At 41.3% G+C, this 246,743-nt stretch overlaps 1 protein-coding gene across 4 annotated transcripts; it reads right to left on the bottom strand.

The window, feature by feature from the left end:
- Positions 1 to 82,400: 82,400 nt before the first annotated feature.
- On the bottom strand, positions 82,401 to 206,524 carry CDH7 (cadherin 7). 4 transcript variants are annotated; one of them, XM_081014170.1, is made up of 12 exons: positions 206,346 to 206,524; positions 194,957 to 195,181; positions 143,906 to 144,200; positions 122,126 to 122,245; positions 114,703 to 114,870; positions 112,428 to 112,615; positions 106,433 to 106,686; positions 100,536 to 100,672; positions 98,695 to 98,816; positions 97,498 to 97,615; positions 94,236 to 94,487; positions 82,401 to 83,836 (listed from the first exon to the last, which is right to left on the bottom strand). In XM_081014170.1, exons 1-12 carry the CDS (start codon positions 206,469 to 206,471, stop codon positions 83,343 to 83,345), a joined length of 2,499 nt encoding a protein of 832 aa, XP_080870296.1. In that variant the 5' UTR covers positions 206,472 to 206,524; the 3' UTR covers positions 82,401 to 83,342. The 4 variants fall into 4 exon arrangements, with proteins under 4 accessions (XP_080870296.1, XP_080870297.1, XP_080870299.1 ...); XM_081014171.1 differs by having other exon boundaries at positions 194,957 to 195,370; positions 206,346 to 206,478; XM_081014173.1 differs by lacking the exon at positions 206,346 to 206,524 and adding an exon at positions 205,678 to 206,222 and having other exon boundaries at positions 194,957 to 195,370.
- Between the last annotated feature and the right edge of the window lie 40,219 nt (positions 206,525 to 246,743).

Below are 246,743 nucleotides of genomic sequence, written 5' to 3'. Positions count from 1 at the left end.
CATGGAGGAGGTGGCACATGAATGATGATGATGATGACAATGATGATGAGAATAGGAAAGAAGGACTGAATGCAGCACCCCTTTCTTCTAAACAGGTCACATGGGCGGGTTGAGTTTGTGTGCACAGTCCCAAGCCAGTGGCATCAGTTATGCATACGCCTGAATGTTGTATGTGGAGTACTAGCACTAAGATTTATAAACAATAGTGGCTTCTCGATTTCTCTCGCCTCCTTTCCACAAAAAGCTATGCAAGTCACATGAAATGATTATTGTTAATAAAATCCCCACAACTGTGCGGTGTAAATGTACCCTGTTATTAAATGAAAGCTTTTATTCTGCTAGAATAACAATTTTATGACTTAATGGAAAGTTTCAGAATATTTATTTTGTTTTGACTGGCTTGAAATACTCCCAAAATGCATTCTCTCTACTCGTTCTCACTTTCATTTTGGTAAAACATTTTTTCTTTCACAATGCAAATATTTTGTATTACCATTAACTGGATCACCAAACTGGGCTACCTATATGCTCATATTTAGAACTGGTATTTTAAACAAAAACTGAAATATATATATAAGAGAGTATGTTTAAAAATTATAATAAAGTAAAAATGCATGGTGTTCTTAACTGATGAGCTACAACTAGCTATCTGGAGCCTTTCTACATCTGTTTGCCTGGAAATTATAAGGCTTCCAAACTATAACTTTATCTCGAGACTTCCGGGGTGGCGCCATCGGTAATGGCGGACTCCCTCTGATCTGGAGGGACCAGCTCCACGGGAAACGGGTCTTTTCCGCTACAGCGAAGCGGGGACCCATTCAAAAATCACAGGCGGATGAAGCCTGTGACCATGGGACTCGGCGGGCACCTTTAGCACCCCCCCAACCTGCAAAGGAACCCACTAACGGGCTCCGGAGCGAAGAGGGGGAAGTGGCGTGGTGCTGAGAGTCAACTGCTTCTTCTGTGGAGTGAAGCCGCACAGCCGTTGCCGGAGAGCGCTGCCTTTTTCCTGGGACAATTTGGCTTTTAAAACAATCACCCGTGAGTACTTAAATTTCGGACAATTGGACTTTAAATAAGGATTTGTGAGCTGAAAGGAAAATTGGACTTAAAAGTTTATTTTAATTTGGCACTGAAACGGGACGGTCTAAACAGGAAGTCAGCCTTCCGTTTCTTTGTAGATAGATTAAAGCAAAGACATGGCAAACTAGAGTTCTGAAAATCGCTTGTAAAGGATCAACTTTCATCATTTTAAATTGTTGAACCCCCTTCGGAAGCAGGAGAAGAGGGGGGATTTTTTTCGGACTGTTTAAACCTGCAGAAGTGAGTGTAAAGCAAAGTAACTTTCCACCGTCTTGATCCTGGAGCAGGGTGTCAGGACTGACATTTTTTGAAGCTCATTGACCAGAGACAAACGTTTCTGACAGATAGCTAAAAGAAGAGAAACATAATGACTCCATTGTTCCCCTTCGCATCTTAAAGGAACAAATATTGACAAAATATTTGAAAAAGGAAACTTTGTTGTTAGATCTGTTTTTAAAAGAAAAGAACAAACAGAAGTTCTTCCCCTAGAGGGAGCCTGTGAAACTGTAACCAATTCTGAATCGGGGAGCTTGCAGCTGTCACAGATTATGATCGTGGGAATAGACTTCTGATCTTGCAGGACAATGTATTCAGAAGCTCTGTTGTGTGTTTTCTGTAAAACAAGTGCCCTACTGGAACAGCTACATGAGAAGACGGATTTTATGACTGATGCGATCAGAAATTTTGGACAGGCAGTGGGAAATTATATAGAGCCCACCCAGGAATCAGATCAGGAGTGTGCCCTGACAGAACAGAAGAAGGAAGAGGATGTTTCTGAATCTTGGGCGCCAGAGATGGAGGGAGCTGTGGCCCAGCAGGAACACGAATTCTTGGATTTGACAAATGAACTTGGTAAAAGCCAGATTTGGAAAGATAAAGTTTGGTTTGGTTTGGAAATGGGGGGTTGGATAGACCCCCCTATGCAGGGAGGTTTGGACTTTTCGAGTCTGGCAATGGGCCGTGAGATGTTTGGGGTTGTGGGGGCTCTTAATTTTGGAGGGACTTTGAAACATGTTCTTAAATACCACATGGAGTTTAGTCTGGACTATGGAAAAGGGGCTGATTTGTCAAGATGGGTCAAAAGCATTGTCAAGCTGGAGTTCCCAAGAGTGAAACGAGCAGGAGATAAAGGAAAATACAGCTATAAATATGAAGAAGAGCTGCGGAAGGGACATAGAAGGGACTTAAGGGCCTCGGACATAAGATTGCCAGGTTAATGCGCTAGATTGATGAGATAGAAAGGACTGACAAAACCCGGGACCAGGAGGAAGAGACACTGGATGAAGATTGGATTGTTTCTTTTTTGTTACTTTTTTATTAGGATTGTTTTATAAAATTGATGAGTGTTAGAAAAATGTTGGAATGAAATTATTTGGCTTTAGCAAAAATGTTTAAAGAATTAAGTAAGAATATTATGGTTATGAGAAATTGGTAAAAATAAGATTTAAGTTTTAAGCTTTAAGGTTTTTATAGTAAGATAAGATTAAAATAGAGTAAGGTAAAGTAATGACAGAATATTATGAAGTATGGAAAGGATTTGCTGTGACAATTAATAACCAGGATACAAAAAAAGGGAGGAGGAGGAGGTCAAAGAAAGAAGCTAATGACAGTTAAGGATTTGAGAATATTGGATTTGTTTTTAAATGTTTGTGGTATATTTTTATTTTTTGAGCGTGTTGTGCTATTTTTTGATTTTGATTTTTATTAAACTGTATTGTTTGACTGTGGTTTGTTTTTTCTTTGTTTTTTCTTTCTCTTTTTCTTCTTTGTTTTCTTTTGTAATTCAAAAATTTTCAATAAATATCATTAAAAACAAACAAACTATAACTTTATCTCTTTTATTTACAGACCTCTTTGCCATTAATCCCTTGCAGATGACTGCAGCGCATGGGTGCAAACAGTCAGGTTGTGAATCCACAGCAGTGATCAGAGGAGCAATGACCTCTGGGAGGAACTAGAGAGAAGACGTGCCATGGTTCATCTGTAACAATGAAACCAGATGCCTTTATTGCCCCAGCTGCAATAAAACATGTTTCTCCCATATTGGTGTCTACAGCCACAGCAAGTGCTGTAACTCTCCAATGGTTTGACTTTACACCTGACAGTGCAGTCTTCCATTGGATGGAAGCCAGATGGATGCTAACAATAAACAAAAAAATTAAAAGATCAATTCCAGCATATTGATTTTGATTTATTGTAGTTTTTGAACTTCAATTTGATCATAGTTTATGTTATTTGGAAGATGAATTAGCAGAAGGAAGATCGTCACTCTGTATCCCGCCCCCCAGACTGTTGTGAGTCCCCATGAGCACCAGAAAGTTGCGGTGGAAGTATTTTAAATAACTAAAAAGTTTCATATTGGGGACAGATACAAAGGTATTTTCCACAAACTAAGAAGCTACTTGTATATAGTATAATAATTTGGTTGAACACGCTAATGATGGTATTCATCAAAGTGGAAGGAACGGAATACACAGCCTGTAAGAACATATTAAAATAAAAGGTTAATTATAGAGAAGAAAAGTATTTTTTCAGGGCTTTAGGGTAGACCACCATTTAGCAGCTGCAAAATTCAAAGACATATGGTTTTAAAAGAGTCACTTCTGGTTTTACAGATACTGCCGGATGTATAGAAACATTATAATAAAATTTGTATAAAAATGCCCTATTGATTTCAATTTAAGAAATGAGTGTGTACTATGAAGAACAACCGTATGCATGTTTTCTCAAAAATAAGTGCCCCTGAGCACAATAGGGCTTCCTTGAAGAATGTGTGAAAATTACAGTCTTAGCAAACTTGAATACAAATGAGATGGATCTACACCTCCTGGACTAACATGAAAATTGACACAGAATTATTAGGCACATGCACAGGCTCCAAGATTTGTTCTTGATCTATCTATCTATCTATCTATCTATCTAGCAATCATCTATCTAGCTATCATCTATCTAGCTATCTAGCTATCTAGCTATCTAGCTATCATCTTATCATCTATCTAGTAAATCCGAGCTGTTCTGTGCTCTCTCTTTCAGTTTCTGCTTGTGGATCAGCACTGCTCTATAGTTCCCATTCACTATAGTGGAGAATTTAGAAACACCATTAAACCCCCCCCCCCCATTTTGGCCAACGTGGATGAGTGGGAGCCCCTCTAGAATGGGGTAAGTCAAAGTGATTCACTTTCCTCCATAAGCCCTCATGATGAGAAAGAGTAAGGGTTAGTCTCATGCATTTTCTTACCTTAAAATAACCAAGAACCCTGCTTGCAGACTTCTGAAGAGCTCAGGGTTATGTGTGTTTGTTAAAACAGCACTGTACATTTTTTTAAAAAGTAAATGAAGGGTTCAACTTAAAAACAACAACAACAACCCATCAGTGGGTATGCTTTAAAAATAAAAATCCAGAACTCTTTATGTTCCACAGGTGGCATTTTGGACAGTCTCACTTCTTGCAAAGCCCATGCACCTAGAGCAGGCATCCCCAAACTCGGCCTTCCAGCTGTTTTGGGACTACAACTCCCGTTATCCCTAGCTAACAGGACCAGCGGTCAGGGATGATGGGAAGTGTAGTCCCAAAACAGCTAGAGGGCCAAGTTTGGGGGTGCCTCACCTAGAGAATCAGAGGGGGGGGGGAGAGAGGAAAATACAGAGCTATGTGGTATGGAAAAATAGAATAGTAGAGTGACACATAGCTTTGCGAGGGCCTGATTGAACTCAGTATCATTATTGACCTTGCACTTTTATTTGGGAGGACAGAAAGACTCCTGAATCACCCCAATTTGCATTGTTATTTGACTGCTGCATTGACACTCCAATGCCCATTATAAACCCACAGATACACAACCAAAACTGTTATCCTTTGGTTTTTGCATTGTCCAAGTTTTGTGATACAGTTCTCTACTGAAATGTGGTGCATATTGTAGGATATACTGTTTCTGCAAATGTGTACTTTGACAGAAGATACATATGCACATTTTTTTATATAGCAAAATGCTTTCAAATTTTTTTTATTTAAAAAAATGTGTAGGTTTCTTAAAAGCACAAAAACCCAAAATGCAGAAATGGGACTGAACAAACAAAGGAATGCAAAAGTGACACAGGTCCAAAAAGACTAATTTGTACAATGATGTTATTAGTTACAATTTTTGCTCCTGTGAAAAACCGTCCCTAGTTTGAAAATTTGAGATAAACATTTTTAGGATTGCAGTTAAATTTATTTCAAAGAAATCATTGAACCTTTAGAGTGTTTGCTGACTTTGAATTCATCAAGAAGTTCAATTCTCTCCATTTGGATCTGAACAGGAATAATGATTTCCTGTCCCTATGTTGTTGTTGTTGTTTAGTCGTTTAGTCATGTCCGACTCTTCGTGACCCCATGGACCAGAGCATGCCAGGCACTTCTGTCTTCCACTGCCTCCCGCAGTTTGGTCAGACTCATGTTTGTAGCTTCGAGAACACTGTCCAACCATCTCATCCTCTGTCGTCCCCTTCTCCTTGTGCCCTCATTCTTTCCCAACATCAGGGTCTTTTCCAGGGAGTCTTCTCTTCTCATGAGGTGGCCAAAGTATTGGAGCCTCAGCTTCACAATCTGTCCTTCCAGTGAGCACTTAGGGCTAATTTCCTTAAGAATGGATGCATTTGATCTTCTTGCAGTCCATGGGACTCTCAAGAGTCTCCTCCAGCACCATAATTCAAAAGCATCAATTCTTCCGCGATCAGCCTTCTTTATGGTCCAGCTCTCACTTCCATACATCACTACTGGGGAAACCATAGCTTTAACTATACGGACCTTTGTTGGTAAGGTGATGTCTCTGCTTTTTAAGATGCTGTCTAGGTTTGCCATCGCCTTTCTCCCAAGGAGCAGGCATCTTTTAATTTCGTGACTGCTGTCACCATCTGCAGTGATCATGGAGCTCAAGAAAGTAAAATCTCTCACTGCCTCCATTTCTTCCCCTTCTATTTGCCAGGAGGTGATGGGCCCAGTGGCCATGATCTTCATTTTTTTGATGTTGAGCTTCAGACCATATTTTGCGCTCTCCTCTTTCACCCTCATTAAAAGGTTCTTTAATTCCTCCTAACTTTCTGCCATCAAGGTTGTGTCATCTGCATATCTGAGGTTGTTGATATTTCTTCCGGCGATCTTAATTCCGGCTTGGGATTCATCCAGCCCAGCCTTTTGCATGATGAATTCTGCATATAAGTTAAATAAGCAGGGAGACAATATACAGCCTTGCCGTACTCCTTTCCCAATTTTGAACCAGTCAGTTGTTCCATATCCAGTTCTAACTGTAGCTTCTTGTCCTACATAGAGATTTCTCAGGAGACAGATGAAGTGATCAGGCACTCCCATTTCTTTAAGAACTTGCCATAGTTTGCTGTGGTCGACACGGTCAAAGGCTTTTGCATAGTCAATGAAGCAGAAGTAGATGTCTTTCTGGAACTCTTTAGCTTTCTCCATAATCCAGTCCCATTATGGGCATTAATTAACTCCACATTACCAAGTTTATTGTTTAATCACTTCTCACTGTTGTTGCAAACAGTCAGTGTACTTATTTTGTATGCATCTTGTTCTAATTTAATTGTCCCTGTCTGTGTCCTTTGCATTTAATTTCTCTTTGACTTCACTGCTTACACCTGTCAAGTCCTGTATATACTGGCAACTGAGAATTAGACTTCATGCATCTGATAAAGTGGACTCTGGTTGATGAAAGCTTATGCCGTAGTACATCTGATAGCTTCTATGGTGCTAGAAGACTGTTTGTTTCACTATAGTGGTGTGCCTGGACGCGGGTGACACTGTGGTCTAAACCACTGAGCTTCTTGGGCTTGCCGATCAGAAGGGTGGCAGGTCGAATCCCTGCAACGGAGTGAGCTCCCGTTGCTCTGTCCCAGCTCCTGCCAACCTAGCAGTTCAAAAGCACGCCAGTGCAAGTAGATAAATAGGTACCGCTGTGTCACAGTCTTCTGTTGCACCAGAAGCAGTTTAGTCATGCTGGCCACATGACCTGGAAAGCTGTCTATGGACAAACACCAGCTCCCTCGGCCTGAAAGAGAGATGAGTGCCGCAACCCCATAGTCGCCTTTGATTGGACTTAACTGTCCAGGGGTCCTTTACCTTTACCTTACCTTATTTCTAAAATAAATGGCTATTTGGGAAGAAAACAATGTGCAGGGGCTTTATGATTTAAACAAAAGAGCATTTGTGGTTCAAATAGTAAAATGAAGGCCCTTTTTTAGTTTTAACGATATTTCTCATAATCAGCCTATAACTGTTATCACAACCCTATTTGTTTTCTGATATTTATATCCTGGCTTTCTTCTGTCATGGAACCACAAGGTGGTATAAATGCGTTACCTTCCTGGTGGTCACACATCCAAGCACTGACCAAACCCAGACCTACTTAGCTTATCCATGACGTAGATTTACAAAAGAAACATATGCATGGGGAGTCATTGAGTTACTGTAAAGCTGAGTGAGTGGCTGCGTGAGGCCAGTGGGTGCTGGGAAGGCCCACTGAGGCCCAAATTACATGTTTCATGGCATCCTGTCATTTCTAGGCAGCTGCATTTAAACAAAAGGGTGGCAGAAGAGGGATCTCTTCCCTAGATACCTTTTCACCCACAGAGGAGAAAGACATAGGAAAGTTGTGAGGAGTCTATATATTTATCCCAGGTGAGATTGAGAGAGCAAGTTTTGTGATGACAAATGCCTGGAGAGAAGAGGATTAAGCATCCTCTTTCTAAGTGCTGTTCTTCTGCTCAGGCATAGCATGCCCAAGCCTGTCCTGGGGGTGAAAAATGGATAGAAGAATAATAATTTATAACCTGTACTTCGGTCCTGAACTGAGCCCTGAGACTGATTACTATATCTAAATTACCCTGTTCAGTGAAAATAAGAAGAGCCTTGTTGGATGAGACCAAAGGCCTACCTATTCCAGCATCCTGTTATACATAGCAGCCTAGCTGGCTGGTAGCATAAGTCATCATGAAAGGGGGGGGCACACTTACTTGATCTTCTGTCACTGGTGTCATTGCACCTTGCTGGGAGAGAGAAGGGGATAGTGACTGGGAGGTCAGCATGGTGCAGGTGCACTGGCAGGAGTTCCATATTATTCAGCTGTTGTGTTTTCACCACTGTTGACTGGTTACTAGCCACAGATAGCCTTATTTTTCTTGAATTTATATAATAGCTAGGGTGCAATACTTTCATCAAGCAGGAGGATGGATCTATAGCAATCTCTCCAGGGATCTGTGATCCCATGAATACCAGAAACTGGCAGCACTTAGTTATGCAGCCATTGGCTATGATGGACGCAACATAAATCATCAGTCAGCATCCAAAACAAGAAAAGTATGGTGTGCAGTCTTGGAAGAATCATTCCTGATCAAGCTGAAACAAGAGGATTTCTTCTGAAACCAGATTTCCAATTCATTATTTCAATGTGTGTTTTCACAATACTTCTCATCATAAACCCAGGGACATTAATCCTAGAATTCTATGCCCAAATCCAGCTGTCTCATTTGGATGCTGTCAGCTATAATTCCTCCAGTTTTCTATGTTTTTCTCTCTCTCCATTTCTTGTCAAAAAGCAGCACAGTTCTACTGTGATTTTTTAAAAAGAAAAAAGACATCACAGACATTGAGAATGTTCAGAAAGAGGAGGAGTGGTGTCCCGTATGGATATCACAAATCTGGACTGAAGCTCGCTTCATGTTTGCAAAGCTCATTAAAAATTGTCAGTTAAAAGATACAAGAAAGCTGAAAATGTCATTGTTATTAGTTGACAGATTTCAATTCCCACAAGATGAGAGGCACATTCTCATAGACTTTGCATTAGAACCTCCGATTCAGCTGAACCTTCGCTTGATGTTGAATTGCTCTTTCAGGTGGGCAATGTAGCATATACAAAAAGGTAGTTATTGCATTGTAACAGGTAGGGATGGGGAGCCTCTGGTCCTCCAGGTGTGGCTGTACTAGAACTCCCAACATTCAGCAAGGCAAATGTTCAGAGAACCTGGGAGTAGTAGCTTTAACAATATCTGAATGGCCACAGATAATAAGAAATCACTGGAATTCAAGTTCAGCTTGAATTTTTAGGGCTTTCGCGTTTCAGGGTGTTTATCACCATTCCTAACTGCGGTCTCGTGGTATTCCTAAGCCAGTAATGAGGAAGTTCATCTTCACATCAGCCCCAGGCAGCCTGGCCAACAGTCAGGGATGAGGGCAACCTCTGTATGGGTTCCTCATGTCTGCTCTACCCATTGACAATGTAGCTGTGATTATATTATATTATTATAGCTGTTGTTGCTGCTGTTTTTGTAATATGTTGCTTATTGCCAGAACAGGCTTCTAAGCAGTTTGCAAGTATAAAAACCGATTACAGAAACATAAAATATAAACCTCCATAATTAAAATACAGAATTAAAAAACACAACCCCATGAAAAAATTAAAATACAAATACCCATGTTTTAAATATGCAATAAAAATATCCCATTAAATCAACACAGTCATTAAAGCAGGTGACTCAGGTCAAGAGATCAAAGGACTGCCTATGTAAACAGGTTTAAACAGTTTTAAAGATGGTGGAATACCAATACATATGGAACCTTTCATATTTCAGTAGGGAGCACCACATCACCACGTGTGATCCTGGTACATATTCACTCAAATGCAGTGACTGCAAATAGCATAGACCAAAAACAATGATATCAGCAGTGCTATTTTTCTAGAAGAGATGTTGAAACTCACCCCTTTGTGAGCAGATTCAGATGTTTCAGTGCAATAACTTCATTTGCCAGATGACACCATGTCTTGACTTTTGCATGCATGGAGTTTTGTATATCCCTTGCCTACTGACAAAAGGACAATTTCACACAGTGGTAGCAGTCTAGCATAGCAGGGCAGGAACTCAAAGAATTGGGATAGGAAAGTTATTACTGGCCTGCTGTGTCTCCTCATTAACTTCCAGTACCACATGGAAAGGTGCCAGTTCAACAGAAGGCACCTTGGCTGTTCCACTAGCAGCAGACATAGGAGGAACCAGGCCCCATGGTGAGAATTCATGAACATATGTTCCAGAATTCATTTTCTATTAATAGGACATAATATGTGTCACGTTGAATCAAGCCATGTCATTTATGTTTATGTATATGAGACCCTCAAATGATTTGAAATCCCATGTTTGTAGTATACCACAGAAAATACTAGGCTCCAGTCAAAACCCACACATTAGTAGGATTCATCAGTTCCTTGATCAGAAATGAGATTAATGACTAAGGCGACATTCAAACAGCACTTTATTCATTTCCCCCGATATTTCCTTACCTGGAAATACTGCATTTCTGAATTTTATGTGATCTTTCACTTGATACAAAAGCCGCTTTTGGAAATCTAGTGGAATCTGGTGGGCATTTAGCACTTGTTTCCATGTTAATTGCTTCTGGGGGTGAAGGGGAGGTTTGCAGCCCCATTAACTCCTAGGAAAAAATTGCCATTTTTTTCATGTACAGTGGTACCTCGGATTAAGTACTTAATTCATTTCGGAGGTCCGTTCTTAACCTGAAATTGTTTTTAACCTGAAGCACCACTTTAGCTAATGGGGCCTCCTGCTGCTGCCGTACCGCCGGAGCACGTTTTCTATTCTCATCCTGAAGCAAAGTTCTTAACCTGAAGCACTATTTCTGGGTTAGTGGAGTCTGTAACCTGAAGTGTATGTAACCTGAAGTGTATGTAACCTGAGGTACCACTGTAGTTTAATTGGAACATGCCATGTGATATAATTTGGATTGTATTACAACATACAGTTCTTTCCCTCTGTTTTCATGAGTCACATGATGGAATAACAGAAGCACACATGTGTACAAAGGATGGCAATATGCCTAGGTATGTCTGCTGTTGTGAACACCCTCCCACTGGTGTGAATGAAATTTAGCATGGCATGGTGGTATATTCATCAAAAACCCACAGTTCAATAATGCAAAAAGTCATACAGTATAAAGGGAACCTTAGAAATGGGAGGTGCATTAAGATGTGGGAATATTGTGTTAGTTTTCCTGATTATACTGCTAGCAGTTCTGCTCCATTTTCTAACATTCCTTTCATGCGGCAATGCCTGTTGTGTTATGGAACTGTGACTGTTTGACCAATATACTTGCATGTCGCACTAAATTTCATTCGCACCAGTGTGTGTGATGTGACACAACAACAATCATCACCCTTTCTGAATGTATGTGCTTCTGTTCCCCTATGAAAAACTGCAGGAAAGAACTGTATGGTCGTATACCGCTCCACATTTTGCCACTTTACCCCTGTGATTTTCCGGGTTAGGGGGGCAGCAAATGGATTTTTTCTGGAATCAATTAACACGGAAATGAGCGCTAAGCTTGTGCTATATTCCATTAGATTTCTGGAAGTGGATTTTACATTGTGGGAAAGCTCAAATATAATTAACAGTTAGGGAAATGTCTGGGAAATGGAATAAATTGCCGTAAGAAGGCAGCCTGGGACAGAAGTGCTAGCATTGTTGTTGGCATCCATCTGACTCGAGAGACAATGGCAGAGTGTGCCTTTGGGGGTAAAGTCAAACTGTTGGATGGTTGCAGCACCTGCTGTGGCTGTAGAGACCAGTACAGGAAAGATATGTTTTGTTGCAGCTGAGGCTGTTGCAGGCATTCAGTTGTACTGCTGTAGATGTACCATGGTGCTTTTGAAACAATATGTGAACCAAAACACAGCCATCCTTTGAGATTTACACATCTCTGAATTTTGCAAAGCCTTTCTTCGGCTAAGTAATGTGTACAGAGATGCATATAGAGGGTGCATAAAAATACCTATGGAGACCAGGTGTCCTCTGGCTGCTTCTCTGACTCACTCAAACACTTTAGCGAGGTGTACCGAAAGGATGTTTAATGAAGATCAGTCTTTTCAGATATTTAAAATTAAACATGTATTGGGAGTTCATCTCTTACTTATTACCATATGGCTGTACTGTTGTTGTTGTTGTGAACAATTTCAGGAAAGGCTTTGAGCAGTAGTAGGTTGCAACCCCCCTCCCAATCTGCAGAGCTATTTACATTACATTACTTTTTTCCCCCTGGCTGACCCTACACAGGGTCATCTACTCCCGGTGAGATCAGTGCATTGATGCAGAAAGACATTTATACGAATTACATCCCCCCCCAAAAAACAACAACCCAGAATGCCGTGTGGTAGTGGAATTTGACCTATATTGTGTGTGTGTGTGTGTGTGTGTGTGTATATATATATATATATATATATATCCACCTGAAAGTGTTTTCAGCCAGAACGATGAAGCTCTAAAATAAAAATGGCAGTGATTGTCATCTCACTTACAGAGGTATTTTTCTTCAAATGCACCACAGTCAGCACAAAAATAAAGTTGCATGGCTGAATAATGAAAAAAAGCAGGAAGTGAAAATAAAGTCCAGAACAATTATATTTCTGTCTGTTCTGTAGTCCCACCTGTAATTTATCTTGGAAACGAATGATGTTAAATCCAGTCATGAAATGAAATGGAGTCATGTTTATTAAAGATTAATAAGATCACTGTGTGTATTCCTGAAATGCTACTGAACCTTAAATATAGATTATAGGTCAGAACTCACTGACAAAGCTTCTCAGGAGGCAGCAAAATGAGCACAATATGTCTATTAACTGCTGAAGGAGCGACTGAAAGCCTGCATGCTGACAGACCAAAGGTATCTATGATTAAAGTGGGTATATATTTGGTGATCATAGAAATATTGATGTTGAAATCATCCAGTCATCTTGGAATCTCAAGGTGGTATTCAAATATGTCTTCTGCAGAGAAGACCCATAGAAATTAATTGACTTCAGTAAGTTCAGCCCATTAATTTCAGTGGGCGTACTCTGAGTGAAATGTAGTTGAATACCACCCTAAGTTTCAGGAAATTTTTCTGGATCAATAGCTCTTTCCCGACCCCCAATTAACATACACACCCCATTATGAATTAATCACTTCACTTTCATTCTCAGAGATGTGGTTAAGACACAGTGGTTAAGAATACCATGAAGCAGCATCTCATGAGGGACTAATAGTGGCACTGGTGTCCTTCAGGTGCTGGCATTGGATTCACCAGGACAGGGATGGTGTGGGACTTGAGGCTGTATTGAGGTCAGGGGAGCTCTGGGTTGGCAGTGTTAGTGTGTCACAGGTACAGGGCCAACAACAACCACCTCACCTTGTCCCATCCCGGAGAACAGCACCACCAGAAGGGAACCGCTGCCACTCCATCTACTCATGCACCAGTGCTGAGCACCAACGCCAATGACCCAGAAGTCCTTGGTTCAGCTAAACCATAAACTATAAGCATCACGAGCTTTTATATCTACAGCCTTCACCTGTGAGTACCAAGAATGGAGGACTTACTTCGGCTTCCATACCTCTATAGGTTCTGATCTCATATCACTACTCAGCAGAGACAGGTAGATTTATAAACATAAGAACTTCCTTGCAGCTAAGCAGAGCAGTTCATGCAGCCTTCCAACCATCCCAACGTTCGTACAGAGACACAGAACAAATTAAAGGCCAGAATGAGGTGAAATAAACTGTTTCATGAATCCCATTGCATAGTCATTATGGGTTCACTTCAGTATCACACAGGAAAAAACCACCCTGGTCTACCATGAAATACTATTTTAAGGATCACTGTGATGTATGTATGGGGTCACCAATGCCTCTGGGCTCTACATGGGCCCAGATATGCTCTTCATAGGAAAAGAAGATGGTAAAGCAGCTGGAAGTCCATTTCTGGCCTTCCAACCTCTTTCCAAAATCATTCAGAAAAGAAAAAGTACCCTGCCACTACCTGCTAGGTTTGGTAGATGGGGGAGCAAAGGGGCATTTTCTTGAATTATTTGTTTTTAAATGTGTTGTCTGTTTTGGTTGGTTGGTTGGTTATGTGAGGGCGAGGGCGTTTGCCTCTATTTTTCATTGGCCAATTAGTTGGAGTGAGGGGTCTAAATCCCCATTAAGCTATGTAGGCATAGCTTACATAGTATGGCATATATGCCATTCTGAGCTCTTTTAAGGATGAAAGTGATAAAAATGTATTAAAGATGGATATCAGGGGCCAGGGGAAGAGTAGATGTGAGCATATATATTTTTTGCCTTTCACTCAGAAAATTCAGCTGGTGGTTCTTCCACTTTCCCTATTCACTATATCCACTGACCATACTATTGTAAATGTACGATACTGTTATTGATAATTAGCCTGAGCCACCAAAATCATGCTGGTTCTAGATTTTATTCATATTCCAAATATTCCCATTTATTTTTCTGTTATGTACCATGTGATTATTACATCATGCCATTGTTTCCTGCTGCTCGTAGCATTTTGTCTGCTGCTGAATGTGACTTCTCTCTAACTCTTGCCCTTTGGCTTTCCATTGCCTTTCTCATATATTTCACTTTATACCACATATGTCAGTGACTAACATTTCCCTGCAGAGCAATGATGTGCAAGAATGCCTGCCTAAAAGAGACCCATAGAACTGCATATTCATTCTGTGTGTCTATGTTTCCAGTGGTTGCTGAACCACCAAAAAGTGGTCATAGTCTCTTAGTTAATCAATAAATCACATTAGATTTATAAAGCATTCTTGATGTGAGTACTTCAGGACTAGCTGCAGAAAGCCTAACACATTTATCTTGGGGGGAAAGGAGATTATTAATATCAGGCTGTTTTGGATACAGTTCTGAACTGAAGAACAGGATTCTTGATACTGTGTTGGGATTCAGGTTGGGCTAAATGACTTGTGGGATCCCCTCGTGATTACATAATTTCAAGATTGGGGGCTGGATAATAATTCTGCTAAAATGATCAAACCACTTTATTTTGTTGCATAAAAAGCCCTAGTCAGGCCTCTTAGGTATCTGCTTTGCAATGTAAACAAGGGACAATATGTTGCCACAGGAACTGCATGTACTTTTGCCATTATGGTAGAATAGCACAGGGGCAGACTTTAGTATTTCAAATTTCAGTGGCACCTGTGCAAGGCCAAAATGTGGCACCCCTTTGCCTCTCGCCTTCCATTCTGCTCAATTCATTAGTTGTGATGCCCTGTGGCGTCCCCTAGGCTCAGTACCCAGTGTGCTGCCCTAAATCTGCTTCTGAATGGTGGAAGCAATGCCATCGGTGTGTGTGTGTGTGTCTCTATGTTAAAAATTGACTGGAAAGGTTTTTGTTTTGTTTTTGTGGTTTTTGTGTGTGTGTTTTTTGAGACAGAGAGATTGACTTTTATATGCTGGAAGGTAATGAATATCCAGGGGACTCTGGCTGGGTCCTCCTAGCAATTGAACCTTGGAGTATCTGTTGATGTTAAGTTGTATCTCCACCTGTGCTCACATGTATATAATACCATACATCACATAATGCCACAAGTCTCCAGTCTTCTTATTCTAATAACCTCTAAAATTCTCAACAACTTGGAGAACCAGGGCACATGTAATAATGTATATTAAATAAACGTGTTTTCTCTCAGATCGGTTTTACGATCTACTACCTTCACTCCAGCTACTATATAGCACCAGAGGCAGAGTCTTCCACACACTGTTCTGTAGACACTTCCTTTCACAGGAAGGAGAGTTGAAGCAGCCTCCCACCAGTGGCAGCACCAAGGAGGAGGAGCCATTGGCCATTGAGCCACATGGCCAATACATTCAGCTCTGCCCCTGGCTCTTCCCAACGTCCTGATGTCATGTGCAAAACATTGCCCCTCTCAATCGCCCCTGCAAGCTGGTGTCTCTGTTCCCAATCACGTGTTCCTGACCTGATCTCACAAACAAGGATTAATAGACACTGCTTCACAAAGGGTGATATTTGGTTTCTTCCATCTGAGCTGTTGTGGAAATAGCATTTATTTCATAAAGAGTGTTATGTAGAATGAACAGCATTTCTGTTCCTAGTGGTCTACACAGTGCTGATATACTGAAGTCAGTATGGATGAATGACTGCACGTACCAAAGTAAATAGATCTCATTTTGGAAAATTCAGACTTCTACTGTTTGTAAATTGTTTTTGTTCTGCTTGACTACTGGTGAACTTTAAAATGTGAAATCAATTCGAGAATAAGAAAATCTCAGTGAAGTGAAAATGAAATATTATTTCCCCACCCCTTCTTAACCCCTAAAGATAGTTTGGGAAGAGAAGTTGATAACAGGCAAATTGAATGCAGAGCAAGGATTAAGCTATAATGGGAAAGAGACTTCATTCTCGGTGCTTCAGCCACTGGGGTTTTAACTTTACACAGTACTTTCAGCAGGCTCTCTGTACCATCTTCAAACCACTGCAAGAAGACCTGTCTTCTTTCCTACATACTATATTATTAGGAACAGATTATTCTAGTTTCTCGGGTGGTATAAAAAGCAGCCTTTTCTATAAAAGAACTCATATGTTAGTAATCCAGGACAAGGGTAGGAAAACTGCAACGCCATGCAGCTTGTTCTCTGGGTCCTTTTTGGATCAGTGTGTGTCAATATTTTCCAAACAAGTGTGTTTTGCATCTAGCAAAACTTGTCTAGTTTTTGATCCTCCAGGAACAGAAAAAGGAGACCTTGATACTTGTGTCACAGCAGCAGTGTGGAAGCTGCAGCAGCATCGCTCATTCCCATGCCTGCAGGGTAACAGGAGAGGTTCTGGACCAGTCAGCTTGTTACGACAGGGAAACAAAGGTTCAAAACATTTAGGCACAAAGTTTACTAAGTGATCTTTGGCTAGTCACTGTCACTCAGCGTAAGCCACCTCACCTGGATCCATCGATATTATACTATCATGTACTGTTTGGAAAAAGGGGGGTGATGATTAATTAACAGAGCATTAGCACAGCATATCTCTAAGGATATCAAATGTGTTTTTTTATATTTCAGAGCTGCAAAAGTGTGTTTCAGGTTGTCTCCGTGGATTAACCATGACATTGACCATAGTAAAGCAACATTACAGCACAACATAACAACTTACAATGTGCTGTGTGTGTGTGTACACACACACACACACACACACACACACACAATATGAAAGAGAAATAATTTTAAATTGGAATTTAGCTTCCCTGCATGCCTTACAGATTAAGTATTTATGCCTCTGGAGTGGACATCAAACTTCAGGAATTTGGTTCATCTCTTTTGAAAAGAGCAGCTATTTAGTGCTGCTGAGATCAGCATCTGCATTATCTATCAGTCTTGTAAGTGCTGGTCGAATAAGTGAAAGTTGCCTAAGGATAACATTAACTTGTGGGCTTGCTTTTTTTTTTTTTAATGCCCCATTTTTTCATTCATAGCTTGCCATCCTTTGCTCATTCAGGCTTGTGCTGGATCTTCCTTCATCATCTTTGGCGACTGCATATCATGCTCATTCATGCATAACAGTGATCTGGCATTGCCCTAAATATATAGATGAAAGTCAGTATTTGCCCCTATAGAATTCATATAGAAATGCACTGTTTTCTTCCAATAGACAAGTTCAGAGGGCAAAACCTGAGTAATGTTCATCCAACTTTGGCTTAGTTTAAGAACCTACATTTGAAAAGTTAACAAATTTTCAGCTGTGTTCTACCTTTATTCTTCACATTTGAACCTTGGATTTTGTTTAGCTAGCAAAGCAAATTTTCTAAAATCATCCTTCTATTATTCATAAAAGCTCTAAAAAACCAGCACTATACAGACCACTCCACTTAGAGAACACTGCTGACTTTTTCAGCTTACTTGAATTCAATAATATATTGTAGAGAGTATTTGCATCTCCAACAGGAGTGCATCAGTGCGATGCATTTATCCCATGCCCTGATCCCCCACCCAATGTGCTGCATTGCATTTACCATTTTTGAAAGGGTCTACATTTTCATGTGCAACTGATGGGGGAATCAGACATTTAAATGTTGCTGTGTTTAATGGTAGGACAGGTGGTTAATAGGTCCTTTTATTGATGAAAACGATGTTAGAACTGTACTTTGATTTTTAAATGCATTGTTAAGCACCCCCATGCTAATTAATTAATTATACATTTTAATATAATTGCATGCGAGTGTGTGTGTGTGCTCTTTAATTTTCTATGAATGGCAAATGATTCTGCTTCCCAGTGGAGACTTCGTTTATTCCATCTCCTTTTCTCTCATTGCACTTCAGAAATGGAAGGACACAGGGGAGAGTGGAAAACAATTGAAAAGAGCAAAATTATATATAAATATATATTTAAAAAACACAACTAGGCTAATGGTGGGAAGTATTGTTTTGTAGTTTGCCATAGTTCATATGCAACCTGCATTCCCACGTTTTGGTATTTTTTGACTCCAGGCTATTAAAGTTGAGACTCAAGTTTTGGGGGAGTACAGGAGAGGCAGGTGGAGAAAAGACCTGCATGTACGTCACAGACTCATGGATAGCCAACATGGTGCCCTCTAGCAGAGCAGTCCAACTTTTCCTACCAAGTGTGCCACAAGAGTACCTTGACACAGAACCTGTGGCCCACACACACTGCCTTGTCCCACTGTAGTGGGGGGAGCAAGGACAAAATTTGACACACACACAAACAAAGAGAGAGAGAGAGAGCCCTCATGCTGCTTTCCCAAAGCCAACTAAGTGAGGCAGCAGACTTTGGGAAGAAGGTGCAAGGCTTTGGCAGTGCCCCAGTTACTCCCCAAATCTGGGAAAGAACTAACTAGGCTTTGGGAAGGAGGCAGGAGGATTCTAGGACCCTGTCAGAAGCCTCACACCTCCTTCCCAAAGCCCAATACCTCAATACCCAGCTTTGGGAAGGTAGTGTGAGGGCCTGGGAGTTCGTCAAATGTTGCTGAGGGCTGCCAAAAAGGCTTTGAGGGCCACATGCAGCCCTCAAATAGTGTTGGGCTACTGCTACTTGTCAGAAGTGATGGGATTTGTACAACTGCATCTAGATGGCACCACATTAAACTATGCCTGCCATGAACAGGTCTGTTCCTTTTTGGACATGTCACAAAAACTACAACTCTCCACCCCCTTATTTTTTATTTTTTTACATCTATCCATATGAAGAAAATTCATGTACTGGAGATTCTTCTCACTCGTTCATGGACTTGTTGGTCCTAATAAAGGCATTATAAAATCTTTGTCCACTCATAAGAGGATATATCCCACACGTAAGTATATTTCTCAATCGTCTAAAGTTAACTTGTCTAAAGTCTGACAGGAGTTCATCAGAGGAAATGAAATTCAGTTGTGTTATCTTTCCTTGCAGATTCCAAGACTTCCTTTGGTAACCCAACACAAAACCCAGCATTGTGTTGTATATTTAAAGGCCTACACAATTTTTTAAACAAACTAAAAAGGAAAAGCTATTCATGATGTGGTTCTGGAGTTGTAACTGATCAGCAGTAACTTAAAGGGAATAAAAATGAGGTCATGTTCATATTTGTAAGTACTCTAAATACCACATCATCTTCTTAAAATGTGAATCCTGCATATTACCTTCGAACAGCCTTTTTTTAAAAAAAAAAATTGTGCCTTACCATCTGTCCTCAGCAATACTTCCCCACCCGTTTGCTGTGCCAACTTTAGATACGAAGAAGAAAAGGTTAAATTCATCGGGAAGGATATTGGCTTGGATTTAATGTAGCACACAAATCTCCTTGGAGATGACTCATCACTTTAAAAAGAACACGTTAAAACATATTCAGACATCAGAAAATGACTGATTTACTTTTCAGTACATTGGGTGATTCCCAAAATATATCACTGGATGACTAACTAGTTCCAGTTCGTGTCTCCATGATAAATGAGGATTTATCCATGTGATGCGAGCCCACTAGTTTGGGATACCCAGCTGCTATTATCCTTTAAAAGGTGATGATTCAAACACAGCTATATAGGTACCCTAAGGTGAAGAGAAATTGGCAGGAAATGGTTATGCAAATATAAACCTCAACAATATTTTGGCTAAGATGAGGTTGCAAATCCAGAAAAGAACAAAATTAAAGCCCACTTCAGGCATTGAACCTGGACACGCAAGGCCATGCAGTGGCCCTGTCCCAAACATCACTGGGCACAACCTCTCCATCTCCAACCTTCATGTGTTTAGTACGAAGTTCAGAACGGGGCATGTAAGTGTCTTTTAAGGACTCCCAATGGTGGCTTGTAAGTTTTATTGCATGCCACCCCTAACACTGAGTGGTTTGAAATTCCAGTGGTTTCAGTCGTGCTTTAAACATACCCTTCAGCATTTCAGGGGGACACACCCCACCCCACTATCCCCTCTTCTTTGCCCACCTGACCACCTGATCCACCACTTATCTCGTGCCCTCACTCACCTGTCGCTTCTCCCCCCCTCCCGCCATGTGAAATCAGGGTGCCCCAGGATGAAGGCAGGGCCTGGGGCACCTTGAAAGGAGACTGTCCTGCTTAAAACAGGGCACTTGACAGGTATGCTTTAACCCAGGGTTTGTGTTTTCCATGGGACAATAAGACACAGCAGAGACTGTGATGTACAACCTGAAGTCTACAGGGGAGGAGGTTCAGCAGCATAAAACCCCTGAGTTTCTCCAGTCAGCTATATTACACTGTTCTTCCTAAGCATTCATTGTGTGGTGTAGTGGTTAAGAGCGGGAGACTCGTAATCTGGTGAACAGGGTTCGCGTCTCTGCTCCTCCACATGCAGCTACTGGGTGACCTTGGGCTAGTCACACTTCTCTGGAGTCTCTCAGCCCCACTCACCTCCCAGAGTGTTTGTTGTGGAGGAGGAAGGGAAAGGAGAATGTTAGCTGCTTTGAGACTCCTTCAGGTAGTGATAAAGTGGGATGTCAAATCCCAACTCTTCTTATCAGCCTTTTGTAACACAAGCAGCACATGAGTCTGGCTTGAATACACACTTAAATTCAAATAACTTGATCCAGAATTTAGGGTGTCTTGCACTGCCCACTCCCTGATTCAAAGCAGTATGTTCAGGAAAACATACTTGCAATCTTGCTTCAGATTTTCATCTGAGGCAGAGTGGGCTTTCCGGGTTCACACAAGGCACCATGTTTGTGGCCCCTCCCTCCTTCTGCACACTTTTGTTTTCATGTGACCAGGCTGAACAGCTGAAGGGGACTAAAAGAAAAGAAAAGGGGATAAAATAGAAACATTATTTTTTAGGGTGAAACAATTAACAATATGACACCATTCTTCCCCACCCACCCCGGGCTGGATCCAGCTTTCATTCCATTGATTTCAATGGGAGTCAAACATTACTTTCTTAGTATGAATCCAACAGATGGATTTCCGAATGAAACTACTGGCACACATGATTCTCTTACACAGGTATGGGAACAGAATATTACCAAAGTGATTGAACCCCCACTCACCCAAAATGGGATACAATTTGGGGATGAAAAGAGTTCATCAATGGCAAACGCACGGATAATGCCTTCCAATTCATGCACAGATGGTGCCTAATCCCTCTCCCAAACACGCACGATGTGCAAACAGCCAAAGTAACAATCCAACTTGCTGGAGTTTCTTTGGCCTGGGCACAAAAGAGAAATGGGAAGTCCTGAGATAGGTGCAAAGAATCTTGGTCTGATTGTATGAGCAGGAAAACATGACAGTGGAGAAAGGAAGGAGACATCCAGGTGCGCAAGAAATTGAGTTCTTCAGGAAAATTCTGTTGTTGTTATACCATTTTCAATCCAGTCTCTTCACACTGTTTCAGAATGGGTAGCCTTTTGCTTTCCCCTCATTTTCTCTTACTATGGTCACCAGGAACATATATATTATTATTATTTTGGTAAACTGTTTTGAGGATTGTTGTTATTGCTGAACCATCAAGCGGTGTCAAAATTGCCAGTGCAAAACTGTTCATGGAGATGTCTTGGATCACACATCATATCCCATACCATAGCATGGGCATGTACATCAGACACAGCACACCCAAATTCCAACCAGTATACGACAATGTGTTGCCCCAAATGTGTGTGTGGCTTTGAGTATTTGCTAATGGCCCAGTTGCACCAGTGCTATCAGAGTTCTGAAGCAGCTCTTCCTGTAGAAAGTTGTAATAACCCTACAATTTGCGCAGGTACAAAAGGAAGCCATCTCACACTGTAAAATAAGCTTTTATCGAGTTTTATTACACTGTATTCTCCACTCGTCTCCATCCTGTGTATTCATTAGTAGTAAAGTACATGCCATACCTTTGGCATATTCTATTTTTAATGTAAAATTAGGAAGATAAATACTTAATTTAAACATTATTTACTAAATTAAATACAGGGTACTACAGTCATAGATATAGCCACAGGATCAGGGGAAAATGTGTTTGCAATATAATTAGCATAAGTAGAGAGCTTCTGCCTCCAGAACCTTAAAAGCATACATAAAGTATTAATATACTTTACTTAAAATGGCATTAAAAATTAATGCATCTTCATTACAAGGGTTTGTTAATATCCTCAATTTATTCAAACTCTCCTACTTTTAGCCTACCTTTCAGTATTTTATTAAACCTAGCATTTCTTTCTTTTTTTTAAAAAAACACATTGTGATAATTTAATGTTAATATCGGTGGAAGCTGCTTGGTAGAACAGTAGATTTGAAACTTACCCCCGTTGTTGCCTGGGCATGCTGCCTCCCTAAGATCCAAGCAGCTGCCCTCTGGAAAAGGGCGTCACTGCTACTTTCCTGGTTGGGGCTTAACAGGAATGCAGCCAAAATACCCTGCCAATATTACCGCCCCAGCAGTGATGGCTGTGTCAGGAGGGCAATTTCATCCCACCACATGCACTGCTACAGGAAATTTCACTGCTGCCAGGGGCACTGCCCTGTCATGGCTTGGAAATGTCACATGTCTCCATCTTTTAGATTTGATCGACCCCTCATGGTTCCTCCTACCTTTCTTCATTTGTCTCCAAAAGCTGACGACAGGTAACTTGCCATCACTATCAGTTATATTCCCTCCTGATCTCTAGGCTTGTGGCTTTCAACTTCCTCCTCAGTCTGACACCTCTCTCTCTCTCCTGCATCTCAGTTCAGCCTCAGAGCTACCCTTGGCTTGTCGCTGCTTTGCCGATCTCCCTCTCGCTTTGCTTCTGTGACAGCCTTCACTAATGCAGCAGGGGCTTTGATCTTAATACCTTCCAGGGATTCAAACAAACAAACAAACAAACCTGTATCTAGTCCCAAAATCTTGACTTGGTTCTCCTACCTGAAATTCACTCTGCAGACCAAAGACATAAACATGTCTCCTCAAAAGTAAGTCCTGCTGAACTCCAGAGGCCATATTCCCTAGTAACTATAATTAGGACTGCAGCCTCAGTTACCCATACTGTGCTCCTATTTAGGGCAGGGCACTATTCCTCCTCACAAACCTTTCACAGAGCTTTGGTTCCCACCCTGAAGGTTATCTTGAAGTCCCTGAAATTATCTCCCCAAGCCTTCAGTATGGGTCGGTGAGGAGGAGGAAGAGGAAGAGGAAGAGGAAGAGGAAGAGGAAGAGGAAGAGGAGAAGGAGAAGAAGGAGGAGGAGGAGGCAGTCACCACTCTGAGGGTATCCTTTGTTTGCTGCTGAGCATTTTGAAAATATTGCTGCAAGTTTCCCTTAAAAGTGTCACAAAACAGTCCATAGCCTTGGCTTTATCAAAACAAAATTGCCAGGCAAACGAGAAACTCAGCATGTCAAAATCTCTAAGATGCTCCTGAGCAGGCTTAATGTCATTATTTGCCATTAAGTCACCCAGACCAAAGCTAGCAGCCATTGATAAAGCAGAATCAAAGGGCCTGTCATGTATCTCACTGGAAATGCTGTGGAAGAATGCCATCATTAGCAGGCAAATCTTAGGGCAAGAAAGATGAAGAATAAGCCAATATTTGTGTGAGGAGTGTTGTATTGTGTGGTTGGTTGGTTGCGGGAGTGAGGACAGCCACTCCTAATGGAGATAACCTTCAATTAGGCAAACATAAGGAAATGCGGAGTCCTGAAACCCTCACCTCATAAATTTTATTTTGCATTTGAACCACAATATAGCAATATATTCCAGCCCAAAGTTAGAAGGAAGGTTGTTTTAGCACTAATTGAAAGCCAATAGACAATAGCCTGCAGCTGTTCTTAAAAACATAATAATAATAATAATAATAATAATAATAATAATAATAATAATCTGCAGATGTCTGACAGGGTAAAATAACATATGACAGAGAACTAGAAAAGTGTTTGAAATAGGAACCATTGCTAGCAGGTGATTCTGTTTACTACCAAAATGACTCAGTCCACCAATCCTTTCATTCTTTCCATATCTCTTGAAGGCCCTATTTTCTACAACTATAGCATGGAGTGCAATCATCACCGAAGCACTGTTTGGGTGTCCTTTTCCACGCATGTGTTGAACAATACATCTGCAGGCACAGATATTCACTCATATAGTTGCATGTGTAAAGGTTTCCCCGGAATCTGCAACTCAAAATGAACCCTGAATTATCAGGGTTGCATATGCCAAAGAGAGCTTCATACCTAGAACTATGCGTACAAATACACACACACCATCTGTGTACACATACAAAATCTGTGGGAATAGGGGAAATTTCAGTCCAGTTCATGTTTAAAGTGAACTCTATTGAAACATAACCATCCTTCGGAATTCAGACTTCTCTGAATTTTGCAGTACAGCCCCACAGCCAAGTAATGTGCCTACACTAGGTGCATAGAAATGCAAAAATTCACGAAAATAACATACAGAAATGCATTATACTGGGGAGATCGTTTTGCAAAATAACTGTGTATATTAGGCAAAAAAATGCAAACTAAAATTTGCATATTAGAAGACTCACACTAAAATGCTGGTGAATTGTCAGGAAAACATTCGTTTGTTTGTTTAAAATTGCAAGCTGGTTTGGAAATGTGGAGATCTGAACTTAAAATCTGAAAAATGAGAAACTGAGAGAAACCAGCATTGTCCAGGTTCAGCCATTTCTACAGATCATTTGCCCTAAGCATGCAGATATCAGAGGAGGCGCATAGAGTGTCAGAACGCCATATCCTGTGCAACACAGGAGTGAAGAGTACCCTGTTAGGACTTGAGATGTCCTTCAATATAGACATCAAAAGGAACCATGGAAATGGTGGCCGTTTCCCTTTGTAATATCAACATACTCCTCTCCCAGGTCTTCTGCTACATCAAATCTCACAGGGTTGTAGGCATTTCTTCTTCTAAGGCAAATTCACTTCAATGAATCTACTCTGTGCAGTACTAGCACTGTATGGAATTCTTAGTTTTTAAAATGCTACAAGACATTGTTGTCTTTCTTTCTACATTCTAACATTGTCCCCTTCTGGAAGTACTCCTATAGATATTTACTTCTTCTTCTTCTTTTCTTGTCTACAATGTAGATAAATTTGTTTAAAACTCAGCCTCACTTTTACATCAGATTACCCAATCACTCATCTCATCACAGACTGCCCAGTAATCTTCCCATGCAACAAAGCAATCAGACAAGCTCTTTACCAGAGATTCAACAATCATTTCAAATTTCTTGCTCCATTGAAAATCCCAGGTGAAAATATATACATTTTGCAATGCCTATGGAGACCTGGGAAATCTTTTGGAATTTTGTAATTGAGATATTGTTGCGATGAGAGCCTGGGGTGGGTGGTTAGCTAAAAAAAAAAATGTTATTAGTGAATTCTTTTTAGAACTTTCTTAGATGTATTTATAATCATGTTGCTTTGAAGGCCCTGTGACAGAAACATACCAATATACATTAAAGTATAAATATGAGCATTTAAATAGTGGGGTCCACATTTCACTATGCAAGAATGATGTGTGAATTTTCCCTGCCTTGCTATAGAATAGGAGCATGCCTTCCATTCATTAGTACTCCTGTTTTGCTTGCAACACTCATTTGCAGCAGATTCAGTTCTGGACTTTCCCCTGAGCTTTGGATAACTTTGGTTTCATTATCCAAGTATTTTTCACATTTAGGTTTTCATCTTTTTAAGGATGGATTGCAATGGTGGAGGTGGGTTAGTAGCTCGGGGTGTGTATTTCTTTACCAGGTGATTTCTTTTTAAATAAAAAACATTGATCTACAATATGGGGTTTCTTGTTCCTACATTCCTTTATTATTCAGTTACTAATCTATACCATGTCAATATATTTTTAATAAAAAAATGCATTATGTAAGTGGATATTTTTACAACCTTGCCACTGTTGCAGTGTTCCTGTGAGTTGAACAAAGCTATACAAATCTCTTTTCATATAGATTGCATCCAAATCCTAATCTTTACTCAATAGATTCATTTCATTTCTTCTATTATTATTATTATTATTATTATTATTATTATTATTATTATTCAGTATCCTCCAAACCAAGGGATGTTTTCTCTAAAGGTAGTATGCAGTGTAGGAGACATCTAAGCATTTTCTTCCCACAAGAGTTCAAAAATAATGAAACAGCCTTCTGAAACCAAATCAAACTGGGATGAAACGATAATTTTTAAAGGACCAGAGGATCCTTTCTAACTACAGGAACTGAAATAATTTTAAACTCTGAATACCATCTAAAGGTCATTTGTTTTTCCTGTCAGAATCCCCAAGCTCAAAACAATTTCCTGCCCCTTCTACTAGTGATTCTCCTGACAGCATGACAGCTCCATTCAAGGTGTTCCACCAAGATTCCTAGAGGCTCATCTGTTGCTGGGTTGACCTGCTGAGGAAGACAATTCAAGCAATTATTGCATGATCTGGTGCCTTTGCCGTGTTGCGTTCCTGCAAAACATGGCTTTCAGATTGGGAGCAAACCTCCTCATGGTCCCTCCTACATCTATTTGAAGCAAAAATCCCTGCTCCCTTCCCTTCTCAACTCCATTGTCCACCCTCCACTATTCAATTTCAAGTCCTCCCTGATCAGCTTCCAGGCTGAGTATCGTTACAGGTCTGCTGCTTCTGCCTCCTGGTTCTTACCATGTACTCATATATTATATCTGCTTTAGAGGTCGACCTGAAAGTCATCGTTGAGGGGTACAGCCCTTAAGTCAGGAATAGCTGACATGGTGTCCTCCAGATGTTGTTGGACTCCCAACTCCTGTCAGTCCCCAGCTAGTTTGTCCAGTGGTCAAAGATGATGGGAGTTGTACTCCAGAAACAACTGAATGGCTACTCCCTGTCTAAAGTGATTGCCATGTGTGTATGAACCAGCCTTAATCTTGTAATTCTAGATATGCATGTGGGGTCATTCCTCTCCTGTTTTGCTACCTTATCTTTATTACTCTGCATCCACATATACTGCAGCACCTCTCCATGCAAATTTCCCTGAGCCGCCCATTTGCCGATATGCCTTCCCTTCCCTAGTGAAATACTTCATTTACCTTGAGCACTCTAATGATTAATTTATTTATATCAAAGTGGGAACGTTCTTTCTTCATCCTAAGAAAAGTTAATGGGGTACTTGACACCTTGACATCTTTGTCTTGAAACCCTCCCATACTCGACTACAATCGGTTTCTATTTGCATAACAGTGTTATCCATCAATTTACTGGCAGTTAAGTGACCACTCTTCTGATGTAATCACTTTCCTTTATTTTAAAAAAAGATCTTTAGTTTGCAGCAGTTCTGTAATGGGAACTTGGTTAGAGCAAGGGCATATCCAAATGACCAGTGGATTGTATCTTTTAATCAAAATTCATTTTTCTTCTGTTATAGTTCTCCAAGTCCTAACTCAAGGAGAAATACACATTATCTATAATGGGTGGGCATACTGATACTTTGACTTTGGTTTTCAAAAAATAGGCTTCCAGCTCTGAAGAAGGAGAGTCCACAGCTTTTCCTAAGCTAAATAAAAAGGCAATTGCTTTTTAACAGGAAGGGGGGGTCTAGAACACATTATGGTAGCATTTGCCGTTTGGGCTTTTTATTTCTTTTCCTAAACAAAAACAAACACACAAACTGCCAAGATACACTGCATGTAGAAGACTAATACATAAGGAGAAACTTTCTAACCCAAGCCTCTCCTAGTTTGGGGGGTCAAGCTCTTTTTTAAAAAAAAAAAAATGTTGATATATTATCAACATTCCTTCTTTCCACAGGATTTTACCACTTTGCTCAGCTACATGTATAGGCACATCTTGGGCCTGGTTCACAGATATAACAGAATGGTAATGAGAAGAGTTCTGAGGTACTAAAATCTGCTGCATTGTTTCAAACTGGAGTATTACTTTTAAATTATCCCCTACTTAAAGGATGTTCTGTAACCTGAAAATTAGCAGAACACAGAGAGGAGGCTAGGACTGAACCTTTCTCTCCAGTGCGCTAAATTAACAACTGTGTGTGTACAAAATTAAAACATCTGCATGCATGCGTGAGCCAGACTTGCAATATAAGCTAGTGGGAGTCCTGCAAAGTAGACCGTGCTGCTTACTTGTGGGTAAATGCATAATAACTGTCACAAGTAGAAAGTAGAAGGAGGGCACAGTGGGGTGCTAGCTTAATGCCCTGGGGCAAGGCCAGTATGAAATAAGCCTTTCTGAAGAGCTGTTCACCCCTTGTGAAGGTAGCTGTAAAAAGAAAAGAAAGAAGGTAATTCTGTCATTTGTCCTATTAACTTTGACAATAAGGGACTTGGGATAATCCATGAGCTTGTAAGAATGAGCAAAATATTTCTCATTCAGCCTTGTCCATGAACAGACAGGCAAAAACTGTACTTTGAAAGCAAAACATTGCACTGGTCATAGGTTCAGTTTTTTATGTTCCTTTATATTAAAAAAAGAAGTTAAGATGACGACGACAACAACAACAGATGTTCACTTTTTCAAACAAACACAACTTTGAGAGTTGAATAAATAGAGGAAGGACAGCATCTTCTTAAGTTTAGGTCAGCCTGAAATCCACACAGTCCTGAGAGGGGAAAATGCTTCTAAGATAAAGTAATGCAGTCCCCAAATAACAATAGTTTGTTCCCCAGGCAGAAGCCTGTCAAATGTCTGCCTAGATCAGCCTCTGCTGATTTCCTCCACTCATCCTCATCATCTGCAATCTGACTGATCTGAAGTTTTGTTCTTTCACTTCTAGTGACTTCTGATGGCTGTGGGGAGGGGGTGAAGGTGAGATGTCAGGGCAGTAAACAGGAAATGACTTTAGTCTAAGGGCTGTCCCTTAAGAGGGAAAGTTCACGTCCAGCTTCAATCAATGAATCTGAAAGGTCTGCAATGCTGTAATTATGACATGGCTTCCAATCTCACCCCAATTATGGCATGGTAGCACTTCGTTCTCTCATATAGTTAAGCAAGCTGTAAAAACCTCAGTTCAACAACAACAACAAAAAGTCTTTTGTTTTCTTCACCATCTATGAGGGAGGTCACACTTGTAATTTTTCCCTCCTAGTTTTAAACTCAGAGGTTAAAATATGATGTTTGGAATGGTGATAGAGAGGTCTAAATGAATAAATTGGGGTCTTTGACCTCAATCTCTTTTTCCTAGTGGTGGTGGGGAATCACTCTCTGTTTATAAGTTGAATTAAAGTAACCTATGCCTGACAATGTAACCTATTAGGCTTTGAGCATTTGCACCCCCACCCGCAAACCCACTATATATATATAATAAGATGCCTGTAATAAGTCACTTTATGTAGACATGATTCTCATGTTGTTTGTGTGCTCATTTGAAATAGCAGTTGGGTCATACCTAATCAAATAGCCCCCATCCCCAATATCTTTGACTTCTGTCAGGGAGGTATGTTCAGGGGAAACTGCCCCTTTTACTTAATTGATGCTACCACCTTGACATTTCACTAGCTTAGAGGCTGAAGGCACACTGAGGTCCAGCTCTGAGGGCCTTCTGGTGGTTCCCTCACTGCGAGAAATGAGGTTACAGGCAACCAGGCAGAGGGCCTTCTCGGTAGTGGCGCCCGTCCTGTGGAATGCCCTCCCATCAGATGTCAAGGAAATAAACAACTATCTGACTTTTAGAAGACATCTGAAGGCAGCCCTCTTTAGGGAAGTTTTTTATGCCTGGTGTTTTATTGTGTTTTTAATATTCTGTTGGGAGCCACGCAGATGGGCAGAGTACAGTGGTACTTTGGTTTATGAACTTAATCCACTCTGGAAGTCCGTTCTTAAACCAAAACCATTTTTAAATCGAGGTGCGCTTTCCCTAATGAGGCCTCCCACTGCCAGTGCCCTTCCACTGTTTGGATTCCATTCTTAGACTGAGGTAAAGTTCGTAAACCGGGACACTATTTCTGGTTTTGCAGAGTTCTTAAACCAAATCGTTCATAAACAGGATTGTTCTTAAACTGAGGTAGCATTGTATATTGTTGTTGTTGTTATTCCAAGTTATGGGGTTTCTCATGAGAAGGGAAATAATCTCAGCCCCACTGATCACCATCAGCTGGACTTAACCTACTGATTCCCATACGCATGCAAGAACAGTGGTACCTCTGGTTATGCACACCTCCGGTTGTGCGTATCCCTCAAGATGTGAAAGCAGCAAACCCGGAAGTATTTTTCCGGGTTTTGCCATGCACACATGCGCAGAAGCGCTCTACTGCGCTGCACGTGTGCGCAGAAGTGGTCCTTCCAGTTGCGGAAACCTCGGGATCCAACCAGAGCTCTGGAATGGATCCCGTCTGCAACTGGAGGTACCACTGCATATAATTTGGATTCAAGATGGCTAGAATGTAAGACTAGAATGAAGGCTAGAATGAAGAGCAAGCTCTTCACGAAGTTAGTCACCCTAAGACTCCTGGTTTAAAATATTATTCAATAAATAATCCATGCAAAGGAGAAGAGAGGGAGAGAGAGAGAGAGAGGGAGGGAGGGAGAGAGAGAGAGAGAGAGAGAGAGAGAGAGAGAGAGAGAAATGAACCAGCTATTTCATGGCTAACACTGTGTACCACAAAGACACTGACTAACTGAAAGTCACTCAATAAGTTTTGTGTTGAAGAGGAATTTGAACCTGAGTCTTCCTGGTATCTATCCAGGACACTATTACACTACGCTGGCACAAATTTTGCTCTCTAATTTTTACCCTTCCTCTTTGAAAACATAGTCATGTCCTATTTAATTTGATAATGGAACTTTAAAATAATACATGCTAATTTTTTTTTAAAAAAAATTTGACTGATGTCAAGTATAATTAGAAGTAAACTACAGGCAAATGTACGTACTGTGGCCTGATGTGTCATTAGTAATGTGATTCAACATTGTGGGAACTTATCTGTGAGCCTTGCAAAAAAGAAAGTCTGTGTGTAAGGTTTTTTTTCTAAGTCAGGACAATGGAAAATATAAATATATGGCAATATCCACCCAAGGTTAAGCACTTGCATGTCCCATTTATTTCAGTTGGACATATTTAAGCTTGTGCTTCACTCTCCCATTGATTTGATTAGGTTCCTATTTAAAATAAAAAATAAAAAATGCACACATTTAGTTTAACGAATTTGAACACGTTCACATATAATTGCTAAACTTTTGTTGTTGTTTTTTACTACTGAGCATCAAAAGCAAGATACTTCCAATTGACAGTCTCCCAGGATGCATCACTGATGGATATCTGTTGTTGGCCTGTGTCTGTCTTAAGAGACAATGGAGTGTGCCTCTGGAGGTGAAATCATACTACAGTGTTAGCAGCAGCAAGGTGACCTCCTCGGGGTTCAAGTCTGGGCAATGTGTATGGAGGTCCTGGGCTGTCGAGATGACAAGACACACCTCTTGGCCTCCCTGCTGTGGTCCAAAGGAAAGCAGAGCAATACGTTTGGCATCAGCTTGGCTGCAGGAGTAAACCCTTTAAGGTGCCATCCGACCATCTTAGGGACTCCGTTCCAGATTTGTATAGGGTTTACTCCTTAGGCTTTTCTGTTCCCTAAGATATCCCACAAAGCAGCGGAGGTTTGGGATCAGAGCTTTCCTTCTCCTAGTTGAGATATCTCCCAAGGTTGAATGAGCCCCATCTACTCCTCACTTCCCTCTACAGCAAGTGTAGAAATTGCCTTCTTGACCATTGGATCCACTGTTGGTCTCATCCATTCAATCCACCGGAGCCTGTTTTCACATGCAGGTCGAGTCTGAAACTCACCAAGGGTTTGAGGCCCATCAGGTACCCTTACCTGGTTTAGCTGACCAGCCAAAACCGTTTCCTGCAGTGTGGCCACTGTCAGCTTCTAGGAGCCATGGGTGAGAGCTGAATGCAAGGTGGAGACCAAAGGTACACAAGCTACCTCAGAAGGAGCATGACATATCCCCCACCAGACCCCATACACCCCATTGATGAATATACAATACTAGATACACAAAGAATACACAAAGAAACCTTCCATTGCTAGCATATCCAGGTATGGCTGGCAGGGAACCCTGTTAGAAATCCCAGGGAGCTGTTCTCTGTCAGAGTAGACAATACTTAGCTTGATGGATCAATGGACTGACTCAATATACATCAGCTTCTTATGTTCCTAAATATAACATCCACAATTTGGGCATAGATCATTTTATTATTTTATTTTATTTTATTTTTGCCCATTGTAAAAAAATACTTCCTCAATCTTGATACACATTCTGAAAACCTAGTGGTCCTGTCGCTAGGATATTTTGTATATAAGCTGCATATTCTTGTCTAGATATGTCCAAAATCACTAGCCATTATAAATGAATGTATGAAGAATAGATGCAATTAGAATAACTTAAAAGTCCTGCCCAGGAGATATTGAAATGTGAACAAAACATAGGAAAAAATATCTTTCTTTATTTCGCCTAATCAGTTTTACTTAGATTCAGCAGAAACTGAGCTGCTCACATACCCTGAATATTCAATAAGTCGTTCTCCTTTTGCTGAGTCCTAAGTGAAAAGAAGCCAGTGAGACAGAAAAAATATACATACACTGCACTATGAAAACCATCTCTTTCGATTATTTCACTGATACATGCAGTTTTGTCCTGCACTTGGTCATGCTTTAGGCCTCATTGAGACAAAAGGGGAAGGGCAAGATATTATATTTCAAAAGCATCATATCCTTATCCTAGTTCTGAGCTGTTTGCCTTAGGTTAAAGGTAAAGGTAAAGGTACCCCTGCCCGTACGGGCCAGTCGTGTCCGACTCTAGGGTTGCGCGCTCATCTTGCTTAAGAGGCCGGGAACCGGCGCCTTCTGAAGACACTTCCGGGTCACGTGGCCAGCGTGACAAAGCTGCAGCTGGCGAGCCAGCACCAGCACCGCACACGGAAACGCCGTTTACCTTCCCGCTAGAAAGCGGTACCTATTTATCTACTTGCACTTAGGGGTGCTTTCGAACTGCTAGGTGGGCAGGAGCTGGGACCGAACGATGGGAGCTCACCCCGCCACGGGGATTTGAACCGCTGACTTTACGATCAGCAAGTCCTAGGCACTGAGGTTTTACCCACAGCGCCACCCGCGTCCCCGTTGCCTTAGGTTACGGGTGAGCAAAAAAAGGAATACTTACAAGTGTGTGGATCTCTTTGTTTTAATCAATTTCTGGCCAGGCTCTGGATAAAAAGTGTCCTCTTGGAGACTTACCAAAATACTTATTTAGATGCAAAGGATGGACACCTAAAGATTTCATGGTGGGGGAAACGTTTCTCCAAAATATAATCCCAGGACCACAAATGAACACATGGTCCCTATATTTGTTGAAACTTGATCTTATTTCACTCCCCACTGCTCCTCGTGAGTGCTGGTGGCAAGGGAAAATTTAGGTATAAAAGGAGAATTCCTGGATGCCAAGATCCAAGTTTGGGGCAAGTACTTTTTGGTGAGACAACCTCAAGAGAGATTTAAAATCACAGAATATGCAGCAAAGTAAAGCATTAAAATATAGCTTGTTAGCCCTTTAAAATATGCCCTTGTGAGTTCTAAAACGTCCCTCTTCCTCTAGCACAGAAAAAGACCACATTTGGTAAATTAGAAATGGTTTACTTACAAACTCTGCAAAGGTCAGGCTCATGTGCTTTTCCATACAGCATTCAGAAAAAGTTGCACAGGCAGCAAAACTTGCCTTAGTTATAGTGGTGAAAGTTCCTAAACTATTGGAATATGAACTCAAGAGTGATTAGTAAGAGCAATGCATTATGAGCTGCAGCAACCAGCTCAAAGCAGAACAAAATATTGATTACCTAGTTCCTCCCAAAGTGGGCTAAGCCTGGCAGGGCAACTTACTCCATGGTATTAACCCCTTCATATGTTAATTAGATTTAAGCATGTTGGTTATATGAGGCTGGTTATCCCACACAGGGTACCACAGTGGACCTAAGAAAAAGCAGATATTAAGATTTAGATAGGAGAGTCTTCAACAAGTAGAATAGAAGTGGGGTAGACTGCTACCCCATTCCCACAGCCTGATGAGTGTGTAGAGGTGGATTTAGGGCAGCACAACCAGTTCCACTGCACTGCGCACCAAGCCTAGGAGATGCTGCAGGGAGTTGCATCTATGACCTAGTGAAATGAGCGCAACGGAAGGTGAGTGATACCAAATTTTGGCTGAAATAATAATAATGATAATAATAATAATAATAATAATAATAATAATAATAATAATTTATTATTTATAGCCCACCCATCTGGCTGGGTTTCCCCAGCCACTCTGGGCGGCTTCCAAAAGAATATTAAAATACTGTGATATATCAAACATTAAAAGCTTTCCTAAACAGGGCTGCCTTCAGATGTCTTCTAAAAGTCTGGTAGTAGTTGTTCTCTTTGACATCTGGTGGGAGGGCATTCCACAGGGAGGGCGCCACTACCGAGAAGGCCCTCTGCCTGGTTCCCTGTAACTTGGCTTCTCGCAGTGAGGGAACTGCCAGAAGGCCCTCGGTGCTGGACCTCAGTGTCTGGGTAGAACGATGGGGGTGGAGACGCTCCTTCAGGTATACTGGACCGAGGCCGTTTAGGGTTTTAAAGGTCAGCACCAACACTTTGAATTGTGCTCGGAAACGTACTGGGAGCCAGTGTAGGTCTTTCAAGACCGGTGTTATATGGTCTCGGTGGCCGCTCCCAGTCACCAGTCTGGCTGCTGCGTTCTGGATTAGTTGTAGTTTCCGGGTCACCTTCAAAGGTAGCCCCATGTAGAGCGCATTGCAGTAGTCCAAGCGGGAGATAACCAGAGCATGCACCACTCTGGCAAGGCAGTCCGCAGGCAGATAGGGTCTCAACCTGCGTACCAGATGGAGCTGGTACACAGCTGCCCTGGACACGGATTTAACCTGTGCCTCCATGGACAGCTGTGAGTCCAAAATGACTCCCAGGCTGCGCACCTGGTCTTTCAGGGGCACAGTTACCCCATTCAGGACCAGGGAATCCTCCACACCTGCCCGCCTCCTGTCCCCCAGAAACAGTACTTCTGTCTTGTCAGGATTCAATCTCAATCTGTTAGCCGCCATCCATCCTCCAACCCCCTCCAGACACTCACACAGGACTGTCACCGCCTTCACTGGTTCTGATTTGAAAGAGAGGTAGAGCTGGGTATCATCCGCATACTGATGAACACCCAGCCCAAACCCCCTGATGATCTCTCCCAGCAGCTGCATGTAGATGTTGAAAAGCATGGGGGAGAGGACAGAACCCTGAGGCACCGCCAGACCTGGCCTGGGGCGGGGCCTGAAGCCTCACAAGGACTGCTGTGCTCTACTGCCCAGGAGGCCTCTCCTGTGTGAGTGTCTGAGGGCCCTGCTCCTTCCTGTCACTTACCACCTGGCCCGGGGCGGGACCTGAAGCCTCACAAGGACTGCTGCACTCTGCTGCCCAGGAGGACTCTCCTGTGTGAGTGTCTGAGGGCCCTGCTCCTTCCTGTCACTTACCACCTGGCCAGGGGCGGGGCCTGAAGCCTCACAAGGACTGCTGCGCTCTGCTGCCCAGGAGGACTCTCCTGTGTGAGTGCCTGAGGGCCCTGCTCTTGCTGCTTACCACCTACCTGGTCCAGGGCGGGGCCTGAAGCCTCACAAGGACTGCTGTGCTCTGCTGTCCAGGAAGACTCTCCTGTGTGAGTGCCTGAGGGCCCTGCTCCTGGCACTCACCACCTGGCCCAGGGCGGGGCCTGACAGGCCTCACAGGGACGGTTGCTGTCACTGCTGCTGCGGCCCAGGGGGATCCGGAGAGGCGCAGAGTTCTTTTTAAAATGTTTTAAAACTTTCCTTTTCCTTTTTATTTTTTTATTTTGTTGTATATGCGGGAACGGGGATTGGGGTGGGATGGATGTTTAGTTGGGAATTTGTTTGATTTTGATGGATTTGTAATTTTTATAGTTTTTTATTTGTATTGTTTTTGTTTTCTGGGGTTTTGTTTTTGTTTTTGTTTTTTTTGTTTTAAGGTCTTATTTTGTTCTTAAGGGGAGGGGTCAGGGCTGCCGGGGAGTGGGTCCCAGCCAACAAAATGGCTGGGGCATGTTCCACAGAGGGGGATGCGCTGGGACAACCGATCTCAGTGATCACGGGTAGGAGGAGGAGTTACACTAAGACTAGACCATGTCATTACAGAGGAGGCAGGTTTAGTCGTTGTCTGAGGACTATCCCTGCCTCCTGGTCTGGTCCTGACCGGACGGATACTAGAATCAGCAAGGGATACCCACATGACCTGAAGGTGCTGCTGTGCAATGCCAGGTCAATGATTCATAAGACCACTTCCATCCATGACTTGATCATGGATGGAGGATTTGACCTGGCATGTGTGACAGAGATTTGGTTGGAGGAAGCAGATGGGCCTGTTCTTGCCGCTGCTTGTCCACCAGGTTTCTCTTACGCACAGCAACCCAGGCCTTGTGGGCGGGGAGGGGGGGTTGCAGTGATTTTTAGGAAGCCATTAGTTTGCACCAGGCGTCCTATTGGGAAGACCCAGTTCTCTGAGTGCATGTTCTGGAAGTTGGCAATAGGGGCAGTACAGGATTCCTTTTGGTGTACCGACCTCCCCGCTGCACCAAGGATTCCCTGCCCGAGCTGCTTCAGGTCGTGGCGGATGTTCTCCTGGAGACACCTAGTTTGGTTGTCCTAGCGGATTTTAATATCCATGCCGACACGACCTTACAAGGGGCCGCTTGGGACTTCATGGAAAGCATGGCCTCCATGGGGCTGTCCCTGAATAAGTTTGGCCCAACCCATAGCCGCGGACATGCCTTGGACCTGGTGTTTACCTCCATGGATGTTGGTGATCTGACACTAAGTAAAAGCGAAACGAAAGAAGTGCCATGGTCAGACCACTTCCTGGTGCAACTTGACTTCTCTGCGACCCTTCCCCTCTGCAGGGAGGTGGGACCGATTCAGATGGTCCGCCCCCGCCACTTAATGGATCCAAATGGTTTCCAGAGAGTGGTAGGGGATGTTTTATCCCATGTTGATTGCCTTTCAGCTGATTCCCTGGTGGCCCGCTGGAATGTGGAATTAACCAGGGCTATTGACTGTTTGGCTCCGAAGCGCCCTCTGCGATTGCATGGAGCCCAGACAGCCCCGTGGTTTTCCACGGAACTGAGGGCAATGAAACAAGCATTGAGATGGCTAGAGTGCCGGTGGCGGATGACCCATTCTGAAGCTGACCGGACACAGGTTAGAGCTCAATGTCGAGCCTACCAAGTGGCGGTAGCGACAGTGAAGAAGACTTTCTTCACCGCCTCTATTGCATCTGCAGAAAACAGCAGCAGGAGACTTTTTCAGGTGGTCCGCAATTTAGCGGAACCACCTGCTACATCGGGGCCCAGTACAGGCCACATGATCTCCTGCAATGATTTTGCAAAGTTTTTTGCAGATAAAGTTGCTCAGATTCGGGAAGAGGTAGACGCCACCGTGGGAGCAGGGCCGGGGCGGGAGAGTGCTAGAGTCCTGTCTAGTCAAATTGCGTGGGATCAATTTCAATCTGTTACCTCCGAGGATGTGGACAGGCTGCTTGGACAAGTGAAACCAACCACCTGTCTCCTTGATCGTTGCCCATCCTGGCTTATAAAAGCTAGCCGGGAAGGGCTGGGCGATGGGCTTCGAGGGGTGGTGAATGCTTCCCTCTGTGAGGGAGCCTTCCCAGACCCGCTGAAAGAGGTGGTTATTAAACCGCTTCTTAAAAAACCATCTTTAGATGCAGCCATGATGGCCAACTATCGCCCAGTCTCAAATCTACCATTCTTGGGCAAGGTGATTGAGCGAGTGGTTGCTGAACAACTCCAGGCACGCCTGGAAGAAGCGGACCATTTGGATCCCTTCTAGTCGGGATTCAGGACTCATCACGGGACTGAAACTGCCTTGGTCGCACTGGTTGATGATCTCCGGCGGGCTAGGGACAAAAGTGAGAGCTGTTTCCTAGTTCTGCTGGATCTCTCAGCGGCATTTGATACCATCGACCATAACATCCTTCTGGACCGTCTTGAGGGGCTGGGAGCTGGGGGCACTGTCATACAGTGGTTCCGCTCCTTCCTCCTGGGCCGTGCTCAGAAAGTGGGGGGGGGATGAGTGTTCAGACCCCTGGGCTCTCACTTGTGGGGTGCCTCAGGGTTCTGTCCTCTACCCCATGCTTTTCAACATCTACTTTGGCCAAGACCAAAGTAAGCCCCTGTGTGAAAACAAAAGGCACAAGAGCAGAAGGTCATTTTATTTATTGAACACACTGAAGTTGACTCATTGTCAACTAAGAGTTCCCACCTTTGATTGGTGTATCCCATTTACAAATGTATATACTTCATTTAGATGGAAGAGCCTTGGCCAGTAGGAGAAAGAAGAGCCATAGCTCAGTGGCAGAGCACCTGCACTGCATGCAGTTCAGTCATTGCCATCTTCAGGTAGGACTGGGAATAACCCCTAACCTGAAACCCTGGAGAGCCTCTGCCTGGGAACACAGCCAATACTGAGCTAGATGAACCAATAACCTGACTTGGTGTAAGGCAACTTATTCGGTTCCTAAGAATTCATAGAAGTATACTATTCTTTACCACCATGTATGAAAGCATTCAGCAGTCACACTTCCCAGAATTATGCAGCTCAAGAGAACATTTTAAATACTCCTTCCAGTGCTGTTGTTTCATTTAAAAATACAGTGTGAGCACATATGTTAAGCTTTATAACCTACTGTAAATATTTTTCGTAATCAACACCCTTATGTTACTCAGTTGAAGTTTCTGATAAAATTCATTGCGGTGTCTCTCCCTCCTCCCAATTCAAGCTTGTGGGGAGTAGTTAGATCAAGGGCACTGTGTTCTTCTAACACATATCTCAATAGAATGCATATTGAATTGGGGGGAAGTAAATTGAGGCTGAGGAATTAATTTGTTCCTCTCTCAGTGTGTGTGGAAAAATTAATGGATAAATTCATTGTAGTATTAATAGAATTTATGCACTTATTCCTCTGGAATACTAAGATGAGAACAGATTCCCCAGAACATTGGGAGAACAATTATATGACAGCAGCTCTAGGGGTGGTAGTAGGACTAATAGGAAAATATATGTGTCTAATCGAAAATACCCACATAGACTAAAAACTATTATCAAATTTGATCTCAGCTTTCCAAATTCCTCTGCATTTTTTATGAACCTGGCATTTCTGAGGGGATTTTTATAAATGCTTTGCCAAAACCTGCCTTCCCCTGAATTACTCTCAGGAAGCTCTAGAAATTCTTTAGAATTTTAGTAGATGTGGGACAGGGCTGGATTTAGATGAAGAGAGGCCCTAGGCTACTCCACTTGTGAGGCCCAACCCCATCTCCCACCCTCACAACTAGAAGAAAATGGAAAAGTGTTATAAACAAAATTGAGTGAAGCCAAGGATGATGACGGGTATTCAAAATTCTGCAATTCACAATTTGTCCTCTAAAGGACATAAGATATTTGTTAAATACCGTAATGATTCCTTTAAATGCATAAAATTAACACCGAAAAACTTTTGCAATAACTGAACTTGAAAACCTTTTGTGGAATAAGCATTATTTTTTAGGAAAATTAAGTTGTAATGTTATTCTTACAAAAAACTGGCCTGGCCAGGGTGGTTGTCCTGTTATATACCTGCTGGGAGTGTCAAGGCATCTGACCCTCACCTGAATCTCGTAACTCCTGACAGGTGATTTGGTCTGCAGACACAGTGTGGAAATAAAGGATGAGCTTGCCCACCAGATACCAGGCACTCTACTATTCAAATTAGGCCCCAGTGTTTGTGTTACAATCCCCTTCTCAATTAAGTAATCAATTTTAATCTAGAATTTAAATTCTCAAAACTTTCTTATTTGTTAATTCAAGCAAGTAAACTACTGTTCTCACTTCATTACAAACAGTATTTCTACCTGCAACACACTTGAGTAAACCTGCTCCTCTTCATTTCACAGATATTTTGTTGTCCAACCCCTGCACAGTCTCATCAGGCCTGACCTTAAGGCAATTGGAGCAATTGGGCCAAATTGGGCCCACCTGCTGCTCCTAAGGGGGCCCCCGCACCAGGGCAATCTAGATGGATTTTATTTATATCTATAAGATTTTGCAGACTTTGCCTATGAATTGGGGCCCTACAAAAAAATTCAAATTGGGCCCCACTGCTTCAAATTGGGCCCAACTGGCTAGCCCTGAGTCTCATAGCTGCTGGGCCTGAGTTTCCCTGCCCTTGCATGAAGTCTTGGGTTTGCAATTTTGGGAGAGGGGAGACTGTGGCACTGGGGAGTGGGCTGGCTGGCGAGCCCCCCTAGATTTAGAGGTCCTAGGCTTCAGCCTACTTAGCCTATACATAAATCTGGCACTGATGTGGGATTATAATTGATCTGGTGTCACTTTGTACGGTTTTAATTCATTCTGGCTTGCTTGACACCAGCTTCTTGTGCATAGAATTGCAACCATGCCTGTGTCACAATGGACTTCTGCTAACATTCTGTTGCTCATGGGGTCCACCAGGGGGCGCATTGGAAGATGGCCGACAATAACATCTCTCCGACCCACACGAGGTAATTAAGAGGCTGATATGGGAGTATGCAGACTCCCTTACCCCCCCCAAGGGAATGGGGGGGGGGACTGCCTTGCCAGCTGTGTCCATAATTCACCCCCAGATTCGAAAGAAGGGGGTGTGGGCACTTGGCACGAAGCCCTCGAGTGAGGCCGGCTCTCCCTGACGCTGTCTCTAATCAGCACACTGGTTCGCATTAGCTCGAAATATATAATTGGAAATATATAATTGGAAAGAAGCTAATGCACATACATCAAGTGAAGATCGGGAGTAAAGACTGCTGATTAATGGATCTCTGTGAGCGGAGCGACGGGTTGAACAATAAATCAAGTGAAGAACCATCATTAAAAGACTGGTATGTTGGAGTGAAACGGAAAGGGGGGGAGGAAGAAACTTTTTTTTTTTGTCTTATGTGAGTACCAAGAACCCTCCCCTCCAGAGAGAAGAATCGTTGCAAATTATTAATCACAAGCAGGAGATCAAGAACTGTGTGGAAATGAATTACTGATCAAAGAGAGGACTGGTAGAAACATTGGGGAATGGAAAGAAGTTTTATGACGCAGTTACAAATGGTGTTTCGCTAAGACAGGCTTGCCCATAGAAAGACGAGGGGGAGGAGGACCAAGGTCATCGGAATGTGAATGTATAGTTATCGGAATGTGATCTTGACCTGGCAGTGCCCTCTGAGATATGTTTGGCAAGCCTGGGGAAATCAACGGACAGACGGAGGGAATGTTCTTTACAGAGGTGTGGAAATGGCGTCTGTTCTTTATGTGATATGATTTTTGGAGAGTGTAAAACCCACACAGAGGATGTTTGTTTTCAACCCGCTTGTGAAGATTATCAGAGATCGCAAAGAAAGGAATATATGATAACAACAAGAAGATGAGGAAAGTAATAAAGAGACTATCTGGACAGAACTGGGTAGAACTGTTTAATTAAAGCAGCAACATGAGTGATGTTTGGACCCCTTTCGGAGCTTGAAGTATGGGTACCCCCAACAAAAATTTAAAAATATGGCTGTATAATTTGGAATTAATGTGATTTGGAATTAATGTGATTTGATTGGCCTGTTAATAAAAATTATATTTTTTTAAAAAAAAAACATTCTGTTGCTCATAGTATTCATTGCTTATGCTGTAATTTTGTAATCAGATGTGTTTAACAGTTACATGGATAAGAATGCAATGCAAGTGCTATTTGTATATTTTCAGGTCTTGTTTTTGGAGATTTTTATTTACAAGGCTACTATAGGGTATGTTCGGCAGGAGAAAATCAAAGTGTTTATGTGAATGGTAGCACAGGAGGAGTCATATCTGTCAAATATGAAGGGTGCCCAACTGAGACACTAATTTTGTTAAAAATAAGAGTTGAGTCCATGTCTGTTCCATTTGCATTCTGACTGTACTTGCAGCCAACAGTGATTAAACAGTGATATTTGGTTTCCTTTTAACTTAATGTTTGGACTCTTTGGGGCACCTTCTTGTTCATTTGGATGTATGAATACTTATAGAAAAAAGTGTTTTTCACTCATTTTACAAGTGTGAACTTCCCCCAGTTGTTTTGTGATCACTCTGCAGAAGTGTAAATTACTCAGGAGAGAGACAGAGACATTGTACAGGGAGAACTAATTATGGGGGAGATAGAGAAATGTTTGATGTAGAGTTGGTATATTCTGCTTTAGGTTATAATAAACACAATCTCTGCTCACTGAAATGACCCCATCAATACCAATAGGGGTTGGTAGTGTTTTCTAACAAAAAACACACACAAATAAATGTGATTTGAGAGTTGCAGCTTTATCACCCATGTTTCCTGACCACCAAGTGTTTAACCTAACAAACAGCACTCTGCAAATGTCATTTGTTTCATTCAATGCATAATTAACTTATGTAAAACATTCCTAAATAAACTAGGCAAGCTGAGAACACTTCAGAAGCTATCAAAATAAATGGAAACACAATCATTAAATAAAAAGAATATTTATAACAAAGCTGCAACGGTCCTACTAAATGGTGTCCATATCATAGTAACATGAAATGGCACTTTCCTATTCTAGTAGAAAATGACACCAACTATATTTTAGTATGTATTGCATGAAGTCGGGGCCACAGAGTGTTCACATCAATTCAATGTGCCGGTAGCACACAAGCAATGAAATCCAGTGCGTGCTTACTCAGAAGTAAGTCTAAAGGTGCAATTCTAACCCTAGATCTACCAGGATGAATGAGTTGAGATGTGGTGGGCTTCTGGATCATTCAAAGGGGAGGAGCCTAGATGGCGGACCTGAGCACTGACGTTCTCGCTCTGCGCCTAGCACTTGCAGTGAAGTTGTGGGACCAGACAGGCAGGACTTATGCTTGGATCCTAATTCTGCTCCATTTGGTCACATGACCTCACAATCCAGCAAAACATAGGCTGGCAAAAAAGGTGGTGTAAGTCATATTCTATTCTGAAGGCTTGTTCTCCCTTTGCCAGGCTTCAAATGGCTCAGCTGGCAGCTCTTGAATGAAAGTTGGATCTGGCATAAATTACACTAGCTTCCTAAACTGATGATTGCTCCCTTCCTGTGTTCAGTAGGACTTACTCCCAGGTAAATTGCACAGGTTTGCAACCTTAACCTATGGACTCAGCTATACAGCTGCAAATAAAATGTTTAGATTGTGTTTTAAGTGCAATATACAACTAGAGGATGATGGTGAGCCTTATGGAAAATTCATAAAATGCTTTTTTTAAAAAAAGCATTTTCAAAACTTTTTAAATATGTGTGTAAATATGCTGTTGGTATCTTATGGCTTTCTGCAAACCAACTTTGTATTTCATGAATGTAGATGGCCTCATTACTCATAAGTGCCATAGGCAAGATACATCAAGAAAGTCCAAGAATGTATTTGAAACATTCTGCTAATTCTTCAAAGATCATCCGAGCATTTTAATGAGTCTTCTACTGCCACACATTGGCAGGCATTAAAATAAATCCAGGAAAATAATGAACATGGGCAGAATTTTGAAACAAATCATTCTGGAGATCTCCTTTCATATTATTGAATGATCCAATCTTCAGTTTTCCACATTAGCAAAATTGTCTTCCACTAATGTAACGTAGCATTTCTTTTGGAAAACGTGAACTCGGTGTTTCTAAAACAGCTCTCCTTCTGAGAAATCCACTCTTCCTTTTCTTAAAAACAGTCCCTCACCGCTGAAATCTCAAACCAGGTAGAGGGCTTAGTTTAGTACTATTCAATTCAGCTGCTGCAGTTTATAGAATATAGACTTCCACGCTCAATTTTGATTGTGAACATCACAAAAAAAAGATATACCCTCCACCAACAGCTGCCATCTCTATATAGCTGTGGTTTATTGCATTCTACATCTGTGAAATGGTTTTTTATCATGTAAAAATGCATTTATAAGAATGTGTAACCACAGAAAAAGTAGGGGGGAGGGGGTGTCGGTTGCTTTGGATCCTGTTGCTTCAGTTTGCTATGCTGAAAGAGAATTCCATTTATAAAAGTGAACATCCCTTGTGATCAGTTCCAAGATTTCCATGACTCAGAGCTCTTATGTCAAATGACCTCACCACTGACTTTAGTGAAGGGAGCAGCCATACCCCTACATTCCTTTGTGTGCACAGAGCTGTCACTCCACTGAAGGGAATATGAAATATTTTGCAGGAAAGAGAACCATGTTGTGTATGCCCCATAGCTGTTGGCACATAAAGAAACAACTGGAGTGAGGGACTACAGGGTTATCACAAACAGATCTGATTTTGTAGAATGACTTTACTCACCACTACCACCCCTTAAAAGTGTAACTTAGTAAATGTAATTATTGATTTTTGTTAACATACCACTCTTGGAAAGCTTGTAGTAATTAGTAAATTTACATAACAGTCTGTTTTCATTTTGTAATCCCATTACAGAAAACATTTCCCCTTTTATATTCTCTTATCTTTCATATTCCTTCATGCATAGCACAGTACCATACTGTGCAGTGAAAGATAATTGGTAGAATTATAATTATGTTTTTAGAATTTAATTTTTACCCACAAACGCTTCTTGGAACTGCATTCTGTCATTTTATGTAAATATATATGTGACTTGAAAAATCCCGAGAAACTTCCTCTATAATGGACTGAATTGGCCTTTTGAAAATTGCATTTGAAGAGAAATATTCTTGTGAAAACTAGAAATTAAGGACATGGTCCAGCCAGATTTAAGAATTCTGAATGCAATAGAGGAAAGCCATTCCCCATCAGCATGTAGACAATTCTGAGGCAGATAGGCCTTGTGGTCTGACTTGGTATAAGGAAGCCTCCCATGTTCTTTCTGTGTTTATCAGCCTGTTACATAGATGGTACAAACACAGACTCATATCGAGAAAAATAGGCCTAATATTGCCTGCACCAAAAAGAAGAAGAAGAAGACATGCATTGACCTTGAGTCTTAAAACTCTGACCCTTCTCAGTATTTTGAAGATCAGTTTGCTTGCACTGACTAACTCATTCAGCTTCAATTTTGGCACAATCAAGAGACTGGCATCCTGAGATCTTAGCACTCAACCAGAATGTAAAGTGAAGGGAGCTTATTAAGGTAAGAGAATCCAAGGACATGCAAGGTCTTGTGAGTCAGGACACCTATTTTAAAATCAATGCAAAAATTGGCTGGTTGTCAGTGGAAGGGTCCGAGCCCTTGGGGAGTACACCAAGACATGATCCAAATAATGTAAAATATTACTTTTACCGCATTACATTGATAGATGGCTCATTATGACATTAGGTCAACCAGGAAAGAAATGTTGCTGTAATACATTTTGGCCCACATCCAGCCAAACATGTGCTTGATCTTAAGTGCTGACATTAATAGGGCTATTCATATGCTTATGTGGCATGAATGATTATGCACAACAAATTAGTTGATGCAAGGTTGGAAGGTGGAAAACTTTCTTCAGAAAAACAAGCACCAAGCACCGCCTGCATCTTCCCAGAAGAATGGAGAATGCCAGTATTTTCCCCAAACCCTTAAAAAAAAAAGGATGCTAGTGTATGTTACTGCTTTTATCTTCTTTGAATGTTCTATTTGAAAGATGGGCTATAACATATTATCACTACCATTATCAACAACGATATAATTGCAAGTTTGGTTTTTGTAAAGTATTTGTTAGCAATGGAGCTTGCAATGATGAGATAGGTTTACATTGGACAAATTGAACGCAGTGGGTCTCGATTCTGAATAAAGCTGCAAGGGATTGTGCTGTGTCAATTTTATTTATAGATCGATAGTTGTTGATTTTGTTTTAGTTGGTCCTTACTCTTCTAATACTTTACTCTACATACAAATTCATTCCCAATGGCCCTGAACCCAACATGGTACAGTGGCGTGAGGTGAATTTTTTTCCTAGGGGAACAGTTAGGACAACAGGTGCCAGCTTGTGAGGGTGATTTATTATTAGGTGCGTGTGACATTGTGATGTTCTGACACCATGCATGAGAGCATCACACCTCCCTCCCTAAGCTGAGCAGAAGCTTCCTGTTGGGAAGGAGGTGCCAGGGGAACATTTAGAGGACAAACGTAGTCTCTCTAGTCCACTGACTGCATGCCACTGGTTAGCATCATAGCTTTGCCAAAGGCAATGGGTACATTCTTCACTGTCTGGGATGCATTCACTTCAGGGCAAATCCCCAGGACTGCCTGCTGGTGGTGGGCCAGAGGCAACAGTAAAGTTTACCTTTGTACGGGAGGCTAATTTCTTCACACACACATACAGTATGTCCCTAAACGAGACTACATCCTAGCAAGGGAGAATCAATATAAGAGTTTAAGGACAAAAAGCACTCAGAGCATGAAGCAGTGCCAGTGAAGGGTGTGGCCTGGGGTGAAGGGCGTGGCATTGATACAGTTCTAAGGGCCAGAGATATTTGGAGGGCCACATATAGTTCTGAGGCCTGCGGTTCTGCACTCTTAGTTTATTGGGGAAATGAGAAAAATCAGGTTTTTAAAAAATCAGAGACATGTGTGAAGGTTTTCAGATATTTCTCAGATAACATATTTATCTAAGAAAGAAAGCCACCTTTGCCTCCAAACCTTCATGGAGCTGCTGTTCACAGAAGTGTGTTTTCAAACCAGAGTATCATTCTGTTTTACAGAGCAATATATTTGCATTGTTTGAAACCACTGACAGAAACCGAGAGCACAATTACTAGAAAACACTGTGATATTTTATTTTAACAGGTTTTTGTTTCAAAATAAAAATAAGGGGGAAAAGACACATTTGAATCCCTTTGAATCTGGTATGTCTATTCCTCTTCTAAAGTTCAGAGCAAGCAGATTTACAGTTGGGTTTGGACGCAGATTGGATTTGGGAAAGAAGGACTGATATGATAAATGACTATAGAACTCAAAGCTGTAGAAAGAGGCAGCACAGAGAGAAGATTTTGCCACCCCTTAGGAAACTTGAGGTCACTCGGCAAAGCTGTTGTTGTTATTTCTGCAAGAAAAGCAAAGAAGAGGCCTTCTGGATCAGATCAGAGGCCAATAAGTAATATCTTGGGAAACTCAGAAGGACATGTGGGTGTAAACTCTTCCCCACTGATGTACCCCAGCAAATGGTATTCAGAGGCACGCTGTTTCTGAGCCCAGCACGTCATTCATCTATATGATGACTAGTAGCCAAGGATAGCCCTATCCTTCATGAGTTTGTCTGAAAAGCCTGAAATAACCTAACAAATCACTGCAGACATCCCAGTCTTCTTAAGAAAAGAAATGCTTTTGACTTAAGGAACTAAGAAAAAGGGTGCTAAGGGCAAAGTAGAAAGAAAATTGTTCTTATAAACTTGGCAGTCATGCATGTGTGGTTCACTGGACTATATTATTTGCATACCCCCCCCCCCAAAAAAAGATAAATTTTTGGCTTTATTTACATCTTTCTCAGTAGCAAATGCCTTCAAGACCAATGTGTTCCCTATACAGCCTGACTTTCACCTTGCAACTAGCAATAATAAATACTATAATCCTCTTCAACCGCATTAGGCTACCAAATGTGTCCTTTGAGACCATTCCTCATAAGCACATTGCCAGCCTGTTATGGGCTGAACAGTTATGGCTCCATTAGCTGCCCTGAAATGGGAGAGAAGCCAGACCCTGAAGCATAGTAAAGCCCTTGTTTCCTTCTAAGAGGATCCAAAAAGATTGCCCCACTGAGATGCCGCCTTTGATGTTCCATACAGCTTTGGTCTTAAAGCCATAACATATGGAAAGTGCTGAACTCACAAGTCTGGGATGCAAATATGCTACCCCCTTGCAAGGACACAAATAGGTTAGTTATGTATATGCCTCAACGTTTCAGTAGTTTTCTGGTATACCTTTCATTGCAATGCCCAAATTGAATCTACTCCCGCATAATGCCCCTGTAGGTTTTTTAATCATATATTATTAGTCTGCCTCATTCCGATGATGTGTTGGAGTGATAAATCATCAGAGTGTGCTGGTGCTGTGATGAGATGTTGCTTCAGTATGCCATTGAAGCTGTCATTCTGCTAATGTATTGTTAAGGCATACTGATGGTGCCTTGCGCAGAAGATGGTGCAGCCAAAGGAACAAAAGGTTTAGGAGCCGATTCAATGTAATTACAAGATAAAAGTCAGCCAGCACACAGCAGGCAACAAATGGCTTTCATGGATTCACTAAATCGCATTCCTTTTCTCTGTTGTTTGTGGTTTCGAGTGTCTTGTTTTCCTACCCCCTGATTCTTTTCTCAGAGAACAGGAAGATACAGCTTGGGAAAGAATTGCTTCAGATAAAGCAAAAGCCTTCGGATGACAAAATAACTGTTTTCTTCACAAGAAAATCAAACTCCTCTTCTTTACAAGACTGGTGCTTCTTCACAGATCAGTTTTAACCAGCAAATACGTTAAAACAGAGAGAGATTATTTGGTGTTGCTGATGATTTGTTAAGATTTATAGGCAGCCTCGCCACTTACTATTAGAAGAAACAGTTCCATATTCTTTAGACTATTATGCTGAACTAAGATCCTCAGAGACACGTGAAGCAGAATCATGTGGTACATACATTGCTGGACTGTGCCACTGCAGACTGCAGACGGGGAGCACATGTTTCAGTTTTTCCATGTGAAAACACAGCTGTTCTGCATATGGAGAGCTGGAACATAAAGAAAAGCCTTCAAAGCTATCCTTTTCCTTTGACAAACTTTTCCCACCCCCAGGTGGGCTTACAGTTCTGTGTTTTTTGGGAAGCATTCAAACATACAACTCCTCAGTTGCAATCAAAAGTTGCATAGTCTAGGAAAAGCTGCACCATTTGATACTGATACTAGTGTAGATTTGACTTTTTGAAGCTGTTCTCCTACAGCTCAGCAGTGGGTGAAGTGGATGGTGTTGTTCACTTGGCTACCCAATGCTGAGCATCACTGCCAGTTAGCAAAAGGGAGAAGCAATGTGCAGGAAGTAAGGGAGGTACAGGCACTACAGTGGAGAGTGCTCCTGTCACTGCACTGAGCTCCCTGTGCCTCTGTCAGTAACCAGGTGAGCAATGCCACCCTGAATATGCCAGCCTGCCAACCACTGCCACTGTACATATAGGATTTATCTTGGATTAACCTAGTGGGACTTGCTTCTGAGCATAAATGCAAAGGATTGTACTGTATGTTATTCTATTCATACTGATGGCAGTGGTGGAGATCAAGAAGCACATTCAAGTTTGCATTCCCTTTGTCTTGTTCTCAGAAAAGGTTATCCATCAGGCTGAACAGGTGAAACTCTGTCCCATAGTCAGATCTATCATGATAGAGTTCAACAGAGATCAAAATTCAGAGTCAAAGGTATCAGAGTCTTAAGCTATGGAATGAGACCAGGAGACACTGCTCCTGGAGACAATGAGCCTGGCTGACAGGAGCACACAGAACAATCCCCTATACCACCAATGTCTGCAGGTCTAGATCCAGGACCCTCAAGAGCACCTTCCCCTGAGCCTGAGGAACCCAGTGATTCTCACAACACATTAGTCCAGTGGAAGAGAACTGCCCAGAAGGGAGGCTATGGTACATAGGAGGAATGACCAGCTCCAGACCTGAAAGTTGACGCTTTAAGATTCTGAAGTTATCCACAAGAGGAAGGAGCCTGGGTAAAGTAGCCTGTGAGACAGAAGCAAACAAAGGCTCAGGCTGCTCTCAACCTTTGTTGGAGCGAGTTGTTGGAGCTATCCATGGTCCTGCACTGCCTTGCCTTGGGGTATCAGGCATCCTACCTGAACATGACAAATCTGAACCTAGATTGGGATGGGTCTACATAATCCATGCCATCCAACAATGCCTGCAGTCCCCCTGCTTCATCACCTACCTTAGGAGGAAAACATTTATGACTGTTTAGTAGTGAGCCCAAATCAATGGGTCCAGAGCCAGCTTCTGTAGGAGTGGCCTCTTTCAAAGTACAGGGACTATGCTCTGGATGCAACCAGTCATATCCCCTTTGCTAGATTTAATAAGCCAAAAGGGATAGCAGTCATGAGAGCATGTTGTTGGGCATAAACTGAAACCTATCCCACATCAATTCACAAACTGTGGCATTGGATGTTTCAACTGAAATTGCAGCAACTGCTGAGTTACCATAAAGTCAAGCTACTTTATCCTTAAAATGTGCAGTCCTTCTCCAGCAATTGAAATTTAAAAGAGCCTTTGTTTCTTCTCCCTCCCCCCAAGCCTATTGGGAGAGAGGGGGGGTGATTTTCCTGGAAAGTGTAACTGGGGAGACAAGAGTTAATCTCCCCTCCCCAGCTGCATTCTCCAGGATGATCATCCCTCCCACCACCAGCTTTTAGGCTTTGAAGAAAGCTTGCTATTGGTGACAAAATGCTTATATGAAGGGAAGAGAGGGGATTCTGCAAGCACCAGAAAGGGACCGCTGGTGCATGTGTACTCCAGGGGCCGCATTAGTAACCCATGACATAGGACATATATTTCAAAGCATATTTCTAAGCAGAGGTAAATAAGAGTGCTTAAGCTTTTGAAAAAGAAAAAGGGAAAAAGAAAAAAAGTGTTCACTTTCCACCCTATATTGTATTCTGACCTTTCCCTTTCAAAGGTCAGTGTTTCAAAATGAGAGTAAAAGAACCTTTATAGGTGGTGTCTCATTAGAAAGTCTAGACTATGATAGAATGACTCTTTGGAATCATTATCTTTCTGCGATAATAGCAATATGTACACCAGTTGAAGGATCTGAGTTAATGAGGCGCAAATGGTTGCTAGTGTCTTTAACACAGCCCATGGCCCACAAATGAACAGTCATAAGCATAATTTATAAATAATAAAAAACTTGACACCGACTTTTTTTTTAAAGGTGGGTAATCTGAAAAACCTTGAATGTTGTCTGCACAGGGAAAAAGAAGAGCTGACTGATTTATAAAGCAGTTTCCTTCACTGATAGCCAGGGGGCTTGAACACCCCAAGGCATTGCTGTACTTTTGCACCCTATTCAATGTTAACATTGCACACTTAGTACTGTACAGCTATTTTATCTAAGTATAAATTTGCTTCCTTGATTCATGTATTCCCCACCTTTTCCCCGGTGAGGAGGACGTTGAAGTACATGGTACACCTCCCATTTTATCCCTTCAACAACCATGTGAAATTGGTTAGGCTGATAGGATAGGAACTGTTCATGATTACCTAAGCCTTGTTCACATGTTATACTGAAAACACATGCAAGTTGGGTTCGTGTGAAAGAGTGTACACTTGTAGAGTTGCGCAACTCAGCTATTAATGTACATGGATACACAGATGTTGAATGTGATGTGTGAACACCCCTCCAGTGAACTTTACCAAGTGGCCACCTGAAGCTGAGTTTCACTATTCATTGTGAAAAACTCTAAACACTATACTGCAGTGGCTATCATGAACTAACAAACACATGGAACAGGAGAAAGGTATTGTTATGAGTTTGGGTAGCGGGTAGTCTGTATGCCTGAGCCCACTTCTAATTCCTGGATCCAGCACAGATTCAATTCCTAGAATACCTGGGATTCCTGGTGAGGTGATGGCCCTCTAAATATGGGCCATTAAGGTGACAAAGGAAGTGACTCTGTGCTAGATAGCAAAGGGGTAAGCCCCCTCCCTCAAGTTATTAGTAGTTTTTTGTTGTTATTAAGTCGTGTCCGACTCTTCGTGGCCCCCTGGGCCAGAGCACGCCAGGCACTCCTGTCTTCCATTGCCTCCCACAGTTTGGTCAAACTCATGCTGGTAGCTTCAAGAACACTGTCCAACCATCTCGTCGTCTGTCATCCCCTTCTCCTTGTGCCTTCAAAATCAGAGTTGAGCTAGAAGGTAGAACCAAAGCTATAGGCTGGGAAGCCAGGGAGAGAGCCATGCTTGATTTCTGCTTGAATCCAAGGCTGTGGCTCTGTAAGAAGCAAGGCCTTCTGGGATGTTAATGCTACAAACTGCTACATCATAGGCTCAGGTTCTATATATGTGTAAATAAACCCTATGTCATAAAGGCTGTCTCTGCTGTCCCTCATTCTGAAGAAATGAAGAAACAAAACCCTAGGTAAGCATCTGGAACCTCTGGAATCTCACATTGCCCAGAGATTGGGGTGGCGTGCAACAGAAATCATACTGTGTTGTCTCTGCCAACTTTACTCAACCTGAGAGAGTTATTCCAGTGTTTCTGAGCAAAACTTACATCAGGCACTTAACTGGGACTTAGGCCACAAAGCAAATATTCTGACACGCTAAGCCTTTTAGCACAGAATCAGAGTGAACACATACACCATGTAGTAATAGAGTGCTCTCCTGAACAACAAACACAATCTCTTCATGGAACGTAAAGAAATAGTCAAACCATATTTGGCACACCTTAAATAGAATATTTCTACTCTTTAAGATGATACTGAGTAGCAGTTCAATCTGGGCTGGGAGAAGATGGTCCAGCACTAATTAAAATAAATTCTATTATTAGCAGGTTTCAAAGTGACTGCACACACTTTAGCAAAAGAGCAAATGTTGCTGGCTTTTGGCGGATCTGGTGTTGTGGTAGTGGTATACGGATACCACTTTGTAACAAACATCATTTGTAACAAACATTAGGAGAATTCTCCAAATAAACAAGTATTATTTTCCTGCTAGGGGAACAGCACACACTAATTTGCCAAAAGCAGCAGGGATTATCTGTGCTCAGTGGTTTTGAACCAGTCTTTGAATGCTGAATTTTAGAGGAAGCTCTTGAGATGAATATACAGCTCTGAACTCTCAAGCATATCCCCAATCATACAAATAGAATAGTTTTAGTTTTAGTTGTACTCGTATATTTAGACATGGTTTAACAAAGGGTTTCAAATTCAGTAAGAGAAAAAGAGATCACACCCTGAAAACTGGAGACACTTTTGATAGCAATGGCATCTCATTGAACATGGAAGCCTTCTTGAAAATTTTTCTGGCACTCTCTTCCCAGAAAAGGCTTGCTGGTATTACAAAGGCAATCAATATATGATTTTATTTAGCAAACATTATTTTAAGGATCACACATTTTCTTTTACTCAGTGTAAAAAATAATGTCTTACTCCAGATTCCTAGGATCAGGCATGATCTCTGCTTTTTCTCTCACACACAAACACACCATGCTTGAAATTCCCATCTTTTTTGTATTCAGGTGCTGTTCGAGTTATTAGCATGATGCTGACAGAGATGCTGACAGGAGATGTTTGAAACAAAAGTTTTTGAATTATTAACGAAACGACAAGGGCAAAATCGGACGATGCAATGGGAGCTGAGATCTTTAAACGCCCAATAACTGATACTAAATTTTAATGAAGTCCAGAGTGACAACGAAATGCACCATTTCATTTGCCGTTAACCTTTTTGATGCATTGCTCCCGACGTCTTAAAGTTCTTAAGACAGGGTGCCTTTTTAATGACAAGGACAGGTGGGTGTTCTGTCTCAATGAATGTTCCTAACTGGAATGAAGCAGAGAAGCAACCAAAAAAAAAAAAAATCAATGGCAAAATGTGACAGGATATACATATTTGGGAGCAAATGGTTAAAGGGTTGCAGTTTGGTTTGGGTTTTCGGTTTTTAAGGGAGAAGATGTGCATGGGACTGCTGAGCTTGGGACTCTATAGTGGCATAAGATTGCTCTGATTCAGCCTTTGCCAACCTGGTGCCCTCCATAGGTTTTTGACTACAACTCCCATCAGCCTCAGCTAGCTGGGCTGGGGTTAGGGGATGGACAGTTCTGTCAATTTTTGTGCTTTAAATTCGGTTTGGCACATTTCTGCATCAGTTTTTTTTAAAAAAAGTTCTCATGAAAAGTCTTGAGAATTTTAGTGGAAATTGCTCTTAATATACTCATTTTTGAATGCAACTGTGCCTGATATTTACATTTTAAAGCAATTTTCTGTAATGGAATGCATTTTACATATTATTTTCCCTAATACATGCATTTTAAGCACATTTTCTCCTCATATATGCATTTTTGTCACTTGAGTGGGGGTTTTTTTTAGTGCTGCATCAAAATATTTGTACAAGAGTGAATTTCAGAATATAGCAGTGTTTTGTTTCAGAATGTGTGATTTAGATAGGTTCACATTAAAATCCTACCCAAACCTAATTTCTCCACCATCCATAACTGAAGCCGATGCACTTATAGTCCAAAATGCCTGAAGGGCACCAGGTTGACAAAGCCTTCTCTAACTAAATATTCAAAATGTCAACAGTCACAGGGGCATTTTGATCAGGCAATACCCTTTCGTGTGTTGGGACTTCTTGGTGGGTTTCCATGTGCAATGCATGGTTGGTTTAGGAAGGAGAGACAAGATAGGAATATTGGAAGCTGACATATACAGAGAGCCAGGCCGTTGGTCCATCTAGCTCAGAGTTTTCCACAGTGACTGTGGTTTCACAGTGAGGCTTCTGCCTGGAGATGCTGGGAATTGAGCCCGAGACTTTCTGCATGGAAAGCAGATAATCAGCCACAGGCCTGCAGCCCTGGCCCATTGGGAAGTGTAGCTAAAGTTGTGGGACCCCTTCCAAATTAAACACAGTAGTTCCTTACACATGAGCACTACATAAACAGGGCATAATAATAATAATAATAATAATAATAATAATAATAATAATAAATTTTATTTATATCTCGCCCTCCCCAGCTGAAGCCGGGCTCAGGACGGCTAACAACAATAAAATAGTACAACATTCTAAAATCATTTCATTATAAAATTAATTCAAATCAAATTGATGGCAACCATTAGGCTAAAGTTCTGTGAAGATTGCCAAAGGAGGGACTCAGGCTGTGCCCTGATCAAAGACCTGGTGGAACAGCTCTGTCTTGCAGGCCCTGCGGAAAGATGTAAAGGAGAAACATAGGCTCAACTGAGGTATCTTCAACAAGAATGCTCACACAACTCAGTAGCATTTTCATACAGGAGCCCTGTGTGTGCCGTATGTGCTGTATCATGCCTCAGGATCTGAGGCAGTAGCTCATAATGTCTAATTACTGACATGACGAGGCTGCCTTGGAAACATTTCCAAATTTTCCATATGTATACATTTTCTATATAGGGCTGCAGTCTCCATCTCCATCCAGCCAGTCCCATGTTGAGATGACTTGTACCCTTTTCCTAATCCTGTTTCTGTTATATCCTAACATAATTTCTATTGCCCTCCATTTTCTTTCCATCTCTCTTTCATTCCCTACTCTAATTTATACATTTTGTGATTTGCACATTTCTCTGTTATTTTGAATTGGGCAAGAAATGGCCTTGCTTATCTAAAATAATTTAGAAAATTATATTATTCTGTTCGTCTTCTTCTTTTTCTTTTCTCTTAAAAAATCCATTATTCCAAAGTATGCCCCCCTTGAATCACCATAAAGCCTTTTTTGTGTGTCATTCTTTAGTTCTCATAACCTCCGGGCCATTTTAGATGCGCTTGATGATGTTAACTCCTCAAATAGGAAAGAAAAATTAAATCTATATGCTGTACTACAAAGGACATTATGAAGACAATTTAAAGCTTTACTTTAAAGGAAAAGAATCATTTCTATATAGAATGAATAGATCAAGTTAGAAATAGAAGTAATCCATAATAATTCCCGCTACCCAGCACTCTGAAGTTAGCTATGGTGTTTGGAAGAAAAATTAACGTACAGCAAAGCAGCTAACTCAGGAGAACTGACTGGGGCAAATCTGTTCTCCTGTTCTTCCTGTACATCTAAGTGATAATGATCACCAATTTAACCGGTTGAGAGTTCCACATCAACGAGGTCAAAACCTCTGCGCTTTATGTTACAGCATAACTGGCTTGCTTTAAAATATCTAAATTTTCCAGGCTCATTAAATATTTAACAAAAGATGTGATCTTCCATGCAAACTTGTGAAGTCATAATCAAAGGATAAGCTGCTTGCAGATCCTGAGAAGCTGAGCTCAGGAAGATTAACTAAGCATCCACTTAATACATAGTATACAGGGAGGTGGGAGCAATCCTATGCACAAGAAGCTGGGGTAAAGCAAGCTGGTTGAATGTAAGCTGGCACAAAGTTACCCCAGATCGAAGCCCCATTCAGTAACAGGGCTGCTACTGCTGCTAAGCCCAGCAGCAGGAAAAGAGCCTTTAAAATAATGCTCTGTGCTGGTGTAATGGTTCTAAGGGGTTCCTCGTGCGTAAGCAGATGCCCATCTCCCTGTCTGGGTGCAAACACCTGGCTGGGCTGCCAAAGTGAACCTCCTCTGTCCGGACAACCACTCACCCGTGGCTGACTCAGATGCTAGCAGAATCCGTGAGTGGGCTTTTCTTAAACTTCTTCCAGCAAAGAAGCTCTTTGACGCCTAGTCTCCGCCTACCCTCTCTGCGCGAAAGCCTTCTGCGCAGGGAGGGCGTGGCCAGCGGAGGACCTCTACTCTCCCCGCTGGTCCCCGGCAAGGAGTCATGGGACCGCCTCGCCCCACCTGCCCCCCTTCTCCACTGGTGCTACGCTGATTCTCTTCCCCAGAAGATGGGCTGCTTCTCCCGATCCCTGGACGCTCTCTGGAATCCCTCTGGCTTTTGCGCTCCCCCTCCAGTACTGATGGCAGTTCCCTGACAGCTGGCTTGTCAGGTCAGATGATTGAGCTGAGTGGGCCTAGCATCCAGTCTAAGTATCTTGGGTCCTGCCTCCAGAGCATCCTTTGGGGAGACTTACACCTCAGCCAGGTTTCACTCAGCTGGATGAGCCTCAGCTGTATCAGGATGTATCAGGATGAGTTAGTTACACCAGTGCGTCTTCAGCTGAGCTGGAGTAGGGACCTAAATGCTTGGGATGCTGTTCATCGCTGGCAGATCTCGCCATAGGATTGCCCACTCAAACTTGTTTTAGCCTTCATTCAGGTGCTAAGGGAATGCTTCTTTCTGGGATAGAGAGGGCAAAGTTATTTCCACTCCCCACCACAATCAGAATGGGGATCACACAGATAGCAGCTTGGGGAGTGGGGTTACTCCCATTGATGCTAGTGGAGACTTTTTTCCAAGGGTCATAAGCCACCCATGGGTGCATGTGTCTCCATTCTGAATATGTTGTGTGGGGCGGTCTGTTTGTCCAGGAAGGATCCTGCCCTGTGCCTGTATTAAGTCTTTTAAATAGACAAAAGTGGTGGCCTGGTCTCTTTGCATTTATCTTACTTTCGTATAGATATTTGACACATTTATAAAGCATTTTTTTAAAAAAGATCTTAAGTGGTGTACAGTGGTACCTCGGGTTAAGTACTTAATTCGTTCCAGAGGTCTGTTCTTAACCTGAAACTGTTCTTAACCTGAAGCACCTCTTTAGCTAATGGGGCATTCTGCTGCTGCCGTGCCGCTGGAGCACGATTTCTGTTCTCATCCTGAAGCAAAGTTCTTAACCCGAGGTACTATTTCTGGGCTAGCGGTGTGTGTAACCTGAAGCGTATGTAACCTGAAGCGTATGTAACCCGAGGTGCCACTGTACAACAATACCCAGTCAACAATATAATTGAAACAAACAAAAATAATTGAAACAGAAAATGCAATATAAAAGCAGTAAAAAGATAGTATAAAACCGCACACACATGCACGCACACACACACACACACACGAGTCTATACAGATATAGTGTAAGAAAAAGAAACACAAGGCAAATGGTTCAGAAGCACCAATATGCCCTTCACAGTGCATGTACGGTATATTTTGGGTGACAACCTGCCTTCCTTTAAAGATTATAAATGATGGGAAAGAATTCACTAAAGGCTGAAGTAGGTGAGTGATTCAGGATATTCATAATCATTATCTTCCCTGGTGGTGCTGGCTGTAAGGGGTTGTCTTTTCTTACTTTTAGAACATCCATGAGGGGCTGCTAATTTGTTTGGGGAATTGGCACTAGGGAAGGGAGCATTTAACCATTTCTTCCCATGTCGTTTCTCTAATCTGAAGATGGTAACGCTTTTTCAGAAGGAGAAGAAGAAGAGTTTGAATTTGATATCCCGCCTTTCACTCCCTTTAAGGAGTCTCAAAGCGGCTAACATTCTCCTTTCCCTTCCTCCCCCACAACAAACACTCTGTGAGGTGAATGAGGCTGAGAGACTTCAAGGAAGTGTGACTAGCCCAAGGTCACCCAGCAACTGCATGTGGAGGAGCGGAGACGCGAACCCGGTTCCCTAGATTACCAGACTACCGCTCTTAACCACTACACCACACTGGCTCTCCTTCCTTCCTTCCAAAGGCCTCAGGCCAGTGGTGGATGGGGTCAGAGGCAAAAGGGGTTAAGAAACAAGTGCATGTTTTACCTTTATACATCAGACCAGTTTCTGCACATACTTAATACACCCTCTTTTCCCCACAAGCAGACAAGCAAGAAGCAGTATCACAACTCAAGGACACACACCAGCCAGACATAAATCTCAGGACCTGGGAAAAGTTGTATGGCCTGGAGGTGAGTCAGGGAAGTCTAGAGGACTTCTCCCCCCTCCCACCCACCCCGGACCCCAACTTCATATGTCTGCCTTAATCCAAACCATTCCCAATCCAAAAGCTTTCTTTCTTTCTTTCTTTCTTTCTTTCTTTCTTTCTTTCTTTCTTATTTATTTTGCCAGGGCTAAGCTGGCTGAGCTTGGAATTTTCGCCAATGTAAGCCCTGAAAAATTAGAATTTTGGGTCAGTGACAGGACAGGATGATGGATCCTAACTCCATTAAGTTCAACCATATGTCCTGGCAACCTAGTGGATCTTGCACTGGCAAAAGGGTGGTGTAAGTCAAACTCTGTTTTAAAGGCTTCTGGAAGGCTCAGCCAGCAATAAGTCCATTCCTGAACAGAGTTTCGATCTTGCCCACTTTACACCAGCTTCACACCCTGGCCTTTTACACCATCTTAAATTAAGACAGCACAAATTGCTTAGCTGTTAGTGAAATATCTTACGTTAACTTTTTGAGGTTGTGGGCCACTTTGAACACAGTTTATTATGGAAAAGCAGTGTGCAAATAAACTACGGTAGTGGCATTAAATGCACATTCCTATCTGGAGTAGTTAAGGAGCTCCTTAACAAAGTTTCAGTCATAGCTCATAACAAGGTTGCTCCTCTAAAAAGTAAGTTCTGCTTTAAAGGCCCAATTAAACCTTTAAGCTTTAGAGGCAGCCAATCATCAAGGACAAAAGTAACTTAAGAAAGTTACAGGCAGAGTGTGAGGGGGCATGGAGGGGATCCCACTAAACAAGAATTAATGGGAACATTATATACAGGAACTATATATTCTTTGAATTGCTTTCCTGGTTACAGCCAGTGTCTTTATGAACTTCTCATGTCTGACATGGAAAGGAAGCTCAAGAAAATCAATACCTCATTAAGAAAATGGTTTGGTTGTCAGTCAACTTCCCAAAAGAAAGTTCCTTACAGAAGGTCTTATAAACAAAAGCACTCTCTGTCACCATTAACTGATGAAACGAAGGTAACTGCTTCCTGAGCAGTAATGATGCTGTGCAGACAGTGGATGAAACAGTAAGGCAAACAGGTAAGTTATCTCCCAGTGGGAAATGGAAACCCAGCAAGGTTCTGCTTTTAACTGCTCTTTCTGTGGAGATATTCCTTCATTTAGGAACACAGGAAGCTGCCACTTACAGGGTCAGACCGTTGGTCCATCTAGCTCAGTATTCTCAGCAATGACTGAGAGCTGGTCTCCAAGGTATCATGTAGAGGTCATTCTCAGCCCTATTTGGAGATGCCATGAATTGACCTTACAACCTTTTTGCATGCCAAACATGTGCTCTTCCACTGAGCCACAGATGTTCCCACACATTTCTGAAATAGAGATAATGTCCCATGGAGACAACATGTTCAGTACTATTTTGCAAAGTATGGCTGATGTGAAAATTCATTGAAAAACATTGAAAAGGTGATACTTCTCTATGGGATTGCAAACCTTATGGAGGGATCCTCATAAGGTTTGAGGTACAGCCTTGTTTTCTCTCTTTCCTCCCTTTGGTGTGTGTGTGTGTGTGTGCGCGCGCACACACACACACACACACACACACATATATAGGCATGTGTGTAGGCATTACAACAGGTCATTATAGAGAAAGTGAAGCTTGTGTGTGCTTCCAACTCTTTTCCCTTCCATTTAGTGAAATAGAATACGTTTAAGTGGCAGGGCTGGCCTAAGGTAGTTTTCAACCTGAATTGAAAGGCAAGATGGCAACCTGTCCCATTCCAAGTACAAAACCATCCAGCTGAAGCTTATTTCAACAGTGGTGATAGGGTGGCCTCCTCTACAAACCTTGGGAGTGCTGCCTGCATCAAGGCTGATCTGGCTAAGTGGAGAATAAATGTGGGGTGTCAAATTGGGAACTGTCCACAGATGTCCCATTATGGTCTGCTGTTTATGGGCTGAGAGGAAAACAGAAAGGAGAAAACTCAATCCATCCCAATGGGTGTACTTCCATTTAGAAGGGTAAGCATCATGGCTAGTTGTATAAGGATTCATTTTCATCCTATTTGTTGGTACACTCATCATTTACCTATGCAAATGAATTTCTATGTCTTAATTACCAACATACCTGCTTTCAACATGAACAAATTTACCTCATAAGACTTGATTCAGTACCTAATGAAGTAAACAGGCATCCTGTTCAAGAAGAAAAGTGATCTGAAAGTCAAATTTGACTTTAATTCTACCACATTTTTGGCAAACTACTAAATCTGTGCAAGTGCAGTTATGGTAACAAACAGTTGGAAGCAGTAGTTAAGACATGAAGACACTTGCTCAACCTTTACGTGCTGTGAGTCATATCCAAATTTAGCTTCAATTAACTACTGACATAAAATGCTAAAATCTAAGCTTTGGGGACAGAACCAATGGATTTCCCTCACAAGAACCACAAGCTTCCATAATTTTCAGTGAGAGCATGTTAAAGTGGGTTGTTAATTTGGTTGTTCCAATATCCTGGAACATTCCATCTCAGAGTAAAGCTAACTTAGTCAATTGGAACATAATACATACCTGAGTCAGACCATTTGTCCATCAAGCTCCAGCTTAGTTGATACAGAACAGTAATTTCTTAGCTAAAAATGCTAGGGATTGAATAGGGAACCTTTTTCATCCAAAGCATTTACCTTACGGCAGACCATTCCAAACGTTTAAGTTGTGATCTCAACCGTTATGACATACATAGAGCAGTATGAGCATATTAAATTCTTGGGAGGGCTCCTGATATACTGACTGGAACCATTACTGGTCTTGTTATCTGCTGCTCCAGTTCACCATCAGCTCCCTGATCTTGACAATCATGTTTCTTTACAGATAAAAAAATAGGGTGATGTGAACAGATCATCTAGAGCAGGCATAGCCAAACTTGGCCCTCCAGCTGTTTTGGGACTACAACTTCCATCATCCTTAGCTAACAGGACCAATGGTCAGGGATGATGGGAACTTTAGTCCCAAAACAGCTGGAGGGCCAAGTTTGGCCATGCCTGATCTAGAGCTTCTGATACGTCCATTTACATCTTTCTAAAACTAAAGAAATGTATGTCCCTTTTCACGTGTAGAGCAATCACAGATACAACAGGGAGTGGGAACCTGTCAGTGCTGCTCCCATCCTGACATTGCATCTCACATTGTTCCCCAATCTTTGCCCTCCACGCATTAAGCATAGACACCCATTTGAAGATGTCCATGCTGAACACATGCACATCAAGTGGGCAGGCTCGATGTTATGACTGGAGCTAGCAGCCATCAAGGGCAGCTTTCATCAACTCAGTGTCCTCCAGATGCAATGCAAATTTTATTATATGGTCATTGACCTGGTAAAATTAGACTGCAACTGGTCAAATGTCAGGAATGATTATGGGAGGAAAGGAGAAGGAGGAGACTTGTTGCTATACGACACTTAATTGCCAAGGTGTCTTCTAAGCAGTTTATAAGTGTTAAGCCAATTACACAATACACCAATTTCATCAAAACACCAAGTTGGGGAAGGTTGCCTAGAGCAAGGGAAGTTTGATGCATTAAAACGGCAGTGTGGCCAAATCTCTGAAACAAGTGACAACACCTTTTTGTTCTTTCTTTCAAAAAAAGACATTAAGAATACATGCAGCGAAAACCAATGTGTATTCAATGGTACGCTGGCTAAAGCAGCTATAACCGAGTCTGTGATTAAAGTTGCCATTGTGCTTACTGAACTGGAGGAGCAGACTTAAAGATAAAGGGGGAAGATACTGATTTCAAATTAACATTCAAAAAATGAAAAGACAAGAAAGAGGTTAGGAAGAGTACATTTTATATAACAAAATGGAGAATACTTGATGAAGCAGCAAGTCAAGAAAGTTTTCTTGCTGAACCATCTGAAAGATAAAGGTACAAAGGAAAAGGTATTGCTTAAGAGTGTCACAAATTCTTTTGCGAGGATAAGCTGACATTATAATAATGCCTAACAGAAGATATCAACTGTCGAATAGATTTGGAAACCTGACATCATTTGTGGAATACATGAAAAGAATCTGGAAGCAACTGGCCTTCTCTGAAGTCCCTTGACCCTCTTTTTCCCCCTTTCATGTGCTTTTATCGATGATTATATATCATATACAAATGGTGGCTGCTAATGGGAGCCCCATTTCCTCCCCTCAGGAATCCTCCTTGGAACAACACTATTTCATGATAAGTCATAATGAAGGGGATCTGAGAGAGAAACATGGGGAATTCTGAAGAGAAATGGCAGTCCCAAGCACTATTATGAAAAAATGTAGCAAAAATGTGTCATGTTGTGGTACATTATCAGAAGCAACTCACTGGATGGGGCCATGACACTAGCTTCTGGGCAAGTGGGTCTTCAGAGGTATCCAAATCAGTGCAGTTTAGAACAGTTTGGTCTGCCCCTTGATTCAAAACGGAATCTGATGGTATCCAAACACACACTAAAGCTTATCAGCATATGTTCATAACGTAACTAATAATACAAAATAACAGGAACTCAGGAAGCTGCCTTAAATCTGATGAGACTAAGCGCTCACCACCCCTTTTGTGATGGTGGGCGCCATTTGCAGCCCCCAGTGTTCAGCACCCCCGATCCTTGCCGAGACTCACCAGGATGTGGCATGCCTTCCTGGTGCCATGGAGCGTTGGGGGGTTATCACCAAACCCCCTGCTCAAATGTGCCTATCGGTGGTGATGTTGGGGGCGGCGCCAGGTGAGTGGACCGCAGGTGAGAAGGCATCACTCCGGTCTGCTTCTGGGGCTTAAATTTGAGGCAGATCCTGTACTGAGAGTGCAGTTGGCTTTGGAGCTTCACCCACCCTACCCTCCCTTTGATCACCAGCTTTATGTTAATCTTTCTCCTTTTCAGGTTCATGGGTGTTGCTACAGTCCTATGATGGTTGCTGTTAAAGGGCCAGGAAGGAATTAGGCAGGTTTCGCCTTCCCCGTAGCAATTGTCACAACTTTTGCAGTTTTAGGCCTTGGGAGGAATCCTTTAGTCTATCATTCTTACTGGGGTGTGTGTGTGTGTGTGAAGTGGTGACTCACCCCCCCCCCCTTGTGGCAGCATTTTCAGGGTTCCCCGTTAAAGGGGGTTTGTGAAGAGAGTCACTGGCCATATGCTGAAAGGTTGTCAGTGAACGTCCCAAAGCTGCGTGGAGAGGCGGGGGCTTGCTGTGTAAACATGCATTTTGCACTGCCCACTTTGATCTGATTAACACTGCTGTGCCTCAGTTCCCCTGGCTGGGGGGCTGAGAGGGATACACGCCCAATGCCTAGCCAAGGTTTCCTACATCTGAAATTGATAATAAAATTTGTGGCCATTTTGAATCCCAGTACACATTGTCATGTGTGAGTCATTCGTCTTGTTCAGTGACCAAGAGGGGAGGGGTCTCCACCTGGGCCTGCAATATACGTCTCTTTAGTCCAATACTGTGTGCTCCAGGACTGGCCAATATCATGCTCGCCAGATGTTGATGGACTCCAGCTCCCACTGTCTCTGATTATTGGCCATGCTGGCTGGAGATGATGGGAACTGGAATCCAGCAACATCTGAAGGAAGCATGTTTGCTACCCCTGGTGTACCCTGGGCCCAGCAATGCCTGTCCAACTGTGGTCTTTTCTTTTTCATTGGGGATGCCAGGTATTGACTCCTGAAACCTTCTGAACACAAAAGCACATGCTCAATCACTGAAGTACGGTTCCCCCCTTGGATGTTGTGATTCAAATCATGTCAAAGGCTGGTTGTAGCTGGGACTTCTCAAAGGCTTGACACAGCCCAAACTTTTCTCTATGGAGCCTCGGAATTTTGTGGGATGCTCTTTGTTTCCTCAGCATATTATAAAGAGAGGGAGAAGGAGATCAGCAGCATATACATGAATGAAGACAAACCATAGGAAAGGAAATATCACTTCAGCATGGAAGATGCAGCTGGAACTGACAGGGAACTCTTTCTGGGTTATACTCCATTGGCAAGCAAGGAAAGAGAACTCCTTGCAGAAACAGGTATTGTGGGAAGATGGATAGGAGAAAGGAATTTGCAAAGAACAGAAGGGAGAGCTCAGTAATGAGAGGAGGCTCAACCAACTCTACATACTAGAGAAGCCAGAAACTCACCAAGGCCCCTCTGAAGAAAAGATGAGGTTCCAGGTCTCTAATGGTGCTCATACATTGGCTGTTCTTATCAGGGATGGATGAAGGAATCTAATACAGGAAGGATGTTACCAAGACATAACTGAAATCTGACAAACAATCAGTAGCCCACTGAGTTATGAATCTGAGACTGGGTTCACAAGGCATATCTTTCTCAGATGAAGCAACTGGAACTATTACGGTCATTGTTGGAATCACCCATACAACAATAAAACTTGGCTGACCTTAACTCAAGAAAGAGGACAATATAAGGTTCTAGGCATTCGGATGGTGGGGAGGCAATCAGGGATGAATGGCTTTTTAAAAAATGGTTCTAGTCCATGGAGGCAAAAATCTGATATGAATGAGCATTGCCTATTCTGAAATTAAAATTTTATTTTAACTCTACCAGCAATATGGGCTTAACAATGGGTCGGAATGGATATCTCCCTATATGCATTGCAACAACAAAAATGTAATGATAAAGAACACAAAGTTGATGACCATTCTGCTATTGTTGCATTGACCCTGTAAAGTTTTCAGAGTGAAGATAACATTCAGAGGGGAACCAGAGGACAAGAAAGTAGATATTAAGTTCATGTAGCTTAAGCAAGATTGGAACCTGCATCTCTACTCCCCCAGGCCACAGCCACATATAATCTATATCAATATGTGCAGAAGGGAGCTGATGATCAGAGCAATTTAGCAAACCCCCCTCCCAAAAAATTTATACTCTATGTGAGGTCTTTTCTTCTAGCTTTCTATCTGTTTAATGGCCTGTGCCTAGGGTGACCACAATCGTAATGTTAAAATTAAATAAACACCAATAGGGAGCATGAAGGTGGGAGTTACTTAATGAGTTTTAATTAATTTTAATCGCTGACATTTTGCACAGTAGCATAGCATCTTGAAATCCCCTTTCCCCCCCACCCTTTCCTTCCTCTCCTGATGACATTGGGACAGCTGCCAATTTTGTTATTGCTTTGGGTTCCCTCAGTGCTATTTAAAAATGAAGAGCCTGAGCAGGTGAAAAGTTTAAAATTCACTTGACTATATGGGAACAGGCTATTATAGCCAAATATTTTCAGTCGTGAAGATGGGAAGGTGGGGGTTTGGAAAACCACACTGACAATAAAAGAGGGATAGTGCATGAGCAGGCAGCAGCAGTCTTACTTGCAGGATTTGTGTAGGCAGGGTACTAAATATAGTCACTGCAGTCACGCTGCTAACCTCGCAAGAGTGGCATACACAAAGACTTCAGACTCATTTGGATTAACAAATCAGGAGCAGAGGTTTTTTTTAAACACAAGAAAGCTAGAGGTGCGAGGATCTCTTTTATCAAGAGACAAGGCAGAAATTCAAGCTGAATCTTCCTAGGTTAGAAAGCCAAACTAGCAGCCAAGAACCAGCAGTCACAATATATATTAGTAGTATTAGTAGTAGTAGTAGTAGTAGTAGTAGTAAGTTATTACCTGCCTTTCACCATAAAGTCCCTGGGTTGGTTAAAACATAAAACACAATATTTTATGTAAATATAATACATAATATTGGAATATAGATGGCAACAGTCCAGTTGGCTTTCTTCTTTCTTTTTCTAAAAGACAGATTTTTTTTTCGAAGATGCTGCTTGCACACATGTGCAAAATTCTCTTTGCTGTCGTCAGCTGGTTTCCTCCAAGTATCTCCTTAGAGTCTGTCTGGCATTGCTGATGCTTGGCTTTTATTTTGAGTCCACTACTCATTAATTACACAGAACAGCCCCCACCCTATTGACCGGCAAAAGCCATCAGTTTTAGGTGCGTGCAAGACTGACTTCAAAACAAAACTCAGGCTTCCTGTTGGTGAATATCTACAGTTTGAAAGCGGAAAATGAAACAAGATGTTGCATAGTAGCTAGGGATGGGTGAATCTGTCAATTTTTGTCTCAATTTTTTCCCTCAGTACAGTGGTACCTCGGGTTAAGTACTTAATTCGTTCCGGAGGTCCGTACTTAACCTGAAACTGTTCTTAACCTGAAGCACCACTTTAGCTAATGGGGCCTCTCGCTGCTGCCGCGCCACAGGAGCACGATTTCTGTTCTCATCCTGAAGCAAAATTCTTAACCTGAAGCACTATTTCTGGGTTAGTGGAGTCTGTAACCTGAAGCATATGTAACCTGAAGCGTATGTAACCTGAAGCGTATGTAACCTGAAGCATATGTAACCCGAGGTACCACTGTATTAAGATCAGCTCTCCATATTTCAATACCAGTTATTATTATTTTTAATCCTCATCAGCATTTCAGTGCAAATTGTTTCTAATAGAGTCATACCTTGGATCTCAAACGCCTTGGCTCCTGAACAAATCAGCTCCCGAACAATTGAAACCCAGAAGTGAGTGTTACAGTTTTTGAACAATTTTTGGAAGCCGAAGTTCCTGCAGCCAATCAGAAGTCACACCTTGGTTTCTGAAAGTTTTGGAAGTCAAACGGACTTCTGGAACGTATTCTGTTTGACTTCCAGGGTATAACTGTATACACATCTTTGCAGGCAATGTCCTTTATTATAATGCATTTTAACATTATGTTCACATTAACATGGGAAGGTACATAACCTTAACAATATGTTAAAGTTATGTACCTCCCCCTGCCCCATGCATCCATAATACCCGCAGTTTTGTACATACTGCTTGATTGGACAACTGCATTGCAAAATTCAAAGATGTATGCATTGAAGAGGATAATTGTGTTTTGTTCCATTCATTGGTTCGAAAAGTGTGAATTGGGTGGTTTCTTGTAGAAATGCAAACAATATCAAATTTCTCCTCCATCCATGGATTATACTCTCACATGCTGATGCTCTGGGAACCATCATCTTTGGAAGATCCCTGTGTGCTTTTTCAGCTTTTTGTTCTAGGCTTGTATGCAGAAAACATATCAGCTCACAAATGCTCACTGCATATGCTTTTGAGAAATGATTTATACATACAAAATTGCATTATATCAAGCAACACTGCATACAAAAATGCACACATTAATAAAAATGTACGCTTAAATCCTGATGAATTGTCATGAGGACTTAAAAACAACAACACAACCCTGTTTCAGAAATGCAGTGAATTGAACTCAGCACTGGGGGGAAATGAGAAACAGATAAACCAGAAGTGACTACTTCGTCCCTCCCTAGGGAAAGAAAGGAAATCATGTTTTAAAATATCAGTGGAATTATGTGGCTGTCCATTTCCTCTCAAGGTGGCAAAAAGGCAGCCAAGTTATGGACCTCTGTGTTTCTTCAAATGATTGACCTCTACTTTGCCTTGCTGAATTACCCTGTGTATTTGAAGTTAGAAGCAGGTTGGATTTATTTCCTTGTGAAATACAATTTAACTTTCAGTCTCCAGTGCTCAGTTTTATTCTTTCCTAAACTGTCATAAATTTAATGTCTCCAAGTTAACGGCTCACCAGTGAATACATTCAGTTATAAACAACCCATCCCAGATGTTTGCTGCTAAGAGTTGAAGCTTTGTATTCTAACCTTAAGTCAGTCCTGCACATTATTCACTATTTTGTCTACTAGATATAAATATCTCACTTCCCTTGGTCTTCTGAGATTCCATGTAATGCTTAATTGGCATTGTAACTTTAAATGTCAAGGATCAGAATGACGCATTTAGGTCAGCAAAACAAAATGTGTAGGATGTTCAATGTGAGAGCATCTCAACGGCCTTCAAAACTACAAGTTAGTTGAAAGCTGAATTCAGGTGCGTATTGAGGGTCAAAGTGACTTTCACCGAGAACTATGACAAAGAAGAATGACATGATGTTTCTTTAACCCACCGTGCAACCTGCCAAACTGAAACAAATCAGGAGAAGAGAAGCATGGTAAACAAAAGCAGAAAATCAAAATAGTTGCTAAAAATGCTCCAGGGAAGCCAAGAAGAATTTCAACAGGATCTTAGTGTGAGTTACTTCAATAGCCACATCACGTGTGACTTCATAAAGCTCAATGACATCAGGTGAAGGATAGCTTAGTCAATAGAGCATTGGACTGCAGGTTAGGCAAAAGATTCCCGCATTGCAGGGAGTTGGGCTAAACGATCCTCATGGATCCAACTCTACAATTCTGATTCTATGGCCATTGCCTAGCGCAAGCCAAAGCAGGTCTAAAAGGAATGCAGTGCTATCAACAAAAATGCCAGCGTCACAATGAACATGACTGGTGTACTTTCTCCAGTGAGAGGTAGGGGGAGAGCAAAGGCTCAGGGAGCTCAGCAAAACAAGTGAATGTGATACATGCCACCCTAGCACCTCAGAACTGCTCCAGCAATTTCACTGTAGGAATGGTCCTGGGTGCAGCAGGTGCCAGGACTAGATCAGAGGCTTCTTGGGTAAATAAATGATATACATTAAAGTACTATTGAGGAGCCTAACAGCAATCTGCAGACCCATTACTTACTCAGGATCAAATAGACACAAGTAAAAAAGTGAGCTCTCTCCAGGCTATTCCTAGCACACCATAGGAAAAGACTCTTAAGAAGATCCCAGTTTAATCATCTTGTTCAGCATCTTGTTCACCACAGTGGCCAAAAGGAGATTCTCACTAAACATCAGGAATAACTTTCTGACTGTAAGAGCTGTTCAACAGTGGGATGGTCTCCCTTGGGAGGTGGTGGGCTCTCTTTCCTTGACTTTTGTTACCATTGTATGAATCATGGAATCATACAATTCTATGATTCTATCCCTAGGGGAAGCCCTGGAGCAGACTATGAGGGCAATAGTCTTATCCTGCAGCTGCTCCTCAGTGACTGCCATCATGCCTCTGATCATTCACACACATTCACATACACAGCCATTAATAGCCTTATTCTCCATGAATCTATCCAGACTTCTTTTACAACCATCTCAGTTCATGGCCATCTATACATCTTGCAATAATAAATTCCATAGTTTCTAATATTCTTTTGTCTGTTCTGAATCTCTCACCCTTCAGCCTCAATTGATGACTCTGAGTTCTAACATCCTGAGTGAGGGAGAAAAGTCCCTCCATCCATTTTGTCCACACCATGCATAACTTTGTGCAGTTCTATCACAAAATTACAAGCTTGATAGCCTTTCCTCAAAGGGCGTTGGGGTTTACACTCCAACCTGATCACATTGCATGGCCTTTTCTGCATCTTTTCAGGTGCACAATGCTCTTTTTGAGGTGTGGTGATCAGTGGCATAGCTAGCCACTTGGGTGCCGGGTGCGGCACGTGCCTCCTGCAGCCAGGGGCAGGGCACCCATGGGGACAGGGCACGCTGTGTGGAGCCTCTCTGCCACCTTCCCCTCAGCTGTAGGGTGGTGGAGGGAGAGGCAGAGGGCAGATGCAAGTCCCACACTGCCGTTTCAAGGCAGCGCTGAGCCTGCAGGCACCCAAGCGACCATGTCACTCCCAGGAGAGATGCCTGTCTTGGGCATGCTGCAGGCCTCACGGTAAGTGCCAGCCCCCGCAGTGTGGGGCCCAGTACCAGCCGCGTTTCATTACATTTGTTGACTGAACTCAAAAGTTTTGTGAGCCCATTTTTATTTTTAAAAACCCTCATATTTTTGTCATTTTGTCACTCCCCCCTCAGTGATGACACCCGGAGAGGACCACACACACCTCGCACCCCCCTTCCTCCACCACTGGTGGTGATCCAAACTGGACACAGTGTTCCAGGTGTGGTTGCACCATACATTTGCTGGCTGCAATAAGACCATAATATCTAAAACTACCTGTTCTCTTGCATTCATTCCACTCTTGATTTAATCCACTAACAGGCTTCTGGTGGCAGTTTATTGAGAAAGAAGTCAAGGAAATAAAGGGTGGTCACAAAATAATGTATTTCAGTCTGCAGAAGGCTCTCTCAGATCTGACTTGCTCGGTGAGAGTTAGGACATCAGAATCTAGGCCACAAGTGGACGCCTGTGGCCATGCTACTAACTGATGACTTTTATCAGTTTATGAGTACTGGCACCTCCCCCATCCCCCCCTCAAAAAAAAATCACTGCCCACATGTGATGCTAGGTGGATGACTTGACTGGACTTCATGGCCCAAATGAGGAGGACATTGATGCCTTTTTTCTCTGGGCAAGGAGATGTTTCCTCTCTCCTGCAACAGGAGGGTAAAACTAATGGGCTGGCCCATGGGAGCTTCTGTTTTCTATGGGTTCTCAATATCTTGACTAGGGTAGCCATTAATATTGTAGGTGACCTTCTTGAAAGGGGGGTTATATTAAAATGTTCGGCATTATAACCTCAATTTGCCTTAACCTCTCTGAAGGAGATAGCAAAAAACAGAAGAAAATCCTTTTAAATGTTCAGTTAAATGTGAAAAATATTGACATTCCTCCAGTATTTCCAACCAACACTACATCAGTCTTAGATATCAGGAAGAGATGGTTGCTGTAGTTTTTCTTTAAAAAATCATCAAAGGTTTCTCTCAAACAATGCATTTTAACAAAAATTCACACCTTGTTGGTGGACATGGTGGGGAGGGGAAATTGGCTCACAAGGCAGCACATCTGTTCATTGTATTTAGAGAAGGCTTTTAGATATTTTGAGAACTGCTGATTAAACAGGAGGAAGAGAAAATCATTGCTGACTTTGTGGATAATGACGACACAAAGATCAGTGGAATGATAAATAATAGTCAGAAGAAGGTGATCTGGCTTCATTCCATTACATGCATTAATTTGCCAGCAAATGCATCTCGTAGCAAAGGATGTTACTATTAATACCGGTTTCTTTCCTACCCTATCTAAAGCACTCACTGTGAACTAATACACTGTTCTCTATCTTTATCCTTCTGGCAGGCTTGTTTTGCTGGAGATAGTGACTTGCTCAAGGCCACTCAATGAGATTCAAAATAACCAAATGTTTGAACCTGATTCTCTTGTTTTCAAATTTGGGTTTCTATCCATTGCTTTTGAAAGGCTTTTGAAAATCGCATTTTTTGTGCCTGTTCCTTTAACATGGAGGTACCTGTCATAATACTACCAGTAAAGTGTTGGAACCAAAAATAATGAGTATAAGCAAGAAATCACATCTTGTGGCATCTTAAAAAGGTAAAGGTAAAGGTACCCCTGACCGTTAGGTCCAGTCACGGATGACTCTGGGGTTGTTGCACTCATCTCGCTTTATTGGCCGAGGGAGCTGACGTACAGCTTCCAGGTCATGTGGCCAGCATGACTATGCCGCTTCTTGTGAACCACAACAGTGCACGGAAACGCCGTTTACCTTCCCACCGGAGCAGTACCTATTTATCTACTTGCACTTTGACGTGCTTTTGAACTGCTAGGTGGGCAGGAGCTGGGACCAAACAAAGGGAGCTCACCCCGTCGGGGGGATTTGAACCGCCGACCTTCTGATCAGCAAGCCCTAGGCTCTGTGATTTAGAACACAACACCACCCGCGTCCCTTTTGTGGCATCTTAAAGGCTAACAAATTTAATTATGACCTCAGAGACCATGTACTGTGGCTTTTGCTACCATCAACCATGGTATCCTTCTGGACCATCTAGGGAAGTATGATCGATGAATATGGGCACCAGTCCATGAAAGTTTATGCCATAAAAAATGTATTAGCTGTTAAGTTAGGGTGGAGTCTCTTTTGCTGGCCTCCAATTCCCTCCAGTCCCCAGCCAGGATAGCCAATAGTCACAGCATTATGGAAGTTGTAGTCCAACAACATCTAGAAGACTGCAGGTTTTCCATCTCTGCTTTAAGGTTTCACAAGACTCTTTGGTGTTTTTGCTGAAACCAACTAACATAGCTACTGTCTGGAAATTGGTCAGGATAAACTCATTGTTGGCAGATTCCAGTCCTGGTTTCCAATCCAATCTTGTTGTGACAAGATCAACCATTCTGCCTGCCTTACAAATACATTTAGTCTCAACACCTGCTTGGTTGGCTGGTTTTGTGCTTCTTCCTTGGACCTTTGATGTTCATCTCCTTTACAGCACTGCACATAAAGTACACTGCACTGCAGTGTAATTACCTGGCCTATGTACCTTGATTTTCCCTGACTCTCAAAAGCTGCCTAACCTCTAGAATCACTTGGCTCTAGAGCTGATTGGCTAGACCAGCTTGTGCCAAACTTTGTATTTTTCATCCTGAATCTACAAAATCCCTCTCATCCCAGAATCACAGTGAACCAATACAAATATGACCTTAAATTTGGTTGAATGACAAAATGAGCAGGTGTCATATTTTCTTAGCAGAGATATAAATAAACAACTGGAGTGGGGGGGGGGGGTTCCTAAGTAATTTCTTCTATGTACTGCTGAGGCATCAGATATATAATTAATTCAACATTTGGAAACTGGATCCTACCAGAGTCATTTAAAGTTGGACAAGCCATGCAGACAGTAACATATTGTTCAATCTTACCAGGCTGTTGAAAGGATGCCTAAATGATTAATTGATTGTTTGCTATGTTTGCTATTCATGAGGATCAATTAAATAAAAAAGAAAGATGGAACAAACATGCCATATTCGACATATGCTGGAGTCATTTTTTATTATTTTAGAGCCCTTTATTAATTGTATTATTGTAAATTAATGATGTTATATGCTTTGAGCACTCTATTTAGAGTAGAAAATCTCATAATAAATAAAAGTAAAAAGATAGTAATAGAAGAAGTAATTGTGTTATGAATGCACAACTCAGGGGGAAAACCTTTAATTTATATTTTCAGGACATGACAGGGCAAGATTTTCTATCAAATGATGAACTGCAGAGTCTCACTTTAGAAACTAAGAAAAACTTCTGTAACAATATCCTAAGCAGTTATTAAAAAAAAAAAGCCTCAAATCCCCCAGAATATGAGCACAATGGATCAATTTAGACAAGCAGGTAGGTGCAGATTGATACAAATGCTAGGCCAAATACATGGGCTTAATCTACGGGAGGAATCAGTGTTGCTAATGCTAAAGGATATATTCGATGGATGGGTAGCATGTTCTGGCTATGCAGCCTTCTCAATGTGCATTTGTCACTTGATTGCTCTATTGTGCAGCCAAATGCATTCAGTCCACAAGGAGGAGTCTAGAAACAGTGACCTCTTCACAAGCTCAGAATCACTGAAGCTGTTCAGTAGAACTATCAGATAACCACATCATATCTGACTAAACTTTCTAAACAGACAGGTCTCTCTTCCCCTCCCAGCCACATGAACAGAGATAGGCTTTTAACAGGAGATGTTCCTGGAATGACAAAAGTCACATTTAGGCATTTGGCCTGAATACATGAGCATGTAAATCTGGGAATAGCAGAAGAGGTGTGCATGCAAGCACCAATCTTGTGTCCCCAGATATGGAGGCTGCTCTTCATACATTTCACACAATTAACATGAAAGTCCAAAGAGGGTTTTAATAAAATGCATTTGATTCAATATGCTTCTAATTTCTCCCTGTGAGCAGGAATCCTGATATGATAGAATTTGAAGTCAGCCATGGCAATTTAGTTTTCATCAATTTGGTAAGTGCAGAAGGTCCTGTGCTGGTTTCAATAATACGAGGATACCAAATGGAAGATGGCATGGTGACTAGCTCCGTAGGATTTCAGGTTGCCACTTTCACCCATAGGATTTGCAATTTTTCTAAGTGCAATTCAGGATTCCACGCAAGAGCAGAAAGCTGGTGCAGACCACTTTAAAACCTATTCCAGTTGGACTCCTCCTTCCACAGAGCCATCTGCTACCAACTTCTCCATGGAAGGGATTTCAGGAAAGAGAGTGAAGCAGGCAGTGGAGATAATGACCAGGCCGGAGATGGCCTTTCTGCTCCTTTCTCTCTCAGGACCATCCAATACCAACTGCCCTGTGGGAAAGTTCCCAGGGGAGAAAGGAAAGGCAGACAAACAACCAAGACATCCGAATCTATTCCAGCTAGGCTGAATCCTGCCTTACCTCCAGGTCATCAACTGCTCTGCGGGTAGGATTCTAATTATTATATTGTTATTGTACTTTTATTGACGTATCTTTGTTATCTGAAAGCCACTTTGGAAGGATTTGTATCCTGAAAGGAGGGGTCTAAATAATTGTAATAGATGACTAATAACTCTCTTGGGAATGCAAATACATGATGGGGGTAAATAAATAAGTGATTGCAGAGGATCTATCCAACTCTGGAAGAAAGGTTCCCAGAGAACTTGGTTGAGATTCTTGAAAGACGTATTTGACAAAGAGAAGATTGAGGGAAAAGACAGAACACAGAAGGCTGAAATACATCTCGAAATAACAGATATAATAAACCCTGTGAAATAGCAAAAGTCCTGGGATGTACAGGTCTATTCTGCTAAGTATTTGACCATAAGTCTCTGAAACTCCTTCCTGAGATATCAGGCTAAACATCTCTTTGCTAAGATTGTTAAGACTGCCGTTGCTTGTTTCCTAAGCCCCCTGTTTCATCATTATATTGCAAGGAAACAACCTTTTCAGTGCAACATTGTTGTTTCCTCCCCTTTTGCTGCTATAACATGTACTCCCACTGCAGCCACCCGTTCTATAAACAGCATTTGCCTCCCAGCCTCAAAGCTTCTTTACAATGCTGCTCAGATAATCAGCCAGAGGAAGCAATTCTCTTAGGCCCAGTTTTTGACCTTGAAAATACCTGCTCAGCTCTCAGTGAAGGCAGTTGGAGCTGTTGTGCATATAGCAGCCAGAAGCCCCTTCTAGAAGCAGCTCCTTGTCATATTACCAGTCTTTTACACTAATCGACAAACTAGTGCTAAAGGGAGACTGGCCAACGAGGTAACAATGCATGTTATTTGGCCATTTTCAATGTAATGCCTGATGAGTCCAGGGGAAGTTATTACAGCTCTGGGCTTCAGAAGCTCTCCTTTTCCTTCAAGGCACCAGTGCTTGGAAAGTTGGTTTTAAAAAGCAACTACTTCTAGTTCAAATTAATCATTTCCAAAATGGAACTAGTTCCAGTTAAGGTTTATTCAGATGAACCTTTTAGTTGTAAAGGTTTATCATGAGCAATATATATTCAGCTTCCAGAATTTTCAAGCTGCAGTGCCAAAATACAGGGCCCCAAAGAGTTCATCCAAATTCCCACTTGTCATGCACTTTCTAGGCATGGGACTGAGAGGTTTTTCATTTGCCCTGCTACTTTTTCTGGGAAAGCCTGGAGAATTGTTTACCACTGAATAGTAATAAATGTCGAGTTTTCTGCAAATTGACATTTGTTCTGATTCACTGGTAAACCAGTTTTCCTGGAGAAAGCAGCAGGACGATGAGGGGCAACACAAGTAATAAGATGTTTGACATACAGCATGCCAAGAGGTGAAGCTTTTCCCATATTTCCATACTAGAAAAAGCTTAACCAAATCCTTTCAGCAGGGAAGATATAGGAAAGGCTTCATGTTCCTTCCTTCGGATGGCTCACTAAGTGACCTTAGCAACATCAACAGCTCTGTAGCTGCCTAATAAGCCTTAGGACATCACCTCCATGTTATTCTTCATAACTTTCTTTATAGATGTCTGATTAACTTACTTTAAAAAAAGGAAAATAAAGCTAAAAGTTCAAGGCCCCTGCTTGAGGGAAGGGAATGAACTTGAAGATAAATTAGGAATTGTTCAAAGTTCTGGCTTAAAATGAACTTGATTCACCTGTAGTTCACTGGGTATTTTCACCTGGCAATTTGGGGAACTACTTTCCGATGTAGTTAAAATATTTTTTGAACTAAATTAGTGAACTTCATTCAGCTGGACTTGTTCCTTTGGCTGGTTTACCCACATTTCAAAGGTAGCCCAAGATTAAGCTACAGTTTTCCCTCTCTCCCCCCTTTATACTTTTTAAATGTTTTGACTAGCCTGAAGTAGACATTGCTATGTAACTGATGTAAACTGCCATATAATTATTGCAAGTTCATACAGAAGAACTAATATTCTAATGAATATAATGGGTTATAGCACCTAAAAGTGATCCATAGGATAAGGCTTTTAAAATGCCCACCCAACACACACCTTTGGATGGAAACCAACATTAATTTACACTTCTAACATGAGAGATTTCCAGATTGGCTAAGAGAAGGGTGATATTATTCAAAGTAACATATGTTCCAGTTACATTGTGATTGGCCAGAAGGGCATGCTCACATATTTCTAATTTAAGTCAACAGCCCATCTCAGAGCTTAGGGGCTACAGAAGCACAAGTGTATGACTCCATCTGCTCACTTTATTTAGTGGGGTACTAAACCAAACTCCAGGTTGTAATAAAATAGTGTGGCACTGTACACCAAATTAAACCAGAAAATATAATAAACATTTGTTAAAACATCATCAGCCCATACCCTGTGCATGGGAAGTATTTGGCTTCCCACATCTCTTTAAATTAACGGTTTTGAAATCTTTGACCTTCATGAAACAGGTTACATTGGTTTGCAGGTGGTGTTATTAGTGCACACTCAGTTCCCACAGACACTGCCCAGTCCCATGAAGCAACACAATTGCCTTCTGTAAATTAAGAGTGCACCGTAGAACGTATCCAACACTTTTCTATGGCTATATGTTGCAGGGGGATATGGGCACTGGTGGGCAGGCTGCCTTTTTTGGAAGCCAAACTCTCAATACTGAGCTTCTTCATAAGAATCTGCTGCATCTGTTTTTATACTTGTACCAGTTCTGCTGCCACAGTAACAACTGACAAGCGCATATGCCACTTGCAACCATTTGCACATCCATCTCCATCCATGTACAATAGCTATTTTTGCAAGCAGCCATGGAAACCTAAGGACACAGAGTCTAAGCAAAAGGCTTAAATGTACTATACCAAAAGCAGTTCAAGTTCATAATTAAAACATGTTTGCCTTACAGAGGTATAAAGCATGCAGGGTACTTATTCAGTGGCTGAGGCTCACCTGTGTTAGGAGGAATGAGAAAAGTAATTAAGGAAGTGATGGAGCATTCAAATTTGATTCACCAGTCTCTTTTTCTCTTAATGACTCTAATGACTGTTTCACATCCTTCCCCTTGGCTGCATTTTCTGTGATCGTTTAACAAGTAGTTTTCATGCTAACCCATCATTATGTTGCTGTTTTTCAGGGGCTGAGTGGTTTAAAAAAATACTTCAATCATTTAGGAAATACAAAGGCAGTCAGACTTAGGCTGACCATTCCAGTCAGACTTGAATGGTCTAATGGTGTCTTCAGTGTCTGGTTTGATATCACATTTAGTCCCAATTGACGAGTACTTAGTCTCAATGAGAAGATACACTATAATTATATCAGGGAGTGCTGAGGCAGAGCAAAGATGTAATAAATGTCAGTGTGTGTGGAAAATTTGGAGCTTGACCTGATTCACTTTTGCTTCTTCTACATCTTTCTCCCCTTGTTATGCACCCAGATAAAACAGACATTATAAAAGATAATGAAGACACCATGTTACAAGTAATGAACCTCAAAAGGTTCTAAGGTTTGGCTTTGCTGAGCATCTATAAATTGGGGCAGAACACATGGTAGACAGCTAAAGTTTTTGATTAGGCTTGGAACATGATAAGAATAGCGGTTTGTACCAATAACATGTAGGTTACTACTGATTATTATTTACGTGGAAGTGCAACTCTGCCTGTCACTGCCCACACAATACCTTTTTATGGAAGGAAGCATGTGGAATCAAAATCCTCTCAGCAAACAGGTCTTAAGAACCAAACAATATATTAGCAATATAAGATACTTCCATTTGGTCTGCAGCTTGAGACACCAAAGTAATGCAATGGTAGAATGGTAGAGCACCTGCTAGTACACTGCTTATTTATATTATATGCCGATAGGCTAGGTTTTTAGGATTAGGCAAGAAACTGGATTATGTACATGGAGCCTGAAGTGATTTACAGCCAAAGTTAACAGTGTAGTATATCAACACATTAAAATATACAGCAAACTAGGAAATGTGGCATCAAATGTGAATCAATAATTGTTAGCTAAACATGTCCACATTCTTGAATTTACTCATGCTCACATCAAAATGTTCTGTTCCAATATTAATGTCTCTGCTGACTTAATCTGTGTCTCTCATTCTGTGGAATCAACAGAAATATCTAACAATAAAAAATATCTTGAAACAAAGGTCATTCACAACTCTCCTGACCAATTTAAATCATAGGAACATCTGCCACCAGATTAGCTGCCCAGAGTGGCTGGGGAAACTCAGCCAGATGGGCGGGGAATAAAATAATAATAATAATAATAATAATAAAGGAACATTATATATATACATATTACAGTCAAGCACCCTGGTCAAGTAATGACTTATGTGTTCCTGAACTCTCATGTCCACATTGAGGTTCCTCAGTTGTGAGGGATTGTCCATTTGTTTCAGTAGAAATGCAAAGGAATACTTGGGCAGAGTGCCCCAATTGAAATGAGTGGGGGAACTATATGTGTAAGATCTGAACACACTTGGGTCTCTGTACTGGACTTAAAGGAAGGAATAATATTGTTTTGACCTTAACATTTGCAACTGATGAGACTCATTGTGAAGAACAATAGATGAATGGAATCGTGTTCATGGCATGGATTAGGTAACAATGCACTTTATATCTTTGAAAAAAGGATATTATACAGATATATACATATATAGAGAGAAACATGTATGTGGACTACAGTTGTTTTGAGTGATTTATGACATCAACACTTCATTATTTAAATGCAAATATAGGGGCCAGGATCTGCAGAGACACTTTAGCAGTGCAATCAAATGCATGTCTACTTAGAAGTCCTATTTAGAAGCCAAAGTGGCCCATGTCTCTCAAAGGGCTCCGTAGCATTTATTTACTTTATTCTATGAATATCCTATCACAAATTCTTTAGTTTAAAAAATAATTTGGCAGGTGACATGACGTTTGAGAAATGGAAACCAAAAGCTACCATCGGCTTTGAGAGCTAAATGTGCAAGTCTTTGGATCCTGGCCTTGAACTACAGCATTTTCAAGCTCCAAGGAGAATCTTCTTCAAGAATTTTCTATGAAACCTTATTGTGCAACAACTACAAAAGTCCTGCAGCCCAACTTCTAATTGAGGTTCATACGCTAGACATTGTTTAAAACTTTTTTATTGGAAATCTTACATATGTGACTAAAAGTCAAGGACAATATTTTTGAGTTCCATTACAAAATAGGTACATTATATATATATATATATATATATATATATATATATATATATATATATATAGAAGCAAAGTCTACTGAATCATGAAACAATGATTGTCTACAAAAAAGTTACCCAAGGTAAAGAATTGTGTTGTGCATGAACAAATTTTATTCTTTTGATGAAGCTGAAGGCCACTTTCATGTAGTTCATTGACAATGCTGAGCTGCAAGAATTACAGAGCCTTAAGGAAATTCCTCCATCCATTGTGTTAGTTTTTCCTTCCTACAAGAGTCCTTTTTCAAAAGGAACAAATTCAGATTGAGCACTACCTTCTATAGGACAGGTTCTCAGAATGTCAGGTGGGCCTCCCTATGGTGGTGCTAGTAGTTGCTAGGGAAGGCACAAACTTCACCCTAACAGCAGCCTGTCTCAGCTATGTATGTGTTCAGTTGGCAGAGTGTGAACTTGTAAAGCACTCCAGCTAGGTAACTGGAAGACTGTGTTGGGGGCCGATGGCTTTCAGATGTGAGAAGCTGCTTACATTTTAAAGGACATCCATTCATCTGTAATGCTTCAAAGCACATTAGAAGGAGCTATGACCCTTTTCCTGGTGTAGCTTTTTACAGATCTTTTTCTGCCTAGGACAAAAGGCAGCTCATGCAGATAATTTGTTTTGTGTAAGTTACAAAGTTTGGGAATAATCAAAAACCATTCGCATCCTGACTCAGGGAGGCTCACGGTAACAGATTCTGAGAACCCTGCCCCTATTTTCCCCCAAATTAGGCTTAGTGAGTACCACCAATAATTTCTTCTGTCCCCCTCCCCCAACTCCATCAATTAATGCAAAAAGACATTGGAATCAAAATTTATCAAAGAAGAGAGAAAAATATGTGAAATTCTTGTGGGCGGTGTGCTTACCTTATTTTCAAAGTTACCAAGTGGTATTTGTGTGTTCTTTCATTCATTCTATAAATCACCTCTTCAATAGTGTGCATTCTGCAGCCTTCCCTGAAAACCCCTCAGCTTGGCTTTCTTGTAAGCACAGGATGGTGGAGCCCACCTGACAGTGGTTTTGCTGTGAAGTGTTTGGTAAAAGGAAAGATACCCTTAGAAACAAAATTAGCCATTTAGTAGTTAGCTTCCCTGGCTCTAAGGGCTCAAGGGAAGACATTGCGACACAAACTTCTTCCACGGACTTTTTCAAGTCAGGAACTGCAGGTAGCCAGGGAGGCGGCAGAGTACTGAGGAGAAATGTTTACTGGAAATTAAAAGAAGAAAACACACACACACACCACCTGGCCACCTCACAATAAAGTAAGCTCTGTCTCACACCCACCAAAATTATGGGGGGGGGAAATCTGAAGCAATTTGCAAGCACAATGAGAACAAGGCAGAAAAAACAGAACCTTTCTCACAGGGGGCTAAATCTCTTGAGCAATGGAGGACAGGTTTCAGCACATGGCTAGTCCTAGTCCTAGTCCTGCAAACCCTTAAATTCCAGCACTATTCAGTTTTGGAGCAAGTCTTGAAAACCAAGCATGGAGGGGTTAATGTTTTCAGGATTGAGCCTTATTCAGGAACTCAAAAGCAATCTTCAGAAAAACAAAGGGGTAAGTGTGAGAAAGACGAAAATAGGAAAAGACTATTAAAATAAAGCGCTATTCTACTTGAATCCATGTCCTATTTGCTAGTAATAAATCAGGACAGCTAAAATATAAATATTGCCTGAATCATAAAAACTTGTCATAGTCTAATAAATTCTAGTTCAAAAAATCCAACATTATTTTAACCGACTGCAATCATCCTTCGAGTTTGGCACACCTGAACCAGCATAGAGATGATGTGTTATGAAGTTAACTCCCTGGGGGGAAAATACTTATGTGCGTCAGGATCTGAAGATGGATTCTGGTGCTAATCGTATCACACTGCTTAACATATGAAAGAAATGTAAAAGAGTCTTTTGCTGCAGAGTCTTTTGCTGTGATTCCGCAGCAGCAAAAGAGGTAGCAAACTTGATGGAAGGTGCAGGTTTGTTTAAATCGCTGGAGCTCATAGAATGGATGACCTTGAAAGCTACAACTTGCATTAGAGACACTCCCGACTGCCTCTGTAGTCTCCTTTTGAAAATGCAAAGTACAAACATTTTATTCAAATATCTTAGACATTGTAATGGCTCAGAAGAACAATGACAGTGGTGTGTCCTTGTAGCAGTGTTCCTCTCAGAGAGATGAACGAGGGACTCAATTGCTTCACTGTAATTTCTCTATTTCCATGCTTCATTTCCTTCATGTAGCTGAGACTGGAGGAAAAAACAGCATGTTCTCAAGCACCTAATACCATGATGCAGTATAATAAACCTGAATGTGATGGAGACTGGAGCTCCAAAATAAGCATAACGTTACACATCAATGTTTTATTTAAAAACAAATAAAAAAATGAAGAAAGGATAAGTTCTCCTGTACTAATCAGAAGAGGTAAGGATAATTAAAAAAAACCTGTAAATAGACAGCAATTCCCCCCCATACCTACATAGGCATCACAAAACTGTGGTAATCACTTTCCAGATCTCTGATTTGACATATCCTGGAAACAATTTTGATAAGGCAATGGCACATGTTGCAGATTTTCATAACAGGAATTGCAATCTATTTTTAGAGTCACCCAGATATTTACAGAGGTTTTGGACTAAATAGCTTTTAAGACCAACATTTTAAAAAGTCATCGTGTTGGATTTGTTTCTGAGCCAGCAAACTGCATGCAATACTGTAAATAAAAGAACTTTGCATCAGTAGTAGACAATATATTGTATTAACATTGTACGTAGTAAATGATTTCCCCCTTCTCTCCACTAAGCAAAGACTCTGCAGTCTAGACCCAGCAGTACTGCGAAGGCATCTACAGGATATCATTGGCTCATTGAGGTCACAGTGCATTACTTACTCTTAGAGGTTGGTTGCCTCTGCAGGTATACGAGGGTTGCTATCTATTTGCACATGCCCGAGCATCTTAATGTTATCAAAAAAAATGCCATTGGATGCTCAGAATCTGTGTGTGTTCAGTGCAGTCCCTAGGACAAAGTTCTAATGAAGATATGCTTCACCAAGGCAAAAAGAAACCCAAAAGGTTAAAAATGGAGAAATATTTACAGATTTTCCTTAGTCCCAGATATTGAGTTTTTATTTTCTTTTTCTTTAGTGCATCGTCATAGAAAGGTTCAAAGGCTATGAATACAAATTTTCTGGTCCAGTTCCATACATGTCTGCAAGCCGTTTAAAACGAGGCCCCCAGTCACTGAGGTAATCATAATTCTGATCTGAGTTTGAACTGATAGAATCTAAAGAGCTGAGTGACTCAGCCACCGAACCATTTCCCTCAAATGCGTATGTCTGCAGGGAATCATACGGTGGAGCACAAGGATCCACATCAGCCTCTTTTAGTCTTTCCCAAATAAATTCCCGAAAAATGACGTTATCCGGGATGCTTTTAAAGGATGGTCTACTCAAGAACTGGATCTCTGGCGTTACATCCCTCCTCGTTTTGGTGTCTCGGATGATGTTGAGGTTCCTCAAGGCAGCCATATCAAAGGCCTCGGTGTCTTCCTCTCCGCCTCCCTCATCATCATATCTGACTATGTTTTCCCTGATATCCCTCTCTTCATCAAAAACAAGGGGCTCCTTTTTCCGTCGTCTCATTGTAACAATGAGTAGGACAAGCACTGCAATGCAAGAGGCAATACATTTAGCGAAGGCATATACTGAACTTTATCCATTCATTAAGGTTTTACTTACCAGCAGAGCTATTTCTAAATTATGCATAAGAGAACCGCTCACACACTATGGTGGTCATACCATACAGTCAGTTTTTAAATTTGCTAACAAGTTCTAAAATGGCTTTTAGACCAAGGGCTTTCAGACATTAAACAATTTATTGCCACCCTCATCCTGATTTAACATCTTCATATGTAATTCTGTATACTACACTGGCTGCCAAAACATAAATTTCCAGAGCCAGCTCGGGCCGAATATTACAACCTCACAGCCATGCAATAAAACAAGACCTTCTTCTGAACTCTTAATTGCTCAGGTGATAAAAGCACATTCATAAACATACCATGTGTAATTTAACTGTCAGACTTTGGGAAGTGACTCCATTATTGAAGTATATGACGACAGGCTGCCTGATGAAGTATTCGATCCTTGATTGGGAAATTCAGGGTTGTTAAATAATGTCTAACATAAGTCTCCGTTTGTGCATTAAAAGCATCTCTCTAATAGATAACACTTTCCTTTAATGCAGAGTACGGCACCGTGTATCTGTGAATTATTTCTGATGAGAACTGCAAAGGCTGTTGGCATTTATTAGATCAGGCCTATGATATGAAGATGTAATAATTTTGCTATTTCTGATGCTTAAGAGGATTTCTTGTTGGCTTTAGTGCCAAGATGAACATTTGCGGAAACAGTCAAAGACTATTCAACATTTAAGTCTTGAGAGTCAGAGTGTGGAGAGGGCATTGCTTCCCAAGCAAAGGAGAGAGCTTAAAAGTTATTTTTGTGCCAGGAAAATCTGGCAGGGAAAAAAAACAAAAAACACGTTTTTAAGCTTTCATCCTTGCTTGCATTTAACTTGTAGGATTTCAACCCGCAGCCTGCAATTGCGTATGGTTGAAATTGTGTAAGTTAAATGCACGTAAGATGTGACCATACTCTAATGATGATGGGTGATCTCCAGAGTTAGCCACATGCAGAGTAGGCCCATTTAAACCAATGGAAGTTCATGGATTTCAATAGGCCTGCATTTAGCATGACTTGTATAACACTTAATAACCCAGATAGATGGATAGATGATAGATAGATAGATAGATAGATAGATAGATAGATAGATGATAGAGATAATCATACTAAGCTGTACCGTACATTTATCATCATTTGCAACCAACGTTGTTCATAAATCAAGCAAAGACATCATTTCAGTTCCAGATAACACATGCACATTGTTTTAAGGGTAGCTCATCTATTTGTTGTTTTATTTTAAAAACAAAGGATATAAATTGTTTTATTTGCCTTCAATAAGCAATATAACCTACTGGAAGGAACCTACAGTCCAAGTTCCGTAAGTCCTTAAACAGAGCTGGAGGGTCCAATATGCATCACAGTAGAGATACCTTAACTGTTTTCTCATAAATTGTGATGGCTTATTGGTTGTTTGCAACAACAATAGCTGCAGAACTATAAGTTGCAGAAAATACCTCTCTTCTAAAATGATGTTTTAAGTATGCAATTTAACTCAGTGGCTACATTAGCACAATAACACATAAATGAAAATGTTTTGACGTATTCTAATTTTCAAATGTATACTACCTTTAACAGTGATATACAGTGAAGTTGAGTAGGGCGCCTCTTCCATGTTTCTCTTCTTAGATGGCTAAATCTCTGCTCTGAGTATAGGGAAAGGTACTATGTAGGCACATTAACAAGTGGGACCTGCAACTAACATACTGCAGTCCTCCTCTTTAAGACTGCAACTAGCTAACCAGCATCAGGCACCAATTATTTGCTGTTTTGTCTACTGCTGAAAACCTACCTATTTGCTCAGGTGTTCCCAGGCAATGAGCTTTTAAACAATTCTTGGATGCCACCACTGTACATTTTATTTTATTCTTTTATTGCATGGCTAATTGTCATGATACTGTTTGTAATGAAAGGTGGCATATAAATGAGCTGAAGAAATAAGATGTGGGGATAATATTGAAAGTGGGCTTTGGAAGACTTGTTCTGTGGTGTGGAAAAGTCTGTAGCAGAACACACTGTGAATCTAGAAGGCTGGTTTTCAAAGCTGTGAAAATCAGTCACCTTTGGCAAGTGGCAATCTTATTGTGGCCAATTTCATAGGCTGATAATGAGCACAAATGCAAGGTAAGAACTATAAAGTCATTAAACTGGAAAGATTTCAGGACTTAGCCCTATAATTTTATGAAATAAAATATTGAGGATAGTAATAAGATTCAAATGAAGAGCCCACTGATGAAGCTCGTCTCTTTTCTCTTTTAAAAGAATTACTTTTGACCACACTAGGATGGTACTACAGCCATGTATTGAGCAGTTAATCTTTTCTTTGCTCCAGTGAAAATGTGTTTTCACACTATGACATGTTCAGCAGACTTCATCTGGGGAGTTAAATACCTGCTAATAAGTGCAAAATATATGAAACTTAGTAGATCTGCCAGCCTAGAGGTACAATAAAAATCACGATAAAATGAATGTTTTATGTGGTTATGCCTCACACAGCCCACGATTGCTTGAAGCCAAGAAAAATATGAAGTCCTTTGAAAGGTTAAACATTTTAGCATTTAAATGGCTTTAAGAGAATATTAATTTCTAATCACTCCAACTGCTCCTGAACAATAATTTTTAACCTCTGCATGAATAAATCCCACTTTAGCGACTCTGCAAGAGTCATGGCACTCGCTGCCTGCAAAACCAGTTAGTGCTGAATTCCAGTGCAAGAACAGTTGGATTTCAATGGGAACTGCTTTAGGAGAGATACTGAAGGAGAAAGGGAGGGGAATCCCAACAATTTCATGGCAATAATCAGTGTCTAGTTGAATGGCCAGAAAGGCTAATTTTCAGGATTGTTCGTTAGTCTTACTTATAACCACAACCTCCAGGCTTCAAAACTGAAAATCTACCATTGCTACAAGCATACAGCACATCCCCACTAAGCCACATATTTTAAAATAGATGACTGAGCACTCCTAAACCTGCCTTGGATTAACCCCAAAATTTTATGACACCCCCCCCCCCCACAAACCAGAAGACCTAAGTTAATTTTTCTGAACCAACCACAGAGGAAATCCAAAAAATTGCCTGCCTATCTTCTTGCAAGGTTTCCTTCTCTATAGCAAGTGAATAAATCTGAAGGCACTCCATTGCTTTGTATGGGGGAGCAGTGCAGGAGCCCAATCAAAGGGTAGATATGTTTATTGTCTACTTACCTTTGGCAGGGTACCCACCCTTGGATTAGGCCCTATGCTATGGATCAGCATTGAGTGCTGTCCCCCCACCATATATTGGGCCCCAACAATGGTGAGATTATTCCCCAAATTATCCTCAGCAGAAAATAAACCCCCTCTTCATTCCCCAGATTGGGTCCTTAAGTCATTTACTTTTCCTCTCTAGAATTGAGAGAGAATTCCTATGCATGTTTAGAGTAGCTCAGTTGATGGAGCATGAGACTCAATCTCAGGGTCATGGAGTTTGAGCCCCACATTGGGCGAATATTCCTGCATTGTACTCTACCATTCTACAGTTCTGTGTTTAATCAGAAGTAAGTCCCATTGCATCATATAGGGCTTATTCTCAGGTAGGAATGGGTGAATCTGATAATTTCAGTTGCTCTAAGTTTGTTATTTCCCCACTCTTAAGTACAGTTCTCCACATTTCAATCAATTTCAGTTCCCCATTTATTCACTCTTAAGTTCAATTATCCATATTTCCACATCAGTTTACATTTTTTTTAAAAAAGTCCTTATGAAAATTCATCAGCATTTTAGTGTCTCCTAACATACACATTTTTTGTATGCAATTTTCCCCAATAGATGCATTTTGTGCACATTTTAGCATAAGCATTTTGTACACATACTGCATGGGTAGGCAAACTAAGGCCCAGGGGCCGGATCCGGCCCAATCGCCTTCTAAATCGAGCCCATGGACGGTCCGGGAATCAGCATGTTTTTACATGAGTAGAATGTGTGCTTTTATTTAAAATGCATCTCTGGATTATTTGTGGGGCATAGGAATTCATTCATTTCCCCCCCCCAAAATATAGTCTGGCCCCCCACAAGGTCTGAGGGACAGTGGACCTGCTGAAAAAGTTTGCTGACCCACAGAAGGTGCAAATTAGGTAGTTTGCCTTTAAACACTAACTGAATCAAATTTCTTCCCCATCCGTACTCCCAGTAAAGTTTGTATAGGTGAAGTTGACTGTTATTCTCCAGCTTGTTTCAATCCAGACTGGGGAGAATTACGGAGCCAGTAGAGCTTGCATCTCCCTTGAGACTGAGCATAGCAATCTTATTAGCTTGGCTAGGAAGAAAATGGCTGCCATCTCTGCCCTGGAACAACCCATACAATCTATGAAATGAGTACAAAGTAAGAGTACACTCCAGCCAAAATGAATGTTATGAGTTTGGTTGATGAAGTGACACCAGCAGGGAGGCTAGTACACCCACCTCTGGTACCAAAAGCCAGGCTGAACATACATGGTTTCTAAAGTTCACGTTTGAGTTTGGCAAGGTTCAAGAGGAAGGCAATTAAGACTCTTAAAGTGCAATTACCAGAAATGCTGCACTCTCTGTGTGATCCTCCAACACATTCCAGGTGACTGTGCTGTTTCCACCAAAAAGTAGTGGATTCATGTTTATTTTTGTTTCTTTATTTATATTAGGCGCAATGCCAGCTTTGAAGGACCACCTTATTCCACACAAACATGCTCATTATTTGCATGCAACTTGGGAGGCCTCTTCACTGACCACGTCCAGGTAGTTAAGCCTCTTCATTCTGCACAGCTTTGAATGGTTTGAATTCTCATTTGTCTATGGATTATTTTAATGCTTTCTTGGCTTCCCCTCCGAATGCTATTTTAACATTGTCAATTGTCTTGGGGCCTTTGGGAGGCTGAAAGGCAGTATATAAACGATTTTATGTGGGGGGAAATGTTATGGGGAAATGAAAATGGCTATTAGGACACTTTCTTGTGGGCCATAAAGGGGACTTCCCCTGTGCACACCAGTGCTCCTATGTGCCATTGATACATCAGATGAGGAAAAAGGTTTTGGCTTATCAATAACATTCCCGTGCCTAACTGAAGCACAGGAAAAACCTTTTGAGTTTGAGAAAAGTTGTACATGTCTGAGGGGGCACAAAATGATCGTTACGATTATGTTAAACAGTTATTATAAAAGCAATTACTATTGTGTGTCTGTGATGTTAACTGGGGGGAAATTACACCGCAATTGCCATATAATTCTCAGAGGCATTGAAGATTTTCCTCACTTATTTCTTTAAGGAATTATGTACAGTATAAAAATAATGACACCCAGCAAGATGATTTTCTTGTGCTTTTTATAAGCTACAATCATGTATTTTTTTGATCTTTACTCTCCCCCCCATTTTTTTTAAAAAAACAACATCACAGCTGACAAGAGTTAGAATACAATATGCTTCATATGTACAGATTGCCTTAAAGGCTTCCAATAACAACAGGGCTATTTGGATCTGAGAGGTGGTGCCTGTCTAAATGAAAAAAATGAAGTAAGAGACTCAGGAAGGAGAATGATGGACAGTACCAATTCAGTCTGTGTAATTTGTTTAATTAAAAAAAATCATTTTCCCATATAAAAAGCTCCCCAAATGTAGTAGCATGGTCCCATTAGGGACAGGAATACACTAAACCACTCCTGTGCATGTTTGCTACTTGCAGCGATATTTTTTTAACATGGGGGAAAATTCACAGTGTGACACTCTATCCTTAGCCTGTAAAGGTGCAGGCTGGAATTTTACCACTTCAGTCTCTCACCTCATACTGCGTAATGCGGACAGCAGCTCCCTTTTATTTATTGTTTTACAAATAAGGAATAGAGGTTGAACAGTATTTAACAAGCAAAGGTTGCCCATTATGAGTTATGGGGTATACATCCAGATTTTTAAAAGAGTAACGGAGAAGTGCATTGTGAAATACTTCCTCTCTGTTGAAAGGGAAGAATCAGGCAATTTTGGCCTGTGACATATTTTTAGCTTTCCTCTTTCTTTTTCTTTTTTATCTATTAGCTTTCCTTTTTTTGCCAAAAATGGGGGGGGGGGGGAGGAGAGATATGAAACAAGTAGACAAATCATACTCAGAACAGATCCATTTAAATCAATAAAGCCCGTTATTTCAGTATGTCAGACCTAAGTTAGACTTAGTTGGATATTATCCTTAGTAAATTTCTGGGATTAGAATGATTATTTAAAATATTAAGTCCCTGACAGTAAGGTTATGTATCCATAGCAGTGACCAGAGGAGGAATGACCGCTGGGAGGAGTGCAGAGAGAAGAAACCCCATGGTGTATCAGTACAGGGGGGAAAGGGTTAAGAACCTCCTGCCAGTCTGGTCAAATTAGGCAACCCACAGCTATAATTTACTTAAACCAATACTGCAATTGATACTTCTGTGATTGTTAAATTAAGTTCGACTCATACTTCCAAGTAAACATGAATGGAATTGGACTCCAAGATGTCTTTCTGAACACTGCTCTAAATCAGGCAACAGCTAGGTAGAGAATAATTCAGAAATATTTGTGGCATAAAGTTTGTTCTTCATCTAACAATTTGTATTCTGCCAAGTTGATTTAAAACTCCCAGTAATTCTGAGCAAAGTTCAGTTTAGCTTGAAATGCTCTTTTCTGTGACACTTGGAATATGGAGAGCATTGCATGTAAACTATGGAAGCTGTTTTTGCAGTTTTAACAGTCTGAAAGGTTGTCTGGAGAGCTTAGTCTTCACATATGTCATTTCTTGTCATGGGCAATGTCACTTCCTGAATAAAACACTGTTGTCTTTGAATCTCATACTTTTGCTGGAAAACTCTACCTGTCTGTTCCTAAGACACCTGAACCACAGGAGGCCTAGGTTGGAAACCAGAATCCATAGATGAAGAATGTGTCAATTCTGACAAGCACAGCCAAATGCAAAATGATGGATGGATCGGTATTTTGCACTAGCAGTTACTGCACTTGGTTCCCTACTAGGTTCAAATTCTGTCACATAGACATTTCTCAATAGATGGTAAAGTTTTAAGAAACATAAATGAACAGAAATCCAATTAAATATCAAGGCATGTCAAAATTATAATATTCGCTACTGAATTCTTTTTAAGTTTTACCTACTCACCTGAAATATTATGCTGTTTGAAAAAACAATGTTACATGAAAGAAACATGTGTATGTCAAAATTTTTACTAATGGGATTATATTGCATCTGTTTCATATGCTCTATGGTATTTTCATACTCATTAATATTTTGGGGCAAATGGAAATACATGTTGATGCTTCAGTTATATACTCAATAATCTAACATTTGCCAGCTATATTTATTAAGGGGTTTTGGACACATACACAAGTGGTAATAAGTTTATGTTCGGCTGTATTCCTATACAGTCATACCTCGGGTTACGGATGCTTCTGGTTGTGCGATTTCAGGTTGCGCATTGCGCCGAACCTGGAAGTACCGGAATGGGTTACTTCCAGGTTTCGGGGCTTGTGCATGCGCAGAAGCGCCGAATCGCGACTCGTGCGTGCGCAGATGCAGTGCTGCGGGTTGCAAACGTGCTTCCCGCATGGATCACATTCGCAACCCAAGTGTCCACTGTATTCACTTATCTGGGGTAAGCTACATTTAACTCAATAAATCTTACTTTTGAGCAGACATGTGAAGGCTTGGGCATTATAAGCCTATGACTACTAGACTATGTCCATTATTGTTCACTAATCCAGTTTTCTGCCTGCATTTCCCATGTGTAAGTTGTGCCTGATTAAAGAGACCTCACTGCTCCCAGCACTGTTTGTTACACTCCTTATCATAGCTTGACTTGAGCTATGTATATCTGAACTTTAAAAGTTAAAATAAATGCACCTACTTGACAGAGGATATAAATCATCTCCTTTACAAAAACAGGAACAATTCTAGCCTTTAAAAAAAGTTGCTTGCAAATGTAGCTCACTTATAAAGTGGCCTGGTTTGTACATCCCATTGAACCATACTTAAACTATGGTTTAATATGAATGAAAAGCATGCTGGTAATTGTCGGTGCTTTGCTCTTCCACTGCTGCCAGGAAACAAGGCATGATCTGGCATGTTGAGTTGTCCAAAACCAGGGTTTCTCTCCACACAAACCACAAGAAGCCAAAAATTGCTTAGTGTTTGTGGTTTGTTTTCCCAAAACAAACCATGAGCTCAGTTTGTACAAGCCAGACAAAGTAGTCAGGAAAGAGTGAAGTAACTGTGATTTCAGCAGCAGGCAACCACACATTGCTCATTCACATGAAATCACAGGATTTTTTTTTACTGTGCATTAATGTGAAGTGTGAACCAGTGTGTGTCTACTACAGACAATGATCTATACACATGGTAATAATGATGAAAAAGCTGCTTCAGAGAAATGTGAAGTTCTGGCAATTCTTGCATGATCATTATTTGCCTAGAAGGTGCCAGGACTGTGCCAAGTCCTAACTGCCATATGCACTCAAGTAAGGTGCCAAGCAATGATTTAAAAAATGCTATCACAGTTCAGAGCTTTTTATAGATTAGGCTTTAGAAAAGGTGCTCACCCCCCAGTCTCCAGTGCCATTTTTTACTTGTGAATTGGTGCTTCTAATCTGAGGTGATTGTGAGAATAGAACACAGATGGTATAAATGTATCTGTGCCTCTGAGCTTATTCCAGGTGTGAGTCTGTAACCATCACAGATTCCAGGCTGCAAATGCATAATCAAGAGACTGAACACCTTCTGGAAAGGTAGAAGTAATGCTACTTTCAGTGTTACCAAATCTATATACAGTGGTACCTCGAGTTACAAATGCCTCAGGTTACAAACGCCTCAGGTTACAAATTCCTCTAACCTGGAAGAGTTACCTTGAGTTGAGAATTTTGCCCCAGGATGAGAACGGAAACCGTGTGCTGGCAGCGCAGCAGCAGCAAGAGGCCCCCATTAGCGAAAGCACGCCTCTAGTTAAGAACAGTTTCAGGTTAATAATGGACCTCTGGAACGAATTATCGTAAGTTTGTAACTAGAGGTACCACTGTATAAGATTTTGTATATATAAACCTAAGGTTGCGGGTTAGGCTTTAAGGCTGCAGTTCTTATCCTTTATATCAGGGGTCAACAAACATTTTCAACAGGGGGCCAGTCCACTGTCCCTCAGACCTTGTGGGGAGCCAGACTATATATATATATATTTTTTGGGGGGGGGGAGAACGAATTCCTATGCCCACAAATAACCCAGAGGTGCATTTTAAATAAAAGCACACATTCTACTCATGTAAAAACACGCTGGTTCCTCGACCATCTGCGGGCCGGATTTAGAAGGCGATTGGGCTGAATCTGGCCCCCAAGCCTTAGTTTGCCTACCCATGCTGTACATCTTGTGTCGGACTAAACAAATGTGTCTTAAGTGTGGCTGACATGACAGAAACTAATTACTTTAGAGAATTGAAGATGTGTGATGCAGTTTCATCTACTGAAATTAAGTAAGTCTTGGTTGGTCAGTACCTAGATATGAGAAGCCCCAAAGGCCTTATCTGTGGTGGCACTCACTCTCTAGAAGGGTTTCCCCCCAGAAATAAGTCACATGTCAATATTAGCAAAATTTCAACACATTCTGAAAACATTTCTGTTCATGCTAGCTACTGATGTCATGATGGCTATATATCTGAATATCAGTTGATGGAAACTGCAGGAGGTGAAAGTCCTCTTCTGCCTGCAAGTTTCCCACAGGGACAGTCATACCTTGGTTGTTGAACGCCTTGGTACTCAGACTTTTTAACTCCCAAATGCTGAAAACCCAGAAGTGAGTGTTCCAGTTTGTGAACGTTTTTCAGAAGCCAAATGTCCGATGCGGCTTCCACATCTTCCGATTGAGTGCAGAAAGCTCCTACAGCCAATCGGAAGCCATGCTTTGGTTGTCGAACAGACTCCTGGAACAGATTAAGTTCGCCAACCAAGGTACTGCTGTATCTGGTTGAACAGTGAGAACAGGATGCTGGACTAGATGGGAATTGGCCTGATCCACTGCCTCCCACTGTAGAACCTTTAAGGTTTCCGTTTCCTTTTCTAACTCTTGATTGTTACTTCTTGTATTTAGTGAGTTTATTTGCATTTTGGTTTCTGTATTCTATTTCATGATCTATTGTACACAACCTCGAGATGGCCACATTACAGGCAGTATACAAATATCATAATAAATAAACACATTTTATTTGATCCCCGCCCAAGCAATTGCAAACACATATAAGTAAAGGAATTGCATTTGTTCTGAAGGAAAACTGTCCCTCTCCAGGGAACAAACCCCAAAGACATACCTAGCAATGTCAGAACACAAGCCAGTATCGCTATGAGTGCCCCGGTGCTAAGTCCTGCTGGCAAGATGTAGGCCTCTGCATTGCATGTTTGGGCAATGCCATCTGCGTCACAGTCACACACCCGGATAGTGAGTGTATTGGTGCTGCTCAGTGAAGGAGAGCCACTGTCCACAATAAATACTGGCAAATAGTAAACTGACTGCTCCTGCCTCCGGAATCCATTTCTTCTGGTTAGAATAGATGCCGTGTTATCTGGACCGAGGCAAAGACAAAGAGTGAAACTGACAGGATTTCTTCAAGAAATATTCTGCGCCTTTTTAAAATACATATCAATTTATTATGCCCTTTGTTTTACCCTTACCAATAGCAACAAGCTTGCAGTCTTTACAACCTGAGACTGCAAAGAACAAGCCCTGGGAAGGGCTGAAGGTTAGCCCACCTTGGGTCCTTCATAGTTATCCCTTCATAGGTACCCCTTGTTTAATGCAGTTCCATGTCTCCTTGCCTAATTCCCTAGTCAAGCTGCAGGAAGTCTTCCACATTGCCTGATGACAGGCCTTGTAAATGCAAGGTGCAATCTTAATAGAGGGGATCAAGAAAAGACAACAGAAAGGTTAAAAGTTCATGTTCTCATGTCTACCATCATTGGCTTATCCTGGTCTAGGATCCATGTGCATGTGGAGAACAGCAGGGAGACATGTTCTGATCCACTAAGCCCATAAAGGAAAATTTATCATGAGTGCTTCATTTCATATGTTAAGTTTCACTCAATTTTTTCCATTTATTTATTTTTTTGAAAAAGAGGACTACATCACTTGGCCTTCCATGAGTATTTCTAGCCACTCTATCTTTGTAGAGGGTTTTGATGTGTGTGTGTGTGTGTGTGTGTGTGTAGGAAGGGATGTGTTCATCAAACCCTGAGAAAAGGATTTGTGGTTCAGTTAAGAATTTGGATAAAGCCACTGCTAATCTAAACAAAAATGTGCAAATTCTCAGAAAACGATATCAAGATTCTAATGTCAAGGAATGTAAAGGTCTCTTAAAGGTGCTTTAAATTAATTGTTTCTCTAAAAAGTACAGCACTTCATGGTTTAAAATGGATGGAAATCTAATGTGCATGAATGGTACAAAGTAAATTGCACAAGGAAGAATATGTATACAACTGTGTACCGATGAGCACAAAATAAATATTGTATACACACAGAGAGAGAGAGAGAGATGATCTGCACTGGCACTTAAGTGTGTGTGCAAACGACAGCTCACTTGTGCTTGCAAGTAATGGCTAAGTTCTAATAAACTTTGTTTGCTCCCGTGTTTCTTATCTGTTGGCACTCAAAGAAAAACACACACACACCCTTAGCACATAACTTTGTGAAGCAGATCTTTCTATTTTCTCTAACCAATTAGGGAAAAATAAGGCTCTTAAGAAGACAGAATGGTCTATAAGATGGTCTACCTCAATCTTGTCTACACTGACCTGGAAAGGCCAAATTGATTGATGTGAAGTATGTGCTCTAATACTGAGTTATAGCCCTTTCTGTAGGCTTCTTGCTATTATCCATAATTATATCATCAGCGTCATACATGAGGACACTAACATAGCTGAGTGTACAACACATCAGCTGGAGAAGATGAGAACAGTATTTTTCTTTGGTGGCTCATGGTTTAAAACATTGGATTGTTTCTTAAAATGGGGCTGTTTATTATAACAATTCAGATGGCTTTGTTAAAAAAACATAACCTTGGAATTAAGGAAGTCCAGACTGAAACTTAGGGTGCAAATCTATGTAGTCAAGAGAACATCCTCAATGTATGCATCTCTGTTAACATCTTTCAAGGAGTAAAGTGAGCAAAAATGCATTATAAATGACACATTCTGAAGATAATTCATGTATATTTGCCTTTTGCTATGTATATTAAAAGGATGTGCATTTGAGACCTAATAAAATTAGCAGCTCTTGAAATTCCTCTCAGAGGTACCATGTGAATCAACACAAATTGCTGTCACAACTGATTTCCAATTGTTTTTCAGATGTTCACGGATGAACAGATACAACAAATAATTTACTTTTTGCTAATGGATAACACCTAAGATCTTTGAATAAATGAATAACAAAGATTTCAGTGTATATACTAAAAATATACAAAAAGGTGACAACTGACTTTAAAAATCTCCTGCCAGTTCTAATATTTCAGAACCAATATATGCTTTTCTCTCTGGAGGAGGTGCAAGCTTAAACATCACTTGTGAATACGGTGAGAAATCATAATTGGCATACTTGTATTTTTTAATACAAACTGTAAAACTTGAAACAGAGGGGAGCATTTCCCAAAAATAAAACTAGTCATCAACAGCAACAAAACAATGAAAAGCCTCCTAACTTCTACATGCTTATTTTGGAATGCAGAAGATTCTAGAACTTGTAAATGGGAACTTGCAAATTGCAGTGGCATTGATTGAACCATTATACGTGACACAGATTTCCTCCTTTGAAATGTCCGCTACCAGTCCTCACACCAGTTAAGGTTACCCTTCAGAAAAGGGTAATGGCTTTCTGTTGTGGAGGATCTGCTGCATTTATTTTTCATGTTTGAGATGGGGAGCTGAAGGACTTCATCTAGAATTCTTTCCAACATCCACCTTTAAGGGCAAATGAAATATACAATAAATAAATAAAGCAAGAATAGCTCTTTCCAACTTTGCAAGGATCTCTACCCTTTAGCAAAATGTTGTTCCACGTAGGAGAGCTAAATCATACTAACAGCCTAGAAACATGGAACCTTTAGCTTGTGTTTCCAAAAAGTATTTTTAGCAGCAGAAGATATGGATGAAAAAGTTGTTTTCTCAAAGAGGTGGCCAATTTGCCATGTGTTTAAGGGCTCATTTCTATATTTCCTGAGTTACATTAATCAAACATGAGATCCAGGAAATTTTTCAGCTGCTGCCCTGAGGTATAATCTAATTTAGATAAAGACCTATAAAAACAAAAAAGTGAAAAAGAGTCTGTTTAAGAATGGATCTGAAGCCCATCTGTTTGGCTCATGGCTTAAAATGATTTAAGCAGCAGCTTCTTTCTCCTGACAGATAATCTATGGATAAAAATTACTTTGGGGTCTGATTGCTCTTAATTAATGTTCTTCCTGACAGTGAAGTTACTCCAGATGACAGTCGGTATTGCCTGTCTGAAGAAATAAGAGTGTTGGTGTGTCAACGCTCACAATGCCCTTGGGTTGACATTGACAATCACAGCCAGTACCTTACCTTTATTATCTTGTAATGTAAAGTTGTGGTTATTTGCAGCCTCCCCTGCCAAACTGAAGGAAAATTGATGACCACTAGGTGGATCATCTTTGTCAATGGCACTGATTCTTTGAATTGCCTAGAGAGAAAAGTGATTTGCCTTCAGGTTAGATTTTAGTTTGCATTAAATACAAGGCAATATTTTAGTCTGCATTCAATAAAAGGCAACTTCTCAGAGCTCTAAGAAGGGAGAGGAAATTTTATATAGTGGTGTGACCCACAGTCCGTTTTTGTTACATTCAGGTACTCATCAAAATTCAGACACTCATTAGAATTTGGTTTAGAGTTTCTGTTTTGATAGCACCCCTGTTAATTTTGTGTGTGTGATTACAAGGGATGCTGAAAGAGTTAAATTAGGGGAAATGTTGCATGGGGGCACAGGAAGCCATTGTCATTTAAATGGTGTCCGTGCAGATAAAAACCTGGGGAAATATCCAACTAAACAGTTCCGCTAGAACAAGGAGTTTTAGTTGCACAATAAAACCTCCCCATCCTCCCTATACACTTCCTGAATGCCATGTAAATCTGAATCCAGAAGGTTGTGAGAACTGCCAGAACATATTTAGGAGTTGCATAAGGAAAGGACAGGGAAGTTCATTGCTTATCTAAAAAACCTTGTGTTGGTGGAACAGTTTAATTGGGTAACGCCTCTGCTGATAATATTTTTTAAAAAATTCAAGCTGAATTGAGAACATTGGTAGGATGTGACACAGTAGCAATTCTTAAAGAATTAATATGTTCCAGGAATTCAAGGAATTATGAGAGATTCATCATTCAACAGTTGAGGACACATGAGAAAGAAGGCCATTTATGGAATCTGAGCATAAAAGCATCTAGCTGGTACTCAGTGTAGTTTTACTCTAAAAAAGGTCTATTTTAGTGAAATTAACTGGAAGAATGGAAATTTGCTATTTTCATGGATTAGGAAGTGTAGAGGATGATCAAAATCATATGCAGTGTAGATTTCCCTGTGCAGTTTTCTCACAGGCTCGTGGATGATGGTTTCATATCTAGTTAATGTTTATTTTAGCTTCAAATCAACATGTCATTTTTACTGCAATAAACTGATTATATTTTATCTTAAAGGAGGCATCAATGCAAATCAAATTACTGCTGTGCAGCAAATATCATCAAGCTGTTAGGAATATAAATCCACACCTGGCCAGGTTCTGCATTTTCACAGACAGTAGTTTCATAATCCATTGCAAACTCAGGAGCATTGTCGTTGATGTCAAGAATAGTGATGGCCACATATCCCCTCCCAATTTGCGAAGGGTTTTCTGTTTCAAAGGACAAGAACCAGTTGTTATTATTCATAATGAACCAATTCTGAAACTATGAAATATGTTCAATATTTCTGGAACCACAAAATTAAGTTGTCAGTGGGATTTTTGTCACTAAGAGTGAACCAAAACTGAAAAGAAGAAAAGGGCTGCCATGCTTGATCAGGCCAATGGTTCTTCAAGTACATTGTCCTATTTCTCCTAATGGCCTACATTGAATGTATGAGAAAAAGGTACAGGGAAGGGAATAAAGAAGGGTAATTTCTCCAGCTCCTTCCATTTCCTTTCTTTTGCCAGCAGTTAAGAGAATTGTAATTATTTTCCCTGTATAACCATGGATGCATCTATGACAAATGATGGGTCTTAATCTAGCAGTATTAATGAACCCTTGTTATACAAATGTAAGTAAACTGTAATTCTACAGTTGCAAGTTGTTATACTGTATAATTGGTATACAACATTGTGCCATTCAGATGTTGTTGGATTACAGCTGGGGAAAACTTTATTGGCCAAAGGGCTGGATGGTTATCTCTCCAATCCTGTTGGCCAAATCTGACAGACATGCAAGCCAGCCCACTTGTAAATCACATGGCATAACTATGATGCCAGGTGATAGTATGCTTTGAAGCCCTGGTTGTCAGGACTTCAGAGGGTACTGTAGGCTGTTTGAAAGCCCTTCTGCAAGCAGCCTGTTCATCAAACCCATGAAAAGTGGAGCTTAAAAATGCATTGTGGAACTGTTTGCAAAAGGGTTTTCAAACAGACTTATGCTGTGCTTTGGCTCCATGCACCTGTTCCTACCAGGGGAATAGACACTTACAGCTAAACTCAGTAGGAATTAACCATCACTCATTAACTGATGAGCAGGGGTTACTTTCTGCTGTGTGTGCCCTAAGTCTCCTGCTAGAAACAGGTGTAAGCAGCCAATGCAGGATTGAACCCTGACCCACCCATCCCCCATCAGAGTGACATCAGCAGATTGTAAGGTGGAAGTGGTTTTTGAGAAGTAACCTCATGGGCCAAATTTGTTCCTCAGTTTAGGCCATATGTTAAATATTTCCCACCCCTGGTCCATGCTGACGGGAGTTGCATTCCAAACTTCTGGTGGGCACCTTGTTGACTACTTCTGCATATACTGTCAATTCTAACACCATGGGTAAAATTCAAAGCCACATGCTTCCATTCATTATATTTGCATGTACACTTCAGGTTGCCAGAGGGAACAATCCCTCTCTTCTCCCCCCCCCCATTTTGGGGGTTCATCAGACCCCTCAAGACAATTTGGAGGGGGGCAGTGGAAAGAGATAGGGCAAAACCCCATTTTGCATGCATAAATCCTTGAACAGGGCTTCTGCTGCTGGGTGAATCCTAGGTGAATCCTGCCCCCTATATTTATTTAACTCTTTAATTTCTATCCTCTCTCTTTTAATCCAAGGAGATGCCCATGGAAGATTAAACAATAATATATAAATACATTAAGGGTGTTTCTGCCCTCTTTGAGACATTATAGTTCTAAGATCAGGATTCTATGATACATGATACTGCCTAAAAACCTTAGAGAATTGTCATGAAATAGCATTAACTTTTAACTCATTACAGTTAACTGTTTATGGCTTAAAGCATCTCTTCCAACACTTAAGGTTCTTCGTGAACAACTTGATTCATTTCACCAACACTTTTAAAGGCTTAAAAAATGGCTTTGCAGTGGGAACTTACGACTCTCCATAGCCAAGACAGTGATGTTATGAACAGCGTTTGTTTCTCTATCCAACGGCTTCGCAGTGGTAATCACCCCACTGTTGGCATCAATATTAAAATATCTCTCCAGGTCTGTGTTTCGATCTATGGAGTACCTGGATGAAAGATGAAAGAAAACTTTTGATGTATGTATAATTGCAATGTGTGTGCGTGTTAAGTTTCATTTATTTCACATTAAGCTCAAAGAGCTTTTCATCAAGATTCTTTTCTCCTTTGTTGTCAGCTGTCTTACAGCCCTTACAGCACACAGAGAGTTTGTTACACAGAGCCATCTGATTCTGCAAAATTCACTGTGTCGAGGAAAGATGGCTCAGTTCCTGCATTTCATGATACCTTCCTAACTGAGGTCACAGGTATTTCCTTCCCATTTCTGCTCTTTTGCTCTTAGGTCGACCACTCATTTATTTTTGGAAGACTCTACTTCTGAACCCAACCTAACGTGGAATAGATTTGGAACTGTGCCACCTGGCTGTATCAATTCCCTGTGGTTCCCAGCAGAGCTTCCACTGTGAGACACTGAACTTTTTGTCACAGGCAGAAAAGCCCATGGGGTGAATAAGAAAACTGTAGAGTAGGTCAGGGATTACGTATTACTACATTTGCTCCTGGGGCCTTATTGTCATCATACAAACACAGACTCCTGTCACTGAGCAACCTTGGCTTAAGCTCGCCTTGCCTGAATCCCCCAAGCTGTTTTCAAGGAGGAGAAAAGCTCAGACAGAAAATAAGCCATGAGAAAGGGAGAAAATGCCCATTGTTGACTGTTTAATTATCCTCTTGGAAATTGGCTATGTACTTTTAGATCCATTAGAAACACACCTTTGATATAACACAATATACCAGAAGGCCAGATTGTGTTTAACTGGAATGCTGATTGACAGTGAATATATGTCAGCCTGAAGTCACCTGCTTGCCATGAAATAAGTTTGTTTGTTTTTTAATAGCCCTGCTGATGATGCCCATTGGGACTGGTAGGGTAGAAGTCAGAGAACTGAACATTAGAAGGAGCCAGAGACAATGAGAGCCAGAGCTGGAGCAAGTGATTCTTGTTTTGCCCCCTATCGTCCTCCCGGCTGAATTCTAAAAGGGACAACACTGAGACATTAAGAGGAGAAAGCTAACAGGCAGTTTTAAGTCAGAAGGTAGGCAGGTGAGGGTTGGCTGAGGGTAGACTGAGGTTGGTGGGACAGTGACTCATCCATCCAAAAGGATCACCTTCCATTGAAAGGGAGTTCTCAATCACATTAATCTCTCTACATGATGCAGGAGGCGAAGAGAAGCAAATTAATGCACATAAAGGAAAGTGTAGTTGTGATGTGGATGTAAATCAGGGATAGGGAACCTGTGGCCCTCCACATTTATTGTACTACTAATCCATGACCATTCATCGATCATGCTAATTGAGGCTGACCAAAACTGAAGTCCAATACTATCTGGCGTGTGGCAGGTTTTCCTGCCCTGGTGTAAGTAGCACTGGAAACTATTTAACTAGGATTCTTCATAAGCAAATCAAAATAGAGTAGCATCCACATTTTACTTTAAGATACCTGCAGAAGGGTTCCCAGCAAAAAGACTCTGAAAAACACACATACGAGTACTTTAGTCAATTAATGTACAGTGGAGAAGAAGGGAGCTGAAAAGGCCACACAGCATTCCACAGCTTGATTGGAAAGAAATAAGCAGGTCAGGATTTTCACCTCTTTGGCCAATCAAGGTAAAGCAAAAGTTCAGATCTTCCATAGCAACTACTGACAGTACTAGGTACAATGCTGTGGGAGTGTGCTTAAGGATGCAAATACCACTGCTTGAAAAAAGGCAAGGACAAGCTGTTGCAAATTATGTTCTCTTCACATGAAATGCTTCCACTTTCCTCGGAAGTACTTTGACAACAATAAAAAACCCTCTGTGTGTGTGTGTGTGTGTGTGTGTGTGTCTTCGTTCACTTTTAACCAAAAGGATGGATAGCTCAAACAGTGATGATTTTGATTGTAAAGATGAGGCAGTTTGCACATTTGTACTTCACAGTATTATTCCCAGATGGCAAGCCTTCATCCTGTTTCTTAGTGCAGTAATCCACTACAATGGTTTCCTGTTTCATAGAACAGAAAAGGCTGGATTTTCCATCACATTGCTCAAAAAGGCTTTGCAAATATACAGCAGGGGTCACCCACCATTTTGAGCCAGTGGGAACATTTAGAATTTTGTGAAAGTGACATGAGTGACACAAATTATTTGCAGGGTTGTTAACCAATCAAAATATTTTTGTTGATTTCACTGAGTGAGCAATTACATTTTAAACTATAACTGCATATTACAAAAATATCAATATCATTGCATTTTAGTTACTGAAGGCAATGGCCTGCATCCTAATGTATCTTCCATGAATGGAACATAATTCACAATCACAGAATGGAGTTTTCTGCCACCCCTTCTCTCTGCAACCCCTGGAAAAAAATTTGGGGGGTTTGGAGGACCCTTGCAGATGAAATTTGAAAATCTGACCCCTTGTGTGACTCTAACTAAATTGGTCCAGTTTAATGAACCCAAAGAGCATCAATTATTTTTATTGCCTACCCTTTAGGAATGTTTCTGCACTGATGACATGCTCATTTGGCTTTCATTTTAGTAACTCCCTGCTTTTGTTTTCCCCTCATGCTTGAACTGCTGTATTTGGTCAGCAATGCACAGCTCTTGAACAGCTTCATGGTTGGCATCCTTCCCCCAGAGACATCGCCTGTCACCTTTGCAATGTAGCCACTCTTGGCAGGCCTGGGCAGATGGAATTTAATCTCTGGACAGCTCTCAAGCTTCCTAGCTATTAACCCTGACACTGTTCAGCATAGCTAGTCAAAAGCCGGTTCCGAGAACATTAGTTTGCATGACATATTTCCTTGAGAAAAATTCAGCTGATTAAAGCCTTCTAATAACATTGGGTTGTATTTAAGCAGCATGAGTGTAGGCAGCTTGCACAACATTTTTCTCTCTTCCCTTCCTTTCCCACTGCAGCCCCTTGTACATCCCTCAACCCCTGCTCCAATGATTTGGGGAGACCTATAAAACAAACTGTATCCAAGCTAAATTTTGCTTTTTGGATCACACTTTTGAGTGGTTCTGTTCACTAGATGCTACCACCAGCAGAAGAGTTTCCTGTTCCTCCCATTTTCCCCTCTAGCCCCCTGAACAGCATCAAAACAGCTCTGGAGGCTGAGGGACAAGGAAGTCTAGTTGCACCAGTGGAAAAATGCACATGGAGCACTGGTTACAACCCTGGGTGTTTCCTTAAACTGAAGTAGATTACTATAATTCCTGTGCTAAGGCTGAGAGAGAGATAGTAATGTTCCCAAGGCTGTTCAATGAGTCTTTGACTATACAGGTGTTTGAAATCACTTTTCCTAGACAGGCTCAATCTGCTTTTTAAGTGATGGAGCCAGTCACTTTAAAAGCTGTAGTTCAATTTTCTCAAGCAGACAACAAAATGAGGAGGACTGCAATAAAAACCTTTATGGCAGAGTAATTTAGGGAACCTGTATAGAAGTACGGCCTTATATACTAAAATAATGAATAAGTGTAAGATGTCTAAAACAAATAGTGGCAACAATATGTTTTATCAGATGTACTGCCCCATTTTCTCTTTCTTTCAAGCTGCCAAGCTTGGGAGAAATTCTAATCAGGACTAAACAAAGGCAGGCAGGCATATAAAAAGGCTATAAAAAGGCCTTGCACTTCATATCATTTTGAGTTTGGTAGCTGTGAATCCTCTGGAACTTTCATCCTTTCCCCCAGTCCCAGATGACAAAAGGACACACTTCATGTGTTAAAAGGTGATCTCTTCTTATTTCATCATATATTTTTCAAGGGGAGCCCCGGCACCTAAACAGGATTTCAGTCTAGCTTCAATAACACACTGCATGGTTAGCACTGCTGCCCTATAAACAGACAGAGCTCAGGCCTATCAATTGTATTTGCTCTTTTACACAAGTATTTGATAAACATTCTATGAAAATTCACAGTACTTTTGAATCACATTAAGTTATTTTGAAGAGCTCCCTTTTTGACCAACCTAGAGTGAGATATACATATATATGAAAAACAGCAGTGTGTGTGTGTGTGTGTGTGTGTGTGAGAGAGAGAGAGAGAGAGAGAGAGAGAGAGAAATATTTGTAGGCTGAAATACATTTTCAGCACTTACATTGCAAGGAAATAGCTACAAAAATACAATTTTATAAATGAATGCACCTCCAGTAAAGAGAGGCTTGGGAACAGATTTCTGCAAAATGCACATCCGATATGCATCCAGCATACACATTGCTTCCTTTCTGTAAATAACTTGTTCTGCAAAGCGTTTGGCGTAATTAATTTAATTGGAACATAAGCTATGGATTGTGGATAATAATGGCTTCTTGTCTTCTACAAAATATTTTCCTTACATAATCCAGTTATGATTTCATGTGTAGTGCTGGGAGTGGGGAGTATATTCTAAGGCGATTTAAACACGGGGATACAACAAAATCACTGAAATGTAATTATATGGGCGCATACTGCAGGGTAGAAAGAATATTTATGTTTTAAAATATTTGTATTATGCTGTGCCCCAAAGGATTTAAATCTGTTTACAGCTACAGCGTAGTAACAAATTGGTGATATGTTGATTTGGCTGCTCAAGGGTCCTTAGCAAAGTGAAACTCCACATGAGTAAAGACTTTCACAAGCAATGCACGGCCTATGCATACATAATGGGAGTGCACAGACTATTCCACATCAAAGTGAACTTAAAAGTTCCTTTTCCCAAGCTTTGTCTTGAACCCAGAAAATACCAAGACAAGTCAATCCAAATGACAACAAAATATACTCAGCAGTATCTAACTAAGCTGTACTTAAGAATATACTCATTGAAATTAATGGGCATGTCTAACTTAGGTCTATTAGTTCCAGTGGGTTTACTCTGGGGAGGGAAGTGGTAGTACTTCTGCTGGGGACATGACATGCTCCTTCTGGAGTAGTCTGTCCACTTTTGGAGAGTTGCACTCAGCTCTTGCCTGTGGCTCAGGGAAGGGGTCAATATGTGACAGCAGCTACACCAGAAGAGTGTAGCTGATGGATCTTAAACCTTCAGTGAGTTAGAGACTTCCCCTACATGCAAAGACAGGTTTGGTGGATTGAGAAGACAAGACCAATATTGGGCCCAATGTTCAAGAAGGCAGTTACTGCATGTGCTGTAGAGGGAAGTGAGGGGCAGATGCGACTCATCAACCTGAGAAGGTGGCCCATCTAGGAGAAGGAAAACTCTGATCCTAAACTTCCACTATATTCATTAATGAGAAAGGCTTCAGGAGTAAACCCCAAGGGAAACTCCATATCCGCTGCACTGCGTGGCATCTTTAGGAGAAGAGGGGCTAAAGAGTAAACCCTGCGCAAATCCAGAGTAGAGTCCCCAAGGCAGTTGAATGGCATCTTGTACTCCTCTTTCTGGCGACTACTGCAGCCAAGCTGGTGCAAAATGTATTGCTCTGCTTTTCTTTGGACCACATCAGTGAGACCAAGAGGGAGAAAAGATTGTCATTTGGGCAGCCCAAGACTTGCACCCTGAAGAGGTCATTAAAGTGCTGTTAATGAAGCAAAAACAGTGTGAGTTACTGGTGTCTGCAGCCCCAGCAGGCACTGTGATTCTCCAGTGGTTTGGCTCCACCCCGAGAGGCATACTTCATTGTCTCTTGAGAACGCTGGAGGCCAACAACAACTCTGAGAAGAACTTAGTTTGATACAACCCAAGGTGTTTTTTCTATCTGGGAATACAGTACTTTTTTTTGATCTAGATATAAGCAGCAGCAAAAGTAGGAAATGAAATGCAAAATTACCTCACAGGACTGTTAGATGCATCTGGGTCATGAGCTGCAACAGTTCCAATGATGGTGCCTACTTTAGCTGCTTCAGACACTACCATAGTGTACAAACGTGAGGTAAATATAGGCGGTTCATCTACATCCTCCACAATGATCTTCACTGTTGTCATATCACTGAAGGGCCCAAGGCTTAAAAAACGAGGATCAACTTGCTTATTTGCCGCTTCTATTCTCAAGGTGTAGCTGGCCTTGGCTTCATAATCCAGCTCCTACAGAGAAAAAGTGATTTAGAAGTTTAAGCAGCAGAGTCAACTTCTAAATTATAATCAGACAGCTCTTTGACTTGCAAATATGAGTGAATAATATGTAGGCTTACCATTCCTAAGTACAAAATGTTGCTTGTGCCACAATGCCAGTATTTCTCACAGTCTGAGCTAATTCACATAACAGATCCGCCCCCCCCCCCAGCAACAGAGATTTTAAAAGTCAACCCACACTGAGGTCCAAATGGAATAAGGGTCTGTGAAAGAGCATCTACCACACCAATAAGAACACTAAATAATCCAGCAAATTGGGGAGCTAAATGTAGTCTAGCTAAATGGGGAGCCAAGCAGGAATACCTAGTCTACCAAACTTTAGACAGAATACGGTGACTTCAAGAGAGGATTACATCAAAGAACTCTAAGTAGGGCTCCCCTTGTGTTTGGTCCAAAAGCTACAGTTAGGTAAAAAAAAGAGGTAAAGGTAAAGGACCCCTGGACAGTTAAGTCCAGTCAAAGACGACTATGGGGTTGCAGTGCTCATCTGGCTTTGAGGCTGAGGGAGCTGGCATTTGTCCACAGACAGCTTTCCAGGTCATGTGGCCAGCATGACTAAACTGCTTCTGGTGCAACGGGACACTGTGATGGAAACCAGAGCGCACGGAAACGCCGTTTACCTTCCCGCCACAGCGGTACTATTTATCTACTTGCATTGCCATGCTTTAGAACTGCTAGGTTGGCAGGAGCTGGGACAGAGCAATGGGAGCTCACCCTGTTGCGGGGATTCAAACTGCCGACCTTCTGATCGGCAAGCCCGAGAGGCTCAGTGGTTTAGACCACAGCACCACCCACGTCCCAGAATGCGGCAGCATGATTGTTGACAGGAACAAGACCCTGTCAGCATAGAGCAGCCTTGCTTAGAAATCTACACTGCCTGCCAATTTGTTACTGGGCCTAATTCAAGATGTTATTATTAGCAAGTAAAGCACTCAGTAGCTGGGGATCAGATTGTGAAGGATTGCCTCACCCCCATACATGCCAGTTCAACCACTTAGAAGCGCCACAATTTGTTGATTTCACACACGCAAGAAACTGAACCTTAAGTGTGGCAGCACTTACACTTTGGATCTCCTTGTCTATTGATATATGGCAGGTTATTGTTTTTGGTGACTGCTACAGACTTTTTATTTCCTTACTGCAATCCTACCTAGGCACATAATTTTAGTATGTGATTTTAGTAAGTAGCAGTGTTTTGAAATTACTGCCTTTTCCATTTTAATATGTTTGTGTAACTAGTTTTTAATGTTTATTTTTATTTGTGTTTTTAATGAATACTTTGAACTGTCCATTGTAAAGCATTAGAGGACTTTTGTTCTAGTAAGCAGTGTATACATTTTGTTAACTAAATGAATAGAATGCAGTTCCATGGAGCTTCTACCAGGACATGGGTGCATAATGCAAGAACACTGCATAATGTTGTTTGCATTGGTAAGTAAACTGTCTCTTGGTATTGCTAATTTTTAAATTTAATGTACATAAAAAATATTATTTTTTATTATTATAAGGTAACAGCATATGTTCAGGAGAAGAAATGAAGAAAAGAAACCAGAATTTGCTTAGTAATTGATTGGTTTATTTGATATTTTTACACATTAACTTTCAAAATGTGGGTAATTAGAAAACAAGATAATTATTTAATGAGAGTAAATAATGGAACTCAAGCTAACAATAATAAATCATAATAATATTTTTGAGTGTGTGAAGCTGTTTTCAAATCATATAAATCAGCCAAATGGTAAGCAGTTGAACTGCTGCTAATGTCACAATCAAACATGTAAATTAGATTGATTAAGAAGAATGGTAGGACAAATTGCAGTTAATGTTGCTATCACAACACTTCACAACGTGGGAGGTAGCAGATCAAATAAGTGCCTACAAATTACACAAGAGGTCAGGTAAGGACAAAAAATGGATTCAAACTGTTTGGTAAGTGACAGCAGGACTTGGGGAGCTTTTGGTACCTTAGTATGTATGAAAGCAGCATAAACGGTGAGGGGAACCCTATCCGAAAAACCTGCAAAACTTCATAAGGATAGGTCCAGAGATTAGCGAGTTATGATAAATGAAAGCAGAGGCTTTGTTTTTGTTTGCTTCTCAATTGACAGCAGCTGATCAGAGGCTTCCACATCTCTCCCAAAAGCACCATGAATGAAAATAAAATGAAACTCCCATTGAGGTCATTCTGTGGCTCGAAACTAGAGCTATAACTCACAACGGCACTTCTCCCATCTCCCAACAATCATACATAACGTTATCGTTATGTGATGCCCTGGGCTCTTTTCAGAGCAAGGGCAGGATATAAATTGAATTTAAAAAATAAACAAACCACCAAAGTTATATTGGGTGTTGGAGGTTTTCACAAACTGTCTGTGTCTTTGTGTCCCTTTGACTCAGACCCCAAGTTTTGGAAGGGGTCTGATTCAGTGTGGGGAGCTGTGGAGAACAAGCGTGGGTCTTTCCAAAGTGCTTTGGTTCGGGGTTTAGGATTCATACCAACTGCACTGCCCAGGAAGTTGCAGATATACACACATACTTCAACCAACATATTATTATCACATTTGCTATTTTATTTAGCAATGCTGTGAATATGGTGCATTATGAATTTTCCCATTGGAATTGCTAAGTAACAGAACTGTAAGCCAACCTGGGATCATATGATGAATGTTTGGGTTAAGAATATAATAAAGAAGTAAATAATTACATTTCAACAAGTCTCAATCACTGCTGTTTTTGCAAGATTGTACCAACTGCAAAAACAAGAGTGAGAATTGCTGAAATGTATAGATACATCATGCATACAGTCTCGTAAAACTGCTTCATGGAAAATTATTACAACAAAAGCAGCCAGTTGGAAAAAGTGAATAGAGTATGAACTATTGCCAGTTTTTCAAGACATTAAGTACTTGATGTGAAAAAAACAAAAGAAATCTATTTAAAGCAGCCCTCTTGTAAGTTTCCTAATAAAAATACAGCAGACAGAAAGAGTTTGATGACTATAGCATAATGCTCACTTGACATAAAGACATACAACAATTGCTAACTAACTCTGTTCTCTCCTAAATCAGAAATAGACATGCCTAATTGTTTTTACTGGGGTAAGAGGTACCCTTACTATGTTCAGACAGCACAGGGCACCATCATTTAGCATGAGAATGAGAGCTTTAAGTGTGGAGTGTCCATAGAATAATGCCAGAAAATGTCAGAATGGAGAAATGCGTTCTATGGATTTGTTAATGTTTTAATGTCTTGCATCGGAAGTGTGAACTCATAGAGGAAAGCGGATAATGTGACAAGAACACCAGTACTCTAGTGTTTTATAAATTGCAATAGTTTATTGTTGTAACAAATAATAATAGAGCAGGGGAGGAAAAATAAATTATATACTGTTTAAGAGCATGGCCAGGCAGTGTCACATTTGAGCATGGATTGATCATGCTATAGGCCTACACTGGGTGTTTCTGATGTTCAAGAGCCATGCACCAGCCGCCCAGTCTCTCTGCTGCCATCAAGCAAATGCTTGCTGGTAAGTGCCTAGGGACCTCTCTCCCACAGTTGTTAATCAGTAATGGCTGCCATATACAACATTCAGCCCATCCCACAGAATTAGATCCTGCTCACCCTGAACTAACAGACATCTTAGTTGGCTAGAGCATGGTGCTGATAATACCATGGTTGCAGGTACGATCCCTGTAAGGGACAACGACATATTCCTGCATTGCAGGAGGTTGGACTAGATGATCCTCAGGATCTCTTCAAACTCTGTGATTCTATGCAGCAATAATTAAATGGCTCCATCTGTCTGATAGGACTCTTGCTCTCAAATACTGGATCAGATGAAAAAAAAATAGTCATTTTATTGATTTGCTCATGCATGAAACGATGAAATTTTGCAGTGACATAGTGGAAAGCAAAGTAGCCCTTACAATGCAGAAATAGTAGAGAGGCTTTAATTTCTAAAGATGCTCCATCAAGAAGGGTTGTTTTTGTTTTTTATTTGTTTTGCTTCACTTTGACGCTAATGTTTATTTTATAACAACCATCATTTAGCTGGCATTCACTTTACCCCTTCCTGACCATAACTGAAATATGGGGATTGTTAGAATAGCGAACAAACATCTCACAAATCACTAGAACAGTGCTGAAGGTTAAAAAGACAAAGTATACTTTGGTTCTTCCCTCAGCACAGTGAATGGAGCTTGACAGCTTCATTAATATCTGTGCATTAGTGTTATCTGATTAGATCCTATGCCTCATCCATTCAACTTCTTTGGGGGGAAAAGTGAGCATTTTGTCTTGTCTGAAGGAAATTACAAGGCAAGCCCTCTCTGCTGAAGAAGAACAAGAGAAGCAAGGAGGGAAGGAAGGAAGGAAGGACTCAATATGCAGTTATTCTTCAAAGGAAGCAGTCTGAGACTCTCCTTTTAAACAAAACTAGATGACAACTATCAAATGATATAATTTACGGTAATCTACCATTCAAAGGCCCTGTTGCTGGAGAACCATTTCCCTCCTTTTGGTTAATCCTAACACTAATCAGGCTTGTGCATCTGTCAAATGAACAAGAGTCCCAGGAACCTTGTTCCATCAGGCAATTTCACTGGGGATTATAAAACAAACAATGCGATAAGAACAAAGAGACTAAAATCAGAAAATTACAACAATATTGAAATGCACTTACGCACGTGCACACGCACACACACACACACAGAGAGAGAGAGAGAGAGAGAGAAAGAAAGAGAAAGGAAGGAAGGAAGGAAGAAGACTGCAATACTGTCTTCAAACAACAAAAGTTATGAAAACAAAACTGTTTTCTGTGGCACATACTCAGATTAAGAATCAACTAGATTTCCCTAAAGGGACCATCTATTCCTATCTTCCCCATTGAACAGACTGAGAAGGAAGGGGAAAGTAACTCCCTCATTTACAGAATCATTCATTGTTCATGGAAAAAGTAACATCAATGACAATTTGTCTACTGCAAGGATTCCATATGTACACAACAAAACCACAGGATGATTGAACTTTCGGAATTCGTCCTTCATTCTGTCCATTCAACCACAGAACTACAACATTTCTTTCTTGGCACTGTTGATACATTTCTTGTTAACCCTGACATAACTACTGAAGGTTATTCTATCCATTTTCAATTAATGTATGTATGTTGACATTCAATGAAATCACTTCTGATATTTACCTTTTAGCTGACTAAGGCGGCGGGGTGGGGGGAGTCCTACATAGCTGGGAATTCTTAATGTGTGTTGTAGGATCAAGGCATCCTTCTCTCTATTTCCAATGTTCAGACTGTGAGTTGTTGCTTATGTAACCAAAATGGCATCACCCCACATGTGAGATGTCAGCAAGATTGGGAGAACCCCAAGGTTTTCAGAAGAACAAAAATATTTAGAGCCCCCCTCCCAGGTTGGGAACCCCAAAAAGAGACCAATAGAAACTATGTCTGAGTGGCCATGGTCTGCTAGCTGATGGTTAGAGGAGGTGAGGGACAGAAAACGGGGTGAAGGGGAATGAAATGGCTGGTATCCCAAGCAGCAGTACTCTATAATACAACCTTTGGTTGCAGGTCTCACTGGTATTTATTTATCTGTCTTTTGGCTGAAGCCTCTTCCTTGCATAAACTGAAAGTGAGATGATGTTACTTGTGTACCGGGACAGAAATAATGAAGTGAGGTTACCTTTTGTATTGTAATGATTCCTTCTTGTGTCTCTTTGTCCACTAAGATTTTGAAAACAGCCAAGCCATCACCATCCACTATTTTATATTCCATTTCGGCATTTGGTCCCACATCAGCATCTGCAGCCTTTAATCTGGCGACCACCGAAGCCACGGGTAGCGATTCCGGGACATTATATTGATACGATCCTGTAAAGTTCAGAACAGTCCCTGGATTTTCATCTGTTCATCAATCAATCAGTCAATCAATCAATCAATCAATGACCTCAGTTTATAGCTGAAGGGTTCTAAACATAATACATTTGGTATTTCTTTAAAATGCCATGAGGGAAAATGTTCTTTCTGCCTTGGCCACTCTGGTGCCCTCAAGATGCTGCTGCTGCTGCTGATGGTGATGGTGACTGAAATGCAGCTTCCACCAGTCCCAGCCAGCATGGTCATCCAAAGTGCTCCATGTTGCTGAAGACTGGGTGATTTAAAATCATAACACCAGCATTCTCTCCTCTGTGCCCTCTATAGGATGGCACATCTTTCTGGTGTCCGAAAAGGACCTGCCACATTGTACAAGTAGACCGCTGCTACCCTTCCTTCCATCCACATTCTATTCTAAAAAATATTTTTGCCACCTTCCTTGCTTGTAGTATTTAATGTCATGTTGGAGGAGGGAAATATTCATAGGTCAGGCTTTGTTAGATCCATTCCAAAATAGTTAAATTTTGCTCACAGTATTATTTGAATCTAGGGGTGGATCTGTCTATTTCCAGTTCATGTCTCTTTCAAATGCATGCATTCATATGCCTGCTCCTCTTTAACCTATGCTTTTTTAAAAAACAACAACAACACCTGCATGGAAATTTATATATATTGGAACATATTTCCTTGCAAAACATACATTTTTAAAGGTATTTTCCTAAAAATGCTCATTTCTAAATGTGTTTTCTCTTGAAGTATCAATTTGCAAATGCATTTTGAGCCAAAAATTGCATTGTAAAAATGCAAAGAAGTGTGAAATCCAAAGGATAACTATGTTCTGGTCTACACATTAGTTCAGGATGTGCAGATAATATCTGTTTTTATTGGAGCTTCCAAGGAACAAATTCTTTAAGCTTTGCTATTTGAGACTATTCCTCCAACATTATTCTGCTCTCACAACTATAAATCCACATAAGCAAGTGATGCATAAGTAAACTGATGAAAATAACATCTAAGAAGGAAAAATAGCACTTAACCTAACTTTTCTACCAAGGCAGACTACAGCCAATGACATTTTCTCTTGAGTATATCTCATGTCACCAAAGAAAAGAATAAATCCATTTGTAAAATAAGAGATAAGTCTTAATTGTGTCTTAAGGAGACAGTTTCCTGGCTCTTCATGCCATGTAATTGAGATAAATGCTATTGTTGTAAAGGCATCCTTCTTCTCCTGTGAAAACTCTAAACCTGCGGCTCAAGCTGAAATTGATACAGATTGCAGCTTAACAAAATGCAGGCTGAAGCCACTAACATTCTCACTTTGAGAAGCTGAATCTCTGGTGTTTTATTATTACCCAAGCAATTCAAGGGGGGAAAGAATCTAATTCCCAGTCTTGCTTTGATTGGCTTGTTTCTTTTCATACCCACTTGAAAACTGACCAGATTGGGCATGCATATGTTCCTCACATTAGTCTAATTCACTCCTGCAATGACTTTACAAGAAATATCGCAGCAAGGTGGAGAAGAGCAGCAGACTGTGTATAAACAGGCTAGCTCAAGTCTGGAAATAAGCTTGTTTCTTTTCCTTGCTTAGTTCAGTCATGAGCCACCTTGGTCAAAGCAAGTAAATTGAGGGCAGATTGTTTTCTAGTTCTTCCCAGATTGATTTTTCTATGAAACTCTCAGTGTCTTTGGGAGGGGGGAATTGACAGAGATAGTCAGGCAATGTGAGATGCACACAAGAACAACTATGCATCCACCTACACAGGGTATTTTGATCCACCTTATAATTAATCACAGAAATACTGTAATCATAAAGTCAGAAAGAAATTAAGCATCCTCAAGTACTGGCAACACACGTCGATGCACGAAAAAAACCCAAAGGGATCCGAAAGATGGAGAATGGACATTTGCATAACCCCTCAGAATATGTGTAAGGTGCAATGGTCAGGCATACTATGTAGTGCAGCCAACACACTTGAACAGCTGGGAACCTGAAAGGCTCACTACTGGACTTGAAACTAATGTAGATTTAGTTTTATAAGAAATATAGTCTTCCTCATTCATCAGCCACAGAAACTTACTGCGAGGAAAGCGGGGAGGGTTATCGTTGACATCTGTAAGGGTGACTGTGACAGAGGTGGTCCCAGAGAGCCCTCCATTTTGACCAACCATATCCTTCGCTTGAATGACAAGTAGATACTGGTCTTTCGCTTCTCTGTCCATATTGGGAAGCGCGGTTTTGATAATACCTGGAATATGGCAAAATGCATATAAATGAAACAGTGGCAGAGCTACATTTCCAACTCAGAAGCATAGCAGGGAAAATATATACCAGTCAAAAGATAAACAGAGTACACTGAAGCAGGGGTGGCTAGCTTGTGGCCCCCCAGATGTTGCTAAACTACAACTCCTATCAGCCCAAGCTAGCATGGTCAATGATGGTGTGAGCTGAAGTTCAGCAACATTTGGAGGGTCACAGATTAGTCACCCTTGCACTAATGTAAGGGATTTGAACTGATCCAACATGTCAACAGGAACAATCCAAAAGACAGGCCTTATTACTAGGAATGGTGACTAGCTTTGAACATTCACTAGTGGGATATAATGTGAACTTAGCCTTCTCTAACTGTGCCCTGCATGCTAATAATGTAGTTTTCAATGTTTCCAGACCTAGGACTCACCTTTAACTTCAACCTGCTGCATGGCATGCTCTAGATATAGAAGTGTGTGTGTATTTTTGCCCCGGTTTTCTCTCCCTTTCTTCCCTTTGTCTCTTTCTCCATGCTTAATCATCTTTCTTTCCCTTTTTCTTTAAACAATAATAACAAAGAAAAAAGAATATAGTAGTTGTGCCCCTGAAGACACCCACTGTAGCTTGGTCCACAACCCAGTTTTCAGTCCAGACCTGTGCTACACAGAATGTGAAAATATACATTGTAGTTAGACTCATGTAGCTGAAATAGAGCACCCTTAAAAAACATGGAACTCCTGTGCTTCAACATTTACTATAGAGCTGTATGTTGTGCAAGTCAGAACTATCTTATATACCCCATCACTCCTGTTTTAATGAATTTAGCTTGCAGCCATACATATAGTCAATGTACTGTATAAAGAATGGCTGTATCCATTCATAACCCGAACACTGAAATGGAAAAGCACTATACTTCAAAGCATATGCAATCAAGAGACATGTTCCCAATATATTACAAGCTAACAATAATAAGGGGGAAATCTATAAGTGCTATAAAGTTTAAACACGCTGGTTCATTTCCAAGACTAAACATGATCCATAGTTCATGTTAAAATGTCCGCTGCACCTCTCTTGCTTATGAGCATTTAGCAAGGACTTTATTTTTTTTAAAAAAATTGGGGGTAGGCTACTTTCCACCCACTTGCCATTAGTTCTAAGCTTCAAAAGACTGTTTTGTCTCCATGCTGCTGAAAGCCTCTGTCAGGAATCTTGGGCAAGCACCTAGAGCAGCATTTTCAAACCCAACTCCTCCAGAGGTTTTGCATTGCAACTCCCATCTGTCCCAGGCAACATGGTCAATAATCAGGAATAATGGGAATTAAAGCCCAGAATATCTGGAGGGCATCCAGCTGGGGAACAGTAGCCCAGAGACAGACTATATAATGTTAATACACACAACTTGCTTATGGAAAGACATAGATGTCATGCAGAAGCAATTCCATCTTTTTCAAGGTGGTCACTGGGTTATCATACTTCGCCTTGTAATGACCTGTCATCTTCCATATATGTCATCTAGACAGATGCAGGATTGATGTGGTCTGTGCATAGATGTCTCGAGGGTTGTGGAGATTCATTTGCAAAATGAGAGCACTCAAGATCCAGGAAAAGGCTTACTGTGGACACCCGCCCTGTCATTCTAGAAAATATATGCCATTCAACACTTGGTGGATGTCATGACCCTTGAGTTGCATTTCCCCTTTTCAGGGGATGAGGGTAAGAATGTGGAGACAAAACGACCTCAGAGTCAGCCCATTGTGTCAGTACCTCTCTGCTGCTCTTGTCTGCCTACACGGGCTCCAGCTCAGAAGCCCTAGTGGAACAACAGCCTCCTCTGATCCACTGTAGTCAAGGACTTCTAAAAGAAGGGAAGGAAGCCTAGCTCTGAGATAGGACCACAGCTCCCATTTAAGGCTCAGTCTGAGAAAGACTTGCCAGTGAAACAGCATTTGAACTTTTCTCTTAGGAATCCTGAGCCTGAACAGAGCTAGCCCAAGCCCCAGTGCCACTGAGGCCCATCAGTCTAAACAGAGCAGTTTCTAAACTTCCAGCCTGCCACAATGAGTTTCCTAATGGCTCAAAATGGTAAATAGCCCCACAGATCCTTGCTGCTATGAATAATCTTGTATCACACTATGCATTTCAATGAAGCTATCTTGAATTAGCTAATATCTTTAAAGCAAACTTAAAAAAACAATAACCACTTCTAAAGCACTCACTATAATTAGGAAGCTTTGATATAGTAATTGAAACACTGTATTATCTGAACTAGTTTTAGTTTTATCCATTTGGTCATCTCTGTGCCATGTGTAATTATGGCTTGAAATGTAAAGGGAGGAGAGAGAAAAGCTAGCTTGTCATCATTCTGCTGTGCAGTTAAGTATCAGATAAATAAATATTCCTCCTCAAACCAGGAAGGCTTTATGACTATTTCATGCTTGTTACACGGTCCAGCTGGTGTCTCTGATTTCCAGAGAGATGGGCTTTTACTCTACCACTGCTACATGTCAGCAGAAGGGAAACATAAAATACATGGATAACTGAGAGGTGCATTGGGGCTTCTATATCTCCTTGTAATGTTTGCAAGCTCTTTAGTTCCAGTTTTATTTATTTCCTCTTCTTTTGAATTTAGAGCAGCCCATTAATCTTCCCTGTGCTGAAAGGACAATTTTTAAAAATAAAATAAAATAATAATAGCTTTATTTCATCCATACTAAACAGGCTGGGAAGGCTAAAAGACAACTTCACAAATGGTTCCCTTGTGTTATTTTTGTCAATCTGTCCTTCTTTAAATCATATGCTGACCCCACAAGCCTGTGGGATGTCTCCCTTCATGAAGAATGTAATTAATTGTATGACAGGCTACGGCAAAGTTGACAAAACAGATCTGAAGGAGTGCGAACAGTCAGACTCATTAACTGCTGAAGGAAGGGCAAGAAACAATAGGCTGAAAATTACAGAAATAAAGGCAATTTCAAGGCTTGGCTGAGTAGGCCCAAGACCCCTCTCCTGTCACATTGCCCATACTTTATCAGATAGAATCCCTGAAACTCTTTGCTGTAAGCAAAATGAAAGTGGCAAAAACACCTGTATGTATGAGGACTTAATTATGCTTGCTTCCTTGCAGCCTGCCCATCTGGTGTGTGGAAAGGGGTTTCTATTGTTCTATGAATGACAAGTGCAATGTCATGTTCAGAATAACCTCTTACTTTGGGGAAAATACCGTATTTTTTGCTCTATAAGACTCACTTTTTCCCTCCTAAAAAGTAAGGGGAAATGTGTGTTCGTCTTATGGAGCGAATGCAGGCTGCGCAGCTATCCCAGAAGCCAGAACAGCAAGAGGGATTGCTGCTTTCACTGCGCAGCGATCCCTCTTGCTGTTCTGGCTTCTGAGATTCAGAATATTTTTTTTCTTGTTTTCCTCCTCCAAAAACTAGGTGCGTCTTTTGGTCTGGTGCGTCTTATAGAGTGAAAAATACGGTAATAATACCACACACACACACCCCTCAAACAGTGGTCTGGGAGTCACCAGTGGGCCTTGGGCCATGGTCAGGTAGGCCCAAGAGTCACAGCCTGCCCTGTGTCTCCTCACTCGCCCCCAGCCATGCCACAGCCTTGTGGTTTGACCAATGCATGCACCAGCAACACCTTGCATGCTGAGGAAAAGTAGCCAGAGGAGATGTTGAAGGAAAGTAGAAAGAGAGAGAGAGGTGGCTGAGACTTAACAAGAACAATAGTAGATTTTAGAGATTTTGTTACAATCAAGCTGTATATAAATTTTGTTAAATAAAAATATTTATCTATTTAATATAAGCAAACAAACTTTGAGTAGAAAGTAAGGAGAGAAGGGAGAAAAGCTGTTCTGGGGCAGAAGGTGAGTCTTAAAGCACCAGAAACTTGACCCTTGGGCCAAATGATTTATGCTTCTGTTTGGCAGCCCTGGCTTCTGATCTTTTGTCTTGACCTTAGAATGTTCTGGCATGCTCTATTTCATGATTCCCACTTGCTCCTGACTATGATACTGTCTGCTCTTTGATACGACCAATGACCCAGTATGGCAATGTGGCCCATAACCCTTTTAGCATTGACACACATCAATTGTTTGCGAGCCCCTTGCATACATTCATTGTGCAAAATCAATGTGGGTCAGCGGAAGGGAACAGCATGGAAGTGACAGGTTCCACCACTGATTGGTGCACATTTGTTATCTTTGCACCAAGCCCCTGTACATATCGGTATGCACAGAGGGCTATTTCCACATGACTGATTGTCTGTATGGTCAGGGAACCCTACACTTACTCATTTTGCACAGGTGAGTACTTGTAAGGAAGAGGTTCCAGAATGCTCAAAATTGGCACAATAACTAAGGGAGATATTTTACTTAAGAGATAATGATAAACATTGCCACATTTTAATTTCATTGTTAATTTCATTGTACACAGGTTGTACATTGACAATAAAGGTATTATTATTATTATTATTATTATTATTATTATTATTATTATTAATACTGGACAGTATTCTGAACGTAGGAAATTTCCTCTGGAAACTGTACCATGCAAACTGTAGAACTCAGGCAGACTCTAACTCTGAAGTACAAACAACTCTTCACAAAGATAAGACATAAAAAACCCAAACCCATCCTCTTAGAATATTTGGAAGATTAAAAAAAAAGTCTCAGGAAACCTGCTGGAGTGCAGATAAATAAAGCTGGGGAAATGGATGAGATCACAATGGGGGGGGGGGGAAAGGTAGAGATGAATACAAATAATTTCAAGTATTTACATGTTTCAAATATATACTTGTTATTACAAAAACCAAACACATTTCAGGGATGTGGAAATAAGAATATAAGTAAGAACATTAAAAACCCCAAACTGTTTTGCAGTAACACACATCTAATAAAATCTAGACTATAAATTCCACATATCCAAATATATGGTCCATGCATGTCAATTGGGAAAGAGAGCCACAATCACAGCGAGAACTTTGATTCTCTCCCACTCTGCAATGGTTCTCATGCCAAAAGAGACAAGGTAGTTTTAAAATGACCAGTGGCTTCTTCCTCAAGATAAAGGCTACAATCTTACACACACCTGGCAGGGAGCCCTAGTAGACCCAAGGAGACTTACTTTTCAGAAGACATGTACAGTGGTACCTCTGGATGCGAACAGGATCCGTTCCGGAGCCCCGTTCGCATTCAGAAGCGAATGCAACCTGCGTCCGCGGGTCGCGATTCGTCACTTCTGCACATGACGTCATTTTGACCATCTGCGCATGCGCGAGCAGCGAAACCCGGAAGTAACGCACTCCGTTACTTCCGGGTCACCGCAGCACGCAACCCAAAAATACGCAACCCAAAGCTACTTCAACCTGAGATATGACTGTAGATTGCATTTTAAGGCTGAAATCCTATACCTGGGAGTAAATCCCATTGACCTCAACAGGACTTACCCACCCCAATGCCTACAGCACCCTGTCCCTCCCAGCTCCACTGCTGCAATCAGGCTTAAAAGAAGCCTCCAGTTGTAGACAAATCTTTTTCAAACTTAACTGTGGCACAGTTGTTGACTTTGAGTGTGAGGAAGGTCACAGCTGGGGACTGGATTGTGTGTGTGTGTGTGTGTGTGTGTGTGTGGAGAGAGAGAGAATATGTGGTGTGTGTAGCTGCAAGGTTGCTTGCCACAGTTTCTCAGGTTTCCAAATGTATCCACAGGCAAAGCCTGCATTAGAGGATAAGAATTGTTTTACCAAATCAGCCTAATGTCTATTGAGTTTAGCACTCCATTTCCAACAATGGCCAAGAAGATAACTTTGGAAGTAAGGACATGATGATAATTCCCTGCTGTTTGACTCCTGCATCTGATATTCAAAGATGCTGGGTCCCCCCCCCCTTCTTATTGATTTTATGTTGCCTCATGATGGCTTCATGCTGATTTTACACTGATCCTTAGCTGATATAGTTCCTTCCTATTGATGTTTTTTTTTATTTTTAGTTTTGATTGTATCTGACCGGTTGTTGTTTTTTTAAGTAATAATTGTGAACCACCCAGAGACCATGTTTAATTGGGTGATATGTATTTTCCAAATAGCCATAATCATCAAATAATAAAAAATACTCTTCCATTTCGGTCCCATTTAGCCTTCACAGCCATTTATCCGTCTACTTATCCACAAACAGCTTTACTAGATGACAGCCTTTGCCTGCAGTCTGGAGTTCAGTTAAGCTTTATTCAGATTTCCGTGCTCAGATGACTCGAACTGATGACGTTGGACAGCAGGGCCCTGCATGCTCGCCCTGTTTGCCCCTAAGCCCTTTCCCATGGGGTTGGGGACACATCTGCAGCAAGGCAGTCTGCCAAACACATGCAAACTCTCTCCAAGAACTGCAACCATGACCATGAATAGGATTGTGGAGGGGACAAAGTGGGGCAGAGGGAGCACCCAAGGTGAACACAAGGTACAGCCTTTGGCTGTACTTGAGGGATGATTCCAACAGATTCCACACGAAAAACACATATGTCCCTGCGGAGATGGCAGCACTGAATCAGTGGCGCATGACGTCCTCACGTGCACTCTTTACAAAGACCTGAGGAATGAGATTATCATGCCTCTTTTATTGACCATTCTGGGTCGCCCAGCCACTGGCACAGTGTCGTTTCTCCTGGCAGATTAAGAAGAGTTTGGATTTTGATATCCCACTTTATCACTACCCTAAGGAGTCTCAAAGCGGCTAACAATCTCCTTTCCCTTCCTCCCCCACAACAAACACTCTGTGAGGTGAGTGGGGCTGAGAGACTTCAAGGAAGTGTGACAGGCCCAAGGTCACCCAACAGGTGCATGTGGAGGAGTGGGGAAGCGAACCTGGTTCACCAGATTACGAGTCCACTGCTCTTAACCACTACACCATGCTGGCTCTCATGGAGCCAGAGGAGCAGATGACTGCAAAAGTTGCAAGGTTTCTAGCTGGGGCAATCAGAATAAGGTCCACTATTTGACTGCTAATTCAGGACCCTAAACTGTGTTTTATATAATTGACTTTTTTATTTTGTTCTGTGTATATCACAATGTTTTTTGTTGCTATGGCAGATGGCTGACGCAAATAAAGTTTCATTAATTCATTCATTCATTCACAAGGTGAACATGGGCAGCCCTACTTTCCTGCATCTTGGGATTATAGAGATAGTCAAATAGAGTGCACCTCTGTCAGAGAACATGATAAAAGCTGTAGATATGGGAAGTGTAAGAGCATTTACCTGTCTTTGGTTCCACAGAAAAATAAGGCTGTCCTTGAAGAATGCTGTAGACCACTCTGGCACTGTTTCCATATGTAGGGTCATCGGCATCAGTAGCTGTTACTTGTACCACAGAGGTTCCTGTGAAAATGTTCAGAGGAGTAATAATTAGTGCTATTTTTACAGAAAAAGAGGTGCTGGAACTCACCATGAACACCTCCCTCATTCTCTTAGAATGACATTCTGGCTGGGGGGGGGGGGAGCCTTGGTAACAGACTTCAACTCCCAGTATGGCTAAGATTCAGGGATGCTGACAGTTTTAGTTCAGCAACAACTCAAGGGCCATAAGTTCCCCATCTCCGTAAGAAATGGTAGTGATAGGATTAGATTATTTCTTCCATTTGCTGCTATAGAAAATGTGCCTCAGCCACCTGCCAAGGCAACCCAGTGAATTCAGTCATCACTGGCAGGACTTGCATGAGGATCATTAAAAGTAAAGGGGCTTCTGATGTAAAATGGTAGCTGCAATTTAAATGACTTCTGCCACCCCCCAGAAACGGTTGATCCTCTAAAAATAGAGAGGCGCTGAGCTTTTAATAAGCCTTTAAACCTATTTTCTTGCCGTTAAATTTTTTCCATCCTCTGCTAAAAGTGCTGATTTGATCGACTTTTAATGATCTCGGTGCTCCAGGACTCCACAGGGAGATGAGAACAGAATGGCATGAAAAAGCTTTCCTCAAGTCACCTGTGTGTCAAGGTGACTTGCCCCAGACCATGACTGGAGTGAGGTGGTTGTTAATTTGCTGTGAACACTTAACCTTTGGCCTCTGTGATGAGATTACAAACAAGGCAATCCTTGACTAGAGGTAATTCACTATGTAAACATTTATTCACTCAGAAATTGACTTGTGCTACCAGCTTCATTATAAAGGTACGGCTGTGAATTTTTCTAGAAGGGAACCAGAGAGTTGTCATTCTAAACACAATATTGACCTTTCACACCGTGCAGAAAAAGCAGGTTTTGTTCTCTGAAAACCCATATGCCTAATCTGAAGCAGTAAATCGTTAATAATAATAAAAAATGTTAAGTTTATAATAAAAATATACTTTCACTGCCCTTTGGTGAGTAATGAAATTGGAAAACATAAAAAAGCTCTTACATTTGGAAATTGTTGTATCTAGTTTTTTTGCTTAATAAGGGCTTCCTCATATATTACACTATAAACGTAATTGCATATGCCAGCACATGCACAATGTTCAATAAAAGTATTCCCATATGTGTGTAGATTTCGAAAAATCACATTAACTTATGCATGCAGACTTTTCGGTAACAATTTTCCATGGTTTTTGGTCATGTAATGCAGTAGGGTTTCCAGGTTTGGGGGGTGGGGGTGGGGATGGGTAAAAATGGTTTCAGTGACCAATAAAGTATTCCTCTGATTTTGGTCATTAACATAGTTAAAGAAGGGGGTCTGCTCAATATTCTAGGTGGCAAGGTTACGTTAAAGTAATATGTTTGAATGCTGAATGTTTAAATGTATGTCTAGAGACAATGGATAAAACAAACACCATTAGCTGTACTACTGGATAAATATTTAATGGTTATTGTATTTGTATCTGTATAAAAACCAATAAAAATTGTTTGTTTGTTTGTTTGTTTTTAAAGATAAGCCTCAGGAAAATAAAGTAATCATTGCCTCCTTTAAGGTCAAGTACTGGATGGGTCAAATATCCCAAATGAGTCTACAATGAAAGAACTGCTAATCCACAAAAACTGTGGTTCTCCATCTCAACACAAATTGGCACAGGCTTCATTCTGAAGCCCTTACCTTCATTCTAAATCCCTTAAAGATTCTGAAATCCAAAGAATTTTACACCTATTTAAATAGGATACTAAATAGGATATTAAAACTTCATAATGGGTGTAGCTCTAAGCCAATTTAACAAGTTTATGAAAGTCATGTCCTGGTCTGATTCTCTAATTAATGAACTGCTCACAATATAATTTAGTAAATAGCCAGGACTGTTTATGCTTTATTGTGCAAATGTGTCTAATTGTATTAACTTCACTAGCAAGGCTCTTATCACTGCCAGCAGCACAGGAAGTGCATGGTGCTTTTTCCTCTTTCAAAGAAAATGGGGAATGGGAATGAGGAAAGCTCAGCTCTGAAGGGAAGAACTTGCTGAATGACCTTGATCTGAGAAATACGTGTTTCTCAAGGAGAGGGTGACGCCTTATTTATTTACATCTGCTACTGCGGTGTTGTTGTTGTTGTTAAAATGTTCACCCTGCCTAATTTTCAAAGACACTCAAGGTGTTTTGCAATCCAAAGCACTTCCCCCTGCACGTCACAAATATGGACATCAAAGCGAAGCCCCTATAACAAGACCCCAAAGAGCCTTTGAAACGCTGACACGCACCAGCAAAAATAAAGCAATCTGGTAACACTCCTCAATTGGTAAGGCATGCCACAAGAGAAAAGATCTGGCCCTGATTGTTGCCAGTCAAGCTCCTGCCATCTAGGGATCTGGAGCAGGGTTTCAGACGTTGACTGTAGTGTGTGGAGAGGAACCTACAGAAAGAGGTGGTCCTTGTGGTGCACAGATCCTCATCACTGTGGTCCTAAGATTATACAGGACACCTGAGGAATTCAGAGCACATCAGAGGGAAGCACTACTGAAGTTTCAAACAATAGCAGCAATTCCCTGGTATGACCTGCGTTCAAAACTTGTGTGAAAATTATTTTGAAATAAGTGCAAAGATTTATGACAATGTGACAAAAAAGCTCTCCCAATGAGCACTGGCAAACATGCTTTTCTCCAGAGTGTGCATAATATGTAACGAGTCCCAAACTTAGTAATATCAAATACACCCTTATGTTATTCTGGCAGTTTAAGTATCTCTGCGTACTTAAGTTTGATTTCTTCTGAGCATGTCCAGAGTGTCCCTTCCAAAGACCCAGCCTTTAAACATGTACAAAATGTTTGTTCTTTTACAAGATGATCTAGCTTCTTTAAAAGGGGGGGGGGTAAGGATATAAGGTCCTTTTTTTTAGTATATGCAGAATGTTTCTCCCCTCTGATAGAAAACACCTCTTTAAAAGGTCTAAGAGTGGCTGCATCAGAGCATATCCAGAGTGTCCCCAATGAAGGTTTATATATTTATTTATTCTAAAAAGCAGTGATATCATGTAACACTTTATTATTACTATTTTGGCTTGGAACTCTCTCATTCTGGGAACTGGACAAGAAAATGCAAATCTATCTAAGCCAGCAAAATTGTGACTTTTTAAACTGGATCTGTTTATTTGCTATATTCTCTATAGTGATCATGGTAAGGGGCTCTATACTGTGAAGCTACTAAAGCTCATTCAATTCATTCTTTTGAATACCTGTGTTGTCATGTTGAAATGTACAATCTCTCCAGGAAGTGCTAACTGAACTCTCAAGACCAGCAGTTACTGACAACAATCCTTACAAATTCCTCCCGTAGTAAGCTCTATGTTTACTGCTGATCATTCTTAAGGGAACCACAGAATCATGCATAACTGCAATGACAGTTTCTGTAAGCCCACTAGGGGTGGCTTGTAAATCCTGCTGGCTTCCTAATGCCAGGTGTTTCTCTTGCAGACAATATTATGGATGAAGACAGTACAGTTGCTAAACTCCAGGGGTCAAATAAAAAAATGGAGTTACTAAAATATCTCTTGATTGCCCAAACCTCTTTGCATGATACGTGTGGGAAATACAGATTTTCTACACAGAAGATGTGGAAGGTGATGTATTAAATGTAAATCTAAAACAAGTGCAATGCTTGGGGAGGTCTTGAGTGAACCTCTTCTAGACACAAGGGAACATAAGAAGAGCCTACTGGATCAGGCCAATGGCCTATCTAAGTCCAGCATCCTGTTCTAATAGTGGCCAATCAGATACCTGTAGGAAACAAGCAAGTAGGATTTGAGCACAACAGCAAGAGGGAAAAGGAAAATTGTATGGCACTGTCCAACAGATTCAGCAGTAAGCCAGAGGAAGGTGCTGATCTGTGGGAAATATTCACAATCAGGCCCTACCCAATGACTGGCTCATTTAAACATTGGGGGTTTTCCCCCAGCTATGTAGGAGTTGTTCATAGAGAAGTTGCTCCCACATATACAAGGGCAACTGGAACACAAAATGGCCCCAGAAGAATGATCAAATGCTGTAGGATGGGCAGCAAGGGGAAAGGCAGGAGAAAGGAGTAAACTAGCCCAGCCTACTCCCTTCTCTGATGCTCTTCTTGAAGGATCATCAAGCTGTTCGTGCTCATCAGCTTCCAATTCTTGTCATGAGTGGTGAGCTGTATTTCACAGCATGCAGAATTTGAAAATGAGCCACAGACATTGCTAAAGGCCAGGGGTGGGGAACCTGTGGCCTTGTGGAAACTGTTTGATGCCAACTTCCATCACTAACAAATCCGTAGGGCCCCCCGTTCACCGTTCTTGCTGTAGGAAGAAGCACCATCCTGCATTCCTATAGCACCTTTCTACTAGGGGATTTACCACATCAGAGATTATCAGATCAAAGACTACAAAGGCTACAATAAGCATTAACATAACACAGACAAAAAAATAAGTTATAACAAGTAAAAACAGAGTCAGAGATTCAGGCTGCAAGTCTCAGGTACAAAAGTATAGGAATTCAATGGAACTTACTTCTGAGTTGATAAGTGGTTAGGAAATGAAGAGTTTCAATGCCTAAACAGCTCGTTTGTCTCTCACCAATGCTATTTTCCACTATCATTTTTACTATACTTTCAACAGGCAACCTTTCAACCTTCATTTTACCTTCTCACAAGGTAGAGACCTTGCAGTGATATTATGCCAAGGTCACATGAGCAGACCACTCCATACTGATTTGTATGTGTCTGCATATCACATGGAGGGGAAATGCTTTTGATCAGCAATCTTCCCAAATGCATTCTGAGGTGGAACAAGTATGAGAGAAGACTATACCATGGAAGTGTGTGCAGGAAGAGAAGCTATTTTAGAAAGGTGATACTTTTGGATCACCCTCCACAATGAAGTGTGTAGGTCTGCACACTTGTTAGGAAGTCAAAACACACAACTCAGTGCAGGGTGACTATATTACTTTGCTTTTCCACTCTGTCTCGGAGGAGTAGAAATATGCTTGTGCACCATTGCTCACAGCATGCCAAGCAACTGTTGCAAAGTTCATCAGGTCTTGTTTTATCCAGTGCTACCACTGAACCAGATTAATTTGGAATCCTAGATTAGTTGGTCATGAACAATCAGTAAATCTAAACTACTCACATGCACACACACAACACAAAATAAGCAGCAAAAACAACTGTTAATATACCCAATATAGACAACTCTAAACAAACCATATAGCAAAGGATATATACATACATTTGACAATAAGCCTACTGCGGAAATCCCTGCACATATCAATATCCTTTACCCTGGGCTGTGACAGATTCTTTTCCACTGTGAGAAGCGAGTTTTGCACAGTGTTAATTGGCTGGCCCTTGTGTCAATCACAAAGCAATGCCCACATTTGCAATAAACATGATACTAATTGGTGGGTTGTTCTGTCATTCATTGGAAAACACACACACACACCCCTTGTGTCATTACAATAGCAAAGTTAGGGGAAAGCTGAACCGACTCCGCAACATAACTCTCTGCACATCCTTCTCTTCTATGTGATTCTGCACAGATGTGGGCCAGATACATCCCTCCCTCTCCTTCAGAGAAGCACCATCACTGACGCATAACTTTTCCTGGAAAAGTTCCACTGATTTTTATTTTTTTCAATGTGTTGCAAAGTCACAATTTGCATAATGTGAGAATTGGCACAAACTATGCACCCTTTATATGTCTTTAACTGAGCAGATCATGTGAGCTTATCACCTAAAGAGCTAAGACTGCAATCCTATAAACACTTACCACTGAATTCCACTGAACTCAATGAGGCTTATTTCTGTGTCAATATGCATATGATTGTGCTGTCAACAACCTATTCTGCATTATTATTATTATTATTATTATTATTATTATTATTATTATAAAAAACCCTAGGATGTGGCTCACCATCCTTTTTTGGCATTGTAGAAAAGAAGAAGGTAGAATCTTATATTTTTACTCCCCACCCCTCAGTATTTTTACATGGTTCAGAAGCATGAACTTATCACATGCATGAAGTGGTTTGGTTCTATTTAAAAACTTGTAGTTGACATATCACTTCAGTGGAGCACAGAATAAGAAGTGATCTTCAGCATGTTATCCACACATACAGAAACCAACATACAAATTTACTGAAGGTGAGGCAGTCATCAAACATATTTTTTTTTGTTTGTACAGAAATCACTTATACACAGGGATAAACTGTCACATATGACAGTTGCACATTGAAAGTGGTAGGGTCATAAGCAAGAAGGCCAGCAGTAGGTGGAGCCAGAGCTAGTGACAGGAAGAATAAGAGCCAATTAGAGGCAGAGCCAAATAATTCTACTTTTATCCCTATTGTCTTCCATGCTGAATTGTAAATGGATAACACCAAGACAAAGGAACTGGAAGCTGACAGACACTTCCACCCCGCTAAACTGGCTGTTATGCAGGAAGGCAGACAGCTGGGGGCTGGCTAAGAGCAGACTTAAGTTGGTGGGAAAGTGTCTTGTTTGCCATAATGGATCAGCCTCCAAGTTACGTACAGTTAAGTTTGGGAAGCCACAGTTAGTCATGGCTGTTTGTCATTTTAATAACTGAAGCAGTACTTGTTGTTGTTTAGTGATTTAGTTGTGTCCGACTCTTCATGACCCCATGGACCCAGAGCACGCCAGACACTCCTGTCTTCCACTGCCTCCCACAGTTTGGTCAAACTCATGTTCATAGCTTCAAGAACACTGTCCAACCATCTCGTCCTCTGTTGTCCCCTTCTCCTTGTGCCCTCAATCTTTCCCAACATCATGGTCCTTTCCAGGGAGTCTTCTCTTCTCATGAGGTGGCCAAAGTATTGGAGCCTCAGCTTCAGTATCTGTCCTTACAGTGAGCACTCAGGACTGATTTCCTTAAGAATGGATAGGTTTGATCTTCTTGCGTCCATGGGACTCTCAAGAGTCTCCTCCAGCATCAATTCTTCGGCGATCAGACTTCTTTATGGTCCAGCTCTCACTTCCATACCTCACTACTGGGAAAAGCATAGCTTTAACTATATGGACCTTTGTTGGCAAGCTGATGTCTCTGCTTTTTAAGATGCTATCTAGGTTTGTCATTGCTTTTCTCCCAAGAAGCAGGCGTCTTTTAATTTTGTGACTGCTGTCACCATCTGCAGTGATCATGGAGCCCAAGAAAGTAAAATCTCTCACTGCATCCATTTCTTCCCCTTCTATTTGCCAGGAGTTGATGGGACCAGTGGCCATAATCTTTGTTTTTTTGATGTTGAGCTTCAGACTATATTTTGTGCTCTCCTCTTTCATCCTCATTAAAAGGTTCTTTAATTCCTCCTTGCTTTCTGCCATCAAGGTTTTGTCATCTGCATATCTGAGGTTGTTAATATTTCTTCTGGCGATCTTAATTCCGGCTTGGGATTCATCCAGCCCAGCCTTTCGCATGAATTCTGCATATAAGTTAAATAAGCAGGGAGACAATATACAGCCTTGTTGTACTCCTTTCCCAATTTTGAACCAATCAGTTGTTGTATATCCAGTTCTAACTGTAGCTTCTTGTCCCACATAGAGATTTCTCAGGAGACAGATGAGGTGATCAGGCACTCCCATTTCTTTAAGAACTTGCCATAGTTTGCTGTGGTCGACACAGTCAAAGGCTTTTGCATAGTCAATGAAGCAGAAGTAGATATTTCTCTGGATCTCTCTAGCTTTCTTTATAATCCAGCGCATGTTTGCAATTTGGTCTCTGGTTCCTCTGCCCCTTCAAAATCCAGTTTGCACTTCTGGGAGTTCTCGGTCCACATACTGCTTAAGCCTGCCTTTAAGCATAACCTTGCTAGCATGTGAAATGAGTGCAATTGTTTGGTAGTTGGAGCATTCTCTGGCACCGCCCTTCTTTGGGATTGGGATGTAGACTGATCTTCTCCAATCCTCTGGCCACTGCTGAGTTTTCCAAACTTGCTGGCATATTGAGTGAAGAGGTACTTAAGCATACTTAATTTTCTCTTAGTTGTATCCAAGTGCTGACTCTTCATCATGGAAAAGTAATGCCATGGCCAATCACCATGCTTACACAAAATGTATATTTGTGATAGTAGATAATGCAAGTCTTATTTATCTCCTTTATGAGTGCCTTTCTGTGAAACATGCCAAGGCGATTTAACAATTTAAAACATCTATTAAAATAATTTGAAATCCAGTGCAGACTGGGATAAGAATCTCCACTTCAAAGGCTTGCTAAAAAGAAAAGAAAGCATTCAACAGACCCCCAAAAGACAATAGAATTGGCGCTTGTCTGCTATGTCATGGGAAGGAGTTCCAAAGGGTAGCTACTGCCACACTAAAGGCCAAATTCTGACAATCTATGGAATGGACATCCTGGTGAGATAATGACTGTGGGAGGCTCTGTCCTGCAGAGAACAGTAATCAGGTGGGTATATAAGGGTGAGACAATCTTTTAGGTAATCCTTTAGCTAACCCAGTGCCTTGGATTTAGCCTGGAAGCTAATTGGCAGCCAGTGAAATGCTTTCAGCAGTGGTGTAACATGGTAGCAATTTGCTGTCCCAGTGAGTTGTCAAGACTCTGCGTTTTGAAGGAGCTACACCTTTTGGACCAACCTTAGGACCTGTCCCATATAATGTGAATGGCAGTAATCCAATATTGAGATTACAATCCTTCAAGTGCATGGATGACAGTAGTTAGTCTATAAACAACCATTGCTGTTTATCATTTGAAGCTGGTCAACAGGCACTCCTAGCTACTAAGGTCACCTGGAGTTCTAGTGACAGGGATAGATCCAGGAGCACCCCAACGTACAAACCAGCTGCTTCTTGGGAGTACATGGGGAGTACATCACCATCCAAAGAAGACAACTGACTCTCTTACCCACAGAACCTTCATCTCGCCTAGATTCAGACTTGACCCTCATCCAGCCTACCACCAGGTCCAGGCAGTGGCCCAAGGCTTCCAAGGCCTCTCCTGATTTAGACGCTACAGAGATGTGCAGATGTTACAGTATACTGATGACAGCTCACCCCAAATCTCATAATAACTGTTCACGAAAGCTGCAACTAGATGTTAAATAGCCACAAGAGCTACGGAGCCAAAAGATGATCTTACCTGAAACCAACCCCAGAGATAGGACTTGAACCACTGTAAAACAGTGCCCATTATCTCTTTCACTGAGTCAGTTCAGGAGGATGCTATAGTCAACGGTATCAAAAGCTGCTGAAAAATCAAGAAGGATAGGTTGGCACATATACCCATACTTCTTTCTTCTGATAAAGGTCACCCAGATTAAGTCAAGGTCAAGACTCATTCAGCCACCATTCTACCCATTCCAATCTATCTTGTTGCTTATTTTACATGGGATAAAATCAAAAATTAATTCCAGAACTAACATACATGCATTTTGTCACAGCTTTCAGTTCCATCTGTTCATTTCTGTCTTTTTTGGTGTCAGGGTTACACCAGCATCTGTTTGGATTAATGCATCACAGTGCACATATATGGCGATGCAATCATACATAACATTCCATCAACATTTCTTTAAAATACATTATTATATTCTAATACATCACTGCAACCTTCCTCCAAAGAGTTCAGGGCATGCATAGTGACCCCCACTTTTATTCTCACATCAACCCTGTGAGGTAGAGTTTAGGTTGAGAAAATGTGATCAATCCAAGATAACCCAGAAAGCTTTGTCTACTATTTAATTAATTTGCAAAGATATTTAGGCACATTGAGAACTTGGAATGTGGAAGGGGAGAGGGGGAAAGAGAGACACATGATGAAAAAGAATATCAGGCAAACTGTGCATGCACAGCAGTCTTTACAGATCAGAATTGTTTATTTTTGAATGGAAGAATAGTGGATTGCTAATCCACTGCTGCCATGCTGCAAACAAGATCAGATAATCTGGATCAAAAAAACTGGGGAGAATTTAGTAATCATCTCTATAAGATTGGTAGTTTTCATGCTTTCATTATTTATTTTGGCTGAAAATTATTTTTGCTGTGCTCAATGGCTAATTAATAAAATCCTTGCCATGGATATAATTTTAAACTAAATAGGAGGTAGATACTTTGTTTCCCCTTAATATTTCATAAATGCTGTAGATGTTTAATTAGAAACCGTGTCTTATAAATAAACTATGAATCAATGTGACTATGTAAGATAAATGCCACACAAGCAGTTCATGGTACTAAATCCTTAATCCAATATTAATGCAGTATTAAATATTACTCCACTGGTAACCCCAAAGGCATTTAAATATACCATTCCAAGAAGCTTGAAGTAGATTTAATTTGCCGTAGTATACAAGGCCCATGCACCACATATAATCCCACTTAAACCTTATTTTCTGGTGATTTATACACCTTTTGCTGCTCCTTTGTACAGGAATTAATTTCCCTCTGTTTTACCATCTGAACAAGAATATACACTGTGAAGGAATAACTTGTATGTGCGACAAAACTAATAAAGTAGTCTGCCATATATAACCATAGTAAACTGTTAGCATCATAAATCAGGGAAAGGATGTGTCTCCAATTATCTATAAAAGTAACTTCCATCTAGCTGCACCACAGAGCTTAAATGAATCTTCCCTGAAAAGCCCACTGATTTCAAGTTCTAATCATTCTCCAAAACAAAGACATCTGCTAGGATTATACAAGAAGCTACATAGGGGCTTTTGTCCAAATGGCTTAATTACCACTTACTTTCAAACATTGTTTATGAAGGAGTCAAGCTTCTTTTACTTTACACTTACTTTGAATGTGGCATGGTTGGTTGTCTCCACAGGACATCCCAGCCCAGTTCCTGCATGTGTAAAATCTTCAGTCTGCACTGAACACCATGTGCCTTTAACACCACTGCCTTTAACACCATGGTTAGCATCATGCAAGGATTACCTGGGTGCTCAGAGAGTACATTTCCTGTTCGGTTGTTAGCCACAGGGCACAAGGCCTTAAGCATTCACTGGCACAGGATCAGACATACAAGGCAGTCTCAGATATTGATTTATTTCAAAGAGCAGGAGAAAATGCAAGGAAGTGAGCCAAACATACACAAACACAAATGAAGAAGAGCTGAGCCTCAAGCAGATATGCTTAGGATATTCCTGAGTGAAATATCTGTGCTGTACTAGAATAAGAGACATGACCTTTACTGCACTAGCTTGAGGCCTGCCTCTTCCTTCATTGATTTGAAAGAGTGTCAACAACTCCCAGAAAGAGGAGAAGATCATATCTCACTGCACTTTCATCCCTCCCCTCAATGAAAATAAGAGAAGAAGAGGAGGAGGAGGAGGAGGAGTTTGGATTTGATATCCCACTTTATCACTACCCGAAGGAGTCTCAAAGCGACTAACATTCTCCTTTCCCTTCCTCCCCCACAACAAACACTCTGTGATGTGAGTGGGGCTGAGAGACTTCAGGGAAGTGTGACTAGCCCAAGGTCACCCAGCAGCTGCATGTGGAGGAGCGGAGACGTGAACCCGGTTCACCAGATTACGAGTCTACCACTCTTAACCACCACACCACACTGGCTCTGTTGGGCAAAAAGGGCCACATTTATTAAATACATTATTAATATTATTAATATACTGCCCTATACCCGGAGGTCTCAGGGCGGTTCACAGAATAAAATCAAAATATAAAACTACAAAATACATAATAAAAAAACAAGAAGTCAATAACCCCCCCCCCCAAAAAAAACACATTTTAAAAGGGCATAGGATGTCAATCAAATCAATCAAAGGCCTGGTTAAAAAGGAACATTTTTGCCTGGTGCCTACAGGTGTATAATGAAGATGCCAGGTGAACTTCCCTGGGGAGAGCATTCCACAGATGGGGAGCCATTACAGAGAAGGCCCTTTGGGTGACCAAAGCAGTTTCTGTGCCAAAACCGGGGCAAAACCTCAATTGAAATAGATCCAGAAAATCAGTTTCTTCCAAAAGCACCAGGATCTGGTCTGCAACCACTCGCTCCACAACCTTGCTTAGGAAAGGGAGATTAGCAACTGGCCAGTAGTTAGCTAGGTTTTCCAAATCCAGGGAAGGTTTCTTAAGGAGTGATCACCTCCCTGTCCCAGCCAGCTGTTCCCTCCTTGCTGGTTTTTATCAGCCAAGAGGGGTAAGGGTCTAGAGTGCAGGTGGTCGCCCTGACTGATCCAAGCACCTTGTCTACATCCATGAGCCTTACCAACTGAAACTTATCCAACACAGCAGGACTAGACTGTGCTCTGAACACCCCATGAGATTCATCTGCTATAACAGCAGAGCCAAGATCTTGGTGGATGCAAGCGATTTTATCCTCAAAATGCTTTGTAAACAAGTGAGCTACCATTGGTTCTACCACCCCCTTTGGGCCAGCCTGTAAATGGCCCTGTACAACACGGACAATCTCTGTTCGGTTGCATTTATTCAGATATTTTCTCCACTTGTGTTCAAATACATGAGCTACAATGAGCTAACAAGCATGACTTGAGTGTGGGCACAAAATCCATCTGAAACCAGAGCAAAGCATCCCTGCTTTCCTTGGACATTTGGACAATACCACTTTGGTTCAAGGCAGCTGGATCAATGGAAGGGTCTCAGTTCAGTCGTATAACATCTGCCTTGCACTACTGGTTTAATCTCTAGCATCTCCAGGTAGGAATGGGAGACTCCTGTTTGAAACCCTACAGATGCCTTGCCAGCCAGTGTAGTCCAGTGGTTCCCAATGTTTTGGTATGGCAACCAAGAAGTGCAAATTTACTTGGTAAGGTGATCCATAGATTTCTTGTCACATTAATTTTGTGTCTTAGGACTTTGGCAGGCACTTGTTTCCTGCATTTTAAAATGGAACTTTTTCCTATTTCATAACCACTACTTGAGCCTTCAAAGCAAAAATTTACTTCACACCTCTAACAATGTGAAATTTGTTGAAATATGTATAGTACTTACAAAACTATTCACAGTTTTGCTTATGGTAATGGAAGATCAACAAACACCTATCTGATTGCAGGATGCTGCTTTATAAGCTAAGAACCCATGGTTGTGCAGTTTCTTAAATGTGCTAAGAGTTGTTAGGAAAGCACTATTCTCCTCACCAAACTACAATTCCCAGAGTGCTTTAACAATCCTTCCCAGGGAACTTTGGGAATTGTAGCTAGTTGCCCTCCTACAGCACAGGAAACCTAAAATGATCATGGTTGGAAAAGTAGAGAATCTTAGAAGGTACGGTGGTGCTTCCAATCATGTTGGCAACAGACAGACAGTATGGAGGGTAATGGAGTCATTAATCTAATTTTTTTATTTTTTATTTTGCAAAAAAAGGAGGTGTTTGGAACCCAATGAAACCTTCAAGGCCTCATGATATTTATTTCAGAGACGTTTCTGGGTTTCGACAAAAACACTGCTGTTGAGAATGTGGCTTGGGGATTAAAGCACTGAGTTAAAAAAGATCAGCATAGGAAAAGGGAAGAGAAATAACAAAGGCTTGAAAGCTGGAGAGCAGTCCTCTTCAGGGGGTAAGATGAAGGAGCAAGATACTTTCCTATGCTGCCCCCTGCTGAACTCGGGGAATACAAATCCACACAAAAATCTCAGAGATTTAAGAACAATATATATTTAATACAAAGGCAACCTAAAGTGTGGTGCTTCTATCAAATTTTCCTAACCCTAGGAGAGGCCACTGGAGAGACACACACACAGAGAGAGAGATCTCAGCATTGGGGTTTTCTTTGTTCAAATATATAGCCTTCGTAAAGTTGGGGGATCATTTGGTCTTAAAAGTAATGGATTATCCAAGTTTTTGCCTTCTAATGGAGTGCAGCTGGAAACAGCTTTAAGAATTCTGTTTCTTGCCCTCATGATTTTTTCCCCTCTAGAAACACTGATCTCCATCTTTCCTTCAGAGGTTACTCTCCTTTTTTCCTTCACTGACATTGTGTTAAAGGACTGTGGAAAACAGCCAGCTATCAACTCAGCAATAATATTTATGCTTACATTTTAGTAAAATCATATTGCAGTAAAAGTGATTTACTTGTCTCCCCTCTGCCCCTGACTCATGTTTCAAACCACTCTCCTTTACGTCGCTACAGGGACAAATGATTTCAAGAGCAGTGCACAGCAACTGGAGACTATTTGTTTGTTCTGATGTGGTATTTTTACGTTCTCAGTCTGCAATCTGGAAGACTTACTTGCTAACACAGTTACAGGAACACAAGAGATTGCACCCGGTGTTGGTCATTCAGAGTAGACTCATTGAATTTAATAGACATGACTAAGTTATGTCCATTCATTTCAATGGTTCTACTCTGTGTACAACTAATGATGGATACCAATGAAGGGAATAAATTTACCCAAAGATACAGCCAAACTATTTATGTATGGCCAGGGGAAATAAGTCTGGATACAATCTGGATTCTCTTGAATTCTGAAAAACACCAAGAGACCGTTGACTTGAGATAAACAAATGACATCTGTGAACAAGTTTAAGTAGATAAATAGGTACCGCTCCAGCGGTAAGGTAAATGGCGTTTCCGTGCGCTGCTCTGGTTCACTAGAAGTGGCTTAGTCATGCTGGCCACATGACCCGGAAGCTGTACGCCGGCTCCCTCGGCCAGTAAAGCGAGATGAGTGCCACAAACCCAGAGTCATTTGCGACTGGACCTAACAGTCAGGGGTCCCTTTACCTTTATCTAGGTCTAAAACTGCATCAAATGAAGTAGAACCTTAGTTATGAAAGCTCATGCCACAATAAACTAGTCTTTCTCTGTGTGGACGGTGTCCTTATATAGTTAGCAGAGCAATCCAAACCACACTTGAGCTGAGTTGGGTGGGATTTGGATCGAGATGAGGTGTCCCTCTACCCAGCTCTCCTAGCCAAGATGACCTCCCACTGCAAAGAGTGTAATGCAAATGTCACTCTGCCTGCCAAACCTGTGAGTGAGAGTGACAGTAGTGGGACGCCAGCCATGGGCAGTCAGCAGAAGGCCCTGATATAGGAAGTGCAAAGGGCTGAGCTAATCTGGGGCTTGTTGGATCTTGAGCCAGTCTCACTTTTGCCACATGATGGCATTGGGCCTGATCCAAGCCTGATTGTGAAGCCAGCTCCAGGCTAGTACAGCAGCCTTACTGCCTCCCCATATTCCACCATGGCCACAATGTGCTGCAAGATTGCAGATGCGGCAGTGGCCCCACCACTCGGCAAAGCCACATGGGTAGAGTAGGGGCTTTAGATTGCATTAATCATTTGATAGGACCAGACATAGTTGTATCTATGTGGAGCCATGAGATTCCTGCTACTGTTCTGTTCTTCGTGGAGACTGACTAGTGTCCTGATTCTTCCATGACTTGGTGTCAGATCTCGCATATTCCAAATACAACAAACAGTGTCACCATTATGAAGGGGACTTTTATTATTATTATTTAGTCCACACACTGAAAGGCAAACTTACATAATTTGTACATTTTGAAACAACACAAAACAGCCACCTTCCCAAATTTACACTTCTCTGTATTTTTAGTGGTATCCTCCAGACAAGCAATGTGTACAAAAATGCATATATTAGTGAACATGAGATACAGAAAGGCATTATATTAGGGAAAATTGCTTTGCAAAAATGAATAATGAACAAAACTGCAAAGAAAAATGTGTGCATTAGAATAAATTCACACAAAAATGCTGATTTTCATATAAAAATGTGGAGAACTGAACTTAGGACTGAAAAGATGAGAGATTCACCCAACTCTAGGCACAGTTCCTGGACCAGAAGGTTCCAGTTTAGAGAATCCTGAAGAAAAGAGTCAAATTTGTTTACCTTTGCCTGACCAAAAAAGCTCCAGAGAGAAAGGAATTGTGCTCATTCCTTTATGGTACAGGTGTGGGGAGCTAACAATGTTTTTAAATCCTTTACCTTTGCTGAGGAGGGCCATAAATATCATGAATTAACAGGATGAACACAGTGAGCTTGAAGATTCTAAAGACAAATTGGTGTTTGGAATTATAGACCAAGTGCTTTCTGAAAGTATGCAACTGTAAGAGGATGTAACTCTTTACAAAGCCATATTTATTGATTTAATGCCATTTCTAGACAACCCATTGATCAAAATTCTCTATGCAATTCACAAAAACCAATTACAAAAGTCAAGCTAGAGGAGCATAGTGCAGAAAGTATTTGAAGACAGGACATTTTACTATCATTATAGGCCTAGAGAAGGACATCATCCAGAGACCTGTTGTATTCAGGTGGTGCAACAACTCACCACAGTGGTCTACAGGCATTTTTTCTTAAAGTATATGTTGTGTAAGGACACTGACCCTCCTTGGAAAATAAACTTAACTACCAGTCAAAATGCTATTAATTTCAAAATACATCTAGGAGCTTATCTTACACTTATTTCAGAGAAGGCCTATGCAAAATTCCAGAGCACTCACAGATGTGCAAAAGGCAGCAATTGTTTTACACAGCCCAAGAAATATATACAAGCTTTTGGATGCTCTACTACACTAACAAGCTACACGGATGAGCCGTTTCTGTCTGCCATACAATCCTCAGTCATGAAATAGCTGCCTGAATGGGGCTACTAAAAGTTGTGGGAGAAATAGGACTGTTTGACAACAACTGCCTAAGAAAATGAGACATTGTGGACTCTGCTTTAAGATCTGTGGCCAAACAATACTACGTACGAACAGCCACAGAATATCTATTCAACTATATCACAATGTAGAAATGGAGCTAGGAAGGATAAAAGAAAGGAGCACACTTAAGCAAATGACTGAGCTCACCTCACGGTATGAACCAATGCTCCCTGTCATCAAGAAAAATGGGAAAACGCACACCTGTCTAGATCTTTAAAAACTTAATGAAGCTGTAGTCAGAGAAAAATATGTACTCCCAATGCTAGATGACCTTTTCCCCAAAGTGACAGGAGCCAAAGTAGTTTCCAAATTGGATGCCTCAAGCAGTTTCTGGCAAACACCTTTGACAAAACTGAGTGGTGAACTGACTAAATTTATCATGTCCTTTGGGATATTGTTTTCAATGTCTGTCATTTGGAATCACAAGTGCTCCCAGGATTTTTCAAAGAAAGATGACAAGGCTCCTTAGAAACACAAAAGGAGCTGTGGTATTAGTGGACAAGATCCTAATACACATCCTAATACATCAATGGAAGACTATGACAAAATTCTGGTCATCTTATGGAACAGTCTCCTTGAATCTGGACCAAACTAATTGATGCAAAGTTGAAATGCAGTTCTTGGGTCAAGTAATCACACAATATGGGACAAGGACAGGCCTAGAAAAGGACATTGTCCAGAGAGTTGTAAGCACTGACTAACATTACAGAACCAAGATGCTTTCTGACACTGCTGAACATCTTCATTGTCCTGCTTAATGCAAGAGCTTAAAAAAAAAAAAACATCAAGTTTACCTGGACATGTTAACAAGTTACATATAGCTGTTTCTAAACATTATTGGTTTTATTTGTAATCCCAGAGGACAGGATCACACTTCAAAACGACCTTGACAGATTAGAGAACTGGGCAAAAACAAACAAGATGAATTTTAACAGGGAGAAATGTAAAGTATTGCACTTGGGCAAAAAAAATGAGAGGCACAAATACAAGATGGGTGACATCTGGCTTGAGAGCAGTACACGTGAAAAGGATCTAGGAGTCTTGGTTGACCACAAACTTGACATGAGCCAACAGTGTGATGCGGCAGCTAAAAAAGCCAATGCAGTTCTGGGCTGCATCAATAGGAGCATAGTATCTAGATCAAGGGAAGTAATAGTGCCACTGTATTCTGCTCTGGTCAGACCTCACCTGGAGTACTGTGTCCAGTTCTGGGCGCCACAGTTCAAGAAGGACACTGGCAAACTGGAACGTGTCCAGAGGAGGGCAACCAAAATGGTCAAAGGCCTGGAAACGATGCCTTATGAGGAACGGCTAAGGGAGCTGGGCATGTTTAGCCTGGAGAAGAGGAGGTTAAGGGGTGATATGATAGCCATGTTCAAATATATAAAAGGATGTCACATAGAGGAGGGAGAAAGGTTGTTTTCTGCTGCTCCAGAGAAGCAGACACAGAGCAATGGATCCAAACTACAAGAAAGAAGATTCCACCTAAACATTAGGAAGAACTTCCTGACAATAAGAGCTGTTCGACAGTGGAATTTGCTGCCAAGGAGTGTGGTGGAATCTCCTTCTTTGGAGGTCTTTAAGCAGAGGCTTGACAACCATATGTCAGGAGTGCTCTGATGGTGTTTCCTGCTTGGCAGGGGGTTGGACTCGATGGCCCTTGTGGTCTCTTCCAACTCTGTGATTCTATGATTCTATGATTCTATTCTATTCTATGCTTTAGGTTCACCACATAGGGACTCTTTGACTGAGTGCTTTATAAATTCTTCTAACTAAAATCAATAAATATTCAAAAGACGTCTTCAAAGAGGCACAAAGAGGCACAGCCACTAAACCTTTTACTGAAATCCACAATGACCAGGCTTGGGAGATAGTTCAGGAGGCTACCTTTACAAATATAAAGGGCACACAACTTCTGATAGCCAATCTTATACTTTTTGTGATGCCAACAAGTTCTTCTTCTTCTCCTTCTCCTTCTCCTTCTCCTTCTCCTTCTCCTTCTCCTTCTCCTTCTCCTCCTTCTCCTTCTCCTTCTCCTTCTTCTTCTTCTTCTTCTTCTTCTTCTTGCAAGGAGTTTTGAATAAGGTGTGATGCCACCGCATCTGCCTAGTTCAGAATGCAAGATCACTGCATTCTGTTCCAGACCGCTTACCTAACCTCTTACTGAAGCAGAAAAATGCTATGCACAAATTTGAAGGGGGTGAAAAGAGAGAATGTTTTGCTAGTGTTTGGGCACTGTAAAGCTTTTATAGATGCCTATGTGATCTACTTTCGTTCAGACTCTTCACAGACTATAAACCCTTGGTGACCTTGATTTAAGAAAAATGTTTGGTTCAAGTACATTACTAGGCCAGCATCTTCTACTAACAATGATGAGATTCAATTCAGTAGACAAGTACGTTAGAAGACAAAAACAGGCATCCATAGCAGATGCATTATTATGAAGCCCACAGTGCAGACAGGGACTTGCAAGTGAAAGAGAGAAGTCAAGGCACATACTATGTGTACTTCTCTATCAGCATTCTAAAACAGGCTTGTCAGATGTAGACATCTACTCATGGATAAATCCTACACTATATTAGATCAGGGGGACCTGAATACCTTAGCAATACCTCAGAGATTACTAGGAAGTACTCTTCAAAAAGGGGAAAGGTTTATACGATCTGAAGAGAAACGATCTGAAGAGTATGCTAGGAAGTACTCTTCTGTCTGTCTGCAACTGAGTGAACTGAAAGGCCTAAGTGCAAAACAAACAAGCAAGTAAGCAAAAGCAAAAAAAAACACCCTATATTGTTGCACCATGATATACAAGGAGAAGTTCGTAGACCTTATCCAACAAGGATATCAGGGTCTAACCAAATGTTGTAAAGGGGCCAAGAATACAGTATGGTAGACTGGAATTTGATATGACGTAAATAACAAAACTCTACCCTGTGACTGCTAAAGAACTTGATCAACACAAAGCAATGGACTTTTATGCATTTGCGGCTCACAACTGACCTGTGTGCACTGGGAAGGTGATATTATCTGGTTATTGTGGGCTACTATTCTAGGGGTATCAATATACTCATTTGCCTACTATTGCATGCTATAGGCTTGCTGCACAGCTGAGCAATACCTCTGTTGACTTGGGCTCGCCACATGAACTCATGACTGACAATGCAACTCAATTTACAGCAGAAGAATTCCCATCATTCCAGACATTTTTAACCATATTACCAAAAGCCACCACTATCTTGAAGCAAAAAGGGAGGCAGTTAGAGCAGTATAGACTGCAAAGAAAATATTGACACAGAACAGCCCACATATTGTTATTTTAAGCTACAGTTCAACACACTGATAGCTACTGTATAGAGCAAGGGTGGTCACCCTGGTCCCTACTGCCCACTAGTGGGCATTTCAGGATTCCAGGTGGGCAGTAGGGGGTTCTACGCTACATGTTACTGCAGCACTGGTGGGCGGTAAGGAAATTTTACCATCAAGAAAAATGCATTAGTGGGTGGTAGGTATAAAAAGGTTGACTACCCCTGATATAGTGACTAGCTTAATTAGTAACAGGTAGAATACCTGCCCAAACTCTAGAGATGAATGTCTTTCTAAAGTGACCTGATCCAGGGGGGGGAAATGGTATCTTAAGGTTATTAAAGTGAAATAAATTATGTTTTTATAACCAGCACAATTCAGTGAGAGAACTAACACATTTAGAACTGTGTGAGAGAGAGTGTATATCAAACACAAAGGAGAAAAGACAAGATAGACACCAGTTACTGTACAAGGGAAAAATGAAACACCCAGATAATAGTCTGTTGAGACTGAACATGGAATACTTATCAGAAACTGATGATATCTTCTTCCTATTCCTGAGAAGGAACAATAGCCAAATACACAAGTAGTACCTAAAAACCCAAGCTCATATTGACTGACAACAATGATATTAATAATGACTAACTCTTTCAATATTTAGCAATCAGTGACAATACCGAATTACTACATTTCAACAGGCTGTTTTATTTGCTTCTTTAAGGTGAAGGAGAGACGTGTGGACAATCATGAATTGGTACCTAGGGACTTCTCCTGATGAGGACATTGAAGGACCACTTAGGGTGCAACATCAAATTAACGTTTTTAAAGCACTTCAAATTAATCTTCAAAAATGTCCCTTAAGAACATATGGTACATATGGTTCAGAACTAATATCTCCCTTGCTCAGTATCCAGTTTCTCACGAAGGCCAACCAGTTGCCCGTGAGTAGCCCAGACATAAAGGCAAGAGCCCCCTTCTGTTTTCCACTGACTGGTATACTGTACAAAGGAATGCTACCACTGATCCTGAAGGTGGCATATAGCCATCACTACCTGTTTAGTCCTATCCCATCCTCTTTGAATCTGAATTTACCTAATCTCCTTTGGTGGCCATCACTACATCTTATGGAGGAGAATTCCACAGTTTAAGAGGCACTGTGTCGTGCAGCACTTTCTTTTGTCTATTCCGAATAGTTCAACATTCAGTGATTAGATGACTCCTCATTCTAGCGTTATAAATGGAAGAAAAACATTTATATGTGCATTTTCTACACAACATGTTTGATTTCATACACCTCCATCCTGTTCCATCCCTCACATAGTTTATTGTTTCTAAACTAAACAGCCCCAATCACTGAAACCTGTTCCAGTTCTACAAAACCATATTTTAGTTTCTTCAGTCACCTGATTATTTCGGTTGCCAATTGAATGTATGATACCTTTTATCTGTTTCAGAAAATAGTTTCACAGATACGCTCCCTCCCTTATTCTTGAAATATTCATCTAGAAACTTTAAGTGTTGCATGTCATGGATTAGCAGATTTCAGGGGTGGGTTCAAGCTTGGCTTTTACTCAAGAGAAGTAAGTCACAGACAACACAGTAGTGTGATAAAGCAATAAGCAATAGGAAGAAAGAAAATATTGAAAAAGCAAATAATGAAAAGAAAAACAAGAATTGATTTTCAGCTGCAAGTACTTACCCACAGGAGACATTTCAGGCACGCCAGCAGTGTAAGGGCCATCCAGAAATTTAGGTTCATTGTCATTGATGTCCTGAATCTTAATGACGAATTCTGACTCTGGTTCCACGGGTTTACTTGTCAGTCTATCTAGTGCTTGTGCTCGGAGGGTGTAGTAGGCTTGTTCCTCCCGATCAAGCCTCTTTGTAGCATGAATATCCCCCGTGTTCTCATCAATAATGAAAATGGAACTTGCCCCTTCTCCTGACAAGATGTATTTGATGGAGCCATCTCCTTTATCAACATCAGAGTGAAGCTGGTGAAAAATTGATGAGAGATGAGATTAACTTACAGGAAAGTCGGTGGTATGAATATATGTAAAAAATAATAATAATAATTCACATGTCATGTAGCAGCATATGAAATTTTATCATTCTTGGAAAGTTAAGCCAAATGTTGATTATGCACAGCATGTAACAAACGATGGGAAGCTCTCAGCTGGCTCCCGTGAGCCAGACAGTCCCATCTCATTCCATAAACAATCTTATTTTCAAATGCATTTCATGGCAGCTCAAAGAAAGAACATCCCATTCCTGTAGCTTTCTCTGAGTACAGCTGCTGAACTTAGGAGGTTGACAATCTTGTAGATTTACCCCAGAGTAATCCTGCTGGGGTCAGTAGAACTACTTAGAAGTTCATGGAATCATAGAATTGTAGAGTTGGGGGGACCCCAAGGGTCATCTAGTCCAACCCCCCGCAATGCAGGAATTTTTTATCCAATGTGGGACATGAACCCACAACCCTGAGAATAAGTACCTCTTTATCTACCAACTGAACTAGTAGGTTTATCTTTGTGATATTGACTTACATGGCTTGTACCTTAAAACTTTTGATTTACATGGCTTGCACCTTAAGATTTTTGAATATTTGGATCCAAATAATCATAAAGAAAAGTAATACCATGGATTTGTATGAATAGAAACACTTTTCAATATACTTGTTGATAGCAAATGTGCTGTATTTTGTTCATTGCCTACTAAAATAATAGAATAATAATAATCATAAATAGTATATTCTCACATACTACCTGCATGCCTAGTAAGCCAGTCTCACTGAACTTGACAGGACTTTCTCCAAAACATGTGTGTATAGGATTGAGTCCTAACTGATCTGTCTGGTCTTAAAGAAGCTCTTTTGTGTGTTTCAGTTTTAACACAATCAAAACAAATCAAATTTGGTGAGAGCTTTAAAACATAATAGAGATCATGTTCCACTAGGCAGCTTTCTTCTACAATTCGATAAATCTAGATTGGTACAAATAGGAAATAAACTGCACTCCTGCATTCTTTATGGCTATAGCCCGTGTGCTTGTTAATCTATTATCTACATTCACATAAACAGGATGGTTACTATAATAATAATAATAATAATAATAATAATAATAATAATAATAAATTTTATTTATACCCCGCCCTCCCCAGCCGAAGCTGGGCTCAGGGCGGCTAACAACAATAAAAATAATCCAATTCTAAAAACCTTTCATTATAAAAATTAATTAAAATCAAATTGATGGCAACCATTAAGCAAAATTCTGTGCAGATTGCCAGAGGAGGGGGTCAGGCTGCGCCCTGACCAAAGGCCTGGTGGAACAGCTCTGTCTTACAGGCCTTGTGGAAAGATGTCAGGTCTCGCAGGGCCCTAGTCTCTTGTGACAGAGCGTTCCACCAGATTGGAGCCGCGGCCGAGAAAGCCCTGGCTCTAGTTGAGGCCAGCCTAACCTCTCTGTGGCCTGGGATCTTCAGGATGTTTTTATTTGCAGACCGTAAATTCTTCTGTGGGACATACCAGGAGAGGCGTTCCCATAGGTATGAGGGTCCTAGGCCGTATAGGGCTTTAAAGGTTAAAACCAGCACCTTAAACCTGATCCTGTATTCCACCGGGAGCCAGTGCGGCTGGTATAGCACCGGATGAATGTGATCTCGCAGCGAAGACCCCATAAGGAGTCTCGCCGCGGCATTCTGCACCCGCTGGAGTTTCTGGGTCAGTCTCAAGGGCAGCCCCACGTATAGTGAGTTACAATAATCCAGTCTGGAGGTGACCGTCGTGTGGATCACAGTGGCTAGGTCAGGGCGAGAGAGATAAGGAGCCAACTGCTTAGCTTGGCAGAGATGAAAAAATGCCGCCTTTGTTATAGCTGTAATCTGCGCCTCCATAGAGAGGGAGGTATCGAAGATTACACCCAAACTCTTAACGGACGATGCTGGCACTAATTACACCCCCGCAAGAGATGGGAGTTGCCCCCTCAATCCCATATCACCCCGTCCCAGCCAGAGGACCTCTGTCTTCAAAGGATTTAACTTCAACCAGCTCCCACGTAACCATCCAGCCACAGCTTCCAGACATCTGGTCAGTGTGTCTGGGGCCGAGTCAGGATGGCCATCCATCAACAGATAGAGTTGGGTGTCATCAGCATACTGATGGCAAACCAGCCCAAAACTCCGGACAAGCTGGGCGTACAGTCGTATGTTATACTGTATTGTATTATACATATTTCTATTTTGTTTTTTTCAGAGAAAAGAACTCAAAGCAACTTACAAAAAGTATTTGAAAACAAGTCTGATAACAAGCCTAGAACAACCTAAAATAAACCACTAATTTATAGAAAAAAGCAGATTAAACTCTAAAATATAAGTAGGCTATTAAGATCCCAAAGCCTTGGAGAACATGAATGTTCTTGCTTGGCACCTAAAAGCAGATAATGATTGTGCCAGGCATGCCTCCTTGGAGAAAGTATTCCATAGATGAGGAGCTACCACAGAGAAGGCCTCAAATACATGTTAAACACCATACAAGATAAAATTGAACTCTACGGCACCCCACATTGAAGGATCCATGAAGCTGGGTAACACTCCTCAAGCACCACCCACTAAAGATGGTCAACTAAGAAGGAAAGGAGCCACTGCTTTCTCACTCCCAATGTGGGAAGCCAATCCAGAACAATACCATAGTATTGAAAGCCAGTCACACACTCCTCTGTTCCTTTCTCCAGACAAAGGTCACCATTCAGGGGGACCAAGCCAGTTCCTGTGGCAAAACCAGTTGTAATCCCTGAATGAAGTGGATCTAGAAAATCAGTTTTCATCCAAGAGAGCCTGGAACTAGCCCACAATTCTATCTTCAAGAACCTTGCCCAAGAAGGAAACTTTAGCAACTGATTAATAAGTATTTAGATGTTCCAGATCCTGATCTTAAGGAGTTTCTAGACAGGAAGCATTAATCACCTTCTAGCCCAGAGAGCTGTCCCTTCCTTGATAGTTTTTTATCACCCATGAGAATAAAGAGTGCAACTGAACAGAACCAATGTCCTTGTCCATGCCCTAAAGCCTTACTAACTGAAACTCATCCAACATCGCAGACATAGACAGTGCTGTGGGTGCCTTTTGAAATTCATCTGCTGTAATAATGGAGTTGAAGTTCTGGTGGATGATAGCAATTTTGTCCTCAAAATGTTTTGCAAGCAAGTCATAGCAAGGCACTGCCACCAGTTGGATCAGAAAGACCAACAGTCCCTTTGAGCCAAATCCCACAAGTCGGACACTCAGATATAATACCCTTTGAGCCAGATTCCTCTGAGGAATGAGCCTCCTTTACACTATGGCCTCCACACTCATAAATACAGACTAAGAGATAACAGAAGACAAGGCTGTAGGTCAAAGGACTACCCTTTTGAGATTCTCCATCAAGTTCTATGCTTGGAGCTGTCCAAGGTCCTGCAATTCCAGTCAGACCCCTTCTCAAATACCAACCTGAAACACTCAGGCATACCACACAGGGTGCCCAACTGTGGTCAGGACAGGGCAAATTCAAGGACATTCAAAGGAAAGCAAATGTGCTGTTTCAGCATATCCCTTTCAGCATATCCAAGATCTCTGGAAACAGTGCTACCCTCTCTGTTTATGCTCTGATTAGTGCTCACAAGCAAGCCATGAAACATCAGTCCACTGACTTGTTTCAGACCCTGTATGTTAAGGATGAAGCTCTGAAGGGGGTTTCTCCATGTGTCCCAATGAATATTCTCAACCCCAGAAGATTCACAGCACACTCCTTTCCTTGCACCATACTATCATTGCTCCCATCAAGTCTATTGCTATCTCTCTTTCCGGTTAGAAATATCACAAGTGTTACAATCACACACACATAAAACTGTCTAACAACGTAACAGGGCTGGTGTTAACTGAAGATTGGGGGAGGTGACCCTAGACACTGGATTTTAAAAGGTCCATGCTAACTAAGGAGATTCCTGTTTACAGATGTGTTAGCTGATATATAGCCACCATATAATTTAAATTACTGCATTTGCTTTCCATGCACTTGCAACAGCAACATTTTAATGTATTTTTAATCTTTGTTGGGAGCCGCCCAGAGTGGCTGGGGAAACCTAGCCAGATTTATTTATTTATTTATTTATTATTATTATTATTATTATTATTATTATTATTATCAGTGAATAACTGTTACCCTGAGAACTAAAAATATTATTACAGTTTGCTCTGATGCACTAAGGGCTATCACATCTCATATTTTACTAATGAACTCTCTCCCCCACCTCTCCAATAAAGGTTGCTTTTTTAAAAAGAACCAGATTCTATGCACAGAAAACCTTGAGCCTACGGCGGGGTGGGGGGAAGCTTTAATTACCATAGGTTGGCTTGCTACATTTGTGATGTTCCCAGTGCTGCAAAGAACACTCTGAAGAGTTTTTGTGAACATTGTTATGAGTATTTTAGTGCCAACATGAGGGAAATGAAAGAACACAGCGAGGGAACAATGCATAACCGAAATATTTTGAAGAGTCAGAAATACATTTCCTCAGCAATTTCCTTAGTCACAATTTAGCTCTTGGTAGAATGGTATAAATGGACTATTAGACGGAGAAAATGAAGCACAAATTTCTACCACAGAGAGATGCTGCCAGCTCTGGACAGACAGTCTATGGCTGAAGAACCATGGAATATTAGAAGTTGTCAGTATAAAAAATGGACAATGGGGAAGAGGGAAGGAGCTGACCTGCTTGAGCAACTAAGTGCACTTAGGACTGGATCCAGACTTCTCCTTCCACAGAGAGGTTCATTTAATGCACAGATGACCTTTCATCCAGTTAATGGATTTCCCCTCTCCTCCTGTAATCCCACACTTTTCTAGAGGACCCTCCCAACCCTCTAGAATAATGTGAGAGGTATTGCTGGGTGTTGCAGGAAGGAGGAATCAGAAAGAGGAGCCTTCCCCACTCTGCCTGTGGAAGCAAAGTCTGGATCAAACCCACAGTATCCTGGATTCATGATATGCTATGAACCCATAGAATCCATAGTATGAGGAATGAGCATGATGTGGGTGGGTTTTTTTTAAAAGTCCCCCATACTATTTTTCATCCTTGCCCATAGCAACAAAACATTGAGATTCAGAGCTGGCAGACAGCCCAAATTCTGAACCTTTTAACAGTATCTAGTGCAATGGGAAGTAGGGGAGGAGGTTCTCATCCCTTTCAAAGTCCAAGAACCACTACAAGACTTCTCTTCCTGGCTGCTTTGAGCACTGAACAAGAGCACTCTGGAGTGCATGTACACTGCAACATTTTGGTTTGAATCCAAATTAAATTGACAGATGGTTTATTCTAGGTATCTGAAGAAGTGTGCATGCATACGAAAGCTCATACTAATGACAAACTTAGTTGGTCTCTAAGGTGCTACCAGAAGGAAATCTTTTATTTTGGTTTAGTCTTACTTCTTACTCTTTCCTCCATTTATAGACCTCTTACTATCTGAAGGATATTGAAGTGGTTTACAATAGAGAAACACGTAAACACACACACATATATACACAAAAAGGACAATAAAGCCATGTCAATGACTTCCATAATAAAATAAGTAAACAATAACCATATACATAAGCACAATATAAAAATAGATAAAATCAGAGAGCACCATAAGGCAGTATAACACATGCAGGTCCTGATACCCACAGACCTTGCTATATGCTCCACAGATTCACTCATCTGAACAGCCAACTTTCTTACTTCCTTGTTTCTTTATGCTTTGCTGGTTGGTGGCAGCCATTTTCGGGCAGAAACCATGGAGAAAATGGGGGGGGGGGTGAGATCAGACAAATCAAGGAGCAGAAAAGATCTGACAAATCCATTTTTCCTTTGTCTCTCCTTTGCTTATTGGCTGCAGTCATTTCAGGAAGAAACCATGAAGGGAGTGGAGGAAGAGAGTGGACAAATTCCACTTTAGAATTACTTCCATAGGAAATAATGGAAATTATGGACTTGTTTTGCAAATGCTCACCTAACGAACAATTTCCAGGGAATGCATTGTGTTCAGTAAGTGAGACCTGAATGTACAACACAACACAACATACAATCAATCAGTCAATCACTCAGCCAATCTCATTCACCATCCATTTCATGTAACCATGGCAACCATTCATTACGTCAAATACTGCCTCTATCAACCTCTCATATATACGCCACTCACATTCAACAATATTACGACCCACATACAAAGGGACACTGCAATATATTATCCAAATCTCTGAAGCACTAATGCACCCTCCACCCCAAACTATGTAATGCTCCTCTCCCATTTCTCACCTGAGAGGGGCCCAGATCTATCCCAGGCTAGGCGCTCAGTGCTTCCATGTACTCACTCCCAACCTCATAATCATAAAATGGATGGTACTTAAATCAATGGTTTTCGATGAGTCTACTCTGATTGGTTTCTAAATAATCAATAGTGCTCTACAAGTGTGCAGAAATAACTTAGCTTGTAAATTAAAAGAATGGAAAAACACAAAAATGGCCCTGAGAGTGATTATAAAACACCAAAAGCTTTGAGATCAGTTGAAAAAATCCAAGTCCTCAAACAATATGAAAAATGAACAATAAGAGCAACTAAAAAATAACAACAGAATAATTCCCAAGCAAACTATTAAAAACTACAGGGCAGGCCACATATCCTTCTATCAAATCCAAAGGTCTGGGCAAGCAAAAATGCCATCACTTAGCACTCAAATGCTACATGCATTGATTCCAGGCATGTTTCCAGGGTGAGGGCATTCCACAAAAGGTGTGATTCTTCAGACCCTATTCCATACACTGTGAAGAACAGTGAGAACTATTACATCCCCTTTTCCAGTCTACTACACAGATTTGGGGCTAGATGAGCAGATCCTGCTCAACTAACCCCAAAATTCAAAGTCTGGAACTACTGCTCTTTAGGAGGAGGATTCCCAATTTTTACTTTTCTCCTGCCCTGAATGTTTTTTTAGCAACATTAAAATTGCTACCCTGTCCTGTGCTGTTGACTTGTTGTGGCCAATAATACAATTCTAATATTTACAAAATAAAACCCTTTGAACAAAATGGTACCTAGTAGACACAGATCTCCAGTCATCCTTGGCTTAAAGCCAGTGAATGCTACACTACAAACACCATGGCCAAAACACTTAAAGTAGTCTCCATGTTCCAGATGTCCCATACAGATAATGTAATACATAATGTACCAAACCATCTGGCCTTTTTCTGTGTTCATGGAGTAAATCAAGGGGCTTTAATTCACTTTCAAAAGCTTTTGGTTAACTCGCCTTTCGCATGATCATTTGTGATATTCACTATACAGAGAACCTTATCCCAAGAGATGTTAACAGTGACCTCTGTATGACCCAAGTTAGTCAGCAAGGTTGTTTGGTGGAAATAGCCTGGAATTTCTTTTCTATTTAGACAGGAATTGACATCTCGGGCAAAGAATCTCTGAGATAACATCCTCAGAATGCTTGATGGGGCAAACAAGCCCATACACTGATTCTGCATCAGTTCCCAGAGGTTTTCAGCGTAGGCAGCGCATGTCAGATCTGTGTTACTGGTCCCTCATGTTGGCACCAATATGTTGCAAACTGTCAGGGTAACTAAGGGCTTTGTCTTGCCAGGTAGCAGCAATGTGAGTTCCTGGGAAGCAAACTGTTTCTCCAGAAAAGCTGTTGTTTTTTTTTTTAAAAAAAAAAAACTTTTGGACAGCTGCTATTGCTATTTTGTTTGCTTTTGTTGCAAACTATTCCAAAAATTAGAAGACATTTGAATAATATATGTTATTGCATCTCTGTGTTAAATTGCTTTATAAAGTGATATGAGAATGTTGCTAAGGACATAGAAAGACAGTTCATAGGGACAGGACACTATACTGTCTTATACTGTATACTGAGAGCTGCCTTACACTGAGGAAGAGCACAGATCCATCTAGCTCAGCATTGGCAATGGAATTCCAAGGTTCCAGGGCATTCTAAGAGCCTGGATCTATATGGATATAACTGTGAAATACTGGATTCAGTCAATCATCTAATATTCCTGCCAATATTTTACCATCACAAAGCAATTCTATGCACATTTACTTAACAGGTACATAAGTCTCTGTGCTCAATGGGGTTTGCGCCTAGGAAAATGTGCTAGGACTCTATGTTTTGACTTTAGCAGATGGGATCCTGCTAAATCGAGGGTTCTGGTTGCGCTTAGGACCCTTAAGCCACCCCCAAGGGGTGTGTTGTTGCTAGGCGTGGCCCAAGCCTTGTCTGTTGGGCCCCAGGATCGCGCTTGGCTGTTTGGGCCAATTGGGGAGAGTGGCGTGATACCAGGGACCTATTAATGCAGCAGCGCGATGGGGGTGGGGCACTTGCTTCGCGCTGCCGAACACCCGCCCTCCTCCCCTAATTTGGTGCTGCTGCTTTGGCCTTGCTTTGGATTGGGTCACCTGCTTTAGAGCAGGGGCTGGGTAGGAATTTTTCCATTTGGCAGATTGGCTTTAGACACTTGGTTTTGGCCCACCCCCTTAGCAATCATCACAACTTTGTAAGGTTTGGCGGTTAGGCATTGGTTTATAGAAATGTGGGGGAGGGGAGGTGTGGCTATCACCTTTGGAGAAATAAATCTTTGGGTCCAGGCAGCGCTTCCTCGGCGTAGGCTCTGCTCTCCCCTGACCTGGCCAAAGAAATTGCAGAGTAGCAGCGGTCCTGCTTCCGTGTGAGAAAAAGGGATAAATCAGTCCAGAGACAGTCCGTCCTTATCTCTAGTAGCTTTATTTACAGAGCAATAAATTCCATCAGACACCATCGGAGCATTCCGGCATCTTTGTGCTTTCCAAAAGCACTCTCACAGCAGCTTCTAAGTTGAGCTGCTTCTCTGTCCGTTGCAGAGACAGATCTGAAGAGCGTCAGAACAACATCCTGTGACGCACTTCTCTGCATGGAGCTCCTCCCAGCTCCTCCCAGATCCAGATACAGGACACCAGTGAGTTTTAACCCTGTCAGTTCCAAACTCCACACCCCCTCTTGTCCTGCATCTGGAGACAACAGTCAACAATGCTTTCCCCATACACAGACCCTCACAGAACTCCTCGTGCTTCTGGAAGGTTAATGGTTTTGTGAAACCATCAGCGAGGTTCTTTGTTGAGGGACAGTATTTCAGAGCAACTAGCCCCTCATGAACGCTCTGACATACATTCCGGAAACGTATGTCCAAATGTTTGGTCCTCGCCTTGAATTGCCCCGTCTCAGCCAATTTGAGGCAAGGTTGATTGTCCTCATGCACCACAACGGGCAGACAATTCTCTCCACAGATTTCCTTGACCAAACACACATAGAACTCCAGCTCTCTGCAAGCATCTGATAGCGCACTGAACTCGGCTTCAGTAGATGAAAGCGCTATGAGACTTTGCTTCCGGGACCTCCACCCAACTACTGAGTCCCCAAACTTCACCACTAGGCCTGACACTGATTTGCGGTCTTCAGAGTTAGCCCAATCCGAATCCACAAAGCAAGTCAGCTTTACTTCTCCTTGAGCTGGCAACCTAAGACAAAAGTCTTTGGTTTCCTGCAAATACCTCAGAACTCTCTTGATGCCATTCCAGGCTTGCACACTGGGGTTTGATGCTTCCCTGCTGAGCAGATTGACAGCAAACGCAATGTCTGGTCTGCTCCACTGAGACAAGTACAACAAACTCCCTAGGGCTGACTGAAACACTTCAGTATTTTCGAACACAACGCGTTCTGCTTGCTGACATTCTTTCGCGTATCCAGCCTCCATGGGTGACCTGGCACCTGCACAATCAGACATCCTGAACTTTTCAAGCAACTGTTCAATCTTACCTTTCTGGCAAAGCAAAAAGCTACCATCCTCAGTCTTCGCTATTTGAACACCTAAGTAGGATTTGACATCCCCAAGCTGCTTTAACTTGAACCGCTTTCCAAGCTCCCTAGCAAACTTCTGCACCTGTTCACTAATCTGTGACATCATTAAGATATCATCAACAAAAACAAGAATCACTTCCTGTGTCTCTCCTGACCCCTTCAGGTACAGGCAACTGTCTGCAACAGACCTCTTAAAACCTAGCTCTTCTAAGGCTTCATGTAGGCACATATTCCAATTCCTGGCAGATTGGCGTAACCCATAGATGGATTTGTGCAACCGCCACACGCTGCCTTGCTCACTGACTTCAAACCCTGGAGGAGGAAGCATGTATAACTCCTCCTGGAGATCTGAATTCAGGTAGGCAACATCTACATCAAAATGACTCACCTTCCAACCTCTCTGTGCTGCTATCGCCAAAAGCATTCTCAAAGTCTCCGCTCTTGAGGTCGGCGAATAGACCTCTGTGAAGTGGACACCCTTTTTCTGTGTGAATCCACGTGCCACTAATCTCGCTTTGTACTGTGGTTCTCCCGTTTCTGTGGGTTTCAAGCGGTAAATCCACCTACAACTAACAGCTCGCTGGTTAGCCGGCAGTTGAGTGAGTGAGAACACACCAAGAGACTCCATTGAGTTCATCTCCTTCTGCATCGCCTCACGCCATTTGCTAGCTTCTGCCTGAGGCAACTTCTGAACATCCTCAAAGGATTCAGGCTCACACCTAGCCACACCAACCCAAACACTAGTGGCTTCATACCTTTCAGGAGGCTTACCCTTGGTTGATCTAGCTGACCTCCTCAGCGCGAATTCTGGACCTGCGCCTGATTCACCTTGATCAGCTCTACCATCTTCTGTGTCAGAAACCTCCCCCTCTGACCTGCTGCGCCGTTTTGGGCGTACAGCTGGTTCTTCTGGTGAGGATGGCTCACTTCTCGGCTCAGACTTGACAGAGACCTGTGGAGGGGTCTTGGGACTCCCTTTTGGAGAGGTTTGGGGCCTCTGCCTTGGAGATCCCTGCTCTGGACTCTGTGCCTCAGCAACAGGTTCAGCTTCGTCCTCCTCCTCCTCATCACCTGAGTCTAACAGAACATCTGGGTTCCCGTGAAGACGTTTCCACCCACTCTGCTCGCAAAACTCAGCACTGCCGCTAATAAGCAGCTTAGACTGGTTGCCAGTAGGGTATGCGAAACGCCACGCCTTTGAACTCGGCTCATAGCCTACAAAGATCATCTTCCTAGACCTTGGTTCACCCTTTCTGCGCATGGCCTTTGGAACCAAAACCCAAGCCTGCGAACCGAAAATGTGGAAAAAGTCCACCTTCGGTTTCTTCCCATGAAGCAGAAAATACGGTGTGTCTCCTACACTTGAATTGAACACCCTGTTCTGCACAAAGCATGCTGTACTTGGGCATCATCAATGGACTCTCCACAATCCCCATTTTCCACCAGCCCCATTTTCCCACCAGCCCCATTTTCAATGGGCATCTCCACCAGAAAGAGCCTGTCTTTCCTCTCAACACTGTAGATCTTCTTCCCATCCCTGTAAAAAGAGCACAAATTGTTAGAGAACAGAACATCAATTCCAATAGCCATTAATGCTGACACACTCAAAAGAGAATGGGCAAGTTCTGGGACAAAATAAGCTGGCACTTCACAACCTAGAAAAGAGCAAAACAAAGACCCAGATTCAGTCAGCGGTCTTTTCGACCCATCTGCTAAGATAACAGAGCGTGCAGTTTTAACTGTCTTGCAGTTCCTCAGGAGCTCTCTGGAGTTAACGAGGCAATGCGACGCTCCACTGTCGACAACAAAAGAAAAAGTGTCTCTTTGGCTGTTTTCCAAAGATGCCATGGCGTTGGTTGCACCCCCACTGTCAGTGTCCTTCCTGGTTGCCATGGCCACAGCCTCCCCCCGACTAGGGCTTTCGCTGCTTCCCAGACAGACCAACGCAGCTGTGAGGTGATAAGACGCCTTGTCTTCTTCCTGGCCTGCTGCTTTCCCACGCCTCTGCTGAGAACCGGCTCTGGGAACCTGCTTTGTTGACATTCCACGCCAGCTGGTGTCCTTGGCAGCCTGGGCTTCCAGCGGATGCTTCCCAGCGCTGTTGGACGTCGCCTCAAAGCACAAACAACTCTTGGAGACTTTCGCTTTCGCAGAGCTCTTGGAACGGCTTGCCTGGCCTGCACCCCCACTCTTGGGTGCTCCGCTGCCTAAGGAACAGCCTGCAACTGCCTTCCTCTTCCCAGCTCTCAGCTTCTCTCCAGCACACAGTCCATCACACAGATGGGGTGAAGCATGGACACAGCTTCCCAAAACAGCTCCAGCCCCCTCTGAACATAGGGCAATCTCTGGGCAACTCTCAGCCCCCTCTGGTGTGGCTCCCACTAAGGCTTGACATGCCATCTTCAGTGCCTGCCACGCGACCCAGGGCTTCCTCCCTTGGAGCTTTGGCAACAGCCAAGTATCAACGCTGGCCCTTAGAATGGCTAGCACCCTTTGCTCTCTCTCCAGAGCAGCCACGTCTGCTTCAGAAGCTTTTGCAGACCTCTCACTGGACTGGGCAAAGACTGGATCGGCCTGGGTGCAGTCCCACAGCTTCCTTTCTGCCAGCCAGCGGTGCATGCTCTTACTCCAGGCCTCCCAATTGGCCCCATGCAGCCTTTCACCGGGGTAGCTCTCATGGCCTTGCTGTGCCTGAGCAGCCATCTCCTCCCCCCTGGGGCTTTAAGCGTACTCACAAGTTGCCAGCAAAACTGGTTGTCCGAAGCAGCAGCCGTTACCTCTTGGCTCTTGGCTCCGATCACCAGCATTCCTCACTGCCCTTCCTGGCAGGAGATCACAGCAACTCAAAGCTGGCAGCCTTCCTCCCTTCTCACACTTGTCAGGAAACACGTAACTTCCATAACCTTTGGAGAAATAAATCTTTGGGTCCAGGCAGCGCTTCCTCGGCGTAGGCTCTGCTCTCCCCTGACCTGGCCAAAGAAATTGCAGAGTAGCAGCGGTCCTGCTTCCGTGTGAGAAAAAGGGATAAATCAGTCCAGAGACAGTCCGTCCTTATCTCTAGTAGCTTTATTTACAGAGCAATAAATTCCATCAGACACCATCGGAGCATTCCGGCATCTTTGTGCTTTCCAAAAGCACTCTCACAGCAGCTTCTAAGTTGAGCTGCTTCTCTGTCCGTTGCAGAGACAGATCTGAAGAGCGTCAGAACAACATCCTGTGACGCACTTCTCTGCATGGAGCTCCTCCCAGCTCCTCCCAGATCCAGATACAGGACACCAGTGAGTTTTAACCCTGTCAGTTCCAAACTCCACATCACCTGCCTCTCCAGAAATAGGGTATTCCGGTAAAGGAATCTGGGGGTCCTGGATCTCGTCTAAAGTCCACTTGAGGGGCTAGGGCCATGCCAGGACCACAGGAACCCCGGGGTGAGCGTCAATCAATCTTCACCGATGTTGCTCCCTCATTTGGTGTTTTACCCTTTCAGACTGCCAGCCAGAGAGGCAGGAGGCAGTTATAGTCTCTGACCAATGCCTAGGCCAATACCGCTCAATTTGTTTTTGTAATCAGTAAAGTTGTGGCCTAAATTTTGCCCAAAAACTTAAACTAAAATTATGTGTTCGTTTGAAGTTATTTACTGGGAAAGGGCTTAGGGGCCTCGGGGCGCAACCTCTTTCCCTTCTTTGTGTACTAAAATATATTTTGCTTCATACCATGACTTGGCAAAGAAATAAACAATGTCTTTTAAAGATCACAGTATTTCTTTGGTTTGTAAAAACTCCCAGGAAGTGCCAGGCACTCTCCACTACTGTTTCAAAAAGTTTAAAACAGAAACATTTTGAATGATCCTTAGAGGGCCACAAAAATCCATATTAGCAGCCAGTTGTTGTTGTTGTTGTTAACTAAAACTAAAAATTGTATTTCTAAACAAGCCACAAAAATTTAGGGAGGGAGATCTCAAGAAACCACAAAAACGATATGGTCCAGTAGTTCTCAACCTTGGGTCCCCAGATGTTTTTGGCCTACAACTCCCATGATCGCTAGCTCACAGGACCAGTGGTCAGGGATGATGGGAGTTGTAGGCCAAAAACATTTGGGGACCCAAGGTTGAGAAAGGCTGGTTTAGCCACTCCTGCCTTAATCCCTGAAAAATGCTTCAACCACTAACCACATCATTTTCCAGGATATTCTATTCCTTTCCCTCCTTCCATCCCTGATTATCTGACTCTGCCCCTCCCACCCCTGCAAATATACAGCCATTCAGCATCCCAAGGTCACTGAACTAGTTCAGTTCTTTCCCCAAGCCTGTTGCTTCCTGCCTCTTGTATGAAGATGCAGTCATTCCGGCTGCATAAGGATCCATCCTTGGACAATCATTTCACTATTAGTATAGATGCTAAAAGGAATAAGAAGATGGCAACACTGTTAGAGGCTGGAGAGGGAGGAATGTGAATCATTTAATAATGACAGAAAATATTTTGTAAAAAATGAAAGAAAGATAAACATGAGAAGGAAAATGGGTTTGCGGTAGACTCTTGATTTTTGGATTGGGTATAAATAGCATGCAGATGTTCCCAAAGAATGCTGTTGTTGAGCAAAACCCATCCTATATTAGCACAGGAATGCATCCCAGACACATTATATTACAGTGTAAGGTGGGGGTAGTATTAGTGGTAATCGAACACATTGTCATCAATGGAAAGTGTTTACCATTTGCGTGACAGTATCCAACCATTCACCCGTATTATAAAGGGAGTGTATTCCACGCATAATTGCTTCTAAACACTAGCTTGAGCTTCAGGATATTCTCAGCTAAAATTGCATGATAAAATTTACATCAAAAATGTTGTCTAGAAGGAGGATAATTAAAAATGGGATTTTCTATCAAATGGCCATATGTTTACAAAACAGACAAACAAATGTGTCTTTCTGGAAGCTGAAGTCCAGCCTCTCAGCTCTCAGAGCTTAGTAGACTGAAAGGAAATATGGCTTTTAACAGCCTTTGTATTTTTTTTCCAATTACTTATAGTTTCCCCGTAGCCTCCTGAGTAATTTGAAGCAGCCTAGGGACTGTTCTACATTGAGCTGGTATGTTCTGCATCCCTTAGGGTCTGGTTCACAGAGATGAAAACAGAAAAGAGTGGCTGTAATTGCTAAAATGTTTCACTGGAAATAAAGCCGTTGTCCCTTGAGGCAAAATTTAGGATGGACATGAAGACCACTCACTTCACTTCATTCCATTTCTCAAGACTGTGCAATCATTTTGGTGGAAGAGCTTGGTGAAGCATAACTATGCTATGTTGGAAAGGGTAGATGAAAAGGATTTCAGTTTGAAACACAGTTAATAGGCTCTTTCTATTTCTTTTAAGGAAGACACTCCCAACAACTTTATAATTTGTGTAGGCCTCTGTTATTGGGGGAGCAGAGGCAGTAGAAGTTCTCAAATCATATTAAAGGTATGGATTCCAAGCCCAAGGTTAAACTCTGTTAAGTACGCATTCCACTCTATGATCCAGCTTTCTGAAATGTTAACTTCTGTGCAGTTTCAGATTGTTTTAACTAATATTGGACTGAATGTCCCCCTACATTTGTGGGACTATTCCTTCTCGGTGAAAGGGGGGGGGTGACATCAGAAACTTCTGTGCTACAGGCAATTTCATCAGGTAGTTCTGCATAACTGCTGCTTCACTCCCTTGCATCTATGCCATTGTCCTGAAGGATGTTTGTTCCCCCAGGTTTTTAAACTCCTTCATTAAACCACTGAGTGGGCTCACTTACTGGTTTGGGCTGAAGTGTCATCAATATGCAGATTACACATGACACTTTTTCTCATGTGAGGTGGTGATGGTGCTAGAATAGTGCCTGGATGCAGTACTGTACTGGATGTAGATCAATAAACTGAACCTCTATCCAGATAAGACAGTGGTCCTTATTTTGGTTGGCTCATCTGTCCAGTTTACCGGTGTTTGCTGGGCAAGGTTACAGTCCTCCCCAAAGGAACAAATTCACAGTATGTGGATGTTCATTGATACACATCTTTGTTACTGGAGATGAGGAATATAAAAAGACATTGTTTTATACTCTACCCCATATCAGCCACATGCAGCACCATTTCCATTTCACTGCAGCTCAGGTTCTGTAAAAACTTTATTTGGTTTGCTGTTTGCTGTGGTCCACCTAGTGATTATTTTTCAGCACTAGGTGAGAGTTGTTTTTATTTTCCCTGGCTTTTTAATCTTTAATTCTTTTAGTGCCACTTACAGCCTTTATATTGACTTTCTTTGTTGCTGGTCTTATTCTATTGTCATGCTTATGGTTTATTTTATATCTTACAGCTTTAATTTCTGCTTTGTTATTGGATGACACACAAACACTATGAATAAAACAAATAGAATAAAATGACACGGCAATGACAACCACATAGAGATACTTTAAGTGCTCTCATCATTGCTGTAAATATGCATTATTTATTTATCTGAGATATTTATAGACTGCTTAATCACTGGAATGTCTAAGAAGCATACATACAAATTTCAAAAAGCATGCAATGGATAAAATAAATTAAAATTAATTCTCAAACCCAACAAAGGCTTATATTTATTAAAATCAATTACAAAAACAGAGAACTTCATTAAAATGTCTCCTGGAATAGAAAAGTACACCAGGAACAGGCAGAAGATTAGCTGGGCTAGAGATCACTGGGTGAACTGTCATTATTCAGCAACTGTTTTCAACACTTTTTTAATACAACAGAAGTTTCTTGTCCTCTAAACTAGGATGCTGAAACTAAGAATCAAAGGACTTTCCATTCGATTACAGAAAATAAACATATTCCTGGGTTGAGCAGGTCTTCAGAAGCATCTAGTTCCTTAATGTTAACGCATGTCCTCCCTGAACTCTTTATTTTGGTGGACCTCCTAGTTAAATAATAATAATAATAATAATATAGGTCCCACACATCTGAAGTCTGCTCTCTATTCCTCAAAATATAATCATATGTCTATTGTATCAAGCATTAGACATCTTAGGGAAATAATGTCTCACAGCTCATATCTAACGGCTGTGTCTGTGCTGCTGGATATGTCGTATTTCTAAATGTCTTTGAACACTTGTAAGACAATATGCAAAACTATGTTGTGAAACAATCACAGGCACAGTCCTTATTAAATCCTAGCCAGTCTACAGGGTGAGATAAAAAATCTAAAATACACCCCTGTTACAATTTGCATGTCATGGACATTTTTAAGGCTTCAACGTGAAGGATCAAATGCAGATGGTAGCTTTCCGTGGGAACATAAAATAATGTAATGAAGTGGCTATTGGGTTGACTATCTGATGGAAAGATACTGAGGTGTGTGAGAGAGGGGGAGAGGGAGCACCAGCTGGGTCATATAAATTCAATCTCAAGTACTGTCACTGTCACACATATACATAAACATGTATTTCTTTGCTAGGCCTTCTCAGTTTTCCATCTGTGTAGCTACTGCAGTAAACTACTCTATTCCTCCTTCTCAATTTTAATAGCAGCACTGAAAGCCCTCTGGCAATGCAGAAATATGAAACCAGTCCATTAAGAGGAGTTCAGCCACAGAAAAAGCACAGGGCAGCAGCTGTTACAGGTGGAGCAGAATCAGAGGAAAGCTAGTGTGCCATGGAGGTGCGAGAAGTTTTCGCAGGCTATAATCACTGCACGCCTCTCAACAAAATGGCCATTTGTCAATATCAAATTTTAAATGCTCAGCAAGTCTGGGTGGTAAAAATCAACAGGGTGATGTACATCATTTGTTCATTATCTGATATTCTATAGATAAAGTTGCAGTCTTTGTTGCTCACATTTAAATGCTCACATTCCCAGGCTCATTAATGTAGATGAGTATCCCCATGACACTTTTAAGCCTGTACTGACTAAACGAAGCAATCTATTCTTTTAGCACCCTAGCAAGGAATACATCAGGAGGATTAAAAAGGCATTAAGAGGTAACTAATCAGTGATGTCATTATCTTAAATATTCAATCTAAGATTTAATTTGGGGAAGAAACAATTTCACATTTCAGCACCGTCAAAAAGGGGTGAAATAAATGGCAAAACCTGCATAGATGTTATTGGAACTGGACTGGTAATGAAATGATACATTCTGAGAGGCAATTGTGGGGTTGATTTAAATTTATGTTGATTTAAACAGAACAAACCTTCAACTTTTGTCATAAAACTATATGCAGTTCTTTAGCCACAAGTTTTTTTCCCCAACAGTCACAAACACACACACACACACACACACACACACTGCTGCAAGTTGAACTAAGCAAATTATTTTCAAATAATAATGAACTAGCTGCTTTATCCCTTTTGTTCAAATTGACCTATGCACTCTTGCATTTATTTCTCAATTCATTTGAACATTAAAATTGCTCTGCAAAGTTCAATTCCATCCAAGTAGCTACTGCAAATATTACTCACCATTTCAGTACTGAAATAAGTTTTAATAAGAACACACATGACAACACAAAACAATTAATGCAGAATAGTTTGAGACTGCCATGTGTATATTGCCATTAATGCTTTTTCTACAAAACAATAAAGTTGTTTTGTGGATGGGGAGATCCAGCTTACAGACTGTTTTTCCAGGTATTCAGTGTTAACTGAACACACAAGAGGAGAGGCGTACTTATCCTGATGAGTTCATTCAAGAGTTATAACAGGTTATATAATAAATTTAAATGCCATTGTTGATACCACCATCATGTTCACAGAGAGATGCAGGCCAAATGAATGACAGCAAGGAGCTCAGACCATGAGGATCCAGATGAACTGCGAGCTCAACCATATTAAGTCTGATGATTCTTCAAATTGTCAACACTGAAAGTTCAGATCTTTTAGATGCAGGAAACGGCATTCAGTTACTCAGCTAACCAAATGATGTTTTCACCTTTCTCTTTTATTCAAGGTGTCTCAAAGACACTGATAGTTTTTTAGCATGTGATGCTGATTGGTTGGGAATTCTACAGAACTGTTCCTGGATCATGTCTGATTACTGATAACAATGTGATCTTCTTTTCTTCTTCACTATTCTTGGCTACCCCACAACTGCTCTTTTCCTCTTATGCAAATTATATTCACCAATACAAATCTCTTTCCTAACTTATGTGGGAACTGTTTCCAATACTCCTGATCTGCACTTGCACATGAACTTTTATAGCAACCTTCACGTGGTAGTTACAACATATGCACTGTCCTTTAGCAGGTCCATAGCAGTGCTGGAATATAAATTCAGATCTATCAGTGTTACTCACTGGATAAATGACACTGGTGCAATGTTTAAAAATTATGACATGCTGCTGGAACCATGAATCTTATAGTTCCTCTTTGTTGTGATCTGGAATCCCCTCTCAATTCTTTCCCATTCACTTCAGTGGAAAGTGTAACTTTTGCATGTAGAGCTTTTGCACTTGCAGAGCTGCTGTCTCCATCAAAATTAATGAGGACGCATAAGGAGCTGAACACTTCAGACCACCTGTAGAGGTGCTGACAGGGTGCGCTGACTGTTCTTTATTGGTGAAGTAGCCCATAATAAAGCTAGGATTTAAATGAGCAAACAAATCATAAAGAGACTCTATGGGGGCAGCAATACAAGACACAGAAACATCTCTAATGACCTTAGCAACCATCAGTGTGGCATTATGTTACAGCTTGTCATAGAATACTCTGCATAATATTACCCAATTTCCCCCCAATTTCAGCATGAGATTCTTTGTTCCTCAAACTGTTTCAAAGTAACTAATATATACTGCATGCCAACATCTGTAGGTATTGAACTATTAGCATTACATAACCTATGAATTTCTTTTGTCAAATTACTGGTGTATAGTTTAGTAGGATTATTCCATTGCAACATAAAGCCATCCAAAATAGCTTGCAGCACTATTTGGTTCATAGTGATTTTCTTACAGGAACCTGTTTCCAAAATGCATTAATATAGAGAAATAGGTTTCCAGGGGCTATTTTTTAAAAGAGAATGAGGGGGAAACAGATCCATTTACTGAAAATTGCTCAGTGGTCAAGCAAGCAAGCAAGCAAGCAAACAAATAAGCAAACAAACAAACAAACAAACCACATATGACCTTTTAGTAATGTAATGTTGCACATTTGCTAGAAATCTTTCAACTTTATAGGACGGGTGAAAATGGTAAAGTCTGTGAATGTGAAGCATCTGAAGTAATTACTGTGACTAATTGACTCTGAGGAAGCCTATAAAGCACTGGACTACAACGCCATGCATAATCGGCACATTTTAATGATGAATGATTTACGATACAGTAAAGCTGCAATAAATTAGAATCACATTCTAACCTTTAATTCTATAAAAACAGTCAAACCATATATAAATAAAATGTGCAAAGCTGCTGAATCAAAACATGATTAAGGCCACTCATTACTCCATGTCCTCTAGCTGCTACCCCTTTGCTACTTTTAAACTACTCAATATAAACCAAAAATAAATGTTGAAACAAACCAGTTACTCCCAAAAGGAGATCCAAAGAGGCAACAGAGATGCAGAAGCTATGACCATCCAAATGCTATGGGCCTCCAACTCCCATCAGCCCTAGCTGATTTGAAGCCCAGTAACAACTGGATAGCTGCAGGACTCCCATCCCTGAGATAATATGTCTAACTGTGCCACCTTCAACAGAGGAGGGTTGGCCAAGAACAACTTGTGAAGCAGAAAGCAAGAATTGGTGATTTGAAAAGATACTGGGATGAATGAGAGAGAGGAAAACTACTAGATAATAGGTAGATTTAGAAAAAGTGTCAGTGGGAGGAAAACATTCAAACCATATAGACAGCATAAGGAGCTTAGCTTGTTAAGGTTCAGCAACTGGCACCCTCAGGGCAAATTCTAGGCACCTGATGACACTAACTTCACACCTCGTAATAGGGTGGTGAGATTCAAAAGAAGACAGTCCTCCTGCACCTTTAATAGTTGTGTTGAAGTGGGAATTTCAGTAAGCGTAGTATGTGTCAGACAAACTTTCCCCTTCTACACAAGACTGCAGGAACCCTTTCCTCTTCAGTGTCTGCTCCTGCAACCCCCTACTACTCCTGCAAGTACAGTGTGTGAGGAAAGCGCTGGTGGTAGGATTTGCCAGCAACAGATGCTCTTACTTGTAAGTAAGCAAAGGATCCTTACTAAGTGTAAAGACTCAGCAGCAGGAAAACAGTGCTTCAAGTCCCAAAGCTCTTACAAAGTACAAAGTTGGCTGGGATGGGTCTAATCTAGGAAGCATGTCCAAGGTACATGGGTTTGGAGTCAGTTACAAGAAGTTCAAGACAGCTCGGGAGAAGTTGTTGCAACAAGTATTCCATACCTACCCATCTAGGTGCTGCACCTACCCATGAGAGTCTTTATTTCTGCATAAGCAGCTAGGGTGCAAGCTGTGTCTAGGTGCCTGCTTCTGTTCCATTCTCCCAAGGGAGTGCCTGGTCCTGGGAGAGAACACCAGGCCCACTGCCCCCAGCCACTCCTGAATCATATTTTGCCAACCCAAGCTGAGATTCTACACCAGTGTTTCCCAAACTTGGGTCTCTAGCTGTTTTTGGAATACAGCTCCCATCATCCCTAGCTAGCAGGACCAATGGTCAGGGATGATGGGAATTGCAGTCCAAAAACAGCTGAAGACTCAAGTTTGGGAAACCCTGTTCTACACCCTCCCTCCCCCCCACCCCACCCCAGAAGGAAAGGGAGCTGGAAGCCCTCTCTCCACCCTAGAGGCCAGATGAGATGAAGGAAGGGCTTCCCTCTGTTCATGCCTTCCTTTCCCAACCCTAGTCATCCTCTGGAGGAATCCAGAGTCTGCAATCCAGGGTTCGAGCCTGATGGAAGGACACAAGTTATGGCAGCCCTTTCCTGTCCTTTTTCTGTAATTCCTAAAGTAGGCCTTAAATAAAACAAGTTGATGACCAGGATGTCTTCATTCCTAGGGAGCCAAAACAAAAGGCTGGACAGACTACAGTCTAGGGTGCTGTGTCTTATAGCGCTATCCTATACCTTTTCTCTTGGATGTAAGCCCCACTTACGATGTGTTCAGGAAGGCTAACTCCCATATAAGCATGTTTAGGATTGCAGTCTTAACTGCTTCCGTTGCTCTGCAAAAGTTGGACTAAGGTGATGACAACCACATAAACATCGGGGTGACAGGAAACCATCCACTTCCCACCACTTTTGGCATTGGAGCTCCAATATCAGTTGGGTCAGGGCTTTCGAGGAGCCAGTGATGTCAGAGAGGTAGGCCCAACTTAATGTCAGAGCTGTGTCTCTTGACATCTTAGGGTGACCCAATCTGTCCTTTGGCCCTGAGACATCTTCAACAGGACCATGGACTTCCACCCAAAACGACTTAATAGTCTGCCCAACTTCATGAATTTTATCAACTATGCAGTTGAGCAAGATAACTTATTAATAAGAAGGAAATCATTAATAAATTATTTTTCTCTGAATATAGCTGATAATTAACTACCTTTCCATTATGTGTAATAAAGATGCATAATTCTACTGTGGCAGATCTCATCACATCATCTATTTTAAGTCTTATAGTTACTGTCAAGAAACAGATTTTCCCCCAAATCTCATTGTTCTTTTTTTTAGAAGAGGGGATGGTTCTCAAATTCTTCCTTCAATATGACCAGACTCTGAAATTAACTTCTCTAATTATATAATTCTAATGAATTCTGTGAATTAGGGAAATTATTAATATAGTTCCAAAAATTAACTTCCATGAATTATTTTGCTTCCAGCACTTGCATATTTGTTTTATTTATTTTATACCAAACCATTTTGTTCTGATTGGTAGAAAAGAAAAATCTGGACATAAATTGACAGGTAAACATAATTACTACGGGGGACAACACATTGATCAAAATGCATTGAGTATAATGCAGAGAATGTGATGGCTGCCTACATTTGAACAGGAAAGTCTCACTAAACTCAATGAATGTCACTACTGAATAAACATGCTTAGCAACAAGCTGTAGGTTTTATTAAAATTTAGGAGAATTCTGCCATTAAATTCAGTGGTTTGGGATTGCATCTTTATAACATATCATGTGTTACTCAAAGTAAGTTCCATTGAATTCAATGAGGCTTATACCAAGGTACCGTAAGTGAGTTTAGAATTGCTGCCTCTATCAAATTCACATCAATGAGACTTGCTTGTAATTCGGTTTAATACATGTTTACTCAGAAGTAGATCCCACAAAGTTCAATCAACTTACTCCTAAGTATGTGTGTGTAAAGAACAGGCCTTAACTAAGCACTTAAGGCTGCAATCATATGTACAATGTGCATGAAAGTAAGCTCCACTGAATTTATGGCCACTAGGAGCATCAGTAGAGGCTTATGTCATGTGACAGAGCCATGGGGCCAACCTTGCATCACCACAGCCTACCTACTGGCAGAAGTATCAGCTTGCCTCTGCTGCTGCCGCGGTTACTCCTGAACTTGCCACTGCCCTGCCCCAGCCAGGCAGGCTGCAGTGATGCTAGTGCTGGGATGCTCCATGGCTCCACCACTATGATTTATGGGACTTACATCTAAATAAATCTGCAGAGGATAGGGTTGACTTGTGTCTTTCTCGGCTTTGTGTCACAGACCAGTGGGACTTAGGAAAGACAATATAGCTCAGTGATGGATCAGGTGTTATTCATACAGGTCCCAGGTTCATTCAATCCTGGGGTTGGCGAAGATCACCCTACAAAACTGTGCAGAGCTGCTATCATTCAGTGTACACAATAATGAGTGTTAGATTGACTAGTTAGATGGACTTTTTATATGCCAGATTTATTTGCCTGTTCCCTTGCAATCAGCGACCTCACATACATAATAGACAAAAGTTCAGGATTGGTGAATGTTTGAAGGCTGTCAAAGAACAATTCAGAGCTCTCAATATGGAGGCCAAATGGCCGAAGTATTGGGAAATTTTGGAACAAGAGGGTGACAGACTAAAACTGCAGAGCTTTGAAAAATTAAAAAACAGAGTACGAGATTGGCTCCATTATTATCAAATAATGGAGGCATATAACTTGGATAAAAAACTAGGCTTCCAGGTGGAAAAATCAAAGTTGGAAACAGAATTGTTAGACCCTAAAGTTAAGAATTTGTCAAGAATGTATAACTTGCTGTTGAAATGGAATACTCAAGATGAAATGGTGAAATCTGCTATGATTAAATGGGCACAAGATGTTGGACATAATATTATGATGGCCGACTGGGAACAGTTATGGACCACTGGTATGAAGTTTACGGCATGTAATGCCTTAAAAGAGAATTTAATGAAAATGATTTATAGGTGGTACATAACACCAGTCAAGCTTGCAAAAATCTACCATCTGCCCGATAACAAATGTTGGAAATGTAATGAGACTGAAGGTACATTCTTTCACCTTTGGTGGACATGCCCAAAGATTAAGGCATTCTGGGAGATGATTTATAATGAAATGAAAAAGGTATTTAAATATACCTTCCTGAAGAAACCAGAGGCCTTTCTCCTGGGCATGATCGGCCAATTGGTGCCAAAGAAGGATAGAACTTTCTTTATGTACGCTACAACAGCAGCAAGAATACTTACTGCAAAGCATTGGAAGACACAAGATCTACCCACCAGGGAAGAATGGTAGATGAAGCTGATGGACTACATGGAACTGGCGGAAATGACTGGCAGAATCTGAGACCAGGGAGAAGAGTCGGTGGAAGAAGATTGGAAAAAATTTAAAGTATACTTACAGAAACGTTGTAAAATTAATGAGTGTTAGAAGGATGCTGGAATGAAGCTATATGGTTTTAGTAGAATTCAACAAAGAATTAAGTAAAAGCTGATTGATAATGGGTTAAAATGAAAAAATTTAAAGTTAGACCGTTAAGATAAATTATAGAATAAAAATTGAGAAAGATGGGAAGAATTTGCTGAAATAGTGAATTGAACTAGAATACAAAAAAAGGGAGGTGTGAGGAGGTCGATGAAACAAGTAAAGGAAAGGTAAAGATATGGAATATTGGATGTGTGTTTTAGTTTTTTCTTTGTTTCTTTTTGCTGTATTGTTGTATTGCTTTTCTATGTTTTTTCTTCTTTTTTATTGTCTTTTTTCTTTTTTCTGTAATTTTTAAACTTTTAATAAATATCATTTAAAAAAAAAAAGAACAATTCAGAGCTTTACCTTCTTCCATTCCAGATCCTTTCTACTTCCGTGATTGGGTCATACTTTTGCATTTGTGTGTGTGTGTGTGTGTGTGTGTGTGTGTGTAGGAGTAGGAGTGTGTTAAGCACTCCATAGACCCTTTTTAAATTAATAGACTATAGCCTACTCCCCCCCTAACCCCCTTTGCCTTAGCAGCAAATTCATTGCTTGCTATGCTGGGAGTGAGGTTATTCACATCTATGTCATACAAGACACATATTTAATAAAAGCCTCTTTTCTCAGAAATGATCCTTAAACACACACTTGACTCACAATTCAGTGTGGTGAATGGGTCCTTAAGAAGATGCTCAAATGGATGGGAGGGTGAGAGTGCATGCAAGGCTCTGAGTGTTGTAATGAGCAAGAGTGTGGAGAAAAGTGGAGGAGGAATGTGAAGGTTAATTGCTAATTAATAATAATAACAACAACAACAACAACAACTATTCTACTACAGCTCTTGTTCCCAACCTGTGGCACTGGTACTTTTGTGGATACTTAAGCACTTACCACGGGCAGGTTGGATGTGAGAAAAATCATGTAGCTTAAAACTTCCAGGTCCACGTATTTGTGGGATGGAAAGCATTTGCAAAGTTTTTATGGTGCAGATGCAAATTTTTGTATGTACTGGCTAAATAGTAAAATCAAAATACTGCACACAAAAGAACTCAGAAACCAGGCACATTTGCACACCTCTACTTATTTTGCAAAATGAATTTGTCATCTGTTAGCCACAATGAATGACATGGAGCTGTACACGTCACTCATTCATGTTCTTCCACTTCACCACCCAGAAGACCTTTTCCTCCACCTCTAAGACTTGTTGGGACCCTTTCTTTTTTGGGGGGTGCATGATGCTGAATCCAGCAATACCAGGTTCTGCAACAGTTTCACGACTAGCTTATAGTATGCACACCGTCCTGGCTCTGTGTGCATCTCCTCTCTTGTTTTGATTTCGGCCAGCCCCTGCATATTGTATGGGATAAGAGTGCCATTACACAAAACCACTGTAAAAAAACAGCCATCATAAAACATCTGACAAACCTTTTATCAGTTCAGTGTGTGGCAACAGCTGACTGCTATAATCAGGCAACAGAGAACTTCAAGAGTAAGCCTTATTCAACCATCTTTCTTAAATTTTTCCCATACATTAGACTTATTTACTAATTTTATCATATTAATTTACCACTTTTCTTCCATTATTGAAGTCAGGGCAAACCTTGCTTAACTACAACAAAATAGAAGTCGAGTATGTCTTCAGATCAGTTTCTAAGCCCTTGCCCTTCATTAGGATTCTTTATATTATTTTTAAATTTTCTATGCCAACTATTTCCCCAACAGGAGATAACAAAAAGTAATAAAAACAGAATAAAAGACATAATCCTTTAAAACCCCAATACGCATTTAAATTAATACATTATCCTTGTCCAACATGTTTAACAAATCACAGAAGCACAAAAATAATTGAACTGAGCCAGCAAAGATTACACAATTTCTGTAACTTTTTTAAAGCCAGATATTCACCAATTTCCTGAGGCAATGGGGCTTAACAGAACTTGCTCAGCAAGGCATTCCAAAAATAGGTGCCACAACTGAAAAGGTCCTAACCCCAGTAGACATCAGTCTCGTGTCCCAAGTTTGAGGGCAGCAGATGATGAGTGGAGCACAAATGACATGTGGTTCCAAAGGTACCCAGGTTAACACCCACAGTTTAAATTTATCCCTGATAGTAATTTTCAGCCAGTGCAAATCATGTAGAAGCAACATGATAAAATCCAATTACCTAGCTCCTATCAGAATTCAGGGTGCAGCATAATTAAAGTCCCCAAGCACTTTTCAAGAGCAGTTCCATGTAGAGCTTGTTACAGTAGTCTAATTTGGGAGGACACTCAAGCAGTAATGGCCATAGGAAGGTCTGGCTTTGTCAGGAAAGCTCAAAACTTGCACCCTTAGCTACTAAAATAAAATAAAATAAAATAAAAATTATTATTTATACCCCGCCCATCTGGCTGGATTTCCCCAGCCACTCTGGGCAGCTCCCAACAGAATATTAAAAACACAATAAAACATCAAAGATTAAAAACTTCCCTAAACAGGGCTGCCTTCAGATGTCTTCTAAAAGTCAGATAGTTGTTTATTTCCTTGGCATCTGATGGAAGGGCATTCCACAGGGTGGGTGCTACTACTGAGAAGGCCCTCTGCCTGGTTCCCTGTAGCTTCACTTCTCGCAGCGAGGGAACCGCCAGAAGGCCCTCGGTGCTGGACCTCAGTGTCCGGGCTGAGCAATGGGGGTGGAGACACTCCTTCAGGTATACTGGGCTGAGGCTGTTTAGGCCTTTAAAGGTCAGCACCAACACTTTGAATTGTGCCCGGAAATGTACTGGGAACCAATGTAAGTCTTTCAGGACCGGTGTTATATGGTCTCAGTGGCCACTCCCAGTCACCAGTCTAGCTGCCGCATTGGCACCTGCACAACAAACAGGAGGACCAGTTGAATACCCCCAAACTAAACTCCTGCTCTTTCAGTGAGACTGCAAGCCTTCCCAGAACTGGCTGTAAATCCAGTCCCGAGTCATATTGCCCACCTGCCAAAAGGAGTTCTGTTTTGCCTGGATTAAGTTAGTGGAACTATAACACATGGCGCCTGCATACTAGATGCCAACTGTAACAATATGCCAATGCCTGCTGTTATAGCACTCTGTATGCCTCTTCTGGATCCCAACCCACAGTTTACATTAATTCCAATGTGTGCTGTAACTCTCACCTGGTTTAGTTCATTTAAAATCAAGTCCTTCCAAGTAAAAAGGTTTTGTATAATTTGTACAATATTTAACAATTTTCTTATTACTTTGTTACTAGGCCTTCCAGGTACCATGAGCATGAGCAAGACTAAATGTTCAACTCTTGAAGAGGAAGGTGGGGAGGTTGTGGCTAAGCCCCTGACCTTCCACATGAAATTATGGGCTGGGTGGATGGGGGGAGAAACACTGTAGAATTTTAAGTGGAGAACCCAGGAAAATAATAATCAGCAAATGCCTTGACTTCAGTGTAAACCACACACCGATACACATTTTGAAACATTTCTCTGCTGCATTTTTAAATCCTATTATTCCGCTGAATATGCATAGCACTAAATAAACATAATCTCCTCACACTCCCACACATGTAAGTGAAATTTATTCGCTTAACAAAGCACCTTGTGGCGTTTAAACTGCAAATGAAGACATTAATGGATTAGAATCGAGACATCGGTGCATTAGCTCTTCTCTCCTAGATCAGTAAAAATGGCATGAATTTGAATCTTGCTATGCCCTACTCTTGGCGTTTCTTGTAAGTTAGCCAGGACTGTTAATTGCTGGTGTTAAAGTGGATTTATGTTCCATTAACGACCCAATGGTGAGAAATTACAGAAATGACTTGTGCTGTTATATTTTGGTCCTGTGGGTTTGCTGAATCTTCATTAAGATTCAAATTGTGCAGTCTGAGCAAATCCTGAAACAGCTCAGTGTCTGCCGGAACATTTGTAGCCTTATATAGCCTATGCGCCACCAAGAAGCTAAGATTTGCACACAGCCTTCCTTGATTAGCCACTATAACACAAGCTCAACTTACTTGATGGAAGATACATCATTTTCGCACACAAAGGCTTCCAACCATTGATTAAAATTAGAGCTCTGCTCTCTATTCCCCCCACCCCCGCTGTCTTCCCCTCCAAATGAAATGAACTCTGGTTAAGCACAGTGAGCTCCACCTACACCCAGAGGCCGACTCTTTCATCTAATTGAAGGATTGTGATCATGATGACAGTAAGCGAACCAGCTATTTACATTAGTTATTCCATTAACTGCAAACTGAATCAGACTCTTCCCTTTCTCTCCTACCTATACCAAATCTGTCTTCATTAAAATGACTCCTGCTAATGTGCCTGCCATACTTTTGGACAGTGTACATCATCAGCCATCTCCTAAAGGGAGCTGTCATTATAGCTTCTAAAGCAATTTTTAAAATTAAAAAAACACACAATCTTTCTTCAACCTGAATTTCCCTCAAAGCTTCTGCTATTTGTATAGATTAGAGCCAAAGCTAGCATCACTTACACCCAGTGCTGATGACTGATCATTCTGAAGTTTCACTTGACACAGCATGTAAACATTTCCCCTAGATTGTCTAAGCACTCTCCAATCCTAATTGATCCAATTTGCATGTCTCATCCTGGCAGAACTATCTATCGCTTCTACCCATGTGGGCAATGTGATCGTAATGTAATCATTATAAGCACAAAGCATATGGTAGGTTTGCAGGTCTTCCGTCACCCCCTTTCATGTACCCATGTTAAAGCTTTCTATCTCATGACATCTCATCTCTCTCCATTTCTAAAGCACCACCATCTCATTGATTGGCCTTCTGTTACTAATTGTAGCTCACTTTAAATGTGCATCATTTTTATGCAGAAAGCTTCCTAACTTTGGTATTTCACTTTCTTTAGAACAGCTGCTTTAATTTTGCAACCTGCTCATCCAATTTATCTCTAAAGGGCAGTGTGCTGTCTATTGCTGCATTTTGGTCCGGTGGGGGGTGGACGATCAATGGGCTTTGCCAGGACGACTATTGCCCCATTAGCCCAATCCACAATCTTCTGTTTAAGCACTTGAATTTAAGTCAGCATGCAGTCCAATCCTAGCCACAGTTACTTGGAAGTAAGTTCCGCCAAGATAAACAGAGCTTACTTTCAGGTCAGTATGCAGAGGATTTCATCCTAATTAAGTCTTGCTGGCGTTAAGAGAGCTAAATGCCCTAAATAAAAGCACTTGGGCATAAATGAGTATTCTGAACTAAAGTTTCTCCACTCTACTGTAGTTAACCAAGTATGAATATCCACAGTCAGCCTTTCTCTACCAGCAATAGTTCACATTTGGCGCACCAGTCTTAGTAATGAAAATAGCTTTGCACAATGGAAGCCAGTTCACCTTCAACTGATAATACTGACTCTACTAGTATTCCAAGCTATGTTGTGCATGAAGAGAACTGCCCCATTCAGAACAGGTTGAATTCAATATCTGTTCTTATATGAAGCACCACCAACAGCATCTCCATCTTGATGCGGGTGAGCTTCTTTAGCCCTCATCCAGTCCATTACTGAACCCCAACAGATTACCACACCATTTTATTGGGGGGTTATGTATAGATCAGGTGCTCTGCATTAAATTGATTGCAGTACCTTGCACTAGTACACGTTTCTGACGACACAGATATGGTTATGTTTATACTGCAATTCATTTACACATCTTGTTCCACCATGTCAACACAACTCCTGGATAATGCTTTGTACAGCCTAAAGCAATGCACTGGTACAGCATTTTCCATGTTTTATAAGTGCAGTAGCCTGACTTGAATGTTGTCTACGTGCAAGAGATCTTGTATCCATCAACTTTTGCTCTGCAAAAACTGGAAGCAAGCATAGTCTCCATTTTAAATTAAAAAGTGTGTGAAACTTCAAGTTTACTTTTTGTGGGGATTGGCATTTCCACTTAGTTGATCTAGTAAAATAAATTATCTCCTCTTCTCTTAATTTGTATTCACACCAAAGGCATGCAGCTTATAAGTACAGATTTTATGGTGCAGCTCTTTGTGACAGCCTCCCCAATTCCAGCCAGTCTTGTAAAATAGTTATTTGTTTTCAATCATCATGTATCATAACCAGCAACAAAAATTCGGTAAGCAGAATTATTACACCTACTGCTCTGAGTTACGAGGAAAGAGAAAAAAGGGTGGCAGTGCAAGGATATAGTTTCTTAAACCTTTCCTTTTACCACCCTTGGAGAAAAAGGAAAAGTGAGGACCATTCAAGGTCCAACTTGCAAGAACCCCACTTGGTTGTAAGGGGAGGGGAGAAAGCACAGCAATAGAGTATAGGCTTACATACAAAAGATTCAGGTTCATTATCTGTCATATTCAATTAAAAATATCAGATTCCAAGTGATGGAAAATATTATGAGACCCTAGAAAGCTGCTGCCAGCCAGAGTAACTGGGCTCCCAGAACCTTCTCAAGGCTTGGAACAAAATCAAATTCATTCTTTATCAATTTGTTCTCAGGTTGTAGTATTGCAATCTCGGTGCCTTTTAATTCCGTGGGTCGCAACTGTAGCTGAGCACAGAGTCCCACTGCAATCAGTGGGCCACAGGAGGATGTGGTGCAAGAGAAAAAGGAAGATACCTGCTTTAAGGCCTTAACAGCTACTGACCCAAGATGGCTAACATAAGCAAATACTATCGTTAAACACAAGTGATTTAACTTGACTATAAATAAGCTGTATAAGTCATAATTAGTGTATACGGTAGTGGCATTAATGTGTCATTTAAAAAGTTCATAAAAGGCTAACAAACCTCACTGGACACATTTTATCCTCACCTCTGAAACAACTTCTGATAACTCTTTAAATGTCCTAAATGCAAAGGGGGCTGAAGATTAAGTTTAGCTTATGACACCTTTCATTGCTGTTGTGGGGATAAAATGGAACATGAACCGTGGACTACTTTGAAAAGTGGTATAAAAATTCTAGTAATCTCAAAAAATATATATGCAAATATCTGAATTATCCTACAGTGGTACCTCTGGTTAAAAACTTAATTCATTCCGGAGGTCTGTCCTTAACCTGAAACTGTTCTTAACCCGAGGTACTATTTCTGGGTTAGCAGAGTCTGTAACCTGAAGCGTCTGTAACCCAAGGTACCACTGTATTTGTACTTTTTGTTTTCCAGAGAAGTTGAAGTTAATATAAACTCCACTATAGATTATGAACATTTTAAATGATTCTCAGGTTTACTCCCTGTGAGTGGAAGCAATGTCACTCAGTGTCATGCATAACAGGCAGGTTTCATCCCCATCACAATGTTGGCCCTATGTAAATCTCTTTATTTTTCCCAATAAAAGTCATCTAAAATAGTGTATACAAGGACTCATATTATAACGAGGGCTAGATTTCCCCCTTATGATCTGTGAGCCATGCTGCAGTTAATTTAGATAGATATATCCCATAGATCTCAAAAGGTACAGAATTGTGTTCAAAATTCTCCAAAGAGACTGGCGTTCCAAGGTTTATGTTTTCAAGTGACTATGCAATGAGAAACCACAATATTTTTTTAACTTGTTCTTCCGCTTGATGGCTCTCCATAAATTCAATGCAAATATATTCTGTCATACTGAAGAACACCTTACAGGTGACAGAACACAAAAAAAATTAACGCTGCTCTTCATCCTTTTTTTTTAATTACAAACTTTATACTTCTCATCTTAATGATCCAGCTGTGATACTTACCCCAACCTCCTTCTGTTAATCATTGTATAATTTTCCAGAGACATGAATCGCATTCTGAAGCCCATTAGCGCTTCTTACCATGACATATGGCTGTATTTTGATATCCCATTTGGTTAAAAAAAAAAAAAAGATTTAGGAAAATGCACATAAAAGCTATGGTCAGAGGCCAATCCAACTAGTTAAGTTGTACTGCATCCTATTGAAATCCTCTGAGTTGGAAGCATTAATAGTTAATGAAGGACAGAGGCATGCTATTTAGTTAAGATCACTTTCCACTTTTTCTACTGTTTTCTCACTAGTCAGGCTCAATTGTGATATAGGAGCCAATCACAATTAACTTTTGCCCACACTTTGTAGGCACAGATCCATGGTTTAAAGCATCGTGTTCCCAGGGCTCTTTTTGGCCCCAGGACTTTCCCTATGAAATCCCTTCTTTAACATTAAATTGGAAAAGATGGCAAACTGGGTTTTCTGTGGATTGACATTTGCTCCAGTTTGCAGCAGTAAAGTGTAGATTATCACTGGGAAAGTGCCAGTGGGAAAAAGTGCTCAGACACAGCGCTTTAAAGTACGGACCTGTTCCTGGAATTCAGAAAGTCTGGAGGAGCCCACAATATTATCTGGTTAAGATATGTGTATTAGAAGATGGTGGTGTTTCCTAGTGAAATTTTCAGCAGTTCTGTTCGTAAACTTGATGTATGTGTGTACACACACACACACACACACACACACACACTCTATCTCCGTGTATTTATGTGAATAACTATTTTAGTACTGAGCCCATTCACCAGAGACCTATACTGGTAATACACAAAAGCAGTAAACATACTAATCTAACACTCTTATCCAAAATACATAAACTAAGCCCTACTGAAGTCAGTCAGACTTTGTGTAGGATGAGAATAGAATAATAACCTACTCACTCCACACTGTATTTCATTAATGTCTAATTACTATTAAGTGTATCCTAAGCATCCCTACATTTAAGCATACATAACTCATTTTAAATGTACAAACTGCTTATAGCCATTAGCACTCATTTCCTTACAGTTCAGTAAGGTCAGTACTGCAATGGCATTAATTCAGATTGCTATGCTACAGAAGCCGTCTAAAAAGTGATCTGTGTATTCAGAAAACAATCATGTGTACAGACAAATCAATTTGTTTTTTTAAATAACAGTGTAGCATTTTTCACTGCCAAATGATACTTCTTTTAAAACTGAAGAACAGCTTGGATCTTTGGCAGTGGGAAAACAAGAAACAAAGCACTTATTGTGCACGAAAGCTTTCTCCAATGTGAGCATACCAGTTTTTGGATTACAAACCAAGCCCTGTGGCTGTGAAAATGTCACTTGTACAAAGCCAACTAAACCCTCAACTCAAGTAATACATTATGGGTCCAACAAAATCATATCACAGTAGGCCCACTAAAATCAATGGACCTAAGTTCATGATGTCCATTGATTTCAAGTGGTTTACTCTAAACATGACTTAGGTGGATTCAACTTTCTGTCTATATTGCAAAGGCTACATCACAATGTCTATCCAAAAAGGTGCACCAATTCATTCAAAGGAAAAAAATAATATATAAAACATAGTATGGAATCAGAGAGAATGTCATTCCATTAAAGTATGGTATACATTTGTAAAACTACCAAACATACCAGATATATATGAAAATGCTTCATGTAATATAATAACACTGAAGATATCCTCATACATCATATGCTATAGACTATCAATATAATTACTTCTCGGGGCGGGGGTGTATCAGTCTTTCTCCTCACATGACACACATTTTTATAATTGCACTTTAATTACAAGTTCCAGATGTGTGAACTCACTTGAAACATCCTTAGACTGATACTACAACAAAAAGCACATTAATTTCTATCATTCCCTCTAATAACAGACTCGGGTGGTTGAGTGCCAATCAGTTTGGAAGGAAAATGGAGCGATCCAAAAATAATGCATAGTTCTTGCATAGTCAGGGGACTCCCTAGGTATATATGTGTTTTTAGAAGAAGAAAAATGCTTAAATCCCCCAAACCCTGTCTAGTAAAGACTGGTCAGCTACTTGGATATGTGTGAAAAGCTGAGGTGTCAGTAAGAGTGGAGGAAGAACATGAGTGTTTAGCAGGGTGCTTAGAGGAAACTACTCAAGCTCCTAAGAGCTTATTCTAAAGTATTCATGAGGAGGGAGGACTAGGTTTGGGGGTGCATATCATGCAGTCAAAAAAGTCTTCCTTAACTATACAGAGATGGAGGAAGGCAAGGAAAAGGTAGACATTTTCCATCCTGAATTTCCAGAATCTGCCCCTCCCAGCCACACTATATAGCTATGAAACACACAAATATTATAACTGACAGCTAGAACCAAACTTGAGCCATCTAGCACTATGTATCTCAGCAGGGGAAAGTGGGAGGAAAGAGAGAAAAGGATTGCTTTCCCACTCCTGAAACTCCCCTCTTCATCTGAAGCCTGAACTGGTTCCTATCCCAGGCTGGATGAAGCTCGGAGCGAATGCACTTCTCTAAGGAGGTGAGAATGAACTGAAACATTTTGTCATAGATTTCATTTGTTCTCACAAACATGTAATGAATTCCCCAAGCGTGACAATAACCCTCTTCAGGCTTTCCGGCATCTGTGTACACTAACACACCAGCGGCATGTGAAGGAATCAGCATGCTAGCACCACTTTGGAGGGCAGCTGTGTGAAGTCATGGCGCAGACCCCTGCAAAATGAACAGAAGCAAACTCCCTGCTTCAGACTGTTGCTGTCACTTATTGGAGGGCAATAGGGAAAAGGAGAGGCAAGCATGCTCATACACACAAACACACACTTTAGTGTACAGCACACCGATGCTGGAATACAAAAAGTGGGTGCAAGTCCTCTACAGATTCAAAGGATTCCAAATTCATCCTTCTTAGGCTTCCGGGTTGGCGCCATCGCCGAATGGCGGACTCCCTCCGAGCTCCGGAGGGAGCCTGCTCGGCAGGGGCTGGGTCCTACCGCACCGGCGATGCGGGGACCCTTAAAAACCACGGCCACGGAGGCCGTGGACATGGAGACTCGGCTGGCACCGCTAGCGCCCTCCCGACTCGTGAAGGAGCCTTTTTAAAGGCTACGGATCGGGTGCCGGGGAGAAGCGTGGTGCTTTGAGTCCTCTGCTATCCCTGCCGAGCGCAGCCGCATGCCATCCGGCGGAGAGCGCTGACTTCTTCTATTGAAAATTCGGACTTCTTAACAACAACCCGTGAGTAATTTGGAAACCGGGTTCAAAAGGAGAAAAAAAAAAATTTTTTTTTTTCGGATTGGACACGAGCGGGGGGGGATCCAAAAAGGAAGTCAGTCCCCCTCCCTACTGTAAACCTTCCAAAACAAGGACGGGGAAACCAAGGTCCAAAAAGATTTGTATTGCTGATTAATACTAAGAATTCCACGATGGGGAACTACAAGAACTGTGCTGGAGGAAGAATTGAGGGAGAAGGGAAATGTGACCCCCCCCCCTGGGAACCGGGGTGATTGAAGAGAGAGCCTGGTGAAAAGAGTCGGAGATTTTTGACAGCTGTCAAAGTAGCTGTCAAAGTCGGAAAGCAGACAGGATTTTATTATGAGAACTTTGCTGGTTAAATTTGTTACAATTTGCTATAACCCGTTAAAACTTGGATACAAAATGGCGAAAACATGGATAACAATCGGACTTTTGGACTAGAGAAAACAAAGTTACAACAATCCCCCTAGAGGAGTTTTGGGACATTACAAAGATGGTCGTAAGTGGAAAAATACCCTTGGAATTTTACAGGACTGGTTATCTGCTGGGAAAGCTGCAAAACGGAAATAATATTTTGTCTACAGGGTGTTCAGCTAAAGAAGACAATAGAATTTTCTATTGAAGAAAGGAAGGGACTGAACGCAAGTTTTTGTTCCTGAATAACAATAATCCCTGCAGACTTACTAAACTTCTGAATTAGAACGTTTCAGCAGCGGAACAAGAGGAAACTGGACTACAACTTGGAAAGAACAATGGGGGGAGTTTTATTAAAGATTTGAAGTTAAATGTTTTAAAAAATAACCATAAGAAGAAAAAGCCAGCAAGGAGTTGGGGGAAATAGGTGATTTATGGACTTTAAGAATTCCAGGCAGATAACATGGTTTGGTGGTTAGGGGGAAATTAAACCGGGGACAGGGGGGGGAGAACTAAAATCCAAAGGCTTGTCAACTTTTTTTTTCTGAACTGGCTCTTTTTTACCTATTATATTTTTTATTTCTTATTTTTTATATTTCTATTGTGTGGGGTGTCCTTATCTTTAAAAAAAAGGGAAATTGTGGAATGAAAATGGGGTGGGCCCTGGGGAGAGAACTTTTGTCTTTTATTAAGGGTATTGATGAGGAGTGTATAAATTTTAAATTCGAATAATGGTCTAAACAAATTAAGTTTTAATTAGAACCGAGAGCTTGTGGAGCCAATAATATGAAAGGGGAATATGGTAGGGGTGGGGGAAGGGGGGAGTCCCGGAAAGTGAATGTATGAAAATAAGGCTTTGAATGTATTTTAATCTTTACTTTCCGTATTTTTGAAAATCTTAATAAATATCATTTAAAAAAAAAAACAAATTCATCCTTCTTCCCTCGCCAGGAAAACTGACACTTCATCCAATCTCAAAATGAGCTCAAGTTGACTCCATACCAACAATCTGTGGTGTTTCCTAGGAACGTGTTTTCGTTTTGTTTTGTTTTTAAGGCTGTGGTGCTAATAGTATTAACAATCACATGAATCATGCACCACCTTGTCTTCATACATGGACAGCTAGAGATGGTCACTGCTGAGATAAGATGGCGCCCGGCACACTTTCCCTGTGCCGATGGACGCTTGTGCCGATAGGAAAAACTTGAGCTCTTAGCTCTTAGCAGAGTTCTTAGCAGCGGTAGAAAGTGTTGCCTTGTGTGTGGATAATAAATCAGACTGAACGCAGGCTTCTTGTTAATCTCTAACAGCCTTTAATGAGAAGAAAAACATCATAAATCTGTCCCGGCGAGAGAGCAGGCATTTCTTTCGTCTCTCAGCCAAAAACGAAAGGAAACTCACACACAAAGAAAGATTCCCGTATGTGAACCAAACCACGCCTCAGAATGTGAGACGTCACACAGAACTGTTTAACCCTGTAAGTTCTGATTCTCCTCGCACCCCCTCTCGTCTCGCATCCTGAGGGAAAACTGTGAGTATAACTCACCCCAAACACAACCCTTCACAGAACTCCCCACGTCGCTGGAAGGTCAAGGGTTTGGTAAACCCATCAGCTAGGTTCTCCCGGCTAGAACAATACTTGAGCCGTATCCAACCTGCTTGGACACTCTGACATACATTCTGGAAACGTATGTCCAAATGCTTGGTTCTGGACTTGAACTGTCCAGATTCTGCCAACCTAAGACAAGGTTGATTGTCTCCCCAAACAGTTATGGGCAAGTAACAATCCCCACCTTCTCTTGGATCAAGCACCGGTAGAAGTCCAACTCCCTGCACAAATCCGACAATGCACTGAACTCAGCCTCAGTGGAAGAAAGTGCAATAAGACTTTGCTTCCGGGACCTCCACCCAACCAGGGATTCCCTGAACTTTACCACCAGCCCAGACACAGACTTCCTGTCCCCAAGAGATGCCCAATCGCTGTCACTCCAGCACGTAAGCCATGTGTCAGCTGACAACGTGAGGCAAAACTCTTTGGTATCCTGCAAATACCTCAACACTCTCTTGATGCCTTGCCAGGCATTCACACTGGGCTTTGTAGCCTCCCTGCTGAGCAGATTCACAGCAAACGCTATGTCTGGTCTGCTCCACTGAGAGAGATACAACAGACTCCCTAGCGCTGACTGAAACACCTCAGGGTTTTGGAACTCAGAACGCTCCCCAAGCTGACTGTCCTTCACAAAATTGGTCTCCATGGGCATTCTGACCCCTGCACAGTCAGACATCTGGAACTTCTCAAGCAACTGCTCAATCTTGCCTTTCTGATTGAGCAAAAAACTCCCGTTCTCAGACCTGTCTATCCTAATGCCTAGATAAACCTGAACGAGACCAAGGTTTTTGAGCTTAAACTTCTTACCAAGCTCTTTGGCAAAACCTTGCACCTGTCTACTTGTCTGTGCCACGTACAGAATATCATCTACGAACACCAGAATTGCCTCCTGTGTCTCTTCTGACCCCTTCAGGTACAGGCAACTGTCTGCAAGACTCTTCTGGAAACCCAAACTTTCCAGAGCTTCATTCAGGCACATGTTCCAATTTCTGGCTGACTGTTTCAAACCATAAATTGACTTGTGCAGCTTCCACACAACACCTGGCTCATTGCCCTCAAACTCTGGAGGAGGTAACATGTACAGATCCTCCTTCAGATCCGAGTTCAAATAAGCCACATCCACATCAAAGTGGTGCACTTGGTGCCCTCTTTGAGCAGCTACTGCTAAAAGCATGCACAGAGTCTCACTCCGGGAAATAGGAGCATACACTTCGGTGTAATGCAGCCCCCTTCTCTGCGTGAACCCTCTGGCTACAAGCCTCGCCTTGTACTGTGGCTCTCCAGACGCTGTGGGCTTAATCCTGTAAACCCAACGACAGCTCACAGCCTGCTTGCCCTCTGGCAGCTTCGTGGTGGAGAACACACCTAAGGACCTCATTGAGTTCAACTCCTTTCCCATTGCCTCTTGCCACTTCCTGGCTTCTTCTTCAGGCAACTGTTGAACCTCCTAAAAACTCTCTGGTTCGCACTGCGCTAAACCAACCCACACGCTGGTGACCTCAAACCTCTCAGGTGGTACCCCCTTTGTAGCGCGTGTGGAACATCTGAGCACTGTCTCAGGTGCTCCCTCTGACCCACTGGGGCCAGCAAGTGTGTCCTTGTTATCAGAAGACTCCCCCTCTGACTTACTGCATCTTCTGGCCTTCTGCACTTTACTAACGGGAGACGAAGGCTCACTTTTGGGCTCTCTTTTAACAACCTGTGGAGATGCCCCTCCCTGTTCTTGACCCTGGTCAGAGACCTGGTCCTCATCAACAGGTTCAGCTTCTAACTCTCCCTCCTCAGCAGAATCAGACAGACACTCTGAGAGAACGTCAGGATTCGCATGGATCCTTGACCAACCACTCTGCTCACAGAACTCAGCACTCCTGCTGACTAGAATCCTGGACTGATCGCTTTCTGGATAGGCAAACCTCCACCCTTTTGTCCCAGGCTCGTACCCACAAAAGATCATTTTCCGGGACCTCGGGTCACCTTTCTTGCATTGAGCCTTTGGCACAAGCACCCAAGCTTCGCAACCAAACACACGGAAGAAATGCACCTTGGGCTTCTTCTGGTGCAGCAGAAAATAGGGTGTATCTCCTACAACAGAGCTATAGGACCTGTTCAAAGTGAAGCTGGCAGCTTTCCAAGCTTCGGCCCAAAAGCTCTGAGGCAAACCAGAGTCAAACAGTAGAGCGTCAGCTGCCTCAGCTAGTGTTTTGTTCCTGTGTCTCCGCTACGCCATTCTCCTGAGGAGAAAAAGCAACCGTCAACCTGTGACTTATCCCTTTCTGGCGGAAGAAACTCTGCAGAGCAGCCCCGATGAACTCTCCGCCTCGGTCACTCTGAAAGCTCTGCACCTTGGTGGAAAACTGTAGTTCCACCGCTGCAACCCAGTCTTTGATCAGTTGCGCCGCCTCGCTTTTCTGTTTCAGCGAGAAGATCCAGCCGTTCCTCGAAAAATCATCTGTCAGCATGAGCGCATACCTGGCTCCGCCCAGACTCGGCACTGGCATGGGTCCACAAAGGTCTGTATGCACAAGCTCAAAAGGCCTTGTGGTTACCTTCTCCGATCTGGGATAACTGCACCTTTTGATCTTTGCTCTTTTGCATGCCCTACAAGCCAAGAATTTATCACATGCTTTCATCCTGCAACCCTCAGTGCATTCTGGCAACTTCTGGATATATTTCCAACAGCTATGCGACATTCTCCTGTGCCACAAGTGAGCACACGAATCATGTGTGGGAATGTTAGCACACTGCACCTGTGCTGTCTCAGCGTTCCCCTTACCCTCCAGAGGTGTCTCCAGAACAAAGAGGTTGTTCTGACATGCAACATTGACCAGTTGTTTCCCACCCCTGGAAATAGAACAGACATCATTTTCAAAGCAAACCTTATAACCCTCCTTTACAAGAGCAGATACAGATAAAAGACAACACTTCATTCCTGGCACAACGTAGACTTCCAGCTCTGCCTGTAAAAAAGAAACAAACACATTGCCAACAGTGGTTAATTGTCTCTGTGAGCCATCAGCAAGAATGACTGTTTTCCCAGTTGAAACAGCCCTGCAGTTCCACATTTCGCCACTAGATGGCGATGGCATCAGGTGATGGCTGGCTCCTGAGTCAATGACCCAACGCAGCATGCTTCCCTCACCGGAGTTGTCCTTCAGCGTTGCCATGGAGGCAGCTAGGTGATAAGAAGAACCGTCCTTCTCACTTCCTCTGTCACGTCCTCCCTTTGCATTCCTACGCTGGCCTCCTCTCCTAGACTGGCTGCCATGGAAACCTGGCTGGCTGCCACGAGGACTTGGCTGACTGCCATGGGAAGTGACCTTGGAAACATCCTGCCCGGCCTCTCTCCTCGGACAGGACCGACGCAGATGGTCAACAGACCCGCAGACAAAACAACGACGAGTGGAAAAAGCCTGAACTGTGCCTTCTGGCTTGGCCCCCCCTCTATTACCGGCAGGGCACCCTGCGCCAACTCGGCCCTCTCTGAGACGGCGTTCCTCCTCGTCACACAAACGCCCAGTCACATACTGCAGCGTAAGATCCGCTCGATTCATCGATTCCAAAGTTAGACACAAATTGTCATAACTTTTGTCCAAAGAGCTGAGCAAAATATAAACTTTCAGTTCCTCAGTAAAGTTGACTTGCAATAGTCTCAGCTTGTTGAAAACAGAGAGCATCTTAGTCACATGCTGTCTGATGCTATCACCAGGACGCAGCTTCAGCTCAAACAAGCTTCTGGTGGTGTGGATCTTTGCCCCAGCTGTGGTCCTGTGATGCACTCTCTCTAGTGCCTGGTAGACCTCCTGGGCAGTCTCAAGACCCTCCACCAAAGGTAGCTGTGAGCCCTCCAAACTGAGCACTATAGCTCTTAGGGCTTTCTGGTCTTTCCTCTGTGAGGCTTGGGCAGCTGCAACAACCACTGCTGCAGCTCCGGCTGCAGCTTGCTGTGGGGGCCCTTGGGTCGCCTCCCACAGACCCTTGGCTACCAGCCAGGCCTTCAGCTTCCTTGACCACTCCTCCCAGTTGCTCCCATTTAATTTTTCAAAGGGGACTGAGAATGACTCCTGTCCATCTGCCATCTTCTCCCCCGGGGCTGAGCCTACTCACGTAACCAGCAGCTTCTCTTGGCACCCGGTCCTGAAGATGAGATCCTCCCCAGCAAGCTTCCCTGCCTCAAACATTAGGCAGGGGCTCCAGCTGGCTCCCACACACACAGGCACGACGTGGCAACAGCTTCCAAAGCTTGGCTAGCTCCCATAACCTGCTGAGATAAGATGGCGCCCGGCACACTTTCCCTGTGCCGATGGACGCTTGTGCCGATAGGAAAAACTTGAGCTCTTAGCTCTTAGCAGAGTTCTTAGCAGTGGTAGAAAGTGTTGCCTTGTGTGTGGATAATAAATTAGACTGAACGCAGGCTTCTTGCTAATCTCTAACAGCCTTTAATGAGAAGAAAAACATCATAAATCTGTCCCGGCAAGAGAGCAGGCATTTCTTTCGTCTCTCAGCCAAAAATGAAAGGAAACTCACACACAAAGAAAGATTCCCGTATGTGAACCAAACCACACCTCAGAATGTGAGACGTCACACAGAACTGTTTAACCCTGTAAGTTCTGATTCTCCTCACAGTCACAACCAATTCAGTTGCAGAAGGAAGCATCTTGCGTGAAGTGGCCATGATGAGGTTGCAATAGGATTTTGTCTTGGCAGCTTCCCACTCCCAGCTAAACAGCAGATCGACAGAACTGTAGCTTTATTAAAGCAGCACTGAGTGGCTGCTCAGAATACCTTCTACTGAACCGGTCATGGACTTTTTAGAAATCAGATCCTCCTAATTGAGGATCCACATTGCGCCCGTGCCCAAGGCACCCCGTCCCCAATCCATGGAGGGGGTGGGGGATGAGTTTGAGCAACATGGTGGCCCCATGATCACGCCACAGCCTATTGGCCAATCAGAGAGTGGTGGTGTGACTGTGGGGGCCTTTAAAAGGCAACGGCATGTCGCTAGGGCTTTACCTGGCTTCACGCCACCAAACGCCCGCTCACCCGCCCTAGTGTTTCAGGTGTCTGCTTTGGCCTTACTCTGGACTTTGGTTGGTCGTCTATTTTGCAACAGGGGCCAGGTAGGAATTGTTTTCCAGTTGGCAGGTTGGCACTGGCCATTTGGTTTTTGCCTATCTCTTAGCAATCATAACAACTTTGTAAGGTTGGGTGGTTAGGCACTGGCTTAGTGAGTTGTGGGGGAGGAGAGGTGCAACCATCACCTGTCCCTCCAGGTAAAAGAGTATTCCGGTAAAGGAATCCACAGGTCTGGATTTCGTCCGAAGTCCGCTTGGGGACTAGGGCCATGCCAGGACCCAGTGGGAACCCCAGGATGAGCTTCAGTTGGTTGCCATTGACGCAGCTCCCTCTTTTGGTGGTTTACCCTTCTAGACTTCCTGTAAGGTGGACAGGAGTTAGATATAGTTATTGCCAATGCCTAAGCCAATACCAGAGGGATGCGGGTGGCGCTGTGGTCTAAAACACAGACCCTAGGGATGCCGATCAGAAGGTCAGCAGTTCAAATCCCCGCGACGGGGTGAGCTCCCATTGCTCGGTCCCTGCTCCTGCCAACCTAGCAGTTTGAAAGCACGTCAAAGTGCAAGTAAATAAACAGGTACCACTCCAGCGAGAAGGTAAACGGTGTTTCTGTGCGCTGCTCTGGTTCGCCAGAAGCGGCTTTGTCATGCTGGCCACATGACCCGGAAGCTGTACAGTAAAGCGAGATGAGCACCGCAACCCCAGAGTCGTCCGCGACTGGACCTAATGGTCAGGGGTACCTTTACCTTTTTAAGCCAATACCACTCAAATTTCTGTAATCAATAAAGTTTTGGCCTAAATTTTGCCCATTAATGTTTAAACTAAAATTCTGTGTCAATGTGTTTTTATTATCCTTAGGGGTGTGCCAGGGCCTTGGCGTGCAACAAATTCCACCAGTATTGTTCTCAGAAGTAAATTAAATGTCTTTTCCATGGGTACACTGAGTAGTCCCAAACCCTAAAGATAGTACAAAATAAAGATTAAGCAACTGTTACATTAAGCAAGTAGTAGTGTCTGCTGCTTTTTCCCACCTGGAAAAAAAGTTAAGCTTTCTAGGCAAAACAGATGTTTTCTATGTGAGCAAAAATTATGAATACATTTAACTGAATGTTTATAGCAATACCATCTGATTCTATGTAAAAGCGCACCTTGGGTCTTTAATATTATAATTAGAATGCAAGACAGGTGGGTTATTTGTACTGGTTTGCATTTTTTTTATTTAAAAAATGACTCCAATACAAGAAAACCCATAAATAATTAGGGTCCGAGTCTTAGTGCTTTCATTTATCATCCTTTTATCAGAGCAAACTAAATATTAATGGTAAAGAATCTTAACAGAAACAGGTTTCATCCATAATGGAAAAGTTCGTGGAAAAACAGGGGTTTGTGGGGAGAGGGATGCAGACACCAAACTGTTTATATATAAAATGATATGAGTTTATTGAAGTGAATGCTAACAATCACCCAGAAAAAAGACATTTATTTCTTAATATTGGAGATGGACAATGATGTAAACCACTTCTATTCCTTACTCAGCCACAGTTATGATTTTTCTTTCTTTTATTGATTTGTTCATCTTGATATTTTGCAGTTGTATTTTTAAAAATTAATAAATATTTTTTTAAATGGAAAAAAAAGAGGGAGAGAGAAGCAAACTAGCAATTGGAGCTCTGTCATGCTTTTTTCTTGCTCAGTGGAATAAAATCCTCAGCTAAAATCTCCTATGAATCAGCAGAAAGTGCACTGGATTTCCTATCAGAGAATGTTAAATCCCACTGCAGCTATGGGCTTTAGGGCTTTACCTCTCAGCTTCAACCCCACGTATGAAAAATGGAAAAATTAGTCCTCCAACACGCAATTGATATGAAGGCCAAGCAAATCAATATCATTAGAGACACATTAGTACATTACTGCTTAATACATGAGTATAAAAAATGGTGAAAGTCAACTAAGCTTTGTAATTTTTCATCTAAATATGTTGTTGATTGATTAATTGATACATCTTTTTCTAGCAAAACAGAATGATGAAGCAGGTTATTGCTGTTCTGCTTAAGGTAAATCATTCTTTAAAATAAATATAATACTACTAAAGGTAACAGCTTGTTAGTTCAAAAGAGTATGTAAAATTCACATGCACAGCTAGGTATGCACCAATCTGTCCATTTTCGTTCTCTCTGTTTCTAACTTTTCCTATCTTAAATTCAGTTCTCTATATTCCTGCAGCAACTGGCAAATTTTGTTGAAAAACTCGTGAAAAATTTTGTACATTGCTTTCACTAATGCATGCATTTTTGTACACACTGTTTCAGCTTGAGAACTGCATCACAAAATTCATAAAAGCACAAATATAGAAAGATAGCTTGCTAGTTTTGAGAAGCGCAAATTAGATAGCTTCCCATTAAAATGCAAACAAAATTGAATTTCTTCCCCATCTCTATACAAAACCTCACAAAACCTTTGAACTTCTGGTTCAAAACTATCCTTTAGACTCTTGGCACACTGTGTGCTCCCCTTCAACACTCCTTTGCATATCCACTTATTTACTGCATACAGTGGTACCTCGGTTTACAAACTTAATCTGTTCCGGAAGTCCGTTATTAAACCAAAACCCATTCTTAAACCGAGGCGCGCTTTCCCTAATGAGGCCTCCCACCACTGGTGCCCTTCCACCGTTTTGATTCCATTCTTAGACCGATGTAAAGTTCACAAGCCAGGACACTACTTCCAGTTTTGCAGAGTTCATAAACCAAATAGTTCGTAAACAGGGATGTTCTTAAACCGAGGTACCACTGTACTTAGATACCTCCACCACCATTTCCGACTAGGATGTATTCCTTATTGATAAGTGAGATTAAGAATTCCCATCTTCACCACCAAGTGATCCCAGGGCAGAAGTGCATATCCTCAATTTTGAAAAACAGAGAAAAACCAAAACCCATATCATATAACCACATTACTTTTAAAATGATTGTGACCCTTTATCAGAAGAAGAATAGGGGGAGTATGACCCAGTTATTTTTACTTGATCTCTCAGTGGCTTCATCAAGGTATCCTTCTGAGCAGGCTTAGCAGGGTGAGTATTGGAAGCTTTGTTTTACAGTGGCTCCAATCCTATCTCTGGGATCGGTTTCAGAATATAACACTGGATGATTGTCTTTTGGCCCCCTAGCAGTTGTGCTGAGGGGTGCTACAGGGTACCATCTTCTCCCCAGTGCTGTTTAACACCCACATGAAGCCACTGAGATCAGTTATTAGGAGATTTGTGTTGTCAATAATCTCCTCTACTTTTCTATAACTGATATGATGGACCAATGCCTGGACTCGGTGGTGAGCTGGATGATGACCCATAAACTGACTTTGATTCCTGGCAATAGCAAGGAACTATGGGTGAATAGTTCCTGAATCCTGGATATTGGTCCACTGGATATTGGTTTTGTATGGGGTTGTACACCTGCTGAAAGAGAAGGTTTGTAATCTGGGGGTGCTTCAGCATCCATCTTTGTTGCTAGAGGCCCAGGTGACCTCAGTGGCTAGCAATGCCTTTTTCAGCTCTGGTTGGTTCACCAGGTACAGTCCTTTTAGACAGAGATGACATGGCCACTATACTCCATGCTCTGGTAACTTGCAGTTTGGAATAATGCAATGTCCTCTACATGAGGTTGCCTTTGAAGACAACTCAAAAACTTCAACTGTTCCAAAATGCAGCAGCCAGATTTGCCCCCCCCCCCCCGTGTCCCCTGGACATAACACCTGGTTTAAAACAGCTGCAACTGGTTGCCAGGTCATGTCACGTTAGTGCTCACAAATATCTGAACGACCACATCCTAATGTATTGATCCTCATGGGTGCTGAGATTGACAGCGGGGCCCTTTGGTAGTTCCTCTGCCCTGAGGTTCAGGGGGTGGCAGCCCAAGAGAGGGCATTTTCTGTGGCAGCCCGTTAGTTGTGAGACTCCCACCCCACAGAGATGTGTCTTGCATCTTCATTATACAGCTTCCAGCAAAAGCTGAAGACGCACCTCTTTACCCTGGCTTTTGACACCTGAGGATGTATTAGGGACCCACTTTAATTTTGGTGATTGTAAGTTGTTTAAAACTGTTTTTACTATCATGTGTCAATGCTGTAAGCTGCCCTGGGACCTTAGGGTAATGCGCCAGTAACTAATAATAACAATAATAATTTTAAGAGGCCTGGTGCTTTCATTCTGATTTCACCCAGTGATTTATTTAGTTCTGACTTTCATTCACTACTGACAGCTAAAGTCCTTCTTCGTAAAGTATATCTCAATCTGGCTACATAAATGGTATTCTTTTAAAGAGGCATTTCTTCAAAACTTGGTGGAGTCAGCAGAGTTCTAACAATAACCACAATGGGATCTTGTACAGCACAACTCCTTCCTGGGTTCCTTGTACGATCGCATCAGAAACATCTTGTTAGGATGCACCTGTCAGTGATCTGCAAACCAGTAATAGAGATTCTGTGTATCTGGGGATGGGGAAAAGGGTTTCTTTTTTTAAGATGAATCCTTTCTTCTAGCTAGAGAGATAGATTCGTAATAAGAAGACCAGGGAATAGCTGTTTGTTTTCATCTATAATCATCTCATTATAGGCAATTTTAATCACTTGCACTTAACAATCAGTTGCACTTAATAATGATCAGTCATTTTAAATGCTATTTTTATCAATTTCCCTTGATCAAATAAATAGAGATTTGTAGGGGGGGTTGGGGGGGGAGAGTCTATACACATGCACACACATGCTATCCAAACTTCATCTCCATATATCTCCTATTCCTTCCCCACTGTCTTTTGTCAGTCTGTCACTAAAGGACTACAGAACAGAGATATGACAGCAAATCAGGGATAGTATATTCAGTCACAATCAAAGTCTTTGGAAAAGGCACTCCATAAGCCTTACGGAGAAAGTGATGGCCTAGAGCACAGTGTATTGTCAGAGGCCTGGAAGCATTTTAGAGCTGTGAAAGGTGTGGCAGGGGCGGCGGGGGGGGGGGGGAATAAGTATCTGAACTGCTGTCTTGATGAGAACTCTGCCTGGCGCTGGTTACCTTGGGAAGAAAAGATGCTTAAAACCAAAGTAAAGAGAAACAGTGCTTGCCACGTGTGTTTCATTATGATGATGCTTTGAATGGAACACTCCATTTTGATCAGGAGGGAGAACTAACAAAATCCTAGGTATCTGGAACTACCCTATGTGCAAAGATAGGATTTCACAGTTGCTAGACTCCAAAAACCAGTTTGGGCAGCTGAAGTTAGCATAAGCATAATCAATGTGCAGAGATTATTCTACGTCCTTCACCACTATTAAAACTTTGCTAAGCAAGGTGCTGAACATAAGAATGGCCTTTCTATGTGGACCAAGCCCAGCATTCTGGACTTATATTTACTTACAGATTATATAATGATAGAATTGTAGGGTTGAAAGGGACCACAAGGCTCCTCTAGCCAACCTCCTGTGATGCCAGAATATTTTGGCCAACATGGGGCTCAAACCCATGACCAACAGAGCTACCCAAGCATACGATAACTATATAATCCAGATCTGGAAGTGAATCTGATATTTGCAGCTTGGGCACATCACACCATTGTGAACTGACTTATTACCCTGCCACTGATCTGAATATGGGAACTTTGGATTCAAAGGGAGGCAGGTAAGAAGGTAATCTGTCCGTTTTAGGTTCCAAGTTTTACTTTAGAAATTCTGGATGAAACTGGGAGCTATTGAAATGCCAAGCTCATTGCTTCAGGAGAATTCTTATCAGTATTCTGTCCAAAGCAAATAAATTAAAGAACATTAGGGTTGCATGGTTAAGCAGTCAAACAAAATATGGAAATTCCCAGAATATGGTTGCATGCACATCTTTAGCTCTGCCTGCCTGTGTACATGGATTTCCATACAGACTTTAATTACAGTATTTCTCAAATAATATAACAGTGTGTGATATTTCTCCTTCAGCTTCAGACACACATGCACAGAATCCGAGAGTGCCATTCGCTATTATTTGTATGCCAAACAATCCCCACTGAAAAACAAAAAAGCACAAAGTAATCCATTTTCACCCAGCATACTCTACAATAACAACAAACATTTGCAGCTCGTCTGTTTCCAAGTCACCTACCCCTTCCTAAATATTGCCAATGTATGTGCAATCAGCCAAATGAGCTCAGCAATTAAATGCTTCATTCCCTACTCAAGCTAAAAGCTGGTTCATAATGCAGTATACCTGCCACAGTTCCACCTTTTTTTTAGCTACTGTGATTGCAGAAACAACTAAGGCTGCCAAGAAGTCGTGTGTGTGCATTCATGGAGAGCTCAGCTCATGCATTATGTCTGCCTTCGCCAACATGGTGCCCCCTCAAATGCTGATGGACTCCAAGACCCACCTGCACTAGCCAACATGGCCAGTGGTCAAGGATGATGGGAGTTCAACATCTGGAGGGCTGAACATTGGAGAAAGCTTTCTTATGTTAAGGTTTGGTATGGGAGAACTAAATGGATCCTCGGGTAATGTGTGAACTGTGGAAATGGAATAAGTATCCCAGAAATAGCAAGAGGTTTGTGGACAACATCACAAATCCATGGGGGCGGGAAGAAAGTGGTGCTGTGCAAATGTGACGTGAAGCAGTTAACTGGAAGCTACTGAAATACCAAGCTCATTTCCTCAGAAGAATTCTTACCAATATTCAGTTCAAAGCAAACAAATTAAATGATGTTATTCAATTGCACAGCATGGGGGAAAGACATGAGGATGCAACTCTGGTCTTTGCATCTATTACTTTATCCAGTGATGTTCCTTAAAGTGCTATCCAAAAAGGTCAATTCCATAAGAAAAGGCAAATGCTCGAAAATCTAATAGCTGTAAAACAGCCATTTAAACAATCTGTTATTCCCTAAATATAAGAACATAAGAAGAAGCCTGCCTATTTAGTCCAGTATCCTGGCTTCCTCAGGAGCTAACTAGATGCATCTGGGAAGCCCATAAGAAGGGTCTGCCTCATTGTTCTTCCTTAACCACTAGTACTGCTTCTTATCCTGGAGGAATCATACAGCCATTGTGTCTAGTAACTCTATCCTCCATTAATATAAGTAACCTCCTGCTTTAGGGAATCTTACTTATCTAAACAGCCTCATTTCTGGAAATAAAGAAATCTTATTACAAAACTGAATCTATATATCTGTGTACTAAGAAATCTAACTTCTGATGTTTTTCCTCTCTGATTCTTTCATATTACATTGTTTAAGACTGGGATCCTTAATTCAACATTAATTCAGTGACACCTCTGTATATGATTGCACTGTACATCCCCCTTTAAAGCCATCTAAATTGGTGGTCATCACCACATCATCTGGAAGTGAATTCCACAGTTTAACTATGGTTCAATTCCTCCCAAGGGGAGGCTTCAGAAAGCTTAGAGGCAGATTAGTATAGAACCCCAGAGGTAACCAAGCAAATGTAATTTTATCTTCCAAGTCATGGTTTGAAAGTGGCACTTTGGGAAACATAAGACCTTTTGAGACAGTTTCTGCTCAAGCCAAACACATTTATTTTCCATTAAGGCCCACAAACCCTTGCAATTGCTTTCCTGATCCCACTGGCCAAGGGGCCGAGCATATTTCACAAAAGGTTCAGTGTCACTGCCATGGATACTAACAGTAGTGCCAGAGATACCAATGGGGCTGAAGACTTTACACATGTCTACCAGTGTGAGGGAAAATGGAAAGGTAGCAACAAACAAGAATCACACTTGAGGGATTTGTAGCATAAGGCCCAAGTCTTCTGAAATAAATGAATCTTACTTCCAAGTAGATGTCTCTTTACCACAACTTATTCTACAATAATTCATGATCACAGTTTTAGTGGCTTCTGACAGACAAGTATCTCTGCCATAGGACATTTGATCAGATCTCCTACCTTTCCTACATAGAGGGGATCATTTCCCATGTATTCCTCCAGCACAAAGAACTGATTCCACACCCAGCTGCGTTTGGTTCGTGATCTCCCAGATTGGAAATAGGGCTTTGACCTGGATCTAGGGAGTTCTGTTTGACTCATCCCAGAAAGACAGAGGAAAAGCGCTATTATCTGCAAAAAATGGCAGAACTCCACCTTGCCAAACTTCATTTTTTCTTCTTCTCCCTGTGTGAGGAAAATAAAAAATAAAAAACCTTGACAAGAGAGAGTGGGCACAGTTCCAGTTGGCTTAGTAGCTGTAGCCTCCAGCAGGATGTCAGCTGGGAGTCCAGAGATAATAATTTGTGGAGTGTTCGATTAAAAAAGGTCTCCACTACTGAATAGCCTTCACAAGAGAAATGGTGTAAGAGGCACCTATAAAGGAAAAACAGAAAAGAACTGTTGTCAGAATTATTTCTTGGTAAATTACATTTCTTTCAGCTTTCATTTGCTACAACTTGTACTTTACATTTTGCCCATCAAAAGGAAGTGAGATGCAATATTTTGGCATTCTGGGTGCTTTTTCCTTTGATTACTGTTATTGAGCAATGGCTAAGTGTATCTATGTTTGAGAAAGAGAAAGACTGAGAGTATTTCTTTTTACTAGCAGAGAGCCTGTCAGGATTATGTCCTGAATGGCCTCTACTGCCCCTTGGCAGTTCTAGCGAACACTTTGCAGGTGCAGTGAAGAAGGGCCTCTGAAAAGGCATGAACATGATAGGTAGGTTCATATGGCAGGATATCTACAGTTTCTAAGATATCCTGGTCCAAAGCCATTTAGGGCTTTAATGGTCAAAACCAGCACCTGCAGTATGAGACTTGGAAGAAGGTAATTTTGGGTGGGTAGTTGACTCCTTGGCCTGCAATCCTCTGCCATCAGGCAAGAGTATTTCATCCCAGAGACATATACTTTCTAGGCTGGACACATTGGTAGTGACACCCTCTCAACTATTTCTAAGCACATGCTGCTCCTGCAATGTTACAGTAATGTTATACCAATGTCACAGGCAGATGCTCTGCCACTAATATTTAGCATCAGGGTGCTAATCCTATTGTTTTACAACAAGAGCTGTAAACCTAAACATTATCACAAGGAAATCTATTTCAGCGGACTGGAGCTGACACCTGAGTAAACATATTTAAGATTTAAAATAAAGTATGTGGTTAGTTGCCATTGTGCTGTATTCTTAAAGAACACAGTACAATGTTGGACCTTGGTTGAAGTAACATACAAAGCACAGGGCAACCTTGAGACTGTCATTATATCTCAGCCTATATTACTACCCTGGACTGTTGATAAAATAAAATGGAGGTGGATTGGGGGTGATACATATAACACTGTGAACCACTGAGCGAAAGGGTGGCATGAAAATATAATACAGAAATGAAGCACTTGCTTTTTCTTGGAATAGCTCCATCAACTTTAGTACCAATTAGTCAACCAACACATGCCTCCTTTGTGCAATGTTTGCGATATGTCTGTAATATGCAAATAGTCTGTAATGCAATATGGTGGCTTCAGGTGGATGGAACATAGTAACCTAAGCAACCATTTGTCTTATAAAATGTGCCCCCTCTCTCTGCATATGCTTCTCAAACCTAACTCAAAGCAGGTATTGTATTCCTTTCAATGATCTCTTTATTTTCCTATTTTCCTTTTTCTTTTTATAGCATTGTTATGCTATATGGCAAGTTGAATGTTTAGAACTTCTCTCAAGTGGAATGATTATATTGTAGGGTTTTGTTTGTTTGTTTGTTTGTTTGCTTGTTTGTTTTTGGCAGGGGTAGCCAAAGTGAGGTAGCCAAAGCAATGCTCTCCAGATGCTGTTTAACTCCAATTCCCATCAGTCCCATCAAGCAACCATCAGGGCTGATGAGAACTGTAGTCCAACAATGTTAAGAGGGCAACAGGTTGTCTATCCCTGCCTTAAATAGTAAGTGCTAGTTGGCAGGCCAGACCAGGCCCAGAAAGTATCAAAAAGCAAAAGCCTAACCAGGGTGCTGTTGATTTAATTATAGCACGTTTGGATGTCTTAGGGGCAGGGACCAGTTCTGCTCCTCTAGCTGTGGAAGTCACACAGGAAGCAGGTGTGGCTGCTGATACTCCAGTGGCCCCAGCAACAGGTGAAGCATTTGCATCCCAACAATGGAATTGCCCAGGGTGGCATCCACAATCTTTCAGTTCTTTCAGCTGTGATACTCCTTTGCAATACTCTTCAAAATGTACACAAGAACCATAACACAAATAAAAGCATTTCTGATTACAGAATCCATTTATTGCCTTTTTATAGTACTTCCTTGTAGCAGAAGGTCTCTGCTTAAGAGGCTGGTGTGATAAACCACAACCCAACTGTGTATGCTAACTAAGCAGTAGCAATTTATAAGTCTTCCTACTTAAAACATCAGTGCTTCATTCTGTAAGGCAGAGAGAGAGAGAATATATTAGGTTAATGATCCCAATAACCTTAAAATACCAGGTTGGGCAGGAAGAAATGCTGGGGGAAGATTTTGCTTCTACTGAATCACCAAAATATTAAACCGCCATCAGCCAATCAGTCAGCACAAATGTGTGAATGGTTATACATATACATATACCAGTTATGGAGATCAACATGAAAATGATATCAAAAGTTATATTACTGATATGATAACTGCAGCAATTGTTGGCAACTTGAAGCTGAGAAACAACTAACATCACAATCACCAAATGATGAGTCATGTTGGATCCCTCCCCCCGCCCCGGCCACCCCACTTCTAAACACCTCAGGCAATTATTCAGCAACAGAGAGGCAAGTTGGCAGTTGTTAAGCCTATCATGGATTGCCAATAGTCTGGCCTTTCACTTGCAGTGTCTATCTTTTAAACAGAATGATGAAATCAACCTGGAGTTTCTAATTAAACCACAGCTTTAAATAAGACTTCACAATTCAACACAAAAGAGATGTCACTTTGTTTCTTTCCAACTAAATTCATGGGTAAACACTGAGATGTCTTTAAAAAGTGCAAGAATGAGGGTGACTCAATTCAGATATCATAACAAACTATGGACTGCATTAATAAAGGTTATTAAGCTATGGTTAAGCGTCCAAGCATACAGGAAAATTGTGATTTTTGATTTACAGTTGCTTCTCTGCTTTTATGACTTCCGCCTTTTGTTTTCCATTTGCTCAGTGCTTCTGTTTCTATAAGGTACCTTGCCCAACAGTCACAACTATAGTTGCAATTATAGTTTGTCAATTCAGGTACAATAACAAACCATAGTAAACACAATATACAAACCATGTTGTTGTTTTTATTATACTTATTTCCTGATGGGTCTCAAGATGCTTTTGCAAATCTATTTCAAATCATGTTTGGTTTGCTGGCTGATAGAAGCCATGGTTTGTCCAGACATCCTACCAAACTATGATTCAGTTTCCCTAACCTTGACATGGTTTAACGGCTGAACAGTGCCTGTTTCTGCATCCTTCCATTACTGTTCTAACCACACAGTTCCAGCTTAGTTGTAGTAGCCATCTGATATTGATAAACTGTCAGCTTCCTTCAGAGAGGCAACAGATTGTTATTTAACAGGGATAAAAATACCAGCTCAATTTTCATAAGAAATGTCAGTAAAACATTTGCAATATGTTAGGGCCTCTTTTCAAAGCACTTTGAAATGTCTTGCTCCCAGGAAACATTTATACTCGAGGATTGCCGTAACCTTTATTGTGACAAAAAAAAAAAAAAAGCTGCTATCCTTTCCTCTAAACCTGAAGAAGAGCGTGAAAATTGCCATGTGGAGAGCCACTATAATCCAAAGCCATAAGCAGCAAACAGTCAAGAGCTTACCCACAGCCACCAGTGTGGAGCTATCAGAAACAAAGGGCTGCTGAAGGAAATGGCAGTCTCGTGTCGTTGCTTCCCCTCCATGGCATGTGTTTTCCAGTTACATCATATCCTGACATAATTTTGCTAAGCATCAGCACCGCTTCACTTTATTGGCAGTGGCTGGCGGGGAACATGCAGTGTAAAGAAATCAGGCTCTGATATACAATGAACCATATACTGCAAAGGACATGGGGACAAATATTGCAACGTTTTGGCTGGCAGCCCTGTGTTTATTATCATGGCTGCATACACACTATATATTTAAACCACATACTGAAACCCCCAAAGAGCCCTGGAAACTCTAGTCAGTGTTAGAAACTCATATACAATCTAATCACCAAATGACGCCTTAAACCTGGGTTACGGTCGCCACCATGGAATGTCTGAGTGCTGTTTTTGTTTGTTGTTTTGCAGTGGACTTTATTGTTGTTGTTGCTGCTGTTATTATTTTCATTTCTACAGTGCTTTATGTTTTAAAGAACGAATCTCAAAGTGGTTTACAACACATGAAAACATTAAATAAAACAATCCGGAATAAAACAAATTCAAGTTTCAGTGAAAATATTTCAGGTCCTTCTCTAAGTGACACTTTGTTTTCCCCAGTTGTCAAGAGATCTCCACATGGTTGCAATTGGACCCGTGTCATTTGCAAAATGCGTCTGGTGACTGGCTAATTTTGAACACTGACTGTAGTTTAAGGGTGCTGGTTCCCAGGATCTGGGGGAGGGGGAGTCATGTGTTTTAGACGTGCTTTAAATATATGGTGTGTACACATTGCATATATACTATCACCATGGCATAGTAAGAAACCTTGCAGACCTTTTCATGGTAACAGAGGTCATCAATAACTCCCCTTAGCACAATGCTAAATATCTGAAAGAAGAGTTATACAAAACCACCAGAACCGTGAGCCAGATACAGTCTTGGGAAGGGGGCATCTATGCAGTTCTGGTGTCAGATCCACGGGGAGTGACTTTTGGGGGGGGATACCTGAAGAAAGTAAACAAGTGACTAACCCTGGCCTACAAAACACTGGCATCGTTTGCAGGAAGCCCTCATTATTTACCCATTTTCAAATGGGTTGAGCAGGATGTTTCATTGTTCTAATTATTTTTGTTCAGTTAAGTGGCAACACATTTTTCCAACTGGATAGTTTACTTGCTTTCGTCTTAATGGCTGTTATTTTATCTGCACAAATTCTTTACTTTTATTTCTTTGCCTTTCCAGTCTGTTTAACACTGCGGTGTAGTAAACTTCTAAAAAAAAATAAAAAATGGGAAAGCAATATCGAGTTTATAATATCCTTCCATTCTTGCAGAACAGTCAATTATTTATTAAATATACTTTATCCCCTGTTTCATATAGAAGTATGTACTAAAGCTATAAACACACAAATACACATTACTGAGCTATATGTATGTGTCGGAATAAGCATCGTTTCAGGATCATTTACTGTACAAAGTCGTTAAATATCATCACAGCTTTCATATTACTGAAAGGCCTTTTAACTGCCAAGGCATACATTCAAGGCTTGTGTTTGTCAGCTTCAGCAACTAATATTACTACCACTGAAAGCAATAAAGAGACTGCACCTTCCTCCTACGATTTAGGTGTCATTTGTGTCATCTCTGCTTCAAGGAGTAAAGCACTAAGTGAAGGAGAAAGTGACTCAAAGATTTTGTTTTAAAATGCACTTGTCTCAACCTTGAATGTCTTCGGAATGCACAATTGATGAACGGGCAAAAAGAGCTGGAGGAAAAATTATTTGCAGTTGCAATTAGCGTATATGTTAAACATCTAATTATAACTGAAGATCAAACAGTTCAAAAGGGTTTTTTTAAAAAAAAACCTCAAGTTCTATTAAAAAGTCTATTTTTAACTCTAATTTGAAATATTTTCATTTTTTATCACTGCAGCCCATGTACTGTGAAAGAACTCAGCATTTTAATTTAATAATCTCTATACAAAAACACAGAGAAGCATATTCTCTGGTGCGTGGTTTTATATTGGGATAGGACACTGTAATCATGTATATTCTACAGAAAGGGTTTTTTAAAAAAATTATAGTAATGAATGACTACTAAAAAATCCACTCCAATATGTTTTAACACACATATTTAGATCACTAGCCTATAAAACTGTTGAGGTTGTTTTTTAATTAACAATTCTTGCTACCTGCATGTAACCTTAAGTGTCCCATTGGGAAAGAAATTGTATTCTAAAATATAGTGGCAAATAAAGTTTCACTTAATTTTTTTTTGCACCTGATCTCAAGTACATTTGCTTGGAAATAAGCCTCACTGACTCTATGAAACCTATTTCCAAGTAAACTGATTTTTAAGGTTCCAACCGTAATATATGGAACACAATGCCCATATACCGTGACTGCAAACACAGTTACATGAAAGTTACAAGGACTTACTTCCAAGAAACTGCCTTTAGCATTCAGCGGTGCTTCACAGTGTTCATATACGAGCAGTCATTATAAACAGTTAACTATAGCATGCGGCCACAGATTTAGACAGGATGCATAAGATTTTCCTCACCTCTAAAAATACTAATTATTATATTTGACTACAAATATGATCAGCACCATGATAGCAATAATTGCAATTCTCATCCAGTTAGCTGAGATGTCATGAATGAGTGAGCTTAACAGTGTTTATTAATATGGGCAGTATTTATATAGCAATTAAACTTTTGGGAAGTGGCATGTTCTTTCCCCTCCCTTACCTGACCTTTAGGCACAAATCCATCCTTTCCATATACATCCCAAAGCCCACTTCAACCCAACTCTCGATCTGCCATTTTGGGGGAAGACTGATCTTCTGCACGAGGCTTTGCCCAATCAGTATTTTTCTCCTCTATTCCTGACCTCCACACGACACGACCGCCAATGTATTCCTGTTATAACTTACAGACCCACAGAAAAGCAGCTTGCTCTAAGAACTTTCCATATCTTATCCATGTCACCCACAGGGCAAGAGTTCTCCATTGCAAGGTCAAGTGCAGACTTTTAATGCCCTCAGTGCTTCTTTCACATCTATTTCCCATTTTCTTAATGGCTTTGGCTTCTCAGCATTATCGCACCGCCCAGTTGTTAACCCTGATTCTTACTTTCCTTGGAAACAACCCCGATATGGAGCACAGACAATGGCAACTGGAAAATTATACCCTATCTAGGTCAACAGTGCAAGATCTATCCCTTCATCTTCACACTACTCCGCAGTCTTTCAATCAAGTAACGCTCTGTGTGTTGTGATAATTCCACCATTGACTGCTACCCCCAGAATCTGAACTACGACCCCTTGAATACTTGTGGAAGCAGCAGGTCTGCCCCATGATAGCTGATCAGCTATAGCTACAGCATTTACAATTTGTCATTCTGTTTCACAAACCCACAGGGAAAACCAAATTGCTTTTGGTACAACATCTAAGTCTGCCGCCTGTGGGCTTTCAAGCATAACTGCACACCCCTCTCCAACCTTAAAAGAGAAATGTTCAATTTTTCAGGCATGTTCAATGCACCTTTGCTTCATGGGCCCTAAGCAGGTGTGGAGGGAGTGGAATCTAGGTAGTTACAGCATACACCACAATTATAACTAGATTGTGATCCATATTACAACTGCTGACCCAGATGTTCTCAAAGACAGAAGCTGTCTTATTGGGAGAAGTATAGGAGGGTTCCCTTAAGAAGACAGTTCTCTGAAGCTAAAGGTGGCTTGATTATATGCATTCAGTTCCCTGTATTAACTATTAAACTTGGCTAAATAGTTACAAAGGAGTGAAAACATATATGGCATGCTTCCTGGTATCTACATCCAAGGAGCATGAACTGGTCCAAATATACGGCCCTGCTACATCGAACTAAGTCCCGGTTCTTCAAACTCACAAGAAAGGACTTGACAAGTTTGCAAAACAAAGAAAAGGCATACTTCTGGGTATGGCATGGTTTTCTGTAAGGACTATATAAAAAAAAACAGCGATCATGATTCTTTACACAATGCTCAAGAAACAGGACTAAAGTGCATGAAGTTTTTACAACTTTTTAAGATGTGTGTTTGAATTTTACAACATGAAGTTGAGTAACCCAACCCATTTTCCTAAGGTTTTCTCAAATGAGCCTATGATATTAAAATGAGCACATTATTCCAGTCAAATTCCCCTAATTCTCTTTCTTTCTTAAGATAAGTGGAGAGGGAAATCATTTCAAAGGTGAAAAAGAAAAAGCCATTCCATCATTTGGAGCACTTTATCCAATGATAGCCTACTAAAGTGCTGCTTCCCCTGCCTGCCTCAACACACACACACACACACACACACACACGCACACGCACACACTAAGTTTGAGCTCTTCTGTCATGCTTCCATTTGTCTTCCACTGAGGACAAAATTTCAAGAATTCCCCCAAATGTCCATTTGGGAAAAGAGAGGACAGTCTGTTTTTCTATGCTATTTCTATAGCTAAAGCAGAGGTGCAGGAATCAAATCCAGCACTCAACTCTGCCTTTGTATTCATTTCCTTGTCAAGATTAAGACATCTCTATATACAGAAGGGATTACTTTGTAGCAGCTCCCTCCCTGCAAAGCCACTATGTTCCCAGAGGAGGCACTCCTGTATTGCTGCTTATAGCTCCACATTCACACCACCTATCTTTATGCACCCCTTCTCAGCAAGGCTCATCTGACGCCTTACTGTCATGAGAAAGCAGAAGATAAGTCTGGCAAGAAAGCACACATGAACAAATGGTACCTCATCAGCTAAAGCAAATGAAGACAGTTGAGAAGAAAATGTTACTGTAATATCTGGTTGTGAGATACACAATGGACTCTTACTTCATCGTAGGCTGTGCTAAGAGTTTCTCAACTCCAGATCACTTAAAAGTTGAAAATAAGCAACTTCCATTAACTACTTCCATTTTTGAATACAGTACTTTGGGATAAAAAACATCTTCTTCACTCAAAGGATGTTGACTCAGGATGAAATAAACATGGTTTTCTATAGGAATAGCAAATATGCCCAGCCCAGCGGCTGACTTTTCTAAAGGTTAAACACATGCATGCACCAAAGACCTAGGGTGCAGGTTTAAGGCATTGAAAACAAGACGTCAAAATGAGGACCATACTTCTTAGGCAAAAATGGCCATACTCTAGGATGTATTGCAGTTCTACAGATGCTCTACAGTTGCTCTCTTACACACAAGGAAAGCAGAGCACTGTGGTTCTATCAGCACAGGGAGACTTAAAGAGTGTCATTGTTAACACCATCCCCCTGACCTATAAGCGGTACTTAATTAGTTATAATCTTTCACTTTTTAAAGGTACAATGTCCTCCAATTAACCCTGAAGACCTTAAAAGTTTTTGCAGAAAGATGATCACTATTAAACACTGGATGGTGCTGTGTCCCTCGCCCCCTTATCTTAACCAGCTTAAGCCTTCCATGTGTAGTTCTAGCAAAACCTGAAAACTTTTGGTATTCGCATAGGAATATCCTTACTGGTTCAGATCATCATCCATACATCTCTAAGTCCTGCTTCTGCGTCTAATCTCAAGTATTTTCTGTTCATAGGAAACCTTGATCAGCTTATTTTAATGCCAAACAAAACATTGATCAATTAAGCTCCATTTCTGTCAGCTGATTTTATTTACTTATTTGAAAGGTTGGTACTCTTTATGAACAGCACAGGCCATACACATTGTATTCCCTCAGGTACTCACACCTTGTGGTGCTTTAAAAGTTAGACTTGGGAGGTTTTGAACTGAAGACAAAGCTCATCTTCAGTCACAGATTTCAAAGGTAAATCATGGCAGCACAGCAGGGAAATACTTTTAAAGAAACCTATAGTTATTTTTTTTGCTAAACACCCTGAGTACTGCCATGCCAGTTATTATCAACCGTTGCTGGTATTTATGTATCTGCAGCTTTACAATTTATATTCTGACTGCCAGAAAACAACCAGACCCCTCAATACCATTTCCTACCACTGACCTGTCAGGATATCTGGCTACATGACATATTAGCACTCACACAAAATCCCAGAATCCAAATGTCAACAGAAAAGCTAGGTTGTTGTCTTTTACAAAAGATGAACATATCTGACTTTCACTAAAAGGCATAAATGGAAAGGACACCTAAATTCATCTACCATCAAAATTAGCACAATATAGTCAGAGGGGTGCCTACAGTAGCCTATATATGATTACCAAGAGGGGTTTTGGTTGTAATTGATGGTGGTTGGCTGCTTGTGTCATCCTAGCAAGGTATAATTATATCCAACAAAGCCTTAATATTTTTATTTTCCAAAAGAAAGAAGGGAGGGGGAGAGAAAGGACAATATGTCCTGTTAGATGAAACAATGAAGTCAAGAGTGTCATTTCAAGTCTGCTTTGACTCCAAGCACTTTCTATCAAACAGGGCTATTCTTCCCAACAACTGAAAAGGATTAAAGTATCAACGATTCCATTTGCGGAATCAAAAAAGCTTCACCGAGCACAGTCTCTCCCCCCCCCCCTCCTTAAACCCATCCCTAACAAAAGTCATCCTGAAGGCAACAGGGACTCACCTGACATCACAAAAGGAAGACCTGAGCATTAGACAAAATGTCCATTTTTACTTTATCGATCAGCAGGACGTTTGATCAGCTAGGCAAGCAGGGCAAAAAGCCAAATCTAATTTACAAAAAAAGGGGGGGGGAGAATCGGGGGTACACGCATGCACATGCACACGATGGAGGTCAGCAGGAGCCAGTCACACACCGCAGAGGGAACCTCACTAAGTGCATGCTAATTAAAAACACGCTCTCACTTCCACCTTTGCAAAAACTGCGAAACAACCCGGCTTCCAAAGGATGGAGACGGCAGAGGCGCGCGGAGATCTGCCTGCATCACTAGCCTTCCAGTCCACAGCATCAGTACCAGCAGCAGGCAGTAGGACAAGCGCAAGGTGGTAGCAGTTTAGCTCTCCAGCAAATTGCATGGGGCGGCGGGGAGGGGGGATGAGAAGCTTTGCCCCCTCCCTTGCTTCCTTTTTCAAGAGTAGCTGGCTTCGTCCCAGCTGCCTACGTGATCTACCTCCTGAGCCATTCTCGAGCCGCTTTCTTTCTAGGGGTCCTTATGGGGAGTTTGTTCCCCGCGATCATATCTTGCTGTCTATGGCATCGACTGGTGGGAGGGCGAGGGGAAGAAGCAGCAGAAGTCCGCTCCGGGTGCCTTTTGCAAGCTCGGCGAAATCGAGCATTTCTCCCGGGGAAGCCTCTTTGCCCAGGCAGCGTCTTTGCCGCCAGCAAGCGACGCGATCGGCGAGGCAAACTTCGGGACGCGATCCCCTCGCCCGCCCGTGTAGCCGCAGAGAGGCAGCTGACTTTGCCCCGGGACTCGGGAGAAAGGCTTGCGAAGGAGGAAAATGCGAAGAGGGAGGGGAAGGTGGGGGGAAATTAACCCACCGCTTTCCCTGCAATTGCTCTCACGATGCAGCCTTACCTGCTTATTCCGCGCTGCTTCCTTCCCCGCGCGTCTCTCTCGCCTCGCAGCCGCCGAGCCAGAAGCCTTTAATCCAAGTGGGCCGGCGCCGGAGCGGCGAAGTCCTGGCCGCCTCTTCTCGACCATGTGCCCGGGCTCCGCTCGAGAACTTGCTTCGCCTAGGCGAGCGGCTTAGCTTCGGGCAGACGCCGACACAGGGGGTTCCCTCCCCGCCAATCGGAGCCTGCCGAGAGGCCGCGAGAGCCAATGAGCGGCGAGGGGGGTGCTCCTGCGGCGCCGGGCCCCGCCCCGCCCTGCCCAATCGGCGCCGTCCGCCCGAGCGCGGCTGTTCAGCGGCGAGGAGAGCCCCGTTTCCCCGGCCGATCGCGAGCGCCGCGCGCCTTACCTTCGCCCGCTTGCTCGCTCGCTTGGAGAGAAGAGGCGGACGCGCTTCCTGCGCCTCGACTGGCGGTGGAGAGAGGAAAGAGATCCGAGAGTCCCCGGGATGCGAGGGGCGGGCGGCTGCAGTGCAAGTCGATCCCGGGATCCGTTTTAGGGAGCCCATCCGGAAGGAAAGAGATCCAGGAGACGGCTCTAGACTGGGAAGCGAGCTCCCGGGACCAGCCTTCTTCATTAGGCAGAGGCAGGCCTCAGGCGGCCCATTCGAGGTCTCGGGAAGAAGGCAGGGAAGTGCGCCTTCTTTAGTTTATTATCATGACGTCCTTGCATTTGTATTGCTGCCCCGTGGGATGAAAGGTGGTATATCAATTTAATTAATTAATAAAATACTTTCCTGGACGGGGAAATGATTTTGCTAAATATGCATTTACTTTTTCAGGGGACAGAGGCCCGAGGGGCAGCTGTCCCCACCCTCCAAATCAAGTAAATAAATAAAAAAAATACTTAACTAAAAGCAGAACTTGCAGAAAGATTTTGGCAGATTTTTCTGAGCACCTGGGGTCAATAGAAAGTAATTTAAAGCAACTGTTGTGGAGGTATTTCATTCCAAATATGCTAGACAGAGCCAGACAGAGGATGATGACAGGTGAGTGTCCTTGCCCTGCCCCTCCACACATAAATCCTGGCTGCATCCATGGACAGAGGTGTGCGATGATGATGATGATGATGATATCAATATCCCGCCATTCCTCCCAAGGAGCTCATGGTTCTCCCTCCCCATATAGTATCCTCACAACAAACCTGTGAGGTAAGTAACTGGCCACAGGTCAAGCAGGGAGCTTCATAACCAAATGGGGAGGCTCAATTCGCTAACCGCCGCATGGCACTTACCCTGCCTTGGGCAGCAGAGCATCTCAAGCTGACCTTGAACACCCATCCTCCTCACCAAAAGACAGGGTGAGCAAGGAAGCTAGGGCTAATTGCAGAGTTTGGTGTTGTGGGGCAAGTGCCCTCAACCCAGCCATGTACACAATAATGGCAATAGGGCCTGCTGCTCAGGCTCAGCTGCTGTTCCCATGCCCAGGAAGCCAGGCGAGTGTGTAGGGTTTTCACTTGTGGAGGTACATCAGCCGTAAGGCCTGAGTCTCTCCATGCTGTGCTCAGACAGGGCTCCTGCTGTGTTCCATTTGCTTGTCCTGACTCTAGAGTGTCCACACAGGCCTCATATCCACTCCCACAGTGCCCAAAGGGAAAGAGGAGATTTACCAGGAAGGAGAGCTCGTTTCACTCAGCTATTCTGCTTGTTCTGTGGGTAGCAGTAGTCAGGATTGGACCTGCGCCTCCCTACTGTGCCATACGGAGAAATAGATAAATGAGGCAGACTGGTATCACATATTTAATTCACTTTCAATGCACATTAACAGCACATGACTTCCTCCAAAGAATGGTGAGACTGTAGCTCTGTGAAGGGGGAAACCTACAGTTCCCAGGATTCTTTGCTGGAATTCACGTGCTTTGAAGGTGCATTGGATATGCTTTGAATGGATGGAGTGGCCTGATCCAGCTGCACTCTTGTGGGACCAATTGCCCAGGAATAGGCACCAATCCTGCAAGCCACCTCTTGCTTGCCTGTACTCTCTCTGTGAGCAGTGCAGCAAAGGGGTCAAGCCCAGCCCAGCCCTCAGAGCTGCACTGCTGCATCACCAAGAAAGAAAGCATTGGTGAGGGCTTGCTGCTCGCTTCCACACCTTCACTCTCATTAGGTGCCCTGTTGATGGATAAATTGACACATGGCCCAACTGCATTGCCTATAGGGAAAAGGCAGAGGCAGAAGCAGCTACTTCCTCTAGCTTACATTCTCGCCTGAAATCCCGGGGCATAGCAGGGCAGCCCCAGTCCTTTCCATCGCACCTCTAGAAGTAAGGTGTGACATGATAAGTGATGGGAGGCAGCTGCAACCACCACTCACTTGCTCACTTTTGTGGGCAGGGGAGCAGAAGCTGCCTTATGCCACCTGCCCTCCAAACAAACACAAAGAGGACCCTAACCTTTCTGGAGGCTCTTGGGCCTCAGCAGGAGCTGGTCAGCACCAGTGGGCTTTCCTGAGATGCTGGGGTGGGAACAGCTGCTCCACAGTACAGAATTGCCAGGAGGTTTTCTGGATCTTTTTCATGTAGAATTTATTTTTTTAAAGCAATCACCCTTTTCTTTTTCTCCTTTATCTACCACTGTCATCTAGTCCTCCCTTCAAAAGAGTGAATCCAGATGGATCCAAAGCAGTAGCAGAGAGTGGGTTTCCTCTGACAGAGAGGGAAAGGGACTGCAGTTAATCTGCCTCCTGGGGCTTGAAAGTGTGTTTAAACCAGAGGGTGAGAAAAGGTGCAAATCTCTGTGATATATATAAAAATATTTATATTAGAAGCAACACTCCTTTGAGCTGACACAGAATGGCAAAGTCACACAACTAATCAGAATTTAAGGCTGATCCTTTCTGCCTCTGCTTCTATTTTCCTTTGCAAAGAGTCTGAGTGCCTTCCCTTAACATTAACACCCAACCCCCCAGTTCCACATTCTTCTTTATGGTGGTAGAAGAAGGACAAACGGATTGGCACCTGGGAGGGGAACCACATTCTACTGTGAGCAAACTTGGGGGGGGGGTAGTGGTGGGTAGCCCAAGAGCAAAAGTGAGTGAAACGGTGGATCTAGCTCTTACCATTCATTTAGTAGGCTACATTTCAGCCACTCGGAAGTCAGAAGTCTTGCAAACGCATCTTTCCATCCTTCATCCAAGCAAGCAAGAGGCATTATCACAGCTGGAGAAAACAACCCAGCCAAGGCAAAAGCGCTCAGGGAGGGTGCAGAACAATTCTGGTGGGGAGCGTAGCTTGGGGAGAACCAGTGTGGTCTTTGAAGGAGGTGTGGCCAGGGCTGGATGTAGAGGCTTGGAGGGCTACATTTGGACCCTGGTTCCCCACCCCTGTTTAGCAGCTAGTAAAAAGTAGAGATGATGGCATCAGGTTTGGACCATCAGCCTATGAGAATCTGTGAGCCCTTTGTTTTACGTGGATGTTGAATCTGCAAAAAAGAAAAAGCAAAAAAAAAGCGGTGAACTTAGATTTTACTATGGCTGGTGCCAAGATTAAATTTTCCTCAAAGATTACTATTATTTGTTTATTCTTAATATCTCCTGTCCTTAAGAAACATGCATCACAACCACAGAAATCTCATCGAAATAAACCTGGGCCTGCACTGCCTTTTGATTTGCCTTTTCGGCGCATTAGCCTTTTCTTCAAAGCTTTTGCATACTTTCAAAGAGCAAAGCTGTTATGTAGATTTCTAATTAAATGTAGTTCTTTAATTCAAAGCACATTGTGAACTGTGGCAACAGTGATAACAAAATATCTCAAGAATAAAGCAATTTCCTTCTTTTAAGAATGAAAAAAGGGTAGGGCGGTGTGTGTGTATGTGCTTCCTAATCACTCAGAAAATCAAATATCATGTCAGTCTCAAATTGTGTAGCTTTTGAAACATGAAATACAAACACTGGTATTTCTGTAAGGGTAAAAATCAAAGAGCAGCTTTATCACGATCTCTACCATATCTCCTAACCCTTTTTTGAGGTTTTGCATCTTTGATTAGGGGTTATGAGCAAAGACCAAAAGCACAACATTCTAGCACCATGAATTCAAGGACAGGTTTTTTGTGGGTTTTTTGAAGAGGCAAGTAGAAGAAATCTCCCATCTCAAACCTGTGCATCCAAGGCCACGGATGCAATATAATAGAATGCATTCAACCACAAAAAGCCTGTGACATTCTTGTGCGTGCCTATGTAATTAACCACGGGAGCTGATTCTGTTCTTCATGTGTTTGTGTGTGTGTGTTAAGAAAAGTGGAATCTTAGGCTAGCCATTAAAGAGCAAGGCTGAAGGACTAAGACGTTTTCTGAGCAAAGGAAGGGCATCGTTTGTGATGACCGCAGACTTGCTTTATTTATTAACTAAAGGCATTCCTGTGCCATCTTTTAGGGCAGCTTGCAAGCATGACTGAAACAATGCAAGGTTCAGGAGAGAGTCTCAGTGATATGAGGTCACCACCAAAATGACCTGGTCTCTAGGGCTTGTCTGTCTTAGAGACCGATTGATATGGGTGCACGTGGTCCTTCAGATCATCTGATCCCAAACCATTTATGAGTTTACTGGTAAAAAACAACAACAACAACAACAACCCTCAGCACTTTAAAGGAAACCCCAAAACAAATAGGCAGACCATGTGATTAGGACAGCATTGGTTCCATTGAATATCTAGCCCCCTTGAGCATTTGAGGCTGCGTTCTGTGTCAGCGGAAGTTTCCAAACTATCATTACACTGGGTTTATCCACTCTTCCGCTTGTCCTGTGCCTGGAAAGCACAGGTCTGAGTGGTTTTGTGTTTGTCCCACAGCTTCCCCTGGGAAACATGCACTCTACCGCTGAATCAGAGCAAACAGCCATGGAAAACCTGGTTGCCATTTGGTCCAATTTAGTAGTGAGGCAAATGGAGGTGTGGACAAACCCAAACAGTGTGATGCAGAGCATATTGCAGTAGTCTAGTCTGAATGGAACAGATGCATCTGAGGAATCTTCTCTTACTCATATTTGGATAATGGTACATAACATTAAGAGTACTTTCCATTGTCCAAAGCTCTTCAGATACATTTTGCCAGTAATCCTTACAGCATTCATATTAATCAGTACCTTTTCCGCACACATTTAGCCACTGCCATACACCTGCTCTAATGGCATAGTCTCAGCCTCTATATCTGGCACTTTAGCTCACAAAGGAGCATGTAGGATTCAGGGGGCAGGCTTTTCATCCCTCAGACATCCTTACGCCAATACTACTGAGCTGTTTCTGCTCATGCAATCTGTCACATTTCCTGTGTGACTAGGCAGAGGAATAACATAAGGCGAAGATTGTTAACACATAGATTGCGGTGATCAAATGCGCTGAACTGACATGGCTAGCCCCTAAAAATAAGCATTGAGTGAACATTCCTTGGGAGGTAGCAACTGTCATAATTTTGATGGACACTCTAGGGAAGTAGCTTTTGCAATTTGATCTGTGCATTTACATATTAGATACAGTATCAAAAAGAGATAGGCAACATTGTAAGAAGTAGAAGCATTTCCCAGTACAATCTGCTTTTATGTCCTGCAAATAAAATTACACAGAAAATCATCTTGGTAAATATTTGGTATGGCCACTAGCGCCAGACAAAATTACTTGGTGCCAGATCAAGACTACAGGCCATCAGATGGTCAACCAGAGTGTAAATGTTTATCTTATGAAGTATAATGCTAAGCTCAGAAATAACAAAATGTGTACTTTTTAAAAAATGTACATTTGGCACTTTCTGAACTTCCCAGCAACTCTTTACATATGTTGTCCCACACAGGGAGAATGGACAAGGTTTGCCTAAAATGGCCTGGTGGACATCTGAATCTCAGTGGGCAGGAAACTCCCCACTACTGCTCTAGATATTGTGGACTACAACTCTCATCTTCCCTGACCATTGGCTTTGCTGAATGAGGCTGAGGGGAGTTAGAATCCAACAACATATGGAGGGCCACAATCCCTTGTGAATGGGGTAATAATAATAATAATAATAATAATAATAATAATAATAAATTTTATTTATATCCCGCCCTCCCCAGCCGAAGCCGGGCTCAGGGCGGCTAACAACAATAAAACAGTACAAAAGTACAGCACAAACAACACTCTAAAATCATTCATTATAAAATTAATTAATTCAAGCCACTGGCAACCATTGGGCCAGAGCTCCGCGAAGATTGCCGAGGGAGGGAGACAGGCAGAGGGCGCTTAGGTGCAATCTCATTGATGGCTGCCAGGAGCTGGATATTCCAGCCCTCAACAAGCTCAGTCAATGAGTCGCCAGGGGGAGCAAGGTCCCGCAAGGCTTGGCGGAATCTATCAGGGTCCATCAGCCTCTGCGGGCGAGCCCAAATCGGCTCCCCACCTAAGCAGGGTGGGGGTGGAAAGTCAATCCTGGCTTTCAGAGCGTAGTGATCAGACCATGGCACCTTCATCGAAGGAGACATGATCACATCTATACCTACGCCAAAGATCAAATCCAGCGTGTGGCCTGCTTGATGTGTGGGGCCCGAAACAAACTGGGAGAGCCCTAGTATTATTACAATCGAAGCCACAACATTACCTTTCTGGAAGGTTATGTTCTCAAGAAGGCTGGCAACTTCAAGCCCACTCTGTAGGGTGCATCTGCCTGCATCAGCACAACCTTCTGCCCCAGCTACAACAAAACATGTCTCTCCCATATTGGTCTCTGGAGCTTTCAACAGTTTCAGCAGTTTATTTCCCCCCCAAAGGCACACTCCTCCATTGTCTCCTGAGACGGATGCCAACCACAGAGCCCCAGTCCCTCGTGAATATTATTACAATCTAAGCCATAACATTGCTTTTCTGGAATAGGAAGGATACATTCTCAGGAGGTTTATCTTTCCATCTGCCAGATACTCCATCAGAGGGATAGCAAGCATAGTGTTCCATACTCTGCATAAGCATGACAGAAATATAACTAGCTCTAAGCGCGCACACACAAAACCCACTCCCTTACTACGGCATTATGTGGAAGCCAAACTCTAAGTGTGCGACTTGAATATATGACCTTCCGTCTGAGAAAGGAGAATGCTTTCTATTTCCATAAGCATCCTGATATAACTATAAATCAAACACAGATCCACATGCTCTGACTCTCTTCAATCTACACTTATTTCTTTCATTCACATTTCTCAAAAGAGCAGAAAACACCTGTCAAGAAAAGACGGAAAACTTTCTAGCAACAAAGAACTCAACTTGATTGCCATTCACAGTCTATTATATAGTTCTATAGTGGAATTCACTTTACTGTTTCCTTGTCCCACTTCTCCATTAATTCATTAAAACTTGGATATTCCGCTGCAGCTACAACAAAATGTTTTATCATTGATTTATTAATAGGAAGACGACTCCATGAATGTCTCTCACACTTGCTCTCTCTCTCTCTTGCTGTATATCATGCAATCTTTAATCATATAGATGTTGTTGGACTACAACTATCAGCCCCATGCTCAAAGGTTCAGGATGATGGAAGCTGTAGTCCAACAATATGTCGAGGCACCACATTTGCTGTCCTTAGTCTAACACAATATTATAAGTGCAGCCTTTTGTGCATTCATAGCTGCCCGGTGAAGTGAATGAAGAAGCGCCCTCTGCTCAGCATGAAGAGGACAGGGTTGTGCAAATTTCACATGTATAAATGGTTAGTGCAAGCATATGCAAATTCAGAAGATACATGCTAGTTGTGTTGTAGACTAGGCTAGATTATTCTGACTGTCATTTCCAGGCAGAATACGTCTATGCCATTGTGGTATTTGACATATCACAATCTGTTGTTTATATTACCTGTTGGTTTCCACATTAGAGCCACATTCACATCATACAGGAAACCACTTTAAACAGTCATCACTTCCTCCAGAGAATTATGGGAGCTGTAGCTTGTTAAGGATGCTGAGAGTTGTTAGGAGACCCCTATACCGCTCCCAGAGGTACAATTCCAAGAGTTCCACATTCAGTGAGATTGATTATTAAACCACTCTGGGAATGTAGCCTGGGTGTGTCTCCAAACATCAACACGTCTGTAGAACAAATCCATCCCTATATATGCTATGCTGTTATCATTCTATTTCACCTGAAAATGCCCAACTGTCCTTTTTTCAAATTTGTAGGAGTAAAGAAAAACAAAGGTCAAATAAAGGAACAGAAAGTGCTAACTGGACCTTGCCTGAGGCATTGAAATGCTGTACGGAGAAACTAGCATATGTTCTGTGATATAGAAGTCTCACAGTCTCACTGTAGGAGCAAGACGAGGCAATTCCATCTTACTGTGGGGTAGCAGATCTCTTGTAGACAAAATGCTAAAGGTCACCTGTGTATGGAGAACCTTTAAGAAAGTACTGACTTTGATTCATTGTCTAAGAAATAGTAAAGACTACTTCTTGTACTTTAGGGCTAAATGTGGGTAGCAATGCATAACTGGGTCACTGCCTAGAGAAGCTTCTTGTCAGTCATGAGGACAGTGGCCATTTATGAAAGTTCCCTAGTAGTTGCGGTAGGAAATGAGGAGCACAGATGAACTCCAGGGGTTGATGGAGGGATAATGCTGCCAAATAAAACATCCATGGAATGTGCCCACCAAATAACCAAACTTCTTTCATTATGTTGATATACTTTCCGTCAGAGGAAATATTTACTTGTGGACCTTCCATCTCATTTACAGCTCTTCTTGTGTTCAGGCACCACTGCTTCTGTCCATCTCATAAAAAACCACCTGCCCACATCCTTTAGGGAGCAATCCTACATCTGTATATGTATGTGTAAATGTGTATATGTGTGTATATAGTGTGTGTGTATACATATATAAAGCTGTTGTAAAGCAAGTATGTATGTTAAGCCAGTGTAAAATCACACCAGAGCCAAACTCCGTTCAGCAGGACTACTGCTAGCTGAACCAAGCTTAGTCTGGAAAGTAGAAAACAAGCCTTAAAAATAGTGTTTGAGTTGCAGTGCTTCTTTTGCTGGCTTAATTTACACCAGGTTGCCAGGTCCCATGACCATGCTCAACAGATTTAGTCCCACCCAACAGGCTTAGAACCCCCTCTCTAGTCCCACCCTAATCAGCTTATAACCCTTTCTCTAGTCCCACCCGACAGGCTTAGAACCCCTTCTCTAGGCCCACCCCACCAGAACCCCAGTGTCACATGCATACATTTGTTATTGGCTGCTATTCATGATGAGCCAACAAGATTCTGCCCTTCCAGCTCTACAGTGTTTTGTAAATAGTTAAAACAAATGTTCTTTATGCCTCCAGTGGCTTTTCACTCCCTTAATGCCTATCACAAAAGTAGAATTTACCACTAGTAGAGAACAAGCTGTTCCTGTTGCCGTGTGGATAGCTTCTACTTGGTGTTCCAGCCTACCAGCCATGCCCATCTCCAGGTTACTCCATTCCATTCTCCCTTCCACCCAGCTTTCCTTTCTTCCTCCCAACAGTCAGTGTTCCATGACTACTGAACGTGCTCAATCCACAGTAGTCTATTTCTGATGTCCTCCTCTCTCTCCCCTTAGTTTTTATTTATTTGTTTGTACTTCTGCAGACTTTGGTGTTTCCCTGAACCTGATAATACTTTTTTTTCTTTCTTGTGCATGCATGGTGCTGTTTTGGCTACATAAACATCAGCACTTGCAGACAAAAATACACATGACCTGTATGATGCTATTACTCAAAAGACCATGGCACAGAAGGTAAATAATGTGTGTGAAATCTTCAATATCTGCACATTTATACTTGTATAGGATGACAATATCCTCCTGTTTATTTAAAACTGTATCTTGCCTTGTCCCCACCCCATCTTTGCCGCTAATCCGTGTCAGCCCATTTCCTTGTTATTTTTCTCTCTTTTTTGAGAGGGGTGGTCACATTTAATTTATCTACAAAATGGTGGGATGGATGTAAGAATGGTTTTGTGTACAATATAGAATTTACTTCTCAGTCCTAAGGCCAACAATAGAATAGGTGCTTTTCTGAGCTGCAGATGCCTGCAGGAGGATAATATACCCACCAGTTACTCAGCTGCTTCATCTGTCATTTTTATGAAGGCATGTCATGGATGGACTGAGCAAAATTGCCTGTGAAAAGTGATGCAGGGAAGAGAGCAGCTAACCCCCTTCTCTCTCTGAGTTAGATAAAATTAGTGCTCATTTCATTTTCTTGTTTTGGAAAGTGTGAGATGGAATGGAGCAGGGGGGAGTGGGATAGTCGTCAAGGAATTGGAGAAGGAACTTGTCTAAACAACAAGCACAAATAATAATAAAACAATATGTCGTAAAACTCACAGTATAAGTGTTACAACAGGGCTGCCACTCCTGAGCTATGATTAGCCAACTCAAATTAATGAGAAAATTAAAAAGTAACAGATGTGAGCGCATGTTAAGCATAAATTTCTTCACACTTATTATTAAGTGTGTTTCAGATTAGGGCTGTCAAGCATCCTTTCACTGAGAGAATAAAAGCAAAAGGAGGCAGATTTAACAGTTTCTGCAGTGTTATAGAGGCCACTTGGACTTTGTTATTGGCTAAAGATTTCTTTCTGGACAATTTTGCCACAAACGGGAGGGAAATGGCAAAGGAAGGGGGACTCCCCCCTCCCACCCTCTTATTTTCCTCATCAAAAGAATTCTGATAGACCCTCCATAAAAAAGAACCAACTGTGTGTGTTGGGAAACATGTCTTAACACTTCTCTCTTGAAGCCTTCTCCCCCCCCCCCTTTTCTCATGCGTGTCAGTGCTTTCTGAAAAGATATTGTCCTCTGCCAAGGCACAACTGAAAGGCAACAGATGTTGCTAAGATTGTCTTCTGTCCTGTTTCATTCCTAAAAAAAGAAAACGAGAGAAAGAGAGGCGAAAACCTTGCTTTAAATCACTGGAGCATTTTGTACCTCGGCAAATCTGTTTGCACATGCTCCAGTGGCCTAGTAGAAAAGGCTGAGTCTTTTCACATTCAGCCTGAGGTCAGTCTTAATGCTCTGCTCACTGGTCCACGCTCCTTTCACATGGAGCAGCTGCCTCTGATTGCTAGAACAAATTGAGGTGATTCAGGCCACCAGCGGTGCCGGCGTGCAACTTCTGTTCCTCCAAAAAGAAGGGAAAGCCTTAGAACAGGACTGACTGGGGTTACCCACAATAAACCGTAGGATTAGATTTGATACACTCAAAATTAAGACATTCTCCTGTTGAAAAGTAGGCCATAATGACTTAAACTACAAGACAGTTACATGGAAGGGAGTGGTGCTTAAACATTTATTAAGTTACACCAAATTATTTCATGTGTGAATATATTTAATTAAAAGGAGGTAAGGAGGGGAGAGCTTGAGAATATGCTGAGCTGCAAATGGCAAAACGTACTGCAGAGTTTCTTGTTGGCACACGTCAAATGTGTGTCTGGTTGCTGCTGCTTTCTCCTTTTACAGCATCTTTAGAATACTTGTTTGTTTGTTATTCCTCTTTTGTGACTCCTCATTTCTGGTTCCCAATTTTATTTTTCAAAAAAGTGACAAACCACCAGCTCACATTGTTTTATCAACTTGCTTAGTGCTTGGAAGAAACACACCACCAAATTGCTATATAAAGGATATGCAGCATTTGACAAAGGTTGGAAATTTGATGCGTTGACTTCCTTTTCAAACTTTTTTTTTATTTACAGTTTAACATTCAGTCAGAGCTAAAATTGCATGGTGCACTTCAGGAGGCCAAAATGTAAGCCCTTGCAATTGAACTGGTGTGTAGCAAAGCTTCCGCAGATGATTGTAGTCAGACAGCATTCCTCAAATCCTGCCATTTCTGTCCCTGCTACAAATCAGCCCAGCAAATCTGTGAAGTGAGACCAGACATAACAGATTAATTAACACATCAATGGGCCACTGCTCCTCTCTAAAATGGCAACAGGGTATAGGAGGCCCTGGAGTCTGAACAGATACACAACAAAAAGAACTGTTCTCCTCCCTATTTTTGGCACTGAAGCAAGTGTGCTCCTATATACTCCACAACAGCAGAAAGCAGCCACTGGAGTCATAAGCATTAACACAAACTCAAACACATCTTCTATCGTTCCACTGGTACAGCCAGGGCTAGAATTTATGGCCACATTCCATGCACAGGGCAGCAGATGATGGGGCCCCACATCTTAACTCTGGTTATGATCTGCCACATCTTAACTTGCTCATCCCAGTGGATGTAGGCTTAGGATTGTGATGTTAGTTTCATACTACCCAATGAAATGGGGCTTGGCAAAAATCTTGAGAATTCTGTGATGAATTTAAAAGGAGTTTGCCTTATTATAATATTGAAATGAGTTGGTTTCACCCACATGGTGAAACTCCACCTTGGCTGAATTCAGTTGGAAATTTGACCTTGATTATACCACTTAATCCCTAGCTTTTTTATGTTCCAGGTGTGGAGGGGGGGGGAATATTAGAAAACTGATGACTCAAGACTGTTCTTTGAGTAAACAGCAGTTGACCTATCCTTCTGAAATTGAATCAGGAATTTTGTAAGTGAATTCAAGAGATGATTTTTTGGGGGGAGGGAAATTGTCAGATTTATTCCAGTAGCATTTTACAAGTTAAATCAATGAGGCCACACCACTTTGCAGTGCAATAGATACTGAATCAATACAACTACACTACTTAGTAGCAAATGAGAAGGTCAAAACTACAATACACAGCACAGATAACAAATACAAAACCTGCATAGAGTATATAAAGTGCCTAAAACGATTGTAACAGAGGAGTATCTATTGCATATGCTAGAAATTAGTTTCCAAAATAAATACCTCAATTATTTTAAAACTGGCAAAGACTTGTATTTGAATAATGATATGTTGCTTTTTTTAGAACTGTGTTACATTGTCCGATTCCTGGCTTATAAATAGTTATTCTAAACATGGATAAATTTCCCAGAAGTTGCTAAGTACAATTGCTGGGAAACAGGCCGGTGTTTCTCCCAACCGTGTGCCCCTCAGTACAGAGTTTTGTGTACATTCTGGTGCTTATGTATGAATCATAAGAAGATAAGATGAGCCTCCTGGAGCAGGCCAATGGCCCATCTAGTCCAGCAACCTGTTCTCAAAGTAAGCAACCAGATGCCTGTAAGAAGCCTGCTATCTGGACCTGAACACAACAGCTTAAAGTTACACCACATCTAAAACCTGTTCAGTGGTGGGGCTGCTGCTGCTGCTCTGCCTTTGCCTGGCAGAGGGGAAACAAGGCTTTAAAATAGTGTTGTATGCCAGCTTGCCAGATCATGTGACAGAGTTGAATGGGCTTAGGATCCAGCCTGAATCCCCGCTCTCTGGTCCTGGCCCACCCCAAGAATGCCCCTATCTGAGGACTTACAATGGCCTCAGCTCAGCCAGCTGAGCCCCAACTGTGCTGGGATGAGCAAACTATGCTGCCATGTCTTTGGCTGAGCCAAGGTTTGAGACTTAACACCAGCTGAGCCAGAGATCCACTACATCATAAGGTGCCCATCCCGGCAGATCTTTCCATAGAACTGCCTCCCTCAAGTGTATTCATAGCAATATGAAGCAACCCGGACAGTCACTTTTATGCTTTCTGCCTTTCCTATGCAAGAAAGTCTTGTTTTTTCAGCTTTCTTAATTAAATTTCTTTATGTTTTTAGTCCCCCGCAGTTTCTTTTTGGGTGTCCCGTGATTCTCCTGGAATTGTTTTTTCATGCATACCTCCTTTTTGTTGCCCTGCAAGGAATGGATAAGCCTTAATATGTAGGACCAGAACACAGCGTGAATTGTGTGCCACGGCAATGCTTTGACAGCTGTCACAAGGGAATAAAGGTTCACCACACTGTGGGCTTTTGAGAGTTATTGACACATGAGGAAAAATGAGAGATTCTCAAGAGCAAGAGACAGGCAGCCTTGTAATGCTCACCAGAAGGACTATAATGAGACAACAATGCCTAACACAATAATGTGAAAATGTTAAGCTAGTTTAATGACTGTCAAGAGTTTTAGCCTCTTTACTTTTGTAGTCCTAAAGCTTTAATCAGGACCCCTGTATTTTAATATACAATTTAGAAATAAAAAATCAGCAGCAGCAGCAACAACAACACATTGCACTGGTGGTTTCACATTAGTTTAGTACTAGTGGTAAAGTGAAACATAAAACATAATGGGTTTATTCTAAATTCAGACATTAAATATCTGACCCCTCTTCTTTGCATCAACAGTACACAGTGCCTTCAGTTTACAGGTTCCTTGTGACCACAGTTAACTCCTGAACAGACCATTTTAGATAGATGGGAAGAGAACCCTAAAAGTAGAACCCTGGCAGTTGACATCACAGTAGTTCAGCCAATGGCTAGTACAGTCTCACAGATGGATAAATGAACATACTCAACAGATGGAATACACGAGTACCACATTTTCATTTGGGTTACGTGTTATAGTTGGCTGAAATAACTTGGATGAAGTAGCTTTGTGTCTGCTTTATAGAATGATCCAAAATGCTAAAACGACTGCATTCTTTTTATCAATGTGCGTAGGATTTATAATAATGTACTGGTGTATATCTACATCTACATCTATGCATTGTGTTCAGCTAAAACTGCAATACTAATCACATTTATTTGGGAGTACGTCCCTTGAATTCCATAGGATTTACTTATGAGTAGACCTGTTTGGGATTGTGCTGTAATTCATATTCAGAGAAGACCCATTGAAATCAAGCAGCTTATTTTTATTTGTTCATTCGTTTGTTTTATTGCATTGATATTCAGCCTTTTCCTCCTAGGAGCTCAAGGTGACATGCATGAGTCTTCCTTCCTTATTTAATCCCCACAACAAATCTATGAGATAGGTTAGCCTGAAAGGCAGTGAATGGCCCAAGATGAACTTTGTGACCAAATGGGGATTTGAACCCTGGTCTCCCAGGTCTGAATCCAACATTCAAAACAGTAGTCATAGCCACTGTTTTCAACAGGACTCCTCTAGTTTGAATCAGTTGTTACTTACAGCTTTGCTTGTCTAGCTACTTTTTTTTTTGCTTGTTACTGCCACTACAGGTTGTATACATATGTATAGTGTTGTCTTTTTTGGGGAGAGGGTACGCAGGAGTACGCATATCCCTAAACATTTTGTGAATCTTTGTACTTTTGTCCATTTATTGTATTTATTTTTCCCAATTTGAACTATAAAATGGAGATTTTCTTGAGTCAAAATGAGAGTACCCCAAAACATTTTTTAAAGAAAAAAAGCACTGCATATGCATGTTTTTATAAGTGATATAAATCACAGACACTAGACTAGATACACACAAATGTAAGGAGAGAGAGAGAGAAAGAGAATGCGATTTACAAACCGCTTAGCTAGAGAGGTGCTTCCACGTAAACTACATTTCATTTATTTAAATAGAAATAACACGTATTTTGATATAAAACACACACACAAGTTTTCTTACGTAAGTGATTTGTGCATCACACCCATAATTACTGAATGCAGAGAATTAAATTTACATATCGCTGAAGTAATTTGCAATATTATGTTGTAGACAGTCACTGTGCTTAAGACTAGCGAGGTTATTGAGTAAGTTCTTTTCCTACTAAATCTTGAACTTCATTTTAATTCCCCCCCTCATTTTACTTTCAGCTGTTTTAATGCCAGTACTTATGAATATTTTATTATGCTTACTTTACGCCCTGAATTAATACTTGGTTTACTTTTGACAACAAGCTTGTTAAATATTTGAACACGGATGCAATGCTGTAATGAAAGCTACTGGCATGGATCCCAAAGGCTGTGCCGTGAGGTTCATGGGCACAGTGGGGATTCTACCCCCTTTCCTTTTAGAAGCCGCCTCTCTCGTCATATGACAAACCAGCAGAGCTTCAGAAATTACTGTTGCCTGTTTTTCATACCTCTTGGTAACTGGTGCAATATCAATGTTGGGACCATCTTTCTAGGTTGATATTGCACACAATCTTCTGGGCATGCTTACCCAGCCCTTCTGCTGCACCCCATGCTGCCCCCACCCATAGGTGTCAAGGGAAAGCCTAAAGGGAGGAATCTTGCCAAACTTGCCTTTGGATCCAAATTGGCCACTTGTAATATACGCAGAGATGTAAAGGTGCTGTAAAGGAAGCCGTACTTTACCCCTCACAGAGCTACAATTTCCAGCACTCTTAAACTATATTTCCCAGAATTCTTCAGGGGAATCCCCATGCCTTAATTTTATCCAGCCCTGTGTGTTTCAGTTTCCAGATTATGCAGACAGTCTAGGTACATTCAGCAGGCTGACTCTTTCCCTGGTGTCACCATTCTACATTAATTCCCCCTTATTCCTCTAGGCCCAATCTGAGTATCCGCCAAAGGGGTGAACTGGGGAAAGGGAGCTGCTCTCCCTTCTACCTGACTTAGAGGGTAGTGAAAAGGCAGTGGCAACAACAAAGAAAAGTAGCTACCTTGTGGGGCTTCCACAGTTCTCACTGGGCCCTTTGCTGGTATGGGATCATCAGCAAATACCCCCAAATGCTAACCCTAATGCTGATTTAGCTTTTCTTCTGGGATTAACTCTGATCCTATGCATGGGAAATGAGCCTGCCTCATGTGGCTCTATCCTTCAAATGAAATCCATTGCTATGTGCTTCAAGGAAATGTATCTCCATCACAGATTTGTCCATGTCCGAGATGCACCAGAGTATTTGCAGTTCTCACTTGATTTCTATGAACATATTTGCTGCTGCAGGAATATCCCTTCTACATTTCTTAAAAAGGCACGTTTTGCAGTAAGATCACAGGAACACAACAATTTGCCATGCATAGCTAGTTCTTAGAGCCATTAATTGTTTTAAGGAATAATTTTAGTGTACAGAGCAAGTTAGCTTGCCGGAGATATAGTTACTGATTTAGTGTACTTACACAATGCCACAGGCACAAGGGTTAGAAGGGTGATTGCCCATCCAGCCATCTTGCAATGGTATTTTTGCAGATTGTGGGGTTTCTTGGGCACTAGGAATTGGAGCAAGAGTAGCATTTTTTCTCCCATTATTGTACACTGCTGTCCCCCTTTTAAAAAGGCCCTCCATTTTACTTCTTGTGCTGTTGATCTGTATGTAGTTTCAAGGCACATGAGGCCAAGGAAGTTGATAAAGACAGGAATTGCCTCAGCATGAGGAAAATTGGATGTTGGAACTGTTAGGGAACAGATAGATCACTTGCTGTCAGGCAAAACCTTTATTGGTGTTTATGTGAGGGTTTATTTCCCTTCCTTTCCCCACCAGAGAGAGATAAATACCTTTTAGTTTTCTGTCATGACTGATGTGGAGCAAACCCAGCTCTTTAGTTTCCATGACAGGCAGCAAACAACTATTGGCCCTTTATCTTGCTTGGATCTCAAGCAGCTGACTTGAAATCAGATTTGGTAACCAAAAGGAAAATATCCCCTTCCTTTCCATTTAATGTTACCATTTATATTTATTCACTTTGAGCTCCTTCTTTTATCCGGCGCATGGAAATGTAACTATCAGAACTCTTAACTTCTCTATTTCTTCACATTTCTTTTACCCTCCAGTTTTGTTTTGTTTTGTTTATTTTATTGCACTTTGTACACGTTCTAGGGCTAGGCTGTTGGAAAAAACAATCCAGTGAGACTTATGGAAAGCTAGTTAGGCCTGACAACTATCCTTATCACATAATTAACAATACATATTAAAACCAGAATCAAATAGCAGGAACATTTTTAATAATAATAATTATTATTATTATTATTATTATTTATAGCCCACCCTTCCGGCTGGGTTTCCTCAGTCACTCTGGGCGGCTCCCAACAGAATTAATTATGATAATAATTAAAAAAACGATAAAACCTCAAACATTAAAAACTTCCCTAAATAAGGCTGCCTTTAGATGTCTTCTAAAAGTCAGATAGTTGTTTATTTCCATGACATCTGGTGGGAGGGGGTTCCACAAAGAAGACCCTCTGCCTGGTTCCTGGTAACTTCACTTCTCGCAGTGTGGGAACCGCCGTAAGGTCCTCGGAGCTGGACCTCAGTGTCTGGGCTGAACGATGGGGCTGGATATGTTCCTTCAGATATACTGAGCCGAGGCTGTTTAGGGCTTTCAGTGGGTGCATTTCCTGGTAGCATAAATGAGGATAGTCATATGTGGGTAAGAACAATGTGTGTAATAAAGAATTTAGTTATGGCAAAGGAGCAAATGGAAAAGAGCTTCAGGGCCAACGCCTATGGAAATGCCTCCATTGATATATAGCTGCTCCCCACACCATAAATCATACATTGGCATGGAAGTCTATCAGGCTGGGAAGACTTTGAATGGAGACCTTTCTGGGACCCAGGGAAACCTCCACAATATCGAGAGCTACACATAAAGGTTTCTTGCCTTTGATGTCCATGCTAACATGTGAAGATGGGGCCAGCAGGTGAATCTGTCTATTTTGGTTTCCCTTGGTTTCTCATGTATTCAATGTCCGGTTCAGTTCTTCACATTTCCTCATCAGGTTGCTGTTGTTTTTGAAGTTGCCATGAAAATTCATCAGCGAATTTCTTCTAGGATACACATATTTGTATGCAATTTTGAATAAAATAAACACATTTTGCAAAGCAATTTCCCCAAATGTAATGCATTTTTAGTGTTATTTTCATGACTATTTTTTTTTAAATGCACACTTCAGAATATGCATTCTTGCAGACATTACTTGGCTGTAAAATTGCATTGTAAAATTCGGAGAATTTCTACTTTGGAAGCATGGCTGTATTTAGACTTGTGTATTGTTTCAGAAACTTAGAATTAGGTAGGTTTGCCTTTGAATGCAAATTGAATCATATCTCTGCCCCATCTCCAGCAGGAAAAGAAGGAAAGATGCAACCCCATATCCCTTTTCTGTATGCTTTGCTGCTTCATACATACAATGCATGGAAAGAGCTATAGTTGCTTGTAATTTGCATGTATTAGAGCAAACCTGATGCTTTACAGGCAGAGTAGGAACAGTAGTATTCTTGCATTCATAATGCATAAAGCAGTCATAGTTGTGCACCCTTTGTTTAAGTATCTGCTAACCTTGCTTCTAAATGATAGTCACAATTTATAAAAGTAACAGGCCATGGGCAGTACAAAAGCCATAAATTAATGCCAAGTTTTGAAGGGAAGGAAAAGGAATATTTCCCTAACAAAAAAGTCCACTTTCCTTGTTTTATTGTTGTTGTTTTTTTAAAAAAACAAGCTTGGATATATATTTCCGGTAGTGCTAACCAAGATTAGTAGTCTTTCATATTATTGTTGAAATTGTGAAGTTTCACAGAACATTTTAGGACAGTAGCATTCATCAAAGATTCCCATTCAAAAAAATTTCCTTTATGCTGTTGAGAAAATAGGGGTGGCTTGCTGCCCTCAGGCAGACTTATATGCCTTGCTGTTCACTAAAATTAGATTCCATAAACCCACAGGAGGTCAGGGTCACCCATTGGCTTTTTAATTCCTTGTGGGCTGGAGTAGAGGATGACTCATATTTTGGGATTCTTCTGCTGAGCTGCCTATACGTTAGTATAAAAATATTCTTGGTAAAACTTTTTTAAACTCCCAAACAATAGTTTTCAGAAACCAGAGGTATCTAGGATTTAATCTAATCCTAGATTGAGCCACAGCAACAACTCTGACAAATATTTGACAATATTGGTTTTAACCTAAGAGAAAATTGACCATGAATTGATTTCAGAATGTACACAAAGTGAGGAATAGGAAGGCGGATGCACAAATGGATTAAAAAGGGAAATACTTAGATATAACAAGGCAGATCAATTATTGTAGGCAAGCTATATTGCAGTTTTCCTAAAATGTGGCTTTGTTTTTTAAAAAAGTAAGAGGGGAAGAAAAATGTCACATGAACATTTTAAAGCCAATTTACATTTAGTGTTACACAAGCTTTTCTCACTATGCTATAAATCAAGGATATTTTTCTTAATTATCATTACATCATTTACTCTGTTAGATTCTCCTGAATTCTCCTGTAGAGTGCAACAGCACACTTTTCTATATAAACATGCACTATTGCCCCACCCAGTGGCCACCTTGTAAATCATCAGCTTTGCTAATCTTACAAATTGCAACACCCCTCCCCCCCAGCTAAATTTGTAGGTACTCTCTACTGAAATTTAAACAATGGCAGAAGAAGGCTTAGCTTGCTAGCATCATTGTCATCAGTGCTGCTGTTGTACTTGAGAGCACAATCAGACAAAGTCACCATCTCTGGACCACCAGTAGGACTGTGATAATTGTTCTCTTTATAAAAGCCACTGTTTGGATTCCATCTCACTGAAGAAATCCACTAGTGTGATCTAGAGAGAGAACAAAGTGTTGTACTATACAAATGAAGAAATCAGGCTATTCTGATGGGAACTGGCTCAGTTCTCAGTGGCTCTGTGGAGCAAAGTAAAGGATCTGTAGTTTGAGATAAAGCTGTGAACACAGGATGAAAACAAAAGATGCACCATAGCGTAGAAAGTAGGTTTAATAACCTTTCATCTTAATTCACTGCTTTACTTTCCCCCATGTGGCTGTAAGGGAAGAGGCAGTGATCTCTCATATAAAAAGTGGCACATTGGGATGTGCATTGCACTCCCATAAATCAATATCCAGACCTTCCAACACACACCTGCTGCCCATGATACTAAGGATATGATATATATAATATACAATACACATAGATCCAGACTCTCAAGGGGAGATGGGAGAAACAGACCACAAAGCCATATTTCCCCATACGCCAAGCTTAAACCGTGTGTGACACTGAGTGCTGTGGAAACACTTGAATGGTTGCTATAAAAGATGAGGGAAGAATGTCGTCTACAACACTTGGATGTTTAAGTATTGGGTACTTTATCATTAAGTTGCACAATCAACTATTTTTTTCTCTCTCAGTTGTCTTTCTAGCCTCAATTTTTTTCTTGGTGTTGCTTATTTTCCCCATTCCATTTTCAAGGCCACCCTAAAAAAATACCCCCCACACACATACTATCTAATAATGAGATGCTTTCATTTTGAGAAGACTAAGCTCCTCAAAATCTTTCTTTATCCCAATAGTGTGTTATTCTGATTCTTTTGGAAGTATTCTCCAACATGCATCTACTCTGGTAAAGTGAACTGTGCCTTGTTATGGGTGTTTCATGGCTAGAATTCTCACTCCCTGGGTTCTTTGCAGTGTATCTCTTATCAGTTGGGTTCTTTCTTTGACGGAGCATCAATTATTGTTCAGTAGTAAAGACTGGAAACCATACACAGCATGGAGCTGCAAACATGCAACAAGATATGCCATTTTTGAGCTCAGGGTTGGGGAACAATTTTGGCCTAGCAGGCCAGATCTTTACCTCCTCCCACCTCCATGGGCCAACTTTGACAGGTGGGCAGGGTCATCTACCTGTCCATCATCTGATGCCAAAGGTTTCAACTTTGGCCAGAGGGTATGGGAGAAAATAGTGGAAAACAGGAGTACTTGGTGTGCTCTGGTCCATGGGGTCATGAAGAGTCGGACACGACTAAACGACTAAACAACAACAAAGTGACCAAAGAGGATTGACCAAGTTGATGGTGGTACAATCCTGCATTCCATCTGCAGGGATCAACTGCGCATTATCGGTTTCCTGTGGGCGACTGGAATCCACAGCCAAACTGAGCAGATGCGTGGGAGTTCAATTCTGCTTCCTGCAGAGATTGACTATGCGTACCACTTCCCTACAAGAAGTTAGCTAATATATACCACATTACCTAATAGAAGCTACATTTTCGATCCCTTGAGTTTGTAAGAAAAATCATAGCATACTTTAAAGCAGGAGATTACTTTTGCCTTTTTCCTATCCAGAACTATAAAACAAAATAAAATCCTGAGTATGGAATATTGGACATGCAGCTGACATATAGCAGTGCTATCACTTACACATTATGTGAACCATCGCTTTTTATTTTCAGTGACATTTCAAAAGAATTTCAGACCCATCATAGAAGCTTCCATCTCCCTTTTTAGAAGTGTCCAAACATTATAAAACAAACATGTTCCCAAAGAGTTAAATTAATTTGAGTTACTTTAAAGCCAGCGCATTTGTCCAGGGCAAGTTTCAGGGGGTTTGTCAATTTTAATTAGAAATGGCACAATGACTGTGCACAATGTAGCAGATTATCAGGGCTACTTGTTAAATTATTAAAGGCTGGCTAAGCTTCGGAATGGAGTTAGTGTCCAAATTAGTAAATTTGATAGTACATGCTTGCAAAAGAAAATTGCTTTTCCTTCCCTTACTCTCATTTTGCAGATTGTGTTTTGAGCCTTCAGAACTTCCAAGCTGTAAATCTCCTGATAATTTTGGAGAATTAAATCTGGCTTTATAAACAATACAACTGAGTGAAATGCCATGCCCTTTTATATCTCTCTTTATCTACTTTTGATGCTTCCTACTTTTGTTTTAGAGTCATAATATTCCCTTTGCTGCAATATACCACATTTTCAGTGCAAGGTTATATATCATGGTAGACTAAAAAGGAATGCTAAACTAAAAGAGATAACTCACTCGTTGAAAGCATACAGCACCAAAGAGATTATATAGGATCCAACTGCTACTGGTTGACACAGAGTGGATACAGAAAACCACAGAAGTGAGATAATATGATATTCACATTGATTCTTGGTAAGCCAATTGTCTTCATTATCCTGACACACTGTCAGTCTTTCACACCCAAGTCCTGTTATTGGAGGCAGGAAAAGAGTCGGCGCATAGGCTAAGGGTGTTCAATAGACATCAAGAGTATGGTCTCTCAGTTGCGGAGGCCAGCTAGCAAGCCTGATCCATGAGCCTTTGTAAGGGTCAGGAAGTACCACTTGACCTGCACCAACCTATTAGGAGGCTTCCTCACTGGTATGGCTCGTGCAGTTCTAGCCATTGTGTATAACTCAGTGGCAGCTCACAGGCTGAAATTCTACTTGATACCCCTCATGCTGCCCTTTCAACAACTGGAATGTGCTTTACACATGGCAAAGATGGGTCATAAAATGATCATTGCTATTCACTGCTATGTTCTTCGGATTTTAGTCCTGTTTATTGATGGGCTCCCCAAAGGATGAACCAGGTTTCCTTATGGAGATGACCACTTTTCTCAGTCCCTTACCCTTCAAGGACAAGGTGTGGCCCTTTCTTGCACTTCAGACTCAACATTCCTTCATCGCTCAAGAGGATTAGGAGATGAATATGGACCAGCTGCCCCTCCCCATCTTTTCAACCTAATAATTCAGAAACAATAAACTGTCTTCCTCAAACAGCTCAAGGTGAAAAGAGAAAGAGAATGGAGCATGAGAGAGAAAGGAGACTATCTCATCCTTCTTTCTCTGCTTCTATCTTCCCTGTATATTTCATGAAGCATGGAGAAGGGGAAGCGAGGTTGCTGGTAAATCCTGGTTTACAGCTACTTTGCATCAGTGGAGCATCTCAGAACAGCCAAAATGAATCACTAAATATAATTGAGATCTAAAGCATCACTATATATAATGCATTTCAGAAATGATTGTGTTCAGTGATCTCAGTGATTTACAATGTAAGTCTTGGCTGTTTCCTTCAGATTTGTATCTTAGAAACAAATGTCTTATGCCTTATTTGCCAACACTATATGCACAAGTAAATATTTGTTTTGATGCATAAAGAAGCTACTTTTTTCATCTCCCTTTTTTGCTATCTGCACAACATCCATTTAAAGCACATTATTTCCCAGGGTGTGGGAATTGTTCTCTGAGGGGTAAGCTACGCAATATTCTTTGGGGGAAGTCATGTGCTTTAAGTGTGCTTTTAAATGTATGGTGTCTATACAGCCACAACAACCATTTCCAAAAATGGTTTGTTCCTTAATTCAGGACCAAATTCCAGGTCCTTAATTCCAGTGGTGTTTCATAATTTACATTATACTGACAAAAAAGTACATCAAAACCATAATTCAGAGAGGTTTAATTGAAAAATAATTAAAGTACTTTCTTTGAAAGGAAATGCAAAGGTAAACATTGGACAATGTATGACTTTTCTTTTCCATTGTGTTAACTAAAGAGTCATTTATAAATAGACCACATTCTCAATAACTGAAGAGCACTTAATATTTTCTTGTGACTGATACAGTGGTACCTCGGGTTACAGACACTTCAGGTTACAGACACTTCAGGTTACAGACTCCGCTAACCCAGAAATAGTACCTTGGGTTAAGAACTTTGCTTCAGGATGAGAACAGAAATCGTGCAGTGGTGGCACAGCGGCAGCGGGAGGCCCCATTAGCTAAAGTGGTACCTCAGGTTAAGAACAGTTTCAGGTTAAGAACGGACCTCCAGAACAAATTAAGTTCTTAACCTGAGGTATCACTGTATTTAGATTTTTGCCTAAATACAACTTACATCCCAAATAACCGAAAGACCTCATCCTTCACTAAAGATACTCTTGGGTGTTGAGCCTGACAAAGGGGGCCCTATTAAGCAGTTTCACTGCCCTCAGATTTTTTTTTGGGGGGGGGGGGTGGAATAGCAGCTCAGGAGAAGGCATTTTCTGTAGTTGCCTGTAATATGTGGGATTCCCTCTCCACAAAGGCTCATCTGGCACCTTCATTATGCATTTTTCATAAGATGCTGAAAACACCTCTCTTTAGGCTTTTGCAAACTGATGTGCACACTCTTTCTTACACACACATGAAAACAGTTATAGGCTGTTTACACATCACTTTCCCCTAACAGGAACTGATGCTTATTGAGTAGGGGAGAAAGGGAGAGGAAGGCACAGTACAGCTCCAGAGCACCTCTCAGGTGGGTGCCATTGCCATTCTAAGAGAACAAGGGAGAAGTTCATGGTGAGTGTTGACACCTCTTTTTCTAGAAAAATAGCACTGGTTAGAGGGACGCAGGGATCTGAACTTCCAGTAACATGTTGAAATGCTGTACTGAAGAGAAGGCCCCTTGGTAATTCGGCACTCTCTGTGACGTATTGAGAATCCGCAATGGCTAGAGATTTTGGGATGGTCTTCTTATTTTCAGGGCACTTAGGGGCTATGCCCTTAACACACATTCTCTTGAAAAGAATCGGAAACATTAGTCAGAGAAAGCACACAAAAAAGCTAGTATGAACTCAATAGGGCTCACTTCTGAGTAGACATGTATAAAATTGCAGTTAGCTTCTTGTAATTAACTCATTTATAGCTAGGAATGCAGATTCATCAGGAAAGAACATGACTGGCAGTAAAACAGGAAGTCTGCATGACGTTTTTACAACTCCATTTAGTGTTGTTCTTTTAATTTTAAAAAAGGCAGTAGCCTTTTACGCACAACTATTTATTTCTTTGCTTTTATTATAATAGCAAATAACACAATAAATTTCTCTCTTAGATAATGTAAGAGGAAACAGATGAGACGAAGGAACAATGAAAGAAAGAACAAAAGAGGAACAAAACCAGATTGGCAATTATTTCCACACATAATTATTAAAGAATAAATAGAGCCATTTTATGTTAGGTTGTCTGCCTTTCCTTACACCCGCAATGTTACTTGGCTTAACCATGTGAACTAATTCCCAAATCCTTAAGATCTAATCATCTAATGTAGGATTGTTTTCCCCTCCAGTTGTGACATATCATTATGTGGGCAGCTGTTAACAAATAAGTTATGATTTCCACATCTTCCAGTAAAACCAAATCTCTTACATGAAAAAGAAAAACACTAGTGGATCTACTAGTAATGCACAACACATTATAATTTCACTTTCATGTCCAGAAAGTCCTTATTTTAAGGCAAGCCCACAATATCTGAAGCACACCAGTGCATAAAATGTCTTTTGCCCACATTTGTATTTCAGTGTGCTGGGTTTGTAACTATCAGTATGCAATTTGCAGCCTGCGTCAGTGCATAGGAGTGCGCAAAGCACTAATTTCCACATATATCCCTACCACACACATTCAAAAACCAACAGCAATCAGAAATATATAATAAAGGAAGTGAGAGTGATTCTACTTAGTAAATGTAGAATGGCTTAGGATGAATAAACCTAACAAAGTCTGTCTTCCAAAATTATGAAATTAAAGTTCTATTGTTGTCAAACCATCCACATTTGTAATCCATGTTTCTTGGCTTTGCTCTGCATACTCACATTTGGGCATTATACAGTTTGGGACGTTTGAGCAGCTGTATTTGTATGGATCTTTCCTCTGGAAGAAAGAAATGCAAAGCTTATAAATTAGCAGCTGTGAATGGCTCATAAAATAGGATGGAGTTGCAGTTATTATACAAGGATTTTATTTCCCCCTCTCTCTAAGTGGGACAATGTCTCTCTGTGCCCCAGAGGCAAAACCATAATGCTTTATTCTCCTGATAGCGTCTAGGAAAAAGGCAGAAAGAGAAAATGCTTTTCAAATGTTGAAATTAGACATAGCAGGCTTTATGCAAAAACCAGGGGCGGAAAACACAGAATTAACAGATGTGTCACAAGACAATTGCCTTTTACACAAGCCCTTCATAGAAACCATTATGGAAAAATTATATGTCTCAATCCAGATCAAATACTTTCTCTTTTTCTTTACGTGCATCTTGATTTCTGAGTTTATTGCTATCTGAAATAAACATATGGCTTATATACATTGACATACTTTAGCTTACTATTTAAGTAGATTGAACCTTGGGGAACTTGTAGAGACTGTAATCAAAGGGCTACATAGAAAGATGGGAAAAAAAATAAAGATGAAGTGGGAGACTCTTTCCTACAAGACAATAAGTTGCTTACTAATATTTAGACTTGGGGAGGTGGGGGCATAATTTTAATGAAAGCCTACCTCCTGAACCAATATGCAAACCAAAACAGCTATTCATTGAGATATTCTTTGAATATTCTTCAGATTTCGCGAAGTTCTCCAAGCAGTTCTCCAAGCAAAAATTGTGTACAAAATATGCACACATTAGTGGAAAATAATGTATATAAAAGCATTAGATTAGGAGAAATTGCTTGCAAAACAACACATCATCCCAAATTGATGCAGAAATAGAACAAGATGAATTGAAGATCAGAAAATGAGAAACAGGGAGAAACAGAAACTGAGCTTCATTCCTTCCTACTAAGATATGTTGCAAAACTGAATCAATAAACAAGACCAGAACATCTAAGTTTCCCTTTCAAACATCAAACCTTAACACCACTGCCTTAAGCATACTCAATCCAATCCATAATTCCATAGGCACTTTCATGAATGAACACAGAGAGCTATAGCTACACCATTCAGGGCAATGTCAGGGCTGGCTTCAAGCACACAGTGGGAGGTGTATGGGCAGTACTGTCCCTGACACTGAAAGAATGCAAATGTTCCATATGAACATTCAGGGTTTTTATTTCTGTGTGTAGGGAGACTCTAGTTCAAGGGTACTGAGACAGAAGTAAATCCCATTGGTTTTGGCAAAGTTAAACAAAAACATGTTCAGAATCAGATTGTTTTAAGGATTAATGGAAACACAGTTTTTTAACACCCCCCCCCCCACTCTGCTGAACTCGAATAAACCTCAGAAGCTGGGATGTTCCAAAATTCATTCCTGGCAGTGGCATGTGCAAAGAGGGCTTAGATGATTCATTTACATGTGCCTAGTTTGGAACATGCTTGCAAGACACGGCCAAGTGTGCCTAGGTTATATTACGATGCTGGCTCATATGTCCCAGCTGAATCTGATACAGTGACTCTGCAATATTTTCAACAGAGACAATCAGTGCAAGATTGTCTTGATTGGCAAGAGCATTTAGAAATTGCTTGGTGTGCTCTGAGTTTCTGTCAGAGTTGTGTGCCATCAGACCATGCTAGGCAGGGCAAAAAACAGACTATTCCTGGGCATGGAAGAATGCCATTATGGGTGCTACAAGCCTCTGGCTTCTAGGTGGTGCATTCAGAGCAGGATGGAATTCAGTGTAACACAGCAGGTCCCTTTCTGATCCCATTCTGAAAATGTTGTTAACCCCACCTTGTCGGTTTACAAGCCCCCTCCAGAGAGGCTGGCCCCTCATACTGTTCTCAGAGCTTGCTTACCGGTGATCTGCCTCTGGCTGCGTTCCCAGACAGACCAGGGAGATCTTGATATAGGCGACATTTTCCCAGCATGGGTAAATGCACACCCGCTCCTCCTGCTTCTTCCCTAGCAGGGAAAGGAAACAGTCAGAAACATCTATTTACATTCTTTTATTTCTGACTACAGCACTAGAGAAAAACATGTCCGTTAAATTCAGTTCTTCTAGCAAGTCTGACAAACTTCCTGTACATACGCAAACGGAAGGTTTCAAATTACACTCTTCACAGAGCTCTGAAAAGCCTGTGAACTTCCGGGGATATTCCTTCCCACAGATAGCCGCATCATGTGATGTCAACAAGCTGGCTGTCTGCAGCTGCGATGTTCTCATATACTGACACCTTGCAAGTGGGATGGAATTTGGGAGCACAAAATATGGTGATGGCAAACAACTTGGATGGCTCTGAAAAGGAGTTAATGAATAATGGCTGCCCGTGTGACCCCTCTAGGATCAGAGCAGCATGCCTCTGGATACCAGGGGCTGGGGGACATGAGCAAAAAAGGACTATTTTGCTTGTGGTTTGGGCTACCAGAACATATTGTGTCACCTGAGATGGGTGGCATCTCTGCTACAGCCCCCTACTCCTCCTACTCTTCTTTCCCTCCTACTGTTACGGTCCCCCTTCTTTCTTCCATTATGCATCCTCTTACACTTTTGTTTTGGTTCTGTGTAAGTGATGGCAGCACCAGCAAACTCACAGTCTACCCCTCCTCTTTGCCTTACTTTGAAGAAGGAGCAATGGATGAGGTAACTTTGAAGAGCAGCTGTGCTGCCACTGCTTTGCCATGGTGGCTAGAAATTATGTTTAGAATTAGGTAAAAGTGTACAGTATATTGCAACCTTTTGCTTCACCTTAAACAGGATTTTTGGCCAATGAGGTAAAGCGACAGTGGCCTGGGCCTACAATGTCTCATTCTTAGGAAGGACTTCCTTAGCCCTTCCTCAGAATGAGGCACTAATGAAGGAGCAACAGCTCTGAAGGACCATCACCAGGTGGATGGGCAGTTGAAGCAGTAGACTGCAGGTGATGAGACAAGCCATGTTCTGTCCCTGCACCTGATACTTGAGATAGCCATCTCACATTCTGGAGGTACTGGCCCTGCTTCTGGTCTTCCCATAAATGTGTAGTTGGCAACTGTGAAAAACATGATAAATATTTTGTCTGATCTGGCCGGGCTCTTATGCTCTTAGCATTTCTAAGATCTTTTTCTCGAATAGAATTGGATCGTACAAGTGTAGTGCTATTGCAGTTAAATGCCAGGGTCTTCAGCTAGCCCCTCTCCAATACTATAGAAACATTTTATTTTTAAAAATGAATGGGTTACTGCAGGTGCCAGTTATGAGTGAGAAAACCTCCACATTTTGATCACACATGAGTTGGTTGATGGTTGTAAACAGCTTGAATGAAATGACCAGTGTTTGGCTTGAGGCAGAACCTACATACTGAACTGTCTATCACCCAATTCACTAAACTGTAGCAAATGGCTGCTATCAAATTTTGCACAAATGTTTTGCAGAGTTTAGGGTCCAGTGAAACTGAATGAAATCAGTTTTATTCTCCTGGCCTAAAGCCACACACCTTTTTCTTGGGATTTGCCACACACCTTTTTCTTGGGAGAAGACACAAGTTGGTCTTGGGAATCACATGGCAGGAATGCCAATAGGAGGGCCGCTATCAGGCTGCAACTGAAGTCTCCTCTGCCCTTTCTACCTGTTCCTTATCTTATGTGGCATCCTACCTCCTTCTATAGTGTGGGGTCTTTTTTTGGCTAGTCACCCTTTCTGAGGGCTGAGTAGAACTTTTGAGGGGAGCCCCTGATTGGCCTGCTGGAATCCTCTGTTTTCCCTGACACTACACTGTAGGGTTTATTATTACTACTACTACTTGCTTTTGATGTTTGTACTTATTTGGGCTATTTAGCATTCAATGTGGGCAGGTAACAGAATTTAAGAACTTAACTGAGGACTCACCAACACTTCCACTTGTTCCATGCCTACAAAGCACAGGTCTGAGAGGTTTTCTGCTTGCTTTCTGGCTCGAGTCCAAGCAGTTTCTTTTTGTTTGTCCTGCCACTTTCTCTAGGAGATTCCACTGTTTACTGCTGAATCAGAAGAAGGGTCGATCTGCAGAAAAACCTGATTGACATTTGTTTCAATTCAGCAGTCAACAGTGAGTTTTCCCAGGGGAAAAGCAGCAGGACGAGCAGGAGTGTGAAAGTGCATTAACCGGTACCCTGAAACATTATGGGGTTTCAGGGCACTTTTGTGTCCTGTTCTACAGCCTTTGGCTTGGGATGGAGGTCCCTGGGGCTGCCCTTTAGGCCTGACATGCACACCTTGGTGAATGCTGGACAGCGATACCTGGATACATGTATTAGGCTCACATATGCAAAGCTCACTTAGCAGGAAGAGAGAAGTTTCTCCCAATCCCTGTCTGGGGAGACATGAAATGTGGCTATTTACATGCCCTGGGGAGGGAGGGACCCGTCCTTCATATGTCAATTAAAATCTACGTTCCCGTAGTTTAGTTATTGTTTGGCAGTACTTCTATTTGTTAAATTTGAATAAATATTACAATTCCACCACAACTCTGCCTCTCAAGTTTTCTTCCATGGTGTGCTGGCAATGTTAGAATGTTCATATCAGACCCTAAAGTTAATTAATTACTGCTTTATCAACCCATCATTTTTATTGAAGGGGTGGGGGAAACTGTTCTAAGATTATTCTATTATTATTTTTTAATCCCCTGTAAACAATTAGTTGTTGAGTACAATTAAGAAGGAAGAGATGCAACATCTTTTGAGGCAATTTTGCAGGGAGGGTGAAATATATGTTGGTAATCCTTCATTTTCTGCTAGAATTAATCTAGATACTTTTGAAACACCTCTAATCACCAGCAAAGTGGAAAAAAAAGAATAAAGTAATCCAAATAGAGGGGACAAATAAGCATCCCTTCATCAATCAGTGTCAGACCTCAAGCAATTATTTTACTGAAGTCTTTCCTGGCCTAAAGTGAAACTTGTTTATTATTTGTCTGCAAAAGTCCCCTCATATTGGTGATAAGATTGGGGAGGGGGCTGCTGCTGGTGTAGCTTTAGCTGATCCCAGCATTAAATTACAACATGATGTCATTGCACAGACTTTGAAAGGATAAACTCAACTCATTTATCAATTACAGCCAGCTCGGCAGATCTAATATAATTCCACTGTGGGGATTATATCCTTTATCATTTATCTCCACTTGGCATGTTGTTGTTGTTGTTTTTTTACATATGATCTCCCATATTTTGACTTGCTTTTCAAATGTTGCATGATATCATTTTATGTCATGCCTTCATAGTTGGCTTTCCATGTTGCCTGTAGATACTTCTAGTGAACAGCAAGAATTGTAGGAAAGGTCCTTTGACAAGGTTGGTACATTTGTTTTTGGGGTTTTTTTGTATAATATTTATTAATTTTCCAACAATTTAAACACAACACTACAAAAGAAAAAACATAAAAAAACCAAAAAATAAAAAAACAATGCAATACAATACAAGAACACTACAAAACACTAACACATAAAACTAATAAAACAAAAACAAAACCATTTCATTGTCTTATCTTTCGTTCACTTGTTTCCACGACCTCCTCACACCTCCCTTTTTGTATTCCACTTCTATTAATTGTTTCAGCAATTCCTTTCCATCGTCCTCTGTTTTCTATCCTATAATTATCTTAACACATTCTAACCTTATTTTTCCCTTTAATGCTCTATTAATCTATTTATACTTAATTCCTTATAACATTTCTACTAAAGCCATATAACTTCATTCCAACATTTTTCTAACATTCATTAATTTTACAATATTTCTGTAAATAATCTTTAAACTTTTTCCAGTCTTCTTCCACCGATTCTTCTCCCTGGTCTCGGATTCTGCCAGTCATTTCCGCCATTTCCATATAGTCCATCAACTTCATCTGCCATTCTTCCCGGGTGGGTAAATCTTGTGTTTTCCAATACTTCGCAATAAGTATTCTTGCTGCTGTTGTTGCATACATAAAAAAAGTTCTATCCTTCTTTGGCACCAATTGGCCGACCATGCCCAGGAGAAAGGCCTCTGGTTTCTTCAGGAAGGTATATTTAAGTACCTTTTTCATTTCATTATAAATCATTTCCCAGAATGTCTTAATCCTTGGGAATATCCACCAAAGGTGAAAGAATGTACCTTCAGTCTCATTACATTTCCAACATTTATTATCGGGCAAATGGTAAATTTTTGCAAGCTTGACTGGTGTCATGTACCACCTATAAATCATTTTCATTAAGTTCTCTCTTAAGGCATTACATGCCGTAAATTTCATACCTGTGGTCCATAACTGTTCCCAGTCAGCCATCATAATGTTATGTCCAACGTCTTGTGCCCATTTAATCATAACAGATTTCACCATTTCATCCTGAGTGTTCCATTTCAACAGCAAGTTATACATTTTTGACAAATTCTTAATTTTGGGATCTAACAATTCTGTTTCCAATTTTGATTTTTCCACCTGGAAACCAGCTTTTTTATCCAGGTTATATGCCTCCATTATTTGATAGTAATGGAGCCAATCTCGCACTCTGTTTTTCAATTTTTCAAAGCTCTGCAGTTTTATTCTGTCTCCATCTTGTTCTAAAATTTCCCAATATTTCGGCCATTTGGCCTCCATATTGAGTTTTTTTCTGAGCCTTCGCTTCCATTGGGGTTTTATTTTCTAGCAAATCCTTGTATCTTATCCAAACATTAAACAGTGCTTTTCTAACAATATGGTTTTTAAACGCTTTATGTGCTTTTACCTTATCATACCACAAATATGCATGCCAGCCAAATACATTGTTGAAACCTTCTAGATCCAGCACATCAGTGTTTTCAAGAAGTAGCCATTCTCTCAGCCAGCAAAAAGCACCTGATTCATAGTAAAGTTTAAGGTCTGGCAGGGCAAATCCACCTCTTTCTTTAGCATCAGTTAATATCTTAAATTTTATTCGAGGCTTCTTGCCCTGCCAGACAAATCTAGAAATATCTCTCTGCCACTTCTTGAAACAATCCATCTTGTCCAAAATCTGCAACGTTTGAAACAAAAACAACATCCTCGGCAGCACATTCATTTTTATCGCAGCAATTCGGCCTAGCAATGATAACTTCAAATTTGACCATATTTCTAAGTCTTTTTTCACTTCAATCCAACATTTTTCATAGTTATCGTTAAATAAGTTCGCATTCTTGGCAGTCATGTTAACCCCTAAATATTTCACTTTCTTGACCAATGTTAATCCTGTCTCCTCCTGAAACTTTTCTCTCTCATTCACAGTTAAATTTTTCTCTAAGACCTTAGTTTTCATCTTATTCAACTTAAAACCTGCTACCTGTCCAAATTCTTGAATCAGTTCCAATACCCTTTTAGTACTAGATTCTGGCTCCTGTAAAGTCAATACTAGGTCATCTGCAAATGCTTTCAGTTTGTACTGTTTAGCTCCGACTTGTATGCCTTTAACCAATTGGTCCCTTCTAATCATATTTAACAGAACCTCCAGGACCGAAATAAAAAGCAATGGAGAGATTGGGCAACCTTGTCGTGTTCCTTTCTCAATCTTAAACTCTTCTGTCACTACATTGTTCACAATTAATTTTGCCTTTTGTTCTGAATAAATTGCACTTATACCATTTTCAAAACCTTGACCTACCCCCATCCCCTGTAAATTCTTCTTCATAAAACTCCAAGAAATATTATCAAAGGCTTTCTCCGCGTCCACAAATATCAGAACTGCTTTAGTATTAATATTCACTTATAATTTTTCTAAGATATTAATTATGTTCCTCGTATTGTCTGACAAATGTCTGCCCAGGAGAAACCCCAACTGATCTTTATGAATGTCTTCTACTAGCACCTTTTTTAATCTTTTAGCCAAAATGTCTGCAAAGATTTTATAATCCACATTAAGCAGCGATATGGGGCGGTAATTCTTAAGCTGTGTCTTTTCAGTCTCTGTTTTCTGTATAAGTGTAATATAGGCTTCTTTCCACGATTCTGGTGCCCTTTTCCCTTCCAATATTTCGCTACAGACTTCCTTCAATGGTTGTATTAACCATTCTTTCAAAATTCTATAATATCTTGAAGTCAAACCATCCGGTCCTGGAGATTTAGACAAGGTTGGTACATTTGTTCCCCTGTGAGTGTGGGTTGAAACAGGCCACAGAAAGATGACTGCAGAATCTGGTGAAGCAAAACCTACACCGTCTTCATGCTGAGCCTTGTGGAAATAGGTTGGTGGCGGCAGCAGCAGTAGCACATCTTTGCTCTGGGGTCTGAATGCAGTTGGAAAACGAGAAATGCTAAAGGTAATTTCCTACCAGGTTATTATGCATTTCAATGGAGCACATTTCCCACCTGTCCTTCTGCCCTTGGCCCAGAGCATGGGTAGCATGGTGCTTCTCCTAATTCACTTTTGCTTTAGGCTGAGCACAGATCATCTGGTAGGGCACTGTCATTCTACCCACTCACATCTTGGAAGTACATCGATAAGAACCGTTGGAAATCAACTCATTCACTATTAGTTATGAGAAGTTAGTGCCCCAATAGTGGTTCTGCTTCTGAACTATGTACGCATGAAGTTCCAACATGTACAAGTTTTGTACTGATTTTTCTATTGTTTACAACAGCTTTCTGCAGATGTTTTGGACTACAACTTCCATCTCCTCACACCAGCTGGTGGAGATGGGTTATGTAGTCCAAAACTTATGAAGGTCCCCAGGTTAGGTGAAAAAGGCTGGTTTAATTGAATGAGACAGATTGTTGCAGACAACACAATGTCATTATACTAAAGTATAGATGAGAATAGAACAAAGCAATGTTAGAAATAATTTTCTGTTCATATATAACTTAAACATAGCAGTGAGCACTGATCTGACAATATCAGTTTGCACCAAAGTTCTGCTAAGATTTCATTCCAAGCCAAGAAAACAGCTTATGTATTCACATAAAATGAATTAAAGAGGCACAATGTTAAGGGCAGAAGACAAGCCCCTATGCCAACCCAATCATTAGAAGGACAGTATATTCCAAAGCAAGATGGGATGCCATACTGACCTGAAGACTGGTAGAGAACCACACAAGTTTATTGGGTCCCACAATTACACATTGAGCATCCTGGGTCCAGCAACTTGGGGAATATAATCTTCTATCCAGCTTAAATTGTAGGGTCTATTAAGGTGTGAACTTTCACTCTCCAATTGTAATTTAAAAGATCTTTCTAAGAACTCTCTAAGAGTACCTTCCCCACTGCTTTTGTGAGAACTTAAGAATTTCAAGACACCTCCAAAGAAGGTCTACTGTAAAAGGAACTAAGTTGATCCACGTGGACTATTTAAGGACTGTTAACTGACATCTCAGTTTTGAGTTGGAAAGATCTACGATTTCTGATGGCTACTTAACGATCGGAAAATAGTTTTTCTCCCTCTGCTGCTTGACTCTCCAGACTGCCCTCAGAGAGAGACTGCCTTTGGAGCTGAGTAGCATTAGAGAGAGCCACCTGGTGGACAGAGTATATTACTACAACTTGGATTTCCTTTTCTTTTCTGTGTATTTCTTCTGCTTTACACATGTTCTTGGTCTTCTTCCAGCTTAAATTGTAGGGTCTATTAAGGTGTGAACTTTCACTCTCCAATTGTAATTTAAAAGATCTTTCTAAGAACTCTCTAAGAGTACCTTCCCCACTGCTTTTGTGAGAACTTAAGAATTTCAAGACACCTCCAAAGAAGGTCTACTGCAAAAGGAACTAAGTTGATCCACGTGGACTATTTAAGGACTGTTAAAATACTGTGGGTCGGGGCCACAAGGGCCAAACGGGTATTGCTCAACGGGTGCTAGAAACTAAGATCCTCTATTTTACTGAGTATCTGTTGTACCTAATCAAGTAAGAATGTCAAACATGGGAAAAAGACCAGAAGGGGGAACACCAGTGGATAGAAAGGGATCCAAACAAGAAGCAGACTTTAGAGCAGATATTTTAAGAATGTTTGCGGAGATAAAACAAAGTGAGAAAAATTTAGAGCTCAAATTAGAACAAGTAGACAATAGAATTGGGAAAATGGACAAAAAGATAGATGAAACAGTTAACGAATTGAAGGGTCAACTGAAAGAGGTATTTAGGAGGACACAGGCAGTGGAGGAAGGTCTGAAAAAGACAAGATCAGAAATGAAAGATGTGAGACGAGAGGAGGATAAGATAAAAGCTGAGATTTTGGAGTTGAACAAAAACCAAGAGGAAGTGAAAGACTTAATTGCTATGAATGAACTAAGACAGAGGGAAGTTAATTTAAGATTAAGAGCCGTGCCAGAATTACAAGGTGAAAATATAAAAGAGAAACTAATAACAGAATTAGCCCTCTGGTTGGAGATTCCAATAGAAGAGATGGCAAACGCAGTACAATCTGCATTTAGACTGAAAGCCAAATCAGCCAGAAATAAAAAATTTGTAGGAGATTGTTTAGTTACATTTAAAGAAAGGGAAATGAGGAATATGATTCTCCAAAAAAACAGAGGGAAAAGGCTGAATATTGATGGAAATTACGTAATAATTTTCAAAGACATTCCAGTTAGGCTGCTAAAACGCAGAGACTCATATAAAGAACTGGTACAGACTCTGAAAAGGAATAATATTGAGTTTAAATGGGAGTTCCCTGAAGGAATTTCCTTCACTTACAAGAGTAAGAGGCAAAAATTGACAAGTCCAGAAGAAACCGGTAAATTTTTAAGAAAATATAAAGAACTGAAAATACAAAAAGAAGAAGATAAAAGTGAGGAGGCAAAAGGAAGGAAAGACTCAGAAGAAGAAACAGAGAGGACAGAGGGAGAGGAAGAGGAAGAGGAGGAGGGGGGAGCGGAAAGAGTTTAAAGAGAGATAGCAGTTTCTTGCAAAGGTAAACTACCATGGTGTTAAAAGTTTGGAGCTGGAATGTTAATGGGATGAATGATAAGAAAAAGAGGAATAAAATCGAGTACATCTTAAAGAAAGAATGTTTAGATATTATCTGCTTACAGGAGACCCACATAGCAAGGAAGCATAAAAGAGTTTTGATTAATAAAAGATTAGGAAATGAATTTGTATCGTCAGACCAAAGTAAAAAAAGGGGGGTGGTTATTTATATTAAAAAACAAATTGAAGCACAGCAAATTTTCAAAGATGAAGAAGGGAGGGTAGTAGCAGTTCAAATTAATTGGCAAGGAGAAAACCTAATAATAGTGGGGATATATGCACCTAATGATAACAAATCGGAGTTTTATAGGATGTTAGAGGGAAAGCTATTTGAATACGTCGATCAGAAAATAATACTATTGGGAGATATGAATGGTGTGGTGTCGTTAGAGATGGACAGGTTAAGGGATGGAATGGGCAAAGAAGGAAAGCTACCCAGAACCTTCTTCTCATTGGTTCAGAACTGTAATTTGGTGGATATTTGGAGATTTAAATACCCTCTGGAAAAACAATATACTTTCCACTCAGAACCCAATGACTCATCCTCGAGATTAGATCAGATATGGACCTCGGCAGAACTAGTACCAAGATCTATACGGGTGGGGATCCAGGCCAAAACGATTTCGGATCATAACTCAGTAAAAATGGAACTGAAAGGGCTGGAAGAAAGATCATACAGATGGAAAATGAAAGATTACTTGTTAGATGATTTAGAGATAGTAGAGAAAGCTCAGAAAAGGTTAAAGGAATACTTCGAGGATAACTTAGGTAATGATACAAAACCAAAGGTGGTGTGGGATGCAGGCAAGGCGGAGATGAGGGGTTTCTTCATTCAACAGAGTGCAATTAAGAATAAAAAAAGAGAAAAAGGGAAAAATGAAATTCTACAGCAAATAATGGACAACGAACAAAAATTAACTAAAAACCCCAAAAATAAGAGAATAAAAGAGAATATTAAAGTTTTACAATCTCAGTTTGCAATGTTGATAAATAGGGAAATAGAATGGAAAGTCAAAAAATTAAGACAGAGAAGCTTCGAATATGCTAATAAATCAGGAAAGCTATTAGCTTGGCAGCTTAAAAAAAGGAAGGAACAGAACACAATAAATAAAATCGAGGTGGAGGGAGAAGAGATAAATAATCCCAAGGAAATAAGGAAGGCCTTTTTGGATTTCTACAGAGGACTTTTTAAAAACAGTGAAAGGAATAATCTGAGAAAAATAGAAAGATTTCTAAAATGTAAGAATATAAAAAAGATTTCCACAGTGGAGAAAGGAAAATTGAGTGCCCTAATTGAGGTAGAAGAAATCAAAGAAGCAATAAAGGAATTAAAAAAAGGGAAAGCCCCAGGTCCAGATGGGTTTACTGGTAGCTATTATAAAGAAATGGAGTCAGTCTTGCTGACTCCATTGCAAGAAGTAATGAATAATATCCTTAAAGAAAGAGAAATACCAGAGACATGGAAGGAGGCACTAATCACACTAATCCCCAAACAGGATTCAGATTTACAACAGATTAAAAACTATAGACCGATCTCCCTATTAAACATAGATTACAAGATTTTTGCGGGAATTCTGGCAAGGAGACTAAAAAATATATTGGTAGAAAGTATACACAAAGATCAAGCGGGCTTTTTGCCGGGTAGGCAAATGAAGGACAACATAAGAAACATAGTAAATATTATAGAATATTTATCTGACAGGTGTGATAAACAAGGTTTGTTGTTGTTCGTGGATGCAGAGAAAGCATTCGATAACATAACCTCGGATTTCCTGCTGAAACAATTGGAATATATGGAGGTTGGCACTGAATTCTATAACGGGGTAAAGGCAATCTACACGGAACAAAAGGCAAAACTGATAATAAATAATGTGGAGACAGCAGAAATAAGAATAGCAAAAGGAACAAGACAGGGATGTCCACTGTCCCCATTGTTATTTATAATGGTGTTAGAAGTCCTCCTAAATTCAATAAGAGAAAATAAGGGGATAAAAGGAGTAACAGTTGGGCAGAACGAATACAAAATTAAGGCATTCGCAGACGACCTGGTTGTAACAATGGAGGATCCAATAGATTCAATAAAAGAGGTACTCGAAGAATTTGACCAATTCGGAAAAGTGGCTGGCTTCAAATTAAATAAAAGGAAAACAAAAAATATAGTAAAGAATATGAATACAGATAAAACTGAAGAATTACAAAGAGAAACGGAAATAGAGGTGGCCAGAAAGGTGAAATATTTAGGAATATGGGTAACGCCAAAAAACATAGACTTATTCAAAAATAATTACGAGACAGTATGGAAAGGAGTTAAGAAAGATATTGAAACATGGGGCAAGCTAAAACTGTCATTTTGGGGCAGAATAGCCACAATCAAGATGTGTGTGCTTCCAAAAGTGTTGTTTTTGTTTCAGAACATTCCTGTAATTAAGGGTATAAAGATATTTAAAGACTGGCAGAGGGTGATCTCAAAATTCGTCTGGCAGGGCAAGAAACCAAGAATAAAATTTAAACTGTTGACAGATGTGAAGGAAAGGGGGGGCTTTGCCCTGCCAGATTTGAAATTGTACTATGAGGCGTCATGCCTATGCTGGGTCAAAACATGGATAAAACTGGAAGATAAGGAAGTGCTAGACCTAGAGAGATTTAACAACAGATTTGGGTGGCACGCCTATCTATGGCATGGGAGGAGAAAAGTACACAGGGGCTTCGAAAATCATATTTTCAGAGGTCCACTGATTGAGGTATGGGAGAGGAACAGAGATATGTTAGAACCTAAAACACCCCATTGGCTATCGCCACTAGAAGTCATGAGCGTTAAAAAGATTAACATGAGGGACAATTGGGCTACCTATGAACAACTGTTAATGAAAGAAGAAGGAAAGTGGAAAATGAAGCCGTACGAACAGGTCAAAGAGAAAGTCTATGATTGGCTGCACTATTTCCAGATAAACGGAATGTTCAGGAAAGATATTAAAGACAAAGGATATGCTGATAAAGATTCTAGATTCCAGATTGAGATATTGAATAACAACTATAAAATTTTGTCTAAAATGTATAATCAGTTATTGGAATGGAATTTAATAGACGAGGAAGTAAAGTTGGTAATGATATATTGGGCTAGAGATATCGGTCATAATATATATTTTGAAGAATGGGAGAAACTTTGGAAAAAACATCTCAAGTTTACAGCTTGCGTGACACTAAAGGAGAATTTAATGAAAATGTTTTACCGATGGTATATGACTCCTGCAAAATTAGCCAAAATGTATGGAACTTGTAATAAATGCTGGAA

The sequence above is a fragment of the Podarcis pityusensis genome (genome assembly GCF_964106645.2).
Source record: "Podarcis pityusensis genome assembly, chromosome: 7".
In the NCBI taxonomy this organism is placed as follows: Eukaryota; Metazoa; Chordata; class Lepidosauria; order Squamata; family Lacertidae; genus Podarcis; species Podarcis pityusensis.
Note: the sequence above shows the minus strand (reverse complement) of the source record. Positions and strands in the feature narration are given on the sequence as shown.

What these genes read in the sequence shown, in the direction of transcription:
- CDH7 (XM_081014170.1), bottom strand. Translation starts at nt 206,471, where the DNA reads ATGGTCGAGAAGAGGCGGCCAGGACTTCGCCGCTCCGGCGCCGGCCCA. An exon ending in ATCCCCTCTATGTAGGAAAG is followed by an intron (nt 144,201 to 194,956) that starts GTAGGAGATCTG and finishes ATTTTTCACCAG; the next exon opens with CTTCACTCTGATGTTGATAA. An exon ending in GCCTGAAATGTCTCCTGTGG is followed by an intron (nt 122,246 to 143,905) that starts GTAAGTACTTGC and finishes ACATTTTCACAG; the next exon opens with GAACCTCTGTGGTACAAGTA.